Here is a 288,358-nt window from a genome sequence, read left to right as displayed (position 1 = left end):
GCAGGGGATTTAGCTCCGTGGTTTTACCTCCTGCTGCGCAAGCGGAAGGACCCAAGTTCGATCCCCAGTACCAAAGATAAATAAATAAATAAATAAGTCATAAAAGTTCTTCGAGAGAGTACTTTTAACAGCTATAAATTATATTATAGTATAAATTATGCACTTATTTCTGGAACTGTTTTCCTTGAGGGCTTTCTGGTTCTTTCTCAGTATTTGTCACACAAGTAAGGCTGCACGTAATGCCTACCTGTCCACGCGTGTACTCTCCTGGTGCGGGGTGGTGTGGATTCCAAGTTGAAGGGCGCTGTGGCACTGTGAGCAACTTCGTGGAAACTCTGCCCAGAAGCCTTCACTCCGATGTGGGGAATGCTAGCTGCTTGGCCAGCTCTCTCATGGATGCTTCAGCTGGAAATACAAATGCTTGTGCACAGATGTGCGAAGCAATGAGCATTCAGAAAAGTAGGACTCGCTCAAGGTCACACAGCTAAATATTTCAGAGCCCGTACTGGGCCCTAGGCCTCCTAGGGTTTTGACAGAGCTTTTTACATAACAACAATGCAATTCTGTGCACCTAGCCTCTTACTAGGGAATAGAGAGTTGGTACAAAGAGAAAGAAAAGTTAGCTGTTGGTGGGTTAAAACCACCCACAAATTTAGCAGCTTAAATCAACAGCTATTTACGGGGTTCCTGATTCCTGGGATCAGCACTGGAGCCTCCCAGGCTCTGCTGGGAAGACATTCTACAGTAAAGAGGGCCAGGCCAGACAGTCACAGGTGACAAGATGGACTGAATCCCTCAGTGGAAGGAACTGTGTAGCATGGAAACAGGAAGAAGCAGAGGGCTGGAGTCATGCTTGCCTTCATATGCTAAAAGTACACATGAATTAACTTTTTCCCAGTTTCTGAACAGTTGCATTTGTGTCTTGGTCTCATAGCTGTTTGGAAAACCATGGCCCTGTAAGAGCACAAAGAAAGTGATATTTATATGGAAATCTGAAAAAGTTCTTCCTGGGTACTAGAGGCACATTAAGGGCACTATCATATTGGGTCAGGCTTTTCTGTTAATCACAATGGCCATTTTCTTCCCATGATTTTTAATACATTATACACAGAGTTGCTGATTTATCTCCACTTCTCTGTTTGAGAGCATTGCAGCTATATAAGGTGCTTCTGGGGATTTTGTTTCTTTTTTCTTTTAGTATCACTGTAGTTTTCCATCTCACACAATAAGCAAGCTGAGGGGAGGACTGTGCAGGTCATGAAAATGGCAAGACTAAATCAAGTTGATGTGATGAGCTTCTTTCTAGTATTTCCACTAAAGCCCGTCCTCGGAGGTGAGGCTGAGGGCAGGTGCAGGCAAGGGGCCTCAGTTGCTCGGATCATAGGCTCTGGGCCCAGCATGTGTGGGGCAGGGACAGCCCTCGAGGTCCCTGCGTGGCTGGGGACAGAACAACCTTTCTACCTGGAAACCTCTGGCTTCAGCTAAAAATAAATGGAACTGGGATGTTGGCTGAGGACAAGGAAGGGAGCACATACATGTTAATATTTTGTTGGTTCTTTGTTGAATCTTCTGTTTGGTGCAGAAAATGACCTTGGGGATGCTCCATTGTCTACTGCAGATGGGCATGGAAGGAAAGGAAAGGAAAGGAAAAGAAGGTGACACAAAGGAAAGACAAGAAAAGAAACTAAAGGAAAGGTGAGGAAAGGTCAGGGGAGGGGACAGGAGGAGAGAGGAGGAAAGGATTTTCCTACAGGGCTTCCTGTTGCCTGAGAGCGCACGCCTACCTCCCTACCAGCAAGGCCTGGGAACTTCTGGAGCATTCTTGAGGAAACTGAGGAGGCTTGGAAAGCTGGGACTGGGTGTTCCAGCCTCCTCCACTGGAAGCCACAGAGAGGCTACAAATGTCTGGGACCCCTGGAAGAGGTGGCATGGAGAGAATTACATGCTTCAACTGAAAGTCGCTCAGAGACCTTCTGTGAAAGGAATTTCTGACCAGAGGAAACGGGACACCAGGAAAAATGGAAACCCGGTTGTTTACTTGGAAGTGAGAAGAAGCAGGTCAGTAACTTGTTTCCATGGTGACTACCACTGAAATAAGACGAACTGACACTGATGAATTCCCCTGCTCAAACTCTTTAAAATTCTGGCTTAATCTGAGTTAGTTCTTGACTGTAAACAAGTTGGTGCTTGACTGAAAACCAAGTGATCTCTCACAATAATTAGCTTTTGCCACCCATAAATGAGATTTTAAAAAATAATAACATGAAAACAATCTGAATTCATGCTACATCAGCTTATAGGTTTTAATTTTTTTTTTTTACATAAGGGGATTACGTTATGGATATTCACAATTTAGTCCTAATTCTTAAAGTAACATTTGTTCTTGTGTTAGTACAAACTAAAAGATATTTGTTTGGTGCCAGTGACCTTTGAAATCATAGCACAGGAGTTTGGTTGATGAATGTAGACACTGAATCTGCCCCTGGATGGCCAGTGCCCACGCTGGACTCCTGGTACTGCTCATTACACAGTGGTGGTCATGACAGGCTCAGGGAGCAGGAATCTCACATTTCCACCCCCCTCCAGGAGCAAGGCTGGGATGTCCCATCTGGCAATGAGTGAGAAATCTGAGCCACCAAGAAAAAATTCAGTGTGGTGTCTTCCTGGCTGGCCCATAGAGGGAAAAAAAACCCCAAAGAATGTTCTACAAATTCCAAATTCCTGCCTGGCTTATTTCTGTATCTTCACGCAGCCAGTCTTCCCACGTTCTCTTTCAGTCATTAGTTCCCCAAACTCCTTGGAACTCCACGTGGGTAGTGGTAGTTCTAGATGTCGGTGAGGCCAAGACAAAGGAGGCAGTGCTGCCCTCTCTAACTGCTAATCAGCATCATGGGGCTGGAGTTAGACTCATGTCCTGCCCTGGGGCTTCCTGAATGAATTTCATTGGCTTGCTCTTGCTCTCTCTCCTTTTCACATCTGGAAATGGAAAGCATTATGCTTCCGCCCATTGCTTTTGGGATTAAATGAGATAATGCAAGCACGGTGGGCAGTTGAGTGGTCCCTGGTGCTCAGCACCTGTGGCAGTGGTTATGATTACTGTGATTATGATTACTAAGTCATGGCCTTAACCTTGCTGGAATCCACAATCTAAATCTAACGTTACAGGAAAATTTCCATGTCTAGGACATTTGAAAGTGTTATCTCTTTTTAGAAGTGGGGTTCCTATGATTTAAAATTTAAGTGCAAGCTGCCATTTATTTGTATATTTTTAAGGCCACATTACTGAGGTCTGCTCAACATACAGAGCTGGACATATTTAGTGTTTACAATTTCATGAGCTTGGAGATAAGTATAGACCCATGAACACAATCTAAGCATGAACACATCCATCACCCCTAAACATTTCCCTGCACCCTTGTTTTATTATTGTTATCAGTTATTTTGTGATAAGAAGACTTAATATAAGAACCATCCCCCCTAGCCAGCAAATTTTTTAGTATTCAGTGCAGTGCTGTGGTTCAGGCACCCAGCTGTGGGTATCTCTAAAACCATTGGTCCTGCAGCATCTGATCTTGTGTCCTGGCCCAGTGCCTTTCCCTCCAGAGGACCATTTCCCTCTCCAGTGGGAGGAGTTTAGACCCGTCATCTGAGTGTACTCCTGTTGCTGGTCCTTCTGCATCTGGCTTATCCACTTAGCATAATAAAGTCCTCAAGATTGCCAGGCGACCAGCTTTCACTGAGATTAGGTGCAGGTGTGGTGTGTAGCTGTGGCTTGGGGTGTCAGTCACTGAGGCCACCTTCAGCAGCAAGATGAGTTTTGTGAAAGCCGGTATCCACATTCCACAGGGCTGCTGGCATCCAGGGGCTGTGTTACTGTGACTCCTGGTTAAGAAGAAATGGAGGAGCAGAAGTACTCCGCTACCCTGTCAGTGAGGCCACTGTCACTGGATCTGGGGAGAAGACTGTCGCCTTGGCCTCATGCACGGCCCCTTCTCCCACCTATGGTGACTGCTACTGTGAACCAGGGATGTTCCTAATGCTTTTTACACTGTCCTGGATAATGAATGACACTTTGTATATTTAAAATTTTTATGTAATTAATAGTGTTCATTGATCTCATCTTACAAATGACCTCACCCTGTTTTTCCACAGGTCTCCTCCAAGTGATGAGCCTGGCTGTGCTCCACTCAGCCCTGCCAGAGTGAGTGACCACGGAGTGGAGTCCCAACTTACCCGTTCACAGATAGGGGTCTCTCCTTCACAACTTCCAAAGTGTTGTTTAAGGGGGTTCCCTGTTTTCAACCTGGATTTCCTTCCAGTTTCTCTATTCGTCAGAGGTACTTTTTCCAGTAACCCAATTGTAAATATTAAAAATCAATGTAAATACAAAACAAAAATGATTTTTTCAGAGTATAAAACTGATGCATGGGAATTTTAAAGTAAATACACCAAATGTAGTTCTTCATCTCAGGAATAACCGCTGTCGACATTTTGATGTATTTTTTCCCCAATACTTTTCCTGTACTTACGTTTTATTTATTGATTGATTGATCAATTGATTGATTTTACTGAGAATTGAATCCAAGGCCTCACACATGAGAGCCAAGTAACCTAACCTTGAGCTATATCTCAACCCCTGTGTTATTTTGTTTTGTTTTGTTTTGGCACCGGGGACTGAACTCAGGATCTTGCTCTTGCGAGGCAGGCAACGGAACCACTGAGCTAAATCCCCAGCCCTCTGTATTATTTTTGATTCACATAAATCTAGTGCTGCCAAAAGATGCACTTCCTTTGTCATTAAATATCTTTGGAAATAAAATTTTTAATGACTGTAAAGCATCCCCAGCTGTGTTGTGATTATTAAGGGCTTAGGCAGTTTCCAGCTTTCACTCTTTTTCCTTTAACATGTTTTGTGAGTACTTGTTACGTGCTACTAGATGTGATCACAAAATACAGTTAATATTAAAATAAAAACTTAAAAAATTGTTACAGTAGAAGACAAATTGCCACTAATCCCCCTTAAAATCCTCCTCCTCATTTCAAACACTCTTATTCCATTGTTCTTGCCACTTTCTTTTAAACTTTTTTTATTTGTGTATGTTTACAATCCATAATAATGATATCTACCTTGGGGAATTGGTACAGGTTAAAAAATGATCTCACTTGTCTAGATTGAAAGAAGAAAGAAAAGAAATTGGACTCCAGAAGCAGCAAAAGCCAGGCTTTCAATACAAACTCTTGCAGGAGTGGTTCCCACAGAGAGACGGGCACACTCCAGTCGAGAAGCTGTGTTTTTACTCCTAACTCACAGGGGTCCCTCCTCCATCTCCCCTGGCCTGGGAACCAGGGTTCACAGCCTATCCTGAGCAGTTTATTTCATCCCACGCTTGTTGGCCTTCATCCTTTTCCTCTCTTACCCCCTCCTCCCTCTGTATTTCTCTTTGTAGTGATTTGTGGCCTTTGGGCTTCCCAGGATTGGAGAATAATTGTTAGCAATTACCTCTTTACCCCAGAATCTTATCTCTGGAGAGAGGCTTTGTACACCCTGCGTGTCCTTGTCCGTTAGTTGACCCAGCTAAGTCTAAGAATAAAGGCTTAGTAGAGTGGTTAATGAAATACGGACCAATTAAAATATTTTTACCTCTTACAGTACATACAAACATTGCATCTTAAGTATTTTTACTTTCCCTCCCTGCCCCTTCATCTTTCCCCATCCCAGATCCCCTTCCCATGGAAGTCTTTTGTGAATGTCTTTTTGTGGCTGCCTCAATGTTCTGAATTGATTCAAAACATTTATGGCAATTTCTGTCAAGTAAAAACATTATGGTGTGACCTCATCCACCTTATTCCCTGGATCTGGCACTTTGACTCTGGGCTCTTCTCCAAAGTCAAAATGACCAGGAAAAGTAAATGTTTTGAATTGATTCAAGACATTGAGGCAGTCACGAATACACAAAGATACTCACTAAAGAGAACTTCCAGAACTGGTTCAGAAAGTGGCAAGAATGATGGAATAAGCATGTTTGAAGTGAAGGAGGTATTATGAGAGGGATTAATGGCAATGTGCCTTATTTGTAATAAGGCTTTAAAAAAATTTAGATCAAATTTATATTTAGATCATATTGTTTATGAGCTTATGTTAGATGTAGGGACCACAGCAGTAAAAGAGGCAAAATTTTATCCTTCATGAAACATTAAATAAGAAATAAAGGCTGGGTATGGTGGCACACATCTGTATTCACAGCACTCTGGGAGGCTGAGTCAGGAGGATTGCAAGTTTGAGCCTACCATGGGCAATTTAGTGACTTCGTGAGACCATATTTCAAAATAAAAGATAAAAAGGGCTAGTGATGTAACTCTTTGTGAACACCCTGAGTTCAATCCCCAGTACCAGAAAAAAAATAGAAATAAAAACTGTACAATAATTATAGAATAACTGGTATGATATGTACTTTAAAGAATAAGCTTGTCTTAGTCTGTTTTCCATTGCTATAACTGAATACCACTGACTGAATATCTTATAAAAAATAAAGGCTGGGAAGTTCCAGATCAGGCAGCCACATCTGGTGAGGGCTGTCTTGCAACAGGGGGCTCAGGGCATCACAGGAGAGGTAGGACTTCTTAGCTCAGGTCTTTCCTCCCGCTCTTAGAAAGCCACAGTCCCATTGGATCGGGACCCAACTCTTACAGCCTCATTTAATCTTAATCACCTCCAAATACCATAGGCAGATAAAGGCTCTGTAATTAGCACATACTAATTGTACAAATTAATGGGTTCAACTGTGATAGTTCCATATATGCAAATATCATCTTTGATTTGCATGCCTCCTTGCTAAGCTTCCATCCTCTTACTCCATCACAATTTCAACATGAGTTCTGATGGGGACATTTAAATGGGAGCAAAGCTCGAGATCAAACAACTAGGGCCAGGGAAGGCTCACTGGGAGAAGAGGTGTCAGTGGGGGTCAAGCCATGTGCATCTGTGAAGGGGCTCTGTGCATGGCAGCTGTGCCCATGGCAGGCGTGTGTGCTGGGGTTGGGCAGCAAAGGTATGGCCTGGGGTCAGCAGTAGCGGTGACAGAGCATCCTGTAAGCCAACCCAGGTACCTGCACCTGTGCCCACAATGCAGCAAGTCTCATGAAGATGCATCTAAAGTGTTGAGGCACTGGGTCGCCAGGCTTGAAGGACCCTGCATCTGTACGATTCTGGTGTGTTAAAAACACGATATTACCCAGGGCTTTATGTTTTGAATGCAAATGCCTATGACTCTGAGTGTTGCTGCTGAACACAGGGAGGGCTGAGTGCAGAGCCAACCTTGACAATGAGGTATTATTTCTTTTTTTTATGAGTGCATGTTTGCCATACATAATGATCGTGCTCATCATAGGCAATTTGTACCTGTGCATAATACATCTTAATTCTTCTTCTCTTCACCTTCCCTTCCCGCCCCCATGTACAAAAACTTGGTTTCCATCTTTTTCCTTCCATTCTCTTTTTTTCCTTTTCCCTTCCTTCCCTTCCCTCTCCCTCCTCTTGTTCCCATCCCCATTTGAACAAGTTCTTCTTACTTCCCAATATCTATCCTCCATTTTGCTCCTTATTTACTTGTTGGGTTTCTCACACAAAAGAATGTGATATTTAAGTTTGTGTGTATGATTTATTTCACTTAAAATTATGCTCTTGAGTTGCATCCATTTACCCAACAATGACTTGTTTGTCCTTCTCTACAGCAGAGTAGTACTCCATTGTATATAAATACCACATTTTCTTTATCCATTTCTGTGTTTATGGATCAATAGGCTGTTTCTAAGATTTAGCTATTATAGAATGTGCTGCTCTAAACACAGATATGCATATATCACTGTGGTATGATGTTTTTAACTCTTTTGGGAAGACATCAAGGAAGGGAATAGCTGGGTCAAATGGAACCTCTAGTTTTAGCTTTTGGAAGAATCTCCACACTGATTTCTATGGTAGTTGTACCAATTTATCCTCCCACCAACAATGTAGAAAGGTTCCTTTTCCACACAGCCTCACCAGAATCTTGTTATTATTTGGGATCTTGATGACAGCCATGCTTTCTGGAGAGAGATGGAATCTCAGTGTTGGGTCTGTGTGTGTGTGTGTGTGTGTGTGTGTGTGTGTGTGTGTTAAGAATTATTTTTTTATTTTTATTTTTAAAAATTCTTTTATTGGTACATTTTAGGTATACATTTGCATTTATCATTAGGTGCTTGTACATGTACATGATGTATCTTGGTTCTTATTTTTTTCCCCATTACCTATGCACCCTTCACCCCCTCCACCCTTCCCTATTTACATAGATTGCATTTCCACTTTTTTTTATTTTTTCATAATTTTTCCTTTCTCTTCTTTCCTTTCCCCTTCCCCTCCCACCATCCCTGCACCTTTGGACCTTTTCCTATTTGAAAGTATCAATTATTCATTTTAATCATTTTAATCCTTATTTACACTTTCAGTTTCTCACACTAGAGAAACTATTTGGTATTTACGTGTGTGTCCTATTTATTTCACTTAACAGTATGACCTCAATATGCATCCATTTAACTATAAATGTCTCTAGTTTCTCATTCTTTATGGCTGACTAGTACTCCATTTTATTAAAAAAAAAAACCTACATCTTCTTTATCCAGTTTCCAGTTGATAGGCAATTGGGCTGTTTCTGAGCTTTAGCTATTACAAATTGTACCGCTATAAACATGGGTGCACATATATCGCTGTGGTATGAATCTTTTGCAAAAGATCCCCAGCAGGGGAAGAGCTGGGTTAAATGGGACCTCTGGCCCTAGTTCTTTGAGGTATCTCCATACTGACTTACACAGTGGTTGCACCAGTCTGCACTCCCACCAACAATGGAGAAGGGTTCCTTTCTCCCCACACCCCTGCCAGCATTTGATATTGGTTGATTTCTTGATAGCAGCCATTCTTTCTGGGGTGAGGTGGAATCTCAGTGTTCTTTTCATCTGCATCTCTCAAATGACCAGTGATGTTGAACATTTTTTCATATATTTATTTGCTGCTTTTACCTCTTTGAGAAATGTCTGTTCATTTCAGATGCCCAATTTTGAATTGGGTCTTTGAATTTGGGGAGTCTGATTTTTTTCAATTCTTTATATATTCTATAGTAGACCTTTGTCTGAGGTACAGGTGCTAAAAAAATTTTCCCACATTGTAGGTTTTCTCTTAGCTCTGTTGGTGGTTTCTCTTCCAGTGCAGAAGCTTTTTAATAAGATGAGATCCCAGTTGTTGATTCTTTGTGCTAGTTCCCATGCTACTGAGGTTTTGTTCATAAAGTCTTTTCCTATGCCAATGTCTTCAAGAGTTCTACCTAACTTATCTTCCAGCAAGTTTAGTGTTTCTGTCTTAATATTTAGATCTTTAATTCACTTCGATCTTAGTTTAGTGCCTGGTAATAGGTTATGGGTCTCGTTTTAATCTCTGACAGGTGGAAATCCAGTTTTTCCAACACCATTTATTTAATAGGCTATCTTTCCTCCAATGAGGGTGGTTGGCTCCTTTGTCAAAGATGAGGTGGCTGAGTATGTCTGGAGTTATTTCCGCATCTTCTAATCTATTCCACTGATCCTTGGGTCTGTTTCTTTGCCAGTACCATGATGTTTTTAATGACAGTAGCTTTGTGGTATAGTTTCAAGTTGGGGATTGTGATACCCACAGCCATGTCTCTGTTGCCTAGAATTGCTTTTGCTATTCTAGGTCTCCTCTGGTTCCAAACAAATTTTTGGATTGTTTTCTCTAGTTCTGTGAAGTATATTGTTGGAATTTCAATCAACATTACATTAAATCTATATAGTAGTTTTGGAAGTATGGCCATTTTCACTATATTCATTCTTCCTACCCAGGAACAAGGGATGTCTTTCCATTTTCTTATATCCTCCTCAATCTCCTTTTTCAGGGTGCTGTAGTTTTCAGTGTAGAGGTCTTTTGCTTCCTTTGTGAGGTTGATTCCTAGATATTTCATTTTTTTGGATACTATTGTAAAAGGAATTGTTTCTCTAATTTCTCTCTCAGTGAGTCTGCTATTTGTGTACCAGAAGGCTAGCGTTTTTTGAGTGTTGACTTTATATCCAGCTACTCTACTGAATCTGTCAGTGAGGTCTAAAAGTCTTTTGGCCGAGTTTTTTGGGTCTTCTATGTAAAGTATCATATCATCAGCAAATAATGACAGTTTCACTTCTTCCTTTCCTATCTTTATTCCTTTTATTTCTTTCTCTTTTCTAATTGCTGTGGCTAATGTTTCCAGAACTATATTGAACAGGAGTGGTGATAGTGGGCATCCTTGTCTTGTTCCTGATTTTAGCGTGAAAGTTTTCAGTTTTTGACCATTTAGTATGATGTTGGCTGTTGGTTTTTTATACATAGCCTTAATCAGGTTGTGATAAAGACCTTCTATTGCAATTCTCTGTAGGGTTTTTATCATGAATGGATGTTGGATTTTGTCAAATGCCTTTTCTGTATCTATTGAGGTGATCATATAGTTCTTATCCTTGACTCTGTTAATATAGTGTATTACATTTATTGATTTACGGATGTTGAACCATCCTTGCATCTCTAGGTTAAATCTGACTTGGTCAGGGTGTATGATCTTCTTGATGACCCTCTGTATTCTGTTTGCCAGTATCTTGTTGAGGATTTTCGCATCTATGTTCATTAGGGAGATTGGCCTGTAGTTCTCTTTTTGGGTTGAGTCTTTCCCTGGTTTGAGGATGAAAGTAACACTTGCTTCCAGGAATGAATTTGGAAGCCTTGCTTCCCTTTCAATTTCCTTGATGAGTTTAAAGAGTAATGATGATAGTTCTTTATATGTCTTGTAGAATTCAACAGTGAAGCCATCAGGACCTGGGCTTTTCTTTGTTGGTAAATTTTTTATTACATTTTCAATTTCACTCATTGTAATTAGGGTGTTTAGAATTTCTATATCTTCTTCATTTAACTTTGGCAATTCATGTGTATCTAGGAATCTGTCCATTTCTTCTGTGTTTTTCATTTTATTAGAGTACGGTTTCTTGAAGTAGGTATTGATGATCCTCTGCATTTCTGCTGGGTCTGTGGTGACTTCACCTTTTTTGTTCTTAATTGCATGGATTTGAGCCTTTTCTTTCCTTTTTTTGATAAGGTTGGCTAAAGGTTTATCAATTTTATTTATTCTTTCGAAAAACCAACTCTTTGATTCATTAATTTTTTTGTCATTCTCTTAGTCTCCATTGCATTGATTTCTGCTCGGATCTTTATAATTTTCTCTCTAATATGAGCTTTGGATTTGTTATGATCTTCTTTTTCTAGGAGCATGAGGTTCTGCATTAGGTTATTTATCTGAGTTCTCTGTTTTCTTAATATTGGCTTTCACTGCTATGAATTTCCCACATAGAACTGCTTTCATTGTGTCCCATAGATTCCTGTATGTTGTACTGGCATTGTCATTAACTTGTAGAAACTGTCTAACTTCTTCTTTAATTTCCTCTGTGACCCATTGGTTGTTCAAGAGGGTGTTATTCAATTTCCATGTGTTTGTGGGAGTTTTGCAGTTTCTTATGTTATTGACCTCCAATTTTATTGCACTATGGTCTGATAATATACAGGGGGTAGCTTCAGTTCTTTTACATTTACTTAGACATGTCCTATGAGCTAGCATGTGGTCTATTTTGGAGAATGACCAGTGTGCAGCTGAAAAGTATGTGTATTCTGATTTTTTGCGGTAGAACGCTCTGTAAACATCTATTAAGTCCATTTGTTCAATGGCTTGGTTCAATTCTAGAATTTTGTTGTAAATTTTTTGTCTAGATGATCTGTCTATTTGTGATAGTGGGATATTGAAGTCACCCACTACAACTGTATTAGTGCTTATTTGATTTTTCATGTCCACTAATATTTGTTTTGTATAGTTGGGGGCATTCATATTTGGTGCATATATATTCTTGGATTGTTCCCTTCACAAGGATGTAGTGACCATCTTTGAATCTCTTAATTAGTTTTGGTTTGAAATCTACTTTGTGTGCAAATAAGATTGCTACCCCTGCTTTTTTCTGGGTTCCTGTCACATGGAGGAGTGTTTTCCATCCTTTTACTTTCAGTCTCTGAATTTCTTTTTGAGTTAGATGTGTTTCTTGTATAAAGAATATTGATGGATTTTGCTTCTTCTTTTTTTTTTTTTTTTTTGGTACCGGGGATCAAACTTGGGTCCTTGCGCTTGCGCAGCAGGCAATGAAACCACTAAGCTAAATCCCCGGCCCTGGATTTTGCTTCTTAATCCATTCTTTCAGCCTATTTCTTTTGATTGGTGAATTGAGGCCATTAACATTGATAGTTATAATTGATAGATATTGACTCATCCTTGTCATGATGTTTTGCTGTTGTTGGCTCTTTTATTTCTTATTTTTCCCCCCTTTCCCATTAGTTTCTTACCTTGCCTGGTGGCTTCCCTCTGTTAGCCCTCATGGAGTTGTGACCTTCATTATCTTTTTCTAGGATACTGCTTAGAATTGTGTGGAGGGCTGGTTTGGTGTTCATGAAATTTCTCAGGTGTTCTTTGCCATGGAAGTATCTAATTTCCCCATCAATTTTTGAAAGATAATTTTGCCAGATACAACAATCTAGGATTTAAGTTATTTTCTTTTAGAGCTTGAAATACTTCACTCCAGGCTCTCCTTGATTTGAGGGTTTGTGTTGAGAAGTCTGCCATGATTCTGATGGGCTTTCCTCTGTAGGTGATTTGTTTCTTTTCTCTAACTGCCTGTAGGATTTTGTTCTTCTGTTGGGTTTCTGGGATCTTGACTATTATATGTCTATGTGTAGATTTTTTAAATCATGGCTAGTTGAAGTTCTGTATGCCTCACTTATCTGTATGTCCAATTCTCCACCTCTGTATGGGAAGTTTTCTACTATTACTTCTGTGAACAGTTTTTTTAATGTCAATTGTACCTTTTCCTGTTTTTTTTATGGACTCCTATCAGTCTTATGTTATTCTTCTTTGCATCATCTAGCAGCTGCTGGATTGATTTCTCATGGTCCCTTACTATTTTGAAGAGATCTCTGTTTTCATGGTCCTTAACCTCAATCCTGTCTTCTATATCTGATATTCTGTCTTCAGATTCTCTTAGTCTGCTCTGCATGCTTTCAATGGAGTTTTTAATCTCCTGAATATCTGTTTGAATCTGTTTCATGGATTCCATTTCTTTCTTATGTTGGGTGATCATGGTTTCCATTTCTTTCTTATGCTGGGCATTCCTGGCTTTCAGCATGCTTCTGAGCTCATCTATTTTTTTTTTATCTGTTTCTGTTCTAGAGCCTCTAATCATGTCTTTCAGTCTGCTCACCATCTCTGTAGTCATCTAGGAAATTATTTCTGTTTTTTTTTTTTTGTACCAGGGATTGAACTCGGGTCCTTGCGCTTGTGCAGCAGGTGGCGAAACCACTGAGCTAAATCCCTGGCCCATTTATTTCTGTTTTGAATTTTTCTAGAGCCTCATTCATCTGTTTTGTTACTTCCTGTGCTATCAGTTCAGGGTGTCCAGGTGATTGATTATCAGACTTTTCCACCTTGTTTCCCCCAGAATTTGCCTTTTGTGGGGTGGAAGTCTGAGTTTGTGCCTTACTTAAATGTCTTCTCATATTTGTTTTTGGTACTGTCCTTGGTTTAATTCCTGGGTTGGTACTTTGAAGTTGCTTATTGTAAGTATCTTTGATGATGTATTTAGAACACAATAGAATGGTTGCTTCTCAGAGGAGTCTTCCAGATATAGCTGCTCTTTAGGTTTTGAGTCTCTAATGGCTCTGAGTCTGTCTCATTTTCATTATGACAGGAAGGACAACTGATTAGATCAATCACAACACCTTAGCCCTAGTGATACCATCAGGAACACAATTGCATCAAGTACCTCTTAGAAAATGACAATTTGTGGTAGTTATTAATCTATCACCTTTAACTGTGTGAATTAAATCAAAATCAAGAACCAACCTAACATACGTGCATAGTGAATAAACTCTTCAATATAGCAAATTTACCCTTCAGGATGGGGAGTTAGAAGGTGTTGAGGAGGGAGGAATAAGTAAGTAGAAGGATAGGGGAAGGTTATCAGTGAGGCCAGAGGGCACAGACAAGAGAAGGAAAGAGAAGAAAAGAAAGATAAAAAAAGAAATACAAATTAGAGGCAGAGCAGGAACACAAAGGGAGATGAAGAACAATGTGAGACAGCAAGAGTGTGAGGCAGAGAGAGAGAGAGAGAAAAGAGAAAAGAAAAAAAAAGAGAAAAATAAAAATTTTAAAAGTACCAAAGAAGAAAAAAATTAAAAATAAGAGCAAAAAAATAGTGGTAATTTTGAAAATAACAAAAGATAAAAATGAAGGGCCTCCTTCAGGGTAAGTCTCTGCTGTCACAATAGACAACATGGGCAGCAGTGTGCAGTTATAAGTCAATGAGTCTCAGCCAGTCACAGACTTGTGAGATTCAGGTAGATTTCTGGCTACAAGTCCCAAGTTGAGCTCCCTGACCTCCTGCAGGGTTGAACTCTGCCAGGTTCTACTGCAGGTTCCAGCTGCCTTTCCCCTGAAGGTAGTCCAGGTTCTGATGGGAGGTGATGATCCCTCCAACTTACCAAGCACAGTGGTCTGGTGTGCCTTTATTGCAGAAATTCTCTTCACTTTTCCAGTGGGCTTCAGTTTTCATCAGGGAGCCTGAGAGAGGCCCTCTCTCTGTTGTTCACTTCTGCAGCTCAGGACAATGGCCTTTATGCCCCCCTGTGCCTCTGTAGTGTGGATCCAAGTAGCTTTATAACCAAGAGGCGGGGTGTGGGGGGGTGCTGTTGTTGCAGGTGCCCACGCGGCTAAGCTGGAGGCTAGTGGGCATGCCTGGGAGGTCCTCATTGGTTCAGTCTCCTGGTCACAAGTGGGTGGAGTGAGCCAGAATGAGCAGGGCACATTCAGCCGATGCCTGCTCTGCCTGTGTGCACAGCTACGCTGGAGGCTGGTAGGCTCTCAGTGTTGTTTTAATTTGCACTTCTCAAAAGACCAGCGATATTGAACATTTTTTCATATGTTTATTTCCTGTTCATGCTTCTTCGTCTGAGCAGTGTGTATTCATCAGATGGCCATAATGAAGTATTAATTCTGTATTGTGTGTCAGCATCAGCTAAAGGCAGGGACCAGGAACCAAGGGTTTCGAGAAATGAACCTACTCTTTTTTTTTTTTTAAAGATTCTGACAGCTTTTATTACCATGCTCCAGTAGTATTCCATCTGACATCCCCATATCACATGTCTTCCATGAGGCACTCCCAGAAAGCTCACACGGAAGGACTCAGCCACACTGTGTGCGGCAATTCTCGTACAGCACTGGTTGGTGTTCGGACTTCAGGTTGCCCTAATAAAATGTACTCATTTTCAAGCAAAAGTGTAGAAAAAAAGTTTGCTATGTTACTGCTTGCCTATAAACATATCATAACATGCCTCACAATTTAAAAAGCTTATTACAGCACTCCATGACATCAATATCTATTTGTGCTTAGTATCAGCCAGTTGTACCAAATACCATAAAATACAAAACGATAGGAAATATAAACATTGATTTGTATTTCGAGTTTATAACATTTTATTTACAAAAATAAGCTGGGAGGACCAGGGTTTACACCCCCACATTCTCCTGGGTGGATGATGTTGTGCCTTTTTTTCTCTAATATTTCAAGTTGCGCTTGAATTCCTTCAGAACTGTACTTGTGGACGAGAAGCTCAGATGAGGAGAGGTGGACATGGGGCAAGAGGAGGGGACTGGGCTGGAACAGTCGCACATAAACAGATGGCTTTGACCAGGAGCCTCATGCACTTGGCGAAGAACGCATGCCACCTGGACACCACACCACTGTCCCCATGCTCACGGGACCACTCTCCTCAGGCTCCGTGGGATGCTATCAAGTGACACTTCCATGGCAGACACTAAGACATGACTCTGAAGACAGGGTTGCGGCGGCAGATGCTGGGCCCCTACTCTTCATAGTCCTTCTTGGTTACCTACTCTTTTTCTTTTTTTTTTTTTTGTATTAAATTCTTTTCTTGGTACATTGTAGGTATACAACACAATTACATTTCTCATTGGGAATTGTACCTTTACATAATGCATCTTGGTTCTTATTTTTTCCCCATTCCTAGCCCTCCCTTCATGCCCTCCACCCTTCCCTATTTACAAAGACTTTATTTCCATTTTTTCCATTTCTCATCATTTTTTCCTTTCCCTTCTTTCCTTTCCCCTGTGCGTCCCACTACCCCTACCCCTTTGGACCTTTTATTCCTATTTTACATTATCGATTATTCATTCTAATCATTGGTACATTTTAGGTATACAATATAATGACATTCATCATTGGAAATTTGCACCTTTACATAGTCTCTCTTGGTTCTTATTTTTCACCCTTGCCCAGCCCTCCCTTCAACCCCTCCAGCCCTTCCTATTTACAAAGATTTTGTTCCTATTTTTCCATTTTCTCATATTAATCCCATTCCCTTCTATCCTTTCCCCTAGCCCTCCCACTTCCTTCCCCTTTGCCCCTTTTCTTCCTATTTCACATGACCTATTATACATTTAGTCCTTATTTACACTTTCAGTTTCTCACACCAGAGAAACTATTCGGTATTTACACATCTGTGTCCTATTTATTTCACTTAAGAGTATCGCCTCAATGTGCATCCACTTAGCTATAAATGTCTCTAATTTCTCATCCTACTCTTTTTCTTAAAACTGGGGTCTTGTTATGTTGCTGAAGCTGGCCTCAAACTCTTGGGCTCAAGCAATTTTTTTGTATCATCCTCCTGAATAATATCTGGGACTACAGGCATGTGTCATATTGCCTAGCTCAAGCCTGTTCTTCATTATTAAAAAAGAAAAATATATTAAGAAATGCTTTAAAATAGCAAAGATATGTGTGTATGTACATGTGTGTGTTTGCTATTTGAGTGATACACAATGCTCAGAGATACTTAGCGACACAGTAAACAAGAACTCTGCAAAGAGGCCTGGGACTCCACACTCACTGAGGGACAGGAAAGACTAAATAAAGGGGAAAGAAAGATTCACCTCAAAAAAGTTAATTCTCTCAAAGTTATTCAAAATCAAAATTTTAAAAAAACTCTTAAAAGAATTACTTTGGCCAAAACAATTCTGGAGTTTATTTGAAGAGATAATATTTAGGAATAGCCAAGAAAATCACCAGGGGAAAAGACACTAAAATCATAAGAAATACTTCACCTGGTGGGAAAGAATGAGGAGCAGAAAGGTGGGGAGAGACAGCTGTTTTCCTAAAAGCCCCATACTTTTCTTTATCCTGTTTGCACTGTTGATAGTCTGCATTGTAAAATAAATTTAGAGTACTACCTCACAACTGAGTTCAAGAATCAAGCAATTAAAATTGAAAAGGAGAATGAAAAGGACACTGGAAGCAGCCCTAAGACAGAGAGACAAGGATTGATGAAAACTCCCCTGGTAGTTGAGAGCAAAACAGAAATGTACAGCAAAGGTAGAGACAGTGGACCTCTAAAAAACTGAAATGTTCATTCACTAGAAAAAAACATATGTAGAGGGCCTAGGATTTAGCACAGTGATGCTGTGCCTGCCTTACAAGGTCTTGAGTTCGATCCCCAGCACCAAGGGAAAAAAAAGTTTGAAAAACACATATGTAAAACTTAAAACCATATATTATAATTAAAAAGATATATTATAATTATCTCAGTACTAACACTCATTTTTAAGGATTCTCTACAAATTAAGAATGATAAACATCCTAACAGAAAAATAGGTAAATAAACAATACATAGAGGAAGAATTAAAAGATAAAAGTCAACACATATATGAGCAATTTCCTACCATCTGATCAAGGAGATGCCTGTTAAAATGACCAGGCTCTGGGCTGGGGATTTAGCTCAGTGGTTCCACCGCCTGCCTCGCAGGCACAAGGTCCCAAGTTTGATCCCAGATACAAAAAAAAAAAAATGACTAGGCTCTGTTGCCAGGAATAAGCACACCCAGAGTCCAGGGCCTTGCTTCTAGCTCCAGACCAGGTACTGGCTCTGCTGGGCTCTTTGAAGAAGCTGCTGATGCTAGCAGTGGGTGGGATATATTCCAAGAAACCAGGAGCATCTTGTGGGGAAAGCAAGTAAGAAGAGGCACTGCTCGAAAAAGCGTTTGACAAAATCCAACACCCATTCATGATAAAAACCCTACAGAAAATTGCAATAGACAGTCTATCTCTCTATGATAAAAGGCATCTATGAAAAACCCACAGCCAACATCATACTAAATGGTCAAAAATGAAAATCCTTCACGCTAAAATCAGGAACAAGACAAGGATGTCCACTATCACCACTCCTGTTCAATATAATTCTGGAAACATTAGCCATGGCAATTAGACAAGAGAAAGAAATAAAAGGAATAAAGAAAGGAAACAAACAAGTTAAACTGTCATTATTTGCAGATGACATAATACTTTATATAGAGGCTCCAAGAACTCCACCAAAAGTCTTCTAGATGTAATAACCAGACTCAGTGGAGTAGCTGGATACAAAGTCAACAAACAAAAATCAATAGCTTTCCTGTATGTGAACAACAGACTCACTGAAAAAGAAACTGGAGAAACAATTCCCTTCACAATAGCATTCAAAAAAATGAAATACCTGGGAATCGACCTAATGAAAGAAATCTATAAAGAAAACTATAGCACTCTGAAAAAAGAGATCAAAGAGGATTTCAGAAAATGGAAAGATATCCCCTGCTCCTGGGTAGGAGGAATCAATATAGTGAAAATGGCCATACTTTCAAAGCTGCTATATAGATTCAATGCAATCTAAATTGAAATCCCAGCAGCATACTTCACAGACCTTGAGAAAATAATCCAAAAATTCATTTGGAACAAGAAGAGATCTAGAATAGCAAAAGCAATTCTCAGCAACAAAAACAAGGTAGGGGGCATCGCAATCCCCAACTTGAAACTATACTACAAAGCCACTGTGATAAAAACAACATGGTAACTAGCAAAGAAACAGACCCGAGGACCAGTGGATCAGATTAGAAGATGTAGAAACAACTCCAGACACATTCAGCCACCTCATCTTTGACAAAGGAGCCAAACACCCTTACTAGAGGAAAGATAGCCTCTTTAATAAATGGTGCTGGAAAAATTAGGTTTCAACTTTCCAAAGATTAAAACAACCTATATTTCTCACCATGCAGTAAACTAAAATCGAAATGAATCAAAGATCTAACTATTAAAACAGAAACACGAGGGCCAGTGATTTAGCTCAGTGCTTCCGCCACCTGCCTCACAAACACAAGGTCCTGAATTCAATTCCCGGTACCAAAAAAACAAAACAAAAAACCAAAAAACCAGAAACACTAAACTGGCTGGAACTGAGGTTAGGTAGAACTCTTGAAAATATTGGCCTAGGAAAAGATTTCATGAACTGAACCTCAGCCACACATGAACTAGCAGAAAGAATCAACAACTGGGATCTCATCTTATTAAAAAGCTTCTGCACAAGAGAAACTACCAACAAGGTGAAGAGACAACCCACAAGGTGGGAAAAAATTTTCACGAGCTGTTCCTCAGACAAAGGTCCATTATCTAAAATATACAAAGAAATTTTAAAAAATCAGACCTCCCAAATTTAAAGACCCAATCCAAAAATGGGTATCTGAAATGAACAGACATTTCTCAGACAAAGAAGTAGAAATAGCAAAATAAACATGCGAAAAAATGTTCAACATCACTAGTCATTCAAGAGATGCAGATGAAAACAACCGTGAGATTCTACCTTACCCCAGAAAGAATGGCTGCTATCATGAAATCAACCAATAACAAATGCTAGGGGGGTTTTGTGGGGGGGGGGAGGGACCCTTCTCCACTGTTGGTGGGAGTGTAGACTGGTGCAAGCACTGTGGAAATCAGTATGGAGATACCTCAAAGAACTAGGACTGGAAGTCCCATTTGACCCTGCTATTCCCTTGCTGAGTATCTTCCCAAAAGAATGAAAAGAATCATACCACAGTGATATATGTGCACCCATGTTTATAGCAGCACAATCTGTAATAGCTAAAACTTGGAAACAGCCCAAATGCCCATCAACTGGAGACTGGATAAAGAAGATGTGGTTTTTTTATAAAATGAAGTACTACTCAGCCATAAAAAATGAGAAATTAGAGACATTTATAACTGAAGAGCTGCACATCGAGGCGATACTCTTAAGTGAAATAAACAGGACACACATGTGTAAATACTGCATGGTTTCTCTGGTGTGAGAAACTGAAAGTGTAAATAAGGACTAAATGTATAACAGATAACGTGAAATAGGAAGAAAAGTTCCAAAGGGGAAGGGGAAGGGAGAGGGGTAGGGGAAAGGACAGAAGGGAAAGGAATAAATACGAGAAAGGGAAAAAATGGAAACAAAGTCTTTGTAAATAGGGAGGGATGGAGGGGTTGCAGGGCGGGCAGGGGAAGGGGGGAAAACATAAGTATCAAGATAGATCATGTAAATCCCAATGATGAATGTCATTGTATTGTGTGCCTAAAATAAACTTAATGAATGAAAAAAAAAGGAGGCACTGCTGAAACAAGCCATGAAACAGGACACAGGAGCTGACTCAGAGAGTGCCCAGAGCCAAAGCTGGAGAAGTATGGGCAAGAAGTTGAGCCCAAAGTGTAAAGACATGTGGACAAGTGTATTTTTAAGTAAATATGTGACTGAATAAATAAATGAAGGAGAAGAGGAAAATGTCCCATGCAGAAGAATTCCAAAAAGTTTGGGTAAACGTTTCCCCTTGAGGGGTGGAAGGCAATCACTGTGCTCCAGCGTGGGCTACACTGGGCTGCACCTTGCTGCTGTGTACTGAGAACTGAAGTTTTATTTCTGTGGTCTTTTTGCAGTTGAATCACGATAGAAACATCAGACAGGTCCAAATCGAGGGATAGCCTGCAAATTCCTGACTAGCCTTCCTCAAAGCTGCCGAGGTCACTGCTTAGTCTGCTTCTCGTGGTTACAGCAGAATGCCACAGGCTGGCTACTTATGAGGAGCAAAAACTTCCCGGCTCGCAGTTCTGGAGGGGGGCAAGTCAATGCCAAGGAGACTACCTTTTGCCTGCCCCCCCAAAGGAAATGTATCCCTTGGTGGAAGGGTGTGTGGGGAGAAAGGGAAAGAGAGGAAGAAGAAGAGGGCAGTAAAAAGAGAGAGGAAGAGGGAGAGAGAAAGAAGGGTCTTCTGTCGTTGGTCTACATGTCTGCTCCTATCTCAGTAGCATGCTGTTTTAATTACTCTAACTTCATGTGGGCTTTGAAATCAGATAGCACACTGCATCGGAGGCCTGATTTCAGTATAACAGGGTCTGGGCAAGTTGTGCCAAGCAACCGGGCAGGTGTCTCCTTCACATTCAATTCTCCGGGGCCCCAGGGAGCCAGCGTGCCCCTCCCCTGGTGGTACTGATTAGAGGGGTGCCAGGTGTGTCTGCAGGTCACCTCTTCCCTGTCTGCAGGGGAAGAAAGGCTGCTCCAGTCCTGTCACCCCTCTGCCAATCACGCGTCCCTCCAGCAGGTGTCCCTCCACTAGGCCAGTGATGAGCCTTCCGAATCAGAAACCCCTGGCCTGGCCATCCAGCCACTGCCCTCCTTTTGTCACCTGTCACTCTGCCTCCTGATCTTCTGAATGGCTGTAACTCAAAGGTCAGAATATCAGATCTTTTCTTCCTTGTGCCCAGTTAATACTTCTTACTTTCTCTGGCGGACATAGAAAGGTCAAGTTCTTCTTGGTTTTGTTTGTTTGTTTATTTATTTGTTTGAGAAAGGGTCTCGCTTTATAGTTTAAACTGGCCTTGAACTCACTATGTATCCCAGGCTGGCCTTGAACTTGCATAGATCCTCCTGCCTCAGCCTCCTGAATGCTGAGATTACAGGCATCATTGACGCTTTCCAGGGAACAATAGGAGAAGATGTGAGAAATCAGGACCACACTGAGGAACCAGGTCTGCACGTCCAACCGGTGCAGTCCATTGGACAGGTGTGTTTGTGAAGGCAAGGAGGGTTATCTCTGGGGCCTGGCTCATTCTTGGCTTAGGTTAGGATTTCCCCGTCTTCAGTTATTATGCACTTTGTATTAACAGAGGAATTAGGAAGGAGGATGTTGGCTTGCTGTGGGGGATGTGCTTCCCTGGTGGGAAGTGTCCATGGCCCAGGCAGAGCTCAGCCTGGGAGCCATGGTTCTCATCCTTACCTTATAAGAACAAGAGGTTCAGCTGGGGATTTAGCTCAGTGGTTTCGCTGCCTGCTGCACAACCGCAAGGCCCTGAATTCGATCCCTGGTATAAAGAAAAAAAAAAAGAACAAGAGGTTCTTACATCTCTTTGCTTGATTGTTCCTCACAAAGAGTAGTATTTTTATAAGTGCAAAATCAGAAGAGTTACATAGTGAGTGTGTGTTTTTACGAAGTAAAAAACCATGCTAGTTACCAGGAGCCAACTCTGAGGGTGTCTGATCAGAAATTAGGGTCTCCTATGAGGGTAGGAGGCCATGTGTAGAAAGCCAGCCTTTCCGGCTGTTTCCCCTCCAGACTGTGCCATGGTGTCTCTGTGCCCTGCCCCTTCTGCAGGGTGGGCACTGCCCCTCAGCGGTGAGCAGTCACTGGATGTGGATATGCGGAGCTCAGAGACTGGTGGCCACGGCATGGTGTGCAGCCAAAGGGGCTGGGGGTTACTTCTGGACTAGCATGCCTCAGATGCAGGCCTCTTCATAGAGTGAGCATTTGTTTAAAAAATAAAACCAGAGTTTAGATTTTAATCATTTTTGTACGATTTCTAAGACTTTTTGCTGGGTGGAATTGCTTCTCTCTTCCCCCTCTTTTTTCCGAGGAGGTGGGGACAAGACATTGGTAATTTTGTATCCTTCTGTCTCTACGGGTATTTTGATAAAATTCCTAAAGAATTCCTTTTTCTTTTATAATAAAAAAATAAAACCCAGCTTCCAAAAAAGGTACACACACAGAAGTCCCACCTGAGTAAATATAAGAGCTGCTGTGACTGACAGGGCTGGGTGTGGAGTAGAAGCCACCCTGTGCTGGTGGTGGCTTCACCCCTTGCTGTGACACATGCTCCTCGTGCATGCTGGGGAGCCTCGACATACAGCCTCCACAGGCAGTCTCCTGGCATAGTGGCTTTTCCTAAAGTGGAACAAAAAGCTCTGTTTCTTTATAATGCAGGAAGTTATCAAGAGGTCTGACTTAGCCAACTTTGGATAAATCTTGTCTCTTATCCCAAAGTCTTTAGATATTTGTGAGTTAAAAATGAAATTATATCCTTTTCTTAAGGACAGAGTGAATGTTGGTTTGTATTATAATGAGATTCTGTAATAAACACACATAAGGAACATGTCTTCCAGTTCTTTCTAGGGTCAGGACTATGTGGCTCGTCAATGGGGCAAAGTGAGAGTGGGAGGGAAGAGCACTACTGGTGCTAATATAATCACATGTACACTGGGCAAGTGTTTGCTCATGCCGTCTCAAATAACACAAAATCCCCCAGCAGGATTCTGTGGGGGCTGAGGAGCTCCTGAAGACCCTGCCTAGCAGTCCAGGATGGTGTGGCATCCTCCTGACCCAGACTTCTGTCTATGAATGAAACTTCCTGTGTCCTCCGAATCCTTTCTGACTGGAGTTCCCCAGAGCTGGCTGATTAAAAACATGTTCATCAGAAGCTCCACACATCACACAGCCCGCACAGCTGTTTTCCAACTCAAAGCCCAGGGTATGGCTTCAAGGTCAGCTCTCTGTGCTGTTTCCAGAAGTAAACACTTGCATTTCCAAAGTACTTCCTTGGATCATGGAGATAATAAGACAGAGTATACACAACAGGACTTCCCTAGATGTGTGGGTGCAGGACAGACACCAAGAAAAGTTGCAAATAACCTTGGTCTTAACAGCCTGCTCTCCCTTTCCTTCTCGTTTTCAATTCTTTACTTGGTTGATGCCACATACCCCCAGAGAGTGCCCCACCGTGGGTGTTTGTTTGTGTGTTATTGATAAAGCAATAATACACAACAGGGCAGGTCTTTGCCTTTGCCCTCATCATGTTTTTCACATAAATGTAACTGTTTGTGCTCCAAGATGAACCTGCCCAATGTACCAAAATGTTCTGTAACTGTATTGCAAGATGAACCTGCCCAATGTAGCAAAGACGTTCTGCTCAAATAATGTAACTGTACATGCTGTACCTAAGGTTCAAAAATGTTCCCTTAACTCTGCCCCAGAGGTTCCTCTTCTAGCTATGTCTCCACCATAAAAGGTTCCTCTCAACCTCCTTTCTCCAACTGTATATAAACTGACTGTCACTGAAATTCGGGGATTAGAATTTGGAGTGCCTAAACTCCTCTGAGCCAGCTGGCATAATAAAGCTCTGGTTTTCTCCATCTCTTCAAGTGGCTTTTGGATTCTCAAGTCTTCAAACTGTTGTAGCTGTAACACAGAGCTGCAACACTTGCTGTAACACTGACCTATCTTACTTTCCCCTCAACATTACAGGAGATTGAACACAGTCCCTTGCACTGAGAGCTACATCCTCAAATCATTATATTTTAAGACAAGGTCTTGCTAAGTTGCTTAGGGTGACCTTGAACTTATGATTCTCCTCCCTGAGCCTCTGACATAGCTGGTCTTATAGGCAAGTGCCATTATGCCTGGCATGGGTCCCCTCTAACCTGTACTTTCAGATCAAATCTCCCAGCATCCAGAATCAGTAACTCATGATTCCTTTTCTCTCTCTCTTACAATCATTCATTCCCATAGTCTCTGATTGCTGGCAGCCAAGGAGGTGATGGCCCACTAAGGTGTGAGTGGCCCACTGCTGACCCAGTTTATGGCTACTGGCCCATGAACTCTACATTGTCAAAGGACAGCTTTTGAGTCCAAGTGACCTTCAGTGTGGAGGTCAAGGTTGCGTTCATAGAGAATTACAACTGGATGTCTGCAGATAGGCGAGTGACTAGATTTTCTGGCCTGATGTCCTTTCTACTACAGAGTGATGGTATTGAAGTAAAACGCTTTGGAGCTATAGCTTCCAGACTTCTAATGGTGCCTCTCTATCATAATTTAAAATGCAACTCCTGCCAAAATAATTTATTGATTTTCCATGTTGCTACATGTGCACAACTACTGTTCTAATACACTTTATTTACTATAGTCACACATTTTAAAGGGTGTGATAAAAATAAAATAAGCAATATTTTATTCTGTCTTAACTTGAAAATATGCTTTTGCTCTCACTCCAACTTGTGTTTTGCATGCCAGCAGTCAGACTGAATATGCTCATCTCAGGCAAACTCAAGAAACCAAATGTTGGAGAAAGAGCCAGGGTGCATCCTGCTGCCACTGTGTACTGCTCCACCCACCTGCACCATAAGGGGGCTGGGGGATCTCTCTGTATAGCAAATAAAGTGTGGCTTTCATATTTGCTCAAAGAGTGCACACCTGTCATCTCAGTACTCTGGGAGGCTGAGGCAGGAGGACTGCAAGTTCAAGGCCAACCAGGGCAATTTAATGACATAGTGAGACTAGTATGCAGCTCAGTGCAAAAGCCCTAGATTCAATCCTTAGTATAAAAATGAAGCCAGGTATGGTGGCACACACCTGTGATCCCAGCTACTTCAGAGGCTGAGGGAGAAGGATTACAAATTTGAGGCCAGCCTGGGCAATTGGAGAGAACTGTCAAAAAAATGAGGAGATGGGGTAGGAAGGATTAATATAGTGAAAATGGCCATACTTCCAAAACTGCTATATAGATTTAATGCAATTCCAATTGAGATCCCAGCAGCATACTTCATAGACCTTGAGAAAACAATCCAAAAATTCATTTGGAAGAAGAAGAGATCCAGAATAGCAAAAGCAATTCTAGGTAACAGAGACATGGCAGGGGGTATCACAAGCCCCAACCTGCAACTCTACTACAAAACTACTGTGATAAAAACAGCATGGTACTGGAAAAGAAACAGGCTTGAGGACCAGTGGAACAGATTAGAAGATGCAGAAACAATGCCAGACACACTCAGCCATCTCATCTTTGACAAAGGAGCCAAACACCCTCACTGGAGGAAAGATAGCCTCTTTAATAAATGGTGCTGGAAAAATTGGCCTTCAACTTGCCGAAGATTAAAACTAGACCTGTATCTCTCACCATGCACTAAACTAAAATCAAAATGGATTAAAGATCTAAATATTAAAATAGAAACTCTGAACCAGTTGGAACAGAGGTTAGGTAGAACCCTTGAAGACATCGGTGTAGGAAAAGATTTTAGCAACAAAACCTCAGTTGCCTGTGAACTAGCACAAACAATCAATAAATGGGATCTCTTCTTATTAAAAAGCTTCTGCACAGCAAGAGAAACCACCAGCAGTGTGAAGAGACATCCCACAATGTGGGAAAAAATCTTCACCTCCTCTTCCTCAGACAAAGGTCTACTATCTCGAATCTATAAAGAACTTAAAAAGATCAGATCTCCCAAATTTAAAGGCCCAATCCAAAAATGGGCATCTGAAATGAACAGACATTTCTCACACAAAGAAGTAGAAATAGCAAATAAATACATGAAAAAATGTTCAACATCACTGGTCATTCGAGAGATGCAAATGAAAACAACGCAGAGATTCCACTTCACTCCAGAAAGAATGGCTGCTATCATGAAATCAACCAATAACCAATGCTGGCAGGGCTGTGGGGAAAGAGGAACCCCACTCCACTGCTGGTGGGAGTGTAGACTGGTGCAAGCATTGTGGAAATCAGTATGGAGATACCTCAAAGAACTAGGACTGGAAATCCCATTTGACCCCGCTATTCCACTGCTTGGGATCTTCCCCAAAGAATTAAAAGAATCATACCACAGTGATATATGTGCACCCATGTTCATAGCAGCACAGTTTGTAATAGCTAAAACTTGGAAACAGCCCAAATGCCCATCAACTGGAGACTGGATAAGGAAAATGTGGTTTTTGAATAAAATGGAGTACTACTCAGCCATAAAAAATGACAAATTAGAGACATTTATAGCTAAGTGGATGCACATTGAGGCAATAATCTTAAGTCAATAAATAGGACACAGATGTGTAAATACCGAATAGTTTCTCTGGTGTGAGAAACTGAAAGTGTAAATAAGAACTAAATGTATAATAGGTCATGTGAAATAGGAAGAAAAGGGGCAAAGGGGAAGGAAGTGGGAGGGCTAAGGGAAAGGATAGAAGGGAATGGGATTAATATGAGAAAATGGAAAAATAGGAACAAAATCTTTGTAAATAGGAAGGGCTGGAGGGGTTGAAGGGAGGGCTGGGCAAGGGTGAAAAACAAGAACCAAGAGAGACTATGTAAAGGTGCAAATTTCCAATGATAAATGTCATTATGTTGTAAACCTAAAATGTACCAATGATTAGAATGAATAATCGATAATATAAAATAGGAAGAAAAGGTCCAAAGGGGTAAGGGTAGTGGGAGGGGCAGGGGAAAGGAAAGAAGGGAAAGGAAAAAATGCTGAGAAATGGAAAAAATGGAAATAAAGTCTTTGTAAATAGGGAAGGGTGGAGGGGGTGAAGGGAGGGCTAGGAATGGGGAAAAAATAAGAACCAATATGCTTTATGTAAAGGTACAATTCCCAATGAGAAATGTAATTGTGTTGTATACCTACAATGTACCAATAAAAGAATTTAATACAAAAAAAAAAAATGAGGAGATGAGGCAATTCTGACAGCTCTCTGTGGGCCCCTGCTAATTCTTTGAGGCTTCCTTCATTGTCTACACTGCACTGAAAATGAGGACAGGCTTGGGCCTATGTTTTGTGGAGCGTGGGACTTTTACTTTCTGAGGACAGTAAAATCTTTAAGAAGAAGACTTTTTAAACAGTGTAATTCTGCAATTTTTATAAATGCTTATGGCCCTGTGAACACAGGGAGGAGCCTGTGGAAGGGAGCCCTGTGGCAACCCAAGGCCCCCAGCAAGGTCTGATTGGCCCTTAGCTGGTCCTAGGAGGCATCACCTGCACCCAGGGCTGCTGAGGAAAAAGGACACCTTTGTGAAGGCTCACTTAGGACTGAAATTAGGTATCCTCTCCTACTTGATTCTCTCCGTCATTCTCAGGGAAGCCACCCTGCTTGCTGGCCTGGTTAAAGACTCTGTGGCACAGGGAGTAGTTGGGCTGGCACTCATGTGAGTGGGCTCTGAGGTTTAGGTCATCCCCAACTCCACCATTTTCCTTCCTGCTGTCCCCCTGTGCTGCTCCCAGCACAGCCGAGTTCAGGGTGTAGGGAGGAAGATTACGAGTAGTTTTGATGAGAAAGAGCCAGGCGGACCAAATAAGTCACACAGCCAGCTCCTGCCTAGAAAAGGGGCCTGTTTCCCTCCTCTTTGCAGGGGAGAAGTTGAAGGTGAAGCTGATCTTGCAGAAATCTCCATAGTCTTCCTTTTAAGGCATTGTTTTTAATGTAAGATGGCAAAGGAAAATCCAAGAAAAGGCCAATCAGGGATGTTTATGGCCCTGTGGACACTGGCAAGCTGGGGTGGGCCTGGGGGTGTAATCAAGGCAAGGGTCAGGAAAGGGTCACAGTGCAGAGCAAGGCCCTGTTTCAAAATTTAAAAGCAGCAACAACAAACCCAGCTTTTTAAAAAGGACTGGGGCCTGGGGATGTAGTTTAGTATGAGGGCCCTGGGTTCATCCCCAGTAGTGAATGTACGTAGAACTTGTTCACATGACAAAAGTTTTTCTTATTTCTGAGCTCACTGGGACATCAGCTAACAGTAGTGTCATTGAATAGGAGAGGCTGGGAGAGTATTTCTAGTGTATTTGTGTGCACAGCAGATAGGGACCCAAAAGATGCAGGGCTAGAAGGCAGAGAAAAAGATGTTAGAAATTTAAGAGATTTTCCACATAAAGCTTTGGGTGGAGGCCAATCTTTCTGACATTTAAAAATCTAGATGAGAGCTCATGCTGGGCACAGGGGTGGTGCAGAACAAGTGACAGGCTGGATCAGAGCTGCCTTGCATCCCTGGGGCCCAGTCTGAGCTACTCAGAAGACACACACCAGGTCTGCAATCTCAGTTAGCACTGATGACCCTCGAATTTTGACTCAGTGGTTCAGCTCTCCGAGCCTCAGCTTGCTCATGAATTCGTTGTGAAGTCAGTAGTGGAAGGAGGCCCCTGGCCCAAACCCAAGCAAAGAGCTTCCTTCCCCAGAGCCTTGGAGCCTGTGATTTAGGCATTACTGCCACCTGATGGCTGCAACCCAAATTACAGCTCTGGAGTTTATTTTCTCTCTTAAAATCTGCCTTAATTGAAACTGTGAGCCTAAAGCCAAGAAGAGTCCAACTATATGACAGGAGTAGGAAGCAGCTCAGAGTACTGGGGCTTCATGGAAAGTGGCACTGTTTGCTCAAGACAGGACAGTTACTGCTTTGAAATGGTCTGAATTCCCAGAATATTAGACCCACTGATAAAGAAAGAGCTCCACATACACGCTGACCAAGTCGGATTTATCCCAGGGCTGCAAGGATGGTTCAACATTCGTAAATCATTGAGTGTAATACACCGTGTTAACAGAGCCAAGGGCAAAAACCACACGATCATCTCAATAGATGCAGAAAAGGCAATCGGCAAAATCCAACACCCAGTCATGATAAAAACCCTACAGGAAATTGGAACAGAAGGTCTTTATCTCAACCTGATTAAGGCTATCTATGAAAACCCAACAGCCAACATCATACTAAATGGTCAAAAACTGAAAACTTTCACGCTAAAATCAGGAACAAGACAAGGATGCCCACTATCACCACTCCTGTTCAATAGAGTTCTGGAAACATTAGCCATGGCAATTAGAAAAGAGAAAGAAATAAAAGGAATAAAGATAGGAAAGGAAGAAGTCAAACTGTCATTATTTGCTGATGACATGATACTTTACATAGAAGACCCAAAAACCTCAGTCAAAAGTCTTCTAGACCTAATTGACAGATTCAGTAGAGTAGCTGGATATAAGGTCAACACTCAAAAAACAATAGCCTTCTGGTACACAAATAGCAGACTCACTGAGAGAGAAATTAGGGAAACAATTCCTTTTACAATAGCATCCAAAAAAATGAAATATCTAGGAATCAACCTCACAAAGGAAGCAAAAGACCTCTACACTGAAAACTACAGCACTCTGAAACAGGAGATCGAGGAGGATATAAGAAAATGGAAAGACATCCCTTGTTCCTGGGTAGGAAGAATGAATATAGTGAAAATGGCCATACTTCCAAAACTACTATACAGATTTAATGCAATGCTGTTTGAAATTCCAACAATATACTTCACAGAATTAGAGAAAACAATCCAAAAATTCATTTGCAACCAGAACAGACCTAGAATAGCAAAACAGTTCTAGGCAACAGAGACATGGCTGTGGGTATCCCAATCCCCAACTTGAAACTATACCACAAAGCTACTGTCATTAAAAACATCATGGTACTGGCAAGGAAACAGACCCAAGGATCAGTGGAATAGATTAAAAGATGTGAAAATAACTCCAGACATACTCAGCCACCTCATCTTTGACAAAGGAGCCAACCACCCTCATTGGAGGAAAGATAGCCTATTAAATAAATGGTGTTGGAAAAACTGGATTTCCACCTGTCAGAGATTAAAACGAGACCCATACCTATCACCAGGCACTAAACTAAGATCAAAGTGGATTAAAGATCTAAATATTAAGACAGAAACACTAAACTTGCTGGAAGATAAGTTAGGTAGAACTCTTGAAGACATTGGCATAGGAAAAGACTTTATGAACAAAACCTCAGTAGCATGGGAACTAGCACAAAGAATCAACAACTGGGATCTCATCTTATTAAAAAGCTTCTGCACTGGAAGAGAAACCACCAACAGAGCTAAGAGAAAACCTACAATGTGGGAAAAATTTTTTAGCACCTGTACCTCAGACAAAGGTCTACTATAGAATATATAAAGAATTGAAAAAAATCAGACTCCCCAAATTCAAAGACCCAATTCAAAATTGGGCATCTGAAATGAACAGACATTTCTCAAAGAGGTAAAAGCAGCAAATAAATATATGAAAAAATGTTCAACATCACTGGTCATTTGAGAGATGCAGATGAAAAGAACACTGAGATTCCACCTCACCCAAGAAAGAATGACTGCTATCAAGAAATCAACCAATAAGAAATGCTGGCAGGGGTGTGGGGAGAAAGGAACCCTTCTCCACTGTTGGTGGGAGTGTAGACTGGTGCAACCACTGTGGAAATCAGTATGCAGATACCTCAGAGAACTAGGCCTAGAGGTCCCTTTTGACCCAGCTATTCCCCTGCTGGGTATCATCAAATAATTAAAAGAATCATACCACAGTGATTATGTGCACCCATGTTTATAGTGGCACAGTTTGTAATAGCTAAAGCTTGGAAACAGCCCAAGTGCCCATCAACTGGAAACTGGATAAAGAAGATGTGGGGTTTTTTAATAAAATGGAGCACTACTCAGCCATAAAGAATGAGAAACTAGAGACATTTACAGCCAAATGGATGCATATTGAGGTCATACTCTTAAGTGAAATAAATAGGACACACATGTGTAAATACTGAATAGTTTCTCTAGTGTGAGAAACTGAAAATATAAATAAAGATTAAAATGATTAAAATCAATAATTAATAATTTGAAATAGGAAAAGGTCCAAAGGGGTAGGGGTGGTGGGAGGGGAAGGGGAAAGGAAAGAAGGGAAAGGAAAAATTATGAGAAAAGAAAAAAAATGGAAATGCAATCTATGTAAATAGGGAAGGGTGGAGGGGGTGAAGGGCTCACAGGTAATGGGGAAAACAATAAAAACCAAGATACATCATGTACAGGTACAAGCATCCAATGATAAATGTAAACATATTGTATACCTAAAATGTACCAATAAAAGAATAAAAAAAGAAAGAACTCCAACATACGCCAAAGATAATTCCATTTATGGCTGTCATTTACTATGTGGGATCTTCTATCCTACTCTTTTTTTCTATTTGGACACCAAATTGTTTTCAATGAATCCACTTAATTACATCTAACCTGAAGCATGGAGAAGATGCTAACTGTGGCCCACCTGGAACTCTGGCCCTTGCCCTGGGCAAGTTCAGAAGGAGCTTGGTCTTCAGCAGCACCAGCCAAGAGGAGAACATTGTTCCCATTCTGGAAAGCAACCCTGCAGTGGCCCACTGTGACCACTCATGAGCCATTTGTTCACGTCACTCGAAATTAAATCCTGCATGTGTGACTGAGTTCCTGTCCAGCCCAGCACTGTCCAGTGCCCCCGCATGGTTAGTGTCAGGTGGGATCACTGAGAGGGGGTGCCAAGGGCAGGGAAGGTGTACAGATCCCAGAAGGAACCCATGGGGCTGGAGCTGTGTCAGCTGGGTCTGCATCCTGGCAGGGGGGCCGGGGGGCCCACGCCCAGCTATGGATATGTGTGGATGCTGGGGAGTGGTGGCAGCAGTCTGCTGTCCTCTCAAGGTCACTCAAAGTCAATTTTTAAAATGTCTGCCTGAAGCCACCCCCCAGGGCCCAGACTGGCCAAGGCTCCACTCCCTTCGGGGCCTGCCCCAGCTGTGAAATGAAAAGCAGTGATTTTGCTTGGACCCAGGAATGCTTGGGGCTCTCTGGAGACCCCTGGTCAGTAATTGCACTCAAAAAGATTTTTGCATAGTTCCTGATGTCAGGAGCCTGGCTCAGGTGGGTAGATCAGCCTTTGGGAATTAGTAGGGTTGCTTTATGTGACTGGTATGTGTCAAGGCCCTGTAGCAGAATTATAGGCTGACCTTCCCCTCCAGTGTTCCAGACTCCCTCTGGTTGCCCAGGCTCAGAAGACACACACCCTGGGAAGGTGGCCCACTGGCTTATGCTCAGCCTGGGTAGTGGTTCAATATCTGGCTTGTGTGGTGTGCTCTGGGGATAAACAAGTCAGCAACCTCAATGTGGGAGGCCCCTCCTCCACTCTCCTCCACACAGACCTGGATGGTTAGGGACATGCATAGGCCTGGAGTTGGATGGCAGCTCTCTCGCCTTGACTTTTTTATCCAGCCCTAAAAACTTACTAAGGCTTTTTCCATCCTAAAACTCATTTTATTTTAATTTCGCTTTGGCCTCAGTAAATTGCAGATTAGGGCCTGGGATCTCAGAGACCTGGTATAAAACCTGTCTCTGGCATTATTAGCTGTGGAACTATGGGTGTCCACCCTGTCCACCTGGGCAGAACCTGTCCATTCTGGGCAGAATCATCCTCATGTGCCGACACAGGCAGAAACAGCACCTTACAGGGACAAAACAGGCCCAACAAAACCAGGCACTCAGCAGCCTGCCCTGGGAGTACCTGTGCCCCTGCTTGTCCTACCTGGCACCCCTCCTGTGGATGCCCACGCCTGCTTCATGGATTCAGGGCAACTGTGATGACCAAGCTGAGCAGCTCACAATGCCTGCACTGGTGTCCTGTGCTCTGCAAAGCCCTGCACTCACCCCACTTCCCATTTCATGCCTCAGCTCCATGTGAGGTTGTGGCTGCAGCTTTGTCTGGTCACTTTAGGGGAGTAGAGGACAAAGAAGGGGTGGGAGGAAGGAGGCACTGGATGCAGCAGGGCCCTCATCTACAATTTGCAAAGTACTTTCCTTTAGTGTTCTGAGGTGAACAGAGACTGAGACGTCAATATGTCCATGTTAGACTGAAAGAGGATGGCAAAGGTAGATCCATCCCTCCCTGGAGCCAGCTGAATAAGAAGGGACTTGAGGCGTGATTAGCCTGTGAGGTGGGGCAGATTGTGTCTCGACAAACTTCCCAGGAAGCTGCAATATTCTTCTTCATTTCAGGAACAAGAATGGGGAAGATTGTCCAGAAAATTGCCTTCCATTCATCCTGTCCTCCTTTCTTGGTGTTATGCATGAATGAACATGCAACAGAGAGGAAAGCTAAGCCTGGCTCAGATTTTAAGGATTTCCAGCCTGTAGATTCAGGAAACAGACATCTTAATTTTTAGAGTTGCTCCATGAGGCACTTTACAGCTCCCTCTCCTAAAAGACTAAGTGCCATAAATCTCCAGACTGCCAGTCTCCAAGCTTTCACGGAAATGGCCCTGCACCCCAGTGACAGTTCTGCTGGAACAAACCTGGGTCATAAGTGACTTATAAATAACACACATAGACATCTCTGCTGTTGCAGAGACTTGCGAGGTCAGGGTAGGTTGTTGGGGCCACAGAGCAGATGGAAATACTGCCCAGGGCTGGGGGGCCTGGGCACTGATCCGTTATCTGGGGTACCATGATGGTGAGGCAGAGCAGGACAGCCTGGAGGACAGTCACCCTGCTGATGGGTGGCCCCTCTCCTAGACACGTCCTCGATGCATGTCACCAGCTGCCCAGGCAGCACTTGCCTGAGGCTGCTCCCATGCCATGCAAATGGCCTTGCTGACCCAGGTGATCCCGTCTCCCTGGATCCGTGCAGGTCACTGTGTTCATCCCTCAGGTGCCCAGGCCTGGGAGACTCGGGCTGATATTCCCAGAGGCTATTAGGGACATGGCAGGAAACTGGGATTAGAGGAGACAAGCTGGGTTGGTAAGCCTGGGGTGGGAGGGGCCAGTTAGGCTGAGATCAAGGTCAAGGCCCAGGTGGAGAAGGGAGTAGGAGATGGGGGTGGGTGTCAAAGACCTGGGAACAGAGGACAAGATAACCCGGGTATCTCGCACCTTGGTGATGGTGACTAAACTACATGAGGCTGAACCCTGCCTCTGCTGGGGGTGCGTAAGAGCTACCATCTTAGGAGATGGGGCAGATATCCCTGGATAGAATCCCCAAATTCCTATTGGATGGGGAAGAGGAAAATGAAGGAAAACCTCAGAAATAAGGACAGGTCTTATTGCCTAGGGTGGGTGTGGTCAAATATTTTGTGTAAGGGTATATAGGAGTCTTTTCCATCTATTCAATCCTGCCAAAGTAGAGATACATCATGCAGAAAAGAGTAAAGATGGCTGCATTCAATAAAACTTTATTTACAAAAAAGAGAAGTGGGCCAGATTGGGGCCTTCAGACCTAGTTTGCTGACCCCTGGTATGGGGAAGGGAGTATAGGTTTTGCCATAAGACCCAAAACCTAATCCCTCTTCTGCTGTATACTGGATCTGATCTGTGACCTCATGTGAATTATTCATCTCTCTGACTGTTTTCTCATTGGTGAAAGGGTTAACCCTGCCTGTCACCAAGAGTTGTGATGTGTGGACAGCTCCAGTCACATCTACAGGGCTTTCCATTGGGGGAACCCACAGTTCTGGGGGTCAACTGGTTTCAGGTAGCCTGGAGCTCTACTCCCTTCAAGGCCTTCTGTGGCCGTCTTCTGTCTCTTTGGCAGACCTGACTCCGAGTGAATGAGGAGTCTTTTACTTAGTTTGTGTTCCAAAAGTGAGTTTTCCAAGCCAAACGACAGCTTGCTTCAAACTGTCTGGCAGCTTCAGGGCTAAGCAGAGTCCCCTGAAAATGTCATTACGTGCCCTAAAATGAGAATGACAAAGGAATCCAGAACACATGTCCCAAGTTCAGGAAGGGCTAGAGCAACACATGTTCCTCGGGAATGCCCTTCATGAGCATAGTTTTGGTCAGATATTTGTGATAAAAGCCAGGCAGTAAGAGCTCTCATCATGTTCTAAACACTGCAACTTTGGCTATTAGTGTCAAAGAAAATTTGGGAGGCATGGATCACTGAAACAGAACTGTTTACCCTTGTGGCTCAAACTTTCACTAAAATATCTGAGTTTGGAAGAATGTCAATGATCAGAGAAACAAGAATTTACATGGACAACTTAAACAGTACTCAGATAAGTGGGGCTCTTGGCTATGACACTGATTGGTACTTTCTTACTTAGAGTATGAATCAAGGCCAGTGCTGCTCTCTAGGTGTTTGTTGGGCCACATATACAACATCTGGCAAAAAGATGCATATGGTGCTTCCTCAAATAGGCCAAGGCTCGGAACATAGAGATAATGAGCAGTTACAAAGATTACAAATATTGGTAAGCTAAAATAAGAGGGAAATAATGCTATTTTTATATCCAGACTTATTTCCTTGCCAAGAAAAAGATGTTACCTAGATAATTAAATCTGGACGAAACATTTTGTGTTGCTTGTACCTGGTTACAAAAAGGAAAAATAAAGCTTTAAAAAGCAGCTAAGAAGGCTAAAAGCTTTACTCTTAAGACAAGGAATAAGACAAGAAAGCCTACGTTCACCTCTCTCTGCTAGTCAACAGTTCTAGCCACAGTAATGAGGCAAGAATACAGAAATAAAAACATACAAACTGGAAAGGAAGAAGTAAAACTATTTCTCCTGCAGATTACATGAACCTACAAAAATCTTTTCAAAATTCACAAAAAAAATCCTAGAGCTAAAAACAAACTTAGTAAAGCCTTGGGGAATAAGACAAGCACACAAAATGCAGTTGTATTTCTATATACTACCTGTGAAAAATTTTAAAAGGAAGTTAAGAGAGTTCCATTTCTAACAGCTTCAGATTAGTAAAATATCAAGGAATAAATGTAATCAAGGTGACTGGTGTGTACCCTGAAAACTATAAAACACTGCTGAAAGAAATTAAAGAAGACCTAAGTAAATAGAAAGTCATCCCATACTTTTAATATCTCATATTAAAAGATTTAATATTGCTAGGATGACAAAGCTGTTCAAATCCCTACCAAAATTCCAACAGCATTGCAGTGAATTCAGAATGACCAATACAATCTTGGGAAAGACAGTGAATTTGGAGGGCTCACACTTCCTGATTTCCACACTAACTGCAAAGCTACCATTTATTTGTAGTGCTGTGGTACTGGCATGAGAACAGACATAAAGACCAATGGAATGGAAGTTGCTGCCACCAGAGATAAAATCATTCTTGTCAGACCCAGCCAACATTACAGCTGAGAGTAGTAAAGGGGAGGGTCACTGTTTCAAAGATTTCCTAAAAGTGCCCTGAGAGATTCTTTCTTGTTCTATATGAACCCCATCTTTTGCTGCCTTATATATATGCACAGATTTCTGTAACAAAGTTTATCTTTAGGATTGTAATATTTCGATAAGATATTTAGACAGAACACTTGCTCAGCGAGGGAACTTCTAACGGTGAGCTGATGCCAACCCTGCCTCAGGTTCCCAACACTAATGAACTCTGTGTCCAAGCAGCTTACAGAAATCTCTCCCTTTTTGCCTTTAAAAACATCTGCTTAGCCAGGTGTTGTGGCACATACCTGTAATTCAGCACTCTAGGAGGCTGAGGCAGGAGGTCACATGTCTGAGCTCAGCCTGGGAAATTTAGTAACTTGGAAAAATCTGGCCTCAAAATAAAAAATTTAAAAAGGAATGGAGATATAACTCAGTGCAAAGGCCCTGGGTTCAGTTCCCAGTACTACAAACAACAACAGCAGTAACAAAACAAACTTCTCCTTGCCTCAATCTTTTCAAAGACTCCCATAGTATATTGTGGCATCTATATGCCCATTGCAATGCTCTGCTATTATCAAATAAATATCATTATTTTATGTAGAATTTTTCTCATTTTTAGGTTGAAGCCCATGAGTTTCAACAAGGGAGCCAAGACCACTCAATGGAGAAAGAGTAGTCTCTTCAACAAATGGTGGCTATCTACATTCAAAGAAAGAATTTGGACCTTTACCTCACACCATATACAAATCTTAACTCAATGTGAACCAGTGATCTAAATATGAGTCAAAGAGTAAAACTCTTAGAAGAAAATATAGAGATAAATCTTCAGAACCTTGGATTTGACTAAAATATCTGATACAGATTGATAGGTAGAATACGTAAAGAACTCCACAACACAAAAACAAGACAAAAAAAGAAAACAACTCCATTTAAAAACTGGTAAAGGATCTGAACAAACATTTGTCCAAAGAAAATATACAGATGGTAGACAAGCACATGGAAAATGCATAACACACAGGCCAAAAGCACAGTGAGGTACTACTTTACACCGACTAAATAACTATACTTTTAAATAACTGTACTTTTAAAAATGAAAAATAATGAGTGTTGGTGAAGATGCGAAGAAATTAGAACGCTTGTATCTTGCTGATGAGACTAACAATAGCGCAGCCCTGTGGAAAACGATATGAGTCCTCTCAAAATTCCAAGTGGAATTACCGTATGATTTACCAACCCCACCTCTGGGTATATACACAAAAGAACTGAGAACAGGGATTCAAATGTATGTTTGCACCCCATCTTCACAGAGGTGTTATTCATAACAGCCCAAAACTAAAAACAACTCAATTCTCCATTAAGGGACAAATGGTTAAACAAAATGTAACATATATAATGAAATGTTATTCAGTCTTACTAAGAATGAAATTTTGAGGCCTGCCACAACATGAATTGATCTTAAAGGCATTATGCCAAGAGGAATAAGCAAGTCACAAAAAGACAAATCTATTATTCCATTTATATAAAATACCTAGGGCAATCAAATTCATAGAGGCAGAAAGTAAAATTGTGTTTATCAGAAGTAGGATGGGATGGAGGATTACTTTTCATTTTTGGTGTTTTTTTTTTTTTTTTGTACTTTTAATGTTTTTTGGTACCGGGGATTGAATTTGGGACCTTGCACTTATGAGGCAGGCGCTGGAACCACTGAGCTAAATCCCTGGCCCTCATTTTTGGTTTTTTTTGAGACAGGGTCTTGCAATGCAGTTCATGCTTGCCTTAAACTCAGTATGTAGCCCAAGCTAGCCTCGAACACTCAGCGATCCTCCTGCCTCAGCCTCCCAAGTGCTGGGATTATAAGTGTATATCACCATGCCTGGTATGGGGGATTATTATACAATTATAAATTCAGAGTTTCAGTCTGGGATGATGTCTGAATTTTGAAGATGGGGTGGTGGTGGAAACACAGTAATGTAAATTACTTAATGCCACTTAACTATATATTTAAAATGCTAAACATGGTTCTGCTGCTTGCCTCGCAAGCATAAGGACACAAGTTCAATCCCCGGTACCAAAAACAAACAAACAAAATGCTAAACATGGTAAATTTACATTATCAATATTTTAGTATAATAAATAAATATTTACACATACACATAAAAGTTAGTGTTAGTATATAATCCAACAATCCCACTCCCCGATATATGCGCAAAAGAATTGAAAAATAAAAATTCAAGCAAATACATAGACACACATGCGTAGAGACTTTATTCACAAAAACTAAGAACTCAAATATCCATAAACTGATGAATGGATTAGCAGTTTTATATAGAATAGTAGAATAATATTCTGTCAAAAAAGAATGAAGTAGTAATTCATGCTACAAAATGGGTGATTCTTAAAAACACTCTGTTAGGTAAAAGAAACAGATACAAAAGTCCCATATTTCATGATCCACATTTACATGAAATATTTACAATAGATAAATCCATAGAAACAGAAAACAAATTAGAGATTTCTAAGAACTGGGGAGAAAAGGACATTGAGAGAAAAACTGTGTAACAGACATGGAATATTTTGACATAACAGAAATGTTTTGGATCTAGATAAAGATCGAGTGGTTGCACATAACTGCAAATGTACCAAATGCTACCGAACTATTCATTTTAAAGTGATTAATAGTAAGTGAATTTCACTTCAATAAATTCTGAGAAATGTATAGTCAATAGAAATTAAATGTTTTAAATTAAAACATTCTGGACCACCACTCCCAGTGTAGAGAAGGGGGCTCCTGGGCCACCATACTACTGTTCCCAGCTCAGAGGAGGTGAGCCACATGGGCGTCAACAGCAAACACACCCCCTGCCTTCCCCCCAGTTGAACTGAGAAGACATATAAAAAAGTATCAAATATAGGCTTCCAGATCACCTACACCAACCCCAAAGGGAAAAGAGATGGAACACTCTGATACTCAACCACTTGGATTTGCTGAACTGGCAACAAAAGAGAATCTGGAAAAAATGAAATCAGAAACAATTGCTCACATAAGAGCAGAGAATGTGCTCACAGTGCAAGACATGATTAATAAATCTAGAAAGGTGCTGAGGAACATCATGGAATCCCAACATAGGAAACAAGTGGAATCCATAAAACAGATACAAACAGATGTCCAGGAGATTAAAAACTCCACTGAAAGTTGATGCAGCAGAATGACCCAATGTGAGGACAGAATTTCAGATATAGAAGATAAGATTGCAATTAGTGAACAGGAAAAGAAAAATTGCTTCAAAATTCTAAGGGACCATGAGAATTCAAGCCAGTAGCTGCTAGACAATGCAAAGAAGAATAACATAAGACTGATTGGAGTCAACGAAGAAACAGGAGAGAGTGCAGATAACATAAAAAAAAAGGTCTTCAAAGAAGTGATGGCAGAAAACTTCCCAAGCAGGGGAAAAGAACTTGACATACAGATAAGTGAGGCATATAGGACTCCAAATAGCCTTGATCAAGAAAAATCTACACATAGGCATAAAATTGTTAAGATTCCAGAAACCCAACAGAAGAACAAAATTCTACAAGCAGTTAGAGAAAAGAAACAAATCACATACAAAGGAAAGGCCATTAGAATCACAGCAGACTTCTCAATGCAAACCATCAAGGCAAGAAGAGCTTGGAGTGATGTATTCCAAGCCCTAAAGGAAAACACCCTCCAACCCAGATTGATGTACCCTACAAAACTATCTTTCAAAATTGATGGGGAAATAAGATACTTTCATGACAAAGAGCACCTTAGGAACTTCATGAATACCAAACCAGCACTCCAAAAATTGTAAACAATATCCTAGGAAAAGACAATGAGAATCACAACCCCAGAAAGCACAGCAGAATGAATCCATTGGGTGCAACAAGAAATTAAATGTAAAGGGGGAGAATACAACAAAAAGAAAAAGTCATGACAATGATAAGTCAATACATATCAGTTATAACCATCAATGTTAATGGTCTCAATTCACCAATCAAAAGAAATAGACTGGCAGAATGGGTAAAAGAAGCAAGATTCAACAATATGCTGCATACAAGAAACACAATTTGAAAGGAACCTCATAGACTGAAAGTTAAAGGGTGGAAAACAATACTCCATGCAACAGGAACCCGAAAAAAAGCAAGAGTAGCTATCCTCTTTTCAGATCAAGTGGATTTCAAACCAACACTGATTAAGAGAGACGAAGAAGGACACTACCTCCTTGTAAAGGGAAGAATCCAAGAGGAAAAGATGACAATCATAAATATCTATGCACCAAACACTAGTGCACCCAAGTATATAAAACAAATACTAATGGACATGAAAAATCATAGATGCACTAATACAATAGGAGTGGGGAACCTCAATACCCCACTGTCCCCAATAAATCAACTAGACAAAAAATAAGTAATGAAATACTAGAACTCAATCGAACTCTTGAACAAATGAACTTAACAGATATTTACAGTGTTCCACCCCACAAAATCAGAATACAAATTCTTTTCAGCTGCACACGAGTCATTCTCCAAAATAGGCCACATACTTACTTATAGAACATGTTTAAGTAAGTGCAAAGGAATTGAAGTTATCCCCTGTATATTATCAGACCATAGTGCGATGAAATTGGAGATCAATAGCAAAAGAAACTGCAAACATTTCATAAACACATGGAAATTGAACAATACACTTCTGAATAACCAATGTGTCACAGAGGGAATTAAAGAAGAAAACACACAGTTCCTCCAATTAAATGTCAATGACAATACAACATATTGGAATCTATGAGACACAATGAAAGCAGTCTGACGAGGGAAATTCATAGAAGTGAATACTCATATTAGGAAAACAGAGTGAGCCCAATTAAACTGATGCTGAACTTCAAACTTCTAGAAAACCCAAAAGCCAAAGCTCATACAAGGAAGAAAATTATAAAGATCAGAGCAGACATCAATTCAATGGAGATGAAGAGAATGATACAAAAAATTAATGAAGCCAAGAGTTGATTTTTTGAAAGAATAAACAAAATTGTCAAACTCTTAGCCAATCTTATCAGAAAAAAGAAAAGGCCCAAATCCATGCAATTAGGAACTAAAAGGGTGAAATTACAAAAGACCCAGCAGAAATCCAGAGGATCATCAATACCTACTTTGAGAACCTATATGCCAATAACATGGAAAACACAGAAGAAATGGACAGATTCCTAGATACATATGAATTACCAAAGTTGAATGAAGAAGACCTAAAAATTCTAAACAACCCAATATCCATTGATGAAATTAAAAAGGTAATTAAAAACTTACCAACTAAGAGAAGCCCAGGTCCTGATGACTTCACTGCTGAATTCTACAAGACATTTAGAGAGGAACTACTGCCACTGTTTAAACTCTTCAATGAAATTGAAAGGGAAGCAATACTCACAAATTCATTCCTGGAAGCAAGCATCATCTTGATCCCCAAAGCAGAGAAAGACCCAACTGAAAAAGAGAACTATAGGCCAATCTCACTAATGAACATAGATGCAAAAAATCCTTAATAAGATAATGGCAATCAGAATGCAGAAGATCATCAAGAAGATCATACACCCTGATCAAGTGGGATTCATCCCAGGGATGCAGGGATGGTTCAACATATGCAAATCAATCAATCAATGTAATACACTATATCAATAGAGCCAAGGACAAAAACCACATGATCATCTCAATAGATGCATAAAAACCATTTGACAAAATCCAACATGCATTTAGGATAAAAACCCTATGAAACATTGGAATACATGGTCTCTACCTTAATCTGATAAAAACCATCTATGAAAAACTCATACTAATCTCGTACATAAAACTCATACATAATACCAATATCATACTGAGTGGTCAAAATCTGAAATCCTTCACACTAAAATCAGAAAGAAGACAAGGATGCCCACTATTACCACTCCTGTTCAATATAGTTTTGGAAACATTGGTCAGGGCATTTAGACAAGAGAAAGAAAAGGATTAAAGATAGGAAATGAAGAAGTCAAATTGTCATTATTTGCAGATGACATGATACTTTATATAGAAAACCCCAAGAACTCCACCAAAAGTCTTCTAGACTTAACCAAATTCAGTAGAGTAGCTGGATACAAGGTCAACACACAAAAATCAATAGCTTTCCTCTACATAAACAACAGACTGTCTGAGAAAGAAATAGGGCAAACAATTCCTTTCACAATAGCATCCAAAAAGATGAAATACCTAGGGATCAACCTAAGAAATCCAAAACCTCTTTTCTGAAAACTATAGCACTCTGAAAAGAGAGATTAAAGATGATATCAGAAAGTGGAAAGACATCCCCTGCTCCTGGGTAGGAAGGATAAACATAGTGAAAATGGCCATCCTTCCAAAACTGCTATATAGATTCAATGGAATCCCAATTGAAATCCCAGTGGCATATTTCACAGACCTTGAGAAAACAATGAAAAATTCATTTGGAATATGAAGAAATCCAGAATAGCAAAAGCAATTCTAGGTAACAGAGACATGTCAGGGGATATCACAATCTCCCACTTGAAAGTTTACTACAAAGCTACTGTGATAAAAACAGCATGGTACTGGCAAAGAAACAGACCTGAGGACACACATGTGTAAATACCGAATAGTTTCTCTGGTGTGAGAAACTGAAAATGTAAATAAGGGCTAAAAGGTATAATAGGTAATGTGAAATAGGAAGAAAAGGGGCAAAGGGGAAGGGGAAGTGGAAGGAGTAGGGGAAAGGAAAAAAGGGAATGGATTCATATGATAAACTGAAAAAATGGAAACAATGTCTTTGTAAATAGGGAGGGATGGAGGGTTTGAAGGGAGGGCAGGGGAAGGGGGAAAAATAAGAACCAAGAGAGACTATGTAAAGGTGCAAATTTCCAATGATGAATGTCGTTATATTGTATACCTAAAATGTACCAATAAAATAATATTTAAAAAATTAAATCATTCTGTATTAACCACTATACTATGTCATTTACATATTGTTAAAGTTTATATCTAAAATGTCCCCCCAAATTTTCACCTTTGGTGGTGAGGCTTGGTTGGAAGAGGTCACTCCCAGGAGGCATGACTTGGAAGGATTTGTTCTTGCCTCTGGCTCCTCCCTTCTCTCTCTGCTTCCTGGTCACCATATAGCAAACAGCTTTCTTCTCTTATGCTGTTTCTGCCTTGGAGCCAGCTGACCGTGGACTGAATCCACTGAAACTGTGAGCCAAAATAGCCTCTCCTTTTTTATTTTTTTTTTATTTTTTATTTTTAAATATATATTTATTGGTACATTTTAGGTATAAAATACATTTACATTTATCATTGGGTGTTTGTACCAGAACATGATGTATCTTAGTTCTTATTTTTTCTCCCATTACCTGTGCACCCTTCACCCCCTCTATCCTTCACTATTTACACAGACTTTGTTTCCATTTTTTTTTCTTTCTCATAATTTTTCCTTTCCCTTCTTCCCTTTCCCCTTCCCCTCCCACCATCCCCAAACCCTTGGACCTTTTCCTATTTCAAATTATCAATTATTCATTGTAATCATTTTCATCCTTATTTACACTTTCAGTTTCTCACACTAGAGATACTATTCAGTATTTACACATGTGTGTCCTATTTATTTCACTTAAGAGTATGGCCTCAATATGCACCCATTTGGCTATAAATGTCTCTAGTTTCTCATTCTTTATGGCTGAGTAGTACTCCATTTTATAAAAAAAACACATCTTCTTTATCCAGTTTCCAGTCAATGGGCACTTGGGCTGTTTCCAAGCTTTAGCTATTACAAACTGTGCTGCTATAAACATAGGTGCACATATATTGCTGTGGTATGATTCTTTTAATTCTTTGGGGAAGATTCCCAGTAGGGGAATACCTGGGTCAAATGGGACCTGTAGTCCTAGTTCTTTGAGGTATCTCCATACTGACTTGCACCAATCCACATTCCCACCAACAATGTAGAAGGGCTCCTTTCTCTCCAAACCCCCGCTAGCATTTGTTATTGGTTGATTTCTTGATAGCAGCCATTCTTTGTGGGGTGACCCTCTCCTTTTTTAAATTGTAGATGTTGTATATTGTTTTAGTCACTGTTTTTGTTGCTGACACTTACAACTTAACTTTCTGCTGGCTTCATGGCAGAAATGGAATGGTGGAAAGGCCTGCTATGAAAGAAAGCTGCCCATACATGGCAGCCAGAGAGCAGAGAGAGCAGGGAGGAGCCAGGGAGAGAAACTGGGCACACCCTTCCGGGTCATCCCACAGTGACCTGCCTCCTTCCAACCGGCCCCCACTTTCTCCCCCCCCCACACACACACACGTGGACCACTACACTGATGAATGTAGCACTCCCATGATCCAGTCACTTTCCAAACACTCGAGACTTTGGGGGACATTTCATATCCAAATCATAACCTATTTTGTACCAGCAATGGGAAAATGCCTATACACATATATGATCCTGTTCAGTTGTCAAGATAATCCTATGAGGAGTGCATTCTAATCCTGATGTCATGCCTGAGGATTCTCGTGAATTGGTTGTGGTCTGGATGGGAAATATGTATTTGGCGACCTTATAGGAGAAGGTGAGTGAGCCCCAGTGGTGTAGAGTTTTCAGCTGGTAGAATAACGGCAACTGCTACTGTGTATTGGGCATGTACCCAATTGGGTAGTTTCTTCATAAAAACACAAACTTGAGCTGGGGATGTAGCTCAGTGGCACTGTGCCTGCCCAGCAAGCGCAAGGTCCCGAGTTGGATCCCCAGTACCAAAACAAAACAAAACAACTTGAATTCACCCCCATGAGAAATGTGTTCACTTGCCCAGACCCAAGGAATAAGCTCAGAGGCAGAAGAGCAGCAAAAGTGAGGCTTTAATTCAGTCTTGCAGGGTTGGGTGTCTGCTGAGCAGGCACATGGAGAGTAGTTACAGCAAGCAATTTATCTACTAACAGGCAGGTAGGTCCCTTGCTCTAGTTCCTCAGTGGCTGAGTACTATGGTGGACACAATCTTCCCAGACTACCTAAATCTCCTTTTTCTCTTTGTAAGGCAGTTCCCTGGTCCCCTTCCCATTTTGAGTTTGGATTTCTTCATAATACTATCCGTTCTTTACTCTGGGAATTTCTGAGAAGCAGATATTCCTGGTTAGAAATTTCATATGACTTAGTGATTACTGTGTTTCTACTTAGCCTTAATTATCTTATCATGAAAATGATCATTCTATGCCTTTCTTCTCTCTTCCCTACCCATGCCTACATTTTTCAACAAAGGCTTTCTTACTAGTTTATCTCTCCCCAAAGGTCTCATTTATTTAGGGACCTTCTCAATGCATGAACTTTGTCAGGCTGTTAGGCAATCTTAACTGCTAGTAATTTTCCACTCGTAGTTAACTACTTCATCTTGAAAATGGACCACTTTAAGTTTCTTTTTCTTATACCCTTTGCCTCCCCACAAGGAGAAAATGGATGCAAATTCTGTGTTAAGAACTAAGTGCCTCTGAGCAGTTATTTCAAGAGGGTGTAACCCAGGGAAGAAACCACTGAGAGGAAATGACTAAAGGAGATGGCTTTTCTTATTCTTGGTGAGCTGAAAGGAGTATTGTCATACAGTTGGGCCCTGGGAGAACAGGGTTGAGAAGGGATTGTTGCAGGAAAAGAAACCAGCAGGAACTTTATATATGTCTTCAATATTTCCATATCTTCTACACTTTGTCTTGGATTAAGAGCTCTCCAAAAAGGAAGGATGCCAAGACATCTCTCAGTTTTGATGTCAATTGAGAGTTCAGTTTGGTTCCGTAGTAACAGGATGCAGTGGAATGGAAGAGAGAGAGAGAGAGAGAGAGAGAGAGAGAGAGAGAGAGAGAGAGAGAGTTCCCCTAGTGAACAGCTGGGCCACTAGCTAATTCCTTAGTACAATCCATTTGATTAATATTGGTGTTACTAAAAAATAACAGTAGAAATAACAAATACCAAGTACTTGTGTACTAGATGTTCTAGGCATTTTAAAAACAATCACATTGAGGTCTGGGGATTTAGCTCTGTGGTGCCACCATCTGCCTCGCAAGCACAAGGTCCTGAGTTCGATCCCTGGTACCAAAACAAAACAAAACAACCCAAACTACCACATTGAAATCTCATGACCTCATGAACTATCTTCAATATTATTGCCCCCATTTTGTAGATGGAGAAACTGAGGCATAAAACAATTTCACCACTTGTCCAAGATCAGTGTGGCAGAAACGGGACTCAGGCCAGGTGCTTTGGCCATAGAGCCTGACACTCTGATCAAATGCCATCCTCTAGCTCAGGCAGGCTTTAGGGTTACCAGGGGACCCTCAACCCAGACCCCGGGATATTCTGAGACTCTGAGTAGGAGAGGTGGGCTCAAGACTGTTTTCAACAAGTTCCCAGGTGATGCTGAGGTAATGCCACTGGTCTGGAATCCACACCTCGGAAACCCCTTTTGTTAAGACTCTGTCCTGGTATCTGTGAGACAGCTACAGCCAAATAGAGCTCAGTTTCCAGGCCAGACTTGACAGCCAAATGAGCAGGGGCTGGTGAGCTGGAGGGCAGATAAAGCAGATCCCAGCAACCTCCAAGTATACTGCTCAAAAAAGGCCAGACAGCAAGTCTTTCTCCTCAGCATAAACCAAAGAGAGGTAAGGGTTGGGGCAAAGGCTGACATCTAATGCACTCCAATAACAACCTGGTGTATTTATAAATAATACAACCAAGGCTCCAAGGCAACCAAGGCTCCACAGAATGAATTTGTGGGCACAGTGTACCACGCACCATCCTCACAGGCTGTGCCTTCCAGGCTGCTGCCACTCAGCTGTGGGGGCACAGAGAGGCCAAGCTGTTCATCAGAGATGGCAGTGAGGAAGTGGAGCCAGCCCTTGGGCCCTTGTTTAATGCCACTGCCAAGGAGAGCCAAGGAAATGAAATCAGTGCTGGAGACCTGTTCTTCCTATTGCCTTGTTACCTCTGGAAGCCTGTGTTTCTGGGAGCATGGGAAGAGAAGAGAGCAGGGCTCTATAACACAGGTCACACTGGCAGCAAGTGGGGGGCCTGTGGAGGACCATGAAGCCTGGGAGCAAGGCACTAGCTTGGAACACGTGGGCCTTCAGTAGGTGCTAACTGGCCAGATTCTGAGGAGGCCAGCAGTTATCAGGACCCCCACCCCAAGTGGACTTAAGTATTCGGGGATCAGGTTTAAATCCACTGGAAAGCTTTATGCTTCTGGGGAAATTTAACTTCCTCAGTTTCAGTTTCTCCATAAAATGGGAGAAGTGAGGAGCAGAGAAAACAGTGTTCATCCATAAACTGTTGTGAGGATTATGTGAGATAATGCTTCGAGGTGCCCGCCAGCCACAAGGCAAGTAATGCTCTTTACTATAAATGTCAGCAGGTGCTAAGAACTATGCACTAAGAAATCAGCTCCCCTATGTGGACTTCAGAATTGAAGGAGAGGAGAGGGAAGAAATGATCCCCAGGATTCCAGATGTAGAAGTGTCTGGCACTGTTGGAACTACGTCTTCGGAGATTCACCATGCAGCACTCCAGGGGGTGCATCACAGCAGCAGCAGCAGCCTTCTGTCCTGCCCTGGTAGTTTGGACACCTGTGGGCCAGGCATTGGCTGCAGAAACAGAAGCAGATGCAGATGTGGGCAGCAGCTGGGAAAACACGCAGTCAAGGACCAAGATCTAAGTACCTGGGCTCCTGGAATTATCTGTAGGTAAGACAATGAGGATGTCTGGTAATGCTGCTGAGAATACATGAAGTCAGGTCCCCATTCAAAACAGGAGGAGAAAATTGCAAGCCCCTCAGCTGGCCTGGGGGAGGAGCTGTCCTGCAAATCTGGGTCATGGAATCTCTGCTTAGTCATTATCTTTCCTATTTACTCTGTCTACTTCTGAGGTGCAGGGAGGTGGAACTATAATATAGTACAGATCTTTATCACCATGTTTTAGCACAGTACAGATGCTCCATTCAAAGAGAGGGATATTAGTTTACTTATCCTGATTTTAAAGAAAAGAACAAGGACCAGCCATCAGGAAAACATGTCAGAAATATAGCATACATCAGGTGTGACTGTGTGAGTCTGTTAGAGACATACCATGGAGAGAATAAAAGAAAGGCTACCTGGATCAATAAATCACACTTGGAAAGAGAAGCCGAAGTGGCCAACCCTGTTATTTCCTGCTGACCCCTGGCTATGGGCTGGTCCTTCCTTGGACATCTCCATTTGTTCTTCTGGTGCCATTCATTCAGCTCCTCTGCCTCTCTGGCCTCCATGCTATCACTCACCTGTCTTCCCATCTCCAACTTCTCTGGCTCCCCAGAGGATTCACTCCTTCCCATCTCCATTGCTTGTTGGGCCCTCCTCTCTGCCTGGAAAGCCCTGCTCCATTACTCTGTCTCTAATATATACCCCAGCTTAGCTTTCCCTTCCTTACCTTTTGTGTCCCTCATTGCTGGGGCAACATATCTGACATCCACAAATGAAGGGAGGAGAGGCTTATTTTGGGTCACATTTCAGTCTGTAGTCAGCTGGCTCCAAGGGAGGATAGCGTGGCAGAGGGCCATGGAGAAGGAATGGCCGCGTAGCTGATGGTGGCCAGGAAGCAGAGAGGGAATGGAGGAGCTGGGAAAGGAGATAAACCCTTCCAGGCCTCGCCTCCGGTGACCTTTCTGCTTTAGTCAGACTCAACTCCCAACAGCAAGCCAGTGGTAATGCCCCCATACATAATTCCATCACCCTCCAAACACAGGGAGCTTTGGGGGCCACTTTATATCTATCTATCTATATAATTTTTTTGGTACCAGGGATCGAACTTGGAACCTTGTGCTTGCGAGGCAAGCAGCAGAACCACTGAGCTAAGGGGGCCACTTTATATCTAAACTGTAACATTAAACAGCAAAATCCTTGACAGCCAGGACAGTGTTGTTTTGTCCTTGGATACTTGGGACCCAGCAAACACATCAGGACAATATAGCGAAGATAGGAGATGGAACATCAAGACTCCTGAGTTCTGAGTCCTGCCCCTCAGTAGCATGCAGTCCCTGTGGCTCTCACTGCACAGAGGAGCAAGATCATATCTAGCTCATCTTCCAGGAGTGGCCAACTGCAGCCTGCAGGCCACTTATCCTCTTTGTAAAAATGCTGTAATAACAACTATAAAAAAACTAAAGAAAGTTTCATTACTCACGTACATTAACTATGCTACCTATACACTGTACTTTGTAGCTCAAGGCAGTTCCTCTTCACTCACTGTGGCCCATGTAAGCCAAAAGTTTGGACACACCTGAAGTTTGTCACCGATCTTTCTCAAGTCGAAACAAAAATTTCCAGAACCTACAGTACCGCCTAGAATAAAGTAAACACTTGACAAATATTGAACAAATGAATGAATAAAGAAAGCCAATAAACAGGAATCGCAGAAATTACCAAATATATATTCCTTTTTCTGTGCAAATCGCCTGCCAACAACAGCAGGCAGGACCACAGCCTTCTCTCAGGAACCCCTCAAGGAACCTGATTTCACAATGTATAGCAGGTCTCTCCCTCTCTCTTCCTTCCCCTCCTCTCCCTTCCTTTCCCTCCTCCTCCCCCTGCCTGTCCCCCCCACCACTGGAAAGCAAACCCAAGGGTGCTATATCCCCAGCCCGTTTTATGTTTTGAGACAAGATCTTGCTTAGCTGCCCAGGCTGGCTTCAGATTTGCCATTCTAGTCTCCCAAGTAGCTGGGATTACAAGCATAGATCATTGTGCCCAGCAAACAGATCTGACTTCAAAAAAAAGGTGTCATGGCCTGGGGGTTTAGCTCAGAGGTGCCACCGCATGCCTCAAAAGCGCAAGGTTCTGAGTTTGATCCCCAGTGCCAAAAAAACAAGGGGTCAAACTTCAAGTTAATAATTTTAGGACAGATAGTTTTTATATACTGGTTTGTGTTTTTAACACTGAGTTTCCAATTAGGGAACTATCTTTGTCTGGTTTATATCAAGAGTGTCCCCCAAAGAGCTCATAACCTCATAGGTGAGGCCTTTGGAAGATGACTGGATTATGGGGTGCTACAGCTGGCTTGCTGTTAAGAGGTGGGGTCTGGTCTGAAGAAGCAGGTCCCTGGATATATGACCTAGGAGGAAGTATCACCTCTCTTCTGTCTGTATCCCGGCTGCCATGATGTGCACAGCTTCCCTCTATCACACCCTTCCACCATGCCTTCCTGTCTTGAAGGCAACCAACTACTATCTAAAAACGTGATTCAAAGTAGACCTCTCCTTCAGTTGCAGGTATCAGGTGGGTTTTTTCCAGCAATGAGGAAAGTGACTAAGATAAATGTGCTATGGATAAACAAAAAATGCATGAGTATAATGCTCAGTGTGAGCTCCATGAGGATGTTGGCCTAAGAAGTAAGCTGAATCCACATCCCTGACTATGCTGTGTTCATGTCCCTATTAATCATATGATCTATAAAAGAAGTTTGTAGCTCAAGAAATAAAAAATTACTTTTCTTGGCAAATTTGAAATTTTACATCCTCAGAGATGTACTTGTAATACTTTTCCCTTTAAAAAACAGATCTGATTGAAATCCTTTTGACACTGGAGCTATATCCTGCTGGGTAAAGTTGACCCGCTTTTTTTCTGATGCTAAACTGCCACATCTTTAGAAAATGTCTGTAGCACATGAATACTATATTTCTGCACTAGCCTGCTTGTGCTCCAAGACATACGTAAAATTAGGGCAAGTGTTTGGTTTAAAGAGAGGAGACAGACATAGTACACCAGAACAGAACACACACATTGTCTGTAGGTTCACATTCACTAGTAACTCATATTTTCTTGCCAGATTAGTATCTGGCAAGCCAGGAACAGGAACTATCCTGTACTGAATAATGGCACCATGGAAAGCTGTAAATTCCTCATGCAATGACACCACAATGGAGGGCTATGGCATCGCTTTTTTAATGTAAAAGAGTGTGCATTTATTCCTTATATATTGTTCTACCAAAATACAATTATTTTTTGTGGTTGGATGCGTACCACTTATAAAATTCTATGCTTCCTAAAACTTCATATTTTAAATAACCTTAGATTTATAGGCAGTTGTCAAGATAGTGTGGCATGGCCCTGCATCTCCTTACAGAATTTCCCCTATGGTCACACTGCAGGTGACTACAGAGCATATCAGAAGCAGGAAACAGACAGTGGTGCAATGTGTGTGCACTGTTCTGACCCACTTGTTCATGTGTATTTTAGGAAACCACCACCACAGTCGATCTGAGAACACTTCTCTATCACAGAGACTTCTGCTGCCTCTGTAGTCACACCTACCTGCCCAGCCTACCGTTCCTGCCTCTGGTAACTCGAGTCTCTTCTCCATCCGTGTTTCTGTCATTTCCAGAATGTTCTGTAAATAGAAGCAATGTGTGAAATTTTTCAATCACTATATTTTAGTTAACACAATGCCTTTGAGTGTGGTTGGGTCATGTTTTTTGTTTTTGTTTCAGTTCTCTGCTAATCTCTGTCTTTTGCTTGATGAGTTTAGATCATTTACATTTAATATGTTATGGTTATGCTAGCTCTTGAGGATGCCCTCCCTTTTGTCTTTTTGTTTTCCATTAGCTCTCTCTATTTTTGTTTCTTCTGTTGTCCAGTGAACTTGAACTCTTTTTAGAATCTGCCTTTATTTGTCTGTAATGTTTCGAGTGCATCTCTTCATATAGGTTTTTCAGTTTGCTGCAGGTATTGCATCCATTATGTATACACAATCTCACAATCTACTAAAGTTGACATTTTACTATTTGAGTGAAGAACAGAAACTTTAACTCTCTTTAAATCCCTTTCCCTTCTTTTAAAAATAATTGTCTTAATATTCCCTCCATATATATTTAGAACTAAACCAGAAAGTGTTACAATTTTTGCTTCACTTATCAAACATGATTTAGAAGACTCAAGAGGAAAAAGAAAGTCTGCTGTAGTTGCCCATATTTTTGCTCTTTCTATTGTTCTTTCTTCCTTCTTTTGTCCAAGAACCACACTTTAATAATTTCCTTTCTGTTTCAAAAACGTCTGCCAGCAACAACTTCTCTTAGTTTTACTTCATCTGAGAATGTCTTGATTTTTTTCCACATTTGTTCTTTGGTTCTTTGTTTGATTGAGTTTTTGTTTTTGTAATGTAAAAGACCCATAAAAAGAAAACTAAAAACTTCAACTACATACAAAAGCATTAGAATTAATGGATTGACGTGCCATTCTTGATTCAAAGATCCTTTATTACAAATATGCTAATTCTATCCAAATTTACCTGTAAATTTAATAGAGGATTTTTAAAAATTTGACTCAGGGGCCGGGGATTTAGCTCAGGGCTTCCGCCGCCTGCCTTGCAAGTGCAAGGACCCGAGTTCGAACCCCGGTACCCCCCCCCCCAAAAAAAACCAAAAAAAAAACCCAGAGGTCTCGCGGAAGACGTCGAATCAGCCCGCTGCAGACAGGCAGGTCTGTGCACGCCCTACCGAGGTCCTGAGTCACGCGGAAGACACCGAATCACCCCACTGCAGACAGGCAGCCACCTGATTCCACATTACCAAGGCGCAGAGGACACCAGACCACCAGACCAAGGTACTGAGTCCCACTGCTCCTGGCCCAGAGGAAGGGGCTTCCAAGCCACCATCTCTCCCACCGCTCCCGGCCTGGAGGGAGGGGCTTCTGAACTGCTCCTGGTCCAGAGGAAGGGGTTTCCCGGCCACCATCCCTCTGGCTGCTCCCAGCCCACAGGAAAGGGCTTTTGGGTCACCATCCCTACCGCTGCTCCCGGCCCCTGTCCCACCTCACCCAGCTCAGAGGAGGTAATCCGTGCAGGCGCTAACAGCCTCCTGCCCCAGTCGAAATGAGAAAACACATAAATAAGTCTCAAAACCAGACTTCCAGATCACCTACAGCAACCCCAAAGGGAAATGAGATGGAACCCTCTGATACTCAACCACCTGGACCCACTGAACTGGCAATAAAAGGGGATCTGGAAAAAATGAAATCAGAAATAATTTCTCAGAAAACAGGAGAAATTGTGCCCTTAGTGCAAGACATGATTAATAAATCCAGAGAGGAGCTGAGGAACATGATGGAATCCCAACATAAGAAACAAATGGAATCCATAAAACAGATGCAAATAGATTTCCAGGAGATGAAAAACTCCATTGAAAGTCTACACAGCAGAATGAGCCAGTGTGAGGACAGAATTTCACATATAGAAGATAAGATTGCAATTAGGGACCAGGAAAAGAAAAATTGCTTGAAAATTACAAGGGAACATGAGAAATCAATCCAGCAGCTGCTAGATGATGCAAAGAAGAATAACATAAGACTGATTGGAGCCAATGAAGAAACAGGAGAGAGTGGAGATGACATAAAAAATCTCTTCACAGAAATAATGGCAGAAAACTTCCCAAGCAGGGGAAAAGAGCTTGACATACACATAAGTGAGGCATATAGGACTCCAAATAGCCTTGATCAAAAAAATCTACACATAGGCATATAATTGTTAAGATTCCAGAAACACAACAGAAGGAAAAAGTTCTCCAAGCAGTCAGAGAAAAGAAACAAATCACATACAAAGGAAAGCCCATCAGAATCACAGAAGACTTCTCAACACAAACCATCAAGGCAAGAAGAGCTTGGAGTGACATATTCCAAGCCCTAAAAGAAAACAGCCTCCAACCCAGATTGATGTACCCTGCAAAACTATCTTTCAAAATGGATGGAGAAATAAGATACTTTCATGACAAAGAGCACCTTAGGAACTTCGTGAATACCAAACCAGCACTCCAAAGAATTTTACACCATATCCTAGGAACAGACATTGAGGATCACAACCCCAGGAAGCAAAGCAGAATGTAGCCATCTGGCATGACAAGAAATTAAATGTAAAGGGGGAGAACACAACAAAAAGAAAAAGTCATGGCAATGACAAGTCAATACATTTCAGTTATAACCATCAACGTTAATGGTCTCAATTCACCAAGCAAAAGAAATAGACTGGCAGAATGGGTCAAGAAGCAAAATCCAACAATATGCTGCATACAAGAAACACACTTCATTCAAAAGGAAACCCATAGACTTAAAGTTAAAGGGTGGAAAACAATACTGCATGAGATAGGAACCCGAAAAAAAGCAGGAGTAGCTATCCTCTTGGCAGATCAAGTAGATTTCAGATCAACACTAATTAAGAGAGATGAAGAAGGACACTACATCCTTGTAAAGGGAAGAATCCAAGAGGAAGAGATGACAATCATAAATATCTATGCACCAAACACTAGTGAACCCAACTATATAAAACAAATACTAACGGACATGAAAAGCCATATATGCACTAATACAATTGTAGTGGGGGACCTCAACACCCCACTGTCACAAATAGATAGATCAACTAGACAAAAAATAAGTAAGGAAATACTAGAACTCAATCAAACTCTTGAACAAATGAACTTAACAGATGTTTACAGAGTCTTCCACCCCACAAAATCAGAATACATATTCTTCTCAGCTGCACATGGGTCATTCTCCAAAATAGACCACATACTCACACATAGAACATGTTTAAGTAAGTGCACAGGAATTGAAGTTATCCCCTGTATATTATCAGACCATAGTGTGATGAAATTGGAGATCCATAGCAAAAGAAACTCAAAAAATTTCATAAACACATGGAAATTGAACAACACACTTCTGAATAACCAATGGATCACAGAGGAAATTAAGAAATCAGACAGTTCCTTCAATTAAATGACAATGACAATACAACATATCGGAATCTATGGAACACAATGAAAGCAGTCTTATGAGGGAAATTCATAGCAGTGAATACGCATATTAGGAAAACAGAATGAGCCCAATTAAACAACCTGATGCTGAACCTCAAGCTTCTAGAAAAAGAAGAGCAGGACAACCCCAAAGCTCCTACAAGGGAAGAAATTATAAAGATCAGAGGAGAAATCAATGCAATGGAGACTAAGAGAATGATACAAAAAATCAATGAAGCCAAGAGTTGGTTCTTTAAAAGAATCAACAAAATTGGTAAACCTTTAGCCAACCTTGTCAGAAAAAGGAAAACAAAGGCCCAAATCCATTCAATTAGGAATGAAAAGGGTGAAATGACAACAGGCCCAGCAGAAATCCAGAGGATCATCAATACCTACTTCCAGAACCTATACACCAATAAGATGGACAACACAGAAGAAATGGACAGATTCCTAGATACATATGAATTACCAAAGTTGAATGAAGAAGACCTAAAAATTCTGAACAACCCAATATCAACCAATGAAATTGAAAATGGAATTAAAAAGTTATCAACTAAGAAAAGCCTGGGCCCTGATGGCTTCACTGCTGAATTCTACAAGACATTTAGAGAGGAACTGCTGCCACTACTGTTTAACCTCTTCAATGAAATTGAAAGGGAAGCAATACTCCCAAATTCATTCCTGGAAACAAGCATCACCTTGATCCCCAAAGCAGAGAAAGACCCAACTGAAAAAGAGAACTATAGGCCAATCTCACTAATGAACATAGATGCAAAAATCCTTAATAAGATACTGGCAAACAGAATGCAGAAGATCATCAAGAAGATCATACACCCTGATCAAGTGGGATTCATCCCAGGGATGCAGGGATGGTTCGATATACGAAAATCAATTAATGTAATACACTATATCAATAGAGCCAAGGACAAAAACCATATGATTATCTCCATAGACACAGAGAAAGCATTTGACAAAATCCAACATGCATTTATGATAAAAACCCTACAAAAAATTGGAATAGATGGTCTCTACCTCAAACTGATAGAAGCCATCTATGAAAAACCAACAGCCAATATCATACTAAATGGTCAAAAACTGAAATCCTTCACACTCAAATCAGGAACAAGACAAGAATGTCCACTATCACCACTCTTGTTCAATATAGTTCTGGAAACATTGGCCATGGCAATTAGACAAGAGAAAGAAATAAAAGGAATAAAGATAGGAAATGAAGAAGTCAAATTATCATTATTTGCAGATGACATGATACTCTATATAGAAGACCCCAAGAACTCCACCAAAAGTCTTCTAGACTTAATAACCAAATTTAGTCAAGTAGCTGGTTACAAGGTCAACACATAAAAATCAATAGCTTTCCTCTACACCAATGACAGACTCACTGAGAGAGAAATAGGGCAAATAATTCCTTTCATAATTCCATCCAAAAAACTGAAATACCTAGGAATCATCCTAATGAAAGAAATCAAAGACCTCTTCTCTGAAAACTATGGCACTCTGAAAAGAGAGATTGAAGATGATAGAAAATGGACAGACATCCCCTGCTCCTGGGTAGGAAGGATTAATAGAGTGAAAATGGCCATACTTCCAAAACTGCTATATAGATTTAATGCAATTCCAACTGAGATCCCAGCAGCATACTTCATAGACCTCGAGAAAACTATCCAAAAATTCATTTGGAGCAAGAAGAGACCCAGAATAGCAAAAGCAATTCTAGGTAACAGAGACATGGCAGGGGGTATCACAATCCCCAACCTGCAACTCTACTACAAAGCTACTGTGATAAAAACAGCATGGTACTGGCAAAGAAACAGACTTGAGGACCAGTGGAACAGATTAGAAGATGCACAAACAACGCCAGACACATTCAGCCTTCTCATCTTCGACAAAGGAGCCAAACACCCTCACTGGAGGAAAGATAGCCTCTTTAATAAATGGTGCTGGAAAAATTAGGCTTCAACTTGCCAAAGATTAAAACTAGACCTGTATCTCTCACCATGCACTAAACTAAAATCAAAATGGATTAAAGATCTAAATATTAAAATAGAAACTCTGAACCAGTTGGAACAGAGGTTAGGTAGAACCCTTGAAGACATCGGTGTAGGAAAAGATTTTATGAACAAAACCTCAGTTGCCTGTGAACTAGCACAAACAATCAATAAATGGGATCTCTTCTTATTAAAAGGCTTCTGCACAGCAAGAGAAACCACCAGCAGTGTGAAGAGACAACCCACAATGTGGGAAAAAATCTTCACCTGCTCTTCCTCAGACAAAGGTCTACTATCTCGAATCTATAAAGAACTTAAAAAGATCAGACCTCCCAAATTTAAAGACCCAATCCGAAAATGGGCATCTGAAATGAACAGACATTTCTCACACAAAGAAGTAGAAATAGCAAATGCATGAAAAAATGTTCAACATCACTGGTCATTCGAGAGATGCAAATGCAAAAACGCTGAGCTTCCACTTCACTCCAGAAAGAATGGCTGCTATCATGAAATCAACCAATAACAAATGCTGGCAGGGCTGTGGGGAAAGAGGAACCCTGCTCCACTGCTGGTGGGAGTGTAGACTGGTGCAAGCACTGTGGAAATCAGTATGGAGATACCTCAAAGAACTAGGACTGGAAGTCCCATTTGACCCCGCTATTCCACTGCTTGGGATCTTCCCCAAAGAATTAAAAGAATCATACCACAGTGATAGATGTGCACCCATGTTCCTAGCAGCACAGTTTGTAATAGCTAAAACTTGGAAACAGCCCAAATGCCCATCAACTGGAGACTGGATAAGGAAAATGTGGTTTTTTAATCAAATGGAGTACTACTCAGCCATAAAAAATGACAAATTAGAGACATTTATAGCTAAGTGGATGCATATTGAAGCAATACTCTTAAGTGAAATAAATAGGACACAGATGTGTAAATACCGAATAGTTTCTCTGGTGTGAGAAACTGAAAGTGTAAATAAGGACTAAATGTCTAATAGGTAATGTGAAATAGGGAGGAAAGAGGCAAAGGGGAAGGAAGTGGGAGGGCTAGGGGAAAGGATAGAAGGGAATGGGATTAATATGAGAAAATGGAAAAATAGGAACAAAATCTTTGTAAATCGGGAGGACTGGAGGGGTTGAAGGGAGATCTGGGCAAGGGTGAAAAACAAGAACCAAGAGAGACTATGTAAAGGTGCAAATTTCCAATGATGAATGTCATTATATTGTATACCTAAAATGTACCAATGATTAGAATGAATAATCGATAATGTAAAATAGGAAGAAAAGGTCCAAAGGGGTAGGGGTAGTGGGAGGGGCAGGGGAAAGGAAAGAAGGGAAAGGAAAAAATGATGAGAAATGGAAATAATGGAAATAAAGTCTTTGTAAATAGGGAAGGGTGGAGGGCGTGAAGGGAGGGCTAGGAATGGGGAAAAAATAAGAACCAAGATGCATTGTGTAAAGGTACAATTCCCAATGAGAAATGTAATTGTGTTGTATACTTACAACGTACCAATAAAAGAATTTAATACAAAAAAAATTTGACTCAATGATTTAAAATATTATATGAAGATTAATGTGAGAAAACAAGCAGAAAATGTCTTTGGTAAGGAGAATTTTCCCAACATCGACATGTATTATACTGCCACAATTTAAACATTTGTTCAGGCATCTGAGTACACTGCTATGGAACAGCACATACATTACAGGGAAAACTCAGGCACGTATGACTGTTTCTCAATGTAAAAGTAGCACTTCCAGTAATTGACAAGTGTGGATTGTCAATAAATGGATTATTCAGTAAATATTGTTTTGAAAATTAAATTAGATGTATGCTATTTTTACCTTAAATAAATAAAATCTAAACAGTAAAGCTTTAAACATAAAAAAGAAACCATGAAGGTACAAGAAGAAACCTAATTTTAAAAAATTTTTATTAGTGCCTATTAATTTTGCAAAATATTGGGTTCCAATGTGGTATTTTCATACATTCATATAATAATTTTGATCATACCCACTCCCCCACTATCTTCCCTTACACCCTTCTCCCCATCCCCTTACTCTCGTTCTCTTGCTCAATAACTGTTTCTCTTCTGTTTTTACGCCATCTACATATTAGAGAATACGTACGAGGCTTGTCTTTCTGAGTCTGCTTATTTCACTTAGTATGCTGAACTGCAGTTCCACCCGTGTTCCCTCAAGTGACATATTTTACTCTTCTCCATGTGTACCACATAGAAAACTCTTTTTAAAGAAAATTTTCAGGTGAATATTTTGTACTCTTGGATTGAGAAAGTTCTTTCTAAGCATGCCATCAAGATAAAAACAAAGATGAAAGAATAATAGATTGACTACATTCAGATTTTTTATTTCTTTTTTCTTTTTTTTTTTTTTTTGGTACCAGGGATCGAACACGAGACCTTGCGTTTGCGAGGCAGGTAGCAGAACCACTGAGTTAAATCCCCAGCCCCAGCCCTACATTCACATTTTTTAAATACTCTATAGGAAAAACAAAAGCCCAACAATTGGCCAAACAACAAAGAGGTTGGGAGTAAAACACAGAAATCCAACATCCACAGGTTAAGTCCCACGTGCTAGTTTTGCATTCTCTGTTTTCACATATTCATGTGTTTTGCAGCTGGTATAGTTAACATCCATGCAACAGATCCAGACAAAGTTCATTTCCTTCCAAGTTGACACCATCTCTTCTAGCAATACCATCTGTACCCATTTCCCTTTTTCCCCATTGAACAGAATTGTTCAGTGCTTCCCAAAGAGCAATATATAATTTCACCAGAAATTTTTTTATGGCAAAAAGGGAAAATTAAAAGATGACAGAGTAGAAGCCGACAGTAAATCATAGCTTCTCCAGTACCTAGAAAACAACTACTTTGGAAGGAGAAACAGAAGAAGAGCTCTGGGAATCAAGAAGCCAACAAGAAAGCTAAAAATAATGGAGAAACAGAAGACAACACAGAGAAAAGAATGAAGCAGTCTGGAATGCTAACCCTGGATTCTAAGGAGGTGAACCCAATTCTGCAAGCACAAGGTAAGCATAGAGAGGGCAGCAGCCCCAGGGATAGACAATGGACCAGGTTGGCAGGAAAAACTTTTGGTTATTGTAAACTGCAAATACAGTGCAGTTTTATTCTGAAAGGGACTCCTTCTGCATGGCTGGGTAGCTTTGCAGAACAAATCCACTGCAGTGTCTGCCATGCTTAGGAGTGGGAAAATCGGGAGGCACTTTGGGAGGGTGTTTGTTATTTAAGACTGAGCTACTAAATGAATCAGAAGTCACTGAGCAACCTCACTTAAGGGACTCTAGGGTTATGCTACCACAGTGACTGGATAAGAGATTGCCTGAAGAGACAGTCATGAAGAAGTGGAGGGCTAATTATAGGCCCCCTGAAAAGAAAAGCTGAGCGCAGGCTGTGGAGGACTGGTAGTCCCACCCTCTTTGATGAGAAGCCAAGCCAGCCACATGTGGTTTTCTGAGATGCCTGAGTCTGGAAGCACTGAGATTGAGTTGAATGAGTTGATTGGCTCCCCAGCTGCTTTTTTAATGCAGAACTCAGAGGTCTGTTTGCTTTTTCCCATCCACCAGCATAATCAGTGATATTCCTCTGCTTGGACATTTGTTACATCCCAGGGTGTACAAACAGAGAAGCCTCTGGAAAAAGTGGGGCACCTCACGAAGCCAAGGACGGCAGAGCTAATCAGTGGCTTGGGGTGCACAGAAAGGAGTAAACAAACACGAAACCTCTGAAGTGAATACAGCATGAGGCAGACAACCTAACATCCACCGACTCTGCCTAGTGGTAAATGTAGGGCAAGACTAAGCATTCATAGCAAAAAGTGAGTGCAGAAATACAACGGGCCCTGCCCCAGGCGTGACTCACTATCCTATCCTCATAGCTGGTGGATTCCAATACCACAGACTCCAGGAAGAAACTGCCTACTAAACGCCTTAACCTGGAGGAAGCTTTTGGATTCATTTCTTTTGCATTTTTAAAATTCTTTTCTTTTCTTTTTGTTTTTTCTTTTTTGCTTTGCTCTTTGTTTTTCTCGCTTTTTCTGTTTTCTAAAACTTCTACCTAATTTCATGTATTTAAAAAATTCTTTAATTGGATTTTTATCTCAATTTTCTCTCCTCATCTTCCTTTTCTTTTGTTTTTATTTATTTTTTGTTTTATTATTATTTATTTTTATTTTTATTTTTGGTACTGGGGATTGAACTCAGGACCTTGCACTTGCAAGGCAGGCGGCAGAACCACTGAGCTAAACCCCTGGCCCTCTCTTGTTTTTTTTTTTAAAAATGTAATTCTTCTAGTTTCCCTTTTCACCTCTTTTTTATTATTATTACTACTACTGTTAGCCTTTATAAATTTTTTAGTTTTTTAGTTTATTCTATGGTATTATTTCTGATTTCTTTTTTATTGTTAATGATGATACAGTTTTTGCTTTCAGTGGTTTATAGGTAAACAAATATCCATACCATTACGGAAAACCAATAGCTGGTTTGTCTGTATTACTGTTCTTTATCTCTTTTGTATTGTGGTGTATTTGTTGCTTTTAATTGGTTTTTACTCTATGTCAGTATCTGCTTTGTCTTTGTATCACTGACATTATTGTGGTTTGTTTTCTCCTCTCTATGTAATGTGAAGGATCAAGGCCTCAAAAAAACAAAAGCCTGAACAAAGAAGACCCTCAAATAAAAGTGGGAGAGATATCCATCCCAGCAAATGCAAAAATCTCAATACACAAACACAAGAGGTATGCAAAACTAAGGCAGTATGACTCCTCCAATTATCTATAATTTGCCAGTCACAATGCAAATATATCAAAGTGGATGAAATGCCAGACAAAGAATTCAAAAGGTTAATTTATAAAATTATTAATTTAACCCAACAGAAGGAGAGAAATAATAAAAATCAGAGGAGGTAGAGACGAAAGACACAATACACCAGATCAATAAAACAGAGTCGGTTCACTGAAAAATTAGCAACACTGATAAACTCTTAACCAAACTATGCAAGCAAAAGAGAGAAGAGCCATATCAACTCACTTAGAAATTTAAAAGTGGACATTACAACTGATACCACCGAAAACCAGAGGATTATTAGGGACTACTTTGAAAACATAGAACTCCAGTTAGCCATGATCAAAAAATCTACACCAGAGCATATAATAGTCAAGACTCCAGAAATTCAACACAAGAACAGAATAAGAAAAACTGTTTTGTTTTTGTTTTTTGGTACTGGGGATCAAACTTGGGTCCTTGAGCTTGCGAAGCAGGCGGCAGAACCACTGAGCTAACTCCCCAGCCCGAAAAACTGTTTTACAAAAAGAAACAATCACCTCTAAAGGAAATCCATCAGAATCACAGAAGACCTCTCATCCCAAACCCTTATGTCAAGGAGAGCTTGGAGTGAAGTATTTCAAGCCCTAAAAGAAAACGACCTCCAGCCCAGATTGTTGTACTTTGCAAACCCATCTTTCAAAATTGGTGGAGGAATCAGATACTTCCATGACAAAGAACACCTAAAGAAATCATGAGCACCAAACCAGCACTTCAAAATGTTCTGAAGAACATTCTAGAAAAAGATAATGAGGACTATAACTCCATGAACCCCAACAGAATGAATCTACTGGGCAAGGCAAGTAATTAAGCAGAGGGGCAAATAAAGAATCAACAACAAGAAATAATATGACAAGGATAAGTCAATATATATCAGTTAAAAACATCAGTGAATATAGCCTCAATTCACCAATCAAAAGAAAGAGACTGGCAGAATGAATCAAGAAGAAAGGTCCAACAATATGCTGCATACAAGAAACAAATTTTATTAAAAAAGAGATTCATAGACTGAAAGTTAAAGGACGGAAAACAATACTCCACACAACAGAAACCCAGAAAAAAAGTAGGGGTAGCTATTCTATTTGCAGACAAAATGGATTTCAAGCCAAGTCTGAGTAAGAGAGACAAAGAAGGTCACTATATCCTTTTAAAAGGAACAATCCAAGAAGAGATGACAATCATAAATACATATGCACCAAATACAAGTGCACCTAACTATGTAAAACAAATATTAACAGACATGAAAAATCATATAAGCACTAATGCAGCTGTAATGGAAGACCTTGATACCCCACTACCACAAATAGACAGATCAACTAGACAAAAAATCAACGAAGAAATACCAGAACTGAACTAAACTTTTGAGCAAATGGACTTAGTATGTCTATAGAGTGTTCCACCCCACAACATCAGAATACACATTCTTCTCAGCTACGCATGGAACTTTCTCCAAAATAGACCACATACTAGTTCATACAACATGATTAACTAAATACAAAGGAATTGAAATTATGCTATCCATATTATCAGACCATAGTGCAAAAAAATTGGAAATCAATAGCAAAACAAACACAAAAACTTCATAAACACATGAAAGTTAAATAACACCCTCTTGAACAACCAATGGGTCACAAATGAAATTAAAGAAGAAAATAAACAGTTTCTACAATTAAACAATAATGCCATTATAACATACTGGAACTTATGGGAGTCAATGAAAGCATTCTTATGAGGGAAATTTATAGATACAAATTCCCATATCAGAAAAACAGAGAGAGACAGAAATAACCTAATATGGAACCTCAAGCTTCTAGAAAAAGAAGAGCAAGTTAAACCCAAAGCTCATACATGTGAGGAAATAATAAAGATCAGAACAGAAATTAATATAATTGAGACTAAGAAAACAATGCAAAATCAATGAATTGAAGAGCTGGTTCTTTGAAAGATTAAATAAAATTGACAAACCCTTAGCCAACCCTATCAAAAAAGGAAAGAAAAGACTCAAGTCCATGCAATTAGGAATGAAAAGGGTGAAATCATAACAAATCCTGCAGAAATCCAGATCATCAATTCCAACTTCAAGAACCTGTATTCTAATAAGATGTAAAAAACAGAAGAAATGGACAGATTCCTAGATACATATGAATTACAAAAGCTGAATTGAGGAGATATAAAAATTCTATATAGCTTAATATCAGTCAAGTAAATTGAAGGTGTAATTTAAAATCTACCAATAAAGAAAAGCCAAGATCATGACAGATTCACTGCTGAATTCTACAAGAAATTTAGAGAAGACTTAATGCTGCTACTTCTTAAACTCTTTGATGAAATAAAAAAGGGAAGTAATACTCCCAAATTCATCCCTGGAAATAAGCATTACCTTGATACTAAACTCAGAAAAGGATTTAAGAAAAAAGAGAACTACAGGCCAATCTCCTTAATGAACATAGATGCAAAAATCCTCAATAAGATACTGGCAACAGAATGCAGCAAATCATCAAGAAGATTATACACCATGACCAAGTAGGATTCATCCCAGAGATGCAGGGATGGTTCAACATACACAAATCAATAAATGTAATACATCATATTAACAGAGCCAAGGACAAATATCACACGATCAACTCAATAGATGCAGAAAAAGCATTTGACAAAGTCCAACACCCAAACAGGATAAAAACCCTACAGAAAATTGCTATAGATGGTCTTTATCTCAAAGCCATCTGTGACAAATCAACAGCCAACATCCTACCAAATGGACAAAAACTGAAAGCTTTCACTCTAAAATCAGGAATAAGACCAGGATGTCCACTGTCATCACTCTTATTCAATATGGTTCTGGAAACATCAGAACCATATTGAATAAGAGCAATTAGACAAGAGAAAGAAATAACAGGAGGAAGGATAGGAAAGGAAGAAATTAAATTATCATTATTTGCAGATGACATGATACTCTACATAGAAGACCCCAAAAACTCCATCAAAAGACTTCTAGATTTAATAAACAAATTCAGTGGTGTAGGGAGACACAAAGTCAACAATAGCCTTCCTTTACATAAATAACAAACTCACCGAAAGAAAAATTAGAGAAACTACACCTTTCACAATAACATCCAAAAAAAAAAAAAGAAGAAAAGAAAAGAAATACCTAGGAATCAATCTAACAAAGGAAGTAAAACACCCTTACATTGAAAACTACAGTACTCTGAAAAAGGAGATCAAAGAAGATATCAGAAAATGGAAAGATATCCCTTGTTCTTGGGTAGAAAGAACCAATATAGTGAAAATAGCCATACTCCCAAAATTGATATACAGATTTAATGCAATCCCCACCAAATTACCAATAGCACATCTCACAGAATTAGAGAAAAGAATCCTAAAATTCATTTAGAACCAGGAGAGACCTAGAATAGCAAAAACAGTTCTGGGCAACAAAGGCAAGGGAGGGAGCATCACAACGCCTGACTTGAAACTATACTACAAAGCTACTGTGATAAAAACAGCATGCTACTGGCAAAAAAAACACACCCAAGGATCAATGGAACATATTAGAAGATGCAGAAACAACTCCAAACACACTCAGCCACCTTATCTTTGACAAAGCAGCCAAACACCTTCACTGGAAGAAAGAGCCTCTTTAATAAATGATGCTGGAAAAACTGTCTTTCCACATACCAAAGATTAAAATTAGACCCATATAATTCACTATGCACTAACCCAAAATTGAAATGGATCAAAGATCTGCATATTAAAACAGAAACACCAAATCTGCTGGAAGATAGATTACGTAGAACTCTTGAAGACATTGGTGTAGGCAAAGACTTTATGATCAAAACCCTGATCACACAGGAACTATCACGAAGAACAACTTATTAAATTGACATCAACATCAACATAATAAGAATCAACATCTTATTAAAAAGCTTTTGTATAGCAAAAGAAACAACAGAGTGAAGAGACAACACACAGTGCAGGAAAAAAATGTTTTGCCAACTGTTCCTTACACAAAGGACTAATATCTAGAGTATATAAATAACTCAAAAACACCAGACCATGCAAAATTTAAAGACCTAGTCCAAAAATGAGCATCTGAAATGAATAGACATTTCTCAGATGAAGAAGTAGAAATGGCAAATAAATACATGAAAAAAATGTTCAACATCACTGGTCATTTGAGAGATACAAAGTAAAACAACACTGAGATGCCATCTCATTCCAGAAAAAAAAAAGGCTATTATCAAGCAATTAACCAATAACAAATGCTGGTGGGGCTGTGGAGAAACCACTGTGGAAATCAATGTTGAGATTCCTCAAAAACTTAAAACTAAAGGTTTCATTTGACCCAGCTATTCCTCTTCTTGTATCTTCTGGAAAGAATTAAAAGCATAATACCACAGCAATATATGCACATTTGTGTTTATACTGGCACAGTGTGTAATAGCTAAATCTTGGAAACAGCCTAAATGCCCATAAACTGATGAATGGACAAAGAAGATATGGTATTTTTATATAATGGAGTATTACTCTGCCATAAGGAAGGATAAGGTCGAGACATTTCTAGCTAAATGGATTCACTTTGAGACCATACATACCCAAGTGAAATAAATCAGACCCACGTGTTTAAATACCACATTGTTTCTCTAGTGTGAGAAATGAAAAGTGGAAATAAAAACTAAAATATACATATATATATTGTGAAATGGGAAGAATATGTTCAAATGAGAAGGAGGACAAGGGAGGAGGAAGGGTAAAAGGAAGGAAGGGACAAGGAAAAAAAACAGAATAGAAGGAAAAATGGAAACACAGCCTTTGTAAATAAGGAGAGGAACAGGGGCTGATGGAGGGGAGGGGAATGGGAAAAAAAAGAATTATTTTACAAATTTCCTATGATGAATGTTATCATTATATATATCTAAGATGTACCCATAAAAAAAATTTTTTAAGTTGGACTCTGGGGCCAGGGCTTTAGCTCAATGGTTCCGCTGCCTGCCTCGCAAGTGCAAAGTTCTGAGTTTGATCCTTGGTACCAAAAAAACAAAACAAACAAACAAACAAACAAAAAGTTGGACTCTGTGCATTTCTCCAGGAGACCTGCTGTTTCTTCACCAACAAGTCCAGACTCACATGAGATGGCATCAAAAGGCTGCATCATCAAGCTACCTCGCTACAAAATAGGCCTCCTCCTGGAGCCCTCCTGGCTTGCTGACCACCTGCTGGAGCTCCTGGCTCATACCCCTTCTTGAGCCCATTGTTTCATTACTCCCCCTAATCGTATTTTCCCCTTCTCTCTTCCAGACCCTGTCTATATTTGTCCAAACACAGGTATCTCAATTCACTTCCCAAGTCCTCATCACTTGTCCCTATCAGTCCTACAACTCCTCCTCTGCTCAGCCTGAAACAGCACCTTTTTTAAAGCTCCAATGTCTGTTCTTACCCTACCAATTAACCTGTTTCAAAGATTTCTCCAACAGAACTATAGCCATCCCACAGGCAGTTACCAAGGACCATATCAAGACAGTACCGTGATACCCTGAGCACTGCCCCCTATCAGCTGGAAGCTGGAAGTGACCTATCCAACCATAGAATTTGGAATGAAGGAATCAGACTACTGTAGTCTTAGCCAGGTCAAAAGTCATAGCCATTTCAGGCCCTCCCTTCCCTTAAGAATTCTTGCTCTTTAAGTTCCCTCTTCTCAAAATAGGCCATCCCATGTCAATGAGGCCCAGTAACCACAGTTTGCCTGAGAATGACCAACACAAAACGTAATGGCCCAGTGACTAGTCTCCAAAAGAACCCTATCTCAAAAATAGCCACAAATTCCTCTTACAACCCTATAAAACCCCGTAGTCTGTAAGAGACTACCATTCTGGCCTCATCCCTAATAGTTCTGGTCAGACTTTAACCCCAATAAAACCTGTCCTCAGCTGTTGAGCTCCATTTCTTTTTCCTAACGTTTAGTTCCTGTGTGAGGGGGTGATTGGGTAGATCACTTCAGTGATCCCCACCTCTCCTTCTTCTCCTTCACTCTTTCCTTACACCCAACTGAGACAAGTCTAGGGATGGTGATTGTTGAGTGTCTGTGACCACCTAAGAACTGCCTGAGTAGAAGGAAAGTCAAGCTCATGAACTTCTGGATTCTCCACTTGACCCTGAACTGGTTTGTCACTTCATAAAGCAAATTACCTTCTCTTTTGTCTGGAGCTGATGGAAGAAGGGAAGAGAGAGAGGGAGCTGGGGAGGATGGGAGAGGGACTGGGGGTCCTAGCGGAAAGCACCTGTTGGTTACTTGCAGGTCAGTATAATCCCCCAACTAGGTCTGATCAGATCCCTGCAGGACTTCCTTATGCTGTTACCAGTGAGGTGAAAGACTTCTACAATGAAAATCACAGAAGACTAAAGAAAAAATATTAAAGAAGACACTAAAATATGGGAAGACCTCCAATGTTCATGACTGGTAGACTCATTATTATCATAATGGCCATATCACCAAAAGTGATCTACATATTTAATGCATTTTTCATGAAAATACCAATCACAGAACTAAAAAAACATAATCTAAAAATTCAGATGGAAACACAAAAGCAGAATAGCCAAAGCACTCCTAAGCTAAAAAAAGGGCGGGGGGGCGGGGCCTGGAAGCATCACGACACTCTATTTCAAATTGTGCTACAAAATCATGGTAATACAAACAGCATTGTATTGGCATAAAAATAGACACATAAACCAACAGAACAGAATAGAGGACACAGAAACAAACTTGTGTGTTTACAGCCATCTGATTCTGGACAAATATATGTTGAAGAAGAGATATAAATGGTGCTGAGAAAACTGGGTATGCACTTATAGAAGACTGAAACTAGATCCCTATCTCTTGTCCTGTATAAAAATCAATGCAAAATGGGTGAAACATCTGGGTATAAGGCCTGAAACTTTGGTACTGCTGGAAGAAAATATAAGGTAAATACCTGAAGCCATAAACACAGGCACATACTTCCTAAATAGGAAGCTAATAGCACTGAAATAATAGCAAGAGTGATGGCAAGAAATGGGACTACATCAAATTAAAAAGTTTCTGTGCATCAAGGAAAACTTCAGAGTGAAGAGACAGTCTATAGAATTAAAAAAACCTTAACCACCTGCTGTACTGACAGAAGATTATATTCAGACTGTATAAAGAACTCAAAAAAACTTAACACCAAAAAATCAAATAGCACAATCAATAATGGGAAAATTAATTGAATAGACACTTCTAAAAGAAGAAATATAAATGGTCAATACATGTATGAAAAAATTTTCAGCATCTTTATCCACTAGGGAATGCAAATGAAAACTACATTGATATTCCATCTCATCCAGTCATTGGCCTATCATCAAGAAAATGAAAAAGAAAACAAAGGAAAAAATACCAACAAATGTGAGACAGGATGTGAGGTAAAAGGAACCCTTCTACTGGGCTGGTATGAATATAAATTAGTACAGCCACTGTAGAAACAGTATGGAGGTTCCTCTAAAAACTAAAAATAGAGTTACCGTATGATCCAGCTATACCTATCCTTAATATATACCCAAAGCAATTAAAGTCAACATACTATTGAGATACCTGCATACCCATGTTTGTTGTAGCAAAATTCACAATGGCCAAAATATGGAACAAACCTAGGTGCCCATTAACAGATGAATAGATAAAGAAAATATTGTGTATAAACATAATGAAATATTTTCTGGCCATAAGGAAGACTAAAATTTTATAATTTGTAGTAAATTAGATATATCTGATTTAGACCATTATGTTGAGCAAAGTAAGCCAGCTTCAGAAAGACAGTTATCACACATTCTCCATAATTTGTGTGTTAGGGTTTCTATCTAGATGTCCCCAGGAGCCGATGTACTCATAGGCATGGCTTTTGGAAGATGATTGGGTTATGGAGATGTTATATCTGTCTTGCAGTTAGTAGATTGGTACAGGTCAAAAGGGGTGAGTCACCAGGAATATGACCTGGAAGTATATATCTCCCTTCCTGGTTCCACCCTTCACTCTCTGATTCCTGGCTGTCATGATGTGAGCAGCTTTCCTCTACCTTTTTCTGCCATGCCACTTCTATCTGGAGCTGGCTGACCATACGAAGACTCAAAGTTCTATAGCATAAGTGAAGAAAAACCTCTTCTCCTTTAAATTGTAGGTGTTGGGTAGTTTGTCCCAGAAAAGTGACTAAGACAGATTTTGGTACTAGAGAAGTGGAGTCATTGCTGTCACACTACTCAACCATGTGGTTCAGAAGCCTTTGGAATTGGTTCATGGGAGGAGTTTGGAAAGGCTTGGAGATACCTTCTGGGGAAGCCCTAGAATGCTGTAAGTAGAGTTTGATGGGAGATTGTAGCCAGAGCTCAGAAGACCAGAATGCAGATAGAAATGCACATGATAAGGACCAAGTTCTGGGGATTTCAGTTGGGAACAAGGACTTCATTGACAGTTGGACTCTAGGTCAAGTATGTTAGAGCTGCCAGAAAATTTGTCTACATTTTGCTCATGTCCTGAGACTTTGTAGGAAACTGTGATTAAGAGTGGTGGCAGGGGAAATTTCAAGGCAGCCTGACATTCAGGCTGTAGCATGGATACTGCTTGCTGCTTTTAGCCAGGTTTACGCTGAAAATAGGGAGCAAAGGGCCATTTGAAAAGTTTTCCATTTCCTCAGAAGGGAAAAGCCAGCAGAGATGGTGCAGAGAAGAACTTGGTTACTGAAAAGATTAGCATTTAAAAAAAAAAAAAAAAAAAAGGAAAACCAAAGATTTCATAACAGGGCATTGGACAAGATGCCTTGAGGGCATGTGAGAAACCAGGAAGGGCCACCCTTCACGGGCTCAAAACTGCCAAAGTGAAAGACTTTGCTCTGAGAAAAGAGCCCTGTGGCACTGTGTTTCAGAACAGCACCCTAGTGAATTTGTTCCCTGGGATTTAGTTCTCAGTGCTTAGCCATCTAGGTACTCAGAGGCCTCTGTAGGGCCTAGTTACTGTTTGAACTGTCAGCCAACAATGGCATCATCAATGTAGTGCTGATTTTACAGGCATGCAAAATGCAAGAGCTGCGGAGTCATTGAGAATTCCACCTAGATTCCAGAAGGTTTTGGAGTCCAGGCAGTGTGCTCCTAACAGCACAGTAAATGAAGCTTTGAGAATGAAGCTGAAAGTTCAGTGAAGAGCCCAAATACTTGGAGAGCCCAGGAACATGAACCATCTGAGGATAGCTGGCCCAAGAGAGAGGCCACAAGGGCTTCAACCACCAGTAACGCCATAGGGATAGTGAGCCCTTCAGAGTTCACATCGTGCCACAACTTGCCCTGGGTGCTGGATGTGCAGCTCCAGGATTTAATGCTTTCTCTGCTGGATTTGGGTTTTGCTTTGGTCTCATTTCTATCTGCCTATGTCTCCCTTTTGAATGGGAATGTTTATTCTGTACCATTGTATATTGGCAGTGTTTTACTCTCTTTTTGATTTTTATAGGGGCTCACAGCTAAGAGTTTGCCTTATACCTCAGAGGAGATTTTGGACTTGTATTTTTAGCAAGGCTGAATCTATAAAGACTGGTGGGTTTTAGACATAATGCATTTTGCATAAAGAGATGTGCATGAGTCTTTTTGGGGCTGAGGCAGAATGTTATGGTTTATATTTAACGACCCTCAAGAACCTCATGCACTTGTAGATGGGGCTTTTGGAAGGTGACTGGATGTTATGGCTTGTGTCTAGATGTCCCTTCAAAGCTTCATGAAGTCATAGGGGATATTTTCAGAGGTAGCTGATCTAGAGTGTGTGGTACTGGGATCAAGGTTGTGTGTGATTACTAAATCAGTCCACTGATTTGGCATAGTTTTGGCTAGGATTAAGGATATGAGTGCTATACCCACCTTAAGGGTATAGAATATAAGGGATCTGGCATGAAATATAAGGGACAGAAAGATAGCTAACGTGTGCTTTCACCTGCCTGGTCGTTGTGGACTATTTCTCTTCTTCGATGCCCCTCTGCCATGTAAGCCTGGCTTGGAGCCAGCCAACTATCAACTGAAATCTCTGCAAATTGTGAGCCAAATAAACATTTTCTCATTTAACTTTGAGTGTCAAATATTTTGTCTCAGCAGTGAGAAAAGTAACTAAGATATCTGACTTGTTAGTAGGGGGAGTTTGGTGGAAAGAGGTGGGTCACTTGCAGTACGACTAAGATCTCCCTTCTGGGCTTCTTCCTTCACGCTCTAGTTTCTGGCTGCCATGATGTGAACAGCTTTCCTCTACGGTCCCTTCTCCATTTCCCTCCAGGATGAGAGCCAGCTAACTATGACCTGAAACTTCTAAAAACCTGAGCCAAAATGAACCTTTCCTGCTTTAAATTTTGGGGCCAAGTATTGTGTCTCGGTGATGAGAAAATGACTAAGATAATGTGGAATCTAAACATTGACAAGAAAGTAGAAGGGAAACTATTATTAGACAAGAGGAAGGGAATAAGGGGAGTATAAGGGCTGATAACAGAAAGATGTATATGAACAAAATATACTATACTCATTGAAACCCCCTAAAACGTGAAACTAAGGGGCAGGCAGAACAAGGAGATAATGGGGGGTGAAAATGATCAAAGTGTATTAGGTACATATAGGAATCTGCCAAAATGAAAACCATTAATCTGTATTACCAATGAAAATAAAGGAAATTTAATAGGGGGAAATTTTAAATTAAAAATAAAAAAGGAAAATCGTTAGCAGCAAATTAGTTGATGAAATCCATCCTGACTTTTAGTTTGCTTGTTTTTTGTTTTTCATCTTGAGTGCTCTCCAAATATTTATGAGTAGTAGTATCCAGAGCTTTCTAACAAACACTGAGGTTGTTCAGCACTGGCTAACCTAGACCCACATTTCTCTGTTGATTCCTCAAAGTGGGACCATGCCATTACTTATACTGTCTGGTCTAGCTCCAAAGACAGGCGGAACCATTCCTATTCAATGCCTCTAACATTTTAAATACAAGACAGAAGTTCCTATTGAGTATGGTCTCTCAAAAGTTGTGGAGAGTTGAATTTGAAACAGGCATTAGAGACATGTGTGAGCCACAGAAGGAGCAAGTGGCACAAGAGGGACCTTCCTGACACTTCCTAGTTCCACTCCCAGGAGCCTCCCTACGCCAGGGCTCCTGCGATACTTTAGTTACACATGTTTTTAGTCCTTTATTTTTGTATGAGAGCTTATCCCAAAACAGTGGGCTACTGTGTCATCCTGATTTGCTTGGCAGTTTTTTTCAGTCACCACCAGGCATATATCAAAGCTTCTAATAAGATCTGCAGGCTACAGCTGACTGACACATAAGATTGGTCACTGTTTTCCTTATGATTACATAGCTACCAGTAGCAATACCTGGAGTTTGACCGCAAGATTGCAGTTTCTTTGCAGATCATGGGAACTTGTGGTGAAGCAGAGGCTTCTTAAAAATGCATCTAGGGGACTATTATTGCCTGAATAATAACTTTTTAGGTAAAGTCTGAGATACAGTACTGCAGAATCATGTTGATGACTTCAGATTTTGGATGTAAAATCATAGTGTCATTTGCATCATTTAGAAACTTGAATAAGCCCTGAACTCCTAATTCTATCTTACTATGCAATATAGTTATGATACAGAAATGCTTCCTTTGGAGAAAGATGAATATGAATGTTTCCATCATGTTAAGTATAAAGAGGTCCAAATATGGTTATAGAAAATGTGGTTTTTTTATAAAATGGAGTACTACTCAGCCATAAAAAATGAGAAATTAGAGACATTTATAGCTAAATGGATGCACATTGAGGCCATACTCTTAAGTGAAATAAATAGGACACACATGTGTAAATACTGAATAGTTTCTCTAGTGTGAGGAACTGAAAGTGTAAATAAGGAACAAAAGGTATAATAGGTAATGTGAAATAGGAAGAAAAGAGGCAAAGGGGAAGGGGAAGTGGGAAGGGTAGGGGAAAGGAAAGAAAGGAATGGAATTAATATGAGAAAATGAAAAAATGGAAACGGTCTTTCTAAATAGGGAGGGATGGAGGGGTTGAAGGGAGGGCAGGGGAATGGGGAAAAATAAGAACCAAGAGAGATTAGGTAAAGGTGCAAATTTCCAATGATTAATGTCATTATATTGTATACCTAAAATGTACCAATAAAATAAAATTTTAAAAAATAAAATTTAAATTTCATACAAAAATAAAAATTAAAAGATTGGAACATGTTATTCTCTTAAACGTTAAATTCTTTAAATAGCATGTGTATTAACCTGAGCTTATCACAAAATATTGATCTTGGGGAGCTGAATGATTTAAATGACATAAGTGAAATGAAGTGATGTCATTGACATAGGGACACATGGCTAGATTTGAAAGCTAGAGTAGACCTAGAATTGCTGACTTCATTAGAGGTATAAGGTTGAGAGAAGAGAATTAGATAAACTAACATTAGGTTTGGTTACACGTTTGAGAAAAATTAAAGTAAGTTTGCTTCAGAAGGCAAAGTGGTATTTTTCCTTCCCTAGATTAAGTTCAGCGACAGAGACAGTCTGGTGGACGTGGCATTGCACTGCTATGGAGGCCTCAGCTTCTGCTGCCTTCAGGTTTCCTCAGCAATCAGCTTTCATGTCTCCAAGTCACTTCAGGGCCTCTGGGGGCTGATAGAGGTCCAATTAAAATCCAGGTGCAAAAAGTAGGAGAGAAAGAAGAAAGACTATAAGTAAATAAATAATAATAAATACAAAGCTGCTTTCACTTGCTGCTCTGCTAGGAGTTAGGCATATGAACATGCTTAGTTCCCAGAAAGGCCAGAAAACACCGTGTCTTAAGTGGGCCCATTCCTGCTGAAAAGAAGATTTGGGGTTCTGTTATCAAGAAGATGGGTAGCTGTGTGTGGTAGTGCATACCTATAATCCTAGCTACTCTGGAGGCTGTGGCAGGAGGATCACAAGCTTCAGGTCAGCCTCGGTAACTTAGTAAGACCTTGTCTCAAAATAATGTTAGAGCACTTGCCTAACATTCATCAGGTCCTTGCTTCACTTCCCAGTACCATGAAAAGAAGTAGCCAGCACCTTCACACATACATTGTGGCACTCAGGGTGGGTGAGGAGGGAACTTTCAGGATGGAACATGACATCCCTGTCCAGGAGCACAGTCCACCCACTGTGAGGGAGAGGACGGCTTTGCAGTGGAGGATGGATGTTGGGATACAGGGTAGCAAGGTGACTGCACAGGCAACATACACCGATGCCTAGCATCACCTGACCTCCTGAGATAGCTTCTTCACTGCAGGTGGGAGCAATTCTCACTCACAGGCCATGGGCAGGATCGAGTAGAAATATCTCTGTGACTTATGAGCTGTAGAAGCTGTAAATGTGCCTCCTGGACGTTCTCCGGCGAAGCTGTGTCTAGTATTACTTTACCTACATAAATCCCAGTGTGTGTGAGCCCCGGGTTTTGCTCAATTCTGTGCTCATCCAGGAGAGTTGGCCCTGTTCTGTGGCAAGCCTTGTGGAAAATTCCAGGAGGCAACTGTACGTCTAGTGCTGTCAAATATTAGGTTTCTCTCTACCTGGATTTGAAACCCACCTAGAGTTGTCCCTCAGCTGAAAGCAGACTCTCCTGGAGGCTTCGAGGGCTTAATCAACCTTTCAGGCTTCTCATTCTATGGTGAATTAGGGGGACCTGCCACGCAGATGAGAAAGGAAATACTTCTAAAATGTTACAATACTGGCCAAATGAGCTGATCATCTGCCAGTGCAGAGGATGGTTTTCTCCAGAATGAGTCTCCCTGTCTCCCAGGACCAGAGGTTTCTTCCCCAGGTCACAGACATGAGAAGATCCTGCTTCTTCCCATACTGGCAGCCCTGGTGTCTGGCCTCACCACTGGATGTGCACCCAGAACTTGAGTCATTTTCAACTGAGTCCATGAGCCCTGCAGCTATTGAGAATAACCAACCAAGTTTATTTCCTCCCTCTCTTTCCAACCCTCAGGGAGAAAAAGAAGAGAAACCACATCTGATCTTTAAAAATGGATCAAACACCATTTTCTGGAGTTCTTTGACTTCCTGCTGCACTTCCTAGTCAGGCTCATGAACCTTCTCTGTGGCCACTGTGCACAACTGTGGTGTTGGTACCAACCGCAGTGGGGTGCAGGCTCCAGGAGCAAAGGAAGGGCAGCCCTGCAACCTGGGGCCTGCACAGCACAGGTGGCAGCGAGACCCAGGGCCACTGGATCAGACAACACAAACAGGGTGCCATAAAGCAACAGAAATTGGTTGTCCCACAGTTTGGGAAACCAGAAGTCCCAAACTGAGGTGTTGCAGGGCCTCACTTTCTCTGAAGGCTCCGAGGGGCTTCTTCCTCCTGCCTGACTCTCCAGCTCATGCAGCTCCTGGCAGCCCTTGGCCTGTGTTGCCTGGTGGCTGCACTGCTCCGGTCTCTACCTTAACCTCCTCGCTGTGTCAGGGTCCCATAGGTGACTCAAAGGAGAGAGACCGAGCCCAGTGCTTTTCCATGTACAAACAAAGACCTTCACATTTTATGACAGTTCAGAGCTGGTCTCAGCTCCTCCTCTGGGCCAGGCCTGAGAGCCTGAAGTTTTAACAAGCTCCTCTCATGAGGACATGGCTGGAGCGCACAGAGGGGCTTCCTCAGTGAGACTGCAGCCCTTTTTATGTCCTTTAACCAGGAGAGGCAGGGTGAGGTCAGGGAGGGGGCATTTGGAGAGTGTGGCTCTGATGACACAGTTCTGGACCATGGGGACAGGAAGTGGGTGTTGTGGCTGGTTTCCTTCTGCCAGGCTGAGAATTGACCAGACACTCATGTGCAGGAAGGAATGTGATGGATGGTGGAAAGGGGAGGCCTTCAAGGACCTCTGGATGGGACTCCGAGTGCTCTCTGAGAACACCCAAATGGCAGTGAATTGGTGAGCTCCATGCACACTTTCACGGCTGCTTTTTGTTTGTTTCACCATTCTCTGATCGATTCTGGATTGTGGTGGTCTCTCCAAGCTGAGGGGCACTTGCAGCAACAAACAAAGGTATAGAAGCCCTCATGCCAGGCATTTTAAAGAAGAGAAGAGACATTTTGTTCATTACGATTAAGAATTTTCCATTTCAGTGCAAACCGCCTACAGAGATCCATGCTGAAGTCATTTAGGAGATGAAGAAGACAAGCTGAAAGGGAAGCCTTTGCCAATACAGAGGAGGGTGCTAAGCAACAGGCACGGGAGGGTGCCAGTGCTCCTCTGACTCACACCTTCGTTTTCTTCTATGTGCTTCAATTGTGTTCTGGACTGGCAGGCTCCTCCAAGGCACTGAGTGCAAACGGTTGGCAGCTTTTACAGCCTGTGACTTTCTAAGGAAAAGTGACAGGGCAATACTTAGATACTGGAAACTTAAACTAATCTGCTTGGATGAGACTATTTTCTTTTCACTGTTATAGTGGTGTATTTTATATTTTTGTACTCTAAGGTTTTTTCTTAATATCCACAACCAAATGATTATAATATTAGATTTGACACAATTTACAAATAATTATAAAACAAATATAAATGGTTATTGCTCTCCTTGTTACAACTCCAACTGTAGCAAATTTGTGCCATTCTTGACTGCTACAGAAAAAGGCAAGACAGAGAAAATGGAAAAATAGGAACAAAATCTTTGTAAATAGGGAGGACTGGAGGGGTTGAAGGGAGGGCTGGGCAAGGGTGAAAAATAAGAACCAAGAGAGACTATGTAAAGGTGCAAGTTTCCAATGATGAATGTCATTATACTGTATACCTAAAATGTACCAATGATTAGAATGAACAGTCGATAATGCAAAATAGGAAGAAAAGGTCCAAAGGGGTAGGGGTAGTGGGAGGGGCAGGGGAAAGGAAAGAAGGGAAAGGAAAAATGATGAGAAATGGAAAAAATGGAAATAAAATCTTTGTAAATAGGGAAGGGTGGAGGGCGTGAAGGGAGGGCTAGGCATGGGGAAAACATAAGAACCAAGATGCATTATATAAAGGTACAATTCCCAATGAGAAATGTAATTGTGTTGTATACCTACAATGTACCAATAAAAGAATTTAATACAAAAAAAAAAAAAAAGAAGGCAAGACAAAAAGCAGACCAGGACAAACAGCTCTTTTTTTATGTGTTTAGGATGGGGTGCTCAAAAAAACAAGTCTCGGGCTGAATTTTCTTATGGGCACAGTGCCTATATGTCCCATAATTTCTGGGACAGTCATAATTTCAAATATTGTTTTGTTATTTTCCTAAGTGAATATAAATTTGCCTGGCTGTGAATCCCCATTTTTTATGGGACATCTTGGTTTGCCAGGGCATGTGCCCCGGCAAAGGTGTATGTCAAATGTTTCATCAGAAAGCCAGATAAAGGAAGATAGATCGAAGCAGTCAGTCCCACCAATGCTGGGCACATCCTGGGGTGATCCTTCCAACGTACCGTCTTCTTAGGTGAGAGATTAATTTACAAAATAAGTCTGGTGAGTGGGATGTTAAATGGGTGAGAAAGTGAAATGAAAAGAACATTATATTCATTGTGTTGGTGGGACTTGACGTGGAAAGAAAAGGAATCATTACATTTTTTAGCTAATTGGTGGGGCTACTAATAAAGGCTGTAACTCCACTGACAGATGCCCAGTTGTATGAGTAATTCCTGTGAATCATATCGAACTTTAAAGAAACAAGCAAATGTCACTAGCTGCATAGTCTATGCAGATGTCATTGTATGGATAGGTTTGACATTTGTATCTCCAAAAAATTTTCAAAATGAAAAGTACAGGTTATTTTGCAAACACTATGTTAACTGCATGATTCAGCCCACATTCTTGTTAGAGACAATGTGCTGTTATATAATACTCAAATTACTTTTGAAAATACTATTACACCAGAACTAGGTATAATGCTCCTAGAGAGTGGCTGGCAGGAACCCAGTCCTTCTTGGGGGGGGGGGGCGTGGACATCAGCCTGAGGCCAAGAAGAAAAGGCCAAGGCTCCAGTTTCCCATGTGGGCCCTCTCTATCTGTCATGGTGAGTCTGTCCCCACCCAATCATCAGAAAAGCAGAACACAGAAAGATTTATGTCCTCCCTCCTTACATTTTACTGAAATTGTGTGACATTTCTATTTCCTTTCCAGATTGAGCTTTACGCTGATTTAAACCTGAATCTATGCATGGACTAAAAATAATTATTAACATTTGTAATGCCACGTACACAAAGGCTGTCCTTGTTGATTCACCATGATTAGTGGAGCTGATGGTGTTACCTCCACTTTCCAGATGACAAGACTGAGCTTCCCTGACATCAGTGGAAACTGAGGTTTTCTGACTTTCCCACAAGTGGAACCCACGGCCAGGTCCCTGCATAGGGCACCAGGCTATGGATTTGAATGCACAGTGCATGTATGTTACTACTACGAGCACCACATCCATAGGATCCCACTCCATGATAAATTCAGTTACCACCAAGGATTTATACCCATTATTTCTTCTTCATTTGAAAATATTATGGACAATACAAACACTAGAAATGCTTCCTAACTGCCTTTGTTTTGAGATATCATCGATTTCATCATAAATTTTAAAAATTCTTCAAATGAGCATTCGTGTTTATATTTATTTTTATTGATTGATTGGTTGATTGATTGATTGATTGAGACAGGGTCTCACTATGTAGCCCAGGCTGGCCTTGAACTCATGATGATCCTTCTCCTGGGTGCTGGCATTACAAACGTGTGCCACCATGCCTGACTTCATGTTTTGTGTTTAGTAAAGGCTTTCATATGAAACTTCCTGTGGAAACTAAAATCCTACAGAAATTCAGGACACTGCAAACTGATGTGTATGTCTGAATTTATCTGTGCCTGCCTCATCATGGCACTGAACAACCTGCCTGGAAACTTCTTTTGCAGTTGCTGGATGAGTTATTACTCACTCATTGCCTTCAGAAATCAGATCCATTCTCTCCAGTAGGTTCAAAATCCAGCTTCCCAGTACAACTCTGTGTGGCTCACTTCAAGCTCTGCCTAACTGCCTGCCCCAGTCCTGCACATTCATAGGCAAAGCAGTTGTCCCTTAGGTGGTCTGATGACATCACTATGATGCAAGAGCAAGGATCACAGTAATTTAAAATAGCAGACTTAGTGCTGGGCATGTGATGTTAAAGGTTAGGAGGAGTTGAGCCAAAGTTAATTAGGGCAGGAGAGAAGATTCCAACAGAATCGCAAGCAATTATGATCTTTGGAGCCAATAATGCATTTATTCCAGGTTTATTATTTATTATAAGAACCTAAATGACAATATTAGAAAAAATAAAATAATTATATTTTCCTTTTCTAATTTAAAATTAGGGTACAAAATATTTTTAGAATGTAAAACCAGCTAGCCAGAGGTCTATAAGCATCTAGTTCTGTTTGTTTGTTTGTTTGTTTGTTTTTGGTACCAGGCATCGAATTCGGGATCTTGCACTTTCGAGGCAGGCGGAGGAACCACTGAGCTAAATCCCTGGCCCTGTAAGCAAGTAGTTCTACCTCCAAAGATTGCTTGTATGGTGATGTTTAAACGACCCAAGAGCAGTGGAACCATACTGATTGGAAACTCTTCACCAGGCACAAATTCTAGTGGCCTCACAAAAATGCAACTGGGCAGATTGTAAATAGCATCACCATCAGCATTATTGATATCTTGGCATAGGTTTCTTTACAAATAGTTTTCCGGTTCTCTGGGAATTGGGATGGGAGGTAGGCTCCTCAGTTTCTTGGGTCAACATTAAAAAGAAACAACCTGGACTCTCCCTGCTGCAGATAGGCAGGTCTGCCCAAGCCCTACCGAGATCCCGAGTCGCGCAGAAGACACCGAATCACCCCGCTGCAGATAGACAGGTTTGCCCACACCCTACCAAGGCCCTGAGTTGCACGGAACACACCAAATCAGCCCACTGCAGACAGGCAGGTCTGTGCACACCCTACCGAGGTCCCAAGTCACGCAGAAGACACCGAATCATCCCACTGCAGACAGGCAGGTCTGCCCACGCCCTACCGAGATCCCGGGTCTCACGGAACACGCCGAATCAGCCCACACCCTGGCAACAATCCACTAGACACCTCCCCCCGCCCCGCTCCTCTGTACAGTCACTTGGTTCCACACTACAAAGACACAGAGGACACTGGACCACCAGACCACAGTACTGAGTCCCACTGCTCCTGGTCCAGAGGAAGGGGCTTCCTGGTCACCATACTTCCCGCTGCTCCCAGCCCAGAGGAAAGGGCTTTTGGGCCACCTTCTGTCCCCCTGCTCCTGGCCCAGTGGAAGGGGTTGCAGAAATAATTTCTCAGATAACAGGAGAAATTGTGCTCCTAGTGCAAGACATGATTAATAAACCTAGAGAGGAGCTGAGGAACATGATGGAATCCCAACATAAGAAACAAATGGAATCCATAAAACAGATGCAAATTGATTTCCAGGAGATGAAAAACTCCACTGAAAGTCTACACAGCAGAATGAGCCAATGTGAGGACAGAATTTCACATATAGAAGATAAGATTGCAATTACTGACCAGGAAAAGAAAAATTGCTTGAAAATTACAAGGGAACATGAGAAATCAATCCAACAGCTGCTAGATGATACAAAGAAGAATAACATAAGACTGATTGGAGCCAATGAAGAAACAGGAGAGAGTGGAGATGACATAAAAAATCTCTTCACAGAAATAATGGCAGAAAACTTCCCAAGCAGGGGAAAAGATTTGACATACAGATAAGTGAGGCATATAGGACTCCAAATAGCCTTGATCAAAAAAATCTACACATAGGCATATAATTGTTAAGATTCCAGAAACACAACAGAAGAACAAAGTTCTCCAAGCAGTCAGAGAAAAGAAACAAATCACATACAAAGGAAAGCCCATCAGAATCACAGAAGACTTCTCAACACAAACCATCAAGGCAAGAAGAGCTTGGAGTGACATATTCCAAGCCCTAAAAGAAAACAGCCTCCAACCCACATTGATGTACCCTGCAAAACTATCTTTCAAAATGGATGGAGAAATAAGATACTTTCATGACAAAGAGCACCTTAGGAACTTCGTGAATACCGAACCAGCACTCCAAAGAATTTTACACCATATCCTAGGAACAGACATTGAGGATCACAACCCCATGAAGCAAAGCAGAATGAACCCATCTGGCATGACAAGAAATTCAGTGTAAAGGGGGAGAACCCAACAAAAAGAAAAAGTCATGGCAATGACAAGTCAATATGTTTCAGTTATAACCATCAATGTTAATGGTCTCAATTCACCAATCAAAAGAAATAGACTGGCAGAATGGGTAAAAAGCAAAATCCAACAATATGCTGCATACAAGAAACATACTTAATTCAAAAGGAAACTCATAGATTGAAAGTTAAAGGGTGGAAAACAATACTGCATGTGGCAGGAACCCAAAAAAAAGCAGGAGTAGCTATCCTCTTGGCAGATCAAGTAGATTTCAAACCAACACTGATGAAGAGAGATGAAGAAGGACACTACATCCTTGTAAAGGGAAGAATCCAAGAGGAAGAGATGACAATCATAAATATCTATGCACCAAACACTAGTGCACCCAACTATATAAAACAAATACTAACAGACATGAAAAGTCATATATGCACTAATACAATTGTAGTGGGGGACCTCAACACCCCACTGCCACAAATAGATAGATTAACTAGACAAAAAATAAGTAAGGAAATACTAGAACTCAATTGAACTCTTGAACAAATGAACTTAACAGATGTTTACAGAGGGTTCCACCCCACAGAATCAGAATACACATTCTTCTCAGCTACACATGGGTCATTCTCCAAAATAGACCACATACTCACACATAGAACATGTTTAAGTAAGTGCACAGGAATTGAAGTTATCCCCTGTATATTATCAGACCATAGTGTGATGAAATTGGAGATCCATAGCAAAAGAAACTTGAAAAATTTCATAAACACATGGAAATTGAACAACACACTTATGAATAACCAATAGGTCACAGAGGAAACTAAAGAAGAAATCAGACAGTTCCTTCAATTAAATGACAATGACAATACAACATATCGGAATCTATGGGACACAATGAAAGCAGACTTACGAAGGAAATTCATAGCAGTGAATACGCATATTAGGAAAACAGAAGGAGCCCAATTAGACAACCTGGTGTTGCACCTCAAGCTTCTAGAAAAAGAAGAACAGGACAACCCCAGAGCTCATACAAGGGAGGAAATTATAAAGATCAGAGGAGAAATCAATGCAATGGAGACTAAGAGAACGATACAAAAAATCAATGAAGCCAAGAGTTGGTTCTTTGAAAGAATCAACAAAATTGACAAACCTTTAGCCAACCTTGTCAGAAAAAGGAAAGAAAAGGCCTAAATCCATGCAATTAGGAATGAAAAGGGTGAAATGACAACAGACCCAGCAGAAATCCAGAGGATCATCAATACCTACTTCCAGAACCTATATGCCAATAAGATGGACAACACAGAAGAAATGGACAGATTCCTAGATAGGTATGAATTACCAAAGTTGAATGAAGAAGACCTAAAAATTCTAAACAACCCAATATCAACCAATGAAATTGAAAATGTAATTCAAAACTTATCAACTAAGAAAAGCCCGGGCCCTGATGGCTTCACTGCTGAATTCTACAAGACGTTTAGAGAGGAACTGCTGCCACTACTGTTTAAACTCTTCAATGAAATTAAAAGGGAAGCAATGCTCCCAAATTCATTCCTGGAAGCAAGCATCACCTTGATCCCCAAAGCAGAGAAAGACCCAACTGAAAAAGAGAACCATAGGCCAATCTCACTAATGAATATAGATGCAAAAATCCTTAATAAGATAATAGCAAACAGAATGCAGAAGATCATCAAGAAGATTATACACCCTGATCAAGTGGGATTCATCCCAGGGATGCAGGGATGGTTCAACATACACAAATCAATCAATGTAATACACTATATCAATAGAGCCAAGGACAAAAACCACATGATCATCTCCATAGACACAGAAAAAGCATTTGACAAAATCCAACATGCATTTATGATAAAAACCCTACAAAAAATTGGAATAGATGGTCTCTACCTCAAACTGATAGAAGCCATCTATGAAAAACCAACAGCCAATATCATACTAAATGGTCAAAAACTGAAATCCTTCACACTCAAATCAGGAACAAGACAAGAATGTCCACTATCACCACTCTTGTTCAATATAGTTCTGGAAACATTGGCCATGGCAATTAGACAAGAGAAAGAAATAAAAGGAATAAAGATAGGAAATGAAGAAGTCAAATTGTCATTATTTGCAGATGACATGATACTCTATATAGAAGACCCCAAGAACTCCACCAGAAGTCTTCTAGACTTAATAACCAAATTCAGTCAAGTAGCTGGTTACAAGGTCAACACACAAAAATCAATAGCTTTCCTCTACACCAATGACAGACTCACTGAGAGAGAAATAGGGCAAAGAATTCCTCTCACAATAGCATCCAAAAAACTGAAATACCTAGGAATCATCCTAACGAAAGAAATCAAAGACCTCTTCTCTGAAAACTATGGCACTCTGAAAAGAGAGATTGAAGATGATATCAGAAAATGGACAGACATCCCCTGCTCCTGGGTAGGAAGGATTAATAGAGTGAAAATGGCCATACTTCCAAAACTGCTATATAGATTTAATGCAATTCCAATTGAGATCCCAGCAGCATACTTCATAGACCTCGAGAAAACAATCCAAAAATTCATTTGGAACAAGAAGAGACCCAGAATAGCAAAAGCAATTCTAGGTAACAGAGACATGGCAGGGGGTATCACAAGCCCCAACCTGCAACTATACTACAAAGCTACTGTGATAAAAACAGCATGGTACTGGCAAAGAAACAGACCTGAGGACCAGTGGAACAGATTAGAAGATGCAGAAACAATGCCAGACACACTCAGCCATCTCATCTTTGATAAAGGAGCCAAACACCCTCACTGGAGGAAAGATAGCCTCTTTAATAAATGGTGCTGGAAAAATTGGGCTTCAACTTGCCAAAGATTAAAACTAGACCTATATCTCTCACCATGCACTAAACTAAAATCAAAATGGATTAAAGATCTAAATATTAAAATAGAAACTCTGAACCAGTTGGAAGAGAGGTTAGGTAGAACCCCTGAAGACATCAGTGTAGGAAAAGATTTTATGAACAAAACCTCAGTTGCCCATGAACTAGCACAAACAATCAACAAGTGGGATCTTTTCTTATTAAAAGGCTTCTGCACAGCAAGAGAAACCACCAGCAGTGTGAAGAGACAACCCACAATGTGGGAAAAAAATCTTCACCTCCTCTTCCTCAGACAAAGGTCTACTATCTCGAATCTATAAAGAACTTAAAAAGATCAGACCTCCCAAATTTAAAGACCCATTTCGAAAATGGGCATCTGAAATGAACAGACATTTCTCAGACAAAGAAGTAGAAATAGCAAATAAATACATGAAAAAATGTTCAACATCACTGGTCATTCAAGAGATGCAAATGAAAACAATGCTGAGATTCCACTTCACTCCAGAAAGAATGGCTGCTATCATGAAATCAACCAATAACAAATGCTGGCAGGGCTGTGGGGAAAGAGGAACCCTCCTCCACTGCTGGTGGGAGTGTCAACTGGTGCAAGCACTGTGGAAATCAGTATGGAGATACCTCAAAGAACTAGGACTGGAAGTCCCATTTGACCCCACTATTCCCCTGCTGGGGATCTTCCCCAAAGAATTAAAAGAATTATATCACAGTGATATATGTGTGCCCATGTTCATAGCAGCACAGTTTGTAGTAGCTAAAACTTGAAAACAGCCCAAATGTCCATCAACTGGAGACTGGATAAAGAAAATGTGTTTTTTAAATAAAATGGAGTACTACTCAGCCATAAAAAATGAAAAATTAGAGACATTTATACCTAAGTGGATGCACATTGAGGCGATGCTCTTAAGTGAAATAAATACCACACACATGTATAAACACTGAATAGTTTCTCTGCTGTGAGAAACTGAAAATGTAAATAAGCACTAAATGTATAATAGGTAATGTGAAATAGGAAGAAAAGGGGCAAAGGGGAAGGAAGTGGGAAGGCTAGGGGAAAGGATAGAAGGGAATGGGATTAATATGAGAAAATGGAAAAATAGGAACAAAATCTTTGTAAATAGGGAAGACTGGAGGGGTTGAAGGGAGGGCTGGGCAAGGGTGAAAAATAAGAACCAAGAGAGACTATGTAAAGGTGCAAATTTCCAATGATGAATGTCATTATATTGTATACCTAAAATGTACTGATGATTAGAATGAATAATCGATAGTGCAAAATAGGAAGAAAAGGTCCAAAGGGTTAGGGGTAGTGAGAGGGGCAGGGGAAAGGAAAGAAGGGAAAGGAAAAATGATGAGAAATGGAAAAAGTGGAAATAAAGTCTTTGTAAATAGGGAAGGGTGGAGGGTGTGAAGGGAGGGCTAGGAATGGGGAAAAAATAAGAACCAAGATGCATTATGTAAAGGTACAATTCCCAATGAGAAATGTAACTGTGTTGTATAACTACAATGTACAAATAAAAGAATTTAATTTAAAAAAATAATAAAAATTTAAAAAAAAGAAAGAAACGACCTGCCACGCCATCAGAAGACATACAGGAAGCCTGAGTATTTATTCTTATGTAAAGGGTCTAAAAAGTCTACACCCAGTGTGATCTCAAACACATGCCATTCTGGAAAATGGAGACAACAAAAAACATCAGTGGTTACCAGGGATAAGGAGGGAAGGAGAGAAGAATGGGTAAAACAGGGAGGATTTTTGTGGCTGTGAAAATACTATGCATGATACTGTCATGGTAGATATATTTCACCTTAAGTTTATCCAACTTAGAGACTGCACAATACCAAGAGTGAACCCTAATGGGAACACCAGGCAATGATGTGTCCACACAGGTCCATCAGTTGTGACAACGTGCTGTTCTGGTGGAGGATATTGGGAATGGGGAAGCTCTGAGTATTGGGGACAAAGTGTGACGGGGGCTCTGTACCTTCCGCTCAATTTTGCTGTGAACTTAAAACTTCTCTGAAAAATAGTCTATTAAAATTGATATGTCAGCCGAGCATGATGAAGTATGTCTGTAATCCCAGCACTCGGGAAGCTGAGGCAGCAGGACTGGCATGAGCTCGAAGCCAGCCTAGGCTACATAGTGAGTTTAAGGCCAGCCTGAGCTACATAGCGAGATCCTGCCTCAAAAGAGATTGATATGATAGCAATTTATATGGTAAAATTAAAGCATTTTATAATACTTTCTGCAACAATGTGAATTTATCATATGCAATTTCAGTAAGATACTTGAACATGATTTGGTAAATTTATGGCTCATTTCTGAATCTAAAAAATTTATTGACATGTCCAATTACTAACTGTCTCAGAAGAATGAAGTATTTCAAAATTAATAAAAGAAGCCACCTAGGAACTATAATGACTCAAAAAGGTGATTTAATTTGGCATTTCTGGCAATTGAGTACAAATCATGCTGTTTTAACCCAAGCAGCATAATTAGCAATTTGCTGAAATAAAGAAAAGAAAAAATAAATTTATAACTTATGAATTAAAATAAGACAGGAATCACAATCCCAAGAAAAGAGGAGATGGGACAGAGGCTCCAGGGGCTGGGAGCACCTGTGGAGAAAAGCATCCAGGCCCTGCTGGTTACTTTGTAGCCAGGAGGTGAGGACCCTGAGAGAGGAGAGTGACAACACACACTGGTGACACTGCTTCTGGGATACTTCACTTTCTTGCTTGCTTTATAGATGTTTTTCTGACCAAAATTAGGAGCTTCTCATCGCAGAACATTTAGGAAATGCAGGCAAAACTACAGAGTGAAATAAAAACAACATGGAAGATGATGACGGAACAGAAACAAGCAAGGAGATGACATTCTCAGAGTCACAGAGCAGAGGAACTGGAAGGGCTGCATCCTGCTCTGACTCCAAGGGACCCTGTGGTCCCTAGGAGACCTGGCTGACCTTGTTCTCTGGCCCCTCCTCCTCCATTCTCCTTCTGTTGTTTGTCCATGGTTTGAATATCACCGATAGGCAGGTCTGTTCTCTCCTCCACCATGCAAATGCTGCATTATTTCTCTCGGCTCTCAGATAGGACCATCCAGCCACCACTTTAAGGAATCCCCGCAGTGCACCACCAACCTATATTTAGCACTTCCGTGGTCATTTTTAAACTTTGGTAAAAGCTTTCTAGATTTCAAAAAGCAACCTATAAATTTACAGTAATAAGAGAGACACTTGACTTACAGATATTTTGTAAGAGTATAGACAATATGGTACAATTATTCTCATTCTGCTTTTAACAGCTATGTAGTCAAGATGACTTGACTTTCTAGAAGTTTTTTAAATCCTGTGGGATAACCTGGAAGGAATGTTCAAGACATTTCAATGGTTGAGATTTTTGAAGAGTTTATCTGGAAGATGCCACAGTGGCTTACATACATTTCCCAGCAGTTATCCTGCCAGAGGTGTTGTTTATTTATTGTGACTGTGGAGCACCATGTGGAGTAGACATTGCATGTGATGAATGTGCATGAATCAGGTGCCTTGCTTTGTTACCAGTCTGTTCTCTTGCTACTTATTTCCCACTAGAAAGCTGGCCATCCCAATGAAATTTCACTCTCTCTGGACTCTAATACCCATGCTGTGAACACATCTGGGGTAATGTGTGGTCTCCTCTTCCCTCCACTTCTTTTTGGAGTAAAAGTTAGGTATTGCTATGAAAATGTTTTTCATGGCCTTGTGTCCTGTCTGGTAACAGCTGTTTTTGTTGCTTCTTTGTGCCATATTGTCAAGGAGATCTACCTACTTGACTGAGCAATATGTGAACCTCTCCAACCAAGACCTATTTGGGGTGTGTTCCATGGTGGCAGAGGGAGCACTTGTCTCAGATTCCTTGCTGGAGGTTGTGGAATAGGCTGGACTTTTTTCTTTTTTTTAGTGTTCCAGCTGTCTGTTCATTCCCTCTCTTACCTTAGGGCTACTGCCTGCCTGGATTCTCCTCACTTGCCGCTGAGGATCTCCTACTAGAGACCAAGACCTGGGCTGCTATGTGTGTCCACCCAACGAGTGAGGGCCAGGGCAAGACTTGGCGTGCAGAGACCTAGAGTGACAACTGGAAACCTTGTATCCTGGATGTATTAGTCAGCACTCCAAGGCTGGGCCAAAATACCTGACATACACAACTTAAAGCAGGAAAGATGATTTTGGCCCAGGGTTTCAGTCCATGGCTACCTGGTTCTAAGGCATAGAAACATCAAGCCACAAGGGTAGGGTAGCTGAGAGAGCAGAAAGAGAGAGAGAAGAAGACATGTACAGCACCTTCAGAGACATGGCCCCAGTGACCCACGTCCTCCCACTCGGCCCCTACCTCCTAGTAGCCTTTCAGCTACGAACTCATCAGTGGATTGATCCATTCACCTTCTGAAAGCCCAACTCTGAACACACGAGCCTCTTGCAGGACATTTTAGATCTAAACCATAAACCCTGGGCCTGCAACGTGGCCTTATGTTGGGCAATGTGGGCTCAAGAAAGCCTGCAAGGCTAGCTGGAAGGGCTGAGGCCCGCAGCACTGCAATACCCTCTAGGAGCGGCTCTGAAAGCTGCCTGAAGGGCCCAGATAGGTAAGCAAGGCTGGGTGGGGCAGGAAGAGACCAAGTGCTGGTCACTTGAGGGGCCACACAGAGTGCAGGTTATGGGGCTTCCAGAAGCTCCGGCTGTGGTCCTGGCAGCTCCACCCCCAGCCCTGTGTGTGCAGTGTGCTTGGCACAACACAAACATCAGATCATCTTTCTTGGCTGCGACTCGGCACCTTGAGTCAACCAACCAGGTCCTGATTCTCATCCTGATGGTAAAGCAAGGCAGCTGCCCCATAAGCCCCAAGCAATCCCTTCACCCTCTGACAACCAGGAGCACCTGAGTTGCAGCACTGATTCACATTTTCACTGGACACCTTATTTGTTTGTTTGCTTGCTTGTTTGTTTTAAATTATTGCTGTAAAATATTCAGACACAGAATGGATCACGCCTGCCATTCTTAAGTGTGTTTCACAGCCACCTTTTTTTATTAATTCTCTCTTTTGTACCATTTATCTCCCTAAACAAGAGAACAGGACCAAGTGTTCACAGGGCCAGCACACAACAGGAGCTCAGCATGTATAGTATCTATGGCCATGATACGTGAGAGGATGAGAATGAGCCAAAAACATGAACACCCGCGACTAGGCCTTTATTAGGGGATGGGATGGAGGGCTGTCTCAAACAATGGCGAGAGCAGTGACCAGGGGCTGGCTAGGTGACCTCTTATATGGGCAAGGGGCATAAGAGAGGGGGGACATAGTGGAGGTAGATGAATTTTGGTGTATTTCTGAAGGGCCTCAGTGAGTCATGACAGAAATTACGCTGGGTTTTCTTCATGGGTCTGAGTTATTTCCCTAGTCTTATCAAAGTTAACAGACTTGTGGGTTGTCTTTTTTAGGCCTTCAATAAGGCAGATAATCATATGGTCTCTGTGGCCCCAATCTGCCTGACCTGGCTGATAGTTCCATTGGGGATCTTCCCAGGGCACAGCTTGAGCTGCCACCAGCCTGGTATTATCTGCAGCATGAAATTCATCTGCTACAGTCTGGGCCATCATCCAGACTCTTTTCTTGTCCTCAGGAGGGAGAGTAGAAGTTAGTATAATATAGATATCATGCCAAGTGAGATCATAGGAGAGAGTCAAGTAATGAAAGTCTTTGATGCAGGAGTCAGGATCAGAGAAAGAAGAGCCAAGATGCTTTTCAATTTGAGGAAGATCCATGACAGAGAAAGGGATATGGACTCTGACAATACCTTCTGTTCCTGCCAATACTCAGAGAGGCATGAGTGTGGTGGGAGGGGCTGGAAGTGTGGGGTATCAGATGCGGGTGTGAGGAGGGGAGGGGTGGGGGCTGGGTGGTTTTGGTTGTGGTAAGAGCGCAAGGGAGTGGTTGAGGCCACTGAGAAGGGGGAGGAGGTGGCAGGATTGTAGGGTGGGGATGGGTTGAGAAGGACGTGGTCAGCCAGATCAAAAGTAGTCATGTCTGAGTCTGGGATGAGGCCAGGAGTGGGGGGTAAAGCCACACGGGCAAGGAGAATTTGGGGGGTGGAAGAGGACTAACAAAGAGAAGGGCAGGTGTGGAGGCAGATGAAAGCCTGCACATAGGGGGCTTCAGACCATTTGCCATTGTGATAATAGAAAGAAAGGAGATCCTGAAGAACATTCAGGTCAAATGTTCCATTTTCTGGCCATTGGGACCCATTACCTAATTTAGATAGAGGCCATGCTTGGTTGCAATAGGAAAGAAGCCATTTAGGCTTGACGTCATCAGTGACCCTGAGAGTTTTTAATTTAGCCAATAGGCACCCCAGAGGGGTTGATCATGGGGTTTTGGATTGAGCAGTTCCCATAATAAAGGGAGGTCAGATATGTGAGTATCAGAAAAGCTCCTGGGGAGAAGGGCAAGATGGAGGAGCGTCCTTGTCCCACCTTTGACAGTCTCCGGAGAGAGTGAGAGCATCTGAGCTGATGGGGCATCCCCCAGGGGCAGCACTCATGGCCATGGGCTGAGAAGAGTCCATCTGACTTAGTGCTAAGATTTCTGAGTGAGAACACTGAGATGCAGAGGACCCGAGAGAGACTAGTCTGAGTACTCACCCAAGAATTGAAGGCCGTTGTGGATGTGAGCATCAGCAATGGCAAGGGTGAAGGCCCCTGGTTGGGTGTTGGCTCAGCAGGGTCTGAGAAGGACAGTCGGGAGGACAATCAGCCCTGGCCAGTGGGGGATCATCACAAAATCCTGATAGTGTCCTTTCCGGGTTTCGGCACCAGAAATGAGAGGATGAGAATGAGCTGAAAACACGAACACCCGAGACTAGGCCTTTATTAGGGGACAGGGTGCTGGGCTGTCTCAAACAATGGCAAGAGCAGTGGCCAGGGTCTGGCTAGGTGACCTCTTATACGGGCAAGGGGCATAAGGTGGCGGGGGGAACATGGTGGAGGTAGATGTTTGGCTGCAGCCAGAGGTGAGGTTTAAATCCATTGGCAAGTTTGAATTTCTTGGTGGGAAGGACTATAAGCAGGAGAGCTTCATGGCAGGAAAGTTAGGTTATTGTTTCCCTGAGGGATTTATTATCTGCTGGGAAGAGGCATTTAGGAGGTGGGGCTGGCAGAGCCATTTTATCTAGCAGAGAACTCTATCAATATGCATCTTCCAGGAGTGTGCCTGCTCTCTGCACCTGCTCCTTTTTAAAAGATCTGCCTCCTCTTTTATCAACCCTGTTCATAGAATTAACCACAGTGTGCAGTCAGAAGCTGACTGGGCCAGGGCTGAGTCCCTGGCCCAAGTATGGCCCATTAAAATCATTCCTCAAGGACTTGGATTTGAGAGAGAAAGAGTCAGATGAGTTCTGGCATGTGCATGAAAATGTGACCTTTGAACTGTAAAGCTATGAGTCCCTAAAAAGCAGACATATGGGAAGGGGGCCACTTTATAGTGTCCATTTTTCTTCCTTTTCTGAGGCCTAACTAAGAAGTCCTTGATTCCATGGAATAACATATCCTCACATTAAACTCCCCTTTTCACTTAAGCAAGTTTTATAAATACTCATCTATGGGTTATGGGCTTATTCTGTGTGGTGCTTGTGGTAAAAATCAAAGCCTGAGTCTCCAATGGTAGGAGTTAAACACAGCAAATGAGGACACTTCTGCATGCTGCAGGCACCTACGACATGCAGGCTCTGTGCCCCTGCATCAACCTACATAGCCTCTGTGACCACTCTCCTGTCCCTAGTGGGGGGAGAGATGGCTTGCAGAATGCATAAGTTGAATGACAGGAGCCATGTAAACAGGGACCTTCCAGCTACCCTGCTGCCTGGCTAGACCTGTCCCATTTACCACCTCTCCATGGAGTTCTGTGGGTTCCACTTGTAACCAAATCTCCACCTCTCCCAAACCAACATTTCATTGTGCTTATTTATAACAGTCGTCATTGTCTCAGCACCTGTTGCCTGAGGTGTGGCTCAGGGATCCAGGTCCCAGGGTCTCACAGTGTGACTGTTCTCAACAAGTGGCCCTCAGGGTGCAGGGGATATGGAGCTGAGCTATTCACACAGAGGAAAACAAATGGGTTTGGGTAGTACAGAGCACTGATTTACAACATGATCAGGAGTATAGTTTCTAGCATTTTCCCCTAGATCTAGCTTAAACTTCACTTATTACGTCAGGACTGTCTCCATCTCCAGAACAGTGGGCCCCTACTGGAAGCATTTCTCCCTCTGTTCCTAAATAGAAGGTAAGGAGTAGTTTCCTCCTAATAAAACATCTTCTTAATGCACACCCTTCTTCTTCCCCACAGTTTGATTGTGTTTATTATGGGTCTTTGCCAGAGGAGATTTTTCAGGAGACACAACCTCCAGGAGCCTCCCAGGATTGAAAAGTTCTTTTTCTCCTCTCAGTTTCAACCCCCTAGTTCAGTTGAGTAGAGAGTAAGTCATTTTTTTCAGAGTCATGCAAGCATCAGTCTGTCATCTCTGGCACCCAATTTGTTTTTGAAAAGCCCAATGTCATTCTGATTGTGAATTTCTTAAAGTAGCCTGTGTTTTCCATTTTCTCATTCCTCCTGGAAGCTCTGGGCCCTGGGGTTAGTTAGCACCCCCAGGCCCAAGGCCACACAGCTGTGGACCCATTCATGGGGCAGGTGCTTGTGGACTCTGCCCAGATGGAACATCACATGCTTTTATTTCAGAAACTTTTCTGGTATTGCTTCCTTGATGATTACCTTTTCTACATCTTTTCTTTCTGAAACCTGTGTTTGTGAGCAGCTGGACATCTTGACTGGATCCTCTATTTTTGTCTGTGTTCTTCTTCCACTCTCTGGGAGAATTTTTCAACTGTGTCTTCCAATACAGTCATTCCTCACTTTGGTAAGGGGACACGTCTGATGCTGCACTATTGGGAAATTCTGACCTTTTGTGAACCTCCTCAAGTGCACTTACACAGACCTGGGTGATGGAGATCAATCCCTCAACCTGGCTACTGAAGCGATCTAGAGACTCAGTAAAGGAGGTAGATGAAGGTGCTGCTGAAAAGCTCAGCACAGTCTTCTGTAATAAACTTTCTCTCCAATTAGAAAGAGTGCACTCAAAATGATGATAAAAATAAGGTAGTGCAAATGCACGAGCCAGAAACAGCTATTTATTATCATGGCCAAGTTAGGCACTGTACATAATCTTTCATGTGATGGCACCACACCTATTGTGCTTACACCAGTAACACCACAAACATGTGAGTAACATGTTGTGCCACGATATTATCCCAGTTACTACATCTCAAGGAGAGAGGAAATTTTCATTATAACTTAGGAGATCCCCATCCTATTGTGGCAGTCTGTCGCAAGCTGAAACATCATTATGCTGCCCATAACTGTGTTTCTATTGAATTATTCTTATTCTGATTTTACATTTTAATTTCACAAAACTCTTTAAAGTTTTTCAGTGTCCCTTTTATATAGTATTTTACTCATGTTTCACAAACAAAATATATCCTCCTATCTCTGCAAGGACATTAATTATAGAAAAATGTTTGAAGTTTTCTTCTGATTTTTGCATTATCTTCTTTCCTTTTCTCCATTTGTCTCTTTTGTGCTGAGAGTTTTTCTCAGATGTCTTTGTTGTCTATGTTTAGTAAGAAGACACCATGAGTGACAGTTCCATTCGATGGGACAGCCCAAGCTTGACCAGTGACACCAGGTTAAGGGTCAACACATTTGTTCCAAACAGAGCCACATAATAAATACTGTAAGTTTTGTGGGTCATATAGTCCCTATGGCATCTACCCCATCTTCACCATACCATGTATTCTGTTGTAATGTAAAAGAAGTCATAGACAATATGAAAATGAATAGGTGTGGCTGTGTTCTGATAAATCTTTGTTTACAAGAAAAAAGAGGCCATGGGCTCAGTTTTCCAACTCCTGGCCTATAGCCAGCCTTGCCATGCCTTGAGCTGTCCCTAGAGTTCTTGAGATCAGATCATTCTTGTGTTAATAAGCTTTCTGTTGCTGGGTCAAAAAACCTGACATAAAATGATTTAAGGGAGGAAAGGTTTGTTTTGTTTTTTCTTTTTTTTTTTTTTTTTTGGTACCGGGGATCGAACTCGGGACCTTAGGTTTGTTTTGACTTATGGCTTCAGACATTGCAGTCCATGGTTAGTGGCCCTGAGGTGAGGCAGAACATAGTTGAAGGGCATGGTGAACCAAAGCTATTTATCTCATGGCAACCAGGAAGCAGAGTGAAAAGAAAAGGGCCAGAAAGGATTGCACCAGAGACCAGATTTAGTCACCAGGTAATCACTCCCACTCCCTTCAATCAGGCCCAACCTGCTGTTTTCATTACCTCCCAACAAGGCCATAAAAATACAGTCACATGAATGGATTGTGAAGTTAGAGCACTCAGGAAATCACCTTCTGAAAACTCCACCTCTGAACATATGAGACTTTTGGTGAACATTTCAAATCTCAGCCATGGTTATCCCTGAGTCAGGTTCTACAGAGAATGATTCTCCAGTCTTTGGTGCATGTTTGGAAGAGTTGTTGTCAGAATACATATGGGGGTCGAGAGGCCTATATGTTCTAAAGACCAGACCTACTTTCAGACTGACGCTTTAACCTGCTCCAGGAGGTAGATGGTGGCTCCAACTCCTACGAGATTCATGCATCAGCTGGCTTCTAGTTGATGTCCCATGAAGCAAGCTTAGAGGTTAAGCTTTTCCCAGTTTCAAGGCCAAGTAGTGCTCATTCATCAACTGTCCACCTACCAAATTGTACTGACATTTTATTATTTCTCATTTTCTTTGTTCTTATGTGTTTATAGCTTTTTTTTTCTCTTCATGATTATTTTGGTAGGACTTCAGGAAGAGAATGAAGTGGCCTGTACATGCTGCCTCCCGTATCTAACCAGAATCCTCCTGTGATGTTTTAATATACTGACTAAAGTTGTAGGGATAATGAGATGTGGAGGAGAAAATTTAAAAGATAGGAAAACAGAAATGGAAGAGAGGACAGAGGCAGGAAACAAACCATTGGAGCTTTTCCCTAAGCACAGAGCAGTGATGTTCAGATCTCTTTTACTTTAGCCTTCATTTTCACAACATTATACACCAGAAGAAATAAAATAATAAATAGCACCATAAGGGACATTCTGCTTAGAAACTGGGGCTGAAATATACAGAACTTTCTCCAATTCACTTTCTCCATATTTGCCCTCCGAGAAAGCCCAAACAAAAAAAAGTACTAAATGTGAAGTACGACTTTCAGAGCCCGTTACTTCTGACAATGTTATTATTTCTGACAATATTCTTTCCTTCCCAGGAACTCTTAAGACAGGAATCACACTGAGATTGGGTGTAAAGTAATCGCGGTGTCAGGATGTCGTGAGTGTTAATCACTACAGAGCCGGCTGCCAAGGTGCTGTGATGACTCCAGTCATTCCGAGGAGCACAGTGGTGCTGTCAGAAAGGTTGTGGAATCAGGAGTTAATGTCATTGTGGCTCATTTTATACACTTAAAATGCCCTGGGGCTCTTTCAGAATTAAATAATTGATTTTTAAAGTGCAGCTCTTAGAGAAAGAAGAGAAAATAATAATGCTCCAAAAACAGAGACATAGTGTCCCCACTCACAGGCACACACCCCAGGCAGGACTCGATCCTCATTCCTTACACCAACTTTCAGTAGTAATCTGTGGTAGTGCTAGACTGAGTGCATCTGAAAACTGGCTCTACAGGATTGTTAGAGACCGTCGCTCTGGAGCACGACCTGATGGTGACCACAGTGACTTGTGTTACACTTGAAGCCCAGCCTTGCACTGGGAAGAAAGGAGAGAAGGGGAGAAGGAGAAGGAGAAAGAGAAGAGAGAGGTGAGTGGGAGCAGGGAGGCCCACCCTTGTGTCTTCCATTCTGTGGTCATGAAGGACAGACTTCAGCTTGACCCCAGAGTGTATTGGTTATTGCCAGAAGTTCAAGGTGGAAACAGGAACCAACTTGTTTCATTATCAGTCCCATTCCACTGTTAGAGGAGACACAATTCAGACAGGCAAGGGCCTTGCTCAAGGTCATCCTAGCAGCTGACGGGGCCAGGATCGGCTCCTAGGCTGTGTGGCTGTAGAGTCCAGAGTGATCGCGGATGGAGCTCCACTCACAGGCTCTGTGCAGTTAGAAGCAGTGTCCAGAAAGCCGGTTTCTCCAAAGGTGAATGTGTAGGAAACAAATACAGAGAAGCTCGAGTAGCACAGACTGAGGCTGGCTCAGTCCTGAGACCTAAGCAAAATTTAGATCCCATTCTGGGTCAAAGCGGTGGAATAATAGCTTGCCTTCAAGAGCCACTTGATACGCTGGATATGTTACCTCATCTGTAACAGAAGGAGGTTGATTCAGACCGTCTCCAAGACTGCCTCCAAATGCAGGCTTCTGTAATTCTAATAACTCATGCTCATTTTCTATGGGCCTTTGTGTGATCTGTGATCTTTTAAATATTATTTTTTTGTGGAAAATTGCACAAACTTTCCCCCAAGAAAGAGCACTGCCAGGTTATATAGCCTGCAAGGTTGTTTCCAAGTTGATTCCACAAAGGCATTCATAGTAGGTCCAAGTTTTAAATGTCCTTCAAAGTGGAGGTCTTTTTCCTTCTCCCTATGTTAAAACTATCACCAAGCCCTCCCACCTCCACCCTTCCCCAACCTCAATCTGCCTACATCTCTCCCTGCTCACCTCCACTCTGTTCCAGGCCCTGCAGGTGGGTGGCTGCATGCTCCTCCATTGGCCTTCACACCTCCACACCTGCCTTCCCCCAGCCACACAGCCAGCACAGGCAGGGAGAGTGCTGACCTCGCTACACAGTCTCATTACTCCACACAAATGCTCACAAGGGCCTCACAACACACTGTTGTAACACCTCACTCTCACTTTAAAAGCTCTGTGAGATATAACTCTCTCTCCTTTGTTTTATGCAATATCCTCCAGCTCTGTGGATATTTCCAATTCTCAACTCCACTTTTTCCTAAGTTTGTTTTTATTGAAGTACAATTTGCATAACATAAAATTGAGTATCTTAAACTGTACAATTTAGTGGGATTGAGTAGAGTCATGATGTTGTACAGCCATCACCACTATCCAGTGCCGGAACATGTGCACCATTTCCCCAAATGGAACCCCAGACTCACTAAGCAATCGTTCCCTGTTCTTCCCTCCTCCCAACCTCTGGGAACCATAACTTGCTCTCTGCTCTATCAATTTACCTATTCCAGATTTTTCAATAAATGTACCATAAAATATGTGGCTTTTTACGTCCAGCTTCTTTCAGTTGCATACTTTCAAGGTTCATTTATGTGTTAGCACATATCAGAACTTCATTACTTTTAGGGCTGAATGATTTCCTACCATATATACATATTATATTTTATTTACCCATTCATTAGTGAATGGACATGTGGAGTGTTTCACCTTTCAGCTCTTGTGAGTTAATGCTACAATAAATACTTGTATACAATCTTTGTTTGAATATCTGTCTTCAATTTTTTGAGGTATGTATCTAGGAATAGAATTGTGGGTCATATGGTGAGCTTTAATTTTTAGAGGAACCATCAAAATAGTAGCTCCAGCATTTAACCTCCTACCAGAAATGTGCAAGAGCATCAGTTTCTCCACATCCTTGCCAACACATTTTTCATTTTAAACCTTAGAATCATCTAAATGAAGATCAAGTGGTATTTCATTAAAGCGCTGATACTTTCCCTCTCAATTTCATTAGAGTGTGAGGAGTCAAAAAATAAAATAAAACAAAGTGCTGATTTACATTTCCTTAATATTAATGATGATAAGCATCTTTTCATGTGGTTCTTGTCCATTGGTATATCCATAGAGAACTAGACAGTTCAAGGCTCTTATTCATTTTTATTTCAGTTATTTGTGTTTTGGTTGTTGAGTTATGAGTTCTTCGTATTTTCTAGATACTATATTCTTATCAGATATCTGATTTGTAAATATTTTCTTGCCATCTATATGTTTTCTTTTCATTTTCTTGATAATGTTCTTTGAAGCAGTAAATATTTAATTTAAATCAAGTCTTAATTTGTGTGTGTTTTTTCTATTGCTTGTGCTTCCAGTGTCATATCTAAGAATTCCTTGCCTAAACCAAGATTATGAAGATTTAACCCTGTTTTCATCTCAGAATTTTAGTTAACTTTGTATATGTCATGAGCTAGTTATCCCAGGTAATTTTTCTGCCTGTGGACATCCAATTGTTTCAGCACCATTTATTGATCAGATAGTCCTTCTCCTTTGAGTAGTCTTACCATTCTTACTGAAAATCATTTGACATAGCTGTATGAGTTTATAACTGAATTCTCAATTCTATTACAGTACATTAATCTATATGCCTATCCTAAGGCCAGTACCAGCCTACTTTAATTACTTTAGTTTTTCAGTAAGTTTTAAAATCAATAAATGTGAACTCTTTAACTTTTCTTCTTAATATTGTTTTTGGCTTGTTGATGTTCCTTACAATTTCATGTGAATTTTATGATCAGTTTTTCCATTTCTGAAGAAAAAGTCATTGAGATTTTGATGGGAATTTTATTGAATCAGCATATCATTTTAGTAATCTTTCTTAATAATATTAAGTCTTCTGGTTCTCTCATTTTCACAACAGCTGTCTCCTTTTCACTCGTATCTCAGATTGTCTCCTCAGTGATGTCTTCCCTGAACAATAACCAGCCAAAACATAACTTTGTTTTCATTCTTTGTGCAGTACTTATCACTATGCAGGACTTTTCTTACTTGCTTGATTGGTTGCATCTGCTCTGTTTCCTTCCCCTGAAAGTTTAGCTCCTTGACAGCAGGGTGGGCCTGTCTGTTTGTAATCTCATCCCCAGCATCTGGAATCATGCTGGCACCTCATGGAACTTAGTAACTGTCTGTAGGGATAGATGAGGAGCAAATGAAAACTAGCAGTGGGGATGGAGCCTGTGTGCTGAGGGACAAGACTGGAACTGTGCTCTTCTCTGACCGGAAATGATCACAGTGGGGTTTTGTGCTCTTGACCTGCAGAGAGCCTGTAAACCAGCCCTTTTCTCTCTTTTGGCTCTGATCCGTACCTTCCAACATTTGTTATAAAAAAAAAAGGTGGAATTGTTGTTAGTGGTTGTTAAAAATTCACAAGAAATAGAGAACTATTATTGTATATTTTGTTCTAAATTGTGTATTATCCATCTGTCTTAGATGCTACTAAAAGCCAAACAAAGTGAAAAGTCTGTATTCTCTCTTAGTTTTCTATCACTCTTATGGGAAGATGAACTAATTTAAATCCAGAGGCCTAATCAAAGCATCTGTGTCATTCCAGTAATGATAGGCACCCCAGGCAGCCTTGATGAGTAGTTCTTTCCCTGATCTTCATCTTCCCATTGTTCTTGTGTCAAACATCCACTCGCCAGTAGTGTTTCTGGTCCACTCAGTAACTTTTGACCATTTGGGGCACACTAATCCAGACTTGATTACTGATTTTTTAGGAGGTTGGTCCTGTGTTGTGTGGGGATCCATAGAACAGAGCCTCCAAAAGGTTTGGCAACTGGGACTGAGTGTGCATAGTGTGAACCCAGACCCAGAACCTCCGACACAAAGAAAATGCCCTAATACCACACATGTTCACAGTGCAATAGCAGCTAAATGCTAGAGAGTCACTAAAGCCAAACAAGCAGCTGTTTATTCTGATTCCAGAAAAGCTGCATCCAAGATCCAAGGATCTCATAAAAGAAGGGAGAAATAGGCAAGTACCCCCAGGAACAGGCTGTTCCTGACCCTCTAACCCTAATTTAATATTACTTAGAAGATTAAATATGCAAACATGAAAGTATGTCTGGAGCCCTTAGGACAATGCCGAAGCCCATGCATGCTAGCAAAATCTGACTTTTGCATATAGTCAAGCATTCTTAAAGGCGCTTACCCTAAATCTGCCAGGTCAACATAGGAATAGCTCCATGAAATGAAGATGGTGTTGTCCGGAATCTCGGACAGTATTCTGAACCTGGTTCTTTTAGTTGTATATCCAGGAGACCAAATGCCCATCTATGTGCCCTGAAATCAGGGGTGAAGATCCTGGGGTGCCTCGAAGGAACTTCCCTCCCTTGATATTCACCATTCCCTTCCTCCAGTAGGATGCCTGGGTGTTCTGTACCCAATACAGAAAGCCCTTCTCAGTGCTCTTCATTTCATTGCTGTACTGGTCTTACCCATTCCCTGGCATATCTTCTCCAGAGAAGGCAAGATTAACGTGACTGGGAACAAACATTTTCTTAGATCCTTGCCCAGTGACTTGGTCCATACAAGAAGAAAGAGTAAAATGGAGAGTATATGTGACACAAAGTGAAAAAGAAACAAGTCAAGGTGGGCAAGTCACATCATTTGCAATCTGTCCACATGTTTCAATGTAGGGTACAATTTTTTTGTTTTTTGTACCGGGGATCTAACTCAGGTTCTTCCCCTTGCGGGGCAGGTGGCAGAACCACTGAGCTAAATCTCAGGCCCAATGTAGGGTACATTTTAAAAATGAAGTTCATTTCAGAGGTTGTTTTTTTGTTTGTTTGTTTGTTTTTGTTTTGTTTTGGTACCGGGGATCGAACTCCAGTCCTTGTGATTGCACAGCAGGCAGTGAAACCACTGAGCTAAATCCCCAGCCCTCAAAACAGATTTTTGTAATATGTTTTCTATATCCTTTTAAATTCTGTAAAATCTGCGGTAATGTCTTCTAGATCTTGATATTGTAATTTTAAAACTGTATAGTTGATATTGTGTAATAGGAAGTAAAGTTTTAAAGGAGCAGGGGAAGTGGGAGGGGTAGGGGAAAGGAAAGAAGGGAAAAGAAAAAATATGAGAAAAGGAAAAAAATGGAAACAAAGTCTTTGCAAATAGGGAAGGGTGGAAGGGGTGAAGGGAGGGCAGGGGAAGGGGAAAAAAATAAGAGCCAAGATACTCATGTAATTAGGGCTGGGGATTTAGCTCAGTGATTCCACCACCAGCCTCGCAAATGCAAGATCCTGAGTTTCATCCCCGGTACCAAAAAAATGTAAACACAAGATACTCATGTAATGGTACAAGATCCCAATGGCATATGTAACCATATTTTATACCTAAAATGTACCAATAAACTTAATGGGGGAAAAAAAAGAATGAAGTTCACTGTTTCATTTCATCAGCCATTTAAATTTTCTCCTAATTATAAACATATTTTTGTTTTACTTGCAAAAACTAACATGTTTTAGCCATGTATCTTTTCAATAGGAAGTTCTAAAATAAATGGGTTGAAAATGAAAATTTATGACTTCCTCTTTTAAAAGGATCATACTGCTGACCTCAAAGAAGGGCAGGATGTTTTCTTATGCTTGTAAATGTTCCACTCTTTGCCATTCTATATTGTGCTCAATCTGCCCATCCATTCTCTTTGCATTTAGCTTCTTTTGGATTATTAAGAAATGCAGATTCTAGTTACATAATGTGTGGGAAAAGAAACCTTTGAAAACTTTTATATAGGCACTAAGTATGATTTAAGGAGGATTAATGATTCAATGATTTGATTGCCACACACAAATTCTTCTTTTTTGGATGTATAGCTGAAACACTATCTTCAAACTGCAAAGGAAATGGCTTGTGATATATAGAGAAAAATGAAAAACAGCCTTCTTACCAGAACATTATAAGAACTCATGACGAATTTGAATCTGAACACAATAGAACTCTTTCACATGTCAGGGCATTGAAATGTCAAATAATTCTTAAAGTATAATGTGTGGCCTGTTAATCTCTGCAAAAGTCTTAATGCTCTTTGTGCAGTGGGGAAGACAAAAGTGGAACAGAGGGATGGGGGAAGGGAGCACTTGTCCAGAGACAGGTCCTCTACTTGTGGTTCCTCCTGCGCTCTGGTGCCAGGAGGACTCTGGGAAACACAAGCCCTTCTCATGAATTTCAAGAGCAAGGGAGAATACAAGATGCAAGGTCAAGGGTTGAAATTTTTCTACCAAATTTTTAATCAGAGTTGACAACATAGTTGCCATAAGTTGATCATCACTTTAACAATTTTTCTAATGACTAACATGCCAACAACCTCATCATCCTGCTCCAAGGGAAAAAGTGGTTGAAAACCTAAAAGTATTGCCAAAAGGAAAAGCAGAAAAGGCCAGTGAACTGGTAGGAAATGTTCTATCTCACAAGACTCTAAAGAAAAGCAAATAAAGACACAGCAAAATCAACTGTTCCTGGCTGTACAAAATGGCAAAAACCACCACCTCCTCACACCCAAGTGGTGATGTTTGGTTTTAGTAAAGATTTTAGGAATGTACAAACTTACCTATTGTGGTGGAAATTAGTGAGTGTTATGAGTCATGCTCATCCATGTAGATAAAGTTCAGACCCAGCAAGATTATGCTTTTGTACCTATTATTTAATCTTAGGAGAGTATGTGTATGAGTAAACCTTTGTCAGCATCTTTTCTAAGAGACGGCAATTAAAAATAGTCTAAGCATCAGGCAAAAGGGATGTATTGGTGTCTTAATTGCTTTTCTTGTTTCTGAGACAAAATATTCAACATTCACAAGTTAAAGGAAGAAAGATTTATTGTAGTTCACAGTTTTCAGAGGCTTCAGTCCATAGCTGGCTGGCTTCAAAGCAGGGTGGCATGGCAGAGGGGCATCACAGAAGAGGAAGAATCCGTGGTAAAGTAGGGCAGGCAGAAGTCAGCAAGCAGTGAGGCAGCAGAAACAACAGAAGCAGCAGCTTCTTTCTGTCCCTTATAGTCCATCCAGGCTAGCCAACCTTTGGGAGGGTAGCACGCACACCCAGGGTGGAGCACCCTTAATTCCTGTATCACACACCCTAGATCCAGCCATCTCCAAAAAGCCCCACCTATGACTGCATGAAGCTTTGGGGTGGACATCTAGATACCAGCTACAACAATTGACTAGAGCTATCTAGAGGACCAGAAGTGATAGAAAAAATATGTATATAATTATGCAATGGCACACATTAGGTAGGCTTGCAGTGTCAGAGGAGGGAAATCCACAATGTCTCTCTGTATGATGGAGAGCCACAGGATCCAGCGGGGCTCAGTCTAAGAAGTTGGATGCCACAGAACAAGAGGGTCAAGGATACAGTGCCAGTCTGAAAGTGACGGCCTGGAAGCTCCCTGGAGAGGCAGTGGTGTGAGTCTTCATTGGAAGGCTGAAGAAACTGGAGTCTGACATTCACAAGTGATGGCAGCAGCAAAAGATGCACCTGCTCAAGCCAATGGAACTTCCAAAATGCAGAAGACTTCTTCTTTCTTCTTCTTTTTTTCCTTCTAGTCTGTGAACCCACTCGGTGGTACCACCCACAATCAGGGGTGTCCTCTCCCACAAGTCTACTGGACCATATGCTGATCATCCCTAGGAACACTCCCACGAAAGTGTGCTTTACTAATCCACTAGGCATTTCCTAATCCAATTGAGTGGATATATCATGATTACAAGGGACATGAGTCACAAGAGATGTGGCAGAGACCACTGGTCATCTTCTTTTTTTTTTTTTTTTGTACCGGGGATCGAACTTGGGACCTTGCGCTTGCATGGCAGGCACCAGAACCACTGAGCTAAATCTCCGGCCCTACTGGTCATCTTCTTTCTTCTCCCTTCCCTGTGGTTATGGAATGCATCATGTTCATTTCTTTTTTCCCATTGGAATCATGTTCACCAATTTAAGTTAATCATTAACCTTCCTTTATGAAAATGTATAATGGTGAGAGGCTGCATGGCCCTTTTCACAAATTCGTTTATTTGTAAAAATGTAATAAGTACATATGAATCCATTCCTCAGTGTGAAAGCTAGAACCTTGACAATGACTGCACCTATCTGTTTTTCCTAATCTGCCTGCTGTCTCCTCACCACCTGGCTGGCCTGGACCCTGCATTATTCCATTCAGTGTCTTGACTGTGGTTTCTATAAACTATAGGGGTAATAGAATTGTGTAAAACATAATACACACATACACATGAAAACTAGGAAATCTGAATCAGATGGATGCCCTAGCTGTGATGGTGTGCATAGTTTGATAAAATGTTACCACTGGGTGAAACTGGGCAAGATGTTATTATTCTTAGAACTACATATGAATCTGCAGTTGTCTCAATACAATTAAGAGAGCTCTCTGTGTTCCTTTTAGAAGGATTCTTATCCCAGTCATAAGTGCTTCCCTTTCATAAACTAATATCCTTCCAAAGTCTCTCACTCTCACTACAATCATAGAGGGTTAGGGTTTCAACACATGAATTTTGGGGGACACAAACATTTGGACCATTGTTAATGACAATAATATTTGTTAAATGTGAATTGGACAAATGCTTTCCGCCCACTCTTTAAACATATCTCCATCATTCTATGGGATGTGTTTTAGAAAATCAGTTTGCAGCTGTTCCCCACACCCACTGTCTTCAGTGGCACCTTCTGTCTTCCCTGGTCCTGCCCATGAATCTTTCAGCCTCCTCCAGAGTGCTGCAACTTTTAGTCAAGGGCCCTCCTCCAGGAGCCCTACTTTGGGTTTTCAGGCTGGAGTAACCATTCCTAGATTCCAGGAATCATTGTATCATCATGTAATTCCAAAATGCTACTTACTCATGTGCTGCCACCACTTGGGCACCACCAGGACATGACCTCACTAAGAGTGTAGGTTAATAACACTGTCAGAGAATCTCAAGCTCCCATATGAGTCTCACCAACATGGATTCTATGATCTGAGTGCCCCCCATTCATGCATTGATCTTAAAAAGAGAAGCCTTTAGGAAGTGACCAAACAATAAGGACAGAGCCTTCATGAATGGAATTAGTGAGCTTAACAAAAGAGGCTGGAGAGAGTGTGCTGCCTCTTTGGCTCCTACATCTCTTCTGCTATGTGAAGAACAGCAAGAAGTGCCACCTTGGAGGCAGAAAAAACAACCCTCTCAAGACACAAGTGTTTGATTTTGGAAATCCAGGCCCCAGAACTGTGAGAAATAAATTTTTGTTCTCTATAAATTACCCAGATGCAGGGCCGGGAATTTAGCTCAGTGGTTCTGCCGCCTGCCTCATAAGCTCAAGGTCCTGAGTTCGATCCCTGGTACCCTCCCCCAAAATAAATAAATAAATTAATTAATTAAATTACCCAGATTCACGTTTTATTATAGCAGCACAAATAGACTAAGACAATGGCTTTTCAAGGGTTTTTTTTTTACTCTTGTTGTTATTACTAACATAATAGCAATAATGAAAATAAGAATATGTAAAACTGAATAAAAAATAAAGAGGGCTGTGTAGTGGTGTTAGAACAAGAAAAGATCCAGCTTTCTTCATTAGCTACATGGTAGGCAGAATAACCAACCCCAAGGATGTCCATCCCCAAGTCCCCAGACCCTGTGACTATGTCATCTTTCATGGCAAAGGGAATTTGGCTGATGAGATTAGGTTAAAGACTTTGTCTTTGCAAGAGGGTCCAGTGGAGTCACACATATCCTAAAAAGTGGAGAATCCTTCCCAGATATGGTCAGAGGGAGGCGTCACTCCGGAAAAATGGCCAGAGAAATACTGGTTTTGAAGATGGAGAGAGGGCCCTTAAGCCACAGGATGTGTGTGGCCTCTGGAAAGGAGATGTGCTCTTTACTTTGTGTCCCCCAGAATTCATTGTGTTGAAGCTCTAACACCCTATGCCAGTGGTGGCAAATCTATGCCATGTGTGCTGCAGTGGGCAGTTTGTATCATTGAAAGCTCTAAAATGTTCACCATCCATGCCCTATGCAATGGTATTCAGAGGTAATTAGGGTTAGATAAAGTCTTAAAGGTGGGCTCTCACCGTGGAACTGTACCCTTATAAAAAGAGATAAGAGAGAAGTCTCCCACATTACCTCACAAAAAGAGGCCATGAGAGCACACAGCAAGATGGTGGCCAAGGTAAAATGAAGAAGCCTCAGAGAATCTTACGTTGATCTCAAACTTCCTACCTCCAGAACTCTGGGGGAATAAATGTCTGCTGTTGACTCACTGAGCGAGAAATAGGGAGAACAATTCCTTTCACAATAGCATCCAAAAAGCTGAAATACCTTCGAATCAACCTAACAAAAGAAATCAAAGACCTCTTTTCTGAAAACTATAGCACCCTGAAAAGAGAGATTGAAGACAATATCAGAAAATGGACAGACATCCCCTGCTCCTGGGTAGGAAGGATTAATAGAGTGAAAATGGCCGTACTTCCAAAACTGCTATATAGATTCAGTGCAATCCCAATTGAAATCCCAGCAGCATACTTCACAGACCTTGAGAGAACAATCCAAAAATTCATTTGGAACAAGAGACCCAGAATAGCAGCAGCAATTCTAGGCAACAGAGACATGGCAGGAGGTATCACAACCCCCAACTTGAAACTATACTACAAAGCCACTATGATAAAAGCAGCATGGTACTGGCAAAGAAACAGACCTGAGGACCAGTGGAACAGATTAGAAGATGCAGAAACAACTGCAGACACACTCAGCCACCTCATCTTTGACAAAGGAGCCAAACACCCTCACTGGAGAAAAGATTGGCTCTTTAATAAATGGTTCTGGAGGGCTCGGGATTTAGCTCAGTGATTTTGCCACCTGCTGCACAAGCACAAGGACCAGAGTTCAATCCCTGGTACCAAAAAAAAAAAAATGGTGCTGGAAAAATTGGATTTCAACTTGCCAAAGATTAAAACTAGACCTATATCTTTCACCATGCACTAAACTAAAATTAAAATGGATTAAAGATATAAATATTAAAATAGAAATGCTGAACCGGCTAGAACAGAGGTTAGGTCAAACTCTTGAAGACATTGGTGTAGGAAAAAATTTTATGAAGAAAACCTCAGTTGCCCATGAACTAGCACAAACAATCAACAAGTGGGATCTCTTCTTATTAAAAGGCTTCTGCACGGCAAGAGAAACCACCAGCAGTGTGAAGAGACAACCCACAATGTGGGAAAAAATTTTCACCTGCTATTCCTCAGAGAAAGGTCTACTATCTCTAATCTATAACGAACTTAAAAAATCAGACCTCCCAAATTTAAAGACCCATTCCAAAAATGGGCATCCGAAATGAACAGACATTTTTCAGACAAAGAAGTAGAAATGGTAAATAAACATATGATAAAATGTTCAACATCACTGGTCATTTGAGAGATGCAAATGAAAACAATGTTGAGATTACACCTCACTCTGGAAAGAATGGCTGCTATCATGAAATTAACCAGTAACAAATGCTGGCGGGGCTGTGGGGAAAGAGGAACCCTGCTCCACTGCTGGTGGGAGTGTAGACTGGTGCAAGCACTGTGGAAATCAGTATGGAGATACCTCAAAGAACTAGGACTGGAAGTCCCATTTGACCCCCCTATTCTCCTGCTGGGGATCTTCCCCAAAGAATTAAAAGAATCATACCACAGTGATATAGGTTCACCCATGTTCATAGCAGCACAATTTGTAATAGCTAAAACTTGGAAGCAGCCCAATTGGCCATCAACTGGAGACTGGATAAGGAAAATGTGGGGTTTTAAAAATAAAATGGAGTACTGCTCAGCCATAAAAAATGAGAAATTAGAGACATTTATAGCTAAATGGATGCACATTGAGGCAATACTCTTAAGTGAAATAAATAGGACACACGTGTAAATACTAAATAGTTTCTCTAGGGTGAGAAAGTGAAAATGTAAATAAGGACTAAAAGGTATAATAGATAATGTGAAATAGGAAGAAAAGGGACAAAGGGGAAGGGGAAGTGGGAGGGGTAGGGGAAAGGAAAGAAGGGAATGGAATTAATATGAGAAAATGAAAAAAAGGAAACAAAGTCTTTGTAAATAGGGAGGGATGGAGGGGTTGAAGGGAGGGCAGGGGAAGGGGGAAAAAATAAGAACCAAGAGAGATTATGTAAAGGTGCAAATTTCCAATGGTGAATTTCATTATATTATATACCTAAAATGTACCAATAAAGTAAAATTAAAATCAAAACAAATAAATGTCTGCTTTTAAGTTCCACCATCTATGAGATTTTGTCCTGGAAGTCTGAGCAGACTAATGCAATATCTTTTTATAAATATTTGTGGAGGGATCATCTAGGAATAAACCTTGGAGCTTAAGGAAAGCATGGTAATCTGATTTTCTTTTTCTCTAAGGTGAAATTATTTCCAAGAACCAAGCTCTCTGTGCCATTGAGAAAATGCTACTGGTGTGTTTTTTGGCACCTCGTAATGTCATAGTAAATGATTCGATTTCTCCATAGCCACTCAGCAACACATGAAGATTTCCAAAGCAAAGAGGTCTCTCTTTTTCCTAGCAATAGAAGAAAAGACCATTCAAATGGAACCATTTGAGTTCTTGAATAACTGACCTAATCTATCATTGAACTGGTGTCAGCAAATGCTTTTGAAAATATCTAGTCATCCATGTCTACCCAGTTAGTGAACAAAAAGCCTTCCAGAATGAGCAATGATGTCATCCATCCTTGCTTTCTCCTTAAACACTTTTTATCTCGACTTTCTTCACAGAGTATGTTAAAATAATAGAATGTGAAAAATAAATAACCTGACCTTGGAAACAGAAATTGCAAAAGCATCTTGATTCTTTATTTTCTGGTATCAAGTGAAAGACTCATCCTCCGTCAGACAAATTCTCTCCATGCCACAGAGCCCCATCGATGGAAAGGTTGAGTCCTTCCCAGCATAGACAATTGCTACTCAAATATCATTTATTGTCAAAAAATACATGAAAAGATTAGTATGTTCACAGGAAGAACATGTAACTACAAGTTCTGTTTATCATAATTTTCTCATTATGAAAATCAGATACTGTTGCTTTATTTGGAAACTGGGAAAATACCAAAAAGTATGAGGTGGTAAATTTTAAAATGCCCACGATCCAGTCTTCACATTTTAGCATTTCCTCCCACCCTGTCTGTCTACGCATCCGTCTGCCAATCTGCCATGGCAGTGTAATGGAAAACTGTTACTTTGGTTGGCATTTAGAAGTTTTTTTAAAAAAGCTAATTTATTTACCTCCCTGTTTGTTTATATCTTTTTGGAAGAATTGTTTGCCATTAATACTAAATTAGCAACAAGTAAATAAATATACTATATAAGCAAATCTTTTTATCCCTTTCCCTACAGGGAATGCTGCACAGACTTGCAGTTGGCAAGCAGCTGGAGTAAAAAATCGATACTTGGAATGCGGAGCGCCTGCTCTTCTGACTTTTAATTAGGTCCTTATAGTCCCCAGCCCTTGGTATTTCTCTGCCCAAAAGCATCTCAGTGGCTCTGAGTCAACAGAGACAGGGCTTGGAATTGTCCCTCAGAAAGACAGCTCCCCATCTAGAGGAGGACCCCTGGCCCCCCAGAGTTCAATTAGACGCCAAACAGCCACCTGTAACCACCAAATTCAGGAACAAGCAATCCAACTGTTTTCTTTTCAAATCCAATTAAAACAAAACAGATATAAACTTTATCTTCTTTTTCAAAAAATATGTTTCTTTCTGGTGTGCATAAGCAATTGTCTGTTTTGTCTATATTCTCTGTGTTATCAGCTAATATAAAGTAGAAACAACCTGGAATGGAGAGAGGGGGCATGGTTCTGTTGTTGGTTTCGGTAGTTTAGGTTCAGATTCTTCTAGGGGACTTGTTTTTTGTTTATTTTATTTTGGTGGTGCTGGGGATTAAACCCAGAGCTAAGCAAGTGTTCTAATACTAAGCTACATGTCCAGCCCTCCTTGAGCACTCCTAGGTCCTTGACTAGCACTCAGTATGCATCCTAAACTGTCCCTGTGTTTGTACCAATTCAATTTAGACATATAGACCTCCTCTGAAAGTGTCCAGGGATCCCCAGGCAGGTTTTGAGTACTGAGCTGGGAGGTAATCCACTAGACTTAGCCAAGGCTGGAGGGGAGAGTGGGGGATCTTTCCTGCTCCCAGTCCTTGGTAGCTCACATATGGGCCTCCAGGATGACCCATAGGCCAGTGATGTGCCTGGAGGAAGGTGGCTTCATCAGAGCATGGTAACACTGTCTGCTTCCTACACTCAGCCTGTGCTAAGCATCTCCCACATCACCTCAGTCACACAGGGCAGAGGATAAACCTGGATCTCACAACTGAAGAGATAATCTTACAGTGGTCATCAAATTGCCCAAATTCACACAGAGCTGGTAAGTGGCTGGGCCGTGCACAGATGATAAACTAGACCTGTCATGAGAGTTGAATCCCCTCAGGTATCCACCTCTGAGACCCAATCACTACCCCAGTGGCCCAAGTCACCCTCCTCCTTGGCAGCAGGCAGCCTGAGGCCTGGCTTCTCCAGCCTGCTCTCAACTCAGCATCGATGCTACTGGTTACATGTAGGGAACAGGGAAAGGGGACCAGACCCTCTGTAGTGAATCCTGGTCTTCTATGAGCCACAGCAGCACAAGGCAAATTAATAAATAAAGACAGGAAATGAGACTTAACAGAAGAAACTGAGCTCTGGGCCTGATCAGTGCTGCTCGGGGTAGCAAAGTTGAAGGCACCCCGAGCTTACCACTATTTATTGTGTTCATAGGAAGTATCAGATGTCTCAGAGGGTAGCAGTAATCCTAAAACCATGAGGATCATATGCTGATGAGGATTTTATGCTGATGAGGGTCTTTTGTTGATTAGGATAGTGAGATGAACAAAGACATTCTCACAACAGTAGGTGGGATGAGTTAAGCTGATAAGGAATTTGTCCGTCCCCAGATGAGACCTTTCCCTTACTACTCGGTTCTCAAAGAACGAGGATGTGTTCAGCTGATGTAATCTTGCCCTTGAGTATCACAGCATCACAAGATCTTTGAGGTCTCAGCTATGACTGGAAGCAAAAATGGAGTTATTTTTCACACCTAATAGCTTGCCCGTGGACAAAAAGATTAGGCCTGATCATAATTTAATTGTGAAATGATTTTTCCCAAAAATTATGTAGAATTGCTCCTGACACTTACCTGTCTCTCTGTCCTGCTGCTTCTATCTTCTGTATGAGTGCTGGGTGACAGCTCCAGTGAGTGCATGTGCCTCTTGTAGGGTAAGAAGCCTGAATTTCAGGGCAATGACTGCTAGATGCTCTGAAGCCCCTCTTTTGCTATTATTAGATTTTTTAAAAATTTTTGGGTCTGAGATCCTGTTTCAGGTGACCATGATCCACAGAAACAGGGCTGTGACATATCTACTCTAATGCACACCCTGTACCAAGCTTTATCCAGTGAAAATAAAGTACTAATAATTGATAGTAAGCCTCTTATGGTCATTAATTGTGATATGTCAATTTGTCTGAATAAGCTGATCCATAAACTCTGGGTGTGTCTGCCTGTGGAGGGGGTAAACTGAGGCAGGAAGACCCACCCTGAATGTGGGTGGCACCAACCAATAGTCTTGTAGCCTGAACATGATGAAAAGGAAAGTGTTTCCCTTTTCTTGGAAGAGCTCCAGTCCTCACCCAGTCCTCACCCTTGTGTTTGGACATTGGTCTCTAGTTCCTTTTGCCTTCCAAAGCAGACCTGCACCAGCAAGTCTATGGTGAGCTTCTAGGCCATTGACCTTTTACTGATCCTGGACTGTCCTGCACTCAGACAGCCATAGTGGATTCTTCCACTTCTGATGTTCAATTGGCCATTGTGTGTCTTCTGGCTCTGATCCTGTAAGCCCATCTCATGAATCCCTCTGGATATTGAGGCATACATTCTGCATTGATTCTCTTCCTCTAGAGAAGCTGAATTAACACACCTCTTGTGGACAGGATGTGCCTGATTTTTCACCATCTATGCTCCTCAATCTCTGTGGTAGCTCAGGTTAGCAAAGCTTTAGACAACTCAAGGCAAGCTTTTAGCTTCAAGCCTCTGTAAAACTCAAAAAGGTAAGTGATTTCAGTGTATAATGACACAGGTTAAACATTTCCATTTCAAAGGGAAGAATGAAGGATACAAAGGAATGAGACCAAACCAAGATGGAAATCCAGCACTGCAAACATTAAGTCATGTAACTCTGTTGAGCACGCAGAGCATGTGGGAGTTAGATGTGAGTTCCAAAGGGTTTGGGCAGCCCTGGCCTTGTGGCATCTCTCTTGGCCTGGCTCCACTCACTACCTGAAGTTTTCCTCACTAGACATTCCAGGCTCCTGGAATCTGATTTTTCTGGGGTCTCCAGGGCTTCACTTTTATAGCTTTATGCATTTTCCTCTGAGGATCACATTGCTTAGCCTCCCAGATCTTTTCAAATATGGTTGCAAACCTCTCTGGCTCCATAACTCTTGTACTTGGCATGCTTAAAACACCAGCACCATGTGGATAACACCAATGTTTGCTGCTGGACTGAGCTATAGCCATGTCCACTTGGACCATGGCTGAAGTGCCCTCAACATGCCTGGAGGGCTGAACTTGGAGAAAAACTTTCCTCTGCAGCCCTGAATGAGCAGGGTACCCTGAGACTCCCTTCTCAAAGCTTTCAAAAGAGCTACCCTTTTACACCACTGAGCTTGCAAAGCAGAGGGTCTGGCCAATTTGTGAGATGGATTCAAGGTATCTTTCCTGCTGTCCTGATCGCAAGTATTTGGTTTGTTTGTTTGTTTTTGAAAGAGAGTCTAACTATACAGGTAATTCAGGCTTGGCTTATACTCACTATGTGGCCTACACTGGCCTTGAACTAACAGTGATCCCAATGCCTCAGCCTCCTGACTGTTGGGATTGTAGATGTATGCCACTTGGCTTCTTTTTAATATTAATACATCCAGCAACCATGCTCTCCTTGTCTCCACTTTTTCAGGCACTTTCTTTTTGGTAAAACTGCAAACTTTTTACATCTATTTTTTGCTCCTATTCTCACCACAAATCTGGCTAAAAGCAGGCAGCAATACCCATGCCATACCCTGAACATTGGGCTGCCTTGAAATTTTCTCCACCAGATTAAGTAGTTCACCTTAATATCAGTCTCTTGCAAACTCTCAGGACATGGGCAAAATGTAGAGAAGTTTCTTGCCAGAATGTAACATACATGGTCTCTAGATCAGTTTCCAATAGCATCCTTATTGCCAACTGAATGCCTGATCTTTATGGTCCATGTTTCTATCAGCATTTGGGTCTCCAGAGCTCCAAACAGAATCATCTATCAAACTCTGCCTAGAGAAGTCTAGGGCTTCTCCAGCTTGCTTCTCCAAATTATGCCAAATTCCCTCCACAAACAAGTTCCAAAGGGTTTTGAACCACATGGTCAGGTACAGTCACAACAATGACTCTGCTTCTGGTACCAATTTTCTGAATTAGTCAGCTTTTCTATTGCTGGGACAAAATATCTAACACTCACAATTTAAAGGAGGAGGAGTTTACTTTTGCTCATGGTTTGGGGAAGTTTGCTCCATGGTTGGAAGGCTACAAGGCAAAAAATGACACGACAGAGGGGCATGGCAGAGGAAAGCTGCTCAACACATGTCAGCCAGGAAATAAGAGAGAAGGGAAGACCCAGGAAAATACATTCTTCCAGGCCATGCCATATACACACATGCTACAGCCAGACAGTAACTCTTACTAGAATCCACCCCTATTCTGAATATGGATTTGCCTTCTGAGCCTCAGTGTTTCTGCCAGTAATAGCAGCTTAGGGTCTACACCAGCCCAAATTCCTGAAACAGGATCTTATTTTTCTTCCCAGAACAAGGAATCCATTATGTGGCAAAAGCATTGTAAGAATAGGCTTGTGACCATGGTACCCACCTGCTGTATCATGCATGCTACTCATTCCAAGAACAGCCAGCATGACAGAAAGGATGCAATCCAAAGACAACATCCAAGCATCTGTGTGCCACCTTCCAGGATAAGGTGAGTACAAAGCATGAAGGGTTTTTCTAAGTGGCTGTGTCTCCAGGGAGCTATAACACACAGGTCTCACCAAATCACCAAACAGGGAAATAGGATTGTCTTCACTTCCTCATGCCTAGGGAGGCACCTGCAGAATTTATGCTTCCTATTACAAACTTAGCACCTACCAGGTAAAAAATAACTTGTTTCCCAAGGGAATGCTTCTATGATGGGATGAAGAGAACTCTATCAAATTTGAAACTACTGCTACCATCTGCCCACTTTGGGCTTCTCATGGCAATGGACCAGCGGGCAAAGAAGAGTTAATATGTTGACAAAAAATATTGATCCTGAGTACCACTTAAGACCTAATATTGATGGTCCTAAGTGGAGACATAATTTATGATGGACACAATGAGGGCAAGAAAGAGTGTTTTTGAGCTCAGAGTATGCATGGGGCATCTTCCGGTGGCTCCATGCCTGATGACAACAGTGTATGGGCAGGTTATGTTAGTCACCTTACTTGTTGCTGGGACAAAATACTCAAAACCTTCAATTTAAAAGAGAAGAGGGTAACTGGCTCACATTTTCAGTCCATGGTTGGTTGGCTCCAAGACAGAAAGGACATGGTGGAAAGGCCTGGGTGAAGGGAAGCTGATCACACATCATGGTGGTGCAGGAAGCAGACAGTGAAGGTGCAGTAGGAAACTGGGTGAGGTTCCCAGACAGACCACTCTGACACACAAGGAGTAAATCAGCTTTTAATAATGCTGACAGGTCAGTGAGTGACTCTTGTCAGTCTCGAGAGACCTGAATAGGAGTTTGAGCTTCTTTATATATCTCTTTTTACATCTATGAAGCTTAATTCCATTGGAATTTCCATGGGAATATAGTGGGCAGGATCTACACAAAGCAGAGCAGTGCGGGGAGAGGGGGAAGTGTTCTGGCAGGACTTTCTGAGTCCATGCTCCTTTGGTGACAGATTACAGAAGTTGTCATGGTTACCCAGGTGCATTCTATAAAAAGCATCGTTACCCAATTAACCCATAGTTGTCCAATAATACAGTTAACCATAGTTGCCCAATTCCATGTGGAGGGGTGGTCTCCTCTCAAAGGGTCTTCTCCCACAGAGGGAGTGGCCAGCGTCTTCCAGTCAGGCCCCACCTTCCAGCAGCTCACTCAGCTGCTGAGCTCACCAGCCTATGATTCCACTGGTGGGCACCTCTCTACACATGCCATGATCCATTTTCCTTCCTCTCTGCCTGTGAGCTCGTGAGAGCTTTGGGGAACATTTTTTTCTCAACCATAGCACAGAGATTAAAGACATAGTCTCTTGGTGGTGAGTTTGGGTGTGAAGGTCTGAGTCCTTCACCTGTGTCAGCAATGAGTCTCACCCACCCCAGCTTGAAGAGGGTGCAGCTGAAGCCAGGTGTTGTGTTTCTCAGTGCTGCCCTGGGTTCTGAGGAGCTACTCTGCTCTCAGCCACGTGCCACCAAAAGAATAGGGATGGTATGCACCCAGGAGCTCTCTCTCCATAACTCAAGCAAGTGGTTATGGACTGAGTTTCAGGAGGCTCCTAGGAAGGTCCTTTAAGGCCCATGGTGGCGCCCAGTGGGGAAAGTAAAATGGTGTTGACTTCTCTCCCAGTCCCTGCACCCTAGCTCCCTGAAATCACATCCCCAGTGGAACCCTGCAGCCCAATCTGGTCCATGTTCTACTCTTGGACCAGTCCAAGAACCTCTACACTCAGCTAGGAAACAAGAGTGCTGGAGAGAATTCTCTTGAGCTCCTTGAGTGTCTCCTTGAATTCTCTTGAGTGGCTCCTCTCACTTTTTGACACTCTCCTTTTGGCTCCAAAGACATTCATTGGCCCTGGGTGGCACAATGAACATATTGGCCTCTGAGGAAGGGCGAAAGAGAAGGAAAAGCAGGCTTGGAGGCAGAACAAGGATCATCAGGAAGCTGGGGAACAAGTCTGTGGTGTATGGTGTGGCTGAGAAAGCACACCCACGGGCACATTGACACCACTCACCCTCACAGTGGAGGCCCATTCCCGCAGAGGTTAGACCAAGGGCAGGATGATTCTCAGCCGTTGCTACCAACACCCAGAACTGGCAGGACTCTGTCTCCCTGACTCAGGTTTTCAGGTTAGCCTTGGACTGTTGATATTACTCACCCTAAATGACGAAAATTATCTTGTCTTGGACCCAGAAGTTTGCATCAGAGATTTTTCATCTTGTTTTATTTGGACTTACTTCCATTGCTAAATAAGTTCACGCCTGTTCATGGACACGAGTCCCTCTCACCGCCTGCCTTTGCAGTGCTCTGAAATGGGCTTCTAGGCTCTACCCGTGACCTGGTTGCTTCTTTCATATCTCAGTTGAAATAAAGCAAAAACTTTCATTTCCTTCCTCTTCGGGGTGAATGTTAAACACAGCCTGCTGCTTTTATAGAGTTTTCTGTGTCGCAATTTCCTGTGCCTCAAAGCTAAGCTGAAAAATCATAGAATTGTAGAAGTATCAAAACTAGGAAGAATATTCACACATACTTTAAGTAAATCAATGGGCTGTTCCCTGAAAAGCTGTTTCTTAGCCCAGGGTTTCTTAGCAAGAGTGCTCCGGCTCCCGGACTCTTGAGGTCTGTGGTGTTACTCTAGAGAACAGCTCGAGCAGCCTTTTTCTTATGCAAAAGAAAGGTAAATGTCTGTGTGAATGGGGGTGGGGGGTGGAGGTCCTATGGGAACTCTCTTACTAGCTGCTCAATTTTTCTATGAACATAAAACTACTTTTTAAAGTCTTTTAATAAAAAAAAAGTCAATGTTCAATAAATTACCCATTGTCATTCTAAGCCTGCAATCAGGCCTGCACTGGGAATGGCGACTGTGTCTCCAGTCTCCACCAGGTGGCATCATCCCTTCACGCCTTCCCTTTCTCTGTCCCTACCTTTTCCTCTTCTGTACAGGAGCACCTCGTGTGTGCCGGCACCCCCACGCCCGACCCCCTTCCAGTCCCCAGAGGTGCAGAGACGTGGTTCTACAGGATTAGCCCACTCAGCGCTCCTGGCCACTTTGGTCTTGGCCCACGTCTCAAGCACCCTGACAAATACCAGGCATCCTGCGTACGAGGTTGAGGAGGCTCCTGGGTGGAGCCGAGAGCTGAGGGAGACCGCTGGGTCACCCCTGGGCACGCGCTAACCAGCATACCCCTTCTTCCCTGGGCTCGGCGCCCTGCGTCTCCTCCTCACGCCGTGTCTCTCTCACTCTCTGCGATTCAGCTTGCCCGTCCCGCAGACTCCTTCTTGGGTGATAGAGCCTTTAAAACGTGACTTTCGTACTCCCCAGGATGACTAGGGGGAGGGAAGGGGCAGGCTTTGGCCCTGGGTGCTCTCACCCTGAAAGGGGAGGCTTTGAACATTCCTCCACTTGCCATACCTTCCTCACCCTTCCTGCAACCTCCACATCTGAAGAAGGGAATTAATTTTTTTTCTTAAATTCTTTTATTGGTACATTTTAGGTATACAATACATTTACATTCAGCATTAGGAATTTGTCCCTTTACATGATGTATCTTAGTTCTTATTTTTTCCCTTTTCCCCTGCCCTCCCTTCAACCCCTCCACCCTTCCCTATTTGTAAAGACTGTTTCCACAGTCTATGTAAATAGGGAAGGGTGCAGGAGGTGAAGGGCACACAGGTAATGGGGAAAAAATAAGAACCAAGATACATCATGTGCAGGTACAAACACCCAATGATAAATGTAAACATATTGTATACCTAAAATGTACCAATAAAAGAATTTAAGCAAAAAAAAAAAAAAAAGACTTTGTTTCCATGTATTTCTTTTATATATATATATATTAATTGGTACGTTTTAGGTATACAATACATTTACACTTATCATTGGGTGTTTATACCTGAACATGATGTATCTTAGTTCTTATTTTTCCCCCATTACCTATGCGCCCTTCACCCCACTACCCTTCCCTATTTTCATAGGCTTTGTTTCCATTTTTTTTTTCTTTCTCCATTTATTTCTTATCTCATATTTTTTCCTTTCTCTTAAAGAAAGGAATTTGTTTCCTCCAAAATCCTGTGGAGGAAACATGCTCAGATCACAATCAGACAAGAATTATAATTTAGAGATATTATCAACATGACAATGACACACAGGACAGCTTTGCTAGACCAGAGGGCTGCTGAGGAGGGATTGTGGCCAGATTCTACAAGTAAAACCAACAAGGCCTGGGAGCAGAGGTGCATCTGTCCCAGCTGCCCAGCAGAGAGGCCCCAGAGGAGAGAAGACAGGTGCACTCAGGAAGCTGGGAAGAGGATTCAATGTCAGAATGAGAAACTTGATATTTGCTCAGGATAGGGGAACAGGGTGATGCATAAAATCACATGAAAACTAAAACTTAAAATTACATGACAAGGTGAACTAAAATAGGCCACAAAGTAGAGATGTTTATACCATATATTAGCTTTCTTATGGCTGAGACAAAATATTTGATACTCACAATTTAAAGGAGGAGAGGTTTAATTTGGCTCACAGTTGCAAGGAATTCAGTCCATGGTCAGCTGGTTCCAAGGTAAGAATGTCATTATGCAAAGGTATGGAGGAGCAGAGCTGCTCAGTTCATGGCGACTGGAAAATAGAGCAGGGGAAGTGTGCCAGAGAGGAATAGGCAAAAGATCATATATAGTACCTTTTATAGCTTGTATCTAGATGTCCCCCAAAGCCTCGTGTGCTCATAGGTGCTTTCCAGAAGTAGCTGAATCTAGGGTGCGTGAATATGGATTAAGGATGTGTGATAACTAAATTGGTTTGTCATAGTTCCTAGTGTGAATAATGGAGGCCCCACCCTGGGTGTGGGTAGCACCAGCCAATGGGCTTGTAGCTAGGATGGAATATAAAGAGAAAGATGGAAGGCAGGCTTTGCTGCCTCCTGCCTGCTCTGCTATGGACTGTTTCTCTTCTGCAATGCCCATCTGCCATGCTGCTTTGCCTTGGAGCCAGCTATGGACTGAAACCTCTACAAATTGTGAGCTGAAATAAAACTTTCCTCCTTTAACTTGTGGTTGTCAGATATTTTGTCCAAACAATGAGAAAAGTACATAAGACAGTACACAAGCTCACAACTCTGTGACCCAGGAAGGCACACCCAGGAGCATGCTGTACTAATCTGCTAGGTGTTTCTTAATCCAATGAAGTTCACATCAACTCACATATGACATAATGTTCCCATATTTATCTGATAAAATATTAGTATCTAGAATATATGAAGAATAGTTTAATAAAAATATATGTAAATGTAGTTTCTAAATTGGCAAAAGTAAGAATAGGCAAATCACTGAGAAGGAAAGACAAATGAAGAGACATTCAAGCTCACTAGAAATTAGGAAAATCAAAAAATGCCCACAGGTTAGCAAAAATTAGCATATCTGTTGGCAATGAACATAATAAAGATGTAGAGTCCCAGGATGTCCCAGGCACAGCTGGAAGATTGTGCATTACTGAGATAATGCACAGAGTCATTAAACCCCTTGGCAACTCCACTATTGCAATGCAGTACATTTAAATACTCAGGGAGGTGACACAAGAATGCTTACAGTGATATTAATTATAAGAAAAAAAACAGAAAAAGCCTAAATTTCATCAACAGAATAGATAGGAAGCGTATAGTATGGTCACACAATGGAACTCTACACAGCAACAAAAATGAATCAAATATGCATATCATCAGAATATTAAAAAAGCAAAAGATGCATGGAAATGTACACAGTATGATACCACTTTTGGGAAGCAGGCAAAACTGCCACATAGCTTCACGATACAGGGTCAGTAAAAGGATAAGGAAACACCTGCTGATGATAAACTCTATGCTTTGTGAGGAGATGGCTGCAAGGTGAGGCACACTGGCTCCTCTCACAACTGGAGGACTCCTGAACACCAGTCTTTAGAATTGGGCTGTGTCCCCAGAGTAATGCACAGCAGCAGCTTTGGGTTCACAGGGGTCCAACAGTAACATCACAGAAGTAGGGTGATGTGTGTTGGTAGCACCATTTCTACCATGCTGTGCATTCTAATTGTTGCATGGAGCACCTGGAAGGAAGCTCCCCCACCGCCATCCCAAGCTCCTAGGGCAGAGAAGGTGAGCCAGTCCCAGCACCCAGAAGGAAGCTCCCCCACCACCATCGCATGCTCCTAGGGCAGAGAGGGTGAGCCGTGCGGGTGCCAGAAGCACCCCCCCTCCGTGGAAATGAGAAGATACGTAAACAGGCCTCAAAAACAGACTTCTGGATCACCTGCAGCAACCCCAAAGGGAAACAAGATGGAACAATCTGATACTCAACCACCTGGATTCTCTGAACTGGCAACAAAAGAGGATCTGGGAAAAATGAAATCAGAAATTACTCAGATAACAGCAAAGATTGTGCTCATGGTGCAAGACATGATTAATAAATCTAATTGTTGCATGATCTACATATTTCTAAATCTGTAGTATAGGAACTAGCAAATATTTTTGCTTCAGAATGAAAAGATCAGGCTTAAAATTTGAGTCCTGTAACTCTGAAGCAGAATAGAAGATGGACCAGAGAGAGAACTTGTCCAGGGGACTCAAGGAGAGGAAGTTAAGAGAGCTTAAATTTCAAAGGGCTGCTGGCTGTGCCACTCAATCAAGGTCTGGCTCAGCCTTATGAGAGGTCGTGGAGGAGTCTGAAGGAAGGCTCAATGAGAAGTCCTGAGGGCAGAGACAAGGGACCGACAAGACTGACATTGCCCATGGACTCTGGTGCTGCCTGCATGAGGCCCTCCAAGGAGGCCAGCAGATCCAGAAAAGTGTGTTTTTGAGGGCCAGTCCTGGGTGGTTTAAGGAGAACTGAAGGCACCTGTGAGAAAGTCTTGAGGCTGAAGACTCATGTGAACCCTGACTGGTGCTAAAAGTGGGAAGTTACTGCAGTGAGCAAGACTCTACAATGAGTGAGAGAAGGAAGGTCTGGGGTCAAGAGGAGGCCATAAGGACTGAGAGTCAGGGCCAAAGGAGAAGACATCGCCCTTTCTCTGGTGCTTGGCTCCAGATTAGCATCACAGTGCTGTGCTGGTTGTGTTCAGGATGAAAGATGAAGGTGTAGGATGCTGTCCTCTTTCAATCTGGCTGCCCTACCTTCCCAGAAGTGTAGTTCAGTGGTGCTGTGGAGATGCAGTCTGTGTTTGCTCAAGAATCATTGGTACACTTTAATTTCCATTAGAGCCACATGTAACTCTCTCATCCATGATCAAACATGCAAGTAGGAGCGTTTTGAAACCAGGAAGAGCCACAGACATCTAACCATTATCCAGCTGTCTTCCTACAGAAATGTAGAGCTTGATGTTAGACAGAGAATCAAATCAGAGACTCTCAGAACATTTAACTGCACAGGGACCTCAGTGAGCAGCCTATTAGACTTTCTTGCTCTACAGTTAGAGACTTAGAAAAGTAATGTGGTTTTTTTTCCTAGGGTCAATGTTATCGCTTATACCTATATGTCTTCCTAAAGCCTTATGCACTCATAGGTGGGGTTTTAGGAGTGACTGGATCATGAGTGTGTGTTACTGGAGTAGTCCACTGATGGATTTATAGCTGGGTTTGATGTTGGGAGGTGAAGCCTGGTGAGAAGAGGTTGGTCACTATGGGTGTAGCCAGGATATATAAGTCCCTCCCCTTCCCTTGAGCATTCTGCACTGTCTCCTGAATGCCATGCCATGAGCTGTTTCTCCTCTGCCATGCCTCTCTGCCAGGCTGCCCTGCTTTGGAACCAGCAGACTATGGACTGAAAATTCTATATTCTATAAGCTGAAATAAATCTTTCCTCCTTTAACTTGTGGGTTTTGAAGCCAAGCATGGTGGCGCATACCTGTGATGCCAGCTGACACAGGAGGATCGCTATGAATTCCAGGCCAGCCTGGGCTACATAAAGAGTTCAAGGCAAAAAAAAACCCCAAAACTTGTGAGTGTTGAGTATTTTGTCCCAGCAATGAAAAAGTAGCTTAGACAGTCATCAGCTTGATACCTGTTTTCTGTTTTCTTTTTTTTATTATTTTTTTGTGTTTAAATTAATTTTCTTGATGCATTTTAGGTATACAATATAATGACATTCATCATTGGAAATTTGCACCTTTACATAGTCCCTCTTGGTTCCTATTTTTTCCCCATTCCCCTGCCCTCCCTTAAACCCCTCCATCCCTCCCTATTTACAAAGACTTTGTTTCCATTTTTAATTTTCTCATATTAATTCCATTCCCTTCTTTCCATTCCCCTACCCCTCGCACTTCCCCTTTGCCCCTTTTCTTCCTATTTCACATTACCTATTATACTTCTTAGTCTTTATTTACACTTTCAGTTCCTCACACTAGAGAAACTATTTGGTATTTATACATGTGTGTCCTATTTATTTCACTTAAGAGTATCACTTCAATGTGCATCCATTTAGCTATAAATGTCTCTAATTTCTCATTTTTTATGGCTGAGTAGTGCTCCATTTTCTTTTGAAAACCCTACATTTTCTTTATCCAGTCTCCAGTTGATGGCCAGTTGGGCTGCTTCCAAGTTTTAGCTATTACAAATTGTACTGCTATGAACATGGGTGAACATATATATCACTGTGGTATGATTCTTTTAATTCTTTGGGGAAGATCCCCAGCAGGGGAATAGCAGGATCAAATGCAACTTCCAGTCCTAGTTCTTTGAGGTATCTCCATACTGATTTCCACAGTGGTTGCACCAGTCTACACTCCCACCAGCAGTGGAGCAGGGTTCCTCTTTCCCCACAGCCCCGCCAGCATTTGTTATTGGTTGATTTCGTGATAGCAGCCATTCTTTCTGGGGTGAGGTGGAATCTCAGCATTGTTTACATTTGCATCTCTTGAATGACCAGTGATGTTGAACATTTTTCATATGTTTATTTGCTATATCTACTTCTTTGTCTGAGAAATGTGTGTTCATTTCAGATGCCCATTTTTGGATTGGGTCTTTAAATTTGGGAGGTCTGATTTCTGGTACATGGGATCAACTCGGGTCCTTGTGCTTGCACAGCAGGCAGCGAAACCACTGAGCTAAATCCCTGGCCCCAAGGTCTGATTTTTTTAAGTTCTTTATAGATTCTAGATAGTAGACCTTTGTCTGAGGAACAGCAGGTGAAAATTTTTTCCCGCACTGTGGGTTGTCTCTTCACACTGTTGGTGGTTTCTCTTGCTGTGGAGAAGCTTTTTAATAAGAAGAGATCCTGGGCTGGGGATTTAGCTCAGTGGTTCCGCCACCTGCCTTGCAAGTGCAAAGTCCTGAGTTCGATCCCTGGTACAAAAAGAAAAAAGAAAAAAAGAAATAAAAGAAGAGATCCTACTTGTTGATTGTTTGTGCTAGTTCATGGGCAACTGAGGTTTTCTTCATAAAATCTTTTTCTACACCAATGTCTTCAAGAGTTCTACCTAACCTCTGTTCCAGCTGGTTCAGTGTTTCTGTTTTAATATTTAGATCTTTAATCCTTTTCGATTTTAGTTTAGTGCATTGTGAGAGATACAGGTCTAGTTTTAATCTTTAGCAAGTTGAAACCCAATTTTTCCAGCACCATTTATTAAAGAGGCTATCTTTCCTCCAGTGAGGGTGTTTGGCTCCTTTGTCGAATATGAGGTGGCTGAGTGTGTCTGGAGTTGTTTCTGCATCCTCTAATCTGTTCCACTGGTCCTCAGGTCTGTTTCTTTGCCAGTACCATGCTCTTTTCATCACAGTAGCTTTGAAGTATAGTTTCAAGTTGGGGATTGTGATACCCCCTACCATATCTCGGTTGTCTAGAATTGCTTTTGCTAGGTCTCTTCTTGTTCCAAATGAATTTTTGGATTGTTTTCTCAAGGTCCATGAAGTATGCTGCTGGGATTTCAATTGGGATTGCATTGAATGTATATAGCAGTTTTGGAAGTATGGCCATTTTCACAATGTTTATTGTTCCTACCCAGGAGCAGGGGATGTCTTTCCATTTTCTGATATCATCTTCAATCTCTTTTCAGGGTGCTGTAGTTTTCAGAGAAGAGGTCTTTGATTTCTTTTGTTAGACTGATTCCTAGGTATTTCAGTTTTTTTAGATGCTATTGTGAAAGGAGTTGTATCTCCAGCTCCTCTCTCAGTGACTCTGTTGTTCATGTAGAGGAAAGCTATTGATCTTTGTGTGTTGACCTTGTATCCAGCTACTTGACTGAATTTGGTTATCAAGTCTAGAAGACTTCTGGTGGAGTTCTTGGGGTCTTCTTATAGAGTATCATGTCATCGGCAAATAATGACAATTTGACTTCTTCATTACCTATCTTTATTCCTTTTATTTCTTTCTCTTGTCTAATTGCCATGGCTAATGTTTCCAGAACTATATTGAACAAGAGTGGTGATAGTGGACATTCTTGTCTTGTTCCTGATTTTAGTGTGAAGGATTTCAGTTTTTGACCATTTAGTATGATATTGGCTGTTGGTTTTTCATAGATGGCTTTTATCAGTTTAAGGTAGAGACCATCTATTCCAATGTTTTGTGGGGTTTTTATCATAAATTCTTGTTGGATTTTGTCAAATGCTTTTTCTGCATCTATGGAGATAATCATATGGTTTTTGTTCTTGGCTCTATTGATATAGTGTATTGCATTGATTGATTTGTGTATGCTGAACCATCCCTGCATCCCTGGGATGCATGCCACTTGGTTAGGGTATGTGATACTCTTGATGATCTTCTGCATTCTGTTTGCCATTATCTTATTAAGGACTTTTGCATCTATGTTCATTAGTGAGATTGGCCTATAGTTCTCTTTTTCAGTTGGGTCTTTGTCTGCTTTGGGGATCAAGGTGATGCTTGCTTCCAGGAATGAATTTGGGAGTATTGCTTCCCTTTCCATTTCATTGAAGAGTTTAAACAGTAGTGGCAGAAGTTCCTCTCTGAATGTCCTGTAGAGTTCAGCACTGAAGCCATCAGGACCTAGGCTTTTCTTAGTTGGTAAGTTTTTAATTACATTTTCAATTTCATTGGTTGATATTGGGTTGTTTAGAATTTCTAGGTCTTCTTTGTTCAACTTTGGTAATTCATACCTATCTAGGAATCTGTCCATTTCTTCTGTGTTTTCCATCTTATTGGCATATAGGTTCTGGAAGTAGGTATTGATGATCCTCTGGATTTCTGCTGGGTCTGTTGTCATTTCACCCTTTTCATTCCTAAATGCATGGATTTGGGCCTTTTCTTTCCTTTTTCTGATAAGGTTGGCTAAGGGTTTGTCAATTTTGTTTATTCTTTCAAAAAACCAACTCTTGGCTTCATTAATTTTTTTGTATCATTCTCTTAGTTGCTATTGCATTGATTTCTGCTCCGATCTTTATAATTCCCTCCTTTGTATGGGTTTTGGGTTTGTCCTGCTCTTCTTTTTCTAGAAGCTTGAGGTTCAGCATCAGGTTGTTTAATTGGGCTCACTCTGTTTTCCTAATATAAGTATTCACTGCTATGAATTTCCCTCATAAGACTGCTTCTCATTGTGTCCCATTGATTCTGATATGTTGTATTGTTGTTGTCATTTAATTGTAGGAACTGTCTGATTTCTTCTTTAATTTCCTCTGTGACCCATTCGTTATTCAGAAGTGTGTTGTTCAATTTCCATGTGTTTGTTAAATTCTTGTGGTTTCTTTTGTTATTGATCTCCAATTTCATCACACTATGGTCTGGTAATATGCATGCGATAACTTCAACTCCTTTGCACTTACTTAAACATGTTTCATGAGCAAGTATGTGGCCTATTTTGGAGAACAACCCATGTGCAGTTGAAAAGAATGTGTATTCTGTTTTTGTGGGGTGGAACACTCTGTGAACATCAGTTAAGTTCATTTGTTCAAGAGTTTGATTGAGTTCTAGATTTCATTACTTTTTTTCTGTCTAGTTGATCTATCTATTTGTGACAGTGGAGTATTGAGGTCCCCCACTATTATTGTATTAGTGCATATATGACTTTTCATGTCCATTAGTATTTGTTTTATATAGTTGGGTGCACTAGTGTTGGGTGCATAGATATTTATGATTGTCATCTCTTCCTGTTGGAGTATTCCCTTTACAAGGATGTAGTGTCCTTCTTTGTCTCTCTTAATCAGTGTTGGTTTGAAATCTACTTGATCTGCCAAGAGGATAGCTACTCCTGCTTTTTTTAGGTTCCTGCTGCATGGTGTATTGTTTTCCACCCTTTAACTTTCAGTCTATGAGGTTTTTTTTGAATTAAGTGTGTTTCTTGTATGCAGCATATTGTTGGATCTTGCTTCTTGACCCATTCTGCCAGTCTATTTCTTTTGATTGGTGAACTGAGACCATTAACATTGATGGTTATAACTGATATGTATTGACTTATCATTGTCATGACTTTTTCTTTTTGTTGGGTTCTCCCCCTTTACATTTAATTTCTTGTCATGCCTGATGGGTTCATTCTGCTGGGCTTCCTGGGGTTGTGATCCTCCTTGTCTTTTCCTAGGATATTGTCTAAAATTTTTTGGAGTGCTGGTTTGGTATTCATGAAGTTCCTAAGGTGCTTTTTGTCATGAAAGTATCTTATTTCTCCATCAATTTTGAAAGATAGTTTTTCAGGGTACATCAATCTGGGTTGGAGGCTGTTTTCCTTTAGGGCTTGAAATGTGTCACTCCAAGCTCTTCTTGCCTTGAGCATTTGCATTGAGAAGTCTGCTGTGATTCTGATGGGCTTTCCTTTGTATGTGATTTGTTTCTTTTCTCTAACTGCTTTTAGAACTTTGTTCTTCTGTTGGGTTTCTGGAATCTTAACTATTATATGCTTAACTATATATATTATAGTAGTTTTTTTTTTTTATCAAGGCTAGTTGGAGTCCTATATGCCTCACTTATTTGTATGTCAAGTTCTTTTCCTGTGTTTGGGAAGTTTTCTGCCATCACTTCTGTGAATAGTTTTTTTATGTTGTCTGCACTCTCTCCTGTTTCTTCATTGACTCCAATCAGTCTTATGTATTCTTCTTTGTATTGTCTAGCAGGTGCTGGGTTGATTTCTTGTGGTCCCTTACTATTTTGAAGCAATTTTTCTTTTCCTGGACTCTAATTCCAATCTTATCTTCTATATCTGAAATTCTATCCTGACATTGGCTCATTCTACTGCATAAAGTTTCAATGGAGTTTTTAATCTTCTGGAAATCTGTTTGCATCTGTTTTATGGATCCCATTTGTTTCCTATGTTGGGATTCCATCATGTTCCTCAGATCCTCTATTTTTTTTTAATCTGTGTCCTTTCTAGATTTATTAATCATGTCTTGTACTATGTGTGCAATCTCTGCTGTTATGTGAGAAATTATTTCTGATTTCATTTTTTTCAGATCCTCTTTCATTGCCAGTTCAGGGAGTCCAGGTGGTTGAGTATCAGAGTGTTGCATCTCGTTTCCCTTTGGGGTTGTTTTAGGTGATCTGGAAGTCTGGTGTCGAGACTTGTTTATGTGTCTTCTTATTTCAATGGGGGAGGTGTATTGCTGGTGCCCACCCAGCTTCCCTCCTTGGTGCTGGAGGTGGCTCTGCTCCTGGTACTTGGGGTGGTGGTATGGCAGCCCAGGATGCTCCTCCTCGGTACTGAGGGTAGTGGTAAGGTGGCCTAGAAGGCTGCTCCTTGATGCTGGGGGCAGCTCTGCTCCTCGGTGCTGGGGGCAGTGGTACAGTGGTCCAGAAGGCTCACCTCCTAGGCACTGGGGGCAGCTATGCTCCGATACCTGTTTTCTTATATGTGGAAACTTACTGTCAGCACCTATCATGCATGTCCAGCAAAAAATAATTGGAGTTTTAAAATTTCAGAGGACAACTCTCACTCCCCAAACTGCTGCCTATAGAAACTTCTCATTTTTTGTGATTTGATGTAAGCACAGATGAGGGTGTGTGGATGGGAGTAGCTCATAGAGCATCACCTCTGCCTCCCTGGGCAGGCGAGGCAAAGCACAGGTAGAGAGGCTCACTTGATATTAAGCCTCTGATTCTCCTAAAGGAATAACACAGATGAGAGTTTCCTGCCTGCAAATGTAAAAGCACATCTATGTTTCATCTATTCAGGAGAAAAATCATCAGACTTTGTGCATTCACAGAACAAAAACAGTTTCCCAAGAATGGGTGCTGCCAGTCAAGGCCGGTGGTTGGCAGGCCTGGAAAACTGCTCCAGGGATGTTCCACAGAGTTCTCAAACACACTGTGTGTGCTTCCTCATTAAGTGGAAATATACATATCCATTATACTTTCAAAATAATAGCTATGTCACTGAAGCTCTAACTGCACACTCTCCTGAATGTTTCATAGAAACAAACTCAAAAGATTTATTGAATGCTATTAAACAACAGATACCTACATTTTATTTCACTAAATGGGAAGCTGGTGACAAAGTTTGGAAAAGTCTATATAGTTGTTTCAGAAGGGACATATTTCATTATTCCTTCCTAGGAAGATTTATCACCTCTTAAGTGATAACTTCCTGTTTGTGATAACTTCCTATTGGTGAGTCTGTAGGGACACAGGATGCACGTGCTTGGCAGTTCACTTTTTGTTTTGTTTTTGTTTTTTACTAGTACTTGTTTGTGATACATAGTGATTACATTCAGCTTGGGATTTGGTTCCTGCACATATCTCATCTAGTTCATTTTTATGATCTAACATAATTTCACACCACCATAAAGCCCTAAGTGAGGAAGAAAGAGCATTGTCAAACTGCTAATCCATGATGAATGAGCCCTATGTAACGAGAGAGCACACTGTACCTGCTACATTCTGCATGTGGAGAGAAACACATTGTTACTACTGTCTCAGAACTTGGTGGGGTGGATAAAGAGAAGACTTAGCCAAGGACACCAGTGGCCTCCCACCTGCTTAGGATGCAAGCATAATCATGGAAAGCAGAGTTGGAGCAGGATAGGCAATGAACAGCTGCATAGGAAAAGCACAGGTGGCAAATCCCAAGGCCTCTGAAGGACATCTGTGCTTTCCATTGCCCATGAACTCGAGCAAGGGTGTTGCCTACTCCTTTGAGTCTCAGTACCCTCATGTATAAAACTGGACTAACTCCCTTTGTCTACCTAAAAAGATGCTGTGAGAATCAAATGATAACACTATGAAACATTTTACTGAAAAGAGACAACTAGGGAGTATTTGAAAGCCTGTGAAATTGCAGAAGGTCCCCAGGTTGTTTTAGGTTATTAAAATAATAATGAAATTTTTATTCAGAATTTGGATGTTTTGCCTATTTCTTCAGCATTTTCCAGGGCTGAATCTGTTATTTCAGTTTAAAGTTAACACTTTGTTTCTGCACATCCATAAGTGGTCTTTCAGCATGTATAGGTTAAATCTGCATCCTGTCCTTAACTTTGCTCTGCCATTTTGGAAGAGCAGCCTTTGCAATGCTCACCTCCCCTGTCACATGGGTGGTGGCAGAGTTAGAAGGGATCCTGCCTCCAAAGTGCTCAGCACCATGCCTGGTGCACAGTGAGCATTCAGGGAGTCTCAAGAGAATTGATCACGCACTCACTCAGCAACCCCTTAAGTGACCACACATGGCTAATCTCCAGTGCCTTAGGGTTCCCCACTTCCCATCTCTTCCCTTTGCCTGCACTGATCATGTCCTCCATTCTCATTAGGCCTCACTCTTTTCAACCAAGCATCACTTGCTTCCTTACTGCAATGATGTTGGAATCACATCGTTCCTTATGTCAAAGGCACTGCGTGTGGTTTCCACCTTAGATTCCTCCAGAGAGAGGGCTCATGTTATCCCCTCATATAGCAAATGTACCCATTTGCTTGGGCTGCAAGCGCTTCTTGAGAAAGTTGTGAGATGTGGCTGATTTGGAGTATCACTGTAAATTTTAGCTTAGACTTGGCAACCATTTTGTTTATATACTTATTATAAGTTGTTATTATTTTTACTTTTATCATATTGTCTTAGTTACTTTTATCATTGCTGGGGCAAAATACCTGACACCCACAAGTTAAAGGAGGTAAGATTTGTTTTAGCTCACAGTTTGTGGAGGTTTTAGTCCGTAGTTGGCTAGCTCTAAGGCAGGATGGCATGACAGGGGGCATCACAGAGAAGAGACAGTCCATGGCAGGGTAGGCAGGAAGCAATGAGCCTGCCTTCCATTTTCCCCTTATATTCCATTCAGGCTACAAGCCTGTTGGTTAGTGCTACCCACATCCAGGGCAGAGCTTCCCATTATTCACACCCAGAACTATGCTAAGCCAATCAGTAAACAAATTTGGTTATCACATACCCCCGCTCTAGCCATCTCTGAAAAGCCCCACCTAGGAATACGTGAAACATTGGGAGGACATCTAGATACAATCCATGACACACATTATTTCCATTTTACTTTACTTTGAGACTGGGTCTCACTATGCTTCCCAGGCTGGCCTTGAACTCTCAGTCCTCCCCATAAGCTTCCAGGTAGCTGGGACCACTGGTGTGAGATATGTTGGAGGTCTGCCTCACTCTCTCTCTCACTTCCTCCTTCCTTTCTTCCCTCTGAAATGGAGATTGAATCCAGGACATTCTTAGTGAGCTACACCTGCTCACTTTTAATTTTTTATTTTGAGCAAGGGCCTCACTAAGTCACTAAGTTGCCCAGGCTGGGCACAAACTTGCAATCCTCCTGTCTCAGCCTCTCAGATTGCAGAGATTACAGCCCTGCACCACTGTGCCCAGCTTTGTTTCCACATTTCTCTGTGCCAGACTAAGTCAGTTTATTTCTGGAACTGATCCCGATAGTTTGGACATCAGGCAGATGGAGAGATCAACTGTGTTCATAGAATGACAACTCAATATTGTAAGGTGTGAATTTCCTCCAAATCAAGCTGCAGATTTTAAAAGGTTCTATTCAAAATCAGAGTTGACTATTTTTGTAGAAACTGCCAAGCTGGTTTTTAAAATTCAGAAAATGTCAAAATGTCTTAGAAAAGCTTCAAAATGACTTTGAAAAGGAACAAAGTTGGAGAACTTAACCATGCTTGATTTCAAGACCCATTGTGAAGGCAAAGTGATGGAAACAGCACAGTACTGGTGGAAAATAGGCAAATAAATGATCGGAACAGAAATAGATTCATGCCCATGCTCAGTGGTTTTAAATATGGGTAACAAGGCCTTTCAGTGAGGGAAACAATGACCCTTTAAACAAATGGTGCCAGAAAGATTGAACATATTTTAGTAAATGAACCCAGACCCTTGATTTATACTATGTACAAAAACTAACTCAAACTGATAAAAGTCTAAATATAACAGCTACAAATACAAAACTTCTAGAATAAAACAGAAAATCTTGGAGACCTTGAGTTTGGCAAGGATTCTAAATAGAACACACACACACACACACACACACACACACACACACACACACACACACTCTCTCTCTCTCATGAAACCATTGATAATATAAACTTTTAAAGAAATGTATGCCATTCAGGCTGGGCATGGTGGCCCAGGCCTGTAGTCCCAGCTACTCAAGCAGGGAGGAAGATCACTTGAGCCCAGAAATTCAAGATCAGTCTAGGCAACATAGAGAGACCCTATCTGAAATAAGAGAAAGAAAGAAATGAAGAACAGAAAGAAAGAGAGAGAGAGAGAGAGAGAAAGAAAGAAAGAAGGAAAGAGACATACTGCTACAGAAATGATCAGGCCCATTTCACACTAGGGGGAAATGGGAAAAATTATTGTAAAATATACATCTGACAAAAAACATATATCTATTATATCTAAATAACTCAATAGACAATAGAAAATGGGAGGATACTTGAACAGACATTACATGAAGGAAGATGCTGGCATATAAACAAATAAAAAGTAATCAACATCATTTGTTATGAGAAAAAGGTGAATTAAAACCACATAGCACACCCACTAGAATGGCTAAAATGCAAAGGCTCAGTGTTTCTCAGGATATGGAGCAACTGGAATTGTCATACTTCACTGGCAGAGATGTACAGCAATTTAATGTCTTCCTGAAAAATTAAAAACACAACTACTATATGACCCAGCCATTCCTATGACCTAGGAATTTACCCAAGACAAATGCAAGCATGTGTCCATATGAAGACTTGACACCAATGTTCACAGCAGCTTTATCAGCAATGACAGCCTGCATTAGGCTGGGTCCAGTGGAACACTTGCACTTGTGAATGTCGGAGAAGGAGCACTTCATTAGACTGTATGCACAGGGTGTCTTGTTGTCCTGCTTACAATAGTCAAACCCTGAATACAACCCAAATGTCCATTAACATGCAGGTGGATACATAACTTGTGCCATATGCCTATGTATTGGTCAGCTTTCCACAGCTGCAACAACATACTTCCATGAACAATTTAAAGGAGGCAGGATTTATTTTAACTCATGGTTTCAGACGTTTCAGCCCAGAGTCGGCTGGGTCCATTGGTTTTAGGCCTGTGATGATGCAAAAACATCGTGGTGGAAGGGTGTGGCAGGAGAAAGCTGATGACCTTATGGGACCCAGGAAGCAGAGAGAGAGAGAGAGAGAGAGAGGGAGGGAGGGAGGGAGGAAGAGACCACAGTACAGACACAGTCTACAAAGGCAAGACCCCTAACCCTTTCCCTTCAACCACCTCCTGTTTTCATCACCTCCCGCTAATGCTGCCAATTATGATCTCAGCAATGGACTGATCCACTTGATAAGGTTAAAGCCCTTATATCTAATCACTTCCCAAAAAGCCCGTCAGTTGGCAACAAAGCCTTTAGCATGAGTTTTGGGGGACATTTCAAATCCAGACCATAACAGTTTATGTATTCTACAATAAAAAGTAATGAACTATTGATTCATGCAATGACATAGATAGATCTGAAAATAATTATTCAGGGTAAAAGAAATCAGACAAAAAAGGACGGTGTATAAATCCATTATATAAAATGCTAGAAAATGAAGTCTAATCCATGATGTCTAAAAGAAGATGAGTGGTTTCCTGGGAATAGCAGGGCAGGGAGTTGGAGGGAAGGAGTACAAAGAAGAACAAGAAACCATTTGTAGATGGTAAAATATGTTCATATTTTGATCTCAATATTAGTTTCACGTATGCATACATGTGTCAAAATTTAAACTGTTCCCTTAAATATGTACAATTTAATTCAGTCAGTTATATGTCATGGAACCTGTGAAAAATAAAATAAGACACTGTTATGCTTGTATCTAGATGTCCCCCCCCAAAGCTTCATGCAGTCAGTCATAGGTGGGGCTTTTAGGAGGTGGCTAGATCTAGGGTGTGTGATACTGGGATTAAAGGTATGTGTACTACATTAGTATACTGTTAGAATTAACATAGTTCTGAGATTGGCTGAGTGGATTTACTGAAGACAGAAGCCCCACCCTGGATGTGAGTGGCACCATCCAAAAGATTTGTAACCTGTTTGGGATAAAAAGGAAAGGCAAGCTTGCTCTGCTGCTGCCGCTGCCGCTGCTGTTTGCTGCCTCTGTCTACCATGCCGTGAGCTGTTTCTCCTCTGCAATGTGCCTCTGCCATGCCGCCCTTCCTTGGAGCCAGCCAAAATGGACTGAAACCTCTACAAACTGTGAACTAAATAAATCTTTCCTCCTTTAACTTTGGGCTTCGACTATTTTGTCTCAACAAGAAAAGTGACTAAGAAAGACAAAATAAAAATTTAAGGCATAAACCAATACCAGACACTAATTGGAAGACAATTGGAAAAATGTAAACATGAGCTAGATGTAAAATAGTGTTAGGAGTTTATTGGTAATTTTTAAGGTATAATAATGGTCGTGTGGATATGTAGGAAAATTACAACTGGGCATGGTAGCACGGGGTGCAATCCCAGCAGTGGGCTGCTGGAACAGGAGGATTGCCACAAGTTTAAGATCAGACTGAGCTACATAATGAGTTCAAGGTCTATAAGCAGCCAGTGAAGAGGACCAGCCATCATGTTGCAGACTCTTTGTTATCCACAGCAGGAGCTAAGCAAAAAGTGCAATACTTTCAGTGGGTTGAAATAAAACATTTGTCAACTTAAAATATGACCAGAGAAAGTATCATTTAACAACAAGAGTAAAGTGAAGACATTTTCAGGTAGGCAAAAACTGAGTTTTATCACCAGATAGTTTCACCTATAGAACTTAGAAAGAATGTACATTTGTAGAAGGAAAATGATACTGCATTAAAATCAGGTGTAAGAAAGATGATGAGGACAGAAACTTGACAAGTGAGTAGGTAAATCTAAATAAATTATAATGCATAAAATAATATCTTCTGAGCCAAGCGTAGTGGTGAACACCTGTAATCCCAGCACTCTGGGAGGCTAAGGCAAGAAGATCACAAGTTTGAGCCCAGTTTGGACAATTTAGCAACTAAGTGAGACTTGTCTCAAAAAACAACAACAATAACAACAACAACAAAATAAATAAATAAAAGGGGCTAAGGAGGTAACTCAGTGCAAACCCCCCTGGGTTCAATTTCCTGTATCATTAAAATAAAGTCTCTTGTTTCAAGTAGTACAATTTTTTATAAAGTAGTCGAATGACAATAGAAAACAGTGATAGTATAGTCTATAAATTAGAAAGAGGGTAAAGATTAATAGTGGACTCTCCTGGGCATCATTTTGAAGCTAGGGAGCCCTTTTCAAACTAGTAAAGGGAAAACAGAATGAAGGGAAAAAGATGATCAACCAGAAAAAGACAAGAAGTAAAAAAAAATAAACTTATGACACAGGACAAATTGAACGCACAAAATAAGACAATTATCCAAATATTTTCACTCTTTTTATAAACCAGATCAGAAAACAAATACAAGAAAACCGATAGCATCATGTTCATAATGGGAAAAAGGTTGACATAACCCTTCAAAACACACTGAATAAATTAGGGCGGCCCTCTAGGTGTCCGCCAGGCGACGCACGTGCGCGGTGACGCGAAGGCGCACCCAGGGTGGACGCCAGGTGGCGGCAGCGACACCTCCCCCACCCCGCCCCCATCCACCAGGCGCCGCCTCTGCCCGCCAGCCCCGGGGTCTCCGGCCAGGGCCCGGGGACGGTGGGGTGCCCCCAACCTCCAGCCAGGGGTTTGGAGCCAGAGCCAAGCGGGAAGACTGCAGAATCAGCTGAGACCAATCGAACCAAAGAACATCAGCGAACCCCAGCGTCGGCACTGACTTTATTGAGGAATGGCCATGAGTAAAGAACGTTAAAAAAGTGACACTTAGGGCCAAGGATTTAGCTCAGTGGTTTTGCGGCCTGCTGCGCAAGCCCAAGGACCCGAGTTCGATCCCCGGTACCAAAAAAAAAATAAATAACTGCCACTTAGTCCCCGGTGTTTTCATAACACCAGGGCCACAATAAATGAAACTTTGTCCGTTCACATTTTTTTGAGGAAATCGCTGAACACTGCCATGGCACCAAGCGGATTATGACAATACCCGTAAGGATTGTAACATAATTGCCAAAGTAAATAATAATAGTACCCAGGTGCCTGTTTTGGTGAAATAAACATTTTTCTTTTCTTTAAGGGAAACATTAATGAAAATTATATTTACGGCAAAAAATGAGTCCCTTCTCCCCCTCCTTCTAACTCTTCTCTCCCTCCTCCTCCTGCCCTTTCTTTCCCCACTCTCCCACTCGCTTCCTCTTTTTCCTCCTCCTCCCACTCCCCCTCCTCCTTCTTCCTCAGTCATTCCCAGGGCCTGCATATGGTAGGCCAGGGCCCTACCTACCGCACAGCTACGGCCCCTGCCCTAAACGAGCGCTTTCTGAAAACCCCACAGATAGGTATCGCTTTTACACACAATAACCCTATGGAAAGTCTTCGCTTTCTATTGAAATAAAATGCCAAGTAATTGCTATTTAAATTATTGGATGAAAGGAGGTGGGAGGAAAAGGAGGGATTAGGGGAAGTTAAATGAATCGAGATGTGTTATGTACATGTACCAACTCCCCACGATGAATGTACTCATATGTACTGGAAGCATGTACTAATAAAAATAAAAATAAATTCTTGGATAAGAACTATATTAAAATATTTTTAAATGTCTTTTAAATAATACCTTTTCTTTGATAGTTGGAAAATATTATGTAAGTAATATGAATTGAGGGTACAAAGATTTCAATTGCTTATTTTATTATTTGTATTTATTTTAAACCAGTTGATTATTACTTAATGTCTAATATGGCACTTGAAACTCTGATATTCTAAAATTACAGATGAAAATTGTCAAAAATTCTCCTACACTAAAACACAGTGAGGTTTTTTGGAGCATTCGCTGCCTTCCCAGGGAGCCATCAATACATAAATTGTACATGTGGGGGAATTGGATTGGACATAAATAGAGCTTAGTTTCCTATTATGGAAGTCTATGAAGTTAAGCCTATATTCTTGCCCATTAAGCAAGTATCATGAACGTATGTTTCTGTTTTGACACAAAAGTTTAATAGAAGTGGAGGATGCATCCTTAGTGCCTGCAGCCACTATTCCTTCAGCAGAGCTTAGAAGCAGAAAGGGGCTTGGAAGATGATACAAGCGATGTGCAGATCTTAAAAGTTAACAGGAGGGTGTGGAAAGTACTGCCCTGGAAACTGGGAAAATAGGAAGAGCATTACCTCAGAGGACATGGAGGGAAGAGGCTTTCCTGGTGCTGAGAAAGAGCGGGGAACTTGAAGAAGAAAAGGGGGAGGGGACCTGCAGACCATGGAAATGGGGGTCCAGGGAGGGGAGAGTGGCCTGCTTTCTAGACACACATGCAAACATCCAAAGAGGGCACTCCCCTGAGCCTCCATCTCTCTGTGTGACACATGGCGGCTTTCTAAAGCTATTTAGATTCATTCATTAAAAATGGCTCATTAGGGGCCGGGGATTTAGCTCAGTGGTTCTGCCGCCTGCTTCTCAAGCACAAGGTCCCGAGTTCGATCCCCAGTACCAAAAAGAAAAAAGAAAAAAAAACAACAACCAGCAAGTAAAAATGGCTCATTGCTTGCTTATCAAATTAGGATGTTTATTTGCATGCTTTCTTGCTTTAAATTCATCAAGAGGAGATAATGAAAATGGATACTTGTATACCTGCACTCTTATGCATACCAAGTGACACTGAAATCAGCCTGAGTCCAGTGTGTGATATTGTTATAGGAAATAATATCAGAGATTAAATGTGAAATATTTCTCCCAACCTGCTAGCTGTATGATAAGTGGAGCTCTTGTTCTCCAAAAATCAAAGAATGAATTTTAGGAACAACAGAGGTTAAGAGGAGGAAGATATTTATTGATAGGATAGCTCCTGAGAGGCAGGAGGGGTCCCGAATGGGTAGCAGGGGAGCCCACTCTATAGAGAAGTTATATAGAGTGAAACTACATAGGTACAACATGGGCCACAGCCGTGATTATCCAGTAAGGTCACAAGTATAGTCACTTAGGTAATAGTGGTGCCATTGGGGAAACAAGTCACATAAAAAGGTGGATAGAGAGAACGAAGATTCTCCTAGGAAATGGTGGGTCCAGAGGTCTCTGGTCACCTACTGGGGTGGCTGATGTCTGTCTAGACTTTATTAGGCCCAGTGTTTGTTCTTTGAGGAAGTATGTAGGTCTGGTCATCTTGTCTTTATCTTGAGGCCCAGTTTCCAACTGCTGTGTCTCTGGCTGCAGCTGTGATGTGCTTTACCTTTGTCCTGACTCCCTGGAGGACTCAGCCCTCTCTGACTGCCTATAATATCTCTACCTAACTCAACTGTTTATATAATATCATGCACCCACCCTGTATACAAACTGCTCTCCAGAAGACAACCTAACCACTGTGGTTCATTGCTCCATTCCTAACACAAAGTGCATATCCATAACAGAGTCAAGATCAGCCAAAAAATACATGAGGTGTGATCAAATACTACGGTGAATATTTAAATTTTTAAAAATTTTATTACAGTAAAGGATACATTGCCATTAATCCCCCTGGAAATACTTCACTTCAAACATGCTTATCTCATCATTCTTGCTACTTTCTGAAAAGTTCTGGAAGTCCTCTTTTGTGAGTGTCTTTAGTTGCATTGTTGTGGCTGCCTACATGTCCTAAATAGATTCAAAGTGTTTATCTCTTGTCTTAGTTACTTTTCCAGTTGCTGAGACAAAATACTTGACCAAAGTTGATGGAGGAAAGTTTATTTCAGCTCACAGTTCTCATAGTTTGTAAAGGTTTCAGTCCATAGTCAGCTGGATTCGAGGCAGGGTGACATGGCACAGGGGCATTGAAAAAGAGAAACAGTCCAGGGAAGGCAGGCAGAAGGGAGCAAAGTGGCAAACAGCAATAACGGTGGCAGCAGAAGTAACAGCAACCAAGCCTGCCTTTATATTCCATCTAGGTTACCTGCCCTTTGGACAGTGCCATGCACACCTAGGGTGGGTCACCCTTAATCCCAGCATCACATACCCTAGATCCAGCCAATTCTGAAAAACCTCACCTATGACCACATGAGGCTTTGGAGGGACATCTAGACACAAACCCTAAAAATAAAAAAATGCCTTTCATGGTCATTTTGACTGGGGAGAAAAGCCAGAAGTCTTTTTTTTTTTTTTTTTTTTTTGGTACCGGGGATCGAACTTGAGTCCTTGCGCCTGCACAGCAGGCGGCGAAACCACTGAGCTAAATCCCTGGCCCAAAAGCCAGAAGTCTTATGGTGCCAGATCTGGTGGGTGAGGACACATCATAATGTTTTTACAAGTCTACCTTTCCATTGGATGGCATCCCATGGCAATATGCAGTTTCTTGTCAAGCTCTGTAAAGACAATCATGAAAGTAAACTTGCAGAACTGCTTCAGAAAGTGGCAAGAGTGATGGGATAAGTGTGTTCAAAGGGAGGGGGAGTATCTTGAGGAGGATTAATGGGAATATGTCTTTTACTATAATAAAATTTTTAATTTATTCATCATATATTTCAGTCACACCTTGTATTTTCATTTTTTGAGAATTATTATGGATTTTAAATTACTTTCAGCACTTAAACCTATCATATTACATATATCCATAATTAAACAAAGCAGACTATGCTAGTATAAATTCATTTTTCTTGAGGTCAGAGTCACCCATGATCTGCATGTTAGGACAAATGTGTCCTGCAACAGGGCCAATGCAAGACATCTCTAAGATGGAACACACATGTGCAGGCTGCCTACCTCTAGGAGGTTCATCCCCTGGTGCTATAGAGGAAATGAGGATGATGGCAGCACACACACTTTGTGGTGACAAAGCAGACAACTGCTATTAAGTCAGAGCCAGCCTGGTCAGCCAATGACTGGAGAGGAGACCTGCCATGTGCGGCTTTTGTTGAATGAGGGGAGATCGGTCAAATGAGTAAGAGGTGCAAAGGAAAAGAACCTATCCAAGAGAACATGTACCAGAGAATTGAGACCCAGTCTGGCAAATGAATCCTTCCAGAAGTTTCCAGGCAGCAAGAAGGAAGGGAAAATCTGACTTGAACACTCACCGGAGCTCCATGTGGCTCTGTGGATTCCCTCAGGACCTCAAGGCACCTTTCACTGTCCACCTTTATCTATATACTCTGGAGTTTCTAGGTCACCAACTAGATTTAAAAGTTTAGGGTATACCTAAGAAGGCTTCTGGGAGAATCCTTTACCAGCACCCTGAAGACAGCCTCCTCTCAACTTGGAGGGTCTGTGGGAATCCGGTGAAAAGCTTTGTCTGTGCTCAGGACACAAGGCAGGCAATCTGGTGGCACCCTTCTGAGGGCTCATGAGCCCAAGCACATTGCTGCCAGGCCCCTTTGCTGTTCTTCAAAGTGAAGGGCCTAGCACACAGGAGGAGTAAAGTAGGTGTTGCTTCAAAAGCAGAAGCAGAAAGAGAGTTGGATAGAGCAAAATAGGAAAAGGGTGTAACTCTCCAGCCATGGAGTAAAGAGCAAGGACCCCAGATAGAAGCTATGGCTCCCCTCTGTGAGTGCAGCAGGTCCAGGGCCAGCTAGCTAGACTTTATCAATTGTCCACAAACAAAGCATAATGCTACTATGATAACAAACATCAGCATGAGATAGGCTGGGCACAGTGCTGAGACAGCAGACTTGTGACTACTGAATGTGTGCAGGTTGATGCCAGTGAGTTCAATGTTCTTCTCTGCATGCTGTGCTTACAGCCACACAACACAGGACTACCTCAGAACCACAGTCACATGCAGCATTAATGGGCATCCTCAGGAGCATGCCTCTCACTCACCCAGGCCAGCTTACCTGCCCCACCTCCACCTGGCCAGCTCACAGGCACTCACCCAAGATTGGCTGTAACTAGCTGCTTAGCTGGCCAGCAAAGGCTGCTGCACTTCCCTGCCTGCTGAGAGCAACTGCAGGTAACACAATGACCCCCCCATCCGCAGTTGTGGTGCTGGTGTGGGCATACCAGGAAGAGTTGCTAGGAAACAGCTAGTTGCCAGGTATGTAAGGACACAGGGCTCTTCCACCCAAGTTAGGTTCTGCAGCAAAACTCATGATGCTTGTTTTCAAGTCCATGGAAGGGGTTTTGGAAAGCCATATCAAACACATTTAAGAAAGTTTCTCAGCTTCTCTGTGGCTTCAAGGTACAAGGAGATACCATTTCCAGAGCAATACTCAAACTTAATTTGACCCATCTTTTTTCCTTTTCACCAGCCAGCCCTGCAGAGCTTTTCCTTTTCAGCACTGGGACCTCTGGACTGGCTTGTCCCGGTGGGGGTTGCCCCATTAACTGTAGGATGTTTAGCATCGTCTCTAGTCTCCACCTAAAATGTGCCAGTCCCACCTCCCTCCCATCTGTGATAACCTAAAGGGTCTCAAAACTTTACCTCATGTGCCCTGGTAGGAAAAATTGCTTGGAGAATCTCTGATTACTATTTGAGAAAAGGCTGAGTGTGCTAGAGCTCACCTGGTAAACAGCCTCTGAACCAGCTCAGAATGTTTCCCCCCTCATCACAGATGGCCAAAGTCCCAGAGGTGTTGCCTCTTTTCACAGACTTTTTACCTTGCCTTCTCTCTCTCTTGGCTCCAGATTATCTCCTCAGGTAAACTTATACTTTAAAAATTCAATTTAATTTTCAGACAGATCTCAACAGCATTAAATAATACAAGCTGTAGTCAGCAAACCTCAATTATTTGTTGTTGTTTTGTTTTGGGGTTTTTTTTGTTACAGAGGCTTGAACTCAGGACCTTGTTCTTATGAGGCAGGTGGCGACACCACTGAGCTAAATCCCCAGCCCCAAACTCAGTTATTTGTTAAACTACAACCTCAAAATTATGACCTGATTAGCTTCCTCAGAACACCCAAATCACTTTTGCCAGGCCTAAGTGTTCTTGGTTCATACCGAGTACACCTCCACATTGCCTTCTCAGGTGTTAATTTAATTCCCTTTGGATCAACTCTTACTTGCTTATTCCAGAGTCACTTATGTTATATCTGACATACACAAATCCCCTTAGCCATGGTACCGTGCACCAAGAGGAGTTTCCTCCCTGCCCCATGTTCACACACCCTTGCATAAAATCTTAGTGAAAGAGAGGATCAAGCGCCTCCACTCCCTGTGTGAAACACTGGGGTTGGAGCTGAGTTTTGTTGAATGGAAAATCAAAGGGAAATTCCATTTCTTCAGAGGTGCTTCAGAAGCAGTGCTGGAGTAAGTAAGGGAGGTGGCTCTGGAGGGGAAGAGACAGCAGGAAGAAGCCATGAAGGGTGGAGGCCTGCATGGAAGACGAGAACAAATATAAAAACTGGGACATCTGCTCTGTTAAAAGGGTCCACGTTGCATGTTCTCTCTGTGGAGGGCCCAGGGCCGGGCAGCCAATGGTGTTCAAGTTTGCAGCTTCTGATGCTGCTCTGGGCTTGTCACAAATGCTGGTGCCCAGATATGGCATGTATTTTGTTTTGCTTTTTCTATTGAAAATCATTACAATGAACTTTTCTCAAGTTGTCATGTATGTTGTAGAACCTAAAACAGAGCTCGAGGCAGGGAAAGTACTCAAAATATTGGCTGCGTTCAGGAATGAAATGTACTTGCTGAGTGAATAAACGAATGAGCAGTCTTTGCTGAGTTGAAGCCAGAGGACGCACTGACCTCCCACCTGAGAGGAATGAGGGAAGCACCACAGGGCAGCTGAGTTGCAGGAGAGAGGTGTCCAAACGAAGGTCGTGAAGGCTCCCTTAGGGATGGTCAAACCTTTTTCCATCCACAGTTGAGATCTGGGAGGCGCTGTCACTGGGTTGGCTGCTGATAGCTTTGGTTGCAGTCTGATGGATCCCTTTTCCTTAGCTGCCAGGTATCCTGCACAGCACTGCAGAGAAGGCCAAGGGTTCCCAGGGTCCTCGTGTCCACAGAGGTGAACTAGCCTTGTTCCAGCCACTGGCCTGCCCACTCCGAGTCAACTTCCGGGTGGCTCTCCTGGGAACGGGAAAAAGAGGGAGAGTCCTACAGTAAATTAGCAGAGTAAGCAGCCCCTTTATAATCTGAGGGCTGCTAAATTTTGATAACCAAAAACGGACTTTGTTGTTGTTGTTGTTGTTGTTGTTTGAGACAGGGTTTCCATAGGTGGTTCAGGCTGACCTTGAACTCACTAGGTAGTCCAGGCTGGCCTTGAACTTGGATGCTCCTTGCCTCAGAATGCTGGGGTGCAAAGTGTGTGTCACCACCCTCGTCCAAACGTTTTATTTTTTAAAGCAGAATACATTCCATTAACTCAGAATCCTTAAAAAAGTTATTACAACAGAATTTAACTGAGGCGTTTGAATTGGACAATAAAAAGGAGAAGCAGTTCACTGTTACTACTCCCAAGCAGTCATTTGCATGTGTTTTCTTACCAGTCTCCAGGGAGCCTTTGTTTTCAAAACGACTATGCTAGCCAGGGTCTGCTGCTGAGCCCCCTCTAATTTCAATCTGGATGAGAGACTTTCAAACCGAGCCCAGAGCCTTTGGATTGTCCAGACCCTGGAAGGGACTGATTTATTTACTTTTCCTGTTCTATTTTAGTATCTGTTTGCAACGTATACCTTTCCCACAAAAACTCTTAAATTTTTTTTTTCTTTTTTCAGTACTAAGGATTGAATCCAAGGCCTTTGTACTGAGCTACAACCCCAGCACTTTTTTTGAGACAGGGTCTTGCTACGTCACTAAGTTGCCCAGTGCAATCCTTCTGCCTGAGCCTCCCTGAGTTCTAGCGTTAGGAGAGGGGTGCACCACCATGCCCAACTAAAACTCGAACGTTTCTTAAGATCTTAATCATTGTTTCTATTCATATCATATGATATTCCATGGAACATGCTAAATTAATCTCCACCAAATAGCATTATTCTGCTCTCTTGAGCAAAGTTTAAGGAGTAGATAGTCACTGCTGCTTTAATGTCCACAAAAATTTTGTTACTAATGACTAAATTTTTTTTTAAAAGATGGTGCTTTTTTCTGCCTTTATCATTTTTGTAAGCTTCGTGGTAGTGCAGGGCACTAATACCAAATATAGCCATTAGTGATGAAGCAGTTTTTCTCTGACCAAACTCTACTCAGGCTCTTCTGAACTCTTTTTTTTCAACCAGATGGTGGGACTTCCATGTTGTCTCTGCATTATCCGGTGTTAGCATGAATTCTGCTAAATCAGTAGAGCCACAGTGATATTTTGATATTTGAACAGGTTCCTCATCCACCGCCCAGACCCCTTGCCCCGGTGATATCTGAAACCCTTATCCTGCCTTCAGCAGGAATCCTGTTAGGTTGGTTTAATTAGAATCTCCTTTACTGGTGATGCATCCTTTTAGTAATTTTCCACCCAATAACTCCCACCTTGCTCGTTGGCTATAAATTCTCCCTTTTTCTTGTATCCAATCAAAGTGATTCCTATACCTTGAATAAAGGTCATGCCTCTCCTTGAATAAAGTCTTCATTATTGTCTGTAACAATTTAATGATCTTTAACAGTGAAAGCAAGCTTGGGAACGTGATAGTGACAGTAATGCTGATTATTGTAGCAATCATTCATTCCACAAGGATTATCATGTGGTAAGTCTTTTGGAGCTGAAATGTACACTCATTTCTTTAATGCCGACATCAAACCCATAAGGTAAATATTCTATTTTTAAGGACAAGCAAACAGGTTTGGTGTGTTTAAATAAAAAACCTTAATTCAGAGCCTTGAACATGACATATTTGATCTCAATCCTATTCTGATGACAAGTCACATCTGTACCATACCCTATCATTTGGGTCCCAGAAAATTATGCTTACATGAGATTAATTAACTCTTTAAAATTCTTAAATTCCCAGAAAAAAATTAATCTCGTGATGCTAGAAACTGCTTTCATTTAGGTCATTTTTCTGTATCTATTTTAGATAAGACTTTTACTGTTGACAGCGGACTAGAGATCAGGTCCAAGGTTTCTTTTTTCTGAGTTGCAGTCTCATGATGTAGTTCATGCTGGCCTTCATCTTGCTATGTAGCCAGGCTGGCCTTGAACTCATGGTGATCTTCCTGCCTCAGTCTCCCAAGTACTGAGATTACAGCCATCCACCACCGTGCCCAGCAAGAAAATTTATTATTTCTTGGAGATCAATGACTTTTTTGTGTTGTGGATTTTTTTTGAGACAGGGTCTCACTATGTAGTTCAAGGCTGGCCTTGAACTCACTATGCAGCCTAGGTAGGCTTTGAACTCACAGTGATCCTCCTACCTCAGCCTCCCAAAAGCTGGGATTACAGGCCTGCACCACCACACCCAGATAAGGATTCCCCACCCCAACCCCACCCCGGGTACTGGGGATGGAACTCAAGACCTTGAGCTTTTGAGGCAGGCACAGCGCCACTGACCTAAATCCCCTGCCCAGTGATTTTTTTAACTTGATACATTTTTTTGTCTTTGCACGTGCTAAACCAAAACTAAAGGATTGAGAACAGCTTGTGACTACCTCCCCACAGCCTAGCTGGGCAGGGATGGTGGCACAAACCTGTAATCCTAGCACTTGGGAGGCTGAGTCAGGACTGCCGAGAGTTTGAGGCCAGCCTGGACTACATAGTGAGTTCAAGGCCAGCCTGAATTACACAGTAAGACCCTGTTTCAAAAAACCAACATTAAAATAAATAAATAAATAAATATCTCCCTAAAGCCCAGTGGTATGTACAAGTCTTGCTAAAGTAGTTTTGAACAGCAATCCTTAAGTAATCCTGCTGTACGTTAGTAAAACCACAGCTGTTTGTTTTAACTGTGTAATCTTTATTGCCCAAGTCCCTCCCAGCTTTCTGATTGAATGCCACCAAACGTGGAGAAGTAGATCAATTAGAGAGATTACACTGCGATAGCCTTTACTATGTTGGGAAATAAAGAAAGACCAACCAAATGAGAGAAGAAAAGACTTGATTCCTTATATGCTATAGCACAGCATTTGGCTCCTGTCACTTGTGTTCTGTTAGACTTGAAGTCAGGCAGAGGAGTGGCAAAGCTCCATAATGGACAGGAGGGAGCTGCAGACGTGCCCTGTGTGGAGGGTTTTGGCCTGGAGAAACTGAGACAGCTCACTGAAAGCCAAGCATCCTATGTGACTGGCTAGAGTAGTGGGTTTGACTTTATCTGGTTGGTTCTAAGTTGGAAATAAAAACAAAGATTAAGGAAGCTATTTATGATCAAGTCCTGACCTTTGGGGGCTGATTGTCACAGAAGTTGTTTAGCTTCCTGACTTGTTGCCAGAGTTGGCACCTGGCCCCCTGACTTAAGCAGACTGAAGGGCTGGCTTGCTGGGCAAGTGGCTGCAGGTTATGGGTCAGAGTTGCATGTTTCTATAGACCCTCAGCAAGCAGCCTTTCTAAAGTATGGTTTCTACTCTGCTCAGCAACCAGACCTCCCAAGTGACAGTGACCTGAACTGCAAATGGCCATGCCTGGAGGTCGAGCCCCTCCACGATCTTCCTTCCCTTGGCTAAAGGTCCAGTTTCTTGTTTGCTCTAAGGGTCATCTTATTTAACTCTAATCTATTCATAATCACCTCTTCTGGAAACACTGTCACAGGCATACTGAAAATAATGTTTTTTCCAGGTTGCTAAGCATGCTTAATCCAAAGTGACACAAAATTAACCATGACAAAGGCACAATTACCAGTATCAGGAATGGAAAGGGGACATTTGTATAGTTCCTAAAGATATTAAACAGGATATAAAAACTTATTAAAAAATCCATGTCAATGTTTGAACATTTAGATGAAATTAATAAATTCTTGGAAGATACTAATGCTGACATAAGAAGATATTAGGTATAATTATAAATGTACTCCTGAGAGAAAATAAAAATAGAAAAACAAAATAAAATGTGACTCTTAAAAATAGCTTCAGAAGATAATCTTACCAAGTAGTTACAGAAATGTAATTCCAATCTTTGAAACCTCTTCTGGAGAGTAACACATAAGGAAACAGTTCCCAGTTTGTTTCAAAATGCTAGCATCACTCTGACACCAAAGATACCATGAAAAGAAAAGCGAAAGCCAGTTTCATTCAAGGGCACAAATATAGAAATCCTGTGTGGGAGTTTAGCAAACAAAATCATGTGTAGTGGCCCACACCTGTAATCCCAGCACTCTCGGAGGCTGAGGCAGGAGGATCACAGGTTTAAACTAGTGACTTAGTGATACCCTGTTTAAATTTTTTTTTAAAAAAAGGGCTGGGAATGTAGCTCAGTGGGAAGGTCCTGTGTTCCCATTCCCAGTACTGGGAGGGGGGAGGGGAGTTTAGCAAACAAAATATAACATTATATAAGGATACCATAACATGACTGAGTTGGGTTTACCTCAGGCATAGAAGGTTTGATTGTTGATTCACTATTGTAACATAATAAAGCTGACCCTGATGTCAATATCATTCAAAGCATGGAGAGGCCCAGGTGGCAGAAGCAAATTGATGTGAGGGTGAGCAGGTCCTGGGCCACAGTGGCAGTCCAGGCAGGAGTGGCTCCGTGGAGGAGGAGAGGTGGGAAGTGTCTGGATTTGGCTCATCTACTGGAGACGGACAGAGTCTGGGGCAGAGTAGATGAGGGATGCAATGAGGAAGGATGATGGAACAACACCCAGAACTGTTCAGTAATAAAAAGGAATGATCAATGTATAGATGACTTTCAAAGTACAATACCTGTGTTCAGAGAAAGGGGGCCAGACCTGCCCTCCTCACAAAGCACCATGTGCTATGTTCCCTTTTATATAAGCTGAGAAATTCAAGCTCATCTATACCGACAATGCAGATGAGTGGTTGCATGGAGAAAGGACAGGCAGGCAAGAGGGGTGACAAAGAGGTGGCAGGAGCCTTTTCAGGGTGGTGGTCACATTTACTCTTCGCGTGGTAGTGGTTTCGTGGTGCATGGATGTGTTGACACCTGTCAAATTGTGTGCTTTAAATACATGCAGTTTAACATGTGCCAATTAAACTGCAGGAAAGCTATTGGACAAAGAATATTTCCTAGGTGTTGAGGAGAGGTGGGAGGGCAGTGAGCAGAAAGAAAGTTAGTGGCACTTATCCCCTGTTCCATGGGAGTCGGGATGAGGTGGGGTAAATATACCTGCTTTATTCTGGCTCAATTGAAGGTAACTATGGTATAGTCCATTGGGAACACTGAGAAAGCAGTTAGAAAAAGGTCTGACAGGGAGGAGGTCTTGGATTACAACTAAGTGAAACCTTTCTCACACTTTTTACCAGTTAGGATTGGATGCTAAAGAGAGAGACCTTAATTTAAATTGGATTTCTTTTCTTTTTTAAAAATTGGGTTTCTTTAAAGTATTCTTATTGGCTCACATTAACTGAAGAGTACATAGATGGGATCGGGCTCATCTGGTGTAGGGGTTGTGATAACAGGCCACATCTGGGCTATGGATTCTCTGGCTGTCACTATTAGGCCATCCATGGATTTGGCTCTAGAATTATATCCCCTGCCATAATCTGTGGGGCAAAATGGAAAGTTCTTTTGCCACAAAGCACCTCACATGCCTTCTTTCTCTTTGGCTCTGAACTGTTCACTGGTGATGGGATACGATGTAATTTCAGCAACCAAACTTAGGGAGCAAGAGTGGAGGATGTAAAACGGCCAAAGAGAAACCCAAGTGCTCCTGACAGGAGGCAGTAAGTGGGGAATGGATAAGAGGAAGCTCACCTGACAGTTTTTTGTTTTTTTTTTGGATCCTAGTCCAGCTGTCTTAGTCACCTTCCTTGTCACTGAGACATAATACCCACAACACAGAACTTCTTTCTAAATTGGTACATTTTAGATATGATAACATTCATCATAGGGAATTTGTACCTGTACATGATATATCTTGTTGCTTATTTTTTCCCCATTCCCTTTCCCTCCTTTCAATCCCCTTTTCCCTCTTATTTACAAAAGCTTTGTTTCCATTTTTCTTCTATTTTTTTCTTGTCCCCACTACCTTGTTTTCCTCTTTTGAACATTTTCTTCCCATTTCCCAAGATCTATTACAATTTTTCGTCCTTATTTACTCTAAGTTTCTCACACCAGAGAAATAACGCATATTTAAACATGCGTGTTCAATTTATTTTACTTAAAAGTATGATCTCAGGGTGCATCTATTTAGCTAGAAATGTTACAAGCTTATCCTTCTTAATGTCAGAGTAGTAATACTCCATTGTATGGAAAAACCTCCACATCTTCTTTATCCATTCATCAGTTGATCAGACAACATTTAGGCTGTTTCCAAGATTTAGCTATTTCAAACTGTGCCGCTATAAGCACAAGTGTGCATGTATCACTGTGGTACAATGCTTTTAATTTGGGAAGACACCAAGAAGGAGAATAGCTTTCTGAGAAATCTCCACACTTGATTTCCACAGTCACAACCCACAATTTAAAGGAGAGGTTTGTTGTGGCTTGTGTTTTAGTAGTCTCCAGTCCTTACATGGTCTACTGGCTCCAAGGCAAGATGGCATGGCACAGGGACATGGCAGAGGGACAGCTCCTCACTTCATGGCAAGTGAGGAGGCAGAGAGTCAAAGGAGGAGCTGGGAAGGGAAGTATACCCTTCTGGGTCATGCCCACAATGATCCACTTCTACCAGACCCTATCTTTTAACAGCAAGTTAGCTATAATGCTCCTATAAGCCAGTCACCTTGTAAAGCCCCACCGGTGACCCCATGAGGCCCTTAGGGGACATCTACATATAAATCATAACACTGCACCATAATATTCCACCCTTGGCTCCCAAAGATGTGTGTTTATCTTGTAAGACCAAGGGCCTTACCAAACGCTCTGAGGAGCTGACTACAACGAAGATCACCCGGGAAGGAACACACCAGACAAGTTGGAAAGTAAAACAGACCTTTATTAGTCTGGCCAGATGGCATTCCCAAAGCAAAGTAGCTGAGGGACGCAACTGGCTCAGAGTCCGAGGCTGTTTTTATAGGGGGTTGCAGGGGAAGTTAGCAAGCAGAACTTACAGAAAAGAGAAAAAAATGTTGATGGTCAAAAGATGTTTGTAGATTGTCTTACAGATAGCTGTGTCTGGAACATCAGTTTCAGACAAACAAGGAGATGGGTAATTCACTTAGGAACTCTATGTTTGTTACAGACTTTATCTTGTGTCCCAGAACTAACAAGTATCTTTAACCATTAACTCACATTCAATCACAATTGGGGCTAGGGGAGTTTTATGATTACAAGGTTATGCAGTCCCACAATCTCTTTATGCAAAATGCACATAGTTTCTAAGAGTCACCAAAGTCTTAACAGTGTCAGCATTGCTGCAAAGCCCAAGTCCCAAGTCTCCTCTGAGACTCAAAGTAAACTCTTAGCTGTGAGTCCTTGTGAAAATCAAAAAGGTTAAACACTGTCAACAAACAAAAGCAAGGGTAAGCATTCACATTCCAAATGGGAGGAATGCGGCTAGAAACAAATGCAAGACCAAAACCCAGCAGGGCAAACATCTGATTCTGTAGTTTCATGTCCAGCACCCGGGGCAAGCAGTAGTGAGATAAGAACTCCAAAGGGCTTGGGCAGCCTCTACAACATTATTGGTTGCAGCCCTCATGGTCTTTCTCTTGGGCTAGCTTTGTTCACTGCTTGTGGCTTTCCCCAGATATTTCATATTCCTGGCCTCTCCAACTGTTTGGGGTCTCCACTGCATTTCTGGCTTAATTCTCCTAACTTCATGCACTCTCACAAGACTCTCAAGGCCACATTGATTGGCCACTAAGGCCTTCTCCTGAAATCGGCTTAGAAGCCTCCATGACCCCACAACTTCTTTATTCTGTAGGCCTGTAAAACCAACACCATGTGGATGACAACAAGGTCTGCTGCCAGCTGAAGCAGTAGCCAGGTCCTCTTAGGTCATGGCTCCAGAGGTGGCTTAATGCCTGGATGGCTGAGCACTGTAGGCTGAATGGGGGGGGGGGGAGTGGAAGAGGGGGATGTATACACACAAATTTCCCTGAACTACAGTTCTCCAACAGTGCCCTGAGGCTCTCTTCTCAAAGCAGTCTTTCGCTTGTGCAATTAGTGAACCTATGTAGGGTGGGGCCTTGTTAGCTATCATTTACCCTCAATGAATATTTCCTATTGTTTTGCTGTAAAGTACTTGGCTTCTATTTATTTGTCTGTTAATTAATTAATTTATTTTTGAGACAAGGTCTGGCTAATAGTTCAGGCTGGCCTTGAACTCACTATCCCAGGCTGGCCTCAAACGTGCCGAAATCCTCCTGCCTCAGCCTCCCAAGTACTGGGATTACAGGCCTTCATCATCATGTCCGGCTTTGGCTTCTTTTTAATACCAATCTTTTCAGAAACCAAGTTATCCTGAACTCCAATTTTACAGGCCTTTCCTTTTTTGCTGAAACTGAAAGCTTTTCAAATAGGGTTTTTGCTCTTGAATTTCAGTATAAACCTGTCTAAAAGCAGCAGGCACTGTATCTGCTATATCCTGCACATTTGCCTGGCTTGAAATTTCTTCCACTAGATTAATACTCTAATCTCTAATCTCCATACTCTTAATCTCAGTCTCCAGCAGTCTTAAAACAGGAAGAAAATGTAGACAAATTTCCCACCACAGGATAACACACATGGTCTGGAGTCCAACTGTCAATGGAGTCCTTGATTGCAACTGAAATTTCTTGACCCTGGTCTTTACTGGCTGCATTACTATCAGCATTTTGTTCTTCGGAGCTTTTACCAGAATCTCCCATTAAACTCTAGTTACATCATTCTAGGGCTGCTTCCCCAGCCAGCATCTCCAAGCCTCTCCAAACTCCTCCCATGAGCCAGCTTGAAAGGGTTCTGAATCACATGGTCAGGTAGTGTCACAACAACAACTTATTTCTCTTGGTCACTTTTCTTGTTGCTGAAAACAATACCAGGAACCCACAATTTAAAGGAGAGGTTTATTGTGGCTCATGTTTCAGTAGTCTCAGTCCTTGCATGGTCTTCTAGCTCCAAGGCAGGATGGCCAGGCACTGAAGCATAGCAGCCAAGAAGCACTCAAGGGAGGCGCTAGGAAGGAAGCTATACCCTTCCAAGTCATGCCACAGTGACCTACCTCTTCTGTCCAGACTGCACCTCTTAACAAGTCAGCTAAGCACTCATAATCCATTCACCTTCCAAAGATCCTTCCTATGCTCCCAAGAGGCTTCTAGGGGACATCTAGTCATAAAACCTAACACCAGCCAAATAAACCACTTCTGAAGGCCTTGCAACAACTGCTTTAGATGAATTGTATTAGTTTTTAGCCAGATCAGGAGAAAACTGCCTACCTCATACTGCTTAGGCTTTTGCTTCTCAATTTTGTTCTACCCTTAGACATCTATATTCTACTAATGGGTGTTATGAAGAAACGATCCTAAAAAAGCATGGAAGGGATACCTCTGAAGACTCTTCAGTATCAGCTTTCTATCAGCTATACCATGGCAACTTTAGTAACTATACAGAACAGTAACTCTATGAAAACTCGGGAGACATTTCTCTCAGCACTCATTAGGAAGTGTAACAACCACAGATTTGTTTGATTTTGTGGGTAACTTTTTTTTTGTACTAGGGATTGAACCTGGGAACTTCAGCTTTCGAGGCAGGTGGTGGAACCACTGAGCTAAATCCCCCGCCCAGTGACTGACTTTTGTTAACTATTCTTTCTTCTCTTCTTAGGCCCTCTTCTCGTCCAATTTTTAATTCACCTTTTATACAGGGTTTATTGGACTAGTTTATTGTCTTTGGTTTTCTACTTGTTTCCTCATCTATTCAGATTGATATTCATGTTTTTGTGAAACTGCTTCAAATTCTTAGAACAAAATAGACTATAAATTCATATACAGATTGATTTATGTCCAAAAATTTTTGTCTCCAACCTTTTTCAGTTTTATGTCCTACTTTAGCTCCAATATGCATATGGGAATACAAGGTTGCCGGGCGTGGTGGCGCACACCTGTAATCCCAGCACTCAGGAGGCTGAGGCAGGAGGATCGCCCCAAGTTTGAGGCAAGGCTGGGCTACACAGAGTTCAAGGCTGCTCTGAAACACATGGCAAGATCCTGTCTCAAAAACACCAAAGCAAAACAAAACAAAACAAAGCAAACAAGAAAAGGGAGTAAGACATAAAAACTTTTGAATCTTGGACTTCCTACGACTGATGAGACATTCAGCAAATTAAGCCCTCTGATCTTGTCTTTTCATCTGTAAAACGGCAGCTCAAAAGACTGCCATAGAGGTTATTTCACATAAAGTACTAAAGCATTACTATACTCAAAAACAGATGTCAGCCAAGGGTGGTGCCACACACCTGTAATCCCAGCACTTGGTTTGCTGAGGCAAGAGAAGCACTTTTGCCTCGGAGCTACACTGTGAGTCCAAGTGTTACAGCGCTCCGAGGGCAGGCAGACCAAGGACGACAGCAGCACTCAAGAGAGTTGAAAGCAAAGGTAGGTTTATTTATTAGTGGGCTCAGTGGAAGTCTCCTTCCAGGAATCTGAGCCCTGACTGTTTGTCTTTATTTTTATATTGCTCTTTCTGCAGGGTGGGGAAGCAAGAAGAATTTTACAGAAGCAGAACTAAGCACAGGGGCAGGGAGGTACAAGCAGATGTTGTGCTAACAGTGTACCTCTAAGACATAGGAAGATACAGGTAGGTGTTTCAGTAGTTCATCTTTAGGGCACAGCGACCTTCATGGGTTTAGCAGGAAAGGCAAGTCTTGAGACTAAGTCTCTGCCTTTTTTTTTTTTTTCCATTTCACAAGGCCAGCCTGAACTACATAGTGAGACTGTCTCAAAAAACAAAACAAACCACCCCCTCAAAAAAACAAAAAACCCCCAGATGTTGATACATCATCTATCACTCACTGGCCAGCAGATCTCAGAATTCTCTTTATTCTTAAGTATGTTTCTTTAAGAGGATTATCTGAGATTTTTCAGGCACCGGATAACCAAATGTAAACACACATAGACATACATAAAGTACCTGACACATAAAAGTTTCTACCCTCCTTAATCTGGCCTGTATTTGAAAGGCCTTAACCATCTCTGCCTATTAAAATGCAGTCATTTTAAAAGATTCAGTTCAAAAAGCATCTTTCCTATTTTTGTAGTTGTTACTTGGTCCTCAAAATTCTCTGGTGGACTCTACAAACCTGTTACAACATGTAGACCAGTTTGTCTTTCTTGCCCCTCCAGGTTTCAAGTTTTTGGTGAGTAGATTCTTTTCACTTTTCCATTTGGTCAGGAAACAGGGGATGTTGTTGGTAATCATTCATTACTGCTTTGAATAGTGAAATCACGTTAGACTTCTGGATTGATCAAATGGATGGTTCTTTTTCTAATAATTTACTCTTAACCAGGCTTAGGCTGGTTGGCTGCTGTGCTGGTATGTCAATGAGGAGTAAGAGTGGGTCACAAAAACATGGACAGCAAACCCAGATCTACAGTTTTAATGTTTTAAAATGTAGTGTATTAAAGAACTGCAGGCCAGGGATATAGCTCATTGGCACCATGCCTGCCTCGCACGCGCAAGGTCGTGAGTTCAAACAGTAGTACCAAAAAAAAAAAGAGAACTGCAGTGATTTCTGGCTATGGCTTCCGGGTACAATGAGGTTCCAGGCCTTTTGCAGCAGGAAAGATGAGTCCGTAGGTATGCGGTCCAAGGCATCCAGAAATGCCTTGGTGAGACCACAGGCTCCACACAGCTGCTCCTGTCCTCAAATGTAGAAATGAACAAGTAGTAGACGCCTGGCTGTAAACAACCCTTGGTGCATTTCAGTTTCGTTTCCCTTGGTGCCGCGACCTCCACCGGGGAGCGCTGTCCGTTTCCTCGGCTGCGGTGACCACACAGGCCCTCGCCCATCGACCTACCTAGCCCTCGGCCCGCAGGTCGAGGCCTCCCGCAGACACTCCAGGGCCGCCCGCGGGCCGGCAGGTGACGCGGCTGCCGCCGGCCCGCGCATGCGCACCGCGCCACCTCCGCCCCCACCGCGCCCGCGCCCAACGCCCCCGCCGCGGCCCGCGGGCCATGGAACCCGCCGAGGCCGGCGCGGTCCGAGCACTGCCGCCCGCGCGTCCGGGCGCCGTCGCCCCTTGAGCCCGGCGGGCCGGGTCCCGCCGCTCGCCGCCCGCCCCGCCCGGTGTCGCGCGTGCGCGCCGCCGGGACTGCGAGAGCGCGAGTGAGGGGTGGGCCGCCGCGACGATGCCGCGGGGCCGCCCCCCGAAGCCCCGGGACGGCGCGGCGCGCGGCGACTCCGGTAAGGCCCGCGGAGACCGCCCGAGTTCCCGGATGGGCGCGGGGGGCGCCGGGAGCGGCGCGGCGGGGCGGGCGGGCGGCGGCAGCGCGAGTGGCCGGGCGGACGGATACGGGCGCCGCGGCCGGGCCCCTCCGCGCTGGGCCTACTTTCCGGGCCGCAGGCGGCGCGGGGGCGGGCAGCGTCGCCTCCGCCTCCTCCTGCCTGCCCCTCTCCTCCCTGGGCCCCCTCCCCCGCCGCCGCCGCCGCGCCCTCCTCTCCTCCCCGCGCCCCGCGCTCCCCAGCCCGCATCCTGGGCCTGCTCCCCTCTCCCCTCTCCCGCCCCCCCCCCGCCCCGGCCCCCTCTTCACCCTCCTGCTCCCTCCCGCCCGGCCTTCGCGGAAGCTGTGGGAAGCGGCCGCCCTCGGCGGGGCGGGAGGCAGGCCCCGGGCCTTACGTCGCGCGGCCGGCGTCGCCTGGCCCAGCGTCCCCAGGCCTGCGCGGCGGAGGGCGTCCCGCTCGGCCCACTCCGCCTGAGCCGAGCTTCTGCAGCGCGCTGGGGCGTGCCCACGGTGGGCACCGGGCTTATCCCGGAAGGCTGCCCCGCCGAGCCTCTGGAGTGTCTGGCGTGCTCTCAGGGGCCGCCCGTTTTCTCCGAGGCGGCGGCGCCGAAAGACTGCAGGGTACTCTGCAGCACACAGTAGGCATCAGGAAGTGTTTGTCTCAGCCATTTGTGCCCGGTTGTACTTGGCCAAATTCATGAAGTAACTTGTTTTGTTTTACAAGGAAGGGGAAGTGCACACAGTTTTAAAGCTGGCAAACTGATGATGAAAAAGATACCCTCACTTTCCCAACAATGGGGATTTAACCCCCCCTCCCCCCAGTTTGTTGAGAACGATGGGATTTTACTGTATTGGGAAAACAGGCCCCCGCTTATTCTGTGCTTTTTGGAAGTGGAATAGAGTGATTGGTAGGAGGTACAGAGCTCTGCTGTGATTACTTTGCTTCATTTCTGGCCTGGGGAAATACCTGTCAGTGCTCAGACTCCGACCTTCACGGTGCTGTGAGTACTCCCTGACAGTTTGTGTAGTCAGGATGGTTCTTAGGGTTTGGAAAGAATCTTGCTTGGGCACTTGGAAGGCAGATGCAGGCCTAGGAATCTGTTCAGGGGTGTCTTGATTTCCTTTTGACTTTATGCTTGTAGCTGGCTGCATTGGCTAGTGATTCATTGTCCGGCTTTCCTTGGGTTAAGTGCACGGAAGCTCATTAATGAGCTTGAGAGTCAGGAAGAGAGATGCAGATGCCAGAATGTCAGGTCTGGAAATACAAAGGACTATGTTCAGTTTGTCCTTAGAATCCTTTACAAAGAAGGAGGTGATGGGTGGATATCAATGCAAGTTTAGGAAAAGACAAACTAGAAGATGTTGCTACTGTACTTGACGAAGTTAACAGGTGCAATAAGGGCAGTATCATGGTAGTGTAGGTGAAGTTCAGCAAGAGTTTACACACTTCCTGTCGCTCTTCTGGCTTGCTTGGAGCAGTGCTGGCTGGCTGGTAAGGCAGATAATGCTGATTTCTAATTGGATAACTGCTCAGAATTTTCACCAGTGCCTGGTGGTCTCTTTATTGCCTGTTGCTGCTTAGGCCTTGATCTTATTTTACTGTTGGATTTCTTTTTGTTAATATGCCAGCAATGATGGATGTCAGGTGCAGTATCACTCTTAGTAGAAGAAGACACAAGAGAATGTAAAAATTCCATTGACTTGAGACTGGGAACCTGTTTCTTCCCCAGTATTCCCCATCTTACCACATGGCATCACCGCCTACCTGGGTTTTCAAGCCCCAAACCTAAGGATAATTCTATTTCATCTATAGAATTCATAACTTAATAGTGTAGCTTCTTTTTTTTTTTTTTTAAATGGACTCTGCTCACAATTCTGTTTATTTATTTATTTTTGGTACTGGGGATTGAACTTGGGACCTTGCGCTTGCGAGGCAGGCGCCGGAACGACTGAGCTAAACCCTGGAATAGTGTAGCTTCTTAGAACTGTATTTCCAGTCTATGCCATCCTTCAGTCTTTAAAGTGGAGTCTTTTAAGTGCTCCCAACTGGTTTCTTTTCCTCTCTCCCTCTCTCTGGGTGGGTGGGGGTTCATGATCTCACTCTGTAGTTCAGGCTGATCTTCAACTCACTATGTAGCCCAGGCTGGCCTCAAACTTGCTGCAATCCTCCTGCCTCAGCCTCCCAAGTGCTGGGATTATAGCCACCACCACACTTGCCCTCTACTACTTTTGTCTTCCTTAAATCCATCACTTGTCAGCCTGGATGATCTCTTTAACCTGATAAATACTGGGTAAAGCTCTTGAGTGGGTTCCTCCTCCCTTTGATATAAATCCCACCACAGGACCCTCATCAATCACACAGGCCCCATATCCCTGCAAGACCCTCATTGAACTTGCCGTTGTCAGCTCTCATCTCTTGCTCCAGCCTGCAATCTTTGGGGTCACTAATAATGCCATCCTTTTCATTCAAGACCTTTGACCTTATCCTAACACATCACCTCCTTTTGTCCTCCTGAAGCCCTAAGTGCTGCAGCTTCTGCAGTCCTCAGATTTCTGTAGAAGTAGCTTGTCTTGTTTTGTACCAGTCATTCTCTTCCACAGTGGTTCAGTGGGCAACTTAGCGAGATCCTGTCTGAAACTAAAAAATAAAGGGCTGAAGGAGTATTTCTGTGGTAGAGAGCCTCTGGGTTCCATCCCACAGTAATGAGGGCCGGGGCCGGGGGAGGACTCTTTCTACTGTTATTTTTTCATAAAAGTATGTATGTATGTTAACACGGAATAGATCTATTTTAAATGAATAAATATTTTTAAAATTGCTCAAATTTCTAATAGGGCAAATATAACTAGATAAAACCTATATCAACTGAAGGTCATTTTGGGCCTCAATAATATCTGAGAATGTAAAGGGGTCCTGAGACCAAAATGTTTGAGGACTATTACCATATTAGTTACTCTTAATAATGAGTCTCATAATCTGAAATGATTTTGTGTATTTTTTTTGTCACCCTATTATAATTTTATTCCTAAGAAAACCAGCAAGGTGTGTAGGGATTTTTCACATAGCAGAAGTGAATTTCAGAGAGGCTAAGTGTTTTGGAAGGCCCACCTAACCAGTAAGTGTTGGAGTTGGGATTTGGATCTGCATTTATGTCCAGAACATGCATTTTATTGTTCTGCCTTAATAAATGCAAAGCCCTTCGTTTGGGTGAATCCATTTCTTCAATAACTTTTTTTTTTTTTTTTTGGTACTGGAGATTGAATCTAGGATCTTTACACTGAACTATATCTCCAGTTTTTTAAAATTTTCCTTTAAAAAAATTTTAAAGACAGGATCTCTGTAAGTTGCTCAAGTTGGACAACCTCCCCAGCTGCCAGGATTACAGCTGTTTTTGAGAATTTACTGTGATAAGTGGATACTGTTGTAGGTCTGGGGATACAGAGCTGAACCAGAGACTTGATCTCTGCTGTTGCTCCCAGGAAAGTATCAGGGGTGGAAACACTGCATGGCAGTAGGCAGCAGGCTTTGAAGGTAGGATTCCTAGGGAAAATGATGTCAAAATTGAAACTTAAAACCAGAACTAGGAACTAGGCCTATCAAAACACATATTAAAGTGAGCTTTTAGGACAGAAGTAAAACTCATCTGTAGATGAATAGGCTTCACTTAATGAGCCTGAGCTCTCAGTTATATGTTACAGCTGTATGTATTAAAGTTGTTGAAATTTTTACTGGATCACTAAAGTTTTGATGTGATTTTATTTATTTATTTATTTATTTTTTCACCTGAGGCAGGGCTTTACTAGGGGAAAGAGCTGCCAAGCTGTCTCGAACAATGGCAAGAGAGGATGATGTGATTTATTTTTATCCTCATTTAAGTTCAAGATTCTTTTGTAATTTCTATTGGGGTTTCTCATAAATTCCTCAATAAGGGGCAGCTTGTTTCCAAACATTTAGGGATTTTAAGATTGCAATTTTTGTTATTGATTTATACTGTAATTACATTGTCAGAAAACATACCTTCAATTATTTTAGTCATTTGAAATTTGCTGAGGCTTGTTTCATGCTCTGGTCATATTTTGTAAATGTTCCATGTGTACTTGAATATGTAACTTGGTTTTATTTTTGGTCAATTAGGAGAAAAGTATTTTCTGTTGTTACTTATTTTAGGCCATCTTAATGATTGTAAAATAGTATCTTGTGGGTTTGATTTACTGTACATTTCTCTAATGATTAGTGAGGTAGATACCTTTTGTGTATTTGGCTGTTTATATGGTTTTGGAGAAGCATCAATTTTTTGTTCATTTTTAAATTTTGTGGTTTGTCTTTAGTGTTAAGTTGAAAAACTTATTTTTATATTCTAAATTCTAGGCTCTTACTAGATTCAGGTCCTTGCACTTGCGCAGCAGGCGGCGAAACCACTGAGCTAAATCCCCGGCCCTGATTTGCAGATATTTCCTCCCATTCTGCAGCTAATCTTTTCACTTTCTTGATAATCTCTTTGAACCAAAATTTATGAAGTCTATTTATTTTTTACATTGGGTACCTATAGCTTTTGGTATCATATTTTTTAAGAAACCATTGCCAAAGCCACAATCATGAAACCGTTCCCTTATTTTCCAAGAGTTTTATAGTTTTAGTTCTTAAGTTGAGATTTTTTTTTTTTTTTTGGTACCGGGGATTGAACTTGGGTCCTTGTGCTCATGCAGCAGGCAGCAAAACCACTGAGCTAAATCCCCGGCCCCTTAAGTTGAGATCTTAGATCTAATTTAAATTGATTTTTATATGTAGTAAGAGGTTAAGGGTCTAAGTTCATTGTTATGTGTAGTCACCCACTTACTCAGAGCCATTTGAAGAGACTGTTCTTTCCTAATTGAACTATCTTGGCACTCTTGTTGAAAGTCAATTGATGGTATAGGTGAAGGATTTTCTGTTCAGCTGGCCTATGTATCTGTCCTCATGTCAATTCTACACTGTTTTGATGTGTCCGTTATACCTACACACATGAAATACGTAGCCTTATAATTATACATTATTTATTTTTGTACTACTTAAAGTCATCTCACAAGTTGGTAGTACGTGTCATTCTTAGAAAACACTATTTCTGTACATTTGTAAGAAATATGTAATTGTGCATCATTGTGCAGCAAACTTAGGGCATTCACGTTCATTCTTGTAATTATCAGCTTGAAAATACTTGTCAGGGGGCATTCAGCAGCTGGTTAAAAATGTAACATGTGAAAGTATTAGGTACAGTGGTGAAAAACAGACAACTGCCCATTTTGGCAGTATTAATTTTCTGAAGATTGTTGACTTAGAGCAGCCAATCTTTCTGTCCCATGACAAAGACAAAAGTCCTTATTTGCTTTAAGGAGCTTATGATTGAGTAAATATGCTAGTTATTTACTGTAGAAAATAATTCATGGTACATACAAAATCCAGTGCCCCTAGCATGATGAAACTTCTCTGTGTTGTGAGGGAAGAGCCATGGAGTGTGGAAGGCAGTGGGAATACCAGGGCTTGCACTGGTAATGGGCAGCTGATAAATGAGTCATGGCTGACTACCTGAGGGAGGAGCTAGCAGACTTTTTACTAAAGAGCCATATTTAATTGTTTTAGACACTGTTGTCTGGCTCCGCAGCACTCATATGTGCTGTTGTAGCCCAAGAGCTGCTATGGGTAGTATGTCAACTAATGATTATGAGTATGGTCAGTGAAAGTTTGTTCATAAGAAAGCTAGGCCACTGTTAGCTAGTGCTCAATCTCTAGGAAAAAAGACTGGAATACGAAATAACATTGTATATGATAGCCATTTACTTTTAAGTAAATATGTTGATATTTAACATACAGAGAAGAACAGCAGTTGTGGTGAATGGCCAGTCAATGCATTTTCTTTATTTTTCGGTACCGGGGATCAAACTCGGGACCTTGCACTTGTGAGGCAGGCGGCGGAACCACTGAGCTAAATCCCCGGCCCAGTCAATGAATTTTCAAGAGAACTCACTCATGTAATTAGTCCCCAGAATAAGAAATAGGACACTAATAGCATCCTGAGGGATCTGCATTATGCTGCATCCCAAGGAATGCCCTTGTAAGTCTAGCCACTGTTCTGACTTCTAACAGCATAGGTTATTTTTTGCCTATTTGTTGAATGTTTTTTAAAAATTCAAAACATGGAATGTCTTTGGTTTCTTCAGTGAATATGTGAGATTCACCAGTGTTTTTATGCAGAGTAGCATTTTGGTCAGTCTCCTTTTTTAATAGTGTCTAGTATCTGAACTTCTCCATTCTACTTTTGGAGGGCATTTGTGTTTAGTTTCTGCCTGTTATAAACAATTTCATAATGAATAAACATAATTTTTTGTGCATTTCTGTTGGAGATATACCCAGGAGTAGAATTACTGGACTCAAAGGTATGCAAGTATTTAACTTTGGTTGATGGTGCCAAGTCGTTTTCCAGTTTGGTTGTAGCAACTTTCACTCTCCTTAGGAGTATGTGAGATTTCAAGTTACCCCATAGCCACATCAATACTTGATATTGTTTGTCCTTTTAGTTTTAGCCATCCTAATGGATATGTGTTTTATTATTTTAAAAAGTATTTTTAAAAAGTTTACACATATTATTGGGCCAGGGATTTAGCTCAGTGGTGCTGCCCCACAAGCGCAAGGTCCTGAGTTCGATCCCAGGTACCAAAAAAAAAAGTTTACATATATTATAAAAACTGGATCTTCATAACAGCTTTGTTAGTAGGTAAGACAGAAATCATTGTCATCCTCTTTGGGTGAAGAGAGATTATTTGGTTTGCCAGAGACCCTCAACTAATCACATGGCAGGACTGAGATGCCCTTAAGTTTTCTGGCTCCACATCCTGTGACATACATATCCATATTTCAGTCATATGTACTAGTTTTTAAGACACACATGGGTTTCATTGACTGCAGACTTGGTCTCAGAAGGGGCTTTCTCCAGTTCTTTGTGATACATTTTAACGTCTTGCTGAGAGTAAGTGTGCTTGTTGTGTCAGCACTAACATAAATTGTTTGTAGAGATGAGAAATAGAATGATGGCAATAACAGAAACAGAAATTATGCTGCATATTGAAAATCAGTTTTTTCTACATCAAAGAAAGTGCCATGCTCAGTAATACACTGCTGGACCATGATTGTCCAAAGGCCCTGTGACTTTCAAACTGTGATCATAGAATTCTTTGTTCTAGCTAGAAGATAAGGCTATGGACATTTAAAGTTTTATTTTGCTATAATTTAACATACTGTATTTTTATTAAACGTGGATAATGACTGTTTAGGACCTGAATATACATCTGCCTGAGTTTAAAGTCTGCTCAGAAATATAAACTTGTATGTACTAAAGCATGTATTTCAGAGGCAATTGATAGACCTTTTAGCAATAGCAAGAGGGAATAGAGCAGTGTGAGGAAAGAAAAGGAGGACTTTATACAGATACAGATACTGACAGTGGGCATTGAATGCACACTTGTGTCAAGGTGACCTTGTTCCTGGGAAATTCTTTGCCATGAAAATGTAAGTGAACTGACATCATTAGGGATTTAGTAAGTTTTTGAACAGTATTTGTCTTTAGTTCTATGTCACCGATGTATTCCTCATCATTTATCATGGTGAATACCAATATTTTAGAATGTAATTGTTTAATTGAAACTGCTCATGCTTTTGACAGCTAGGATACATTAGCTTGGCTCTTAATTAAATATATTTTATACCAAAAGAATATGTGCAGTCTTAGTCTTATATACTGGCATGAAATGTTAAAATCCACATTCATCTATAATCTTTACACTGCACATGTAGAAACTGGGCTGTCATTGTAGAAGCCATCACCTTGAGAGGAAGCTTAATTAGGAGGGACCCATGGATTATTTTTATTTATTTATTTATTTTTGGTACTGGGGATTGACCTCGTGGGTCTTGTGCTTGTGGGGCAGGTGGTGGGATCACTGAGCTAACCCCCCCACCATGGATTATTAATTGAAAATTAGTTCTACTTCTGTCACTGGTTGTAAGATTTTGATCAAGTGGTTTTCCCTGGAGTCTTAGTTTCCTTAGCTATACAGCAAGAGTAGGGGATGTATGATGCGCCTCCACCCCCTCACCCTCCACCTCCGCACAAATTTTATTTCTCTTTAGTTTTTAGTATATTTGCTGCAGAAGCAAGTGCTATTTCTCTTTAGTTTAATACTTTTTGAATAGGTAATATATTATCATGGTTCAAAACTCAACAGTGGTAATTGTGCTAGTAGTCTTCCTCCCTAGCTCCAGTCAGATTTTATTCAGGTAATGAATGCCATTATTTTTTTTCTGTAGTTTTACGAAGAGATATTTTATACAAACACAAGTAATGCATGTTATGTCTCTGCGCCACCCCTTTAAAGAGATGTTAAAATTCGGAACATACTGCTTTTTCCATTGAATGCATTTCCAGGATTGTCTGCCTTTCTTTCTTTGCTATTGACTTTTTTACTGGGTCATATTAGCAATATGTAATAATGAGATTTGTTTTGGGTATATTGGTACATGCATATAACATATTATGATTATATTTTTATCTTTACCAACTGCCTCTTCCTTTCCTTTCTCCTACCCTGACTTTCTTCCCCATCTTTAAAAGTCTGCCTTTTAGATTCATGTCATCTGTCCTTTACTTATTTTTATTTTTACATTGATTATGTAAGAGAAAACATGCACTATTTAACATTCTGAGAGTAGTTTATTTTAGTTAACATGATTCCCAATTCTATCCATTTTCCTGCGAATGACATTACTTCATTCCTTGTGACCATGTAATACTCCATTGTATATGTACGCCACAGTTTCTCTATTATTGATGGGCATCTGTGCTATTTCCACAGCTTAGCTGTTGTAGATTGTGACACTATAAACACAAATATGCATATATTACTAGAGTATTCTGTCTTTAATTCTTTCAGGAATATACCAAGGAATGGTATAACTGGATCAAATAAGGTATCCTATTTTTAGTTTTTGGAGGCATCTCCATACTGATTTTCATAATGGTCGCACTAGTTTACTTTCTCTGCAACAATAGGGGAAGATTCCTTTCCTCCTACATCTTCATTGTTTTGTATTCTTGACGGCAGCCATTCTAACTGGAGTGATTTTTTTTCTGTCTGAGTTACAGTTTATTTCCAGATGAGTACCTACTAAGAGTAGAGACATCTAATAGGCAATAGGAACATTCCAATGTGTAAAAATCTTCTTTGGCCCCACTTCTTGGTGCAGACCATTCTAGGTAGATAGTTGAGTGCCTCAATTGGGGCTGCAAGCAAAAGCAGAGGATTTGGCTCATGGGAGAGTCCACAAAGAACATAAGGGTGTGCATTTCAGCTAGCTCCAGGGTGCAGCTGAAAGGAGGAGGTACATAGGACAAAACAGAAATATCTGGTGGTATGTAAGCCAGGAAATGTTCATTCTAAGGTAGGTAATCTTTAGGTGGAGAGCATGACCCAACCAGAATAAAAGTAAGAGTTGTGTTAGTCCTGGGAGTTTCAGACAGCTGGAGGAACCTGAAGTAAAGTTGCTGGCTGTATCTATCTCCAAATATTTAGCAAATATCTTTTTTTTTTTTTTTTTTAGCAAATATCTTTTAGATATGTTTTATGTGCCAGCCCCATGAAGTTTTTGGAGATAATGATGAGGCAAAAAGGGTTTACAGGCTCAGTAGTTTTACCTCATGAAGTCTGGCTGTTAAAACTGGAGAGCTGACCAGCATAGGAGGAGCAGCAGAAATGGGAGGAAAGAAAGTAGGAAGGAGTTAAAAACGAGAAAGAAGAGAAGGAATGATAGAGAGTATCCATAATGATAATGATTATTATTATTATTTTTTGGTACTGGGAGTTGAACTTGGGACCTTGAGCTTTTGAGGCAGGCGGTGGAACCACTGAGCTAAATCCCCGGCCTGATAATGATAATGATTTGGAGGGGAGGCGGTGGCTGAGACTCCTAGATGCATCCTGGGAGATTGCATCCATGTGCCAAGTTAGAAGCAGCCCTGTGCTACCTGGCCCAGGTCTAGGGTCTAGAAGGACAGCAGCGATGATGGAGAGGGGCAAGAAAGAGCGCAGTGCGTACTAACAGCAGAGACAGGAAGGGCAGCTACGTCTTAGGGTTTTATTCAGAATGCAGAAGTAAAAGCGGGTAAATTTGGAAATTAGTGCAGTTGCTTTGGGAACTGAAATATATATCATTTTAATATTAAAAATACTTCAGCTGGGCCTGGTGGTGGACACCTGTAATCCCAGTACCCAGGAGGCTGAGGCAGGAAGTTCACTGTGAGTTTAAGGCTGCATGGTGAGTTCAGGGCCAGCCTGAACTACATAGCAAGACCCTTTCTCAAAAAACAAAACAAACAAACATCTTCAGATTTTAAGTGCAGAGTGCTAAAGCGTTTGTCATGAAGTGCAGCCTTGAGTTAAATCCATGAGTGCAGTACATGTGGATGGAAATTGGCATTGTATCACAAAGAGGCATTTTGTATGAGAGGCCAGTGTAAGTCGAGTGTGGTGGCACACACCTGTAATCCCAGCTACTTGGTAGGCTGAGGCAGGAGGATAGCAAGTTCTAGGCCAACGTGGGCAAGTTAGTGAAATGCTGTCTGCAAATAAAATTTTAAAAAGGGGGGCCCGGGATTTAGCTTAGTGATTCTGCCACCTGCCTCACAAATGCAAGGTCCCGAGTTCAATCCCCAGTACCAAAAAAATATTTAAAAAAGGACTGAGGATGTGGCTCAGTGGTGAAGTGTTTGTCTAACATGTATGAGAGCTTGGGTTCAGTCTTCAGTAGACCCTCCCCCCAAGACCATTACAGTGTCTTCAGGTTGGAGAGAAGAGACTGACGTCTGACTTTAAGATTTAGCTGCTTAGCCTAATTTGCTGGGCTTGAACTAGGGAAAGGAGCAATTTTTAAGCTAGCTTGTATAGACCCAAGTCATTACAATTCAGGCCTGGGCATGGTTATGGAATGGGGTGATTATAAAGTGATGGGTAGGGTACTGAATACATGGAGTACCATTAAAGAGATGGCCATGTTCATAAATTATTAGTAGATTGTCGTTCCTGTAGCATTAGGATACATTATTTTTCCCAACTTGGACATAGACTTTTGTTTTTGTGGTGGTAAATGGATAGCTATTATATACTATTTACAATCTTTATTTTTAGTATATGTGCTGCCAAGGCGAGCACATACAATCTTTATTTTTATAAAGAGCTAAATTGATTTTAAAGCTAGATTCAAATTACTTTTGCTAAAGGCAAACAAAGCTGCTCCAATATTTTCTGATCATGCAGTTTCTGTTTGATTTTGATAGTGAATTTAGAGCTCTTGGTAGTAGAAAGGGTGAATAATTAAAGCATGTGATAGTTATGTTTTTGTGGATAAGATGACTGTATAGTTAAACTGCCTTGGATTTCTATCTGCCAGTCCCCCAGATACCAATGACATCTTAGAATGATTTACTGTCTGTCTTTGTAGGGGGGCAGAAACACAAAGCTGAAAAATATTGTTCAGGTTAAACTCTTAGATTTTGCTAAATACATGTGTCTTTATGTTTATTATATGTGTATGGAGGGTGGCAGAGAATACCCATATTGACATGGGAGACACAAGGAGTGTCTGGTGCCACAATATCCTATGAAGTTCTTTGAGCTACCATTTAAGAATGCAGCCTACAGAATGGGAAGAACTCAAAAAATTAACAATGTCAGACATGGTGGCACACATCTGTAATCCTAGGTACTTAGGAAGCTGAGGCAGGAGGGTCACAAGATCAAGGCCAGCCTGGGTAATTTAGCAAGACTATGTCAAAACAAAAGATTACAAAGGGTTAGGGATGTAGTTCAGTGTTTTGTGAGTTCAATCCCCAGCACTGTTGCACCTCCCCCAGTTAACAAAAGAACTCCCAGTAATCCAGTTTAAAAATAGGCTAGTGATCTGAACACACACTTTTCAAAAGAATATAAATGGCCACCAAATATATGAAACAGTGCTCAATATTATTAGCCATTAGAGAAAGGCAAATGAAAATTACGAGATACCATCTCACTAGTAGAATGGCTATTATCAAAAAATCAAAACATTACAACTGCTGGCAAGGATGTGGAGAAAAATGAATTTTTATACATTGTTGGTGGAAATGGAAATTAGTACTGCCACTATGGAAAATAGTATGGAGGTTCCTCAAAAAAATAAAAATAAAACTATAGAATCCAGTTATCCCACTTTTGGCTATATGTCCGAAGGAAATGAAATCAGCATAACAAGAAGATACCTCTGTGCCCATATTTATTGTAACTCTAGTCATACTAGCCAAGATAGTAAATCGGTCTAGGTAGGTAGCTCATCAACAACAGATGAATGGATAAGGGACCTGTGGTCTGTGTATGAAAAGGAGTATTATTCAGCTATAGAGAAGAAGAATATTCTGTCATGGGCAGCAAAATGGGTGGAACTGGGAGCATATCATGTTAAGTGAAATAAGCCAGACACTGAAAGACATATATTGCTTGGAAACAAACAAACAGAAAACCCCAAACAAACAGAAAAATCAACCTGAAAGTAGGATAGTAATTACCAGGGACTAGGAAGGGAAGGGAGCAAGGGGTGGGTGGGTGTGGGGAGTGAAGGTGAAAAAGGGGTAATTGGATATGATTAGTGCTCCTGTGTGCATGTGTGGATGTATGCATGTATACATATGCAGTTAATATGTATTAATAAAAATATAACAAAATGCAGCCGTTCTCAGAAAGGCAGACCCACTGTGAGGCTGCCATTCACTTGATCGTGTTTTTCTCAGATCATTCACCCTTTAGAGAACCTGACAGCCTCTGGGGCTGCAGAGACTGCAGGACAGTGGCAGTTGACATAAGTGTGACGTAGCAGATTCGGGGTGCTCACCTGTGACCTCCTCTAGGTTTAGATCTCACACCAAAGGATGTACTAATTCAGTAGACTTCTTTCTAGACCACACATACTCTGGGGGCCAAAAATGTGAATGCACTTGAAGAGATGGGTTACAAAAGATGTGAGGCAATGCCCACAAAGGGTGGACTGAGCAGACGGGAAATAAAGGCAGCTCAGATGGCCGAGGCACCCACTTGGGGAGGAAGTCTGGTGGACTGGCTCCTTAGTGCAGAAGGGTGGTCCCAAGAAGAGAAACAGCCCAGAGGGGCTTTGGATTGTAAAGTTATCCTCACTCTAGAAACTAAAGCTATTTGGGTTTTTTCCTTTCTCCAGTCACTTTTTTTCTTTTTCTTCAGTACTGGGGATTGATTGCAGGGCCTTGCACCTGCTGGGCAAGTGCTCTACCACTGAGCTACACCCTCAGCACTTTTAAAATTTTGAGACAGGGTCTGGCTGAATTATCCAGGCTGGCTTCAAACTTTTGATCCTCCTGCCTCAGCTTCCTGAGTAGCTGGGATCATAGATCTGCACTACTGCACCTGGCTCCAGTCATATTTTTTTTTTTTTGGTATCGGGGATCGAACTCGGGACCTTGCTCTTGTGAGGCAGGTGCCAGAACCACTGAGCTAAATCCCTAGCCCAACAAGCTTTTGTTGTGTTTTTTTTTTTTTTTTTTTGTATTGGGGATTGAACTCGGGTCCTTGTGCTTTCAAGGCAGGCAGTGGAACCACTGAGCTAAATCCCTGGCCCAACACCAGTTGGATGTGTATTTTTTTTTTTTTTTTTTTTGGTACCGGGGATCAAACTCAGGTCCTTGCACTTGCACAGCAGGCGGCGAAACCACTGAGCTAAATCCCTGGCTCCAGTCATATTTTATTACAGGTTTGTCTTGGTACCAAGTTAATGTCATAGTATCACTGTTTGGGGCTTACTGAAAATGTAATTAATTATGTCGAGCTTTGATAAATAAGGGAAGTCTTGCTTCCTAGGATGTATTTCAGAAAAGTCTTAGTTTATAAATAAAACACATTTTTCAAATTAAAAATGGATCGTGGGCTGGAAATTTAGCTCAGTGGTGCCGCTCCTGTGTGGCAAGTGCAAGGTCCTAAGTTTGATTCCTGGTACTGAAAAGAAATGGATCATTTCATGTCTATGAGGCTTTTTTTTTTCCTCTCACTACTAGCAGTTTAACCCAGAGCCTTCACACCAAGCTACATCCCCAACCCCTTTTTATTTTCTATTTGAAACACCGTCTCGCATAGCCAGGTTGCCCAGGGTGGGCTTCAACTTGTGATCCCCCTGCCTCAGCCTTCCATAGCACTGAGATTATAGGTATGCACCACCATGCTTGGCTCTCAGGTTTTTATCTGTCAGTTACAGTTTAAGTTCCTTTTCATTTTTGGATAAAATATTAAGAAGTTTCTACATAGAAGCTGTGAAAGTTGTCTTCCCTTATATTCTGAAATAGCTTTTTAATTTTGTACTTATTTGTTTATTTAGAGATGGAGTCCTCCTAAGTTGCCCAGGCTGGCCTCTAACTCACCATCCTCTCATGTCATCCTTCTCAGTAGCTGAGATTACAGACCTGTGCCGGTGTGCCTGGCTTTAACTTTGTATTTTAGAAATTAAGTCAAGGGGCTCTTTTATTGCTATATTCAATATTATTATTATTATTATTATTATTATTATTATTGTTTTTTAAGACAGGGCCTGGCTGTGTAGTTCAGACTGATTTGAACTCATCACATAGCCCAGGCTGGCCTTGAACTCACAGTGATCCTTCTACCTCAGCCCCCCAAGTTTTGGATCACAGGTGTGTGCCACTACACCTGGCCATGCATCCAATCTTCACTGAATTTTCATTTTACCTTATTTGTTTGTTTGTTTTTTTTTACTACTGAATTTTTAAAACATAATTTTCATCATATATTTTATTAGAAGTCTTTTTTTCTTACTACATTAGAAACTTTTCCAAAGGGAATAATAAATTAGTTGATAAAGTCCCAACAGTTATTTTATTTTATTTTTTATTTTTAACAGTCATTTTATTTGGTCTTGAGCAATCAATAAATATTTTTGGTAGTAGTTTAGTGGAGAAATTTTGGAAGTTTGGTCTACATGGATGTCATTAAGAATAAATATGTTTATATCTTTCTCAGTAGACTTTTAATGTGTGAAGTTGTAGGTTTTGTTTTGTTCTTTTGAGACAGATTTTACTATGTAGTTCACTCAGGCCTTGAACTCATTGTGTACCCCAGGCTGGCCTCAAACTTGTGGCAATCTTCCTGCCTCAGTCTTCTGAGTGTTGGGCTCACAGGTGTGCGCCAGCGCACCTGGCAAAGTCGCAGTTTTTTGAATTACATTAATATTTCTTGAACCTGGGAATTTGCCCTTTTTCTTAAGAGTCTGCAGAACATTTGAACTGTTATAGGTGGAGAACCTGCCTCTGTCCCACTTCTGTTCTTTGTACCTCTCATCCTTCCAGTTTGACAGTCCTAGCCACAGTGCATGTTCTGCCTTAGCCAGGAGACTTGGCAGGTGCTGGAATGACACCCAGACTGTTCGCCACACAGGACTGTGAAGGTCTGCAACAAACACTGAATGAATGCCTGTGTTCACCAGTTCTTTGAAGAAGTAGAGCCTTTCTTGAGCTTCTTGGGTCTTAAGCTTAGCCCTTACCCTAGTCCACATTTCTGAAATCTGATGTGTTTGGATAAAATTTGACTTAGGACATCTTTATTTTCTGACATTTTTGACAGATTTTGTGATTGCTCTTTTATGTTATTTTTCATATTCCTTTTCTCCCCCCAGTAGGTAGGGATTGAGCCCCAGGCCTTTTAAAACATTCATTCATTCATTCATTCATTCATTCATTTATAAATTTTGAGATAACATTCCATGGAGTTGCCCCGGCTGGGCTTAAATTTATGATCCTCCTGCCCTCCTCTAAGTTTACAGGCATACAACACCATGGCCCACTGTCATATTCTAATTTGAAAATACATTTTTTTCTTTTTTTGTACCGGGGATCGAACTCTGGACCTGGTGCTTGTGAGGCAGGCGCCGGAACCACTGATGAAAATACTTCTAAGCTTTACTTAGATGGGTTCATTGAAACCCTTTTTGTATGTATGTATGTATTTATTTATTTTTCATCGAAACCCTTTTTGGAAACATGATTTGCCAAGGCATTGCAGTCCTTTGTCTTTCTAAACCATGACTGCATGAGAGAACAAGTTTTTTCTTTTGACTTAATTTTTCTATGCAGCAGTTTTCAGAGATAGATTAAGTCAGTGAATTAGCATTTAAAGGCTTTGATGTTTCTACTAAAGTTTAGTTTATTAAGTGTTTTAAAAAGCTATTGTGGTTGTTGGTGTACTTTTTTTGGCTCTTCTGTTTGTTTATTTTTATTAATACATATTTGCCATAGATAATGATTATATTGATCATAGGGAATTTGTACCTGTATATAATATGTCTTAATTCATCTTTTTCCCCATGCCCCTTTTAATCTTCCCTTTCCCATTTACAAAAGCTTTGCTTACATTTTTTCCCTTCCATCCCCCCCATTCCTCTTCCCATTTGAACATGTTCTTCCTACTTCTCAGTATCTGTCCTCCATTTTGCTCCTTATTTACCCTTTGAGTTTCTCCCAGGAAAGACTGTGATATTTAAACTTGTGTGTCTGATTTATTTCACTTAAAATTACGATCTCAAGTTGCATCCATTTATCTAAAAATGGCTTGTTTGACCTTCTTTATGGCAGAGTAATACTCCATTGTATATAAATACTATATTTTCTTTATCCATTCATCTCTTGCTGGCCATATGGGCTAAGATTTAGCTATTATAAATTATGCTGCTATAAATATGAGTATACATATATTACTGTGGTATGATGCTTAATTCTTTTGAGAAGACACCTAGAAGCGGAACAGCTGGGTCAAATGGAACCTCTAGATTTTTTGGGTTTTTTATTGTTTTTTTTGGTACTGGGGATCGAACTCTGGTCCTTGTACTTGTGCAGCAGGTGGCAAAACCACTGAGCTAAATCCCTGGCCTGGGACCTCTAGTTCTTTGAGGAATCTACATACCGATTTTCATAGGGGTTGTACCAATTTACACTCTCACCAGCAATGGAGAAGGCTTCTTTTTTCCCCACAGTCTTCACCAGCATTTATCATTGGTTGATTTCTTGATGATAGACATTCTTTCTGGAATGAGATGGAATCTCAGTGTTGTTTTAAATTTGCATTTTTCAAATGACCAGTGATGTTGAACATTTTTTTCATACATTTATTTGGTGTTTGTACTTCTTCATCTGAAAAGTGTATATTCTTTTCAGATTCCCGTTTTTGGGTTGGATCTTTAAATTTGGGGAGTCTAATTTCTTTTGAGTTCTTTATATATTATAGATATTAGTCCTTTGTATGAAGAGTAGCTACTAAACTTTTTCCCCATTCTGTGGGTTGTCTCTTCACTCTGTTGGTGGTTTCTTTTGCTGTGCAGTTTGGTGTACTTTCAAGATGACTTAGAGAAGAAATTGTTCCTAGTGACTTTGAAAGAGTAAGTGACTCTTTAAAGTTAAAAAAAACCCCTCATTTTGGTGTTGTGTGTATGGTTGTGAAGCCTCAGGAAGCGATTTTCTGGTTAATAGGAACCCTACTGACCAGTATTTAGAGTGCACTTGTCCCATCTTGCTCATCTCAACACATCTCATTTCTAACTCTGAGACGTGCCCATTAAAAACACTCAACATATTAATCTCGTGTAAAATTTCTCATAAGTCTCTGGTGTAATTAGGTTATAAAATAATAACCCAATAACATAGTTTTAGTTATGCAGTGAGAATAGCAGCTGGCATTTATTGTCTGTACTCGTGCACTTTCATAGATGGAGTTTTAACATTGGATGCGGAGAACATTGATTGTGACTGCCCAGTCCCAAACTTCCATAAATGTGAAATCTGTCTGCTGTCTTTTCCTAAAGAGTCCCAGTTTCAACGCCACATGAGGGATCATGAGCGAAATGACAAGGTATGTATTTCTAAAAGGAGTGTCACGGACATGAGCACTGACACTGGAGGTATTGTAAAAATCAGTGTATAAAATCTAGATTTTCTCACCTAAAGATTATTAAATTGTAGGGTATTTTATTTTGTATAAATGCTTTAATTTTTTTAGGGCCTGTCTTAGTAAATGTATCAACGTTATTTATGAGTGGACAAATAGGAGTGGAAATATTTTCAAAATTTTCAGTAGTTTCAATTTCCTAAATGACTGAACAGCAGAGTTTGTGTTTTTGAGATAGGGTTTCACTATGTGGTTCAGGCTGGCCTTGAACTGACTGTGTAGCCCTGGCTGGCTTTCAGCTTGCTGTCATTCTCCTGCTTGAGCCTCCTGAGTGCTGGGATTACAGGCATGTGCCATCATGTCCAGCTTTCCAGCAGGGAGTTTTATCCTCAAGAGGTCTTGCCTGGAATTGTAGATGTTTTGGATCATTCGGTAGGGAGCAGTACTGTACTATCTTTCTATCTTTTTTTTTTTGGTGCTTGGACTAAACCAAGAGCCTTATGTATACTAAGCATGAACACATTGTACCACTGATCTGTTTGCCAGCCCCTAGATTGTCATCTAAAAAATATTTTTAATTTTCTCATTTGTGCATATTAGTATTACAGGATGGTAGAATTTATTTTGGGAAATTGATACATGCATTTTACATATCTTTATCATTTTTCATCCCATTACCCCCTTCACTTTTTCCTCCTTGCTCCCTCTTGTCCCCTTCTCAGTCCCCAGCTCTGTGGTTTCCTGTCATCTCTCTTGTTTGTTTATTCAATTTTTTAGTGTTCTCATAAAGAAAACGTGGTATTTAACTGAGTCTGTCTAATTTCCCCTATGTAGTAGTTCTTAAGTTGAGCTTTGAATCCTTTTTTGTGGTACCCCTTGTGGATATATCAAGACTGTTAGTGTCTTAACAAAACAAAGAAAAAAAAAACAACAAAGAATATTAGTGTCTAGTCCAATGGAAGGCTTTGCCTGTAGCAGTTTAAACAGGAACTGCCTGTAGCAGTTCCAAAGTGAATGCCGACTTTTCTCTGGTAGGCTTATATAAGCTGGGAGAAGGGCAGAAACGCCTGCTCTCTTCTCAGAGCTCTGGGAGTCGCTTCTGGCTCAGTCCTGAACACATGCTGCTACACAGCTGTGCAAGTAGAAGGTGGCCTTGGTGCTTACAGATAGAGCTGTCCTTGCTGGACAGTCCAAAAGGTTAGAATCTTTCCACCAGGGGTTGTGTTGGCTTTTTACCAGTAAGTAGGATAATACCTTCCAGTTGGAATTACTAAAAATCTATATGGTTACATATTTTATTTGAAGTGGTAACAATGAGTTGGTCAGAAACAGAAGGAAAAAATAATGGGCTGAAGTTTCTCACATCTGTTTTCATAGAGACTATAACTAGATACGTTTGTATGTAACATTTCATAGTAGGAATATTTTCTGCAAATACATATTTTCTTTATAATTCTTTGAGCCAGGTTTGTAGGCGCAGGCCTGTAATCTCAGGGGTTAGAAGTCTGAGGCGAGAGGATCACTGTGAATTTGAGGCCAGCCTGAGCTACATAGTGAGTTTGAGGCCAGCCTAAACTACATAACAAGACTCAGTCTTAAAAAATAATCCTTTTGGAAATCATGTAGCAGCTTTATGGTATCTCTTTTGGATGTATTGACTCAGGTCTAGAAGAGACTTTAAAGTGTCTGTACATTGTGGTACTTGTTAATATATTTTTTTATTTTTGGTACTGGGGATTGAATTCGGGTCCTTGCACTTGGGAGGCAGGCGGCGGAACCACTGAGCTAAATCCCCAGCCCCAGTATTTTAATAATGTATATTGAACAGGCACCTGTGGGAAAATTATATTTCAGGGATTTCTTTACTTTTCTCTCCAAATAGCCACATCGATGTGATCAGTGCCCCCAAACATTTAATGTTGAATTCAACCTGACACTTCACAAATGTACCCACAATGCAGAAGACCCTACTTGCCCTGTGTGTAACAAGAAGTTCTCCAGAGTGGCTAGTCTCAAAGCGCATATTATGCTCCATGAAAAGGAAGAGGTAATTATTTTGCATATGTTTTGCTAATTGGTAAGACACTTCTAATCATCAGAAGAATTTTAGGTATAAACTAGCTTTAAAGATTTTTCTTGTAGATTTTAAAGAGCCAATAATTGTCATTAAATTTGTCTCGACTAATCTCTAGTTTACTGATAAAACATTTTATTTTCTGGTTCCTGTCAGTACCTTATGGTAGAGACATGTTAGTGTGTAGTATATTTGAAGGATGAATCATATCTACATTGGTTGGCAGCAGTTCTTTCCTGTTGTTCCCCACCCCCAACCAGAAACTAACTTCTGTAAAATTCTTCAGTGCAAAAGTAACTTTTCTGCTGATGTATGTCATACAGTCTTCTTGCTTGGCTCCTGGGTCCCCTGACTTGCAGGAATCTTGGGGGAGAGAGGACATTCATTATGTCAGAGCAGTGGCTAATCCTAAAAGTGCCACAGACCAGAGTCTTGGGACAACTTTAAGAACCACAACTTTTTTTTTTGGTACCGGGAATCGAACTCAGGGCCTCATACTTGCCATTCAGGCGCTGTACCACTAAGCTACATGCCTGGCCCATGAACCACTACTTTAAGAACTGTGGGTGGTTGGGTGGGCCTAATTTGAAGTGTAAGTGGCTGTTGCTTTAAAACTATATTCCTCCTACCCCTCCTCCCCTGATTATTGTGGAAATTGAAAATGACAGAAGGAGAAAATAAAAGTCATTTCTACTTTTGAGATAATTACTATCGCTATTTGGTATATTTTCTTCCTGAGAGAAAAACAAATGCAGAGTTTAAGGATCATTTGTAAAATTTACATGCTAAAAGTTGAGTTCATACTTTCTATATGGGGTTGTGTCCTTTTTAAAAATGCTTTTGATTCTTATTTTAAGGTAATGTATTTTTGTATTTAAAAATCTTATATAAGTAATGCATATTTGGGAAAAAGAAACAGAAGTATCCTAAAAGCACCCTACTAAAGTGTAAAAAAGTTGAGTTCATAGAAACAGTGGAATAGTGTTACCAGAGGTTCACAGAGGTGGGGCTGGGCCACAAATTTATGGTCAGAGGCCACAAAATTCCAATTAGGCAGGAGGAATAAATTCAGAAGATTTATTGTGTATTATGGCACCTGCAACTAGAAGCAATAATGCGTTGTATGTTTCAAAATTGGCAAAAAAGTAAGTTTTCTCACCACAAAAAGAATGTATGTGAGATAATGATTTTATATATATATATATATATATATAAAATTGTCCATTAAAAATTAATTAATTTAAAAAATTTTAAAAGCACCTGTAATCACACTACTTGAAGAGATGCATGTACAGTCTTTCAGGCTGTTTTGTACACACACTCTGCATTATATGTACTTTATATGATGTGCTGTTGCTGTACAGTCTGTTTTATGGTACCGGAGATCAAACTCCGAACCTTGTGCTTGCAAGGTAAGCGGCAGCACCACTGAGCTAAATCCCCAACCCCCGAGTACAGTCTGTTTTATAAGCTACCTATTCGCTCTATTATGCCTTTAGATGTATGTATTCTCTTTTCACTTATTGGATCATGCGTATTTTCCATATTACTATTTTATTAAAGTTTTCTGCTTTTGAACTTAGCATAATAACATCTAATCATTTTATTGATTGTTAATATTTTTTCAGTTTTATAAATGATAAATCTTTGTATATGGATCTTTTTATGAATCTTTAATTGTTTCCATAGGATTGATTTCTGTCATTCAAATTAGTGAATTAAGAAATATACCTTTCTTTTTCAACTTCCTTATAGAGTGCCACATTATATTCTTGATAATGGACATGCTGATTTGTACCTTCACTGTAGAATGCTTCTCATTGAATTTATTGTTCACTGCTTTTATACAGATGCCTCTCATTCGACTTACACTCTATTTATTAGCTGGAGTATAAGCTGATGAAACCTCTGGTAAAAGGTGAAAGATTTATACAATCTGAAGAGAAACAAGAGTATTGCTCAAACCTCTTTGGAAAACAATTTGATGGTATCCAAATTTTAAATGATTAGACAAGCTTTAATTATTGGAGATGGCCATGGTTTTTTAAATTTTTTAAATTTTTTATTGGTGCATTTTAGATACATGTAATAACATTCATCGTAGGGAATATGAACCTGTACATGGTATATCATGCTTCTCCTTTTTTTCCCATTCCCCTCCTCTCTCTTCAACTCCTCTTTCCCTCCATGTTTTTTTTTTTTTTTGGTATCAGGGATCGAACTTGGGACCTTGCGCTTGTGAGGCAGGTGCCAGAACCACCGAGCTAAATCCCCGGACCCCCTCCGTATTTAGAAAAGCTTTGTTTCCATTTTTCTTCTTCTATTCTTTTTTTGCTCGTCCCTTCTTTCCTTTCACTCTCCCCCCTCCCCTGTTCCCCTTCTTATTTGAACATTTTTTTACCATTTCTCAATATCTATTACACATTTTGGCTCTTATTTACACTTCAGTTGCTCACACTAGAGAAACACTGCAATACTTAAACATGTGTGTCTGATTTATTTCACTTAAGAGTATGGCCTCAAGGTGCATCCATTTAGCTAGAAATGTCTCAAGCTTATCCTTCTTTATGCAGAGTAGTACTCCACTGTATCAAAAAACCACATCTTTATCCGTTTATTGGGTGATGGGCATTTGGGCTGTTTCCAAGATTTAGCTATTACAAACTGTGCCTCTATAAATATAGGTGTGCATATATCATGTGTTACGATGTTTTTGAATTGTTTTGGGAAGACATCAAGAAGAGGAATAGCTGGGTTGAATGGAACTTCTGGTTTTTGTCTTTGGAGAAATCTCCACACTGATTTCCACATCAGTAGAGTGGTTGCACCAGTCTGCACTCCCACCAACAGTGGAGAAGGGTTCCTTTCTCCTCACATCCCTGCCAGCATTTGTTATTGGTTGATTTCTTGATAGTAGCCATTTCTTTCTGGAGTGAGGTGGAATTTCAGTGTTGTTTTAATTTTCATCTCTCTGTTGTCATTTCCCTTTCTTCCCCTTTTGTTTAATTACTTGCCTTGCCTGGTGGATTCATGCTTTTGGGATTCATGGAATTGTTGACTTCGTTGTCTTTTTCTAGCGTATCCTTTAGGACATTTTGGACTGGTGATTTGTTGTTCATTAATTTCTTCAGGCATTCTTTATCATAGAAGTATCTTATTTCTCCATTGATTTTGAAACTTAATTTTACGGGGTACATCATTCTGGGTTGAAGGTGGTTTTCTTTTGGGGCTTGAAATACTTCATGCCAAGCCCTCCTTGACGTGAGGATTTGTGTTGAGAAGTCTGCTGTGATTCTAATGGACTTTCCTTTTCCTAGGTGATTTCTTTCTTTTCTCTAACAGCTTTTCATACTCTTCTTATGTTGAATTTCTGGAATCTTTACTATTACATGCTTTGGTATAGTTTTTTTTGTAATCATGGCCATTTGGAGTTCTGCATGCCTCACTTATCTGTATCTCAAATTCTTTTTCCATGCTTAGGAGTTTTCTGCCTTTACTTCTCTGATCAGGTTTTTTATGTTTTGTACTATAATCTTTATTTTTTAATACCAGGAATTGAACTTGGAGCTTGCACTTGCCAGGCAGGTGCAGTGCCACTGAGCTAAATCCCCAGCTTTATTCTATCTTCTGATTTTTCAGTGATTCCTGTCAGTCTAATATTATTCGTGTTTCATCATCTAGTAGCTGTTGTTTTGATTTGTTGTGGTCCTTGCTATTTTTAATAAGTCTTTCATTTGATGATCCCTAACTGCAAACCTGTCTTCTAGATCTGATATTCTGTCCTCACATTGGTTGATTCTGCTGCATATACTTTCCATAGAATTTTTAATCTCCTGGATATCTGTTTGAATTTGTTTTATGCAGTCCAATTCTTTCCTATGTGGGCATTGATGCTTTCCATCGCTTTCCTAAGCTCCTGTATTTTTTTTATCTGTAGCTATTCTAGATTCCCTAACCATGTCCTTCATTATGGTCATCATTTCTTTAGTTATCTGCAAAATTATTTCTGAGTTGTTTTTTTCTAGAGCCTCATTTATCTGCTTTCTTCTGGAGCCACCATTTCAGAAAGTTCACTTGGGTGACTTTTGATTTTTTCAGTCTTAATGACCCCTGGATTTATCTTGGGTGAACTGGAGGTCTGGGTCTGAACTGGAGGTTTCATGTCTTCTGATTTTCTATTTTAATTTGTTTTCTGCATTGATGCTTGTAAATTGCTTGTGGTAGGTAGCTTTGTTACTATTATTGAGATCTCCTTAGGAAACAGCTACTTTTCAGAGATGTTTTCTAGATGTTGCTGGCTTTTGGCTTTTTAGTCTGTCTCAAGATCCTGTCTCTTTAATTTATTAGGGATGAGAAGTTGTTGCCTATTTGGCCTAGCCCCAAGTTCTTTGGTGGTGCCCTATGGTACTGTTTATGAATCCCAATCTTGGTATTGGTATACAAGGAAGAACAACTGAACAACTATGTAACTTTGGCTAAAGTAATACAATAATAGCATCAAGTACAATGTAGAAAATGACAAACTGTGGTACCTGTTAATTTGCCACCTATAAACCTTGCGTACAAGATTTATAGTTACATAACAAAGTCAAAAACAAGTCAGAAAATTATATACAGCAGATATCCCCTCAATAGGGTGATTTTACTTTCAGGGGAGAAAATTTAAAAGGAATAAGGGGAAAAATAGGGAAATATAAGAAGAGGAGATTGAAAGCAAGGCTGAAAAACAAAGGAAGATTCCCCCAGCTTTGGGAGACTGGTGAAGAAGACAGGAGGGAAAGAAAGAAGGAAAAGACAAACAAGGAGTAAACAAAGCCAAATAACTAAAAAAAAAAGTTCCAACTCATGAAAAAACAATAACAAACATTCAAGAGAAAAGACAAAGAAAAAAGCAAAGAGGAAAAAAAAAAAGATTTCTCTGTGATTTCAAGCCTGTGGTCATCTTCTGGAGTCTACAGTTTCGTGGTAGTATCGAATTCAGGGTGTGTCTCTACTGTCTCTGGTAGAGAAAGGAGGCAGACAGAGCCCGTATCTGTCGTGGATGACCTTAGCAAGTCTGCAGCAGGATTAGGGTAGGGCACCAATTTTGGTACTTTCAGCTCCACCGAAGTTCAGGCTGATTCTGGCCCCTGGTTGTGGGGTTAGGGCTTGAGTTGTTTGTTCAGCTGACAGCAGTCTGGGTGTCTCTTGCCATCCTAACCTCGTCTTCCTGACCCTGAGTGCCTCCTGGGGTTGTGGCTTACCTCCGCTCTGGGAGCCAACCCTCGGCTGCTTGGAGTCCCAGGTTCAGTGGGCCACTCCTTCAAATGGCATCTGGTCAAGCTCCCTCTCCGGGGGAAGCTTGGACTGGAGTCACTCACCAGCTGTTGGAGTTCACAGCGTCCACTGCTCTGTTCTGCTCACGTGTTTTTCTCTGAAGGCCTCTGGGGTTCCCCACCTTCGTTGTGTCTCTGTAGATGTGAGCCTCCCCCCTCACACTGCGAGCCCAGAGTCAGGGAGAAGGTGCGGGTTGCCACTTCCCTTTTCTGCATTGAGGTCTGTTTGCTTTCCCTGTGGGCTCCAATTCTCCCTTCAGATCCTTCCTGGTTCCGGGGTATCCACCTCCCTCCGTTTCTTGCTCAAGTTGGTATATTCCAGTGTCTGGATTTTGAGTCTTAGGGAAGCTGTCCCATTGTTGCTGACTGCTCTGCCATCTTCCTGGAAGTCTCTAACATATGTTCTTATGAACTTTAATTGACTTTTTAGTTTAAAATGTTCCATTTTTGAGTTTTTACTTTAGAACCCTGTAAACTAATTTTTCCATATTTTTTTGAAATTAATAGCCCACAATTCATAGTGATTGGTACTGTATAGAAAAAAAAAAAAGAAAAAACCTCAGCGAAGTGAATTAGAAGTCACTTAGGAATATATAAATCACTTAGAAATAGCTCCTTAAAATTCATGTAATTATAGTATTGAAGCTCATGTTATTTATTGAGGTAAACTACTTACCTGGAGGACGGTGTGGGGGACAGTAGATTGAGACATGCCCAAATGCATATATGTGTACTTGCTTGCCCGTGGGAAGCCATGGAAGCTGTTGGCCGCTGTGGCAGTGCATGCAGTAACTAACGACGTGGGACAGGCCCTGGGAGTGTAGCGGGCAGTGGTGAGCTGTGGCGTAGGGTTAGGGTAGCTGGTGAGGCCAGCACTGTTTGAGGCCACAGAGGCAGACTGCTGTAGGGTGGGTAGACTAGCTCCTGTGGAAGTTGGGGCAGGGAAGGGCAGTGTAATATGCTGGGGCTGAGAAAGGGGAGTCCCTGGGGAGAGAGCACTTTGGTACACGTTGCACGTTCTGGCTCTTCAGAGATGGTCACATCTTCAGCAGGGTGGAGGTTGGTTAAAATGCAGGCCACTCAGCATCGTCACAGTTGCCCAAGACTGTCTCCAGGGAGGGACCTAGTGCTAGCCCTAATGTAGAGAGTGTGATGGAGTGGAAAGGCTGCTACCCAGGGTCTGTACCTGTGCTTGAAGCATGGCTCTTCTTGCCTGAGACTTCCTCAAGCATTGCTAGGATATGCAGGAGCAGGAAGTGAGTCTTGGCTCCTCGTGGCTGGCCAGAGAGAAAGCAGAGGGATGGTAGTGGCGTGATTTGGCCCTCTCTTTGTTGCTTTGCCTGCTGTCTCCATTTGAGCAAATTGTGGATAAATCACCATTTTCTATAGACAGTTCCAACAAATGTCTGAGTAATGTGCATGTAGATACCCCCAAAACATATTAATCTGATAATTTGATTGAAAAGTATGTAAAAAGAGGATAGATGTGAGGCAGAGCAATAAGAGAATAAGGTGAGGAAGTGAAGACATGAGAGTCAAGTTCTGTTTAAAAATTTTGAGGCAGGAGATGTGGCAGGATTTTTGTTAATGAAAAAATAAGTATTTTCTTTTGCCAAACACATTCAGGGGTGAAGAGGTCATTGTTTGTTTTTTAAGAGGTCATAGTTTTTATACAGATGTAGCAAATGAGAATAGATTGTTTTTACTTTTTGGTAGTATCCTAGAGTGAATTTTCTTTAATATCAGCAATTTACTAACAATCTAGCAGTTTATTTTCTTCAGTTATTATACAATATTACTTTAAAGTCATATAGGTTAAAATCATTATCAGACTGCTCAAATTATTTCATTCATTCTAGTCTTCAGTATAGTAGGGTTAGTTAGGGTCAGTTAACAACCAAATTTTAATGGAGTTTGAACAATATTTAGAAGAAATTCAGATGGAAAGAAGTAGTGCTGTGTTTTCTTATTTGAGTCTCATTGACTCATTCTCATAAACTCAGTTTTTTCATGTTTGGACCTTCATTTAGAGGATTATTTAAATAAACAGTTGTATTATGGAACTGCAAATTTGTACTGAGTCAACAGCTGCTGCTGATTGGGCTAATTATTGAGTACTTGCTCAGTGCTGCTGTATCCATGTCTTCTGTGCATCAGCCCTGTGAGGGTGAGTGGGCGTGATGTCCCTGTGTGGAGACTGGGAGCAGGGCACGCCCAAGTTCATGCAGCCTGTTATTGGCAGACTGGACTCTAGAACATCTAGAGCAGCAGCATTCAATGAGAATGGGGTAGTGGCAACATATTCTAGTAGCCACATTAAAGTGCAGAATCACCAAAAAACAACCGCACCAAACAGGTGAAATAAATTTATTAAAATAGACCAAATATGATCAGTTAAAATCTTAAGGATTACTAAGTTGTTTGGCAGCCTTTGATTCAGTTTTTGCGCTGAGTCTGAAGTCTTACGTGTTTTGCACTTGCTAACACAGCTAGCTGGGCAGTCTGATCTGCTCTGCCTGTAATGCAAATTAAATGGATGATGTGCTGTCTCCATCTAAAAACTTATCAGCTATCATATTGTCTTAATTTGATCTGTTAAATTGTAATCTTACCTTGAGTTATTTTCTGATCTTTTAAATTATTTCTTTGTGGTGTTAGAGATTGGACCTAGGGCCTCACCCATGTGAGGCAAGCGCCCTACCACTGAGCTACCCCTGAAGCCCTTTCCTGACCCTTTTGTGGTGTTAAAGTCATTCTGCTTCTTTGATGTTTTCACAGAACAGATCAAGTGGCAATTGCCCAATAGTCACTTGGACACAGAATTCACTTGGCTTAACAATTCTAAAATTTATATGGAACTAGAGACCCAGAATAGCCAAAGCAAGTCTGAGCAACAAGAGCAAAGCAGGAGGGATTAGTCTTGGACTTCAAGTTATACTACAAAGCTACAGTAATAGCATAGCACTGTCACAAAAACAGACACAGTGAACAACAGAATAGAATAAAGGATGCAGAGACAACCCGAAACATCTTCAGTCATCTAATTTTTGACCAAGGGGCCAACAACATATGCTGGAGAAAAGATAACCTCTTTAACAAATAGTGCTAAGAAAACTAGTTATCCACATGCAGAAGAATGAACTAGATCCTTATCTTTCATCTTGTATAAAAATCAAATTGAAACAGATCGAAGACCTAGATATAGAAACAGAAGCACTAAATCTGCTGGAAAATAAAATAAGTAAAACTATTGATGACATAGGAATAGGCAAGGACTTCCTGAACAGAGCTCCATTTCATAAGACATAACACCAAGAATCAACAAATGGGAGTATATCAAATTAGAAACTTCTGCACAGCAAAGGAAGTGACCAACAGAATGAATGGTGAAAAAATTGTGGCCACTTACTCCTCAGAGAGATGATTTATGTCTAGAATATATAAAGAACTAAAAAAAAAAATTAGACCCCCCCCCTTAAATAAAATACCTAGTCAAAAACTTGGCCATCAAAATGAATAGATGCTTCTCAGAGGAAAAAGTACAAATGGCCAATAAATTTATGAAAAAGCATTCAGTATCTTTGGCCATTATACAAATGCAAATCAAAACAATAGAAATTCCATCTACACTTGATCTTAGCCAAAAGGCCGAGAAGCGATTAGAAATTCCATCTTACTCCAGTCAGAATGGATTAAAGGAGTCAAAAATCAAATGCTGGTTAGTTTGTAGGAGTTGGGGTGGTGGTGGTGGGAATGTAAACTAGTATAACTACTATGACAATTAGTATTTCTAAAAATAGAAATTCTGTTTGACCCAGATGTACCTCTTCTAGTTATCTTCACAAAAGAGCTAAAGTTGTCATATTATAGTGATACCTGTGTACCCATATTTATAGCAGCACAACTCACAATAGTTATTAAATCATGGAAGCAGCCTATATGTCCATCAACAGATGAATCGATGAAGAAAATACGGTATTTATTTATATTTATCTATATCTATATTCATCCATAAAGAAGGATAAATTTGAGTCACTTGTAGGAAACTAGATGGCTTTTGAGACCATACTAATTGAAATAAATCAGATCTAGAAGGCTAAATACTACATGATTGCTCCAGTGTGACAGATCTAAAATACAAATAATTTAAAGAGCAAAAAAAGAGAGTTGATAGGAAACAAGGAGGTACTCTCTGGAGATGGGAAGAGGATCTGGGAAAGGAAGGATAGGGGAGGGCAGGAGGAAGGAAGGGGGTAAAAATGATCAAGATGCAATATGTGTATATACCAGTTCCCCAAGATGAGAGCAGTTACTAAGTATTACAAATATATACTAATAAAAATTTTAAAGAAATTTGTGGTCTAGCTGGGCATGGTAGCACATGCCTGTAATCCCAGCACTCAAGAGGCTGAGGCAGGAGGATCGCCATGAGTTTGAGTTTGAGGTTAGCCTGGGTTACATAGTGAGTTCAAGGCCAGCCTGAAATATATAATGAAATGCTGCCAAAAAATAAAAAAATAAAGTATGTGGTGTTCTCTCATCCTTTCCCTAGTGTCTTTTCTTTTAATAATGAAATTGTGTCTACATTGAAATTTGGACATAGTGATGAGTTTTTGAGAGGTAAAAATAATATTTGTTCCGGAGGAAAGCATCACTTGTATATTAGTTGTTCATGATCTTAGTTCTTTTAAGGAGTAGTGGTTGGGACTTGTCTTTGCCTCTCATTGCCTCATTTCCTTCCCAGAACCTCATCTGTTCTGAGTGTGGGGATGAGTTCACATTGCAGAGCCAACTGGCCATACACATGGAGGAGCACCGACAGGAGCTGGCCGGTAAGCGTGTCCACACCTGCAAGGCTTGCAAGCAACAGTTTGAGACCTCGTCAGAGCTGAAGGAGCACATGAAGACTCACTATAAAGTTAGGTATGGGTCATTCATTAAGCTTGGTAAAAATTCTGTGTAGGATGTGAAAAATTAGTGTGCCATTGTGACTGATTGAAAATATTTACCAGTGAAGAAAGAAAGTCAGCATTTGGGACCACATAGCCTGTAGGCATCAGACTGCCAATCCTAATGTGTTGTTCAGGTCCACACTAGGGCAGGTCAGTGCAGAGATTAGTGGGAGGGGCCAGGCCTTGTAGAAATGTTTGGCCAGAATTACAATGTAAAAGTGACAGAACAAGGTTCTGGCACTGTATTTTTATGGGCACTTACCAAAATTTGTAAAGTGGATTTATAAGTGCCTAATTTGCCACCTTTTTAATGAGTCAGCCTATGTATATATAACAAACTATTGAGCATGCCTATGTGCCTGGCACTCTTTGTAGCATTTATACAAAAATATGTATAAATAGAATCATTAGATAACTGCAAACAACCCCATCAGGTCAGGTTGATTTTATTTTATTTTATTTTTTGGTGGGGAGTGGGTTGAGAACAGGTCTCTACGTATTCAAGGCTGCTTTGAACTCACTGTGTAGCCCAGGCTGGCCTTGAATTTGTGATGATCCTCCCACCTCCGATTTCCCAGTGCTGGGATTACAAGTGTGCACCACCATGCCTGGTGGTGCACCATGGCTCAGCTTACTTTTATATCCCCATTTTGCAGATGAGAAAACCTCAGTTAGACAGACCAGTTAACATTCATGAGGTTTCATAGCTGGTAAGTTAAGAATTAGAGATTTAAACCCTGGCTTAATAGTCTACTTTTAGAGTTTAGAATCCTATCAACCATGCCTGTATTTGGATTCTTACATACATTTATTTCTAGTGAAATTTAACACTTTTCAGAATTTTCACATTTTATCTACTCCTGATTATATATTTTTGCTGTACTTCTGTTTCTTAATAAAATGAAGTGAAGATCTCTTTCTGGCCCTCGTGGTATAGTTAGTTCATGTTAATCAGTTGTTACCTTTTTAAAACTAATTTCTCACACAGAGTATAAGAGGCAGTCCCAATTATTGGTTTAACTACTATCAGTTTAGCCTCAGTGATTAGGAAATATCTACGTTTTTAACAAGAAGTTCCACACTGATGTATTCATAAAGTATATGAAATGTCTAAACTCTGTGTAGTATGTATTCTCTTAAATGCTGCAAATTAGAAATGTGGCCTGAACATCTCCATCTGGTCACCCACCTCTTGTGTTTCCTTTTCATTTTGTTATTGTTGACTAATTTGTTATTCCCTAATACTCTATTATTTCAGCGATTTTTTACATCAAAAATAAATGCATCTTCTCTGTACACATTAGGTTTTTATTCTGGTGAGGCTTTGAAACTGACATTTTTGATGTTCCTTGAAGGTTTTAAAGATAATTGGAGATATTTAGGTCATTACACATATAGCCAGCCTTGACTTCTAAATCTTTCTGGATTAAGGGATGAATCAGACAGATGAGGCTGCATCCACACGGACTTGGCATTTAGGACCAAGTCAATAGTCAGGGTGACAGTTGCTGTCACGGCAGTCAGGAGTGAGGCAGCTCTTTCACGCGGGCCTTCCTAAGCAGGGAGGAAACCAGGCAAAAAAAAAGAAAGAGCAGGCCCAGGTGAAGGGCAGCTAGGTTCAGGGAGAGTAGATGTCTGAATCTCAGCACTGAGCTTCCTGTGTTTGAGAATCAGAAAGGAGGGCAGTATGATGAGCGCCCTCTGCAGGGAAGTGCGGGGCTGAGCCTGACCAGGCTTGAGGATGACTGGCTGCCTGGGGGCCAGAAGGTAGCAGGGGGACCCTTCCAGAGGCTTTTGGAGAAGCACCATGGAAGGACGGTGCTGTTCCATGACCACGTTGAGGGCCAGAAGTATAGAGAGATGTGACAGTCTTAACTATCGCATGGTTTCTCTTATATGAGAAATTATAAATTATAAATAAGGAGCAAAATAAAAGATAATATAAGGAAGGAGGGAGATAGATCTTTCTCAAAGGGGAAAGGGACCAAGAGATGGAGGGAGGGAGAGGGAGGTAAGAGAAAGAGGCTGAGAAAAGATTAAGATTAGGAAGAAATTAAGATTAGAAATTAAGTAATTAGGAAGGGGCAGCACAAGGAAGGGAAAATTTCCTTAACCCCGTCCTTCATTAGCTTTAAAAGCAATGAGCTTCTCATATCCACAGTTGCAGATGAGGGGACATTCGAAGGATAGAAATTTAACCCCAAATGAATGTCCACACGTTTATTGACCACACTTTTACCCCTTATTTCATAACAAAATGTTGGTAATCTGGCTGAATTTATGAAATCTAAGTGTAATTATTGTATACTGGAGCACTTAAAAAACTTGAATGATGTATGTTGGGGTGTTTAAGAGTAAAACTAGCAGCTTTTGGAAGTGAACTTGAAGAATCCAGCATGATCCCTGAGATTTAAAGCTGTACTTTTGGGAGTCTGCATTTCCTGACATGGAAGGAACAGCTTGGGATAATGCAGAGCTCTGTTTTGGATGTGTTAGGTTGGTGCCTCCAGCCAGCCAACCACCTGTGAGGCAAAGTCAAGTAGAGTCAGCAGTGCAGGGCTGAAGCTCAGAGGAAATTTCTAGGTTGTGGGAGGCAGAAATTTGGAAATCATCAGCATCCAGTTGGCTATTGAAAGCAAGGAGACCGTAGGAAGTAACATGAAGATAGTGTCAATGTAGAAATACACCTGCATATGTTTCTGTATTTGACCATGACAGGTTAAAGCTTGATCTAGAAGGGATATTTTGTCCCTTTCTTCCCAAATCCGTGTTTTGACCTGTTTTTTTTTTTTTTTAACAGATTTTTCTTTTCATCAGTAGAAAAAAATGGAATTTTTAGGGCCGGGGATTTAGCTCAGTGGTTCCGCCACCTGCTTTGCAAGCGCAAGGTCCCGAGTTCAATCTCCGGTACCAAAAAAAAAAAATGGAATTTTATGTATGATATTGAATATAGAAAACTTTTTTATGTGTGTGTTTGTGTATGTGTGTCCTGTATGACTGTTTTACCATTAAAATGTGTCCTGAGATCACTCAACCAAATTTTCTGGTAGGATTTTCACTTTGAAAGTATAATAAAAGGGAGATGACTTAATGACTGTTATCCCCTCTGTATTATATAGGGTATCAAGGTCTTATAATAGGAACGTTGACAGAAGTGGTTTTACATATTCATGTCCACACTGTGGAAAGACTTTTCAAAAGCCAAGCCAGTTAACACGACATATAAGGATACACACAGGTATGAAAATTGTTCACTTATATCATCTATTATATGGCTTAAGGAGAAGAAAATGTGTTTCATAATCCAATCCTGGCTTTTCTATAGTTTTGTTACACAGTCATGGTGAAGTTAGCTAACTTTTCTGTGATTTCATTTTCTTAATTGAGATATGTGGGTATTTTTCATATAGTTGTCCTAAGTATAAATGGAAAAGTACATGTAGTGCTCATAAAAAAAGACCTGATAAGGGCCAGGGATTTAGCTCAGTGGTTCCGCCACCTGCCTTGCAAACGCAAGGACCCGAGTTCGATCTCCGGTACCAAAAAAAAAAACAAAACCTGATATATGGTGTATTGTCAGTAACTGAGAGATATTATCATTATTATTGGTGTGATATTTATTTGCTCATTTAATATTTATGGAGTATTACTGTGTCAGGGATTGCACTGGACTAATGACATCTAAATTAACAAAGTGAGCCCTGAGTCTTTATATTTTATTCTAAGGATACTTTTACTAACTGGGCTGTAAAACATTAAAACAATATGAACTGTATTTCTCTATGCCTTATCTTGCTCATTCGTTAGTTTTACTTGAGTATTTGAAAGTACAGTCTTCATAGCTGAATACTTTGACATCTTATAAAACACAGTCAGTTTATAATATTGTTTTAGTAACCTATATGGTCTTCTCTAGAAAAGGACAAAGGAAAACTGCAAATATTTGTATTTGAAATTAAGATGACCCATGCTTTGTCATTTTGTTTTCTTCTATTCTCTTTTGGTTCCCTTTATAGTAACGAAGCAATGGGGTCTCATAACTATTTAGCCGGCTGCCCTGGTTTGTCAGCCAGTTCTGATTATGTTATTTGCTTTTTTCTTGTTCAGTGTTTTAATGAAATATCTCTTTGTAGAATATTGTGGAATCTTAGATGATTTTGAAGCTTGTTTATATGTCTGAAGTTGATATTTTCAGAGCATCGTCTTATATTTATTCTTAGAGCAAGAGAAGAAAGTATTGTCTTTTAAAATGTGCCATGGGCCAGGGATTTAGCTCAGTGGTTCCTTCGCCTGCCTCACAAGTGCAAGGACCCAAGTTCGATCCCCGGTACCAAAAAAAAAAAAAAAAAAAAATGTGCCAATATAGGGCTGGGGATTTAGCTCAGTGGTTCTGCTACCTGCCTCTCAAGTGCAAGGTCCCGAGCCTGGTACCAAAATAACCAAAAAAACAAAATGTGCCAGTACATTGTATTTGTACTGTTTCTATTATATTCTATTATGTACTATTCTATTACATTCTATTATATATAATACTGTTATATTCTATAAGTTCTAGCTTATTTTTTGAAGTTTTAATGAAAAATACTTTGAAAAAATAGTTTGCGTAAGGTAACATACTTTGTGCAAAGTAGAGACATATAAACAGCATAGACAATGCCCACTTTTCAGATGCTGTGCACCTTTAATAGTTTGATGTCTGCCCCTTTCAAATACAAAAATGCACACCAGTCCTAAGTATCTTCACACCTCCAGAGCTATTTCACATGCCATGTTGCATTCCTTCACATGATTTTGGGATCCACAGACTCTTCCTGACTTTGAACTTTTGAACAAATCACTGTTCTGACTGGCCTCTGAGATGCCTTGAGTGCTGGAGAGGACAGTTTTTCCAGCCACTGGTGAGGTCACACAAGCTGGCACTGTCTGAACCCAGGACAGGCTGACCTATGAGGGAAGTAACAGGGATCACCTGTGTGCCCCCGTTCAACACGTACTCCCAGTCACATGGTTCTGTGTTCTGAGCTTGGTTTTTGAATGGCTGAGCCTCACAGTGCCTGTAATAATGTGGCATGGAAGATCACTCCTTGACTATGTGTGACCCCATCCAGGCCTCATCCAGGAAAGGCTGGGTATACCTCAGGTATTACCATGTAGGACAGGGTGTCCTCACTGAGATTAGGACCCAGAGCAGACTTCCTGACTGCTTCTCTCTTCTCTCCTGCACTGCTCTCCAGTCATGACAAAAACAGACAAAAACCTCACCTTGGACCATATATTTTAGTGAGGAAAGATGTATAATAAGCAAACTGTTTAAAAGTCACTGATGATAAGTAGTATGAAGGTAATTAAGCAGAGAAAGGAGTTGGGGGGTGAGGGAGATTTTGATATTAGCTAGAATGGAATGGAAAGTCATCCCTGAGAAGGGGAGGGTGCCATGTTGACCCTTGGGGAAGCTGTCCTAGGTGGTGGTCTCAAGCGTGGACCTCCTGCTGTGTTGGGGGAACTGTGGGAGGTAGGGTAGGAAGCGGGGCAGTGCGATTTGATTTGGTGGCATTAGAGGCCCTTGGACAGCAAAGGCCTGCTCTGGCCTAATTTTTGAATGGCTTCCTCAGAGTTGAGAACAGCCCACACAAGGCTAGGGAAACAGTGCATCCATCCACTTGTGTGGATTGGCTGTGCCTTGGGCCAGGTGGGAGTTTAGATGTGGGGCAGGGCTGCCCTGGATGTATTTACGAGGCAGGATCAGTGGGGTTTGCTGATCTATGTAGTGTAGCCATGAGAGAAACCACAGAAGGGAATGACTGGCACCTGGAAGGATGGCACTGGCAGGAACACTGCCCCTGAACTTGTTTGGGAGATAGTCAAAGTATGCAGTGTGGGGCGTGTTAATTTTAAGATTTTGAGTAGACTGTTGTATATCTGAGTATAGAATTTGGGGAGCTGTTTTGGCTGGAGGAATAGGTTTGGGGATCTTGAATTTGGGTGACTAGCATTTTCTTTTTTCAATCTTAAAATGTTCATGTAATGATGATCCTTTTTCTCCCTCTCTAGGTGAAAGGCCATTTAAATGTAGTGAGTGTGGAAAAGCTTTTAACCAGAAGGGGGCGTTGCAAACCCACATGATAAAGCATACAGGTGAAAAACCCCATGCCTGTGCCTTTTGTCCTGCTGCCTTTTCTCAGAAAGGGAATCTTCAGTCCCATGTACAGAGAGTTCATTCAGAGGTAAACATAGTATTTGGGCTGTGCACAGTGTTTCATAGTATTAATGGCAAACCTGAGAAATTGTATTCCATTTTTAAAAAGTGCAGATTGAGCTGGGTGTGGTGGTACCTGTCTGTAATTCCAGTTACTTGAGAGGCTGAGGCAGGAGAATTACAAGTTAGAGGCCAACTGGATAACTTAGCTCCACCCTGACTCAAAATAAGAGAGAAAGGGCTGAGTACGAAGCTCAGTACTCGTGGGGCTCAGTCTCCCTCAATACTGGAAAAAAAAGCACAGATTGAGTTTTTTCTGACCAACCTATTTTGGAAAAAAGTATATGGGAACCTTTTTGGTTTAGTGTATGTAGAAGAAGTATATATATATTTTTGTGTTCTTAGTTTGATAAACATATATTTGAAAATAATCATACCTTTGGTAGTTCTATCAACTTGAATAATGTGTTTCATTCCTTCAAGCAGAGTTGAAATACAGACACTATCAAGTCTAAAGGCAGGAAATATGATTGAGGAAAAGAGTCTTGCGGTTGTTGTAACATTGCTAAGCTGCTCTGTGGCCTCTGTGGCATGTTGATACTACCCCTTTGGTGGAGCCTGGGTTGGGTTGTCCCCCTGTTGCATGCGTGTTTCAGCCAGGATCATTCCACAGTTCTTTGTTGTCTGCAGGTCATACTGCTATGTAGATCCTCTGGATCTGTTTCTGTTAAGCAGATTAACCTTTGTTCCTACTAACTGTCATGCTTTGGGTCTTATTTAAGTTTTAGTTACAGAATGTAAAGAAATACTTAAACATAAAAGTACTTTTATCATGGATCAATTTATTCTATGAAACTATTTTGTAAAATGAAAACTATCGTATTTTTATTTTTATTTTTTTATGTTTTTTTTTTTTTTTTTTTTTGGTACCGGGGATCAAACTCCGGTCCTTGCGCTTGCACAGCAGGTGACGAAACCACTGAGCTAAATCCCCAGGCCACTATCGTATTTTTAAAAGCAAACAATGTATCACTTTAATTTTTCCTTGGAGTTAAGTCTCAAGAGTCACTTAAGTGACTTTGGAATTTAAAAATCTTTATTATCTAAGACCTAGAGATAGTAGGAAGGGCATATTAATGTTGTTAAGTTACTGATACTGTGAAGTTTCATCCCAGAAGAGTACTTTTGTAAGTTATTTTTATGGAGGTGTTACTGAGGATAGACAATTGCTTGGGAATAGTTGCTTGTTTGTACAACACATAGACATCTTTCCCTGGACAGCACTGTGAGATATTGTCAGTGCTTTTACATTTACGGACTCCTTATAGCAGGTCAGGTACCTGCCTGTGCTGTGGAAGACATCCTGGGACCTGTAGTTGGATGCATTGTTCTGGAAAGGGCTTCTAAAGATTGGCTTGTAAACTTTTTTTTTTTTGAGACAAGTTCTAACTATGTAGTTCAGACTGGCCTTGAACTCATTGTATAGCCCAAGCTGGCATCGAACTCACCTTCCAAGTGCTGGGATTACAGGTGTACACCACCTGATTTGTAAATATTATCCAATCCTGCCAGGTAGCTAAAGCTTTAAATTTGGTTGATAAGAAAGTGTTAGAAATAGAATGGAAATATTATTCAAGTTTAGAAAGCACTAGTGAGTTTTTAAACTAGACTTCATAACTGCAATGATTACTAAAGTTGAGTTTGAGTAATGGAATAGTTTGGACATTTATTCTGTTTATAAATGCTCTTACTCATTTTATTCTCTCTAGAGTCTGCTTTTGGCTTCATTGTAGTTTTAAAAATTAGCCATTGATAAGAAGTATCAGAATTGAGGATGGAAAATTTACATGTAGTATGACCATCCTTCTCAACCTGCATGTTAGGCCCCTGAAAGGTAAATATTTATAAATAACTGTCTAGTTTTTATTATTGAACATAATATTTAACCACGTAAGAAACTGAGAACATGTGCCAGACATTTTAGTTTTTATTAAATCACAATAACTAAAAGATGTTTTTTCCCTCCAGAGCCATTTCTTTTTCCCCTTTGGTGCTGGTGATTGAACCCAGGGCCTTTGCACTGAGCTACATCCCCAGGCCTTTTATTTAAGTTGTCCAGGCTGAGTTTGAACTTGTGCTTCTTCTATCTTAGCCTCCCAGATTATTGGTATTATAGGTGTGTGCCACCATGCAGAGCTGAGCCATTTCCTTTTTATAGAAAAAATTGTGAAATTTCAATTAATCTTATACTAGCAATATTTATTAAATGAGTTATTGATTCTAGAGCTGTCTAATGTAAAAGAAAAAAATTAATTTTGAAGGCTAGGTTGTTTCATTTGAATGGAATGGTAAAACAGTTGCTGTAATTTGTGTTTAATAATTGTAAAGAAATAACTTTTTTTTTATTCTTTAAGGTCAAGAATGGTCCTACCTATAATTGTACAGAATGTAGTTGTGTATTTAAAAGCTTAGGTAGCTTAAATACTCATATCAGCAAGATGCATATGGGTGGCCCCCCTAATTCCACAAGTTCTACGGAGACTGCACATGTTATAACAGTAAGTATAGTATTTTGGTTTTTAAAAGGAGTTTTAAAAACTAAAATCTGTCACTTAAAATATGATCTTTAAAATTAAATATTTAGTACCAAAAAGGTACTATGAAATTTTTCTATAAAGACAAAGTGTTACTTTTTTTTTTTTAACTTTTTTTTAATTAATGAAAGAAAGCCAGAGCCAGTCCTTTTTTTTTTTTTTTTTTCGGTGCCAGGGATGGAACTCAGGACCTTGTGCTTGCAAGGCAGGCATGGTGTCACTGAGCTAACTCCCTGGCCCAGAAAGCCAGTCTTTTAAAATTTTAGAATAATGGTAGATGATCCTGACTTGTGGACTGTCATCTGAACCTATAAAAATAAGATGAGGTATAATCATTAATTTATGAAATTATAATTCTTGCAGTGTTACTGATGAATATTGAATATTCTTTAACTTTACATTGTAATTTAAGAGTTAATTAGCTTTTTTAGGTAATATTTCTTATTTTCTAATGTAGCAGTGGTAATTGTTTCAAAGTTTTGGATTTTTGGGACACTAGATTGTATTTTTCAGTATATATATTTAGAAATTGTATGACTAAACTCCTATGTTGCACATGCACACATGCACACACACACCCCACATAGAGATACACATGTGTGCAAACACATTTTGTTCTTTTTTTTTTGCCTAGGATTCCATAGCTTAGCCTTAATCAGTAACTTCTATATCACTTCCTCATCCGATAAATTTAGGATGTGGTATTATAAAAGCACCAGTAGAAGTTTTCATGTGTCTGTGTGAGAAGAGTTAGTGGTAGTTTGTGTTTAAGCTAACAGCCACCTCTAACAATATGACAGGCTAGTTAGTGTTTGGTTTTTAAATGTGAGATTCATTTTTAGTGATTTTTTTTTTTTTTTCTTTTCTCACAATATTGCAGCTTGGGATAATTCCTCAGTTTATCCTTGATTAGGGAGAATGTTGTAAAACAAAACTGAAGAATAGAATCTATAGTTAAGTCTGGAAAAATTTATTTTAGACTTAATTTAAAAAAAAATTATTCCAGAGTTTAAATCAACTAAATATTAATGAGTTTTCACCATTTCCTTTGGCAGTATGCAAATTAAAATACTGTATAGAGGTAATAAATAACCTGGAATAATAATCCAGATCATATTTTAAATTTTATATTCTTTTTTTTGGGTACCAGGGATCGAACTCAGGACCTTGATCTTGCGAGGCAGGCGCTGGAACCACTGAGTTAAATCCCCAGCCCCTAAATTTTATATTCTTCAGAACTTTTTTTTTTTTTTGGTACTGAGGATCGAACTCAAGACTTTGCACTTGCGAGGCAGGCGCCAGAACCACTGAGCTAAATCCCTGGCAAATTTTATATTCTTAATAAAAATCAGAAATTGTAGTTTAGGGATTTAGAGTCCTGGAGTCAACCTGATATTTTACCGTAGTCATCACTGAGCTGCACTCCCAGTTTTTTTGTTTTTTTTTTTTGAGACAGGGTCTTCATAAATTGCCCAGGTTTATCTTCAATTTTCTTTTTTAAAAATTAATTTTATTGATATACTTTTGATTTACATAAAGATCACATTCATCATAGGGAATTTGAACCTCTGTATTTCTTGATTCTTCTTTTTTTCCTCATTCCCCTCCCCTCTCTTCTGGCCTTAAACTTTGAATCCTCTTGTCTCAGCCTCTTGAGGAGCTAGGATTATAGGTGTGCTACCATGCCCAGCTAAGTTCCATATATTCTTTTAGAACTGTCTAGGAACTAATATTCAGCCCCACGGTTGATTCTACATGTCTCTTATTTTGCTTTTTACACTTTCTCTTTCTTATCCTATTTATGCCTATTACTTTTAAGAGGTTCCTTTAGTTTTATTGTGTAATTCTTTTTGATATTTTCTTTTGTAGTAAGATTTTAAATTTTTTTTTTTTTTGATACTGGGGATTGAACTCGGGACCTGGTGCTTGTGAGGCAGGCGGCAGAACCACTGAGCTAAATCCCTGGCCCCAAGATTTTAATTTTGGAGAGATATGTTACGATCTGAGTTTTCATTTTTCAAAGACAATTAATTAGCATTTTCTTTTAAAAAGTTTTCTGTTGATTGTGCCATATGCCTTAGTAGTCTCCCTCTTCTCTCCCTCTTTACCTCTAATCTTTGGTTGCTTTTTGTGTTTCAGAAGAGGCAGCAGTGAGCCTCTGGGTGTGAGCTTTCTAGGAATAGATGGTCGGACCACTTAGCCTGTGAGTGGCTAGGGAACCTAGTCTTCCCTGTGGGGGACCTGGTGGCAGAACACAAAAGATCTCACTCTGTGGAACTAAGTGCCACAAAAGGTGCACAGGTTCTCCCCAATAGCTTATTCTTTTTATTTTGATAGAGGCAGGCTCTCATTTTTTAAACCTCAAGGTACCTAATTGCCACTTGTTCTATGAGGATGGCAAGGAGGTTATTTATATTTTTTAATGAGTAGACTTAATTTTAGAAAATTTGAGCATAAAGTACAGAGATTCCCCCCATTCTCCCTATTATTAACACTTTATATTGGTGTGGTATATTTGTTACAATTGGTGAATAAATATGGATATATTAATTATTAACAAATCCATAGTTCACAAGAGGGCTCACCCTCAGTGTTGCATATTTTGTATCATTGGATAGATGTGTCCACTTCTGTAGTACCAGGAGGAACACTTTTACTGTTCTCATGACCTTTTGAATATGGCATTTCTGATCCCTTGGCTTCTGCAGGAATCAGGTTGGCTTCTTCTTCCAGCACAGCCCTGCCTTAAATTTTCTTGGAGTAGATTTATTCTTCAAGTTGTCTGTTTTTCAAAAATGCATTGAGTTTTTTTGAACACTCTGGTTTTATTAATTTTTCTTTTTGTAACTTTATGCTTTTTAAATCCATTCAGTTCATTTTAATGGGTGAATAGGAGAATGAGGGTTAATGTGCTCAATCTGCCACCTTGAATTGAGTCTCTACATAAAAACTTTTAGAAAGTCAAAGTAGAATAGTTCATTGAGCGTGCTCTTTTAAGAGCCAGTTTGTGCCTACTACAAGAATCAGTGAGGCATTGAACTGATTTGTTTCTCATTGCACTGATAAAGATTATATTTCTAATGAAAATGTTACTGTGTTCCAGGCCACACTCTTTCAGACCTTACCTCTTCAGCAGACAGAAGCCCAGGGCCCCTCAGCCTCAAGTCAGCAGAATTCTCAGGCAGTGACTGATGTCATCCAGCAACTCTTGGAACTCTCAGAGCCAGGACCTGTGGAGTCACAGCAGTCACCGCAGCCCGGGCAGCAACTAAGTATCACAGTGGGCATCAACCAGGACATTCTACAGGTGAAGCACGTTTAACTGCTGGTGTGAGGCTTTCACACTTGTGCTTGGGCAGAAACCAGGAGTAGTAGTTGAAAGGTTTTACAGGCCTTGTCTGAGTGAAAGTGTTTTGATTTAAAATGTGTTTGTATTGAAAAAGATATATAGTGAAACAAAATTTGCTTTTTGAATTAGCTATGGGCAGTACAGAATTCTAAGTGATTCATTAATCTATGCATTTAAAAAACTGAAAGCCCTCTTTTTACTCTTAAGTGAACTTGTACTTGTCAGAGTAGATTTTTAGAACTTATATCCATTCCCCTTGAGAGATACGGCGGAGGGCCGGGGATTTGGATCAGTGGTTCTGCCCCGTCTTGAGAGATATGGTGGAAGTATTTTATTCTTGAGGTTCTAGTATATTATTTGAGACAGTCATAGGCATTTATAATACAGAGGGCTTTGTAACTGGGTTTGTTACTGTGAAAATGGCCCAAGCACACATGGGAGAAGAGAAGGAAGGGAGCAGAGGGAGCCTTTCACTCCTAGTCCAGCATTATATTTCACAGAAATTCCTCACTTCCACAGAGGTGGCCTTCCTCCTCTTCTTGGTCTCTGTTTATTTAAACCAACCTCTCATTGGGCATGGTGGCACACAGCTACAGTTCCAGCATTCTGGGAGGCTGTGGCAGGAGGATTGCAAGTTCAAGCCCAGCTGGGCAACTTGGTGTCCTAGTGACACCTTGTCTGAAAATAAAAAAATAAAAATGGAACTGGAGATGTAACTCAGTGTGCAGGATTCAATCCCTGGATTCAATCCCCAGTACCACGTAAACAAACAAATCTTTCCCCAGAACCTCATGGTAAGAAGCTGACCAGTAGTATAACGAAAAGCTCAGGATGTCAGGTCACAGCCAGAGTCTTAAAAGTTAACCCTGTGTAAATTATTCCATAAGATAGTCCCAAATCTGTTCAGACACAACCTAAATTGTCTGAGGTAAGATTTCAGAAAGTTGATTGATTAATTTTAATTCCCTTTAATTGAGAAACATAATTGCTTCTCATATTGTATTTTGGGTGGGGGATTAGATATCAGGCATCTAAAGGGACATTACAGCCTTAAGGAGCTACATTGATAAATGATCGCTTGGAATGGTAGGATGTGTTTCTTGAAGTGAAGTTAGAATTCTGCGGGTAAAGCTTTATGGCATCTTGGGATTAATGATGGTAGGCAGATGTGGGTTGTTGCCTCTTCTAACCTCTTAGTTTTGTTCTGTCTCAGCAAGCCTTAGAAAACAGTGGGCTGTCTTCACTTCCAGTTGCAGCACCTCCCAGCGACTGCAGCCACACCAAGGCATCCACAGCACCAACTCAGAGTCCAGACACCTCCAGTGTTTCCACCGAGCAAGGTGACCCTTCCGATGCAGGGCAGGATAAAGGGCAGGAAAGCCCCGAGAAGTTGGATAAAAAAGAGAAAAAAGTGATAAAGAAGAAGTCACCATTTCTACCAGGTAATTTAGCATGCTTTGTCCTTCAGACATCTTCAATAGCATATGCTCGTGTTTAAGAAGTGTGCCCCCTTCCTCTCCTCCTAAAGTGACATATTTGTGGCATATCTTATACTATAATCTTAACTATAGTTGATGTATTGAAAGTGAAAGAGGATAGCACCTGTGAAACTTGTTGGCTATACCTCTTGGTTCCTTAGTGATCTTCTTTCCTTTCGTTAGTTTATCATTTGGTCCCCAACTTCAAACCTGCAGCTGTTTTTGTTCTCTGTGCTAGCTCCAGGTACCTCTCAGAGTTTTAGATCCATCACTCCCTTCAGTTTCTGCATCCACTGTCTTTTGCCTCAGGGCTCCTTTGCCTTGGTCTCCTGATGAGCTCTTCCTGCTTATTCCTCTTGGTTGCTGCCACTTGCCAGCTCCCGGCCCCACTCTGCCTGAATCCCTACTCCTGTCCCATTCCATGCCTGCCTCTTTTTGGCTTTAGATCCACCATCACTCATCTCAACCTGTGCTGCAGGCTTCCCTCAACTCTTCTGTGGGATACAGTCTTACTTTATAGTAAAGCTGTATTTGCCATTTTTCACATTCCTGCATTTTCTAGACATCATGGTTTATGAGGCTGTTGGCACTGCATATCTTCCTTATGCTTTCCAGTGCTCTCTGTCCAAATTGGTGATCCCTTGAGTCCAGCCTCAATGCTGTCTGGCCTGGAATGGATTCTGTTTGTGTCTGAACTCCCTAGTGCTCAGCATGGCTCTTGCATAGGTGTAGGCATTTACCAAGAGAGCGTGTCTTTTGGGTGGAGTGTTCCTGTATTGTACAAGCCTCTTCCAGATGTCCTGGGGTATGTGTGCTTTCTCCCTGTAAAGCATGAGGCTACATTGCCATGTCTGTTGGCACTTCTTTTCTAAACATAATTTTATACATGGATAATGTGATTGAGAAGTCTTTGTTTTTCATGCCATACAACATTAGTCCTCTGTTCCCCTTGATCTGGCTCTCTGCTGTCTAAGTGGAAAACAAGTTTCCTGGTCTCCAATGTTTCTTTCTTTTTTTTTTCCATTGAAATTTTTATTTCTTTCCTTTTTTTTCAGTGTTTCTTGGTTTTGGGGCTTTGGGCAAGGGGTTAGCTGTATCATAGTCTTACAGGCTGCAGATGTTCACACGCTCTTAATAAAGTATTGAAAATATACATATGAGTTACTGCTTGCTCTTGTCTAGTTACTGTGCTAAATTGAAGATGCTCTAACCTGGCTGCAGGCCACTAAGTGGAGATCAGCTTTCCTCAGGCAAAAGGCCCGATTTCCCTTCCTGAAAATGCTAAGTAGCAAGTGCCCTTAAACTGAGATGGCACCTTTATCTGAGATGCCTTTCCAGGTACTGGAAATAGCTTTCTTCCCTGCATCATCTGGGACTTCCTGTAGTGTTGATAGGGAATGTTGTGCTTAAAGACTTGGTAAAATTTACCTAATTCCCAATTACTTGAGTATATTCCATACATGTAGTACTGAGGGAGTGTGTGCCATTCTAGTAATTTTAGAGTAGATATGGTCCTTAGTACAATTTGGAGCTAGTGCCCTTTCTCTTTTTTGTTTTTGATTTCACTGATGCTATGGCAGGAAAATTACTGGGGACATATTTCTACATAGATTAGAATGTAATCATGTTAGGACTTCTAGTGATCATGAGAAAACTGTTCTTGTCAGTCATAACACTTTCTTCATAGCTTAGAATTAACCTTGATTAGATTCCAAGGTTGATCTTAATCTTCCTTGCAAAGTTACTGTTCTTAGATTTGTTAAGTTTTGTCAGTGATTGTTTGTTGGAATTTACTTTATTAAGAAGTGTGCATATTAACTGAAAATGTAACCTGTTTTTATGATTATCATACAACCCATGACAGATAAATCGTTGTGAACTTTTAGTTAAGTTTGAAGTTTGTTAGGTGAAATATGGCAATCTAGAAATAATGGTGAAACCTGATTATTTATTCCTTCAGGTGTAAAAATGATATGCTGCAATTATTTTGTGTGGAATCCTTTATCAAAGCATTTTTCACACTTGATCTTTTAGACTAGAGGAAAGTCTCGGTAACTGTTTCTTGGTGACCTAGGAATGTTGCCATGAACTTTGGTTATTGTGCTGTGCTATAAGAGGCTGGTATCCTTTGATCTCACAATGTATCAGCTCCAGGATGGTGCAATACTTTGTTTCACCTGTTTTAAAAAATAGTGGTCCTCAGCTATCCAAGGGTGGTCTGGTTTCAGGATCCTGTGGATACCAAAGTCCTAGGATACTGAAGTCCCTTATATACAATACGTGTAGTCTACTATTTGCATATGACTACACACATCCTCCTGCCTAGTTTAAATTAACTTTAGATTATTTATAGTATCTAATACAATGTACATGTTTTATAAAAAGTTGTGCTCTGTTGTTTAGGGAATAATGACACCGTGTGTATGTGTGTGTGTGTGTGTGTGTGTGTGCGCGCGTGTGTGTGTATATATAGGTATGTATTCAGTTTAGGTATAATACTCAAATATTTTTGTGTGCTCTCCATCCAAGAGGTAACTGTGTATTTACTACTCCTTGCATGATGTTTTCCTGAACTAGCCCTTCCTCCACTAAGTGTATGTGTAGTTCTGGGCTCTCAGTTCTATTCCAACTACCTGTTCCTTTGTGTTAAAGTTAATACTGTATTATCCCTGTTATTTTATAATAACTCTTAAATTGTGATAGATTTTTCATTCTCTGTAGAATTAACTTAAGTCTCTAGAAAAATTTGTGTCTTTGAAATATAGCATCTTTTATATGCATTTTCTTTCTGTTGATATCTTTTGTGCTTGCAAATCTTCTGTTAGACTTACTCTTTTACCTTCTTTATTTAGTTGCTATGAACTATCTGTAAGTTTCATTTCCTGTTTGTTGTTGGTGTGTAGAAAAGAATTTATGTTTATGTATTCAGTGTGAGTCCTGCAACCTCCTTAACTTCTATTATTAATTGTAGCAATTTGTAGATGATTTTGGGTTTTCGATGTAGACATCTGTATAAGAACAATGACAATTTCTTTATTCTTACTATATTTGCTTGGGCTTCTCATGTGGTATTATGTAGAGGTACTGACAGGTTCCTTCTCAGTTTTTAAAGAGGATGATTTAGTGTTTGATAATTGAGCCTAGATTTTTATGTTTCTCATAAATACCTTTCAGATTTAAGGAGTTTGTTTTCATAGTTTGCCAAGAGGTGTTTTTTTCTTTTTAACCATGTTGAACATTATCAAATGCCTTGTTTTCCTCTGTGTGTGATCATATTATTTTTAATCTGTAATGTAAATTAAAGTAATTGATTATTTTTTGTTACTATTTTTAAGAAATTTTTCTTTTCCTGGTCACTAATTGCAATCTTATCTTCTATATCTGAAATTCTGACCTCACATTGGCTCATTCTGTTGTGTAAAACTTTCAATGAAGTTTTTAATGTCCTAGAAATCTGTTTCCATCTGTTTTATGGATTCCATTTGTTTCCTATGTTGAAATTCCATCGTGTTCCTCAGCTCCTCTATTTTTTTATCTATGTCCTTTCTAGATTTATTAATCATGTCTTGCACTATGGGCACAATCTCTGTTATCTGAGAAATTATTTCTGATTTCATTTTTTCCTGATCCTCTTTCATTGCCAGTTCAGGGAGTCCAGGTGGTTGAGTATCAGATTGTTCCATCTCTTTGCCCTTTGGGGTTGCCTTAGGTGATCTGGAAGTCTGGTTTTGAGACTTGTTTATGTGTCTTCTCATTTCGACAGAGGCAGCCTGCTGCGCCTTTGTTCACTTTTGGTGACTTTTTGCTCACCCAGGGGTCTTCAATTCTCAGCAAGCCACAGAGACACCTTTTCTCTGCTGCTCAACCCTGCACCAATTCCTGAGTTCAGAATGGTGGCCTTCTGGATTCCTTCACTGTCCTGTTGTCTGGGTGGGGTTCTGGCTGGGGCCTGTGCACACTTGGGATGGTATCTGCATGTGCCTCTGGCTAGGGCCTGTCCTTCTATGCAGCTGTTGTTTGGGAAGGCCTTTGGCTGGGGGCTGTGCACCCCAGTTGCTGGTTTCTTAGCAGGCTTCTGGCTAGGGTCTGTGCACACTGACCAGTGGTATTCGGGTGGGCCTCTGGCTTTTGCTTATGCACCTGTACAGCTCTTTTCCAACTGGGTCTTTGGCTGGGGCCTGTGGGCCCAAGCAGCCAGAGTTGGGGTGGGGCCCTGGCTAGACCTGCCTGGAGCTGTGCTGCTCTGGTCCACACTGGCCTCTCATTGGGATCTGCATGCACTTACCTGATTATTTTTTCTTATTCTTTTTTTTCTCTTTTGTGGTGCTGGGGATTGAACTCAGGACCTTGCACTTGCCAGGCAGGCACAGTGCCACTGACCTACAACCCTAGCCCTAAAGTAGTTGATTATTAATTTTAAAAAAACATGCATTTCATGTAGAGTGTGATCTTTTTTCTTTTTCTTCTCTTTTTGTTGTTTGTTTTTTCTTTATAACACGTTGCTGGATTTGCCATTTTGTTTTGCTTTGTTTTTTAAGATTTTACCACAGTTGATACTGAGTGAGTTATTTAGTGGCACCAGAAGCTGCTTTTAAATCAATTTATCAAATTTATTCTGTTGTAGAATATAATTGACATTAAAACAATTTTTAAAAATATGATTGCTATTCACAAATAGTTTTGATATATACTACCTACCCTTGTGTCTGCACACATAAAAGAAAATAAAACCTTCCAAACATATTATTTTAATTTTTTATTAAAATATGGTTGCTATTTTCTGTTGCTATTGTCTTTATAAAGGACTTTACTTAAAATTTCAAATAAAGAAATTGAGGTGATCTTGCTATGTCTTTTAACACCATTTTTAGAAGCAACTTCTCTTGTTCATCCTGCATTTAGGGAAACTCATGCATTTTACAGACTACTTCTAATGAATATACTGCTGTATGCTCAAAGAAATGTTACAAATACTGGGATTCCTGATTATGATATAGGCACAGAGTGATCAATTTCTCAGGGGTTTGATCCCGAAAAGAACACTGTAAGATTTTAAGACTTCAGTGTGAAAGTGCTTAAGCACTTGGAGAAGATCTGATTATCTCTGGGTTGCTAACACTGAGGGCTGGTCTCCTTGTTGGCGGTGCTGGATATACTTTGGACCATGTGGGAGGTGAGTTGTTTTCAGCATGCCTGCACAGCTAGATAAGCCAGAGCCGTCTGTGCATCTGCCACCTCAGAGGTTCACTCTATAAGGCTGGGTACTTGCAGGGAAATGTACTTGTGAACACATTCCCCTGGTCCATCTGTACCTCCTTGGAGTCTTAATCACCTTTGAGGAATAAAATGCTTCTGTGTGTTTGGATCTGGTTACTTAGCTGCTCCTTGGATGATAGTAACAATACTTATTTTACATTTTCTATTTCTTAATGTGTTGTGATGTCACTTATTCCACTGCCTGCAGCCATTTGAAGTATCACAAGTCCTCTGCAGCATCTGCTTCTTTTAACGCAACTGGTTGATCTCTTCTGCTGATCAGAGCATATGACAATAATTATATAAACCAGAGGACTGAGCGTCTGTTGTCACAGGGTTACATGTATCTTAAATGTGCCTGGATCTGACTGATAAGGGAAGGAGCTCCAGGGGTCTCTCCCTTCATTATCTTTGAGCATGTGTCTGAGCAGGTAGAGGGGATGGAACTTCTTTCTCTAAGCAAATAATCCTGTGATGCAGGAACACAAGAGAGTATCCTTTTGTAGGGTACAGCGGGGGGCTGGTGAGATTATCTGAAGCAGTTCAGAGGAAGTTTGGAAGAGCCCTGTCATGTCATGGTCAGCTTGCTCCTTGGTGCTTTACTGGCTCTTTTGGAGTAACCAGTAGCCTGGTTGAGAATGTCTGCCACATATGCCTGCTTTTCTTCATCAACAGTTTTTCTGACAGAATTTTAAACTTCTCCATGGCTGTGGTTGGCATATTCCTCCTCAATATGGGAGGAATACCATCAGATTGCTTATAAAAATGCTTTTAAATTCCTGATGGGCATTCACTATTAAAATTCTCAGTACTCTAGTTATCTCAAAAATAAGGAGTTGATTATTGCTATTCAACTGGGACTGGTAACTGTTCTCAAATGGAAAAAGCTCTGCTAAGTTTGTGTTCTACTCAGAATATTCTCAATAAAAGGATTCATTGTTTATTAAGAGCTGACACATGTAGAGAACAGGTAAGCAGTTCTGCTGGATGCCTTTGCACTGGAATGCTCAGACTCTCTGTAATCTAAGAAACATAAGAAACAGCAGTAGTGCCCAGGGAAGGTGCCAGGATTAGCCATGGAAAGCTTTTCAAATTTAACAGCACTTTAGGAGAGCTCTAGTGTGGGGTCCTATTTCCTGATTGCAGTGGACTCTGAGTTGTACAGAGTCTCAGTTGTATCCTGCAAAGTATTAGCTATTGAGCCGTCACCTGAGAGGTGAGCTCAGTGATTCACTGTGTGAGCGTCTGCTCACATATCCAGCAATCTCATTGCCTCTTCAGCTGCCACAAATCATGAAGTCTGTCAGTGCTGTGTGTAGAACTGAGCAAGCTGAGCAGCAGTCTGTAATAGCTGTGAAGTGCTAGCAAGTCAGTCCAATAAAGACACCAGTTGTTCACTGTATTCCACAAGCATGGCTTCATCTTCAGCCTCATGTTTAAAGATGTATTTTTCATTGTAAGTCCATAGTGCACACTGTGGTTGCTTCTATGTCAGGTGTTTTGCTGATATGAACACTAAATTGTTTCAAAACATGAAGATAACCATAGCAAAACCCATTAATGTTAGGGGAAATGTTGTCATCTTTATGAGTTAATAACTGCAATATCAGAACCACTTTTGTTTCAGTAGCCCATAGTACTTCTTAAACATTCCTAACATCCCCATTCTTATTTAGTCTAGTAAACTATTAGTGACTCTTCCTTTTCACTTACCAGTCTAGAACACATGGCCAGGAAGTGGACATCTAGAAAACCTAGCACATGGGCGTATGTAATTCAAAGATTCTGCTAGCTTCATTTTGTCAATGTGGTCCATTTAAAAAATTTACAATATCAGAGATCCAGTTACAGGATCCAGTTAAGTTGTTTTAAAAAAACCCCAAAACAAACACTTGGGCCACCTAGTGAGAAATTCTGTAATAAGAAGCCAGAAGATGTGGGCTGCTTTATTTCACACACGTCTTTCCTCACTTGGGAGTCAGCATCTGAACTTGTAGCCAGGATATATGAAAAGTATTCATATATTTGTTGAAAAGTAGTTAGTTCAGACTTTTTTTTAACTTGATGTTCTTATTCTTGAAAGCAGAGAACCTGATACCATCTTCTTGCATGTCATCCGGGCTAGAGCTTGTGCACATACCTGCCAGGCATCTGGTTGAATCTTTTGATGCTCTAAGCAGGCCAGGGTACATTTCATAAACAACTTGATGGGATTTTACCCCAAAAGCACCTGCCTATGCCTCCTGCCTCTATACTTGGGGTTTCCTATTACAAGTACCCCTTTTGATTTCGTAGAAGAATCCAGGTATCTTCCCTGTCATTTCACCTGCCCCTGCTCCTATACTACTGAGGCCTAGCTGGCAGAGGGCTGTCCTTGTTGCCCTGCCTCCCTTTTCTGGTCCTTTGCCATGGCTGCATCTACTGCTGGGGATGACGCTGTCTGGGCCCTGTTGCTAGGTGCCTTGTGGGTGGGAGCTGATTGAAGAATGAGAACACATTTAGAGTTTGACCTTTACTGCCGGAAACTTTTCTGTAGCATGTAAGGCTTTTGTTTAGTCTAGCCCTGCTTGCATCATACATTGAGATTTGGGATTCCTGCAAGGCATCCCATATGCTAGCCATCTTGAAGTTTACATTTCTGGAACTTTCTTCATTTGTTTCTTCTTTTATTTGCCAAATGTACCCAGGCCAGGTCTTTCTTGGCAGGCAAGTACTTGCCTTCAGAATGTAACTGGAGGGCCACCTGAGCATTCTCCTCACTTTGTAATTAATAGTTGTTGTCTTTATACTCCATTGTTCATCAAAAAAGCAATTGTTGTATAGTTAAACTATCATGCATGCTTGGTTATATTACATGCCTGCCCTTCTTGGGACTGCAGACAATTCAAGGACAGGGAGATGATTTGTCATAATGCTTTTCTTGAAATAAAGCTGGAAAGACAGTCCTCTTTGAGAAACTGCACTGACTCATGAACTTCTCGTGCATCTTGGACTACATGGACCTTCTTGTGAACCTTGGTTTTTCTACTGGTCCTTGGGTTAACCTTTGAGAAGTCAGCTTTCTCATTTGCAAATGGGACTTATGATGGAACAGATGGAAGAGAATTGATAGAGAAAATCCATGTAATGCTTGTAGTATAATACCTGACACCTAGGAAGAGCTTAATGAATACCTGTGTTTTATGTACACTGAAGAGGCACCTCTCATCCTGCTTTAAGCAAGCATAAGGCATCTAGATTACTGTTTTTAGGAAATGGGTGCATATCTGTGTCTTATTTTTCTGGTTACTTTTTTCCACCATATTTAAATCCTGAATATTTTTCCATTTTATGGATGTATCACAAATTATTTAGTCTACTTAATCTATTAAATAAATGGACATTTAGGTTATTTGCAGTCTTTTGCTGGTGCAGCAGTGGATATGTGTGTAGCTGTGTCACTGTGCAAATGTAAATTTATCTGTAGGACATATTTCTAGAATTGCCAAAGGTTTCAAAGGGTACATTCTATAAAGATTGTTTTAAAGTTTGTATTTTGAAATAACTTTAGTCTTAACAGAGATGTTCCATAACAGTACTAAGAATTCCCATACACCTTTCATCCATATTTCCCCATATGTTCATATTTGCTGCATTTGCCTTCTCTACTTACCTGTATTTTCCTCTAAATTATCCAAGTTGCAGATATACACCAATATCCTTTTAACTCTAAATGCTTCAGTATATTTTTCCTAAAATCTAGGACATCCTCTCAGATAGCCATAGTACAGCCATCAACATCAGGAAATTAAAACTGACCAATACTACTGTACAGGCCTCATATAAATTTCATTGTTTTCTTTCAGAAATGTGCTTGGTAACAAAAGAAAAAAAATATACAGACTTTAAAATTTTTGATAGATACAGTTTTCTTTCATTGAGTTAAATGAATTTATTTATACTCCCATCAACAATGTCTTGGAGTATCTGTTAGCCTTGTTAAGGGATTGTTACCAAAATTTTGGGACCTTTTGTACTCAGTTTGTAGGTTAAAAAGTGGTATCTTATTGTAGTTTTAATTTTCATTTCTCTTACAAGATTATGAGGTCTAGAGCTTTTTATGTTATAGAGCACTTATATTTTTGTTGGGCTAATTTTAATTTTTACTGTCTGTAATAAAGTAGTATTTGATAGTATTTTAAAATCTATGCTTGTAGGGCTGGGGATTTAGCTCAGTGGTTCTGCTGCTTGTCTCGCAAGTGCAAGGTCCTGAGTTTGATCCCTGGTACCCCCCCCCCCCCCAAATCTATGCTTGTAAGAGTTGAAGAGTTTATGATGTTTTTCCTTAGTACCATTCATTTATCTTTTTTCCCTATATTTAAATTTTTTCTTGTTGGATGTTGTTTACAGATAGGGTATTGATTTACATGTATTAGAATTTAGGTTCTAAGTTTTTAAGATTAAATGATTGTATTTTTTGTAAGTAATATTCTTTTTGTCTCTAGATTATTCAGTATGTTTATTTTTTTCTCATTGCATTGACAACTATTTCTAGAACACTATAAACTAAGTAGTCATAATGAACTTCTCCATGTCTTTGACAGAATTGCTTTTTGTTTTTTCCTGTTGAGTGCTATATTGGTAACATTTTAATCACCTTTTCTTGCTTTTAGATAAAGACTAGATGCCGAGTTTTAGAAAATTCTTTTCCTCTTGAAGATGAATGATTATATATTTTTTCTTTCTAAATGTATTCATGTGTTTGAAGAGGAAAGCTGTTGTTCAGCACCAAGGGAACTTTCCTAGTGGGATGTAGATCTGGGTTTTCAGAGCTTTCCATTTTTCTCAGTTTGAAAGCTGAATTCAGCATTTCTTTTTGCCTAACGTGGAGGCCACACTTAGAACTCCAGGGTTGCCAATTTGAAGTCTCTGTTACAGTCTATTTCCCCTAATCATTAGAACTTCGTGACAGTTTTAAACTATGTCTTCCTAGATAATCAAAGATATATTTTCATTTTTGTTTGGAAAAACTGAAGTTTGGGGGATGATTTCCTAATTTTAACTAATAGATATTATAGGTACTATTTTTCTTTTCCACTTAGCTCCCTTTCTGAGAATGTTTTATCCTTACAGCAAACATCAGGAAAAGTGTTTTCTCCCTTTACATATTCACAAATATATATGGAAAAAATTCCTTGTATTTACTGATAACAAGGATGAAGAAACAAAAGTTTGTCTAACAGTTAAATAGATTTGAGCTGAAAATTTCTGGTGAATTTTATTAATAGTGCTGAAATTTTTTTTTTCTTGGTACTGGGGATCGAAGTCGGGACCTTGTGCTTGCGAGGCAGCCGCTGGCACCACTGAGCTAAATCCCTGGCCCTGTGGAAGATTCTTTATCTGAATAATCTATGTAATTACTGTAGATAACTAGTTATAATGAATAAATGTAATAAGACTTTTCAAAATTTCATTTATAATTTTTTGTATTTTAGAAATCATTTTGTTTTCATGAATTTTACTTTAGCTGAGAATAATTTTAAACTTGATCAAAAGTTGAATAATACTTATAGTTGGGAAAGACAAAATCTTTTCCATTTGATTACGAGGTCCCTAGCGTCATATATACTATTTCTTTATCTTAACTATTTTAAAGTTCCCTTTTATAGCATGAAAACTTAACATTTACCAATTTTTTGCATTTGCCTTATTTTTAACTTGATATTAGGTTCATGAAATACTTAATGAACTTCATTCTTTCTCTCCATGTTCTTTGAGTTGCTCATAGAGTCATTTGACCACATCTGCTTTGATTCTCATTGATTGTTAGTTGGATGCATCTCTTGCCTGTGATTTGCATCCTCTTGGCTGTGCAGTTAACCCTCTTGTCTTGGAGGCCATGAATTGTGTTCTCATGGACTGTTAAGGCTTTTTTCAAGATGAAATCATGCGTGATAACTTTGGTGATCATGGACGTTGTGGATTTTATAACTGACTGTATACCACCTGCTGTGGCAGAGCATATACAGCTCTTCATAGGTGTAACATGCTGTCTGTCCTCCGTGGAAGGACTCTGCAGGACCTTGTTGTGTTTGTGACAGTTCCTGGGCTGGGTTGGACTATTCTGCTTTTCTTGTCACTCCAGGCTCAATTCGTGAGGAGAATGGAGTGCGGTGGCATGTGTGCCCCTACTGCACCAAAGAATTCCGGAAACCCAGTGATCTTGTGCGCCATATCCGTATCCACACCCATGAGAAGCCTTTCAAGTGTCCACAGTGTTTCCGGGCCTTTGCTGTGAAGAGCACGCTGACAGCTCACATCAAAACCCACACTGGTATCAAGGCCTTCAAGTGCCAGTACTGTATGAAGAGCTTTTCCACCTCAGGGAGCCTCAAGGTACACATCCGCCTGCACACAGGTATGCATGGACCCTCAGAGGAGGATGATGATACACAGCACCTGTAGTAGAGGTGGCATTTTTCTTTCTTCTGAGTGGTATTTATTGATTTGCAGCCTTGATTCCCATGGAGCTAATGTTATAAGAAGGGAAGCATCCGAAATGTAGCATATATAATGGCAGATGGTAAAGAGATTGCTTATGGAAGATCCACTTTAGTTTTAGACTGGCCAAGCCTTTCTAAGGAAGAACCTGGTAATCTACAATCCCAGAGAGCCTGAAGCTATTAGCCAGAGAATGGCCAGAGGCTCTGGCTAGGGCTCATCAGGCCTAGACCTTTAGCATGGAGGAAGGCCTGGATACCTACTGTGCTTTCCAGAATCATTTCTTGTCACTGTTAGAGCATGAAGTTTTTTATATATGGGCTCTACATCTTTTGAAATACAGTTTTATTGAGGTATAATTCACATATCATAACATTCACAAGGTGGACAGTTTAGAATTGTGCAACTCTCACCATGATCTAATTGGAACCTTTTTATCATCCTTCAAAAGCTCTATACTTCCTAGCAGTGTTGCCTCATAGACCTGAGGGCTTCCACTGGACTGACTGCGGCTGAGTGTTTGAAGAAGCTAAAATTAGTTGATTTTGTTATATTTTCTTCATTGGAATCTACATTTTCATTTACTATTACGTTTTTAAAAGGAGGGCAGACATTTCTTTCAGAAATGGACACAGGAGTAGAGAATGATAGCAGTACGTTACTACTATCATCATTATTATTTACTCAGTGGAAGCTACCTCTCAGAGCTGATTTATGAGACACCAAGTGCTGTTGAAGCACCAGTGTCTATAGTCCCAGCCACAGCTGGGGGATGGGTGTTGTCATTCCATTGCACAGGTTAGAACTTAAGAGAGAGAACATTTTAGAATTCTTATGTTGGAATATACATGTTTTATAACTTTAAGACTTTGTCCTGAATACAGTAAATTGTTTTATTTTACTTAAAATGCTCTTGTTACATACTCTAACATGCATAATATACACTGTATACAAACAAGGGAAAATATAATCCTTTTATAATCTATGAAACTATAAGCATGAAATAAAAAATTGAATATTCAAATCAATATTGGGAATACTAACACTTTATGTTTGCATTTGTTGTTGAGCTACAATTCCTTGAAATGATTCTGAAATGTAGTTTTATTTTCATTAGGAGTTAGGCCTTTTGCTTGTCCTCACTGTGACAAAAAATTTCGAACCTCAGGCCATAGGAAGACTCACATTGCTTCCCATTTTAAACACACGGAATTACGGAAGATGAGGCACCAGCGCAAACCTGCAAAAGTTCGTGTTGGGAAGACTAATGTTCCAGTCCCCGACATTCCTTTGCAAGAACCAATTCTCATAACTGACTTAGGTAAGATGGACTCTAGGGTATCTTTACAACTCACTGAATACACTTTCCTTTGGCACTTGCAAAGGATGTATGCATATTGTGGTGTGTGTAGGTATATAATGTAAGGCATGGTAATAATGAAGTTTTGTTAAACATTGCTTTGTTTGTGGACCATTTGTTTTTCAATCAAGATTAAAATCCTATACCACTGCTCAAACTGTGGTTTTGGTTCAGAGAAATAGTGTGAAAGTAAAGATAGAAGTCATCATTAAAGAAGTGTTTCTGAGTCAGTGGGACCATCCAGGTGACAAGGATTTTTTATGTGGAATGCACAGTGAACTTACTGTTTTTACCTCTGAATTCTCATGTGGTCTGAGACAGAGTACCATTTGGACTGTAATCTTTTCCTTGAAAAGAAAATCCTGTTTTTAAGTTCTTTTTGGGCTCAATTATATTGTAATGAAGCCATCTATGATTTTGTTAACTAAGAGAACACTCTTTACACTTACTTACACTCTTTATCTTCAGAAAAATGATGTTTGTGTAATTAGTAGAACAAAATTTAAGGAACCTGTTTTAACCTGTTTGAGCAGCTGTAACAAAAGTAGCTTAAATTGGGTAGTTTATAAATAGTAGAAAATTTATTTCTCATAGTTCTAGAGATTGAGAAGTAAAGATCAAGCTACTGGCAAATTCAGTGTCTGGGGCCCTTTTCTTTACAGATTATACCTTCTGCACATGTCTTCATATGGCAGAAGAAAGGGCTATGCAGCTCTCTAGGGCCTCTTTTATAAGAATACTAGTCTCTAAAAACAAAAGAGAAAAACAATAGCAACACAAAAAGAGTACTAATCCCATTCGTGAGGGTTCTACCCTTGAGACCCGATCACCTCTGGAAGCCCCCTTCCCCGCATTCATCCTGTCATGTGGGGTTTAGATTTTGACATTTGAGTTTTTCTTGCGGGGAGCACAAGCAGTCAGACTATAGCATTCATTAAATTCTGTGTGTGACTTTATATTTTTATGCAGTTTCTGTATTATATAATTTTCCTAGGCAAGATAATCCAGTCTATAAGCAAACGTAATGTCAAACAAAATATAATTTATTATAAAAAAGGTTAAATGGTGTACAGAGATATATTTTAGATTGATATAATAGGCCACCAATAAAATGAACCTTTGTAGGTATTAAGAGCACAACCTCAAAATATGTGAACCAAAACAATTAGGAAAAAAGGAGAAGCATTAAAATTCTCAAATATAGCAAGAGGTCCTTAATTGGAAAGATCAATTTAAATAACACAGTAAAATTGAAGATTTGAGTATACATATCAAAAAGTGTTTTAATAGTTTCAGTGGCTTTTATTTTTAAACTTTAAAACACGCAGTTTTTCAAATATGGATAAAACAGATGCTTACATGCTATGGTATAGAAAAATTTTAGTAAACTCTCAAAAGTGGATGTATAAGGATGTAGTTTTCACAGTTCCATGAAAATAGATTAATAAAAGTAGCCATTCAGAATTTACTTATATAGAACAGAAAGACTCAAAACTGAAATTTTTATATTAGGATTGCAGACAGTATATAAACAGATTGGATAGATCAAAGCTAGCTCAGAAAAATAAAGGCTTTTGAGTATTTAAAAATAAGAATAAAAATAAGTAACATTTAACTCAAAAGGAAGATAAATGAAAAAAAGTAGCAGAAAGGAATTAGTACATGTGAAAGGATTTAAGATAAATTTGAAAATTATATAAGACTTAAAAAAACAAATAGTAAAATAGATGACTTGTCATTACTGAATGAAACAGAAAATGAGAAAACAGTGGGAATGAGAAAGATGCTGTAAGCAGTTAGAAATTTGCAAATCAATAATTTTAAAACATGTGAAATGCTTCTTTTTTCTGGATAAGATACTTACCAGCATTGACTTTAGAAGAAATGGGATATCACAAAACACAAAAGATTGATAAGATAGTGAAAGTTCATCTTCTCCAGTATGCCAGGATCTGATGACTTTATGTATGGGTTCCATCACATTTCCTGGGAAGTATAATTGTTGTGGTGTTTAATTATTTCCTGTAATAGGTCAGAATACTTTATCCTCTAGTTTTAGTGGCTTAAAAAAACAACCAGCACCATTCTCTTCTTTCAGGTTATATATATCTAGGTTTTTCTTTGGGTTTTTTTTGGTTTTGTTTTGTTTTTGGTACCAGGGATTGAACTTGGAACCTTGAACTTGCAAGGCAGGTGCTGGAACCATTGAGCTAAATCCCTGGCCCATCGGGTTATATATCTAATTAAATGCCTGTGGGGTTCTTGTCTTGAAGTTTATAAATCTTTGGTTTTATTATATTAGAATCTTATTCTACAGAGTTTATTCACAATTAAAATGGGACATTTTGCTTATTGGCTTCACAGATACCAGCATTTTAGACCAAATTAGTGGCAGCTGAATTCTTTGGTTGAGCTGAGTATGAAACATGAAGGAAATTTTTAACTATTACACTTAATTTCATTATTACTTATATTTGTGTCTATGCCTTTTGTTATACTCAGCCCCTTGAGGGCTACAGAAGAAACTTGGCTGTGGGATAGATACCGATAAAAACATGGCTAGGGAGGATTTTAGCATAGAAAAGTTTACAATTATAGTGGTACAGTGGTACAGTGGTACCTCAGTTCATGAATGCTTTTGTTTGCAAACAATTGGGGTTGCAAACAGATGTGTTTGGCAAATTTTTTTTTATAAACTCTGCATCAGGTTAGGAACGCAGCTGTGGCCATCTTTCCTGCATGAACACAAACATGGCCATCTTTTCCAGAATTGTGGAACAAATAAATTCATGAACCAATATGCCACTGTATTTAAGTTGATTGGGAGGTGGGATATTCTGGTGTAGTCTAGCTACTTATAGCATAATGTGTTTCACACTAAGACTGTCATTTTAAAAAGTATTAGAATTCATTAAAAATAATGTAATGAATAATCTCTGATCTTTAAGGAAAATAATCAGATGCTGTAGTACCATATATTTAAAAAAACTTTTGAAGATTCATGTATCCTACAAAAAGACAATGAAGGTCACAACTCCATGAGGCCAAACAGAGTTCATCCAAAATATTTCATCTGGCAAGTCAAGAAATTAAAGGGAGAGGGGGAAAAATTAAAAAGAGCCAACAATAGGAAAATAACATGACAATGATAAGTCAATACATGTCAGTAATAACCATCAAAGTTAATGGCCTCAATTCACCCATCAAAAGAAATAGACTGGCAGAATGGGTCAAGAAGCAAAATCCAATATGCTGTATACAAGAAACACACCTAGTTCAAAAAGAAACTCATAGACTGAAAGTAAAAGGATGGAAAACAGTTCTCCATACAACAGGAACCCAGAAAAAAGCAGGAGTAGCTATCTTATGGGCAGACAAAGTAAATTTCAAACCAAAACTAATTAAGAGAGACAAATAAGGTCACTACATCCTTATAAAGGGAACAGTCCAAGAGGAAGAGATGACAATCATAAATATAAATGAACCAAAAACTAATGCCCCCAACTATACAAAACAAATATTAAGGAACACGAAAAACCAAATAAGCACTAACACAATTGTAGTGGGGGAGCTCAATACCCCACTGTCACAAATTGACAGATCATCTTGACAAAAAAATCAAAAACGAAATACTAGAACTGAACCAAGCTTTTGAACAAATGGACTTAATAGATGTCTACAGTGTTGCACCCCACAAAGTCAGAATATACATTCTTTTTGGCTGCACACAGGTCATTCTCCAAAATAGACCACATACTAGTTCATAGAACATGTTTAATAAATGCAAAGGAATTGAAGTTATCCTGTGTATATTATCAGACCAGAGTGCAATTGAACTGGAGATCAATAGCATAAGAAACCACAAGAACTTCACAAACACATAGAAATTGAATAACACTCTCCTGAACAACAAATTGGTCACAGAGGAAATTAAAGAAGAAATTAGACAGTTTTTTTACAATTTAATGATAATGCTAGTACAACATACAGGAATCTGTGGGACACAATGAAAGCAGTTATATGAGGGAAATTCATAGCAGTGAAAACCCACACTAGGAAAACAGAGCAAGCTCAAATAAACAACCTAATGCTGAATCTTAAGCTCCTAGAAAAAGAAGAGCAAGACAAACCCAAAGCTCATACAAGGGAGGAAATTATAAAGATCAGAGCAGAAATCAGTGCAATGGAGACTAAGAGAACAATACAAAACAATCAACAAATCGAAGAAATGGTTTTTTCAAAAGAATAAATAAAATCGATAAACCCTTAGCCTTATCAAAAAAAGGAAAGAAATAGGCTCAAATCCATGCAATTAGAAATGAAAAAGGTAAAGTCACAACAGATCCAGCAGAAATCCAGAGGATCATCAATACCTACTTTGAGAACCTGTACTCTAATAAAATGGAAAACAGAAGAAATGGATAGATTTCTAGGTAATACAAATTACCAAAGTTGAATGAAGAAGATATAAAAAATCTAATCACCCCAATTATAATCAGTAAAATTGAAACGTAATTAAAAATTTATCAACAAAGAAAAGCCCAGATAATGATGGCTTCACTGCTGAATTCAATAAGACATTTAGAGAAGAACTATTGCCACTACTCTTCAAACTTTTTAATGAAATTGAAAGGGAAGCAATACTTCCAAATTCATTCCTGGAAGCAAGTGTTACTTTGATTCCAAAACCAGGGAAAGACCCAACCTAAAAAAGAGAACTACAGGCCAATCTTCCTAATGAACATAGGTGCAAAAATCCTCAATAGGATACTGGCAAACAGAATACAGATGGTCATCAAGAAGATCATAAACCCTGACCAAGTCAGATTTATCCCAGGGATGCAGGGATGTTTCAACATATGTAAATCAATAAATGTAATACTATATTAACAGAGTCAAGGACAAAAACCATATGATCACCTCAATAGATGGCGAAAAATTATTCAGCAAAATTCATCTATTCATGATAAAAACCCTACAGAAAATTGGAATAGATGGTCTTTATTTCAATTTGATAAAGGCTATCTATGAAAAACCAACAGCCAACATCATACTAAATGGTCAAAAACTGAAAACCTTCACTCTAAAATCAGGAACAAGACAAGGATGTCCACTATCACCACTCTTGTTCAATACAGTTTTGGAACTATTAGCCACAGCAGTTAGACAAGAGAAAGAAATAAAAAAAATAAAGATAGGAAAGGAGGAAGTTAAACTGCCATTGTTTGCTGACAATATGATACTCTACATAGAAGACCCGAAAAAGCCTGCCTAAAGTCTTCTATACTTAATTGACAGATTCAGTAGAGTAGCTGGATACAAAGTCAACACTCAAAAATCAGTAGCCTTCTTGTTCACAAATAACAGACTCACTGAGAGAGAAATTAGGGAAACAGTCTCTTTCATAATAGCATCCAAAAAAAGAGAACTATCTAGGAATTAATCTAACAAAGGAAGCAAAAAACCTCTACCTTGAGAACTACAAGACTGAAAAAAGAGATTGAAGAGAATATAAGAAAATGGAAAGACATCCCTTGTTCCTGGGTAGGATGAACCAATATAGTGAAAATGGCCATACTTCCAAAACTGCTATACAGATTCAATGTAATCCCAATTGTGTAATTCACAGAACTAGAGAAAACAATCCAAAAATGTATTTGGAACCAGAAGAGACCTAGAGTAGCTAAAGCAATTCTAGTCAACAGAAACATAGCAGGGGGTATCACAATCCCTAATTTGAAACTATACTACAAAGCTACTGTGATAAAAACAGCATGGTACTGGCAAAGACAGAACTGAGGACCAGTGGAATACATTAGAAGATGCAGAAACAACTCCAGACATACTTAGATACCTCATCGTTGACAAAGGAGCCAACCATCCTCACTGGAGGAAAGATAGCCTCTTTAATAAATGATGTTGGAAAATCTGGATTTCAACTAGCCAAAAATTAAAACTAGACCCCTATTTTTCACCATACACTAAACTAAAATCCAAGTGGATTAAAGATCTTAATATTAAAACAGAAACACTAAACTTGGTGGAAGATAAGTTAAGTAGAACTCTTGAAGACATTGGCATAGGAAAAGACTTTATGAACAAATTCTCAGTAGCACAGGAACTAGCACAAAGAATCAACAACTGGGATCTCATCATTTAAAAAAGCTTCTGCACTGCAAGAGAAACCACCAACAGAGATAAGAGACAACCTACAATGTGGGAAAAAATTTTTACCAGCTGTTCCTCAGACAGAGGTCTACTATCTAGAAAATATAAAGAACTCAAAAAAATCAGACCCCCCAAATATAAAGACCCAATTCAGAAATGGGCCTCTGAAATGAACAGACATTTCTCAGTCAAAGAAATAAAAGCAGCAAATACGCATATGAAAAAATGTTCAGCATCACTGGTTATTTGAGAGATGCAGATGAAAAGAACACTGAGATTCCACCTCACCCCAGAAAGAATGGCTGCTATCAAGAAATCAACCAATAGGGCCCGGGATTTAGCTCAGTGATTCTGCTGCCTGCCTCACAAGTGCAAGGTCCTGAGTTCGATACCTGGTACCAAAAAAAAAAAAGAAAAAAACAAAAACAAAAAACCAAGAAATCAAGCAAAAACAAATGCTGGTGGGGTTGTGGGGAGAAAGGAACCCTTCTTCATTGTTGGTGGGAGTGCAGACTGGTGCAACCACTGTGGAAATCAATGTGGAGATCCCTCAAACAGCTAGGATTAGAAGTCCCATTTGACCCAGCTGTTCCTCTGCTGGGTATCTTCCCAAAAAGAATTAAAAGAATCATACCACAGTGATATTTGCTCACTCATGTTTATAGCAGCACAGTTTGTAAGAGCTAAAGCTTGGAAACAGCTGAATTGCCCATCAGCTGGAGACTGGATAAAGAAGATGTGGGTTTTTTTTTTTAATAAAATGGCATACTATTCAGCCATAAAGAATGAGAAACTAGAGACATTTATTGCTAAGTGGATGCACATTGAGGCCATACTCCTAAGTGAAATAAACAGGACACACGTGTAAATACTGAATAGTTTCTCTGGTGTGAAGAACTGAAAGTGTGAATAAGGATCAAAATGTATAATTGATATTGTGTAATAGGAAGAAATGGTCTTAAGGAGTAGGGGAAGTGGAAGGGGTTGGGGAAAGGAAAGAAGGGAATAGAAAAAATACTAGAAAAGAAAAACATGGAAACAAAGTCTTTGTAAATAGGGAAGGGTGGAGGAGGTGAAGGGAGGGGAGGGGAATGGGAAAAAAATAAGAACCAAGATATCAGGTAAGGTACAAAATCCCAATTATGACTGTAACTGTATGCTTAAAATGTACCAATAAACTCAGTGGAAAAAGAGATCCATGTTGTTTTAGTTACTTTCTCATTGCTTGGACATAAACCCTGATACCCACAAGATAAAGGAAGGAAGGTTTGTTTAGCTCACAGTTTGTAGAGGTTTCAGTCCATAGGTGGCTAGCTCCAAGGCAGGGTGGCATGGCAGAGCGGCATGGCAGAGAAGAAACAGTTCACGGCAGGGCAGGCAGGAAGCAGCAAGGGTGCCTTCCATCTGTCCCTTTATATTCCATCCAGGCTGCAAGTCTGCTGGTTGGTGCCACCCACACCCAGAGCAGGGCTTTCCTCTTCAGTAATCCCATCATCCACAGTCACACCAAGCCAATCAGTGGACTAATCCAGTTATCACACAACCATAGTCCACTATCACATACCCGTGATCCCATTACCTCCACATGAGGCTTTGGGGGGGGGCGCATCTAGATTAAGCCATAACACACGTGAATTTAAAAACAGTTGTTTCACAACTTCTCTATTAATTTTGTAGGTGTAAAAACTGGAGTCTAGGATAAGGTAATAAGTTTGCTTTTGGTCATGCAGCTAGCTGATACTCATGGTGGATAGAAAACCTGGGTCTTCAGATTTCTAGGTCAGGGTTGTACTTCATTGAAGCTCATATGCTTTGGCTTTTGGACTTTTTGCCTATATATAATGAGATCGTTTGGTGGTGGAATTCAAATGTAAACAGAAAATTCATTTATGTTTCATATGCACCGTATACAATACTCTGAAGTTTACTTTATGCAGTATTGTTAGTACATTTGGGTTTTTACTGCAGCCTGTCACAGGAAGTGGAAATAGACATTGGAGAGGCTTGATGTTCAGGACTGGCAAATAACATTTTAATGAGTCAGGGAAGGGAGTTTTCAAAGATTCTGAAATACCTAGCCTGGTGGATTAGAAGAATGCTGTTCCATGTGTGCCAGTGAAAAGGCTGAGAGAAGCAATTTGCTTTAAGGAACAGAATTGAAACAGAACTTGGACTTTTAGGAAAAGGGAAAATAAGAGTATCTTAAGAAGTGTATAGTTATTGCATAGAAGTTTGAGGTGCTGCTAAGGCAGGAGGAAGGGCTGGAAATGGAAATTCCTTTAATAAAATTCTGTGAAAATGCTTGTTTTATTTCAGAACAAAAGAACATGTTAGAATAATTTGTGTTTTGAGTTTATAATACGTCATGTATAATATTCATACTGAGTGAACTGGAGATTTTAAATCCTGACCTAAATTTTGTATATTATTTTGTAAGTTCTAGTCAACAAATTCCTACGTAGAAAGTAAATGTAGAAAGCCATTAAAAATTGGCTCTAGAAACAACTAATTGTGATAGTATACATGTACTCATGTTATAAAGGTAGTATGTTAATTTATAAATATTCCTCCATCGGTATTTAAATAGTTTCTATCATAATTAAAATGGCATTTGGCTACAATACTGGAATTTACAACTCATCAGAAAGCCAGGCGTGGTGGTGCATGCCTGTAATGCGAATACTTGGGAGGCTGAAGCAGGAGGATCACCTCAAGTTTGAGCCTGGCCAACATAGTGAGCTCAAGGGAGGCCTGCACTACAAAGCAAGACTCTGTTTCAAAAACAAACAAACCATACAACTCATCAGAATTTTCATCTTCAGGGCAAAGATGCCTTTTGACATTTATTTTTATTATTAGCGTGTATAGTGACTTTTTCTTGCTTTCCTTTTGGTTTATAGGTCTTATCCAGCCCATTCCAAGAAACCAATTTTTCCAAAATTATTTTAATAATAATCTTGTAAATGAAGCAGATAGACCTTACAAGTGTTTTTACTGTCATCGAGCATATAAAAAATCTTGCCACCTTAAACAACATATCAGGTAAGGCAACATAGGTTGAGAGGCGGAAATTTAGTACAGTTGCAGAGATTTAATGATCTGGTCATGTCTAGAAGTATTTAGGATGTTATTATTAGCTTTTGGTATTTAAAATATCACATTTGACCTCAAAATATTTGTTGGTAATTGGCATTTTTTTTATTCTTTAGTGTGTTTTTTTTTCTTTCTTTCTTTCGTGCACCAGGGATTGAATCCCAGACCTTGCACATGTTAGGTAAGCTTTCTACCACTGAGGTATGCTCCCAGCCCATTTTTGAAAATTTTATTTTGACACAGGGTCCTGGATAAGTTGCCCACACAGGCCTCAAACTTGAGATCCTTTTGCTTCAGTCTCCTAAGTAACTGGGATTATGTAGTGTGTACCACTGGGTGTGGTGACTCACACTCCGGGAGGCTGAGGCACAAGGATTACAAGTTTGAGCCCAGCCTGGGTGAATTGGTGAGATCCTGCCTCAAAACAAAAAATAAAAAGGGCTACGAATATGGCTTAGTGCAAAAGCCCCAGGTTCAATCCCTAGTACAAAAAAGAAAAAAAAAAAAGGGTGTGGGCACCCCTGTGCTCAGCTCTTCAGTGTCTCGACTAAAGTATTTTACTCAGAAATTTGCTGCCGAATTTTACCTCTATTCCAATTATATTTTAGTATTTGCAATTTCCAGGACTATCAAAGAAGTGTTTGGTTGGATTAGAATTTCCTCTAAGTTTTTTAAGTGTATACATCTGAGTTTTAATTCCTGGTGCTTGCATCAGTGAAAAGAAGGTAGACCTTTGATCATGGGGGACAGTGTAACATGGAAAAAGTTTAGAATTTAGAAGACATGAATCCTCATTTCGTATTGTAGCAGCTCTGTGTCTTTGGCAAGTCACTTAGTCACTTGAGTCTCAGGCTTGTCCTTTGCAAAATATAAAGTGTTATGTCTTTGTCGCCTAATTAAAAAATGCGATGATCATGTGAAATATATACAAGAGTATGTTCTAAATATAAAACAGTCTAAAAGTGTAAGAAACTTAATCATTACAACTTTTTTCTTTTTAGATCACATACAGGTGAAAAACCTTTTAAATGTTCTCAGTGTGGAAGAGGCTTTGTTTCTGCAGGTGTGCTCAAAGCACACGTCCGGACGCACACTGGACTGAAGTCTTTCAAGTGTCTAATATGTAATGGAGCCTTCACTACTGGCGGTAGCTTACGGCGACACATGGGCATACATAATGACCTCCGTCCCTATATGTGTCCTTATTGCCAGAAAACATTTAAGACCTCACTAAATTGCAAAAAGCACATGAAAACCCATAGGTAGGCATAATTCTGATGATGACTTTTTATCTTTATAATTCTAAGATAGTGATGGGGAACATTCTTAGGAAATAATTGTCTGATTCCTGTACTGTTTCCAAGTTGGAGTATATGGGCCAAAGGTACTTAACTCCAGTGTCTGGGGCTCTTTTGAGAGCCATTGATAAAAGCATTGACATTTTTAGTTTTAACATAAAACTGAGGCAGTGTATTTTTGGCCAAGTGTTTTTGTTGCAAATTATCTTTTTAAAGCTCATTGTCAATCATTAGATGAAACCCTAGACTATGCCTGCTACAGTCAGGTGGTAAAGATTTAAAAACGAAAATCTTGGTAGACCTTGTGATTTCTGGTCATGTTATTAGTGAATCTCAGGTGTAATGATTCTCTGTTGTTGAGTTAAAGAATATGTTTCAGATATCCCATGAGCCCATCATTCAGTGTAGCCTGCATTTTCACTTGACTGGAGGGCTAGGTCATCTCTACTGGAGGTAATCCAAAAGAGATGCATTCCTGATAAGAGCTTGGGCTTGCTAGATGTGTGACATGCATTTTGCAGTGTCATATAGAGCATGGATAAGACAGCTATATTCTGTATTTGTTTTTTCTTTTCTTTTTTTTTTTTTTTGGTACCTGGGATTGAACTTGGGACCTTGCGCGTGTGAGGCAGGCAGTGGAACCACTGAGCTAAATCCTCGGCCCCATGGCAGCTTCTTTGAAATGAGTTACTAGCCTATTATGAAAGTGTTAAGCTTTCTGCCTTGGAGCATTTACTTTAGGACAGACAGTAGTTTAACATAGATACTACTTCTTCCTCTTCCTCCCCGCCCCCCTTTCCTCCTGTGTTCCCTACTAAACCAGACTTGAAGTGTTGAAATAAATTCACTGTGATAGTTTTTTGTTGTATGTTTGCAGTGTGCCTAATGTTGGGATTACACTTTTTAAGAATCTTATTAGCTGAGTGTGGCAGTACATGGCTGTAATCCCAGCATTCTGGGAGACTAAGGCAGAAGGATTGCAAGTTTGAGCCTAACCTGGACAATTACCATCTTAATGAGACTCTGTCTCAAAGAAAATTTCTTTTTAATTGGCCTTTGAGAGCGGATATTGTATTTCATCCGTGTGTTTGAAATGTTGAGAGTTCCTAAAATATCACACACTTAGAGTAAAAACTTACATACATGGCTGGTAAAATTAATGAAAAACAAAAATCTATAGGCAAGCAAGAAGCAGGAAGAAAACAAGCCTCCACCTGTTAACATGTGAGACACAAGTCGTCAAGGAAGAGCCATAAAGGCAGACAGGGGTGAATCACTGCACAGAATAATTGCAGTAAAGTGTAATGGCATGTTTTCTGATACTACATTTTCCTTGTCATTCATCTGTTGATGGGCATATAGGCCACTTGATAATTTAGCTATTACAAATTATGTTGCTATAAATATGAGGATGCTTGTATCACTACGATATTATGTCTCTAACTCAGGGAGATACTCAGAAGAGGTATAGCTGGGTCAAGTGGAATTTCTATTTTTAGTTTTTTAAAGAATCTACATACTGATTTCCATAGTGGTTGTACTAGATTACATTCCCACCAACAGTGTAAAAAGGTTCCTTTTTCCCATAACCTCGCTAGCATTTAATTTTGAGTTTTGATAATAGCTGTTCTTTTTGGAGTTAAGAGGGAATCTCAGTATTGTTTTGATGTGCATTCTTCTAATGGCCAAAGATGCTGAACATTTTTTCATATACCTGTTGGCCATTTGTACTTCTTTTGAAAAGTGTTAGTTCATTTTCTTTTCTTTCTTTTTTTTTGTTTGGGTTCTTTAAATATTCTAGATATTAGTCCTCTGGGGCGTAGCTGACAAATTGATTTTCCCATTCTGTAGGTTGTCTTTTTGCTTTGTTGAATGTTTCCTTTGCTGTGCAAAAGTTTTTTAATTTGATATAATGCCATTTGTTGATTCTTGGTGTCATGCCTTGTGTAACTGGGCTCTGTTCAGAAAGTCCTTGCCTGTGCCTGTGTCTTCAAGAGTTTTACCTGTTTTATCTTCTAGCAGATTCAGTGTTTCGTTTTTATATGTAGATCTTTGATCCATTTTAATTTGATTTCAATATGGGGTGAGAGATATGGCTCTAGATTCATTCTTCTGCATATGGATAACCAGTTTTCCTAGCACCATTTATTAGTGAGGCTATCTTTTCTCTGGTGTATGTTTTTGGTCCCTTTGTCAAAGAGCAGATGGCTGAATGTGCCTGGCATTGTTTCTGTATCCTCAGTTCTATTCTACTGATCCACATGCTTGTTTTTGTGCCCGTGCCATGCTGTTTTTATCACTGTAGTTTTGTCAAATTGTTTTTTTGGTTTTGGGGGGGTTTTTGGTACCGGAGATCGAACTCAGTCCTTGTGCTTGCAGGGCAGGCAGCAGTGTAGCTTTGTAATATAACTTGAAATTCAAGTTTGTAAGCCTCCCACTTTGCTCTTGTTTCTCAGGATTGCTTTTACTGTTCTGGCTCTCTTCTGGTTCCATTTTAGCATCATTTTTCTAAGTCAGGGAAGAATGCTGTTGGTTTTTCATTGGGATTGCATTAAATATTGCTTTTAATAATATGACTATTTTGAAATCTTGGTTATGCTTTTCTGGGAATGAGATGTCTTTCCATTTTCTGATGTCCTCTTCAATCTTTTTTTTCAGAGTACTGTAGTATTCCTTATAAAGATCTTTCACTTCCTTATTTAGGTTAATTTCTAGGTATTTTTTTCCTTTTTTTTTTTAAAGCTAGTATGAATGGGATTGTCTTCCTCATTTCTTTCTCGATGAGTTTATTGTTTATTGTTGGTGTACAGGAATGCTGTTGATTTTTGTGTGTTTATTTTATATCCTGCTACTTTGCTGAATTTGTTTATTAGTTCTGAGAGTTCTTTGGTAGAGTTTTTTGGGTCTTCTATGTAAAGGATCATGTCATCTGTAAATAAGGATAGTTTGACTTCTTCCTTTCCTATTCAAATATCTTTTAATTTCTTTCTCAGGCCTGATTGCTCTGACTGAAGTTTTGAGTACTATATTGAACAGGAGTGGTGAGAGTGGATATCCTTGACTTGTTTCTGAGGGGCGTTCTAGTTTTAAACATGCGAGATCTTATGTCAGTTTTTTAAACTTTGAAAAATTCTGATGTACGTTGTGTGACTTTTCTCTTTGTGCATTCCTGTCCTGTGGCCTGTGGCTGCACTTCAGGCATGGTTTTCTTCAGAATTATTAGTAGCATTTAGTACTTGCTGGATTGTCATCATGACTTCAAAATATAACAATTTAAGAATAAAAATGTTATTAAATAAATTGCAGTATCTATAGTTGTATCCCAGGCAAGCACTGTTGATAGCATCTAACTTTATGAATTAATGTTGCTTTTTTTAAAGATATGAACTTGCCCAGCAGCTTCAGCAGCACCAGCAAGGTGCTTCAGTTGATGACAGCCCCATGGACCAGCAGAGCATGCAAGTGTCAGCTCCCTTGCCAGTAGAGATTGAGAGCACTGAGCTGCAGCAGACGGCTGAGGCAGTCACAGCAGACCCTGAGGCCATGCTGGACCTGGGGCCACAGCATGTGGTTGGCACAGAGCAGGGAGCACTTGGGCAGCATCTGACAGATCAGCCTTTGGAAGCCGATGAAGGTGATATTTCTGGAGTTTTAACTTATAAAATGATCCTACCATGTTTCTCAGCCTGTCGTACTCATTTTGGTCCCTACTGGGATATCTCCTCTTTGACTTTATGGACTATAGTTTGTGCTGTGTATGTATGACTGTGTGCATGTGTGGTTTTGACATTTTATGTTGCCTGTCCTAGTCTTTAATTAGACTTTTATTCAATTTTATTAGATTTTCGTTTGTTTTAAATATAATCTGACTTCTTATAGCAAATTTTGAAAGTATTAAATAACTTCAGACTTTAGCAAGATCTCCTGTATTTTTTTGGTGTGGGTTCTTCCAGTTCTTTCTAAGCAACTGTTCAGGCATGTTTGTTTATAGTCATCTGTGTGAACATGTTCCCTGTGCTTACCGAAATACGGGCCTTTCCATGCTTGCGTTTTGTAACTTGCTTGCATTCCATAATATATTGAGAGAATGTTTCCTTTTACATGTATGTAATCTATATAATCATTAGTATTTAAGGAGAGTACACTTAGAGTGGAGATTCACCGACAGAAACAGGTCAGCAAACTGTTTCTTCCTGTTTGTGGTGGGATTAGGTGCCTGATCCAAAATATAAAGTAACATGTTCTTTCCTTCATTAATAAAGCTGGGCTGCAAAAACTGTCAACTCAACCATAGCAGTGTGCTTAGAGCTGTAGATGATTTGCATTTTGGCACAGGCTTCTTATCTTACCCAAGTTTGTTAGCAAATAGTTTGCTGACCAAGTTACTGTTTTGTTTTATGAATGTCCCAAAATATATTTTAGTCTATAGGTAGGAATGTACACTTCTTTAATCCCCTATGATACCTGGAACAATATACATCCTAGAAGGTTTTAAATAGTTGCTGAATATATTGCATTTTAGAATACTACTTTATAGAAATCATGTAGATATACTTGTACATATATATGTATGTGTATTATTATCGAATGATTTGTAGCATTCCTATTGTCTTTTTCAAATAAGACATTTGAAAATTCACTAGAGTATACCTTTCAACAGATAAGATGTGAATGTGAAGTATATGTGAAGTAACCTTCTTTTTTTGGTACCGAGGATCAAACTCGGGTCCTTGCGCTTGCAAGGCAGGTAGCGGAACCACTGAGCTAAATCCCTAGCCCAAAGTCATTTTTTTTTTTTTTTGGTAATGGGGATCAAACTCGGGTTCTTGGGCTTGTGAAGCAGGCGACGGAACCACTGAGCTAAATCCCCAGCCCAATGTGAAGTAACTTTCAAGTGTGTAATCTTCCTTTCTCTGCATTCTTATCCATAGATGGGTTTGCAGCCCCTCAGGACCCTCTGCCAGGGCACATAGACCAGTTTGAAGAGCAGGCTCCCCCGCAGCAGTCCTTTGAGCCAGCAGGGCTATCACAAGGTCAGTGTGGATTTCTGAGAGATTTGCAAATGAGCCAACTTGTGCAGGGTTTACTTTTACAACCACCTTAGGTATTCCTCTAAAGGCTATTCTAAAATTTGTAGTTTCATGGGCCAGGCATTTAGCTCAGTGGTTCCGGCTCCTGCCTCGAAAGCGCAAGGTCCTGAGTTTGATCTCCAGTACCAAAAAAATTAAAAAAAAAAAAAAAAGAATTTGTAGTTTCAAACCATGTACCTTTTCCAAGCATTGTGTAGTTTTTAAAATACATTTTGGAGCTGCTGATAAAAACAAATTGATTCTCACTTCCTTTAACTATCTTTTATTTATAAACTGAACTTATTTTTTCTTTTTATGTAATTTTATTATTTTTTATAATACTCCTGTTTCTAACTTATTTCAGGCTTTACAGTGACTGACACATACAATCAACAGACTCAGTTTCCACCTGTACAACAACTGCAAGATTCTAGTACTCTTGAATCCCAAGCCTTATCCACAAGTTTCCACCAGCAGAACTTACTGCAGGTTTCAAGCTCTGACACAATTAACGTAGTGAGTGTCTTCAGAAGGGATATATATGTACCTATCATCATCCAGCAGGTGTTGTCATACCTTTGGCTGTAATTATTTAAAAATCGTTTATTTACAAAGGCATGCCCACTTCTGGAACCACTAAAGTTAGTACATTCTCTCCCTCTGTTTTCTTTTTTTGTTTGTTTTTGTGGGTACCGGGGATCGAACTTGGGTCCGCTGTACTTGGGAGGCAGGCACTGGAACCGCTGAGCTAAATCCCCAGCCCCTAAAGTTAGCACATTCTCTATAAAAACTTTGGTGTGTATCACACAGGACTTTCTTTCACCTTAAAACATCTTAAGAAGGTCAACACTGATGTGCCCTTGCCTTTTTGGCTGAAAGCTAGGAAGTCAATACAGTGTTGTTCAATAAAGCCTGAAGGATGTTATTTTAGGCACTGAATTTAAATATTTTTGTTTGTGGACTCTTAAAATATGTTAGAGGGAAAATAAAATTAATGCTGGAATATTAAAAATAAGTATGTAGGGCTGGGGATTTAGCTCAGTGGTTCTGCCGCCTGTCTCACAAGCGCAAGGTCCCGAGTTCGATCCTGGGTACCAGAAAAAAATAAGTATGTATGTATGTGTTTAGAGGTACTGTGAAATGAACCCAGGGTCTTCACACTGAGCTACAGATCTCCAGCCCATTTTTTCTTTTGGTATACGGATTGAACTCAGGGCCTTGCGCTTCCGAGGCAGGCGGCGGCACGACTGAGCTAAATCCTCAGCCCTCCAGCCCTTTTTAAAAATATTTTTGAGATAGAGTCTCACTAACTTGCTGAGATTGGGTTTGGACTTGAAAGCCTTCTGCCTCAGGGTGCTGGGATTATGTTCGTGTGTTGCTATGCTCAGCTTTAAAGCAAGTATTTAATCACATAATTAAAAAATTCTCTTACTCAAGTTGGAGACATTTAAGTTTTTTATTTTTTTCTGTTCATGAATTTATTTGTAAATAGTTATGAAAATGATTGACCCATCAGTTGATATCTGTCTTTAAAATCTCTTGGTTGCTTTGCCCAGTGGTAGGCCTCAATGTGTCATAGCACTTTCCATAGCTAGAAACCACATAAATGACAGCAGGTACTGAGTCTGGGCATAGAGAACATGCTGCTTAGTAACTTAATAGGGCCATCTGAGTAAAACTATACCAACCCAGTACAAGTGATACAGCAGAATGGGCATTGTCTAATTTGGTCATGAAAGTCAGGTGAACAAATTAGAAATGGGCCCTTGTTTCCAGCAGTGTATGAGGTAGATTTCCACTCTGCAATATCCCCTTTGACTATCCAGGATCCTGAAGCCTCACTTATCTTTTACTCCATGTGAGTAAGGTATACTTTGCATAGTATGTTTTTTGGAGGGGTTGGAAAGCATTGACCAGGCTATGTTTAGTGCTGCAGTGGTACTATGGGTTGTTATCCTTGTGTTGGAGAGAGGGTTAGTATAACTGCTCTTTGTATGTGGTGCTGTTTCAGAGGGCAGAGGGTGGCTTTTCTTTTTCCATCTGTGGCTTTTGTGACAAGAGAGGAGACATAATCTTTTCAGAAGGTAGGATTTTTATTCACTGCCAGTGTGTTAGCTTTCTGTTGCTATGAGAAAATACCTGAGAAAACCAATTTAAGATTTATCGTGGCTCATCATTTCAGTCTTTGGTCGGTTAGATCCATTGCATTTGGGCCTGTGCAGAGGCAGAACATCATGATGGGGAGCATATGTAGAGCAAAGCTGCTCCCCTCATGGTGGCTAGGAAGCAGAGAAAGAGAGACTGGGTTCCAATGTATCCTTCAAGGGCAGCCACCTCACTTCCTTCCACTTGGCCCTACCTCCTAAAGGTTCCACCACTGCCTTGCAATAAATAGCTCCAGGCAACAAAGGCTAGCAACCAAGCTGTTAGCAAATGGGCCTTTGGAGAAGATTTAAGATCCAAACTATACCAGCTAGTAAGAGTAAAGACAAAGAGTAACCTCTGATTAAGATATATTAGAGAATCAACTTTATGGTCAGATTCTATATTACTGTAGGTTAGTAGAAAATAAGTATCTGTTTAATTGTACATCTATGATTTTTACTATTGCTATGGCCCAAATGATCACAATGGACAGTTTGCGATTTTGCCTCTTTAACTCCACATTTTATGAGTGTTTGTGTCCTCAGTTCCTAGTTGTTGTTTTATGTTTCTTCATGGATACTCATGTACTCTGCTTTATACTTCTACTCATTCTAGACAACTCATTTGATTCAGGAATCGTCCCAAGAGGAGCTGGACCTGCAGACACAACGTCCCCAGTTCTTAGAGGATGGTGAAGACCAGAGCAGGCGCTCTCACAGGTAACCACCCAGACCAGCCTCCTGACACTTGAGTGCTATACTGCCCAAGGGCTTGTGACTTTTAAACTCTGTGAAGTAGGGTTCATTATCATCCCGGCTTTATTAAGGATCAGTATTTAACTTGGTATAGTTTATACTGCTAATAAACATGAGGGCCTGATTTTGGATGCGGCAGTCTTTCTTTATCCTTACATTCTGTAGTAACTTTCTACCACCACTTTAAGCCATTATTATCATGTTGTTAGAAAGAAATTTAGATGGCACCTTTCTGTCCAAGATTCTTTGTGTGCCACAGGACAGGATTCCTAAGGTAGTCTGTAGCTATGTATGCTGAGCAGTGTGTATTGAGCACTGCTATGCACTATTTGCATGGTACACACTTGCAGGGGAGCAGGGTCTGCCCAGCTCAGACACTGTCAGATGCTCACAGTGAAAAATACAGTACTTATAAAATGGAAGATAAAGATATATGTCATGAAAACTAAAGTATTATCTTTTATAGAGATTGCCTTAGCTTTATAATATTTTAATAATTATATTTATAAAAATTTTAAACTGTGCTTTTTTCCAGAACCAATTAACAAGAAATTAGGTCTGATTCCTTTATAATCCCTCTAAAAGCTGATAAATTGCCTGATTCATGGGAATGGTTTTAAGATTTTTGAAAAAATATGTTTTGCTAGTATTAATGAACACATAACTCTTGAAAGGCCAAGTAATTACTTTGTTACTTTTGCACAGAATTTGTTTCTCAAACACAGTCTTAAGTTCCTTGACCCAGTATTTTGTGCGTGTAATTCTTGAAGGGCAATGTCCCAAGAGCTCAATGAATTTACAAGTTTAAAATGTAACAGAGCAATGCTTTTTATTTTGGGGGTCTGAGGGTTCTAAGAGTGCATGCATGGTGTGATTGAAAATTACAGTACAGGGCCGGGGATTTAGCTCAGTGGTTTCGCCGCCTGCTGCGCAAGCGCAAGGACCCGAGTTCAATCCCCGGTACCAAAAAAAAGAAAAAGAAAAAAAAAAAGAAAATTACAGTACATATTTAAGTCGACTATTAGACACATTGATAATTAATCCCCCTCAGAACACTCCCGTATGTTTTGAACACATTTATCTCACTGTTCTGGCCAGTTTCTGAAGCAGTTCTGTAAATCGTCTTTTGTGAGTGTCCTTAGTTGCACTGTCATGTCTGTCTTGATGTTCTGAATCAATTCAAAATGTTTACCATTCATTGTCATTTTGACTTTGGGAAGAGCCAGAGGTCACATGGTGCCAGATCCAGTGAATAAGGTGGATGAGGACATACCATAGTGATTTTCTGTTGGATGGCATTTGGTAACAATATATACTATATTTTTAATCACATTTCATAAAAACATTCATGAAAGAAGACTTCTGGAACTGCTTCAGAAAGTGGCCAGAATAAGGGAATACGTCTATTGGAAGTAAGGAAGAGCATTTTGAGGAGAATCAATGGCAATGTGTTTAAATTTAAATATTCAGTATATATTTTGATCATACTACATACAAATGGCCTCAGGGTTTCTGTGACTCCTGATATTTTATTTGCACTTTGATTTATTACAACATAATTTGTTTGCTAATGTCTGATTTGGGATTTCGCATTACTGTTTTCTGGTACCATTAATCTAATATTTCCTTATGATTTCATCATGGAATCTGCTTAGGCCTTCCTGTACTTAGAGCCTCACATCATTTATCCATTCATTTATGCAGCCTTCAAGGCCTGTTAGGTACAGGCATTAGAGCCATCTTAGTGAGCTAAGATGGAGTTTACATTCTAGTAGAGAAGAAAACAAGCAAGGTGAATAAGGAAACCTCACTGAAGGTGAAGTGATACTGTGGGCCATTGTGCTGAGTACCACATGGCGGATGTCTGAAGGGCAGTTGTTGCTTTTGCAAGTAGTAATTGTGAACTCTGAACACGTTTAGCAGATGGAGCCTTATAAGGATCCACTACAAGCCAAGTTGTGGGAGAGATAGAGGATTTAAAAGGACTGTCGGGATTTTGACCTGAGCATTGACAAGGCAGAGATCACTGTCACGTGGTCAGGGCAGATTTTGTTAGGTTTAAGACCAAAATTTAGTATTTGTCCTTAAGATTGATGTTCAAGAAGAACAGCGTGTGTTCAGTTTTTTCATCAGACTGGAAGTAAAGGAAGGGGTCCAGACTAGAAGTCCATACTTGGGAGTTAGCAGTATAAAGACTAGTATTTAAGCTGAGGGGTGCACATGCAAAGCAGAGAAGTGGCTCAAAGATTGTACCCTGACCCTTCCACGAATGGGTGCACAAAGAGAGGGAGAACGAGCCATGGTGCCAGAGTGGACCGGCCATGAGAGAGAAGGAGCTCTGAAGGGAGTATTTGCACACATTTTTTTATTTGCTTGTTTTTTGGGGAAAGGATATATTCTTTCACTGGATTCTCAGAAACGTAGGATCCTCCCTACCCCTTAAGGAACACAACCCAAGTACAGTAAACATAAGAGAGCAGTGAAGCTTCCAAACTTCAGATGAGCCATGTCCAAGGCTGTGACCTGTAGGAATACAGCAGGTCCCAGTCTCTCTGCCTCATCTCATTGGAGGAATTCATTATCTCAGAGTTGTAACAAAGATGAACTGAAATCCACTACTTCATGTGATACTTGTCTTCTAGTGATACTGCTGTAAGTGCTAGCTAACCTTTGTAATTTAGTAGTTATTGGACATGTTGGAAAAATTATTCCATACTTTATAAAGAAGGTGGGTGTATTCTGTGAAGAGAGGGCAGATGGCCCTTCTGTAGACAGAGAAGGATCTGTCCTGGGTAAGCAACAGTTGGGTCTTGAAGTAGTCATAAGCCCAGGGGTGAGGTGGAAGGTAGGCTGGGGTGATGGTGCAGACCGTGCTGGGTAGACTGCTCTGGAAGGGAGGTTGTTTCTCCACAGTGTGGCTAAGTCCTTTCGCTGGAGTAGTTGGTTTTAATTAGCAGAGGTGACTTTTGAAAATCTTTGTATATTTCAAGTAGTATAGTAGTTTTTAGTCCTATGAAGAGATTTTTATTACTGTTCACCACAGACCAGTCCATCCGTACTTTATATGCAGATACACTTTTCTGATGCTTGCTCTCTGTTTTCAGTAGACAGCCTCACCAAACTGCAGTTGAGATTACAGCAAAATGTTCATGTGTTTCCATTTCCTTAGCTCTTAGTTTAGTGTGGACTGCAGAGGACTCCTAGCTGGTTATGCAGGCTTTAATTCACTTGAGAATGGATCAAAGAATACTTGTAATGTGTAAACAGGGATGCTGAAACGTATGATTATTTTAATCATTAAACTAATTTTAACCTAATTCAGTAACAATCTAGGGCATTGGTGGCGAACCATGGCATGCATGCTGCCGTGGGCTGTTTGTATCATTGAAAGCTCTAAAAGGTTCACCATAGCTGACCTAGGGATAAATAATTCTGCATGTTTATATAGTATTCAAAATAACTCTAGTGTAATTTCTTCTGTTAAAAGTTTTAAACAAAAAGGTATGGATTGGCATTTCTGAATGTTCAAATGATTCTGACCCTGAACCGTTGGAAGGTTGTACAGTGTCAGTGACTTAGTAAAAAATAGCACATAATAAATTTTCTTCCTGTATGTTTAGATAAAGTTTCTAATTAATCAAATATTTTGGCACTGAGGAGTTTTAACAGGATGCCACAGTCTGGAAATTAAAGCAGAACTTGATCTAGCAAATTGTCATTGCCATCATTTTGTATTGTGTATTATTATTACCTCCACTGTGGGCCACACACCCAGTTTCTGCAGGAGTTGTGTTCACTTGGTCGGTGATTGTCACCAAAATTGGTTTGCTTTCCTCCGTTCTCAGATGTTGTGTTGGTAATTGTGCTCTGAAGGAGCAAGGCCTGAGCTGTGCGTGTTTGGTTTGCAGGTGTGATTATTGCAACAAAGGCTTCAAGAAGTCCAGCCACTTGAAGCAGCACGTGCGATCGCACACAGGGGAAAAGCCCTATAAGTGCAAGCTCTGTGGGCGTGGATTCGTCTCTTCCGGTGTCCTCAAGTCCCATGAGAAGACGCACACAGGTCATTATCCGCCTCCCACATGGAGATTGTGTGTGTTTTATTTTTAATATAATGGCTTAAAGAGATATCACTTTCAGAATTCTGCAACCACTACCACTATGTCATATTAGAACATTTTACCACTCCTGAAAGAAACTCAACCCATTAGCAGTCACTCTCCCTTTCCTCTCAGTGTCCCCAGTCTTAGGCAACCCTTGATCTACCTGTCTTTATACATTTGTCTAAGACAATTCATATAAATGGACTCACATACTATGTCAGTGGTGGTGAACCACTACTCATGCGTGCTGCAGTGGGCTATTTGTATCATTGAAAGCTCTGAAAGATTTGCTATCAATGTACTGTGCGGTCTTTTGTGATTGGCTTCTTTTACTTAGCAAGTTTTACCTATATTGTGGCGTGTGTCAGTACTGCATTTATTTTATTTATTTATTTATTTAATTTTTTTTTGAGACAGGGTCTCACTATGTAGTTCAGGCTGGCCTTGAACCCTTGGTGATCCTCCTGCCTCAGCCTGGCAAGTGCTGGGATTACAGATCGTATGCCACCATGCCCAGCTACTGCATTTATTTTTCTTGGTATAATACTCTATTATATGGATATACCAAATTTTATTTACCTATTCATCAGTTAGACATTTGGGTTATTTCCGTATTTTTGCTATTATTAATGATCTCTCTGTGAACCTTTGTATATAAGTTTCTATATGGTCATGTCTTCATTTCTTTACTGAGGAATGAAATTGCTAGATTAAATGATAACTATTTTTATTTTAAACTTTCTATTAAGCAAATTTTAAACATATACAAAAGTAGATACATAATATACCACAATGTATCCATCATCCAGTGTCAACATTCATTATTCAGACCATCTTGTTAATGATAACTATTTTTAAACTTTTGAGTTTGTTGAACTATTTTCCAAAGTGACAGCACCATTTTACAGGTCCATGAACAAATGTATGAGTGTTCTTATTTCTCCACATCCCTTCTAGTGCTTGTTATTTTCTTTATTATGCCCATCCTCATAACTCATTGTGATTTTGGTTTATATATCTCCAGTGGCTCATAATGCTGAACATCTTTTCGTGTGCGTACTGAGAAATGTCTAATTCTATGGTCATTTTAAATTAGATTGTCTTATTATTGAGTTGTAAGAGTTTTTTTAAGATATTCTGGGTATCAGACCTTTATTAGATCTATGATTTGCAATGATACATTTTTAATGTATTATTTATGCATTTAGCATAGTCGGTATGCTTATAAACAAAAATATCTATGATTAATATTAATATATATTCTGTGTAAGGCTTTATTTGAATATGAAGGTGCAAGCAAGGCCAGGCGTGGTGGCTCGTGCCTGTAATCCCATCTCCTCGGGTCACTGGCAAATCTAGCCCAGGCAATTTAGCAAAGCACTGTTTCAAAATAAAATTAAAAGGGCTGGATATGTAGCTCAGTAGTAGAGTGCTTGCCTAACATGCATGATGCCCTGGTTTTAGTCCCTAGTGTTGTATACACAAAAAAGAAAAAGAAACAATAAACCAGAAACTTATAAGCAAACCAAAGAAGGAAAAATCTTATGCATATAAAAGAAGGAAAGACCTTACAGGCTTATTCATAGATTGGTGGCTGGGGAGTGGTTTTAAGGATTCTTGGAAAAGTTGGATGAAAGCAGATTTGGGGTGGTCAGAGGCACTGCTGTGGGGGCTGAGAGAAGCTGAGGGAGGAAAACTGGGATGAGGTAAACACCTTCGTGGCTAGGTGCTTTTCAGGAGGCACTGGTGCAGAGGAATGGGGACTTCAGGGTTGGACTTCATAGGAATGAAACCATACAGAGGCTTTACACACCCTCTCTAGGACTGACCTGAGTCATGTACTATGACAGTGGTGCAAAGATAAATTTCAAAAAACATTTCTGGGGTTGAATCCACAAATGTGTTGCCAGTTTTAGATGTAAATGAGGACAGAGAAGACTTGGTTTGAGGAACATCTTCTCAGAAGTTATTAATTTCAGTAAAAACCAGTAACATAGGCCCTGTTCCATGTCTTTTAAACAATCTGATTCCTAAAGATCAGAAACCACAGTGAAATAAATTGTTTGTGGTTTATTGAATATATCTTTGCTTTGAAGTGCTTACAATTTTAAGGTAATAAAATATTGTTTTCCTTACACCCTCAATGCCTACCTTATCACAGGAGTGAAGGCTTTCAGCTGCAGTGTCTGTAATGCCTCGTTCACAACCAATGGCAGCCTCACCAGGCACATGGCCACACACATGAGCATGAAGCCTTACAAGTGTCCGTTCTGCGAAGAGGGCTTCCGCACTGCGGTTCACTGCAAAAAGCACATGAAGAGACACCAGGCAGTCCCATCTGTTGCATCAGCAACTGAAGAAACAGAGGGAGGAGGTATTTTCCCTTTGTTCATTCAGAGTCTATTAACCAAATGCAAATGTAGTAATTAATGAATGTACAAAGCACCTTGAATATTTGAACCTGGTTATACACAGCTTAAGTTTAGTAGTACCCTGAATTTTTAAAAACAAACTTACTTTCTAGATATGAAAGCCTACATCTTTTTTGAAAAACAATTCAGTGGCACAATGAAGGAAATATTTTTCTTATCTTTACCAGTCGGGGTAGACAGAGTTAGCACCCACTCAAACATTGTGTTCTTCCAGCCACATTCGCATGTACATGTAGGTAGAGTTTAACTTTCTAACAAATATTATATCATGCTACACATGGATTGCTGTTGTAATCCACTTAATCTCCTCTCCCATGAAGTTTATTACATACATATTTGATCTAGTAAGCACAGGCCTTCAATAGTTCAGGTGACTGCATGGAATTTTATTGTATTTTATTATATAACCCACTATAGATAGATGTGCAGCTAATAATATCTGGGCTCTCCCAAATCAGCATTTAATTGATGCTAGGTGGTGCTTTACAGTTTGAGGGATTTTCATTTTGTATAAGGAATGATCAAAAATACAGTGAATGTTTAAATAAAAAATTTATTATAATAAGAGATACATTGCTGCTAATCTCCCTGAACCTCTTTCCCTTCAAACACACTTATCCCATTGTTCTTGCCACTTTCTGAAGTATTCTAGAAGTCCTTTTTCATAAGTGTGTTTAGTTGCGCTGTTGTGGCTGCTTCAGTGTCCTGAATCCATTAAAAACATTTATCTTTCATGATCCTTTTTGACTGGGGAAAAACCATGGGTTGAAAGGTGCCAGATCCACTAAGTAAGGTGGATGAGGACACACTATAATGTTTTTATTTGACAGAAATTGCTGCACCAGAAATGATATGTGGTATGGAATATTGTCATGATGGTTGGGGGGGGGGGAACTGTTTGCCCAGTCCTCAGGCCGTTTTCTGTGCTAAGAATATGCACATTTCCTATGTTCGCCTGTGAAGTCAGTACACAAGGTGTCAGTGTTTAATCAGCAGTAGTTTTGAACACCTGTGCCTTATGCAGGTGTGCTTCTTGCCCCTGCTGTGGCTAGTGCTGTCCTCCCACAGTGGTACATGGTGATTGTTGAATGTTACCTTAATGACTGTGTGGAGGTCTTTTGATTAAGTGTTCTCAGAGATCAGATCTACTGAGGATTCTTGGCATTCATTCCCCAGTTGTTTATTCCTCCATCTGCTTGCAGTCATTTGACCTTCAGGTCACAATCAGACCATTAGGGTCCCTAATATGTTGTACTGAAATGAGAGCTGTGCAGCTCTTATATTTTGAGAAATTTGTCTACCTTGCCTTAAAAACCTCCTTCCCATCTCTCTGACTTCTATATTGCAGAACACCTAACCTCTTTAGCAGATATTCTGAATATCAGTTTCTGACCTTTAGTACCTTGTTCATACCTTTCAGTCTGATAGTACTTAGTAGAGCCCTTATTTCCAGCTGTTAATTGTCCTGAGATTTAATAAAGTATAAAAAGCACGTAAGTTTTCCTTCAAATGAATTAAAGAATAAAGGACATCAAAGCACTATTTTTGACTTCTATAGTCTGGATAGTGTTAACTAATTGGCCAGTACCAATAATCTCTATTAAATTACATATTCTTTCTCAGCAATTAATAAAGCTTGTAATACCATTAACTGAGTGCTGTTAGGATTGACTAATGAGGTTCTGTGAAGCCCTCCTCCTATGTATAAACACCTTGATATCTTGTTTTCCTCTTTTGGATCTCTCCTGGCCATAGGAGAGTTACCTGTTGTTCAGTTTCACTCACACCACACCAGGAGTCTTGTGATAGTCTCATTTCCTGTGTCAGGTGATTTTGCCTGCTCTGTGCCTCCTGTTCTGTTTCATTTTCCTCATTTCCATTTTCCTTGGTTCTTTCCATGGCTAATGCTGTGTTCTTGGTTACTTAAAAACTTTTAATGCAGTTATCTCCGTATTTCATTGTTGGTGGGGGCCACTACCTATAACCTTCCCTGAGTCTTTCCAAATACAGAATTTTAGTTCTCTGTATTATCCTTTTTCTGCAGCTTCTGCCTAGTGAATATTGAATCTCGTGGTTCTGTCCTCTGTGACCTATTCTCCTCCATTCCTACTCCTCTCTCCCTTCCTCTTTCTCATCTTTTTTCCCATTATGTTGTAAGTCAGGTGACCCAGTTGGTCTTTACCTCACTCATTTGGGGTTAGCACTGTCCACTTTGCTGTTTCAAGTTTCTGTTGAATCCGAGTGTTTCTGTTCTTTGTTACAGTCATGACCTCCCTGCTTTAGCCACATACTTTTCTTCCCCTGTTATATTTTAATAGCAATTTGTTCTTATTTTAAATCAACTGCAATATATCATTAAATTTCACTGGGAGAATACTTAAACATACACATTTCTAAGCTTTATTTTTCTTTTTGCAGTAAGTGTTTTTAATTGGAGGCTCTTTGCTAATTTATCATTTTGGTTTCCCATTTTTGGCCTTCTGATTTGCTAGCAATAAAGTCTGTGTGTGAATACTGTGGGTTGTGTGGACACTGGAAGTTTCCCAGCCTCTTCTAGCTTCGCAGCAGGGGTAGAAGATGATCAGTCCCAGCATCTTTTGGTGTTGCAGGCCCAACCTAAAGGCTCATCCTTCATGTACCCTTTTCCTTTATGATCTTGGCGTAGTTCTCTCAGGAGAACAGTGGTGGGAAAAGCAACTTAAATGTTGCTAGTTGACTTAGTAACTTTAATTTTACATGCTTAATTTTATTACTAGTTTTGTTGAAACTTGAGCTTTTACAAGGATTTTGATCCCTCTTTGTGTGTTTTGGAGATTTTTTTTTTTAGTACCGGGGATCGAACTCTGGTCCTTGCGCTTGCAAGGCAGACGGCATAACCACTGAGCTAAATCCCTGGCTTTCCTGTGCTTTGAATAGATGCATGTATGGAGGAAGAGGAAGAAAGCTCTGACAGAAATGCATCAAGAAAGTCCCGTCCTGAGGTGATCACCTTCACAGAGGAGGAGACGGCCCAGCTAGCCAAAATTCGTCCTCAGGAGAGTGCTACGGTGTCTGAGAAGGTCCTGGTGCAATCAGCTGCAGAAAAGGACCGCATTAGTGAAATGAAGGATAAGCAGGCAGAGCTGGAGTCCGAACCTAAGCATGCCAATTGCTGCACCTACTGCCCCAAAAGCTTCAAGAAGCCCAGCGATCTGGTGAGGTGAGGCCTACTGCCAGGCTGTGCAAGTGGCTCTGAGAAGTTCAAAAAGGCATGCTTCCCATGCCTTTGACACTCTTTAGAGCAGTAAGGGAAGTTAATTTCTCATCTGATAGTGCATAAGCAGCAGGGATCACTTTCTGGAGCAGGAGGAGGTTTTAAGCCTGTGTTAGCTCTACAGTGACCTCCTCAGAATAGAACCTGTTGATTGCTTGAGCATATATCTGGGTAATTGTGGTAGTAAAAAAATTTGTTTGTTAAGAAACAGTGTGCTAGGCTTTGTAGACATTTGGAAGAGCAGCAGATATCTTCCTCCTCTAAGGGCTGTTAGTCTATGTGAGGAATACACAAGTTAGAGACCCAAAGAAGTATATCATAAAGCAGACAGCATTGACTAATTAGCAAGATAGAGGATAGCAGAAGGATAAGGAATCTGGAATCCAGGACACAGGGAAAGGATAGAAGGAGCTCCAGATCTGTTCAGACTAAGGAAACAGGGTCTATGCCCAAATGTTTTCTGTTGCATGGGTACCCCAAAGTTCTGTTGCCAAACCTACCCATGGGCTTCAAATTCTCATGCTAGATGTACAAGGATACTGCAGAGGTTGTGTCATAGCACCTGTGTGGGTCACTCAGCTTACTGAAGGGCCTGTGGGGTCATGCACATCTGTGTCCCTCAGAGACCTTCTCATGCCTGTTTTAGACCAGCAAACAAGAAGGGGAAATCCTATCTTGTTCGTGTAGCATGCTCTTTTTGGATTCTAAGTGTGATTGCTTAGCTTTGTATATGTCTTTTGGAATTTTGTATTTCTTCTTCTGTAAACTAGCTCTACTTTGCCCATTTGTCTACTCTGAAGTGGTCTTTTTTGCTATTTTTTTAAAACTTTGAGTTTTAAGAAAATTAGCCTTCTTTGCATTTGTCTTGCAAATGTTTTTATTGTTAGATTTATGATATTCGATATATAGAGTGAAGCAGATAATTTTTATTTGGCTGAATTTATTAAGAGTATAGTAACATAATTCCTACATGATTATAAATTGCAAATTATGAAGGTATTTATAACTGTATATAATTAGAAAGAAAGCCACTTAATTAACAAATCCTTTTTGGATAGGCATGTTCGAATCCATACTGGAGAAAAGCCATATAAATGTGATGAATGTGGAAAGAGTTTTACTGTGAAATCTACCCTTGATTGCCATGTGAAGACCCACACAGGTAAGGAACAAACATTAACAGGTTTGATGGATGCCTTACAATATTAAGATTGTTTATTTCTCTATATTTTAAGCACATAAGTACTTTCAAAATTATAGAAACCTTAAAAATCAAGAACTATGAAAAAAGTGGATATAAAAGATTTTTTGTTCCTTTCATAAGGTTAATGGTAGATCCCTAAGAAAAAGTGATTAGATCTTAAAAGTTGAGTTATAAATTGTTTTGTATTCTTGCTCAGGCTTAACTCTCTGTGTGTAAAATATTACATGCTAGTCTCATTCAGTCTAAAGAAGTTCAGTTTGTAGGCTTTATAAAAACTAGAGACTTGGTAGGTCTGATAACAGCTATCAGGTCATAATACTTTTTATATAGGGGAAAAAATCTTAGGAAGGCAAAGATTAATGTTAAGTTTTCATGGCCTTTTTTTTTTTTTCAATCTTCATCTGATTCAAGGACCTGAAGGTCCACTGCCTTTGCTTCTTGAATTCTATGTATTGCATCCTTGAGTTAGAAGGCAGCTGTTGTCCTCTTGCTGAGTGTGGATTCTGTCCTCCATGTGTGAACTTGGTGACATCAGGCCATTCTGTTCTCTGAGCCACAGGTTCCTCATGTGTGAGTGGAGCTAATGATAGTACTTCCTTTGTTAGAGATTTAGATGCATTAAGACATGTGAATAGCTTAGAAAAACATTTGGCATGTAATAAACTCATTATAGTAGTCATTGTCATTATGATTCCAGGGTTGTGATGATCAAGATTACCTATATTCTTAATTTTAAATTTTGAGCAAAATTAAACAAATGAATACAATTGGAATTTCACACATTTATGTTGAGTCTTGGGATTATTTTTGATGTGCTACTTTTTGGAGCAAAAAAATAGATATGTGAATCATTTATTAAGCTTCTTAGATGTACAGTTTTTCTGTCTCATGAGGTTCCTTCCTATATCTGTCTCTTGGGTCACACTCTGAACTTGCTGAGGCCAAGAAGGGGCCACCTGTGTCCATCTTGGCACTCCAGGCTAGCATGTTTTGCGTGTGCATTGAGTGCCTAGCAATGCTCACAGTGATGTGGCACCATTGCTTGGCACACCGTGCTTGGCTTGGGAGTTCAACACAATCTGTGTGGGTAAGGAGTAGAGAGAAGTCTCTGTGAAAATACTTTCTATGCCTCTTTCTCTATTTGAAGTGGAAACTCATGAAGACAGGTGGCTTAGGATCTAGTCTTCTGTGCTCCTTGCCTGCACTGTTGCTGATATAAACAGCACTTGTTTTCTGAGCAATAGAGGGAGAAAGGCAGAAAGTTTTTTTACCCCAAGTTCTTCTGGGGCAGAGCTGGTGCTGATGATGCTTGTACCTTGGTGGCTTCTGTTTTATAGGTAATGATGTGAAGATCCAGAAAGGAAAAAGTAGGTATGTGACATTAAACACATGACCCTGTGCCCCCAGTTTGTATTTTTCCTGTGCACATTCTCCAGTTATGATGCTTCCTGCACTGGCATTCTGGTTGTCCCTGTTTGGCAGAATAGAAAATAAAGAGATACTGAGACACCAGGGATGTGGCCTTTGTAAAATCAAAGAAAAGTGAGAGTAGTACAGACCTAAGTCCAGCTACTTACTGCCTTCCAGTAAATGTAAATCAAATACTCCAGTCAAGTTTCAACACATAATGCAGTGTGGTTTCAGGATACTAAACCTTGGAGTGTTACAAAAGTACCAAATATAAATTGTAAACAGTATACTGATAAGGTTCTACTATTGTCTGTGACATCCTTACCATGTTATGAGTGAAAGGCTTTCTTCAAAGCACTTCGGTCTACAGATTCAGCACACTTCATGCATCCCAGTGAATGAGGGTGTCCATATGTGTGAATGGTCATCAGCCCTCACTGATTCTTGGCTGGGCTTTCTACAGGTCAGAAGCTGTTCAGTTGTCATGTCTGCAGCAATGCCTTTTCTACAAAAGGAAGTCTGAAGGTCCACATGCGCTTGCACACAGGAGCAAAGCCTTTCAAATGCCCACACTGTGAGCTACGCTTTCGTACATCTGGGCGAAGGAAGACTCACATGCAATTTCATTACAAACCAGACCTGAAGAAAGCCAGAAAACCCGTGACTCGAAGCTCATCAGAGGGACTGCAGTCTGTAAACCTTCTCAACTCTTCCTCCAGTGACCCTAATGTGTTTATCATGAACAATTCTGTCCTAACAGGACAATTTGATCAAAATTTGCAAGGACTGGTGGGCCAGGCTATTCTTCCTGCCTCAGTGTCAGGTAAGTGCTAAGTTGGAGAATAGCTCAGTCCTTGCACTGACATACGTCCCTCTCATCTGTTCCTGGAGCAGAAGAAATGTCACACTCAGCAGGAAGAGGTCTCCTTCCCTTGAGCCTTTCACTTATAAGGAATAGGAAAATTGAACTTTTATCTTTCACACAATTATCTTTCCACTCCCTTTTTTCTCTGTCACATCTGCTTTTGAAGTGTATAGCACTTTGGTTAGTTTCCTTTTTTTTTTGGCAGTACTGGGGAATGGATCCAAGATCTTTGCTGTAATCTACATTCCCAGCCTTTTAAAATTTATTTTGAGACAGAGTCTTGAGACAAGGCTGTGCTTGAACTTGTGATCATCCTGCCTCAGCCTTCCAGAGTATAGAAATACAGGCATTGCCACCACTAGATTTTGTTTTTAATGGATTTTAGTTTGCTTCTTTCTCAGTTGGCATTCTTACAATTTAGTAGTGAAATGTATAACTTACACATATTTATTAACATTGTTTTTATTTTTTATTTATTTTTAAAAATTTTATTATTATTTTTTTGGTACCAGGGATCAAACTCAGGTCCTTGTGCTTACACAGCAGGCGGCGAAACCACTGAGCTAAATCCCCGGCCCTATTAACATTGTTTTTAATGTTGCAGTTATCTGGTTGTCATGGGGGCATATGATACACAAAAAATATTAAATTTTAGCCGTTTGGGTCTATGTAGCAATTCTTTTTTTTTTTTAAAATAAATTTTATTGGTACATTTTAGGTATACAGTACAATGACGTTCATCATTGGAGATTTCTATGTAGCAATTTTTTTGTTGTTGTTGTTTTTTTTTGGTACTGGGGATTGAACTCAGGACCTTGTGCCTGCAAGGCAGGCAGCGGAACCACTGAGCTAAATCCCTGGCCCTGTAGCAATTCTTAATAGCCAGTAGATACCCTGCGGGCCCCTCTGTCTATGACTTAAACTTATAGAACAGTTAAAGTTGGGCTACTCCTGCTTAATGGTTGCTGTTGTTTTAAACCTTGGGCTAACTAATAGATTCATTTTTCTCATATATTTAAAATGGGTGACATTTATTTCCTGGGGTTTGTTTGTGATAATTAAATTAGATAATGTATGTGTGTCATATAAATATTAACATCTTAATTAGATCATATAAATGTAATATATAAAACTTGGGTATTTAAAAGTCTCCGTGCAAAAAATGAATTCTTTTAGATTAAAAAGCATTTATGATATTCAGTCTTTCCCTTTCTCTCTGGCCAGCTGGTGGTGACTTGACAGTGTCTTTGACAGATGGGAGCTTGGCCACCCTGGATGGCATCCAGTTACAGTTGGCTGCAAATTTGGTTGGACCAAATGTTCAGATTTCTGGAATTGATGCCTCCAGCATCAATAACATCACATTGCAGGTATGATAACTGCCACGGTTTTCTGTGCTTTAAGATTGTCTGAATTACATGGAAGCACAGAATTTTCATTGCAGTATCTGCATTGCTTTTCAGATTGATCCAAGCATTTTGCAGCAAACGCTTCAGCAGGGCAACCTTCTTACTCAACCACTCCCAGGGGAGTCTGGTGTGGCCCCACAGAACACTGGACAGACATCCGACAGCACAGTCCCAGCCAGTGTCGTCATTCAGCCCATCTCAGGCCTTTCTTTGCAGCCCACAGTGACATCTGCTAATCTAACCATTGGCCCGCTATCTGAGCAGGATTCTGTGCTGACCACCAGCAGCAGCGGTAAGGGCTGTTCACTTGTTTATTTCATCAGCTGGAATTTATAATCACACATTTGGTCTTAGGATACTAATGATATCATTTTTTCCCTCTTGGTGAAGCTCACTAAATAAAATCAGATGTCCTAAGGATAAAATAAACTGATTCATCAGTGACGTTTACTCAGTATATGAGTTTAGATGAGTATACTCATATGGTTACCATGTAATGACTTTTTGTTTCCTTTTTTTTTCACCATCATGCTGGATATTAAAATCAGGGCTTTGTACATGCTAGGCAAGACTTGTTTTTGTAGATGAAGTAATTAGAGGTGACTGACGTTTTATTTTGATTTACCTTTTTGAAATAACAATTTAAGATACTTTAAAACAAGAAAAAAATGTATTACTTTGGAGCTCAACTTTGTTTTGCTTTGTGCTGATAAGCAGGGACCCAGGACCTCACTCAAGTGATGACTTCACAAGGCCTCGTGTCCACCTCCACAGGCCCACATGAGATCACCCTGACCATTAACAACTCGAGTCTCAGCCAGGTTCTAGCCCAAGCTGCTGGCCCCACTTCTGCGTCATCCTCGGGGTCTCCACAGGAGATTACACTGACTATCTCTGGTTAGTAAGTTGACATTGTAAACATGCTTTTACCTATCATTCACGTCTGTCAGACTGTGTTTCCTTCCCCCTACACTCAGCTTTGCATAAAGCCAGTGCTCAATAAATATTTGTAATTTATGTGATAAATTCAAGATTACTAAAATCTAATACCAGAAATGAAAAACTAGTTTGTCTTGTCACTTCCAGTTTAAATTGATTATGTAACTAATTAATTCATTAATAAATTTTTAGAGAGTCAGTTTTGCCATGTATTTTTCATGTTTTTACTTAGCAAAGAGCAAGACAAGATAGCTTTGTGATTATTGCTGTCCTCTGTAAACTGAGGGAAATTCACTGGTATGAACCTTGTCAACAAGGACATTGTAAAGAACGATGGTGTTTGCCCATTCTCACGTCTTCAGAATTCCACTCAGATTATGCAGAAAAAATTAAAATATGATAGAACATTGAAAAGTAGATAAATAGGCAGAAAATACCATTAGCGAGTAAGGCTCACTTTAAATTGGCAAGTCCTTCCACATGTTAGTCACCAAGCTAATGTACTCCCCTTCTTCTTGTGTGTGCTTCCCTCTGTCCTTTGTATCATTCATTCTCAGAAGCATGCTCTGGCCTAAGTTAGCTTTGGACGTATTTGCCTGGTGTGCTTTGCCCATATGATTCTCAGCTCTGAGCTCTTCATATTAACTAAGAATCATTTTTAAAAATTTAAGAATTAATTCTTATAGCCCTTACTATGTGCCAGATATTATTCTAGTAGCTTTTACAGATATTAACTTATTTGTATATATTATATATAATGTACATTAATTAGTATATCTTAACTCATTAAGCCTCATAATCACCTTATGAGGTTTTATTTTAAATATAAATGTTTTACTGGAAATCAAAATAACTTTTGTGGAGATATGTGTGGAGATCTGGTGTCTCCCTGAACAACTGTAAAATCATAAGAGACAAAGTACAGTACCAGGCTGACTCAACCTTGAGACCACCCCAAGATTGTTCTTTTGTTTTAGTGAGATTTCTACAAAATTAGCAATGAAATTGAAAAAAAAATTTATATAGAAGAAAAACGAAAGATTTGCTTTTTGGGAGGATGTCTTTATTCCTTTTAATATATGAAAAATTTGAGGAACTATTTTTAGACAGAGCTTTCCTTTTGAATGCTATGCCATGATTGCTAGATGCTATTGGATGATAAAAATTGATGTTGAATTCTCCTTAACTCAGTAACCATCCTTCTTTAATTATATACGTGTCTGAATTTTAATGTTGGGAATACAGAAGGGCTATTTTAGGAAAGCTATTCTATTGATCAAATTAACTTTCTTTGAATATAACCTAAGTATAGCAGACATTGTGCTAGGTCCTATCAAAAATGTATTTGTGAACTATGCTTTTGTTTCCCTTTTGTTTTCCTATTCTTGGCCATTTTCTTGTTATTGCTTATGGATATATTTTAAAATGTAGGGTCATATAACTAGAGCTTTAAAAAATTTGACTTAAAATGTCTGTCCTAGGAGAAAACTGCAGATCAGTTATTGAGGCAAAGTTTGGCTAAACTTTGGGCTCAGAATTTCTTCTTGTCACCCTTCTCAGTGTTGGATAATAAGAACTGGCTGCAGACACTCTTATGTCAACATTTCTGTATCTTATTCTGAAAAAGTGTAGAAAAACACAATACTTGGTGGTCACCTCTTGCAAACATCTAGCTATATAGTGTGAATTTTCAACTAGTTTGTAGGAAGTTCCTTCTGATTTTAATTCATAGAATCATAAATGCTTGAGAATGCCAATATTACTAAAGAACATTGAGAATATTACTATTCCTTAAGTTTTGTGGCCTTCTAGCAGCTTGAGTTACAGTGCGTGGAGAAAAAAATTAAACATTGCAGAAAGGACTAGAACAGTCCTTTGCCTCCTCAAATTATTCTTGTACATACAGAGTGAAAGTTTTACCTGATGCAGCCCAGTTATTAATGAAAAGTGATGTAAAGTAGGAATCAGAAAAGCAACAGCTTCATACTCTGAACATTCATTCACCCAGGGGTCTTGTGAATATTGGCCTGTTCTGCTGTTAATAGTCCTGGATTCTTTTTATTTTGTGCATATTTGTATCCATGATACATGGTTTCATCTCGTATTTGTATTTCTCTGGAGTGGCAGGAGGAATAGACCATGGTCAGCAGTTGTAATAGCATTTTTTGATGCTGTTCTCCCTCGGATTTTATGTGGTGTTGCTCATAATTTGAGCAGTTGTTAAGGCAGCTTGCCTTTATCAAGTCTTTTTTTTTTTGTATATCCTTTTATTGGTACATTTTAGGTGTACAATATAATGACATTCATCATTGGAGATACACACCTTTACATACTCTCTTGGTTCTTATTTTTTCCCCTTCCCTCTGCCCTCCAACCCCTCCATGCCTCCCTATTTACAAAGACTTTGTTTCTGTTTTTTCATTTTCTCAAATTAATTCCATTCCCTTCTATCCTTTCCCCTAGCCCTCCCACTTCTCCCTCCCCTTTACCCCTTTTCTTCCTATTTCACATTATCTATTATACGTTTTACTCCTTATTTACACTTTCAGTTTCTCACACTAGAGAAACTATTTGGTATTTACACATGTGTGTCCTGTTTATTTCACTTAAGAGTATCACCTCAATGTGCATCCATTTAGCAATGAATGTCTCTAATTTTTTGGGATTTTTTCCAGTGCCAGGGATTGAACTCCAGTCCTTGTGCTTGCGAAGCAGGTGGCGGAACCACTGAGCTAAATCCCCGGCCCTTAATTTCTTGTTTTTGATGGCTGAGTAGTACTCCATTTTATTAAAAACCACATTTTCTTGATCCAGTCTCCAGTTGATGGGCATTTGGGCTGTTTCCAAGTTTTAGCTATTAAAATCTGTGCTGCTATGAACATGGGTGAACATATATATCACTGTGGTATGATTCTTTTAATTCTTTGGGGAAGATAACCAGCAGGGGAATAGCTGGGTCAAATGGGACTTCCAGTCCTAGTTCTTTGAGGTATCTCCATACTGATTTCCACAGTGGTTGCACCAGTCTACACTCCCACCAGCAGTGGAGCAGGGTTCCTCTTTCCCCACACCCCCGTCAGCATTTGTTGTTGGTTGATTTCATGATAGCAGCCATTCTTTCTGGAGTGAGGTGGAATCTCAGTGTTGTTTTCATTTGCACCTCTCGAATGAGCAGTGATGTTGAGCATTTTTTCATATGTTTATTTGCCATGTCTAGTTCTTTGTCTCAGAAATGTCTGTTCTTTTCAGATGCCCATTTTTGGATTGGGTCTTTAAATTTGGGTGGTCTGATTTTTTTGTAAGTTCTTTATAGATTCGAGGTAGTAGACCTTTGTCTGAGGGACCACTGGTGAAAATTTTTCCCACATTGTGGGTTGTCTCTTCACACTGCTGGTGGTTTCTCTTGCTGTGCAGAAGCTTTTTAGTAAAAAGAGATCCCACTTGATTGTGCTTTTTCACGGGCAACTGAGGTTTTGTTCATAAAGTCTTTTCCTACCCCAATGTCTTCAAGAGTTCTACCTAACCTCTGTTCCAGCTGGTTCAGCGTTTCTGTTTTTATATTTAGATCTTTAATCCATTTTGATTTTAAGTTAGTGCATGGTGAGAGATATAGGTCTAGTTTTAGTCTTTGGAAAGTTGAAACCCAATTTCTCCAGCACTATTTATTAAAGAGACTGTCTTTCCTCCAGCGAGGGTGTTTGGCTCCTTTGTCAAAGATGAAGTGGTCTTCAGGTCTGTTTCTTTGCCAGTACCATGCTGTTTTTATTACAGTAGCTTTGTAGTATAGTTTCAAGTTGGGGGTTGTAATACCCCCTGCCATGTCTCTGTTACCTAGAATTGCTTTTGCTATTCTGGGTCTCTTCTTGTTCCAAAAGAATTTTTGGATTGTTTTCTCAAGGTCTATGAAGTATGCTGCTGGAATTTCAATTGGGATTGCATTGAATCTATATAGCAGTTTTGGAAGTATAGGCATTTTCACTATGTTGATTCTTCCTACCCAGGAGCAAAGGATGTCTTTCCGTTTTCTGATATCCCCTTCAAACTCTTTTTTCAGAGTGCTATAGTTTTCAGAGAAGAGGTCTTTGATTTCTTTTGTTAGGTTGATTCCTAGATATTTCAGTTTTTTGGATGCTATTGTGAAAGGAATTATTTGCCCTATTTCTCTCTCAGTGAGTCTGTCATTCGTGTAGAGGAAAGCTATTGATTTTTGTGTGTTGACCTTGCATCCAGCTAGTTTACTGAATTTGGTTATTGAGTCTAGAAGACTTTTGGTGGAGTTCTTGGGGTCTTCTATGTAGAGTATCATGTCATCTGCAAATAATGACAGTTTGACTTCTTCATTTCCTATCTGTATTCCTTTCTCTTGTCTAATTGGTGTGGCTAATGTTTCCAAAGCTATATTGAACAGGAGTGGTGATGGTGGACATCTTTGTCTTTTTCCTGATTTTTGTGTGAAGGATTTCAGTTTTTGACCATTTAGTATGATATTGGCTGTTAGTTTTTCATAGATGGCTTTTATCAGATTGAGGTAGAGACTGTGTATTCTGATTTTTTGTAGGGTTTTTACCATAAATGCATGTTGGTGGTACAGTAGATTCCTTAATTCAAAATTGGGGATGTTTTGATGGAATGGAGAAATGGGATGGAATGAGAATACACAAACTCCAAGGGCTCTGCTCAAGAGTCAGCTCTGCCTCAAACGTGTCATCTGGCTAGATAGGTGGCATGTATCTTACCTATACATTTGCTTCTACAGGGACTCACAGTATCACCCAGGGGCCCAGGCAAGTAAAGATTCCTTCTGGGCAGTAGAGCTCTTCATGGCTGGAGTGTACAAGGCTTCCATATTCTACAGCTGACAATCTTTAAAAACAACAGCATGCTGTCTGTAATTTAATTGTTTCTTTCCTTGAGCTTTTTTTGGTGTTAGAGCCACCTGAGAAAGTTTTTCTCTTGTTTTTAATGCTATTTTAGCTTTTATATCACAGGTATTAAGTTTAAAATACAGTTTTCATGGAATTTGGTGACTCTGTAAAATAAGAGTTCATAAAGAACATTTTTGTAGTAATGTAATTCCAGCTATTCTTAATACAAATTTGATATGATCAAGAGGTAACTGCATCTTTGAGTCATCCTGGTTGTGGGAAGAGATTCTTTCACCTACCCACTCACGTCTTAGTATTACACTTGAGAGTGGAAATTAAAATGTTTTGAGATTTATCATGGCTCTTCTGAGAGAAAAACTAAATAAAAATTATTAGCATTAACCATTTGAAATTTATGTTGCCAACTACTGATACAGAGAGTAATGAATATGCATGTGGCTGTCATTATTTTTAAATTTCCCATAAAGCTGGGGTTTCTAGGGCTGTCAGCTGTGGGTTAACTGGCAGTTAGGACTTTAATTGAAGGCTTTGGAAGAAGTAGTATATATTGCCTTTCAGGGAGGTCATTAGTCAGATTCATACAGAGGAATAAAGCACATGCATTTGTTTGGAGGTAGCATATGGGACTGGAGGCTGTTTCTGATCTTGACAACATTCGTTACAAAATCAGGCACAGATTGTTTCCCTGAAAAAATGGTCCATTATAAGTGTAAGCACCCTCTCAGAGGCAGACAGTGTGGTAGTGGATAGACTCTTAAGATTTAGCAGGACTTCCCCGCCCCCCTCTTTTTAGCAGGACTTTTAAAGGAGTTTATCTGAAGATAGTGTTGTTTTGTTAGTCTACTTTTCACTTTAAGATAATTTTGAGGAGAAAATGAGTTCTGCTTTTAATAAATGTAAAAACTAATTCTTTACTACTGCTGTGTAAGGTTATTTATCTTTAGTTTCCTCTAGATTTAAGTACAATCTGTTATTTATTTCTAATAACTCAAAAAGTCACCATTTCCCATTGGTGGGTGTATTTTAAAATTGAGGCAGAAAATTCCCAACACTTACAGGTTGTACCTTAGAATGATGGAAATACTTAGGAATGAAGGGCCAGACTAAATGGCAGGCTTTCCCATCTGTTTCAGCCTCCCTACCTGCTGTCTTCTCATATTTTTATTAATTGCAAGAAAGAACTAGGATCTTTTAATCTTCTGAAACCTTACAAAATTGTATTAAATTTTTTAGAAGCTGTGAGATCTTGTTCCAATACAGATTTAAAACTGTATTAGCAAGGGCCGGGCATTTAGCTCAGTGGTTCCGCCGCCTGCCTTGAAAGCGGAAGGACCTGAGTTCGATCCCCGGTACCAAAAAAATAAATAAATAAAAATAAAACGGCATTGGCTTTGATGAACATGCAGCTTTATTGATCTCTTAGAGGTTCCTATTTCTGAGTCAGAATCATAAATGAAGTAAGATTTTGATTACTGAGGTATGTTCTAGAGGAATAGTGGTTTAAGAAAAATAAATGGGAAATAAAAGTCTATAATTTTTATTTAAATATTGGAGTCTAAATTTTATATTGAAGAGTTGTGACTTTTAGAGCATTTAACAAATACATAACTAAGTGTGTGCTTAAGAAAATCAGTGTTTCCCTGCTCTAGGCTCATATCTTTCTCATTCATACTAAGGATGATTCGGTTTAAATTTATATCTACCTCTTTGTGGAAATCCATCAAATTAAGAATGACATAATTAAAGGTCTCCATTTGATTTGAAATATGAACTCTGGCATTATCTGAAGTTATTCTGTGTTTTCCTTTTAATTAAATTAATCATAGGCTTCCATTTTCTCTTTAGACTTTTTGTGCTGGAACTTTTTGATACATTAATCATCACTAGAAAGTCAGATGTGTTTTACAGGTGGGAGGGAGAAGATCTTTGTTTCTTTTATTTTACCAGTTAGGTCAATTCTGTGGTTGAATTCTGTGCTATCCAGTAGTCTTGAATAGTGTTAGCTTTGCTTTCCTCGTTTTAAGGATGAACCCAGGAAGGACTCACAGGAATGGACCTCCATCTCACTGTCTTCACCTCCCTGGGCTCTGTGACAGCTGGATCAATTTGCTCCATGCAGTGTCCTACAGGACCCTTTGGATCTCTCTCCACTTGTGTGACCAACATGCCTGCATGCTAGTTGCAAGAACAAGGATGTGTGGAGATAGCATGAGGAAAGCTGCCAGGTTAATGTTCTGTAACTGGAGTGCTTAGTGCATGCAAAACTCCACAAATCCACACTCCTCCTCCTGTCCAGTGCATTGAGGAGTCCACTGTGCAGGACAGGAGCAGGTGGGAGGGCACCCCAGCAGCTGCTTCAGTGCACAAGCTCCTAGCCTCCTAATGGTTATACTGCTTTTGAAGGTTCCAGGTCTGTGCAGCACAGTGTGGGACTCCACGAGTGTGGATCTATGGAGGCCTTGTATTTGGAGAACTCCAGTTACAAGTAAGTAGCCTGGTTTTCCCATTGGCCCCTGACTCCTAGGAGAGGCTCTGGACTCATGTGACCTAGGTCACAGAAGGTGTTGAAAGTCTGTTTTGTTTTGTTTCTAAATCTAATTAGGATGTATAGTTTTTTGAACTTAGGCTTCGCTTGTTTTCTTGGGTTCTTAGTGCCTTGCAGAGCACTGACATGGAATGATGAATGTACATTTATAGGTAGACAGGTGGTAGGTTGTGAGGCCAGAGTATTCATGCCTATATGTGCATGTGTGTTTATGCATATAAGGAAGTGCTTTGAACATTGGTTTTGTTGGTGCCCTCACAGGACTTGGGTAATCTCATTCTGAGCCCATCTCACTTGCAGAAGAAGGTGTATGAGTGTCTGTTTCATAGAAGAAAAGGCCTGTCTTTGCCCATTTCTGTCTCACATATCTTTCTTTCTCTTAGCATTAGCTGCCAGGGAAAATATTTTAAAGTTTTGTTGCCTTTTCCAAAGAAAGATAAGGTGTCATATAGTTAATATTTAAAAGATTGTGTGAGGTTTGTTTTGATTGTATTTCAGAATAAGTAGAATATAAAAGGTAATAAAAGTGAGGAAATGAGCAGACATAATCAAATTTACTCACTAACTTATTAAACTCATTGTTACTCAGTGGAACCTGTTTGGTTCTTTCTTCAGTGGTCTCTGTAGTCCTGGAAATCCTTGTCTGAGTTTTCTTTCTACAATGGTAGCAGTTTGTACTTTCACTTTCATTTTACTGGTTTTTCTCTATGTTACACTGATATTTGGAAACTAGGAAAAGCGTTGTCATAAAATTGGAATGAGAAAGTCTATGATTTCCTGGATGTAATTTCAAAAGCATCTGTAATGCAAATGCTAATTACTACAGCTTAGCTTCTTCATGAAACCTGCTCTTCCCATTCCCTTAGAATGTGTCTTGCCTAGTTTTTCCATTGAGCTACTTATTTTGCTTCTTTTGTAGAACTTAACCCCACGAGTGGGACCCTTCCTTCAACAACACCAATGTCGCCATCAGCCATCTCCACTCAGAACCTAGTCATGTCCTCATCAGGTGTAGGGGGAGATGCCAGTGTTACACTGACCCTGGCTGACACTCAGGGCATGCTGTCTGGAGGCCTGGATACAGTTACGCTGAACATCACCTCTCAGGTGAGTGACCTTCAGAGAAGATTGTAGGACCCTTCAAAGGATGACTGTGGAAACTTCATTTATTTATTCTGTGCTAAATACATGTTTCTGAACATTTTCTTTCAAAATTAAAGTTTTGTTTTGTTTTTTTTGGTACCGGGGATTGAACTTGGGACCTTGTGCTTGCGCTTGCGAGGCAGGCAGCGGCACCACTGAGCTAAATCCCCAGCCCTTAGTTTTTTTTTTTAGTTAAGAAAGTAATATGCTAACCATAAAAAGGCGGGGAAAAAAAGTAACACAGAAGAATACACAAGATAAAATTTTTTTTTTTTTTTTGGGGGGGGTACCAGGGATCAAACTCGGGTCCTTGCGCTTGCCAGGCAGGTGGCGAAACCACTGAGCTAAATACCCGGCCCAACAAGATAAAATTTTTAAAAACCTTTAATCCCACTACCCAAATTATGGTGGATTAGTCACCTTGTCACAAGGACAAGTTAGAGCCCCTGGTATGTGCGGCAAGCAGAAGGTGCAGAAGGAGGCTGGGTGTTAGATACTTTGTCTTATTTACTGTGCATAGTTTCTGCTATATGATTCTATCAACTAACTGAGACTTAACTGGTCCTATCCACCTCTTTATTGTGCTATAATACTATTTTCCTATTCAGGTAAGAATAGTAGTGAACAGAACCCTACTTCCAGTTGTTTTTATTAACGCTTCCCAGCTTAACAGGCACAGCCCCTGGCATTACCATTTGGGAGCCTGGTTGTTGTCCTGTGACATAGGGCAGGCAATTTTTGGAGTCCTTGGTTCCTTGCTCATTATATACTTTTAACTCTGGTAGTTAAAGAAGTAGTTTGAGAAGTGAAATTTATTTAAAGTCTGATCAATCAAATTAAATGCCTTCAAATAACTTGGAAGGTGAGGATAGAGTTTGAACAGAAGCCAGAAAGCCTTTTATTTAAATGATTATGAGAGTGGTTACATGTTACATTATATCCTTTTGACAATTGTGCATTATAATTAAAGTGAAAGTTCAATAAGTAGTTCTCAGTATTGCTAGTAGGTTATATTTGTACAGTCTGAATATTTGCTGGGAATGTCCAGTGCTTTTTCTGTAGAACATGTGGTGTGCGGCCTCTCATACTTGGCTGATGTTGCTAACAGAAGCCACATAATCAGGGCAGGTGGATTGTACCAAGGAAGGATGATTCTTCAAAGAAGACTTGAGGATGGAGTATGGGACTTGCAGTGATAGCCCAGTGATGTAATAGTAGTGGCCTTGTGTGGGATGACCCCCAGGCAGGAGCAGGTGACCAGTTCTTCCAGAATGCTACTCCTCTAACTAACCCTTATGTGGTACCACACTACCTAAGATCAAAGTGCAGAGTTCTTTCCTTAGTATGTGAAAGGTACTTCATAAGGTGCCTCCTTGGCTCTCGCCCCCATTTTCTTGCCTTATTCCTATCACATGGTCTTAGACTTTGGACTCTGCATGCTGGCAGCCCTGCTACTCTGTTGCAGGCCTAGTCATCTGTGTTGCTCTCTCCCTGCACACCCATTGAACTGATGATTTCTTTTCTGCTGCCTGCTGGCTCCTCCACACATGCACCTGTTCTTCCTGAACAGTTAGGCCTGGGCTGGGTGGGTCTTAGGTGTGAGCCATACATCTTTGTAACAGGAGCAATGACAGCCTCAGGAGATCAGATGCTCATCCAGGAGAGGTCCTGAACTTCAGTAGAGTAAGCCTATCAAATAAAAAAATTATAAACCCATAATGTCAAAAATACTTATATAAAGGACTTCAATAGAAGTATATACCTTTATTTGAATGTATTTTCTATTAAGTGACATATTTTATTTATCATAGATAGTAGTCTAATAACTGGAAAAAACAAATCATTCTTAGCCTTATGAATATTTCTCTTAAGTATATAGATCCTTATTTATTTATTTATTTATTTATTTATTGGTACGGGGGATCGAACTCAAGTCCTTGCGCTTGCAAGGCAGGTGACAGAATCACTGAGCTAAATCTCCGGCCCTAGATCCTTATTTAAATAAAATTTTATTGTCAATAAATTAATATTTAAGCAGGTATCTGTAAATATGTAAATTATGGTTGCTTACTGTCCTAAAAACATTACTTGAAAATCAGAAAGTAGCCATAAGAAATTAACCAGTTAATAGGGATAATCATAGGTGAGAGTTATTCACAAGGAGATGAGTGTTGAGTGATTTGATATTGGTCCTTGAAATTACATGTGCTCTGTGAATTTAGTGAGGGAATGAAACATCAGCCCTGAGATGATCATAGCTCAGCATTGTTCTGCAGTAAAAATGTAAATACAAGTGAAAAAAAACCAAGATCCCTGAAGAAACTAAAAGGAAACAATAATGTAAACATTTACATTATTATAAATTTTTAAGTTTTGAAAGTCACCAATATTTATCATGCCTTATTTCTTTTTTTAATGAAGTTCGTGAAAGAAAACAGTTCTGAAAACCAAAAGAAAAAAACAACTGTTCTTGAGTAGTTTAGTTACACAGTATTCTTATGTAGTTTATTTCTAACAGGTAAAGTCAAATCTGTATTAGCAAAATGTTTGGCACAAATATATTTTTGAAAGTATATAATTAATCTTAATTTAAAATCTGAAAATGGCCCAGCTATAGAAGAACATTATGTGGGATGAATGATTCTAATCCAGAGAAGATTAGTTTGTTTTGAGTTACAATTTTATTGAAGTGATAGTTAGAAATATAATAAAGAAATTAGGAGAATTCTCCTTTGTCCTTCCTTTCTTATCTCTTTTTTCACCTTTTTTCTTATTTTTTTCCTCTTCTCCCTTTTAATTTCTCTCCTTTAAATTTTTTCTCTTATTTTTACTCTGTATATTTTTTCTATCTTTTCCCTTTATCTTCTATTTTTTTGTGTCTGTTTTTTTCTGTAAACTAATTCTATAAACTTCCTTCTACTCCCTCAATAAGTTCCATAGTACTACTTCTCTCTCCTCTTTCTCTTAGCACTTAAAGGTTTCAGATTTTCCTCTTGCATTCCCCTATTCCCATTAGTATAACCGTAAAGCTTTGTTAATATCATTAGTGGAGAGATGTAACTGTCACATTTAGTACACATAAGTATTCACTATATGTCAATATTGAGTTGTCTTCATGTTTACATCATAATTGTGGATTTCTTCTTTGGGTCAAGGGTGGTACATAATTGGTTCTTATGGTAAGTTAATATCCAGTTTGTCTTTGATGATGGTACTGTAGCTGATTTGCCTAATAATAACAGGGACACATAATTATTGTCATTTATCTGTAAGCCAACATTCAGATTACCTTTATGCCATTAACAATACCAGAGTACATTCCCAGAGAACTCAGTTGTTGGGCTAATACACTGCATCCTTCACTACCAAATTAAGCAAGGGGGTTGGATCTTGGACAGAGTTAAAGGACTGTCATTAGCCATGCCCATAGAACATCACTGAAAATGGACTAAAGAAATCTCTATACTAGCAAAAAGTCTTCACAATATTAGCACCCACAAACCAAACAAAAAAAAATAAGAGAAGATAAGGCAACAAAATGCCTCTCGAAACTCCCAACTCCCCCAAAGCCAATCCAAGGGATGGCAATGGGCAGAATAGCGTAAGCCATACACATGAATTACTTGAAAGAATAACAGAGAAGATTTGAAAACAGATCAAAGAGGTACTCAGTGGGATCACAGAAGATATAAGTAAACAGATAATGAAAGTAATAACTAAAATAATACAACAGCTTCCAGAAGAAACAAATAAAAACCTAGATGAGCTAAGCAATGATACAAAATGAGTTTAGCAAAGAAGAACCAGTTTAGCAAAGTATTAGAGTCCATCAAAAAGTTTCAATCAGAAATCTAAGAGATTTAAAATTATATTGAAAGTATAAACTGCATGTGTAAGTGACCAATGTGAGGACAGAATTTCAGAACTAGAAAACAATGATGCCTTCAAAAGATCAGCTACTCAAAGACGTCTTAAAAGCAACATGAAAAATGGATGAAACAGCTGATAGATGACCCAAGACTAATCTAAAAATAATTGGAATAAGTGAAAAATCTGAAAACAATAAAAATGGCATAAAAAACCTGTTCACGGAAACAATGGCAGAAAATTTCCCAACTCTAGGGAAAGAAATAAACATACATGTAAATGAGGCATCTAGAGCTCCAAATAGTCTCAACCAAAAGAAAAACTCTCTGTGTCATATTTTACTCAAAGTACCAGAAGTGATCCTGGCCACAAAAAAATCTTAAAAGCTGTTAGAGAAAGGCAACAAATCACATATAAAGTTAAACTCATTAGAATCACAGCAGGTTTCTCCACACAAACTTTAAAGGCCAGGAGTGCTTGTAGTGAAGTGTTTCAAGCTTTGAAATATAACAACTTCCAATCTCAATTTACGTATTCTGCAAAGCTTTCCTTCAAAATTAACAAGTAAGATATTTCCATGACAAGGAGCATCTCAAGAAATTCACGGCCCACAAAGCCGCATTACAAAACATTCTCAAACATATCTTAGAAAGAGACAATGGAGCCAACAATGCCAATAAGTCAAAAAGAATGAATATACTTGTTTGGATGACAGGCTAAACAAAAGGAAAAAATAAGGAAATCAGCAACAGGAAAATGATCAAAACAAATGACAAGAATAAATCATTACCTCTCAGTAATAACTCAGTGTGAATGGTCTCAATTCCCCAATCAAAAGACAGATTGGCAGAATGGATCAAGAAACAAAACCCAATGATACACATTATGCTAGAAACCCATTTAATTAAAAAAGAAACTCATAGATTAAAAATCAAAGGATGGAAAACTATTTGAGACAACAGAAACCTAGCAAAAAGCAGATGTAGCTATCCTAATTTCAGACAATGTGGATTTCAAGCCAAGACTAATCTGAAGAGACAAAGAAGGTCACTACATACTGGTTTAAGGGAACAATTCAATAAGAAGAGATAACAGTCATAAATATGTATGCACCAAAAACTGTCACACCGAACTTTATAAAACAAACATTAATGGACATGAAAAATCAGATAAACACCAATGTAGTATTAATGGGGGAGCTCAGTACCACACTGTCACAAATGGACCAATCAACTAGACAAAAAAATCAAAGAAATATCAGAGTTGAACCAAATCTTTGAACAAATGAACTTAATGGATATATACAGTGTTCCACTCAATGACAGCAGAATACACATTCTTCTTAGCAGCACATGGGACTTTCTCCAAAATAGAACACATACTAGCCCATAAAACATGCTTAAGTAAATGCAAAAGAATTAAAATTATCCCATGTATATTATCAGATCATAGTTTAATGAAGCTAGAAGTCAGTGGCAACAGAAACTGTGCAAACACATGGAAATTAAACACAATAATCAATGGGTAATGGATGAGATTGAAGAAGAAATTAGGTAGTTCCCACAGTGAAATAATAATGCCAGTATGATATACCATTTGGAACCTATAAGACACAATGAAAGGAGTCGTAAGAGGGAAGTTTATAGCATTGAATTCCCACATCAGAAAAACAAAATGAGCTCAGATAAATAACCAAATGATGTACATTAGGATCCTACAAAACAAGACAAACAATAAAAAGAACACGCTAAATCCAAAGCTAGTACAATACAGGAAAATATAAAGATCACAGCAGAAATTAATGAAATGGAGACTAAAACAATACAAAGAATCAATGAATTGAAAAGTTGAATGTTTGAAAGATTAAACAAAATAGATAAACCCTTAGCCAATCTTACCAACAAAAGGAAAGAAAAGACCCAGATCCATACAATTAGAAATGAAAAAGGCAAAATCACAACAGATTCTGCTGAAATCCAAAAGATCATTAGTAAATACTTTGAAAACCTGTACTGTAATAAAATGGAAAATTCAGAAGAAATGGGTAGATTTCTGCATACATATGAACTACAAAAGCTAAACCAAGAAGATATAAAAATCCTGAATAACCCAGTATCAATAAAATTGAAGTTAAAAAAAAAAAACTACCAAGAAAATCCCAGGTTCAGACAGATTCACTGTCAGGATTCTACAAGAACTTTAGAGAAGATCTAATGCCAGTACTCCTTCAGCTCTTTCATGAAATAGAAAGAGAAACAGTACTCCCAAAGTTATTCCTCAAAGCAAGTATTATCCTGATTCCAGAACCAGAAAAGGACCCAATCAAAAAAAAGAGAGCTATAGGCCAATCTCTGTAATGAACATTGATGCAAAAATCCTCAATTAGACACTGACAAACAGAATGCAACAAATCACCAAAAAGATCATATATCATGACCAAATAGGATTTATTCCAGGCATACAGGGATGTGTCAACATACGCAAACCAATAAATGTAATCCACCACATAAAAATGCAGGCACAAACGTCACGTGATTGGTCTGGGGATTTAGCTCAGTGGTGCCACCGCCGCCTGCCTCGCAAGCACAAGGTCCTGAGTTCAATCCCCGCCCCCCCCAAAGTCATGTGATCATCTCAATAGACACAGAAAGGGCGTTTGACAAAATTCAACATCCATTTATGATAAAACTTTTGAAAAAAATATGTATAGGTCTTTATCTGAATATGATAAATGTCATTGAGGTATGACAAACCAATGGCCAATATTATACTAAACTTAGAAGAACTGAAAGCTTTCCCTCAAAAATCAGGAACAAGACAAGTATGTCAGCTGTCACCACTCCTTTTCATTATAGTTCTCCAAACACTAGCCAGAAGAATTAGTCCAGAGAAAGAAATAAAAGGATATGGATAGAAAAGCAAAAAGTTTAATTATCATTATTTGCAGATGATATGACATAGAAGAACCCCAAAAGTCTCCTAGAATTAATAACCACATTCAGTAGTGTAGCAGGATGCAAAGTAGGCACTCAGAAATCAACAGCATTCCTGTGTACCAATAGTAAACTCACTGAGAGAGAAATTAGGGAAACAATACCTTTCCCAATAACATCAAGAAAAATGAAATACTTAGAAATTAATGTAACCAAGGAAGTGAAAGACCTCTTCAGTGAAAACTACAGTACTCTGAAAAAGGAGATCGAAGAGGCCATCAGAAAATGGAAAGACAACCCCTTTTCTTGGATAGCCAGAACTAATATAGTCAAAATGGCCTTACTTCCAAAACTGTTAAACAGATTTAATGCAATCCAAATAAAAATACCAATAGCATTCCTCACAGAAGTAGAGAAAGCAATCCTAAAATTCATGTGGAACCAGAAGAGACCTAGAGTAGCAAAAGCAGTTCTGGGCAAGAAGGGCAAGGCAGGGGCATCACAGTCCTGGGCTTCAAGTTATACTGCAAAGCTACAGTGATAAAAACAGCATGGTTTTGGCAAAAGAACAGACGTGTGGATCAGTGGAACATGATAGAGGATATAGAAGCAACTCCAAGCACATTCAGCAACCTTCTCTTTGACAAAAGGGCCAAATCTTTTCCCTGGAGGAAAGATAGCCTTTTTAACAAATGGTACTGGGAAAACTGGCTATCCACATGCCAAAAATTGATCCTAGACCCATATCTCTCACTGTGCACTAAATTAAAATCAAAATATATCAAATATCTAAATATTAAATCAGAAATGCTCAATCTGTTGGAAGACAAAATAGGTGAAATTCCTGAAGACATATGTGTAGGCAAAGACTTTCTGAACTGAACCCCTGTTGTACAAGAAATAATACCAAGATCATATCAAATTGAAAAGCCTCTGCACAACAAAGAAAACCACCAACAAAGTGAAGAGACAACCCATAAAATAGGAAAAAATTTCTGCCAGCTACTCTTTGGATAAATGACTAATATCTAGACCATATAAAGGAAAAAATTAGACCCGCTAAATTTAAAGATTGTCAAAAATTGACATCTGAAATGAGTAGACACTTCTCAGTTGAAGGAAGTACAAATATCTAGTAAATTAAGTGGTTGCTCGGTTCAGGAACTTAATTCATTCCACAATTCTGGAAAAGATGTCAACATTCGTGTTTCTGTGGGAGAGATGGCTGCAGTCGTGTTAGTCTCCCAAAGTAGAGTTTGCAAACAGAAACAGTTTTGCCAAACCTTCTGTGTTAAAAACAAAAACAAAAGCCTTCATGAACTGAGGTACTTATGAAAAAAATGTTTAACATTGCTGGCCATTGAAGAAATGCAAATTAAAACAACATTGAGATTCCATCTCCAGAAAGAATGCCTGTCTTCAAGAAATCAACCAATGACAAATGCTGGAGAGACTGTAGGGGAACTTCTTCATTGTTGGTACGAGTATAAACAAGTAGAACCACTATGGAAATTGGTGTGGAGATTCCTCAAAAAACTAAAAATGGGAATTCCATTTGACTCAGCTATTCCCCTTCTAGATACCTTTCCGAAAGAGTAAAAGACATCAAACCACAGTAATACATGTATACTCTTGTTTATAGTAGCATGATTCATAATTAAATCCTGGAAGCAGCCTGTGTGTCCATCAACAGATGACTGGAGAACTTATAGACAATGGAGTACTACTCTGCCATAATGAAGGTTAAACTCGAGTCATTTGTAGGAAAATGGATGTACTATGAGACCATATGTTAAGTGAAGTAAATCAGACCTTCCACAAGGAATATAAACATTATGTACTACACACATGCACTAATTAATGTGAAACATACCTGCAATAAAAGTAACTTTGTATATATTTATAAAAATGTGTGAGTTATAAAATTTCTTTTTCAGTCATAAATTTGAACAGATTTATTTTTTCCAAACTTTGGACTCCTGAGGGGTGAGGAAGGCCAGGCTGACAATATCATGTCACTGCTTGGCACTAATGATCTTGTAAGGAAGTGAGTGTATGTTGAAAAATCTGTTCAAGAAACAAAATTATTTTCAGTTTTTGCTCTAAATACAAAAATAATTTACTTTTGTAGAAGAGAATCATTTTATAGGAATTCTTATCATTTTAACAACTCTTATTATTACTACAGATAATTGACCAGTCCAAAACATTTATAACTTGATGTTTAGATATGTAAGTGGGGGATTTTTGGATCTCATTGGAAAGTCAGAACTTTACTGTGGAGTGAATAAAAAAATTGACATGTATTATTAGACTTCCAGGGTAAAAGATTTCTGTTCTAAAGTGGCAAAATTTCTTTTTCATTATTGTTTTTATTTATTATTTAAATTCTTATTTATTTTTAAAGTGACAAAGTTTCTTCTAGGTATAATAATTAAAATTATCTGGCCCCTTCTGTTTGAAGCTTTCTGAATTTCTTGTTTTTCATAGCTTTGTTGTCTACAAGTTACTCATATTGACACTAGTTCTAAATATCTTGAAATTTTTATTGAGTTTTAATGTTTATTTTCATTTCTTTCTTTTTTCTTTTTTTTAAATTTTAAGGCAGGATCTCGCAAAGTTGTTTAAGCTGGGGTCACACTTGCAGTCCTCCTGCCTCCCTGCCAACCAGAGCACTACCACATCTGGCTTAAGAGTTGTGTAAGGGCGGCAACCCACTTTCTGGTCCCCCTTCTGTCTCTCTTAGGCAGAAGCTTTCTTTCTCTCAATAGATTTTTCCTACTGTTAATCTCCACTGTTCCTAGAATTTGTTCTTCGATTTTAGAGAATACGAACTCACGTTTCGGATATCTAATAGGTTTGGGAGTTGCATCTCTTCCCCCTATATCATTTTGGAGGTCTTCCACCAAGATTACTGGTCAGAGGTTGGTGCTCTCCAGGGTCTCCAGTCTCCCTCTAGAGAGACCACTGACAAGTGGCACCCGAACAGGGACTTCGAATCCTTTCAGTGGAGATGGCGGAACGACCCAAATCTGGCTTCCTGAACGAAGAATTAAATTCTGGAGTCAAGACATTAACCTGGACAATGGGTCTCCAAGAACAAATAGTGCATAAATGACCTTTAAGCACTCGTCCAGAAAGATCGGAAGAGGAGGTCGTTCGAAAAATTAGAAAGCTCTCTCTTAAACCAAAGAGAAAAAGAAAGAAAATGTCTCATGCTAAATACCATTCCAGACTCCCTAATTGGGATATGTTAACTAATCTGCTAACAGAGGCTCGAGACTACATGTCATCTATGGGCCCAGCCCCCCCGAGCCTAGATGCTCAGTACTTTTCTTCCTTACTATGATATCTCTATTAAATTCATCTACTGCTAGGGGCCGGGGATTTAGCTCAGTGGTTCCGCTGCCTGCCTCGAAAGCTCAAGGTCTTGAGTTCGATCCCCGGTACAAAAAAAAAAAAAAAATTCATCTACTGCTTAGGTAGGTGTAAGTATGTTGGATTATGATTATTGGGCCCCTCAAAATGGTACTAGTACTATTATAATTAAAGATTGGATAAATGTAAAACCTATAATATATATTCATGATTCCTTTTGGACTCTCCCTCTCTATTCTAACAAAATGTTCTTAGATTCAAGCAAAAAATTTTATAAAATCCAAGAGGTAAAAAGGGAAACTGATGGATTCCTTTTGTTAGGAATGATAATGTTTGCTATATTGACCCATAATTTGACATTTATTATGATCATTATTTCTAAGTCATTATTTTCTGGAACATTGGCAGTATTACCCCAAAAACAATTAGACCTTGCTGGTAATGTTTGGATTCAGCTGGCACAATCACTTAATTTGTCCGAGTTCTGTTTAACTGTAGATGTAAATTTACATTATATATTGGGGAGTTGTGTCGTCCTGGTGTGCACTCCCTTAAGTCTGATACAATCTTATACCCTATTTAAAGATATCCCAGGAAAAAATCTTACATATGAAGATAGTTACAATTGGGGGACCCCCTCTTATTCTAAACCGAAAAATGCTATTAAGTTATATACACCTCAGATGATTATGTTAAACAATACACAATGTGCTATATATAAAAATTGTACTACAAAATGTCTAAGATTACAAAAGGTAGAAAAAATGACCTGTTATGAGGAAAAAGAAATCATATATAGTGATGGTCATGTGTCTTTACCATCAGGATGGTTTTATACCTGTGGAGGAGTAACGTTTAATTATATCCCTGCCTACTTGTCTGAGACTCGCTGCTGCCTAAGTCACTTAGCCATAATATTGCCAGATCGAACTGATTTGATAGTGCCCCCAAAATTAACATTGGTCACCCTATACTGAACCAGGATGTGATGGTGGTGTAGGTCTCTTGACATGCTCAAGTGATACCTATGATAGTATCTATGCTTGCTCAGCCTGCCATAGGAATTCATGCAGAAAAGGCGGTACAAAAATTGGCATGCAAGGTGGTCAAAGGTCTAAATGCTACCTCATCTGCTTTGGCATTAATTAATCAAGAGTTACAAGAACACTGACAGGCTATACTAGACAACAGGGCAGCAATAGATTACTTACTCTTGTTCCATCATCAAGGATGTGAAAAAATAAAAAATATGTATTGTTTTAATATGACTGACAATAGCCCAGGGATTCAAGAAAAAATAAAACAATTAGAAGAATTGACAGAAAAAATATGTAATGAAAAATTAGGATGAGATTTGTTTCAGTGGTTAACCCAATGGTTGCCTAATATGCAATGGTTAAAACAGCTTTTTCTTGTAGTCATAATTGTTACCATATGTTTGTTGTTACCGTGTTGCAGCATACAATGCCTACCTTACTGTATGGGATTGTGCCCGAAAAAAGGAATTACTTATATGTTAAAACAAAAACAGAAACCATCTCTATTCCCTTTATACAATAATTAATGGATTTAAGGATGATTTTTTTTCAATATCATTTCCTCTTTTATTATATTTCTTGCTGTTTTATAAAATTATAGAAGGACCAAACATCAAATTGAGCCAGCATAAGATGTCTACCTTCCTGGCCTTTCAAGATCCCATCTCTTGATCTTCTTGACATTATAATCAAAAATTTAGCCTAAATAAAATAAAAAAGGGGGAATTGTGGGAAATTGTAGTTGTCTAGCTGTAGGAATAGGATCACAAGAAGTTTGTTAACTGAGAAAATTAGGAAGTCATTTCTGGGAATTTCCACAAGTCTGTTTGTTAAAAGAATTACAGGAAACTTTAAGAGATGTTGTAAAAGTTTTACGGGAGAAAAGCATGTTTTCCTAGCTTTCTTAGTAACCATTGTCCAGGGTCAGAGGACCACGACCCAGTGACTCCATGGGTGGTGAGACAGGGTTCGCTATGTACATCTGTGATGTTTGCAGTGGGCTGGTGGGCTTGACTTCTGCTGAGGTCGCCCTGCTTTCTTGATACCATCTGATAAGAAGAGGGCTGCGGTGTGCTCTTAGATGTATGGATCAGATTGGTGAATGGAAACAAGGGACCTGTAAATTTGCCTGTAGCTTTTATTAGTCACTTAGAGTCACTTGTTATCACCAGATGTTAAAACCAAAAAACAATAGCCAGAACAACTAAGCTGTTTTCCTGTATGTATAAAAGCCTTACCTCTTTCCTTTGTGATTGTCGAACAGTGTCAGGAGAATAAATTGCTGTTCGTCCCCCCCGCCCCAGAAAAAGAGTTGTGTAAGGCAGTGAAATTATTAACTGCAAATAGCAGTATTTCTTTCTCTTTTATTTTTGTTAAATAGCAGTATTTCTGAGGAAATTGTATGTGGGAGTAGTAAATTAGGTTGATTTATGACTGATAGTTTTGTTTTTTAAATTTAATTTAAAATTTTTATTTATTTATTTTTAATGCATCCTGTTTAACCTTAAACATTCAAAATAATGTTGTTTTTAGCCTGTAGTTAACAATTAACATTTTTTAGGGTGGGGGATTTAGCTCAGTGGTGCCACTGTCTGCCTTGCAAGCACAAGGTCCCGAGTTCGATCTCTGGTACAAAATAAATAAACAACATTTTTTATACCTGTATATATTTTGATCATATCCATCCTCACATTACCCTCCCTTATACCCCTTTATTCTCTTTTCTCTTCCTTTTGTTTAATAATAGTCTTCCTTCTTTCATGTTATCTATTTTAGATTCCACATGTTAGGTATAACATTTGATATTTGTCTTTTGGGGCTGGACTTACTTTGCTTAACATGATTTCCAGGTCCGTCTATTTTCCTGCAAATGATATAATTTCATTCTTTTTTATAGTTAAATGATACTCTATTGTGTACATATACAGTTTTTAAAAAATCCATTCTTCTGTGATGAGCACCTCAGCTGGTTCTTGTAGCTTGGCTATTGTGAATTGTGGTGTAATAAGCTTGGTATCCCTATATATGCTGACTTTAATTCCTTCTGGTATGTACCAAGAGAGGTGTTTATAAGTCATATGGAAGCTCTATTTTTAGTGTTTTGAGGAACCTCCATACTGATTTCCACAGTGAGTGTACTAATTTACATTACTAGCAGCTGTGTTCAAGGATGCCTTTTTTTCTGTATTCTTACCAGTATTTATTGTCCTTTGTATTCTGGATAATTGCTTTTCTGACCAGGGTGAGATAGGATCTCATTATAGTTTTGATTTGCATTTCCCAAATAGTTAAAGATTTTGAACATTTTTTCATATACTTAGCCGTTTGTACTTCTTTTAAGATGTGTCTGTTCAATTCATTTACCCATTTATTGAGTTATTTGATTTTTTTGCATTTTTTATATTCTTTGTTGGAACAGTAGGTGGCAAAGACTTTCTATTTTATAGGCTAGCAGTGGCAAACCTATGGTCTCAGTCCTAGTGAGTGGGCTGAAATTTGTGCTATCCATCATGCCTTCTTCTCCCTTGTCTCTGATGCAACTGCTGGCCTGTCAAGTATCCCATAAATACTTAGTTATTATATGCTAATTTAAAAAAAGAAATATCCACACAGGTTCACAAAGATAATGTGTCTAAGAATGTTTACCATAGTGTTTGTAATAATTTTCAAAAATGGAAGCATTTCAAATATCCATCAGGGAATTTGGTGAATACATTACATTATAACCGCACATGAAAATAAAGTGTCCAATTTAATGGTTGTTAGTATTTTTACAGACTTGTGCATCAATCTAATTTTAGAACATTGCACCCAGCCCTGAGAGAAGCCTGGTATCATTGGCAGTCACATCTATATTCTCCCCACCCCAAGCCTATCCTTATCCCTCTCTTGTACCTTCAGCCCTTGGCAATAGTTAATCTCTTTTCGGTCCCTACTGGTTTGTCTGTTCTGGATATTTTATATAAATGGAATCATACAACATGTGTTTTGTGACTAACCTTTTCCACTTGGCCTGGTGTTTTCAAGATTCATTCATGTTGTAGCATGTACCAATCAGTGCTTCATTTCTTTTTATTGCCAACTAATATTGCTTTATATGATACATCACAGTAATATTTATTGGCATGGACATGCCACAGTCCATTTATGTGTTCATCAGTTGATAGGCCTGTGGGCTGTTCCCACTTTTTGGCTGTTACAAGTAGTACTGCTATGATGTTTCTTCCTACCAAATTTTGAGTGGACCTAGGTCCATTTCTCTTTGGTTGCTGCATAGTATGGTGTATCTTGCTTTCCAGAGTGGCTGTGCCATAGACCTTTTACTACTTGATTTGATAATGCCATAACTTCTAAAACAATAACTATCTTTTGCCAGGGTCAACAATTCCCAGCATTGCTCACGGATCCCTCTCTCTCAGGCCAAGGAGGATCAGGCTCACCACAAGTTATATTGGTGAGCCACACCCCACAGTCATCATCGGCCACTTGTGAGGAAATAGCTTACCAGGTACTGAGTGCCTTTTCTTCACCTGCATACACTCAGAAGAGATGGTGGTAGAGAGCCACGTGGGGGTTCTGGACAAGTGGAGCTGACCTTGGAGGGAGTTCCCAGCCCAACCTTGAGCAAAGAAGGGTACAGAGCTCTGAGGGTGGATGATGAATCTGAGGTCATAGTCTCTGTGATTTGTTTTAGGAGGTATGGTTTACTATCACAAACTGAGGTGGGATGCTTCATAATGTGACATCTATCTTAAATTTGTTAATATCTTATTTGCCTTCTGATCAGACTTCATATAGCCATTTATTCCCATTTAGTTCTTACAGATTTTTGTAACACCTTTGCTTATTCTTTTCTCATTGCACTTTTTCATTTGCATATGCATGTGTATTTGAGTAAGACCTGCTTGCCTGCTCACTCTCTCTTTTCTCTCCCTCCCTCCCTTCCTTCCTTCCTTTCTATGTTTTTTTTGACAGTGTTTACCATGTGCCAAGCACACTTCTAACCACATTTTTATTTAGGTCTCATGTTAGCCTTGTATGTATTGTTACAGTTGGGTAAATTGAGGCATAAGACACAGAGAAAAACATAATTTGCTTGTAGGGAATCAAACCACAGTGCTACTGCTTTGAGCACACATTTGGGTAATTCTTCAATAAGATTTTTTTTTTTTGGTACCGGAGATCAAACTCAGGACCTTATGCTTGCAAGTCAGGAGTGGTGCCACTGAGCTAAATCCCTAGCCCAAGATGATATATATATATATTTTTTTGGTACCAGGGATGGAACTTGGGACCTTGTGCTTGGGAGGCAGCCAGCGGAACCACTGAGCTAAATCCCCGGCCCCTACAATGATAATACTTCTGAACTTCTAAAATCTAACAAACTAGTAAGAGGAAATGAAGACTTTGCTTAAGAGTTGAGGCAGTGGTTTTTCACCTGGGGTCAAATATGCAGACGTCTGTGCTCAGTTCTTAGTGTTTAGTGTCTGCTGTTGTGTCATTTTAAAAATATATGTATATTAGCACAGATGGTGGTGGTCAGTGATAAGCATGGAGTATTTGTGGCTGGCCTAGCTACCCAATGTTCACCCCTGACCCCAGGTTAAAGCCAGCCATCCTCTATAAATCACATTGTTAACGTAAACTATTGCACATGGCCCAAGGGCAGGGTATGAAATACACTCTTAGACTGGAACTGTAGCTCAGTAATAAAGCACTTGCCTAGTATGTGTGAAGCCCTGAATTCCATCCCCAGCAACATACACACACACACACACACACACACACACTATTTTTGTGAGCCTGTAGCAAGGGCTTATAAGTTATGTTCCAGAAGCTGGTCAAGGGTAGCCCTTCAATTAGCATGTACAGTTTGAGACCCTCCAAGCCTGGTGAGTTAGCTATATTTCAAACTCCCTGATTGCCAAACAGAAAAACCATTGACTTCATCATTATTTCACCATCTTTAATCTCTCCTTGTCATACTTTTTGTAGTGAGATCTCATTAGTCTCATAAGTTGTGCATCTTACCCAATTCCTATATTAATGTGGCAAGTAAACAAAACTAGTTATTTTTTATGATTTTTTCCAGTATTCAATTTAATATAGTTACAGTGATTTTATAGAGTATTCTTGTATTAAAATTAATTTGAAATTTTCTCATTAAAGTGTCCATTTGAGTAGTATGTGGTAATGTAGTAAATATTGAAATTTGGTCTAGCTTGTGACTTTTTTCCCAAAAATTAAAATGGGCCAGGGATTTAGCTTAGTGGTTTCATCACCTGCTGTGCAAGCACAAGGACCCGAGTTCAATCCCCGGTACCAAAAAAAAAAAAAAAAAGAGTAAAAATGAAAATGTTAATATCAAAGTGAAGCACATAATGAATTAGCATCAGTGAGCAATCTAACAAGAATATCCTCTTAGCATTTTCTCTAAATTTCACCTATCAGGGCACAGCACTGCTTGTCAGCATCAGTTGGTTTTAATCACTGTCTGATTTAGCCCTGGTGCTCTCCTAATGCGTGCAGGTGTGTATGACCCTGGCTCAGGCCTTCCGACACCTACCTGGCTTTGCCTGTGCTCATGCCTTTGGCAGGGCACAGGTGGGTTTATCTGAACCCATTGTGGAGATGGTCAGAGCTCTGGACCTGCCTTCTGGCCCCATGTGTATACATCCCTGCTCCTATACTTTGTTGCTAGGGGACTGCAGGCAGTCCTAATCTGTATGAAGTCCCATTTTTAAAACAGATCATTAGCCAGGCGCGGTCGCACATTCCTGTAATGCTAGTACTTGGAAGGCTGAGGCAGGAAGATCAATGTGAGTTTGAGGCCATCCTGGGTTGCACAGTGTGAACTACTGGGTTCCCAGCCTGAACTACATAGTGAGACCCTGTCTCAAAAACCCAAAAAATAGGCTGGGGATTTAGCTCAGCGCCGTGCCAGCCTCACAAGTCCAATGTCCTAAGTTCGATCCCTGGTATAGAAAAAAAAAATCCAAAAAATAAATAAAACTGATCATTTTTGAACTAACATGTGAGTAGGTAAGAGAGATCGGATGTGTGACGCGCCTTGGTCTTGAGCACAGGCTCTAGAACAGAGTGGTTTCAGCTGATGGCAGCTGCGAATGCTGCTGTCATGGTTTTTACACATGGGGCCCACCTGACCTCTAGTCAAGCCCCTGGAGCCAAATGCTTGGCTTGGCTTGGCTTTTAAAATGTTTTTTCTTCATGCTTTATGTGAAGAGAAATCCATACTGAGCCTGGCATAGTCGTGCATGCCTGTAATTCCAGCTACCCTGGAGGATGAGACTGGAGGATCACAAGTTCATGGCCAGCCTGGGCAACTTAGTAAGACCATGTCTCAAAAGAAAATATAAAAGGGGCTGGGGATATAGCTCTGCATTCCCTGGGTTCAGTCCCCAGTACTGGAAAAAAAAAAAGAAAAGAAAAGAAAAGAAAATCTGTACTGAGATGACAGTATGTATACTCCCAGTGTAAAATTGCCTCTAGCACAGGAGCTGTAGATAGACTGCCTTCTTACTAGCCTGTCTTTACAAAATCAAAGTAGCTGCTTTCTGTCTGTCTGTTCCTGGGAGGATCCAGAGACCATACATATAGGGCCGACACTTTGAAGCTAAGCTAGTGAATCAAGGAGACTTTATCCAGCAAAACCCTATCTTCTGGCAGTTGGGCCACATTACATTCACTCTGTCACATATTTCCCCTCTCATTTTTTCACACACTGCTTGAAGGCACATTACCCTTTTTTGAAATTAATTTTTCTGCAGGAAAAGAGCAGACACTTGCTGCCATATGCCTGAGGCTGACTCTTTCCTGGGCACTTGGTATGTATTATTTAGCGTGGACATCACTTCAAACCTGTGACATGTCCAAGCCTCACTGCTACATTTTCCCCAGGAAATAGGGAACTGTGATGCAAGGATAGCTTTGCACGACAAAGGTGCACTGGTCAGAGCTAGGGCTACCTGTGAACCCAGGTCTATCTTACTCCGCACAGAATGCAGGTCTAGGTCTTTAGGCTGAGTTTCCTGTTAATTGGAATCAGCTGGTCTTCAGTGGGACCCTCTCAGTGAGAGGTTAGGCTGTTGGAGGGAGATTTGGGGTCAGCAGGGTGGCAGAGTGTATATCTCACTCAGGAGCTTAAAAAACACATTACATTCACTCTGTCACATATTTCCCCTCTCATTTTGGCAAGTATGCTTTCAGCAATTTTCTGCTAAAATTGAATTCACTCTGTGTTCTGATTTTCATGTACACAGTTGTGAAAATCAGGAGAGCACTGATGATTTGCTTCACGGTAGTTGTAGAAACGTGACTTAGAAGTGTTTCTGATGTGATGGTCTACTGATTCTTGGTTACGCTAACAGTTATTTTGCAGTACTTTTCAAAGTTTAGTTTGTCTTTGAATGAAGTAGTATATTATTGATTTCTCATGAGTGAAGTGTTTGATTCAGGAAGTTATTCTGTATTTCAATCATTATAACTATAATAAAACTATACCTCTTCAACTATTATAACTCCATATTTCAAGTGGAGACTGTTAGGCAGCACTGTTAACTAAAGGTTTTGTTTTAGTTAATGTTCATTGCTTACTCTTTCTTTTTAATCACATAGTTTTTTTATTTGCATTTGTAGGGTGGTTTTGGATTTTTCACTTTTCCAGGGATTTTCAATTTTTTTTTGACTCCCAAGCAACACATTTTTTGCAATGACCTTAGTGCCACATGTGTTTTTGTTGGGTATTTTCATACACAGTTATATGTAGACACACAGGCAGCACACATGTTAGCCAGTTATAGGGGCACCATCTGTCATCCCAGTGCTCTGGGAAGCTGACTCAGGAGGATCTCAGGTTTGAGCCCAAGCTGAGCAACTTAGTGATTGTGTCAGTTACTTATCTCTTGTTGCTGAGACAAAATAACCAACACCCAAAGTTAAAGGAGAAAGGTTTATTTAGTTCACAGTTTGTAGAGGTTTCAGTCCATAATTGGCTAGCTCCAAGGCAGGGTGGCACATGGCAAGGAGGCAACAATTCATGGTGGTGGAAGACAGCAAAAGCAACGAGGGAGAAGACAAGCCTCTTTCTGTCCTTTATATTGTATCCAGGCTACCAGGATTAAGGTGGTGCCAAACCAGTCAGTGTACTGATTTAGTAATCATACACCCTTAATCCCAACAGCACACACTAGATTCAGCCACCTATGCCAGCATGAGGCTTTGGGGGAACATCTAGACCCAAACCATAACAGTGACATAGCAAAACCTTGACCTAAAATTTAAAATTAAAAAAAGGAAAGAGGGTGCTAGGGAAATAGCTTCATACAAAGATCCTAGGTTTAATCCCCAGTACCACAAACAAAAAAAAAGCACTTGCTCTGTGGTGTGACACATATTTAGAGTGTCTTTTCTCTTCTGAGCTTTTCTGTTTTATTCCTTTTTCCCCCATCATCCTCTTTATTTTGTTATTATAGCAAAATTAATAACACAAGAACACCCTGTAGAAGTCATTACTAAATATTTCTTCAAAGTTTAACCACTTCTTCGTGTTCTGGTGTTATGAAATAGTATATGATAACTAGGAATAAAAATATTTCTCATAAATTTTCTTTATAATTGTTTCATTAAATCATCATATACTTACACCCACAAAGCTGAAGTCTCTTGTTTTTATAAGCTAAGTAATAAACCTTTTGTACTTTATTATTTTTTTAAGTGATGGTAGCATCCCATTAAAATGATTAGAAAACCTGCTGATTGGTTGGGATCCACAGTTTGGGAGAAATGCTTTAGTTCAATCACAGCTAAAAACACTGCTGTTATGGAGTATTTATACTGCATTTTGCTGAGAAAGATCTTCTGCCAAAGCAACAGCATTTTTGAAGCAATATTATTGATACTACTCCAGTCTAAAACTACTTCTCCTGATCAGCATCTGTTGAATGTGTGCTGTGTATCAGATGTGTTCTCAGCATATGTACCTTACATGTATCTGGATTTGTCTTCACTACCCTGATAGGTAGGCATTGTTATTCTCCCTGTCATTGCTTCTTCACTGAGAAAATAAGCACAGAAGGGCTAAGTAGTCAGCCCAAAGTGTCCAAGAAGGTAGTGTTGGAGTGAATGTGTACCTGGTCTGTGTGGCTCCAGAGCATACTCACTAACCCTGTTCTCTTGTCTGAGTTTTGCTTAGCCAGTACACAGTAGATTTCAAGAATCCCAAGGCATCAGTGTACATTCTGGTCTCTTATAGAATGTTGATGTCCTTGGTGTCTTTGCTAAGGTGGAAGAATGCCTGGAGTTGATAGCTGCACCTGTGTTAGGTGTGCACCTGTTCCTGTCTCACTTGTCTATCAATTTAGAGATCCTACTAGTCTAGTAATCACAGAACTCATGACTTACACCAGGTGACTGATGTCTCTGCCCACCTGGCCCCTGGCGACCAGCCTGAGAAGGAATGCCCCGCGCACCAGTGCCTGGAGTGTGACCGCACCTTCTCATCAGCTGCAGTGCTGATGCACCACAGCAAGGAGGTGCACGGGAAGGAGCGCATCCATGGCTGCCGCATCTGCAGGAAGGCCTTCAAGCGTGCCACACACCTCAAGGTACACTTCTATGGGACAGCACCCATGGGTCCTGGTAGTGTAAATAAAAGACCCTGTTTTGTCCTGACAAAGAGGTTAGTAATGTAAATGTGTGTACCCGGTTGTTTAGTAATGGTCTGTTGTGGTGTGCAATTGGGTAGATACATATTCATGTGCAATTCAAAATCAGTTTTTAATGCAGATTAAAATAATATTGGAACATCATTTCTCACCTGTCCGGCTGAGGGAAATGTATAAAGCTATCAGCACACATTGTTGAGCTTAGGAGGAAACAGACACTCATGATTGCTGGTGACTATGGCCCAATAGGACTTCTCATAGGGGAATGAGTTGAAATCTACAGAACACGTTTGTGCTTAGCTGGGCAACTAACCCTCAGGTGCCTCTGTAACTTCACAGTGTGTACACACAGGTTCTTTACCTGTGTGGCTTCCATGAGACATGACAGAATGAAGGATGGACATCCCTGAGGAAGGCCCTGAGTGAAGTGGGAAGTGATGAGGAAGATCTCTGGATAGCCATTCAGATGAGGCCCCGTGATGTCCAGCCCAGGGCCCTTCTTTACAAGGGAACATTGAGGAAAAGGGTAGAGCTGGGTTGAAGCTTGGGAAGTGCTACTGCAGCAGGCAGTCCAGGTCATTTTCTACAGTTACCAATCACATCGTGTATGACCTGGCTATGTGGCACTCTCCCTTCCCAAACCCCCTAATCTCCACCACATAGTGAGACAAACATCACACAGTTCCCAGCTGAGAGACATCCTGCAAAATACCTGATCCCCCTCAAAACCATCAAGATCATCAAAAACAAGAAACAGAAGCAACCAGGAGGAGCCCCGGGAGCCATGATGACCAAATGTGTGTGTCAGAAAATGAACTTTAGGAAAAAACTAGTGAAAAGAGAATCAAGTATAGACTTTAGTTATTAATGTATTGATAACAAACATCCCATACTAATATAAAGTATTAATGATAGGGGAACCCAGGAATGTGTGAGAGGTGGCTATATGGTACTGTATACTCTCTGCTCAGTTCTTCTGTAAATTCAAACTATCCCTAAACAGTCTGTCAGTAAAAATCAGTTCTGTGCACGGGAAGACATGACTACACAGCCAGTATGCAGAAAAGAGGAAGTGTGTGCGTGCAGCCTGTAGGCACAGCCCCCATGGTGCTCTCTCTACAGTGGCTGCTGCCCAGGCCACTGAGCAGGTGGGCAGGTGGGTTGGTGGGCTGGCCAGCAGGGCAGAGAGCCCTCTTAGTCAAGTGAGACACTGCTCTGAGAGGACATGTATACATGTGGACCCTTGGGGTTGGTGGCAAGGGTAAGGGTGCTTGTTTTAGTGTATGTACTCATTGTGTTTGTCAGTTTTTAATGACTGTGGAACTAGAAGAAAGAAGAGTTCTATATGAATGAGCAGTTCCTTTCTGAGGAACTGGAATACTTGGATCCTTGCCATCCATGTGCTTTTTTATGAGTGTGGAATAGAGATAGTGGTGTTGGGTGTATTGTGCGCTGGTGCTGTTGCTGGCCTCATCTGGAACTTGGCTGCAGCCCCTCCTTGTGCCTCTATGGAGACCTCAGGTGCCCAGGCACCATGGAGCCTTGATCTTTCCTTATATTTTTTCTTCTCTCCCTGTCTTGAAGGAATCCTGTCTCATTTCAACTAGTCACCCACATCCAGCCAAGCAAGGTCTTACTGTTCTTCTGAGAGAAATGCAGCTCATAAGTGTTTCTTTAAAGCTATCAGCTTAAAGTGACAATGTTCCACAGTGCTATACAAACTTTCCTCCTCTGGAGACAGACTGTAGATTTATAAAAGAATCCATCCTGACCAGTGAATAGCCTGTTCCCCATATACCACCTCAGCATTCCTTTCATTTGGTAGATGTTGAGTGCCTACTGTGTGCAAAGAACATGTCCCCAAAAGCAAATGGCTCCATCCTCAGAAAGCTGGAGTTGTATGTCATTATACTAAGCATGACACAAACTGAGAGGGCAGAAACCAAGGAAAGGTAAGTTCCAGTTGTTTACAGATAGGCATGGTGCAGGGGCGTTACGGTTACTGTACTGGCTTAAAGCACCTCCTCTGAGGCAGTCTGTGTCTGTGATGTGGGGAAGCTCCCTGACCTCTGGAGTTGAGTTTTCTACCTCCCCTTGTGTATGACAAACCTCATAGGCTCTGCTGGGCACTGAGGAGTGGAGGGCATAAAGCTGTGACATGAGGCTCACAGTGGAAGTACTCCACAGAGGTTCTCTTTCCTTTGAGCTCTGCTTTAAGGGAAGAGCATACCCTAAAGACCACTCTACCAGAATAATTAGGCACCTTGTAAAAAAACATGGGAAAATAACCATGGGTATGCTCAGAAGCCTGTGGCATGGCAGCTGTCAGATCTCTGAGAAAAACTTCAGTCACACAAATCCAGGGTTCCTGACAAACCGATAATCACAGAACACTCACAGTGCAGAATGACATCATGGCTGTAGAAGATTAGGAGTTCCTTGTGAAGCAGTAGTCCTTTAACTGGAAGAACCCACCTGAGTTGCAGATGTTTTGATGATGGTCCTGGATCTGCAGACCTCTGCAGAACTAGCTGTGGGCTGGGACGTCCAGGTAGATTTGTGTGTAATGAGGGGAAGCAGAGTGGCTTTGGGGGCTCTCTCATTGGACTCATGATCTGTGGTCTCCTTTAGCCTACACTACACTAAAGAGGAGAAGTTCCTGCCTTTTTGAAATTGTATTAGGTCAGAGCCTCGGTCTCCTTGAAAGCCTGGTGTTACTGCTCCTGGACTCTTGTCTTTGAAAACATAGTCAGAGATGAGCCTTTGGGAGACCCTGGCCGCTGACGTGGGTTTTCAGGGTGATTTGTTTTTCCTTTGGTGTTTTAATAAGTTCTGTTATACTCTAATATGTACTTGGTTTCTGTGTATTCTGCCAGGAGCACATGCTGACACACCAAGCTGGCCCTTCCTTAAGCTCTCAGAAGCCAAGAGTGTTCAAATGTGATACTTGCGAAAAGGCATTTGCCAAACCAAGCCAGCTGGAGCGACACAGCCGCATTCACACAGGTAATAAGATGTGATGTGCTTTTATCTTACTGCTCTTTGAAGTGGACTTCATTGATGGCAAAATAGGAGTCAACCTGTAAATACCCATGTGCAGTAGAATGTATTATTTTCAAAGGTCTGTGAGTTCTATTTCCCCCTAATTTGTTTGTTTGTTTGTTTGGTAATATTGGGGATTACACCCAGTCCTTCATATTCAGCTACATCGCCAGCCCTTTGTGTTTTTTATTTTGAGACAAGGTCTGAGTTGCTAAGTTCAGACAGGAGGCTGCCCTAATTTTGGATCAATTTATTATCTAGTTTTTCAAGTAGAGACTTTGCTATTTGCATTATGACCATGGGGAATCAACTCCCCAGCCCCCCAGGCCTGCCTGCTCTTCTCTTTCTCTACTATCAGCAGACTTCTTCTCTCCTGCTCTTATCACTGCCTATATCTGCTCAAGCTTTTTCTTCTAGAGGAAAAAACAAAGCAAATAAACAAGCCCTCCTGAGTCTTGGCCCTTTTCTCTACTCTGCTTAAATAGTTGTCCCAGATGTGTTCCCAGGACCATGGGTCCTGCTGGCTACTTCTACCAAGAGCTGTGCATTGCCTTGTCCCTCTGCCTCCTCTGCTGAAGGCATCAGTAAGACCTCCCTGTCCCTGTTCAGAGGACAACCAGACTGGGAGACCATGTGACACAAATCTGAGCGTATCATCCCCTTCACCCTTTGGGGGAGCTCAGTACCTTCCTGTATCCCCACCAGGCTATCCTGAGCTATAGCTCTTCCCTCCTGGAGTTCTTGACTCACCCCTTGCTGGGTTCCTACCTCTTAAGGGAACACTGTCTCTGCCTGCAGTTGATCTCTCAGCCCTTCCTCCTGAGTCTTTACAATTCAGTTTCAGGTCAGCTTGCAGAGCTCTCTCTCCCCAGGAGACTTCTGTAACTCCCTTTGTCCCTTTGCAATACAGGACCTCCTGTGCGGCCTCTCCTGACCTGCAGACTGAGCACGAGGCGTCCAGGGCCCTTGTTCTAGGCTATGGCCTTGAGTGTTGGCTCAGATCCTGGCACCCACCAGGTGACAGTGTGTACTTTCTGAAAGAAAAACAAATGTCCATGTTGTAATTTTGTAACACATTTATTCAAAAACGAAGAAAAATAAATTACCTCTTGTCTTTAAAATAAAGCGTGCATTGTGAAGGGCTTGGAGAATATCACTGAATACTTGTTAGCATGTACGTTAGCACAGAGATGAATAGTACCACAAATGCCTTTATAGACCAGAATGAAGATCTTAGGAAATGAACTGTGACCTTCAACCTTACCCAGAGATGAGCAGCTCAGTGTAAAATAAGAGTGCCATGCATCAGTATTTATCTAGATTTGGCATTTTAACATCAATCGCAGGGCCTGTTTGTGTTCTTCGTTAAATATTTCTGTAATATATTTAACACTTAGTGGTTTAATGATATGTGTCTCTGGCTTTAATGCGACCCTTCCATTCCACTTTCTTTAGTATTCACTGCTAATGAAACTGTGGACCATTAAATATTTAAATAGTTTAATTTGATATTTTAAACTTTTTCATATTTCTGTTTGAGCTTTTCCATTTTTTTGTAATTAAGATGATATGCCAGTAAAACCTGACATATATCTCTATAGTTATATGGATCATAAGAACTGATGTTAAAGCTTGAGCAATATTTTAAAAGATGTTTTGATATGAAAACATTCCACTTGATAGCCTGTTTTTAATTAGTAAATATCTAACACCATCTAATATTCCTTGGTGATAAGCAATTTGTCATGTTCTCATTTTGGGGGGAACTACTAGCTAGGGACTGTCTTCCTCTGTGAGGTCATTGAGTCCTCCTTCCTGCACACTTGGCCTGAAGGCATGGAAATGTGGCACCCAGCTGATGAGCCAGCCCATAGTGCTGTCCCTCCTGTGAAGCTCTGGTCCTGCTCTCTTGCTCTCAGGCATTTAGACCAGCATCCTGGGCTGGAAGTAGGCTTCTCCCCTACAGCCTCTCTTGCTTATCTAACAGACTGCCTAACCTCAGAGTAATCTGGAAACATTTTAGACCTGTGTTTTATATCATACCAAATTGGCTGAGATATTAAAAGATGCAAGGGGTAGGAGTAAGATTAGTTTTCTCTTGTTCCATAAAAGATTCAGCCACTTCAAACAGCCTCCTTGGCTATGTCACAGCATTTGGGTCAGCAGTGCAAGTGGGTCTGGTGGGTCTCTGCTCAGGGTCTCACAGGTTGGAGATAACCTTGGCCCTTTGCCTGGATGCTCTGGAGAGGACTTCCAGGCTCATCCAGGGTGTTAGTAGAACCCCTTATAATTGTGGACTGCCCCCAGCCAGAGACACTGCTTTTAAGGGCTATGTGATTATATAATGTAGGAACCACCCTACGAACGTATCCTGACCCGGGGGGTGAATGAGGATTAAAGAAAAAAGACAAAGATAATTTAGAAGAGGAGGACCAGGGGACTTTTGCCTCTAGTGGACAAAGCCCTGATCTGATAATGCTCCTTACTTTGATTAGACTCACCCAAAGAAGAAGCAACCAAGCATGTGAGCCAGGGTTCAGGGAAAGTTTATAAGGTTTCTCATAATTTATAAACTGCACCTGAATGTATGTTTTCTTTAATCAGACTTCAGCTGTAGTAGATTTTCTCCTTGAAAGTGGCTGGCGCTGGTGTGCTAGCCCAAGGTAGGGGGATGGCTTGCTATCTCCTCTCCTGTGTCTCAAGGAGAGTTCAACCTAGGCCTTGGTCTTTACACCTGGTTTCCCACAACATAGGCCCCCTGCTGACCTTGCTTCTTACTCCAAGGCAACTGATGAATGACCTTACATCATCTGTCTCCCTTTGTAGCTAGTAGCTAGTACAGTCAGAGGCATGAAATGCTTGCATCCACAATCCTTAGGACCCACAGAAGGCTTGGGCCATCTTTAGATGTCTGCCCACCTTGGGATGCTAAGGTAAAACCTGATTTGCATGACCACTGAAGAGAAAGAAAACCAGACCCAGCACCACATTATCAGAACTGTGAGACACAGCAAGGGCCCTTCAGGGCACAGTGTGAGGCCCATCTGCACCATGAGCAGGCCATCCTGTAGAACAAATGGGAGAAACCTTGTAGGCAAAGGGGAGGGAGATGCTGTGCCACCTCAGGGGGCTGAAAGGTGGGTGAGTGGGAAGCAGGTCTCCAGGGATGCAGGACTGTTGAGACCCCGCTAGGCCTCTGTGAGATCCAGTGTCTGGTGTGTACAGTGACATTCACCTGTGCACCTCCCAGCAGGCACCAAACTTGGCAGCTCTTCCTTCCACTGTTCAATATCTATGTTACCTTCAAAGCAATTAAATACCACTTTAAAAAGTACTGAGTCATATTTTTAATTCAGTGGATTTGATAGTCTTATGTACTTTGTTTTTGTTACTATATGAAATGTGTTAGAAACATTTTTGTTTAAACCATATATGTTCAACTTTCATTTCTAATTGCTTCTGTGCCTCTCAGTAACTTTTGATAAAAGTTTTATTTTGTGTCTCAGCATGGAGTGGCTTTGCCAGAATCCTGTTAATTATCAGTGTGAGTAACAGCAGCAGGAAGAAAATCACTGTGATCTTTCTAAGAATTGCAAACTTCTTCAGAGTGAACATTTTTCACATGTGCTGTCAAATGTGGTCTTATGAGTGACACAGGTGTGTTGCTTTTCTTGCACAGGGGAGCGGCCATTCCACTGCACGCTCTGTGAGAAGGCCTTTAATCAGAAGAGCGCGCTGCAGGTACATATGAAGAAGCACACGGGGGAGAGGCCCTACAAGTGTGACTACTGTGTCATGGGCTTCACACAGAAGAGCAACATGAAGCTGCACATGAAGCGAGCGCACAGCTTTGTCGGTGAGAGGTCATGCTCTTAGATGGCCTAGGACACTCCCAGTGTCTCCTGTGTGTTCAGATAGCAGTCAGATAACAGTCACGCATTGTATGTGGTACAGCCTCAGTTTACGGGAAGAAGAAAGCCTGGTTTGGAGAGGCTCTGAGTGGTGTAGTCAGGAAGGGGTAGAGCAGGCTTGGAAGCCCATGCTTTGTTGATTTAGTGTGAGTACAGTCCCGCACTACCTAATGACACTTCAGGCAATGACTGGCAGTGTGTATGACAGTGGTCTCATAAGATCCTATCACCTGGTACATCTTAGCCACCTTAGCTCATGTAAGCACACTGGCCATGAACCTGTGATGGCAAAATCATGTCCTTGTCTTTGAGGTACAACTGCATGTACACTGCCTCTCACACACATGTGCACAAACAGAATTTGGGGATATTAAGTTTCTGGTTTATTTTGACAAGGTGACAGGAATATACTGGAAGTAAGGTGACCACTCAGAACCTCGGCAAACACAATGTCTTAAGTAGCTTGTTTCTCACTAGAGCTTTCTGTGGTGAGCAGTCTGTGCCTAGGCAACCCAAGAAGCATTTCCACATATGTCTTCACACATCCTGGAGTCTTTCTCAGCAGGGTATAGGTCAGGAGCTGTTTTAGTGCCCAGGGGTCAGGGTCAGCCTGATGTCTGCATGAAAGCAGGTAGGAGCTACAAGGGTCAGGGCTGGCCTGGCATCTGCATAGCAACAGGGAGGATCTGCAGGGCACAGGGCCAGTCTGGCATCTGTGTTGGGGTAGGGGGATCTGCAGACTCTGGGCAAGTACTCTAACCTGCATTCTTTCTCCTCAGCACAGGCCACATATGGGCCTCCATTTCTCTTTATGATCTACTAACATTGATGTCACTGAAGCATGGATGTCAGGGTGTGACCTGCTACCTGTCTCCCTTGTGTTGCTCTTTGTTTCTCACTCTAGCAGTAGTGTCTTTATTAAACAAAGGAATGATAGTAAGTAAACTGGAGGAGGCTACTGTGGTAGCAGGAGCCATGCAAAGAAGGAGTGTGAAGTATTCTATCACAGTAGATAGAGCCCCTGCTGTGATCAGTGAATTTCACAAGTGTGTTTTTCAATGTTATTTAGTTGTTTGAGATGGTGTGCTCTGTGAATGAAGTTAGGCCTTTATGTATCCAACGGGGTCACATCTAGAGGAATAGCACACCTCATATTGTGGGGACTTTTTGAGGAAGGAAAGAAAGATCATTTTTCTCTTTATCGTGTATCATTGAAAGCTCTAACAGGTTTGCCGTCACTGCTGCAGGGCTTCCTGTTTTCTTCTCTATTAGAAAAGTCATGGGTGGTGGTGTTCATCATTTGGCTCTATATTTACATAGCCTTTATGGGCTTGGCTGCCTGTACCAAGCACTCTACACACACATCACAGAGACTGTCACTAACAGAAATGGCTCTTTTTTTTTTTCACTAGGACAGAAAGGAGACCAAGTTAGAGGTTTCTTGTCTGTGTTTCCCAGGTAGTCTCTACTTAAATGTGAATCCCATCCTGTTACTAAAGGTCTGAGGCCTCCTTCTCTTTGTCACCTTGCAGGAACCTTGCAAGCAGCCACTGTTCCTCAGGAGCAGGATGGAGAGGAGCTGCGGACACTGCACCTGGAGGAGGTGGTGCAGGAGGCTTCGGGGGAGTGGCAGACCCTCCCCAATGTGTTCTGAGGCGGCGAGGCCACCTCCAGGTGCTTCTGGAGCAATGCTGGCAAAGAACAGAGCACTCACAATTTCTATTTTAAAGCTTCGAGTATTAAAAATGTACCACAATATTTTTTAGCTATAAAATTATCTAAAGAATCATTGTCTTTCAGAGACTTATAGCAAAAAAAACTAGGAAAAAATGTAACCACATTGTTCTCATTTGTCTACAAATCACTGAACTCAGGTACTACAATAGTCAGTTTCATCTTCTCCATGGCCAGTGGATCTAGTTAAAAAGAAATTAACTGGATCTTACTATTATTGTAGTGTGATTTCTTTGTATTAGCAAAGACAAAAGTTAACATGAACAAAATATGTAAGATTTTCCCTCATGCTTTCTGTTATAAGAAGCATTGCTTACAAAACAAACACAAGATAGGTGCATGAAGTTCATAAAAAAAATGTCCTAACATACAGGGAAGTTTTTTCACTTTTTACTCTGTGCATTTTGAAAATTAGTAGCAATTGACTTTTTAGCCTACCCTAAATGAATATAAGTAATACCTTGAGAGATGGCTGGACCAATTCTCTCTTCATTAATCCCTAGTTAGAATGCAGGACCTGGGGTGCCAGCAGGGGGAATTGAGGAAACAACCCCCAAGTGAGGACCAGCTGTCTGCACAGGATGGTGACACACTTGCTGCATGAGTCTGATTGGTCATGTGAGTCAGATCCCTGCGGAAGCACAAGGCATAGGCTGCAAGGAGAAAATGGCAGAATCGCCTCCTGGGAGCAAGTGCTGTCCCTGTCCACCTCAGTAAATAAGTTTACTTGTAGTTTAAAGTTAAGAACCTATAAAAACCCCATGATTTCCTCTTCATGCATAAAGAGATGTGTTTTTTATTTCAGGGAATTCTTTAGTGTCATCAGTGGTGCCACATTAGACACGTCCCAAACCAAATCCCACCTGTGCTGGGGCAAAGTGCACACGTCATTCCTGCAGCATTCCAAAGATGGAAGGTTCTCTACTTCATGTTAATTTTCCTTTGAAATTATTTATATGTTCTATATATAAATACAAATGTACATAGACAAATATATGGGCCTCTGTGTGGCTGAACAGTATATTTTGTAAATAGAAACACTAGTCCCCATCTCAGAGAACGCATCCGAGGCTCACTTACCGATGAGCACTTAAGATCGGTATTGTGTTCATTTTATTAATAAATGGGTATCTTTTTCACTGTAACATAGAGCTGGGTTTTATTTTTTTTTTCTGAAAAATAATTGCCTTTATTTTCTCTCTTTGCCTCCTTGGTTTCAGAAGAGAGTAGTTTTATTATAAATATTGTATGAACTTTGTATATTAAAAGAGAAGCTCATTTCAGATTCCTAAAGAAAGAGACATTTCACTGTTATTTTGAAAAGTCATCTTTTGATTTTGTTGTTTTTCACTTTTGGCATTTGTATATAAGTAACATTGGCGGTGACATGAAAACTTTTGTTATGTGAAAATATTTAAGTCAGAAAATTGTTAAATAATATTACCTTTTTCCAAACTACTTTGTGTATTGTATATTTTTTTAAGAAAAGAAAAGCCTTATTTGACTTCTTGTGATACTGGACTCATTATAAATCCTGACACTCCCTGAATGTCAGTGTGTTCACCTGGCTGTGGTAGTATTTTCAGAATAATTGTAATTGTGCAAGAGTTTTAAAGGCTCTGCTTTTAACGCACTTTTTCTTTTATAGTTTTGTATTAAAATATTTTAGAAATGTTAATTTTAGTGAACAGATATCCCCAAAGTTGAAATTATTGGAATTTTAAATTTCTGTTCTTGCTGGGTTATTTATTTTGCTTTTAGCATTAAATGTCATCTCAGGACATCTCTAAAAAGGGGTGTTAAATTCTTAATTGTATAGAGAACATAGTTTAGTGACTGTACTGGTTAATTGTTGTTTAAGTAAGGCCTTAACTGGTGAACCCGAAGCCTACTTTTATTTTGCTTAAAGAAAAAAATCTATCAATAATCCATTTTGTGTCTTTTCTCAATTTATTAGCAGGCAAACAGAAGACATTTGTGTATTATTCGAATTTACTTCCTAGTCATAAAAGCTGCTTCTTTGCAAAAACATTCCTTGGAAATATAAGGTGTTTGAAAAGACATCATTTCACTTGAATCTTTGTGGTTTACAAGATTGATCTTTGTACTTTACTAGTTGATTAAAAAATTGTTTTAGGAAAGAAATTTTTAGCCTCATGAGTAACCAGAGTTTTGAGGGTAGAGAGTTGTATTTTTAGAACTGTCTCACCATACCATATCTGCTTTGGAATAACTATATATGTAAACTGACATTAGAAATATCGGAGGTTCTTTTCCTTTGAAATATTTAAGATAAAATACTTTGACATGTGAATTAATTTCAAGTTTAGATATTTCTAACAGAAGAATTTTAATGACATTTTCCTTTGCCTCTGAATTCTAGACAATGAAAATTCACTCTTGCAATGTTTGTCTGAGGGCTTTGCTAATATTCAGGGTTGGCTCCTTACAGCAAGTCCTGTGTATTGGCATGGCCCTGTACAAGTGCCACCCCTGTTTTCAGTTGTTCTCAGCAACC

General features: G+C 40.3%; 1 protein-coding gene and 1 pseudogene across 13 annotated transcripts; one reads left to right on the top strand and one right to left on the bottom strand.

Annotated features, from left to right (window-relative positions):
* Positions 1 to 154,609: 154,609 nt before the first annotated feature.
* Positions 154,610 to 287,917, top strand: Znf236 (zinc finger protein 236). Of its 13 annotated transcripts, none has more exons than XM_087191029.1 (31): positions 154,610 to 156,428; positions 174,309 to 174,451; positions 176,370 to 176,534; positions 186,621 to 186,799; positions 189,948 to 190,066; positions 192,880 to 193,052; positions 195,439 to 195,582; positions 198,722 to 198,925; positions 200,181 to 200,409; positions 211,826 to 212,098; positions 213,299 to 213,502; positions 222,610 to 222,751; positions 223,804 to 224,064; positions 227,481 to 227,734; positions 229,032 to 229,133; positions 229,534 to 229,685; positions 231,948 to 232,033; positions 235,978 to 236,129; positions 238,331 to 238,543; positions 241,518 to 241,800; positions 242,913 to 243,016; positions 244,932 to 245,291; positions 246,558 to 246,703; positions 246,797 to 247,034; positions 247,457 to 247,639; positions 256,032 to 256,219; positions 270,847 to 270,978; positions 276,896 to 277,093; positions 280,030 to 280,159; positions 283,875 to 284,051; positions 285,639 to 287,917. In XM_087191029.1, exons 1-31 carry the CDS (start codon positions 156,374 to 156,376, stop codon positions 285,758 to 285,760), a joined length of 5,511 nt encoding a protein of 1,836 aa, XP_087047155.1. In that variant the 5' UTR covers positions 154,610 to 156,373; the 3' UTR covers positions 285,761 to 287,917. The 13 variants fall into 13 exon arrangements, with proteins under 13 accessions (XP_087047155.1, XP_087047153.1, XP_087047161.1 ...); XM_087191027.1 differs by having other exon boundaries at positions 231,930 to 232,033; positions 247,460 to 247,639; XM_087191035.1 differs by having other exon boundaries at positions 231,930 to 232,033; positions 270,847 to 270,924.
* Positions 185,388 to 185,536, bottom strand: LOC147830008 (U2 spliceosomal RNA; annotated as a pseudogene).
* Positions 287,918 to 288,358: the final 441 nt, after the last annotated feature.

Source organism: Heterocephalus glaber, unplaced genomic scaffold, assembly GCF_053883595.1.
Source record: "Heterocephalus glaber isolate CG9 unplaced genomic scaffold, H.glaber_assembly_v1.0 deba00000331, whole genome shotgun sequence".
NCBI classification, from domain to species: domain Eukaryota; kingdom Metazoa; phylum Chordata; class Mammalia; order Rodentia; family Bathyergidae; genus Heterocephalus; species Heterocephalus glaber.
Note: the sequence above shows the minus strand (reverse complement) of the source record. Positions and strands in the feature narration are given on the sequence as shown.

Coding starts and splice junctions, on each gene's coding strand:
- Znf236 (XM_087191020.1), top strand. CDS start 156,374: ATGCCGCGGGGCCGCCCCCCGAAGCCCCGGGACGGCGCGGCGCGCGGC. Junction 229,686..231,929: donor GCTCTGACACAATTAACGTA/GTGAGTGTCTTC, acceptor TACTCATTCTAG/ACAACTCATTTGATTCAGGA. Junction 280,160..283,874: donor ACACAGCCGCATTCACACAG/GTAATAAGATGT, acceptor TTTCTTGCACAG/GGGAGCGGCCATTCCACTGC.